General features: G+C 58.7%; 1 protein-coding gene and 1 long non-coding RNA gene across 7 annotated transcripts; one reads left to right on the top strand and one right to left on the bottom strand.

The window, feature by feature from the left end:
- Nucleotides 1-44900: 44900 nt before the first annotated feature.
- LOC311626617 lies at nt 44901-49896 on the bottom strand. Of its 2 annotated transcripts, none has more exons than XR_014795734.1 (3): nt 49847-49896; nt 47047-47331; nt 44901-45561 (listed from the first exon to the last, which is right to left on the bottom strand). It is a non-coding gene; the product is annotated as an uncharacterized lncRNA (long non-coding RNA). The 2 variants fall into 2 exon arrangements; XR_014795735.1 differs by lacking the exon at nt 49847-49896 and adding an exon at nt 49590-49761.
- A 3515-nt stretch (nt 49897-53411) lies between these two features.
- Nucleotides 53412-262655, top strand: GLI2 (GLI family zinc finger 2). 5 transcript variants are annotated; one of them, XM_084892196.1, is made up of 14 exons: nt 53859-53971; nt 108077-108235; nt 213725-213830; nt 233865-234067; nt 236755-236940; nt 243786-243987; nt 245153-245366; nt 246481-246603; nt 249686-249820; nt 250336-250485; nt 253748-253912; nt 255250-255531; nt 256963-257299; nt 258696-262655. In XM_084892196.1, the coding sequence occupies exons 2-14, from the start codon at nt 108106-108108 to the stop codon at nt 261119-261121; spliced, it is 4659 nt and encodes a 1552-aa protein (XP_084748322.1). In that variant the 5' UTR covers nt 53859-53971; nt 108077-108105; the 3' UTR covers nt 261122-262655. The 5 variants fall into 5 exon arrangements, with proteins under 5 accessions (XP_084748323.1, XP_084748322.1, XP_084748325.1 ...); XM_084892197.1 differs by lacking the exon at nt 108077-108235 and having other exon boundaries at nt 53412-53971; XM_084892200.1 differs by lacking the exons at nt 53859-53971; nt 108077-108235 and adding an exon at nt 121153-121382.
- The last annotated feature ends 20641 nt before the right edge of the window (nt 262656-283296 follow it).

Below are 283296 nucleotides of genomic sequence, written 5' to 3'. Positions count from 1 at the left end.
CACCATGTTCTCTCACTGCACATCCCTCCACCCACGGCTGGTCCCCACGCATGTTCTCTCTGCACATCCCTCCACCCACAGCTGGTTCCAACCCATGTTCTCTCACTGCACATCCCTCCACCCAAAACTGGTTCCCTCCCATGTTCTCTCCGCACATCCCTCCACCCACAACTGGTTCCCACGCATGTTCTCTCACTGCACATCCCTCCACCCACAGCTGGTTCCCACCCATGTTCTCTCACTGCACATCCCTCCACCCCCAGCTGGTTCCCACGCATGTTCTCTCACTGCACACCCCTCCACCCACGGCTGGTTCCCACCATGTTCTCACTGCACACCCTTCCACCCATGGCTGGTTCCCACCATGTTCTCTCACTGCACACCCCTCCACCCACGGCTGGTTCCCACCATGTTCTCTCACTGCACATCCCTCCACCCACGGCTGGTCCCCACGCATGTTCTCTCTGCACATCCCTCCACCCACAGCTGGTTCCCACCATGTTCTCTCACTGCACACCCCTCCACCCACAGCTGGTTCCCACCATGTTCTCTCTGCACATCCCTACACCCACAGCTGGTTCCCACCCATGTTGTCTCACTGCACATCCCTCCACCCAAAACTGGTTCCCACCCATGTTCTCTCTGCACATCCCTCCACCCACAACTGGTTCCCACGCATGTTCTCTCACTGCACATCCCTCCACCCCCAGCTGGTTCCCACCCATGTTCTCTCACTGCACATCCCTCCACCCCCAGCTGGTTCCCACGCACGTTCTCTCACTGCACACCCTTCCACCCATGGCTGGTTCCCACCATGTTCTCTCACTGCACACCCCTCCACCCACGGCTGGTTCCCACCATGTTCTCTCTGCACATCCCTCCACCTACAGCTGGTTCCCACCATGTTCTCTCACTGCACACCCCTCCACCCACAGCTGGTTCCCACCATGTTCTCTCACTGCACACCCCTCCACCCACAGCTGGTTCCAACCATGTTCTCTCTGCACATCCCTCCACCCACAGCTGGTTCCCACCCATGTTGTCTCACTGCACATCCCTCCACCCAAAACTGGTTCCCACCCATGTTCTCTCTGCACATCCCTCCACCCACAGCTGGTTCCCACCCATGTTGTCTCACTGCACATCCCTCCACCCAAAACTGGTTCCCACCCATGTTCTCTCTGCACACCCCTCCACCCATGGCTGGTTCCCACCATGTTCTCTCACTGCACACCCCTCCACCCACGGCTGGTTCCCACCATGTTCTCTCACTGCACACCCCTCCACCCACAGCTGGTTCCCACCCATGTTCTCTCACTGCACATCCCTCCACCCCCGGCTGGTTCCCACGCATGTTCTCTCACTGCACACCCCTCCACCCACGGCTGGTTCTCACCATGTTCTCTCACTGCACACCCCTCCACCCACGGCTGGTTCCCACCATGTTCTCTCACTGCACATCCCTCCACCCACGGCTGGTCCCCACCATGTTCTCTCACTGCACACCCCTCCACCCACGGCTGGTTCCCACCATGTTCTCTCACTGCACACCCCTCCACCCACGGCTGGTTCCCAACCATGTTCTCTTTGCACATCCCTCCACCCACAGCTGGTTCCCAACCATGTTCTCTCTGCACATCCCTCCACCCACAGCTGGATCACACCATGTTCTCTCTGCACATCCCTCCACCCACAGCTGGTTCCCACCATGTTCTCTCACTGCACACCCCTCCACCCACAGCTGGTTCCCACCATGTTCTCTCTGCACATCCCTCCACCCACAGCTGATTCCCACCCATGTTCTCTCACTGCACATCCCTCCACCCAAAACTGGTTCCCACCCATGTTCTCTCTGCACATCCCTCCACCCACAACTGGTTCCCACGCATGTTCTCTCACTGCACATCCCTCCACCCACAGCTGGTTCCCACGCATGTTCTCTCACTGCACATCCCTCCACCCCCAGCTGGTTCCCACGCATGTTCTCTCACTGCACACCCCTCCACCCACGGCTGGTTCTCAACCATGTTCTCTCACTGCACACCCCTCCACCCACGGCTGGTTCCCACCATGTTCTCCAACTGCACACCCCTCCACCCACGGCTGGTCCCCACGCATGTTCTCTCTGCACATCCCTCCACCCACGGCTGGTTCCCACCATGTTCTCTCACTGCACATCCCTCCACCGACAGCTGGTTCCCACCATGTTCTCTCACTGCACACCCATCCACCCACAGCTGGTTCCCACCCATGTTCTCTCACTGCACACCCCTCCACCCACAGCTGGTTCCCACCCATGTTCTCTCACTGCACACCCCTCCACCCACAGCTGGTTCCCACCCATGTTCTCTCACTGCACACCCCTCCACCCACAGGTGGTTCCCACCCATGTTCTCTCACTGCACACCCCTCCACCCACGGCTGGTTCCCACCATGTTCTCTCACTGCACACCCCTCCACCCACGGCTGGTTCCCAACCATGTTCTCTCTGCACATCGCTCCACCCACAGCTGGTTCCCAACCATGTTCTCTCTGCACATCCCTCCACCCACAGCTGGTTCCCACCATGTTCTCTCTGCACATCCCTCCACCCACAGCTGGTTCCCACCATGTTCTCTCACTGCACACCCCTCCACCCACAGCTGGTTCCCACCATGTTCTCTCTGCACATCCCTCCACCCACAGCTGGTTCCCACCCATGTTCTCTCACTGCACATCCCTCCACCCAAAACTGGTTCCCACCCATGTTCTCTCTGCACACCCCTCCACCCACAACTGGTTCCCACCATGTTCTCTCACTGCACACCCCTCCACCCACAACTGGTTCCCACCATGTTCTCTCACTGCACAGGCCTCCACCCACGGCTGGTTCCCACCCATGTTCTCTCACTGCACATCCCTCCACCCCCAGCTGGTTCCCACGCATGTTCTCTCACTGCACACCCCTCCACCCACGGCTGGTTCCCACCATGTTCTCTCTGCACATCCCTCCACCCACAGCTGGTTCCCACCATGTTCTCTCACTGCACACCCCTCCACTCACAGCTGGTTCCCACCCATGTTCTCTCACTGCACATCCCTCCACCCACAGCTGGTTCCCACCATGTTCTCTCTGCACATCTCTCCACCCACAGCTGGTTCCCACCCATGTTCTCTCACTGCACATCCCTCCACCCAAAACTGGTTCCCACCCATGTTCTCTCTGCACATCCCTCCACCCACAACTGGTTCCCACGCATGTTCTCTCTGCACATCTCTCCACCCACGGCTGGTTCCCACCATGTTCTCTCACTGCACACCCCTCCACCCACGGCTGGTCCCCACGCATGTTCTCTCTGAACATCCCTCCACCCACGGCTGGTTCCCACCATGTTCTCTCACTGCACATCCCTCCACCCACGGCTGGTCCCCACGCATGTTCTCTCTGCACATCCCTCCACCCACAGCTGGTTCCCACCATGTTCTCTCACTGCACACCCCTCCACCCACAGCTGGTTCCCACCCATGTTCTCTCACTGCACACCCCTCCACCCACGGCTGGTTCCCACCATGTTCTCTCACTGCACACCCCTCCACCCACGGCTGGTTCCCAACCATGTTCTCTTTGCACATCCCTCCACCCACAGCTGGTTCCCAACCATGTTCTCTCTGCACATCCCTCCACCCACAGCTGGTTCCCACCATGTTCTCTCTGCACATCCCTCCACCCACAGCTGGTTCCCACCATGTTCTCTCACTGCACACCCCTCCACCCACAGCTGGTTCCCACCATGTTCTCTCTTCACATCCCTCCACCCACAGCTGATTCCCACCCATGTTCTCTCACTGCACATCCCTCCACCCAAAACTGGTTCCCACCCATGTTCTCTCTGCACATCCCTCCACCCACAACTGGTTCCCACGCATGTTCTCTCACTGCACATCCCTCCACCCACAGCTGGTTCCCACGCATGTTCTCTCACTGCACATCCCTCCACCCCCAGCTGGTTCCCACGCATGTTCTCTCACTGCACACCCCTCCACCCACGGCTGGTTCTCAACCATGTTCTCTCACTGCACACCCCTCCACCCACGGCTGGTTCCCACCATGTTCTCCAACTGCACACCCCTCCACCCACGGCTGGTCCCCACACATGTTCTCTCTGCACATCCCTCCACCCACGGCTGGTTCCCACCATGTTCTCTCACTGCACATCCCTCCACCAACGGCTGGTCCCCACGCATGTTCTCTCTGCACATCCCTCCACCCACAGCTGGTTCCCACCATGTTCTCTCACTGCACACCCCTCCACCCACAGCTGGTTCCCACCCATGTTCTCTCACTGCACACCCCTCCACCCACAGCTGGTTCCCACCATGTTATCTCTGCACATCCCTCCACCCACAGCTGGTTCCCACCATGTTCTCTCACTGCACACCCCTCCACCCACAGCTGGTTCCCACCATGTTCTCTCTGCACATCCCTCCACCCACAGCTGGTTCCCACCCATGTTCTCTCACTGCACACCCTTCCACCCACAGCTGGTTCCCACCATGTTCTCTCTGCACATCCCTCCACCCACAGCTGGTTCCCATCCATGTTCTCTCACTGCACATCCCTCCACCCAAAACTGGTTCCCACCCATGTTCTCTCTGCACATCCCTCCACCCACAACTGGTTCCCACGCATATTCTCTCACTGCACATCCCTCCACCCACAGCGGGTTCCCACCCATGTTCTCTCACTGCACATCCCTCAACCCCCAGCTGGTTCCCACCATGTTCTCTCACTGCACATCCCTCCACCCACAGCTGGTTCCCACCCATGTTCTCTCTGCACATCCCTCCACCCACAGCTGGTTCCCACCATGTTCTCTCACTGCACACCCCTCCACCCACAGCTGGTTCCCACCATGTTCTCTCCGCACATCCATCCACCTACAGCTGGTTCCCACCATGTTCTCTCACTGCACACCCCTCCACCCACAGCTGGTTCCCACCATGTTCTCTCTGCACATCCCTCCACCCACAGCTGGTTCCCACCATGTTCTCTCACTGCACACCCCTCCACCCACAGCTGGTTCCCACCCATGTTCTCTCACTGCACATCCCTCCACCCACAGCTGGTTCCCACCATGTTCTCTCTGCACATCTCTCCACCCACAGCTGGTTCCCACCCATGTTCTCTCACTGCACATCCCTCCACCCAAAACTGGTTCCCACCCATGTTCTCTCTGCACATCCCTCCACCCACAACTGGTTCCCACGCATGTTCTCTCTGCACATCTCTCCACCCACGGCTGGTTCTCACCCATGTTCTCTCACTGCACACCCCTCCACCCACGGCTGGTTCCCACCATGTTCTCTCACTACACACCCCTCCACCCACGGCTGGTCCCCACGCATGTTCTCTCTGCACATCCCTCCACCCACGGCTGGTTCCCACCATGTTCTCTCACTGCACATCCCTCCACCCACGGCTGGTCCCCACGCATGTTCTCTCTGCACATCCCTCCAACCACAGCTGGTTCCCACCATGTTCTCTCACTGCACACCCCTCCACCCACAGCTGGTTCCCACCCATGTTCTCTCACTGCACACCCCTCCACCCACAGCTGGTTCCCACCATGTTCTCTCACTGCACACCCCTCCACCCACGGCTGGTTCCCACCATGTTCTCTCACTGCACACCCCTCCACCCACGGCTGGTTCCCAACCATGTTCTCTTTGCACATCCCTCCACCCACAGCTGGTTCCCAACGATGTTCTCTCTGCACATCCCTCCACCCACAGCTGGTTCCCACCATGTTCTCTCTGCACATCCCTCCACCCACAGCTGGTTCCCACCATGTTCTCTCACTGCACACCCCTCCACCCACAGCTGGTTCCCACCATGTTCTCTCTGCACATCCCTCCACCCACAGCTGATTCCCACCCATGTTCTCTCACTGCACATCCCTCCACCCAAAACTGGTTCCCACCCATGTTCTCTCTGCACATCCCTCCACCCACAACTGGTTCCCACGCATGTTCTCTCACTGCACATCCCTCCACCCACAGCTGGTTCCCACGCATGTTCTCTCACTGCACATCCCTCCACCCCCAGCTGGTTCCCACGCATGTTCTCTCACTGCACACCCCTCCACCCACGGCTGGTTCTCAACCATGTTCTCTCACTGCACACCCCTCCACCCACGGCTGGTTCCCACCATGTTCTCTCACTGCACACCCCTCCACCCACGGCTGGTCCCCACCATGTTCTCTCACTGCACATCCCTCCACCAACGGCTGGTCCCCACGCATGTTCTCTCTGCACATCCCTCCACCCACAGCTGGTTCCCACCATGTTCTCTCACTGCACACCCATCCACCCACAGCTGGTTCCCACCCATGTTCTCTCACTGCACACCCCTCCACCCACAGCTGGTTCCCACCCATGTTCTCTCACTGCACACCCCTCCACCCACAGCTGGTTCCCACCCATGTTCTCTCACTGCACACCCCTCCACCCACAGGTGGTTCCCACCCATGTTCTCTCACTGCACACCCCTCCACCCACGGCTGGTTCCCACCATGTTCTCTCACTGCACACCCCTCCACCCACGGCTGGTTCCCAACCATGTTCTCTCTGCACATCCCTCCACCCACAGCTGGTTCCCAACCATGTTCTCTCTGCACATCCCTCCACCCACAGCTGGTTCCCACCATGTTCTCTCTGCACATCCCTCCACCCACAGCTGGTTCCCACCATGTTCTCTCACTGCACACCCCTCCACCCACAGCTGGTTCCCACCATGTTCTCTCTGCACATCCCTCCACCCACAGCTGGTTCCCACCCATGTTCTCTCACTGCACATCCCTCCACCCAAAACTGGTTCCCACCCATGTTCTCTCCGCACATCCCTCCACCCACAACTGGTTCCCACGCATGTTCTCTCACTGCACATCCCTCCACCCACAGCTGGTTCCCACACATGTTCTCTCACTGCACATCCCTCCACCCCCAGCTGGTTCCCACGCATGTTCTCTCACTGCACACCCCTCCACCCACGGCTGGTTCCCACCATGTTCTCACTGCACACCCTTCCACCCATGGCTGGTTTCCACCATGTTCTCTCACTGCACACCCCTCCACCCACGGCTGGTTCCCACCATGTTCTCTCACTGCACATCCCTCCACCCACGGCTGGTCCCCACGCATGTTCTCTCTGCACATCCCTCCACCCACAGCTGGTTCCCACCCATGTTCTCTCACTGCACATCCCTCCACCCAAAACTGGTTCCCACCCATGTTCTCTCCGCACATCCCTCCACCCACAACTGGTTCCCACGCATGTTCTCTCACTGCACATCCCTCCACCCACAGCTGGTTCCCACCCATGTTCTCTCACTGCACATCCCTCCACCCCCAGCTGGTTCCCACGCATGTTCTCTCACTGCACACCCCTCCACCCACGGCTGGTTCCCACCATGTTCTCACTGCACACCCTTCCACCCATGGCTGGTTCCCACCATGTTCTCTCACTGCACACCCCTCCACCCACGGCTGGTTCCCACCATGTTCTCTCACTGCACATCCCTCCACCCACGGCTGGTCCCCACGCATGTTCTCTCTGCACATCCCTCCACCCACAGCTGGTTCCCACCATGTTCTCTCACTGCACACCCCTCCACCCACAGCTGGTTCCCACCATGTTCTCTCTGCACATCCCTCCACCCACAGCTGGTTCCCACCCATGTTGTCTCACTGCACATCCCTCCACCCAAAACTGGTTCCCACCCATGTTCTCTCTGCACATCCCTCCACCCACAACTGGTTCCCACGCATGTTCTCTCACTGCACATCCCTCCACCCACAGCTGGTTCCCACGCATGTTCTCTCACTGCACATCCCTCCACCCCCAGCTGGTTCCCACGCATGTTCTCTCACTGCACACCCCTCCACCCACGGCTGGTTCTCACCCATGTTCTCTCACTGCACACCCCTCCACCCACGGCTGGTTCCCACCATGTTCTCTCACTGCACACCCCTCCACCCACGGCTGGTCCCCACCATGTTCTCTCACTGCACATCCCTCCACCAACGGCTGGTCCCCACGCATGTTCTCTCTGCACATCCCTCCACCCACAGCTGGTTCCCACCATGTTCTCTCACTGCACACCCATCCACCCACAGCTGGTTCCCACCCATGTTCTCTCACTGCACACCCCTCCACCCACAGCTGGTTCCCACCCATGTTCTCTCACTGCACACCCCTCCACCCACAGCTGGTTCCCACCCATGTTCTCTCACTGCACACCCCTCCACCCACAGGTGGTTCCCACCCATGTTCTCTCACTGCACACCCCTCCACCCACGGCTGGTTCCCACCATGTTCTCTCACTGCACACCCCTCCACCCACGGCTGGTTCCCAACCATGTTCTCTCTGCACATCCCTCCACCCACAGCTGGTTCCCAACCATGTTCTCTCTGCACATCCCTCCACCCACAGCTGGTTCCCACCATGTTCTCTCTGCACATCCCTCCACCCACAGCTGGTTCCCACCATGTTCTCTCACTGCACACCCCTCCACCCACAGCTGGTTCCCACCCATGTTCTCTCCGCACATCCCTCCACCCACAACTGGTTCCCACGCATGTTCTCTCACTGCACATCCCTCCACCCACAGCTGGTTCCCACCCATGTTCTCTCACTGCACATCCCTCCACCCCCAGCTGGTTCCCACGCATGTTCTCTCACTGCACACCCCTCCACCCACGGCTGGTTCCCACCATGTTCTCACTGCACACCCTTCCACCCATGGCTGGTTCCCACCATGTTCTCTCACTGCACACCCCTCCACCCACGGCTGGTTCCCACCATGTTCTCTCACTGCACATCCCTCCACCCACGGCTGGTCCCCACGCATGTTCTCTCTGCACATCCCTCCACCCACAGCTGGTTCCAACCCATGTTCTCTCACTGCACATCCCTCCACCCAAAACTGGTTCCCTCCCATGTTCTCTCCGCACATCCCTCCACCCACAACTGGTTCCCACGCATGTTCTCTCACTGCACATCCCTCCACCCACAGCTGGTTCCCACCCATGTTCTCTCACTGCACATCCCTCCACCCCCAGCTGGTTCCCACGCATGTTCTCTCACTGCACACCCCTCCACCCACGGCTGGTTCCCACCATGTTCTCACTGCACACCCTTCCACCCATGGCTGGTTCCCACCATGTTCTCTCACTGCACACCCCTCCACCCACGGCTGGTTCCCACCATGTTCTCTCACTGCACATCCCTCCACCCACGGCTGGTCCCCACGCATGTTCTCTCTGCACATCCCTCCACCCACAGCTGGTTCCCACCATGTTCTCTCACTGCACACCCCTCCACCCACAGCTGGTTCCCACCATGTTCTCTCTGCACATCCCTACACCCACAGCTGGTTCCCACCCATGTTGTCTCACTGCACATCCCTCCACCCAAAACTGGTTCCCACCCATGTTCTCTCTGCACATCCCTCCACCCACAACTGGTTCCCACGCATGTTCTCTCACTGCACATCCCTCCACCCCCAGCTGGTTCCCACCCATGTTCTCTCACTGCACATCCCTCCACCCCCAGCTGGTTCCCACGCACGTTCTCTCACTGCACACCCTTCCACCCATGGCTGGTTCCCACCATGTTCTCTCACTGCACACCCCTCCACCCACGGCTGGTTCCCACCATGTTCTCTCTGCACATCCCTCCACCTACAGCTGGTTCCCACCATGTTCTCTCACTGCACACCCCTCCACCCACAGCTGGTTCACACCATGTTCTCTCACTGCACACCCCTCCACCCACAGCTGGTTCCAACCATGTTCTCTCTGCACATCCCTCCACCCACAGCTGGTTCCCACCCATGTTGTCTCACTGCACATCCCTCCACCCAAAACTGGTTCCCACCCATGTTCTCTCTGCACATCCCTCCACCCACAGCTGGTTCCCACCCATGTTGTCTCACTGCACATCCCTCCACCCAAAACTGGTTCCCACCCATGTTCTCTCTGCACACCCCTCCACCCATGGCTGGTTCCCACCATGTTCTCTCACTGCACACCCCTCCACCCACGGCTGGTTCCCACCATGTTCTCTCACTGCACACCCCTCCACCCACAGCTGGTTCCCACCCATGTTCTCTCACTGCACATCCCTCCACCCCCGGCTGGTTCCCACGCATGTTCTCTCACTGCACACCCCTCCACCCACGGCTGGTTCTCACCATGTTCTCTCACTGCACACCCCTCCACCCACGGCTGGTTCCCACCATGTTCTCTCACTGCACATCCCTCCACCCACGGCTGGTCCCCACCATGTTCTCTCACTGCACACCCCTCCACCCACGGCTGGTTCCCACCATGTTCTCTCACTGCACACCCCTCCACCCACGGCTGGTTCCCAACCATGTTCTCTTTGCACATCCCTCCACCCACAGCTGGTTCCCAACCATGTTCTCTCTGCACATCCCTCCACCCACAGCTGGATCACACCATGTTCTCTCTGCACATCCCTCCACCCACAGCTGGTTCCCACCATGTTCTCTCACTGCACACCCCTCCACCCACAGCTGGTTCCCACCATGTTCTCTCTGCACATCCCTCCACCCACAGCTGATTCCCACCCATGTTCTCTCACTGCACATCCCTCCACCCAAAACTGGTTCCCACCCATGTTCTCTCTGCACATCCCTCCACCCACAACTGGTTCCCACGCATGTTCTCTCACTGCACATCCCTCCACCCACAGCTGGTTCCCACGCATGTTCTCTCACTGCACATCCCTCCACCCCCAGCTGGTTCCCACGCATGTTCTCTCACTGCACACCCCTCCACCCACGGCTGGTTCTCAACCATGTTCTCTCACTGCACACCCCTCCACCCACGGCTGGTTCCCACCATGTTCTCCAACTGCACACCCCTCCACCCACGGCTGGTCCCCACGCATGTTCTCTCTGCACATCCCTCCACCCACGGCTGGTTCCCACCATGTTCTCTCACTGCACATCCCTCCACCGACAGCTGGTTCCCACCATGTTCTCTCACTGCACACCCATCCACCCACAGCTGGTTCCCACCCATGTTCTCTCACTGCACACCCCTCCACCCACAGCTGGTTCCCACCCATGTTCTCTCACTGCACACCCCTCCACCCACAGCTGGTTCCCACCCATGTTCTCTCACTGCACACCCCTCCACCCACAGGTGGTTCCCACCCATGTTCTCTCACTGCACACCCCTCCACCCACGGCTGGTTCCCACCATGTTCTCTCACTGCACACCCCTCCACCCACGGCTGGTTCCCAACCATGTTCTCTCTGCACATCGCTCCACCCACAGCTGGTTCCCAACCATGTTCTCTCTGCACATCCCTCCACCCACAGCTGGTTCCCACCATGTTCTCTCTGCACATCCCTCCACCCACAGCTGGTTCCCACCATGTTCTCTCACTGCACACCCCTCCACCCACAGCTGGTTCCCACCATGTTCTCTCTGCACATCCCTCCACCCACAGCTGGTTCCCACCCATGTTCTCTCACTGCACATCCCTCCACCCAAAACTGGTTCCCACCCATGTTCTCTCTGCACACCCCTCCACCCACAACTGGTTCCCACCATGTTCTCTCACTGCACACCCCTCCACCCACAACTGGTTCCCACCATGTTCTCTCACTGCACAGGCCTCCACCCACGGCTGGTTCCCACCCATGTTCTCTCACTGCACATCCCTCCACCCCCAGCTGGTTCCCACGCATGTTCTCTCACTGCACACCCCTCCACCCACGGCTGGTTCCCACCATGTTCTCTCACTGCACACCCCTCCACCCATGGCTGGTTCCCACCATGTTCTCTCACTGCACACCCCTCCACCCACGGCTGGTTCCCACCATGTTCTCTCACTGCACATCCCTCCACCCACGGCTGGTCCCCACGCATGTTCTCTCTGCACATCCCTCCACCCACAGCTGGTTCCCACCATGTTCTCTCACTGCACACCCCTCCACCCACAGCTGGTTCCCACCATGTTCTCTCTGCACATCCCTCCACCCACAGCTGGTTCCCACCCATGTTCTCTCACTGCACACCCCTCCACCCACAGCTGGTTCCCACCCATGTTCTCTCACTGCACACCCCTCCACCCACGGCTGGTGCCCACCATGTTCTCTCTGCACATCCCTCCACCCACAGCTGGTTCCCACCATGTTCTATCACTGCACACCCCTCCACCCACAGCTGGTTCCCACCATGTTCTCTCACTGCACATCCCTCCACCCCCAGCTGGTTCCCACGCATATTCTCTCACTGCACATCCCTCTACCCACAGCTGGTTCCCACCCATGTTCTCTCACTGGACATCCCTCAAACCCCAGCTGGTTCCCACCATGTTCTCTCACTGCACATCCCTCCACCCACAGCTGGTTCCCACCCATGTTCTCTCACTGCACATCCCTCCACCCCCAGCTGGTTCCCACGCATGTTCTCTAACTGCACACCCCTCCACCCACGGCTGGTTCCCACCATGTTCTCTCACTGCACACCCCTCCACCCACGGCTGGTCCCCACCCATATTCTCTCTGCACATCCCTCCACCCACAACTGGTTCCCACGCATGTTCTCTCTGCACATCCCTCCACCCACAACTGGTTCCCACGCATGTTCTCTCTGCACATCTCTCCACCCACGGCTGGTTCTCACCCATGTTCTCTCACTGCACACCCCTCCACCCACGGCTGGTTCCCAACCATGTTCTCTCACTGGACATCCCTCAACCCCCAGCTGGTTCCCACCATGTTCTCTCACTGCACATCCCTCCACCCACAGCTGGTTCCCACCCATGTTCTCTCACTGCACATCCCTCCACCCCCAGCTGGTTCCCACGCATGTTCTCTAACTGCACACCCCTCCACCCACGGCTGGTTCCCACCATGTTCTCTCACTGCACACCCCTCCACCCACAGCTGGTTCCCACGCATGTTCTCTAACTGCACACCCCTCCACCCACGGCTGGTTCCCACCATGTTCTCTCACTGCACACCCCTCCACCCACGGCTGGTCCCCACCCATGTTCTCTCTGCACATCCCTCCACCCACAACTGGTTCCCACGCATGTTCTCTCTGCACATCCCTCCACCCACAACTGGTTCCCACGCATGTTCTCTCTGCACATCTCTCCACCCACGGCTGGTTCTCACCCATGTTCTCTCACTGCACACCCCTCCACCCACGGCTGGTTCCCAACCATGTTCTCTCACTGGACATCCCTCAACCCCCAGCTGGTTCTCACCCATGTTCTCTCACTGCACATCCCTCCACCCACAGCTGGTTCCCACCCATGTTCTCTCACTGCACACCCCTCCACCCACAGCTGGTTCCCACCATGTTCTCTCTGCACATCCCTCCACCCACAGCTGGTTCCCACCCATGTTCTCTCACTGCACATCCCTCCACCCAAAACTGGTTCCCACCCATGTTCTCTCTGCACATCCCTCCACACACAACTGGTTCCCACGCATATTCTCTCACTGCACATCCCTCCACCCACAGCGGGTTCCCACCCATGTTCTCTCACTGCACATCCCTCAACCCCCAGCTGGTTCCCACCATGTTCTCTCACTGCACATCCCTCCACCCACAGCTGGTTCCCACCCATGTTCTCTCTGCACATCCCTCCACCCACAGCTGGTTCCCACCATGTTCTCTCACTGCACACCCCTCCACCCACAGCTGGTTCCCACCATGTTCTCTCTGCACATCCCTCCACCTACAGCTGGTTCCCACCATGTTCTCTCACTGCACACCCCTCCACCCACAGCTGGTTCCCACCATGTTCTCTCTGCACATCCCTCCACCCACAGCTGGTTCCCACCATGTTCTCTCACTGCACACCCCTCCACCCACAGCTGGTTCCCACCCATGTTCTCTCACTGCACATCCCTCCACCCACAGCTGGTTCCCACCATGTTCTCTCTGCACATCTCTCCACCCACAGCTGGTTCCCACCCATGTTCTCTCACTGCACATCCCTCCACCCAAAACTGGTTCCCACCCATGTTCTCTCTGCACATCCCTCCACCCACAACTGGTTCCCACGCATGTTCTCTCTGCACATCTCTCCACCCACGGCTGGTTCCCACCATGTTCTCTCACTGCACACCCCTCCACCCACGGCTGGTCCCCACGCATGTTCTCTCTGAACATCCCTCCACCCACGGCTGGTTCCCACCATGTTCTCTCACTGCACATCCCTCCACCCACGGCTGGTCCCCACGCATGTTCTCTCTGCACATCCCTCCACCCACAGCTGGTTCCCACCATGTTCTCTCACTGCACACCCCTCCACCCACAGCTGGTTCCCACCCATGTTCTCTCACTGCACACCCCTCCACCCACGGCTGGTTCCCACCATGTTCTCTCACTGCACACCCCTCCACCCACGGCTGGTTCCCAACCATGTTCTCTTTGCACATCCCTCCACCCACAGCTGGTTCCCAACCATGTTCTCTCTGCACATCCCTCCACCCACAGCTGGATCCCACCATGTTCTCTCTGCACATCCCTCCACCCACAGCTGGTTCCCACCATGTTCTCTCACTGCACACCCCTCCACCCACAGCTGGTTCCCACCATGTTCTCTCTGCACATCCCTCCACCCACAGCTGATTCCCACCCATGTTCTCTCACTGCACATCCCTCCACCCAAAACTGGTTCCCACCCATGTTCTCTCTGCACATCCCTCCACCCACAACTGGTTCCCACGCATGTTCTCTCACTGCACATCCCTCCACCCACAGCTGGTTCCCACGCATGTTCTCTCACTGCACATCCCTCCACCCCCAGCTGGTTCCCACGCATGTTCTCTCACTGCACACCCCTCCACCCACGGCTGGTTCTCAACCATGTTCTCTCTGCACATCCCTCCACCCACAGCTGGTTCCCACCCATGTTCTCTCACTGCACACCCTTCCACCCACAGCTGGTTCCCACCATGTTCTCTCTGCACATCCCTCCACACACAGCTGGTTCCCACCCATGTTCTCTCACTGCACATCCCTCCACCCAAAACTGGTTCCCACCCATGTTCTCTCTGCACATCCCTCCACCCACAACTGGTTCCCACGCATATTCTCTCACTGCACATCCCTCCACCCACAGCGGGTTCCCACCCATGTTCTCTCACTGCACATCCCTCAACCCCCAGCTGGTTCCCACCATGTTCTCTCACTGCACATCCCTCCACCCACAGCTGGTTCCCACCCATGTTCTCTCTGCACATCCCTCCACCCACAGCTGGTTCCCACCATGTTCTCTCACTGCACACCCCTCCACCCACAGCTGGTTCCCACCATGTTCTCTCTGCACATCCCTCCACCTACAGCTGGTTCCCACCATGTTCTCTCACTGCACACCCCTCCACCCACAGCTGGTTCCCACCATGTTCTCTCTGCACATCCCTCCACCCACAGCTGGTTCCCACCATGTTCTCTCACTGCACACCCCTCCACCCACAGCTGGTTCCCACCCATGTTCTCTCACTGCACATCCCTCCACCCACAGCTGGTTCCCACCATGTTCTCTCTGCACATCTCTCCACCCACAGCTGGTTCCCACCCATGTTCTCTCACTGCACATCCCTCCACCCAAAACTGGTTCCCACCCATGTTCTCTCTGCACATCCCTCCACCCACAACTGGTTCCCACGCATGTTCTCTCTGCACATCTCTCCACCCACGGCTGGTTCTCACCCATGTTCTCTCACTGCACACCCCTCCACCCACGGCTGGTTCCCACCATGTTCTCTCACTACACACCCCTCCACCCACGGCTGGTCCCCACGCATGTTCTCTCTGCACATCCCTCCACCCACGGCTGGTTCCCACCATGTTCTCTCACTGCACATCCCTCCACCCACGGCTGGTCCCCACGCATGTTCTCTCTGCACATCCCTCCACCCACAGCTGGTTCCCACCATGTTCTCTCACAGCACACCCCTCCACCCACAGCTGGTTCCCACCCATGTTCTCTCACTGCACACCCCTCCACCCACAGCTGGTTCCCACCATGTTCTCTCACTGCACACCCCTCCACCCACGGCTGGTTCCCACCATGTTCTCTCACTGCACACCCCTCCACCCACGGCTGGTTCCCAACCATGTTCTCTTTGCACATCCCTCCACCCACAGCTGGTTCCCAACCATGTTCTCTCTGCACATCCCTCCACCCACAGCTGGTTCCCACCATGTTCTCTCTGCACATCCCTCCACCCACAGCTGCTTCCCACCATGTTCTCTCACTGCACACCCCTCCACCCACAGCTGGTTCCCACCATGTTCTCTCTGCACATCCCTCCACCCACAGCTGATTCCCACCCATGTTCTCTCACTGCACATCCCTCCACCCAAAACTGGTTCCCACCCATGTTCTCTCTGCACATCCCTCCACCCACAACTGGTTCCCACGCATGTCCTCTCACTGCACATCCCTCCACCCACAGCTGGTTCCCACGCATGTTCTCTCACTGCACATCCCTCCACCCCCTGCTGGTTCCCACGCATGTTCTCTCACTGCACACCCCTCCACCCACGGCTGGTTCTCACCCATGTTCTCTCACTGCACACCCCTCCACCCACGGCTGGTTCCCACCATGTTCTCTCACTGCACACCCCTCCACCCACGGCTGGTCCCCACCATGTTCTCTCACTGCACATCCCTCCACCAACGGCTGGTCCCCACGCATGTTCTCTCTGCACATCCCTCCACCCACAGCTGGTTCCCACCATGTTCTCTCACTGCACACCCATCCACCCACAGCTGGTTCCCACCCATGTTCTCTCACTGCACACCCCTCCACCCACAGCTGGTTCCCACCCATGTTCTCTCACTGCACACCCCTCCACCCACAGCTGGTTCCCACCCATGTTCTCTCACTGCACACCCCTCCACCCACAGGTGGTTCCCACCCATGTTCTCTCACTGCACACCCCTCCACCCACGGCTGGTTCCCACCATGTTCTCTCACTGCACACCCCTCCACCCACGGCTGGTTCCCAACCATGTTCTCTCTGCACATCCCTCCACCCACAGCTGGTTCCCAACCATGTTCTCTCTGCACATCCCTCCACCCACAGCTGGTTCCCACCATGTTCTCTCTGCACATCCCTCCACCCACAGCTGGTTCCCACCATGTTCTCTCACTGCACACCCCTCCACCCACAGCTGGTTCCCACCATGTTCTCTCTGCACATCCCTCCACCCACAGCTGGTTCCCACCCATGTTCTCTCACTGCACATCCCTCCACCCAAAACTGGTTCCCACCCATGTTCTCTCCGCACATCCCTCCACCCACAACTGGTTCCCACGCATGTTCTCTCACTGCACATCCCTCCACCCACAGCTGGTTCCCACCCATGTTCTCTCACTGCACATCCCTCCACCCCCAGCTGGTTCCCACGCATGTTCTCTCACTGCACACCCCTCCACCCACGGCTGGTTCCCACCATGTTCTCACTGCACACCCTTCCACCCATGGCTGGTTCCCACCATGTTCTCTCACTGCACACCCCTCCACCCACGGCTGGTTCCCACCATGTTCTCTCACTGCACATCCCTCCACCCACGGCTGGTCCCCACGCATGTTCTCTCTGCACATCCCTCCACCCACAGCTGGTTCCCACCCATGTTCTCTCACTGCACATCCCTCCACCCAAAACTGGTTCCCACCCATGTTCTCTCCGCACATCCCTCCACCCACAACTGGTTCCCACGCATGTTCTCTCACTGCACATCCCTCCACCCACAGCTGGTTCCCACCCATGTTCTCTCACTGCACATCCCTCCACCCCCAGCTGGTTCCCACGCATGTTCTCTCACTGCACACCCCTCCACCCACGGCTGGTTCCCACCATGTTCTCACTGCACACCCTTCCACCCATGGCTGGTTCCCACCATGTTCTCTCACTGCACACCCCTCCACCCACGGCTGGTTCCCACCATGTTCTCTCACTGCACATCCCTCCACCCACGGCTGGTCCCCACGCATGTTCTCTCTGCACATCCCTCCACCCACAGCTGGTTCCCACCATGTTCTCTCACTGCACACCCCTCCACCCACAGCTGGTTCCCACCATGTTCTCTCTGCACATCCCTCCACCCACAGCTGGTTCCCACCCATGTTGTCTCACTGCACATCCCTCCACCCAAAACTGGTTCCCACCCATGTTCTCTCTGCACATCCCTCCACCCACAACTGGTTCCCACGCATGTTCTCTCACTGCACATCCCTCCACCCACAGCTGGTTCCCACGCATGTTCTCTCACTGCACATCCCTCCACCCCCAGCTGGTTCCCACGCATGTTCTCTCACTGCACACCCCTCCACCCACGGCTGGTTCTCACCCATGTTCTCTCACTGCACACCCCTCCACCCACGGCTGGTTCCCACCATGTTCTCTCACTGCACACCCCTCCACCCACGGCTGGTCCCCACCATGTTCTCTCACTGCACATCCCTCCACCAACGGCTGGTCCCCACGCATGTTCTCTCTGCACATCCCTCCACCCACAGCTGGTTCCCACCATGTTCTCTCACTGCACACCCATCCACCCACAGCTGGTTCCCACCCATGTTCTCTCACTGCACACCCCTCCACCCACAGCTGGTTCCCACCCATGTTCTCTCACTGCACACCCCTCCACCCACAGCTGGTTCCCACCCATGTTCTCTCACTGCACACCCCTCCACCCACAGGTGGTTCCCACCCATGTTCTCTCACTGCACACCCCTCCACCCACGGCTGGTTCCCACCATGTTCTCTCACTGCACACCCCTCCACCCACGGCTGGTTCCCAACCATGTTCTCTCTGCACATCCCTCCACCCACAGCTGGTTCCCAACCATGTTCTCTCTGCACATCCCTCCACCCACAGCTGGTTCCCACCATGTTCTCTCTGCACATCCCTCCACCCACAGCTGGTTCCCACCATGTTCTCTCACTGCACACCCCTCCACCCACAGCTGGTTCCCACCATGTTCTCTCTGCACATCCCTCCACCCACAGCTGGTTCCCACCCATGTTCTCTCACTGCACATCCCTCCACCCAAAACTGGTTCCCACCCATGTTCTCTCACTGCACACCCCTCCACCCACGGCTGGTTCCCACCATGTTCTCACTGCACACCCTTCCACCCATGGCTGGTTCCCACCATGTTCTCTCACTGCACACCCCTCCACCCACGGCTGGTTCCCACCATGTTCTCTCACTGCACATCCCTCCACCCACGGCTGGTCCCCACGCATGTTCTCTCTGCACATCCCTCCACCCACAGCTGGTTCCCACCCATGTTCTCTCACTGCACATCCCTCCACCCAAAACTGGTTCCCACCCATGTTCTCTCCGCACATCCCTCCACCCACAACTGGTTCCCACGCATGTTCTCTCACTGCACATCCCTCCACCCACAGCTGGTTCCCACCCATGTTCTCTCACTGCACATCCCTCCACCCCCAGCTGGTTCCCACGCATGTTCTCTCACTGCACACCCCTCCACCCACGGCTGGTTCCCACCATGTTCTCACTGCACACCCTTCCACCCATGGCTGGTTCCCACCATGTTCTCTCACTGCACACCCCTCCACCCACGGCTGGTTCCCACCATGTTCTCTCACTGCACATCCCTCCACCCACGGCTGGTCCCCACGCATGTTCTCTCTGCACATCCCTCCACCCACAGCTGGTTCCCACCATGTTCTCTCACTGCACACCCCTCCACCCACAGCTGGTTCCCACCATGTTCTCTCTGCACATCCCTCCACCCACAGCTGGTTCCCACCCATGTTGTCTCACTGCACATCCCTCCACCCAAAACTGGTTCCCACCCATGTTCTCTCTGCACATCCCTCCACCCACAACTGGTTCCCACGCATGTTCTCTCACTGCACATCCCTCCACCCCCAGCTGGTTCCCACCCATGTTCTCTCACTGCACATCCCTCCACCCCCAGCTGGTTCCCACGCATGTTCTCTCACTGCACACCCTTCCACCCATGGCTGGTTCCCACCATGTTCTCTCACTGCACACCCCTCCACCCACGGCTGGTTCCCACCATGTTCTCTCTGCACATCCCTCCACCTACAGCTGGTTCCCACCATGTTCTCTCACTGCACACCCCTCCACCCACAGCTGGTTCCCACCATGTTCTCTCACTGCACACCCCTCCACCCACAGCTGGTTCCAACCATGTTCTCTCTGCACATCCCTCCACCCACAGCTGGTTCCCACCCATGTTGTCTCACTGCACATCCCTCCACCCAAAACTGGTTCCCACCCATGTTCTCTCTGCACATCCCTCCACCCACAGCTGGTTCCCACCCATGTTGTCTCACTGCACATCCCTCCACCCAAAACTGGTTCCCACCCATGTTCTCTCTGCACACCCCTCCACCCATGGCTGGTTCCCACCATGTTCTCTCACTGCACACCCCTCCACCCACGGCTGGTTCCCACCATGTTCTCTCACTGCACACCCCTCCACCCACAGCTGGTTCCCACCCATGTTCTCTCACTGCACATCCCTCCACCCCCGGCTGGTTCCCACGCATGTTCTCTCACTGCACACCCCTCCACCCACGGCTGGTTCTCACCATGTTCTCTCACTGCACACCCCTCCACCCACGGCTGGTTCCCACCATGTTCTCTCACTGCACATCCCTCCACCCACGGCTGGTCCCCACCATGTTCTCTCACTGCACACCCCCCACCCACGGCTGGTTCCCACCATGTTCTCTCACTGCACACCCCTCCACCCACGGCTGGTTCCCAACCATGTTCTCTTTGCACATCGCTCCACCCACAGCTGGTTCCCAACCATGTTCTCTCTGCACATCCCTCCACCCACAGCTGGTTCCCACCATGTTCTCTCTGCACATCCCTCCACCCACAGCTGGTTCCCACCATGTTCTCTCACTGCACACCACTCCACCCACAGCTGGTTCCCACCATGTTCTCTCTGCACATCCCTCCACCCACAGCTGATTCCCACCCATGTTCTCTCACTGCACATCCCTCCACCCAAAACTGGTTCCCACCCATGTTCTCTCTGCACATCCCTCCACCCACAACTGGTTCCCACGCATGTTCTCTCACTGCACATCCCTCCACCCACAGCTGGTTCCCACGCATGTTCTCTCACTGCACATCCCTCCACCCCCAGCTGGTTCCCCCGCATGTTCTCTCACTGCACACCCCTCCACCCACGGCTGGTTCTCACCCATGTTCTCTCACTGCACACCCCTCCACCCACGGCTGGTTCCCACCATGTTCTCTCACTGCACACCCCTCCACCCACGGCTGGTCCCCACGCATGTTCTCTCTGCACATCCCTCCACCCACGGCTGGTTCCCACCATGTTCTCTCACTGCACATCCCTCCACCAACGGCTGGTCCCCACGCATGTTCTCTCTGCACATCCCTCCACCCACAGCTGGTTCCCACCATGTTCTCTCACTGCACACCCCTCCACCCACAGCTGGTTCCAACCATGTTCTCTCTGCACATCCCTCCACCCACAGCTGGTTCCCACCCATGTTGTCTCACTGCACATCCCTCCACCCAAAACTGGTTCCCACCCATGTTCTCTCTGCACATCCCTCCACCCACAGCTGGTTCCCACCCATGTTGTCTCACTGCACATCCCTCCACCCAAAACTGGTTCCCACCCATGTTCTCTCTGCACACCCCTCCACCCATGGCTGGTTCCCACCATGTTCTCTCACTGCACACCCCTCCACCCACGGCTGGTTCCCACCATGTTCTCTCACTGCACACCCCTCCACCCACAGCTGGTTCCCACCCATGTTCTCTCACTGCACATCCCTCCACCCCCGGCTGGTTCCCACGCATGTTCTCTCACTGCACACCCCTCCACCCACGGCTGGTTCTCACCATGTTCTCTCACTGCACACCCCTCCACCCACGGCTGGTTCCCACCATGTTCTCTCACTGCACATCCCTCCACCCACGGCTGGTCCCCACCATGTTCTCTCACTGCACACCCCTCCACCCACGGCTGGTTCCCACCATGTTCTCTCACTGCATACCCCTCCACCCACGGCTGGTTCCCAACCATGTTCTCTTTGCACATCGCTCCACCCACAGCTGGTTCCCAACCATGTTCTCTCTGCACATCCCTCCACCCACAGCTGGTTCCCACCATGTTCTCTCTGCACATCCCTCCACCCACAGCTGGTTCCCACCATGTTCTCTCACTGCACACCCCTCCACCCACAGCTGGTTCCCACCATGTTCTCTCTGCACATCCCTCCACCCACAGCTGATTCCCACCCATGTTCTCTCACTGCACATCCCTCCACCCAAAACTGGTTCCCACCCATGTTCTCTCTGCACATCCCTCCACCCACAACTGGTTCCCACGCATGTTCTCTCACTGCACATCCCTCCACCCACAGCTGGTTCCCACGCATGTTCTCTCACTGCACATCCCTCCACCCCCAGCTGGTTCCCACGCATGTTCTCTCACTGCACACCCCTCCACCCACGGCTGGTTCTCACCCATGTTCTCTCACTGCACACCCCTCCACCCACGGCTGGTTCCCACCATGTTCTCTCACTGCACACCCCTCTACCCACGGCTGGTCCCCACGCATGTTCTCTCTGCACATCCCTCCACCCACGGCTGGTTCCCACCATGTTCTCTCACTGCACATCCCTCCACCAACGGCTGGTCCCCACGCATGTTCTCTCTGCACATCCCTCCACCCACAGCTGGTTCCCACCATGTTCTCTCACTGCACACCCATCCACCCACAGCTGGTTCCCACCCATGTTCTCTCACTGCACACCCCTCCACCCACAGCTGGTTCCCACCCATGTTCTCTCACTGCACACCCCTCCACCCACAGCTGGTTCCCACCCATGTTCTCTCACTGCACACCCCTCCACCCAGAGGTGGTTCCCACCCATGTTCTCTCACTGCACACCCCTCCACCCACGGCTGGTTCCCACCATGTTCTCTCACTGCACACCCCTCCACCCACGGCTGGTTCCCAACCATGTTCTCTCTGCACATCCCTCCACCCACAGCTGGTTCCCAACCATGTTCTCTCTGCACATCCCTCCACCCACAGCTGGTTCCCACCATGTTCTCTCTGCACATCCCTCCACCCACAGCTGGTTCCCACCATGTTCTCTCTGCACATCCCTCCACCCACAGCTGGTTCCCACCCATGTTCTCTCACTGCACATCCCTCCACCCAAAACTGGTTCCCACGCATGTTCTCTCACTGCACATCCCTCCACCCACAGCTGGTTCCCACCCATGTTCTCTCACTGCACATCCCTCCACCCACAGCTGGTTCCCAACCATGTTCTCTCTGCACATCCCTCCACCCACAGCTGGTTCCCACCATGTTCTCTCTGCACATCCCTCCACCCACAGCTGGTTCCCACCATGTTCTCTCTGCACATCCCTCCACCCACAGCTGGTTCCCACCCATGTTCTCTCACTGCACATCCCTCCACCCAAAACTGGTTCCCACGCATGTTCTCTCACTGCACATCCCTCCACCCACAGCTGGTTCCCACCCATGTTCTCTCACTGCACATCCCTCCACCCACAGCTGGTTCCCACCCATGTTCTCTCTGCACATCCCTCCACCCACAACTGGTTCCCACGCATGTTCTCTCACTGCACATCCCTCCACCCACAGCTGGTTCCCACCCATGTTCTCTCACTGCACATCCCTCCACCCCCAGCTGGTTCCCACGCATGTTCTCTCACTGCACACCCCTCCACCCACGGCTGGTTCCCACCATGTTCTCTCACTGCACACCCCTCCACCCATGGCTGGTTCCCACCATGTTCTCTCACTGCACACCCCTCCACCCACGGCTGGTTCCCACCATGTTCTCTCACTGCACATCCCTCCACCCACGGCTGGTCCCCACGCATGTTCTCTCTGCACATCCCTCCACCCACAGCTGGTTCCCACCATGTTCTCTCACTGCACACCCCTCCACCCACAGCTGGTTCCCACCATGTTCTCTCTGCACATCCCTCCACCCACAGCTGGTTCCCACCCATGTTGTCTCACTGCACATCCCTCCACCCAAAACTGGTTCCCACCCATGTTCTCTCTGCACATCTCTCCACCCACAACTGGTTCCCACGCATGTTCTCTCACTGCACATCCCTCCACCCCCAGCTGGTTCCCACCCATGTTCTCTCACTGCACATCCCTCCACCCCCAGCTGGTTCCAACGCATGTTCTCTCACTGCACACCCCTCCACCCACGGCTGGTTCTCACCATGTTCTCTCACTGCACACCCCTCCACCCATGGCTGGTTCCCACCATGTTCTCTCACTGCACACCCCTCCACCCACGGCTGGTTCCCACCATGTTCTCTCACTGCACATCCCTCCACCCACGGCTGGTCCCCACGCATGTTCTCTCTGCACATCCCTCCACCCACAGCTGGTTCCCACCATGTTCTCTCACTGCACACCCCTCCACCCACAGCTGGTTCCCACCATGTTCTCTCTGCACATCCCTCCACCCACAGCTGGTTCCCACCCATGTTGTCTCACTGCACATCCCTCCACCCAAAACTGGTTCCCACCCATGTTCTCTCTGCACATCTCTCCACCCACAACTGGTTCCCACGCATGTTCTCTCACTGCACATCCCTCCACCCCCAGCTGGTTCCCACCCATGTTCTCTCACTGCACATCCCTCCACCCCCAGCTGGTTCCCACGCATGTTCTCTCACTGCACACCCCTCCACCCACGGCTGGTTCTCACCCATGTTCTCTCACTGCACACCCCTCCACCCACGGCTGGTTCCCACCATGTTCTCTCACTGCACACCCCTCCACCCACGGCTGGTTCCCACCATGTTCTCTCACTGCACATCCCTCCACCCACGGCTGGTTCCCACCATGTTCTCTCACTGCACACCCCTCCACCCACAGCTGGTTCCCACCCATGTTCTCTCACTGCACACCCCTCCACCCACAGTGGTTCCCACCCATGTTCTCTCACTGCACACCCCTCCACCCACAGCTGGTTCCCACCCATGTTCTCTCACTGCACACCCTTCCACCCACAGCTGGTTCCCACCATGTTCTCTCACTGCACATCCCTCCACCCACGGCTGGTCCCCACCATGTTCTCTCACTGCACACCCCTCCACCCACGGCTGGTTCCCACCATGTTCTCTCACTGCACACCCCTCCACCCACGGCTGGTTCCCAACCATGTTCTCTTTGCACATCGCTCCACCCACAGCTGGTTCCCAACCATGTTCTCTCTGCACATCCCTCCACCCACAGCTGGTTCCCACCATGTTCTCTCTGCACATCCCTCCACCCACAGCTGGTTCCCACCATGTTCTCTCACTGCACACCCCTCCACCCACAGCTGGTTCCCACCATGTTCTCTCTGCACATCCCTCCACCCACAGCTGATTCCCACCCATGTTCTCTCACTGCACATCCCTCCACCCAAAACTGGTTCCCACCCATGTTCTCTCTGCACATCCCTCCACCCACAACTGGTTCCCACGCATGTTCTCTCACTGCACATCCCTCCACCCACAGCTGGTTCCCACGCATGTTCTCTCACTGCACATCCCTCCACCCCCAGCTGGTTCCCACGCATGTTCTCTCACTGCACACCCCTCCACCCACGGCTGGTTCTCACCCATGTTCTCTCACTGCACACCCCTCCACCCACGGCTGGTTCCCACCATGTTCTCTCACTGCACACCCCTCCACCCACGGCTGGTCCCCACGCATGTTCTCTCTGCACATCCCTCCACCCACGGCTGGTTCCCACCATGTTCTCTCACTGCACATCCCTCCACCAACGGCTGGTCCCCACGCATGTTCTCTCTGCACATCCCTCCACCCACAGCTGGTTCCCACCATGTTCTCTCACTGCACACCCATCCACCCACAGCTGGTTCCCACCCATGTTCTCTCACTGCACACCCCTCCACCCACAGCTGGTTCCCACCCATGTTCTCTCACTGCACACCCCTCCACCCACAGCTGGTTCCCACCCATGTTCTCTCACTGCACACCCCTCCACCCAGAGGTGGTTCCCACCCATGTTCTCTCACTGCACACCCCTCCACCCACGGCTGGTTCCCACCATGTTCTCTCACTGCACACCCCTCCACCCACGGCTGGTTCCCAACCATGTTCTCTCTGCACATCCCTCCACCCACAGCTGGTTCCCAACCATGTTCTCTCTGCACATCCCTCCACCCACAGCTGGTTCCCACCATGTTCTCTCTGCACATCCCTCCACCCACAGCTGGTTCCCACCATGTTCTCTCTGCACATCCCTCCACCCACAGCTGGTTCCCACCATGTTCTCTCTGCACATCCCTCCACCCACAGCTGGTTCCCACCCATGTTCTCTCACTGCACATCCCTCCACCCACAGCTGGTTCCCACCCATGTTCTCTCTGCACATCCCTCCACCCACAACTGGTTCCCACGCATGTTCTCTCACTGCACATCCCTCCACCCACAGCTGGTTCCCACCCATGTTCTCTCACTGCACATCCCTCCACCCCCAGCTGGTTCCCACGCATGTTCTCTCACTGCACACCCCTCCACCCACGGCTGGTTCCCACCATGTTCTCTCACTGCACACCCCTCCACCCATGGCTGGTTCCCACCATGTTCTCTCACTGCACACCCCTCCACCCACGGCTGGTTCCCACCATGTTCTCTCACTGCACATCCCTCCACCCACGGCTGGTCCCCACGCATGTTCTCTCTGCACATCCCTCCACCCACAGCTGGTTCCCACCATGTTCTCTCACTGCACACCCCTCCACCCACAGCTGGTTCCCACCATGTTCTCTCTGCACATCCCTCCACCCACAGCTGGTTCCCACCCATGTTGTCTCACTGCACATCCCTCCACCCAAAACTGGTTCCCACCCATGTTCTCTCTGCACATCTCTCCACCCACAACTGGTTCCCACGCATGTTCTCTCACTGCACATCCCTCCACCCCCAGCTGGTTCCCACCCATGTTCTCTCACTGCACATCCCTCCACCCCCAGCTGGTTCCCACGCATGTTCTCTCACTGCACACCCCTCCACCCACGGCTGGTTCTCACCATGTTCTCTCACTGCACACCCCTCCACCCATGGCTGGTTCCCACCATGTTCTCTCACTGCACACCCCTCCACCCACGGCTGGTTCCCACCATGTTCTCTCACTGCACATCCCTCCACCCACGGCTGGTCCCCACGCATGTTCTCTCTGCACATCCCTCCACCCACAGCTGGTTCCCACCATGTTCTCTCACTGCACACCCCTCCACCCACAGCTGGTTCCCACCATGTTCTCTCTGCACATCCCTCCACCCACAGCTGGTTCCCACCCATGTTGTCTCACTGCACATCCCTCCACCCAAAACTGGTTCCCACCCATGTTCTCTCTGCACATCTCTCCACCCACAACTGGTTCCCACGCATGTTCTCTCACTGCACATCCCTCCACCCCCAGCTGGTTCCCACCCATGTTCTCTCACTGCACATCCCTCCACCCCCAGCTGGTTCCCACGCATGTTCTCTCACTGCACACCCCTCCACCCACGGCTGGTTCTCACCCATGTTCTCTCACTGCACACCCCTCCACCCACGGCTGGTTCCCACCATGTTCTCTCACTGCACACCCCTCCACCCACGGCTGGTTCCCACCATGTTCTCTCACTGCACATCCCTCCACCCACAGCTGGTTCCCACCATGTTCTCTCACTGCACACCCCTCCACCCACAGCTGGTTCCCACCCATGTTCTCTCACTGCACACCCCTCCACCCACAGTGGTTCCCACCCATGTTCTCTCACTGCACACCCCTCCACCCACAGCTGGTTCCCACCCATGTTCTCTCACTGCACACCCTTCCACCCACAGCTGGTTCCCACCATGTTCTCTCACTGCACATCCCTCCACCCACGGCTGGTCCCCACCATGTTCTCTCACTGCACACCCCTCCACCCACGGCTGGTTCCCACCATGTTCTCTCACTGCACACCCCTCCACCCACGGCTGGTTCCCAACCATGTTCTCTTTGCACATCGCTCCACCCACAGCTGGTTCCCAACCATGTTCTCTCTGCACATCCCTCCACCCACAGCTGGTTCCCACCATGTTCTCTCTGCACATCCCTCCACCCACAGCTGGTTCCCACCATGTTCTCTCACTGCACACCCCTCCACCCACAGCTGGTTCCCACCATGTTCTCTCTGCACATCCCTCCACCCACAGCTGATTCCCACCCATGTTCTCTCACTGCACATCCCTCCACCCAAAACTGGTTCCCACCCATGTTCTCTCTGCACATCCCTCCACCCACAACTGGTTCCCACGCATGTTCTCTCACTGCACATCCCTCCACCCACAGCTGGTTCCCACGCATGTTCTCTCACTGCACATCCCTCCACCCCCAGCTGGTTCCCACGCATGTTCTCTCACTGCACACCCCTCCACCCACGGCTGGTTCTCACCCATGTTCTCTCACTGCACACCCCTCCACCCACGGCTGGTTCCCACCATGTTCTCTCACTGCACACCCCTCCACCCACGGCTGGTCCCCACGCATGTTCTCTCTGCACATCCCTCCACCCACGGCTGGTTCCCACCATGTTCTCTCACTGCACATCCCTCCACCAACGGCTGGTCCCCACGCATGTTCTCTCTGCACATCCCTCCACCCACAGCTGGTTCCCACCATGTTCTCTCACTGCACACCCATCCACCCACAGCTGGTTCCCACCCATGTTCTCTCACTGCACACCCCTCCACCCACAGCTGGTTCCCACCCATGTTCTCTCACTGCACACCCCTCCACCCACAGCTGGTTCCCACCCATGTTCTCTCACTGCACACCCCTCCACCCAGAGGTGGTTCCCACCCATGTTCTCTCACTGCACACCCCTCCACCCACGGCTGGTTCCCACCATGTTCTCTCACTGCACACCCCTCCACCCACGGCTGGTTCCCAACCATGTTCTCTCTGCACATCCCTCCACCCACAGCTGGTTCCCAACCATGTTCTCTCTGCACATCCCTCCACCCACAGCTGGTTCCCACCATGTTCTCTCTGCACATCCCTCCACCCACAGCTGGTTCCCACCATGTTCTCTCTGCACATCCCTCCACCCACAGCTGGTTCCCACCCATGTTCTCTCACTGCACATCCCTCCACCCAAAACTGGTTCCCACGCATGTTCTCTCACTGCACATCCCTCCACCCACAGCTGGTTCCCACCCATGTTCTCTCACTGCACATCCCTCCACCCACAGCTGGTTCCCACCCATGTTCTCTCTGCACATCCCTCCACCCACAACTGGTTCCCACGCATGTTCTCTCACTGCACATCCCTCCACCCACAGCTGGTTCCCACCCATGTTCTCTCACTGCACATCCCTCCACCCCCAGCTGGTTCCCACGCATGTTCTCTCACTGCACACCCCTCCACCCACGGCTGGTTCCCACCATGTTCTCTCACTGCACACCCCTCCACCCATGGCTGGTTCCCACCATGTTCTCTCACTGCACACCCCTCCACCCACGGCTGGTTCCCACCATGTTCTCTCACTGCACATCCCTCCACCCACGGCTGGTCCCCACGCATGTTCTCTCTGCACATCCCTCCACCCACAGCTGGTTCCCACCATGTTCTCTCACTGCACACCCCTCCACCCACAGCTGGTTCCCACCATGTTCTCTCTGCACATCCCTCCACCCACAGCTGGTTCCCACCCATGTTGTCTCACTGCACATCCCTCCACCCAAAACTGGTTCCCACCCATGTTCTCTCTGCACATCTCTCCACCCACAACTGGTTCCCACGCATGTTCTCTCACTGCACATCCCTCCACCCCCAGCTGGTTCCCACCCATGTTCTCTCACTGCACATCCCTCCACCCCCAGCTGGTTCCCACGCATGTTCTCTCACTGCACACCCCTCCACCCACGGCTGGTTCTCACCATGTTCTCTCACTGCACACCCCTCCACCCATGGCTGGTTCCCACCATGTTCTCTCACTGCACACCCCTCCACCCACGGCTGGTTCCCACCATGTTCTCTCACTGCACATCCCTCCACCCACGGCTGGTCCCCACGCATGTTCTCTCTGCACATCCCTCCACCCACAGCTGGTTCCCACCATGTTCTCTCACTGCACACCCCTCCACCCACAGCTGGTTCCCACCATGTTCTCTCTGCACATCCCTCCACCCACAGCTGGTTCCCACCCATGTTGTCTCACTGCACATCCCTCCACCCAAAACTGGTTCCCACCCATGTTCTCTCTGCACATCTCTCCACCCACAACTGGTTCCCACGCATGTTCTCTCACTGCACATCCCTCCACCCCCAGCTGGTTCCCACCCATGTTCTCTCACTGCACATCCCTCCACCCCCAGCTGGTTCCCACGCATGTTCTCTCACTGCACACCCCTCCACCCACGGCTGGTTCTCACCCATGTTCTCTCACTGCACACCCCTCCACCCACGGCTGGTTCCCACCATGTTCTCTCACTGCACACCCCTCCACCCACGGCTGGTTCCCACCATGTTCTCTCACTGCACATCCCTCCACCCACAGCTGGTTCCCACCATGTTCTCTCACTGCACACCCCTCCACCCACAGCTGGTTCCCACCCATGTTCTCTCACTGCACACCCCTCCACCCACAGTGGTTCCCACCCATGTTCTCTCACTGCACACCCCTCCACCCACAGCTGGTTCCCACCCATGTTCTCTCACTGCACACCCTTCCACCCACAGCTGGTTCCCACCATGTTCTCTCACTGCACATCCCTCCACCCACGGCTGGTCCCCACCATGTTCTCTCACTGCACACCCCTCCACCCACGGCTGGTTCCCACCATGTTCTCTCACTGCACACCCCTCCACCCACGGCTGGTTCCCAACCATGTTCTCTTTGCACATCGCTCCACCCACAGCTGGTTCCCAACCATGTTCTCTCTGCACATCCCTCCACCCACAGCTGGTTCCCACCATGTTCTCTCTGCACATCCCTCCACCCACAGCTGGTTCCCACCATGTTCTCTCACTGCACACCCCTCCACCCACAGCTGGTTCCCACCATGTTCTCTCTGCACATCCCTCCACCCACAGCTGATTCCCACCCATGTTCTCTCACTGCACATCCCTCCACCCAAAACTGGTTCCCACCCATGTTCTCTCTGCACATCCCTCCACCCACAACTGGTTCCCCCCCATGTTCTCTCACTGCACATCCCTCCACCCACAGCTGGTTCCCACGCATGTTCTCTCACTGCACATCCCTCCACCCCCAGCTGGTTCCCACGCATGTTCTCTCACTGCACACCCCTCCACCCACGGCTGGTTCTCACCCATGTTCTCTCACTGCACACCCCTCCACCCACGGCTGGTTCCCACCATGTTCTCTCACTGCACACCCCTCCACCCACGGCTGGTCCCCACGCATGTTCTCTCTGCACATCCCTCCACCCACGGCTGGTTCCCACCATGTTCTCTCACTGCACATCCCTCCACCAACGGCTGGTCCCCACGCATGTTCTCTCTGCACATCCCTCCACCCACAGCTGGTTCCCACCATGTTCTCTCACTGCACACCCCTCCACCCACAGCTGGTTCCAACCATGTTCTCTCTGCACATCCCTCCACCCACAGCTGGTTCCCACCCATGTTGTCTCACTGCACATCCCTCCACCCAAAACTGGTTCCCACCCATGTTCTCTCTGCACATCCCTCCACCCACAGCTGGTTCCCACCCATGTTGTCTCACTGCACATCCCTCCACCCAAAACTGGTTCCCACCCATGTTCTCTCTGCACACCCCTCCACCCATGGCTGGTTCCCACCATGTTCTCTCACTGCACACCCCTCCACCCACGGCTGGTTCCCACCATGTTCTCTCACTGCACACCCCTCCACCCACAGCTGGTTCCCACCCATGTTCTCTCACTGCACATCCCTCCACCCCCGGCTGGTTCCCACGCATGTTCTCTCACTGCACACCCCTCCACCCACGGCTGGTTCTCACCATGTTCTCTCACTGCACACCCCTCCACCCACGGCTGGTTCCCACCATGTTCTCTCACTGCACATCCCTCCACCCACGGCTGGTCCCCACCATGTTCTCTCACTGCACACCCCTCCACCCACGGCTGGTTCCCACCATGTTCTCTCACTGCATACCCCTCCACCCACGGCTGGTTCCCAACCATGTTCTCTTTGCACATCGCTCCACCCACAGCTGGTTCCCAACCATGTTCTCTCTGCACATCCCTCCACCCACAGCTGGTTCCCACCATGTTCTCTCTGCACATCCCTCCACCCACAGCTGGTTCCCACCATGTTCTCTCACTGCACACCCCTCCACCCACAGCTGGTTCCCACCATGTTCTCTCTGCACATCCCTCCACCCACAGCTGATTCCCACCCATGTTCTCTCACTGCACATCCCTCCACCCAAAACTGGTTCCCACCCATGTTCTCTCTGCACATCCCTCCACCCACAACTGGTTCCCACGCATGTTCTCTCACTGCACATCCCTCCACCCACAGCTGGTTCCCACGCATGTTCTCTCACTGCACATCCCTCCACCCCCAGCTGGTTCCCACGCATGTTCTCTCACTGCACACCCCTCCACCCACGGCTGGTTCTCACCCATGTTCTCTCACTGCACACCCCTCCACCCACGGCTGGTTCCCACCATGTTCTCTCACTGCACACCCCTCCACCCACGGCTGGTCCCCACGCATGTTCTCTCTGCACATCCCTCCACCCACGGCTGGTTCCCACCATGTTCTCTCACTGCACATCCCTCCACCAACGGCTGGTCCCCACGCATGTTCTCTCTGCACATCCCTCCACCCACAGCTGGTTCCCACCATGTTCTCTCACTGCACACCCATCCACCCACAGCTGGTTCCCACCCATGTTCTCTCACTGCACACCCCTCCACCCACAGCTGGTTCCCACCCATGTTCTCTCACTGCACACCCCTCCACCCACAGCTGGTTCCCACCCATGTTCTCTCACTGCACACCCCTCCACCCAGAGGTGGTTCCCACCCATGTTCTCTCACTGCACACCCCTCCACCCACAGCTGGTTCCCACCATGTTCTCTCACTGCACACCCCTCCACCCACGGCTGGTTCCCAACCATGTTCTCTCTGCACATCCCTCCACCCACAGCTGGTTCCCAACCATGTTCTCTCTGCACATCCCTCCACCCACAGCTGGTTCCCACCATGTTCTCTCTGCACATCCCTCCACCCACAGCTGGTTCCCACCATGTTCTCTCTGCACATCCCTCCACCCACAGCTGGTTCCCACCCATGTTCTCTCACTGCACATCCCTCCACCCAAAACTGGTTCCCACGCATGTTCTCTCACTGCACATCCCTCCACCCACAGCTGGTTCCCACCCATGTTCTCTCACTGCACATCCCTCCACCCACAGCTGGTTCCCACCCATGTTCTCTCTGCACATCCCTCCACCCACAACTGGTTCCCACGCATGTTCTCTCACTGCACATCCCTCCACCCACAGCTGGTTCCCACCCATGTTCTCTCACTGCACATCCCTCCACCCCCAGCTGGTTCCCACGCATGTTCTCTCACTGCACACCCCTCCACCCACGGCTGGTTCCCACCATGTTCTCTCACTGCACACCCCTCCACCCATGGCTGGTTCCCACCATGTTCTCTCACTGCACACCCCTCCACCCACGGCTGGTTCCCACCATGTTCTCTCACTGCACATCCCTCCACCCACGGCTGGTCCCCACGCATGTTCTCTCTGCACATCCCTCCACCCACAGCTGGTTCCCACCATGTTCTCTCACTGCACACCCCTCCACCCACAGCTGGTTCCCACCATGTTCTCTCTGCACATCCCTCCACCCACAGCTGGTTCCCACCCATGTTGTCTCACTGCACATCCCTCCACCCAAAACTGGTTCCCACCCATGTTCTCTCTGCACATCTCTCCACCCACAACTGGTTCCCACGCATGTTCTCTCACTGCACATCCCTCCACCCCCAGCTGGTTCCCACCCATGTTCTCTCACTGCACATCCCTCCACCCCCAGCTGGTTCCCACGCATGTTCTCTCACTGCACACCCCTCCACCCACGGCTGGTTCTCACCATGTTCTCTCACTGCACACCCCTCCACCCATGGCTGGTTCCCACCATGTTCTCTCACTGCACACCCCTCCACCCACGGCTGGTTCCCACCATGTTCTCTCACTGCACATCCCTCCACCCACGGCTGGTCCCCACGCATGTTCTCTCTGCACATCCCTTCACCCACAGCTGGTTCCCACCATGTTCTCTCACTGCACACCCCTCCACCCACAGCTGGTTCCCACCATGTTCTCTCTGCACATCCCTCCACCCACAGCTGGTTCCCACCCATGTTGTCTCACTGCACATCCCTCCACCCAAAACTGGTTCCCACCCATGTTCTCTCACTGCACACCCCTCCACCCACAGTGGTTCCCACCCATGTTCTCTCACTGCACACCCCTCCACCCACAGCTGGTTCCCACCCATGTTCTCTCACTGCACACCCTTCCACCCACAGCTGGTTCCCACCATGTTCTCTCACTGCACATCCCTCCACCCACGGCTGGTCCCCACCATGTTCTCTCACTGCACACCCCTCCACCCACGGCTGGTTCCCACCATGTTCTCTCACTGCACACCCCTCCACCCACGGCTGGTTCCCAACCATGTTCTCTTTGCACATCGCTCCACCCACAGCTGGTTCCCAACCATGTTCTCTCTGCACATCCCTCCACCCACAGCTGGTTCCCACCATGTTCTCTCTGCACATCCCTCCACCCACAGCTGGTTCCCACCATGTTCTCTCACTGCACACCCCTCCACCCACAGCTGGTTCCCACCATGTTCTCTCTGCACATCCCTCCACCCACAGCTGATTCCCACCCATGTTCTCTCACTGCACATCCCTCCACCCAAAACTGGTTCCCACCCATGTTCTCTCTGCACATCCCTCCACCCACAACTGGTTCCCACGCATGTTCTCTCACTGCACATCCCTCCACCCACAGCTGGTTCCCACGCATGTTCTCTCACTGCACATCCCTCCACCCCCAGCTGGTTCCCACGCATGTTCTCTCACTGCACACCCCTCCACCCACGGCTGGTTCTCACCCATGTTCTCTCACTGCACACCCCTCCACCCACGGCTGGTTCCCACCATGTTCTCTCACTGCACACCCCTCCACCCACGGCTGGTCCCCACGCATGTTCTCTCTGCACATCCCTCCACCCACGGCTGGTTCCCACCATGTTCTCTCACTGCACATCCCTCCACCAACGGCTGGTCCCCACGCATGTTCTCTCTGCACATCCCTCCACCCACAGCTGGTTCCCACCATGTTCTCTCACTGCACACCCCTCCACCCACAGCTGGTTCCAACCATGTTCTCTCTGCACATCCCTCCACCCACAGCTGGTTCCCACCCATGTTGTCTCACTGCACATCCCTCCACCCAAAACTGGTTCCCACCCATGTTCTCTCTGCACATCCCTCCACCCACAGCTGGTTCCCACCCATGTTGTCTCACTGCACATCCCTCCACCCAAAACTGGTTCCCACCCATGTTCTCTCTGCACACCCCTCCACCCATGGCTGGTTCCCACCATGTTCTCTCACTGCACACCCCTCCACCCACGGCTGGTTCCCACCATGTTCTCTCACTGCACACCCCTCCACCCACAGCTGGTTCCCACCCATGTTCTCTCACTGCACATCCCTCCACCCCCGGCTGGTTCCCACGCATGTTCTCTCACTGCACACCCCTCCACCCACGGCTGGTTCTCACCATGTTCTCTCACTGCACACCCCTCCACCCACGGCTGGTTCCCACCATGTTCTCTCACTGCACATCCCTCCACCCACGGCTGGTCCCCACCATGTTCTCTCACTGCACACCCCTCCACCCACGGCTGGTTCCCACCATGTTCTCTCACTGCATACCCCTCCACCCACGGCTGGTTCCCAACCATGTTCTCTTTGCACATCGCTCCACCCACAGCTGGTTCCCAACCATGTTCTCTCTGCACATCCCTCCACCCACAGCTGGTTCCCACCATGTTCTCTCTGCACATCCCTCCACCCACAGCTGGTTCCCACCATGTTCTCTCACTGCACACCCCTCCACCCACAGCTGGTTCCCACCATGTTCTCTCTGCACATCCCTCCACCCACAGCTGATTCCCACCCATGTTCTCTCACTGCACATCCCTCCACCCAAAACTGGTTCCCACCCATGTTCTCTCTGCACATCCCTCCACCCACAACTGGTTCCCACGCATGTTCTCTCACTGCACATCCCTCCACCCACAGCTGGTTCCCACGCATGTTCTCTCACTGCACATCCCTCCACCCCCAGCTGGTTCCCACGCATGTTCTCTCACTGCACACCCCTCCACCCACGGCTGGTTCTCACCCATGTTCTCTCACTGCACACCCCTCCACCCACGGCTGGTTCCCACCATGTTCTCTCACTGCACACCCCTCCACCCACGGCTGGTCCCCACGCATGTTCTCTCTGCACATCCCTCCACCCACGGCTGGTTCCCACCATGTTCTCTCACTGCACATCCCTCCACCAACGGCTGGTCCCCACGCATGTTCTCTCTGCACATCCCTCCACCCACAGCTGGTTCCCACCATGTTCTCTCACTGCACACCCATCCACCCACAGCTGGTTCCCACCCATGTTCTCTCACTGCACACCCCTCCACCCACAGCTGGTTCCCACCCATGTTCTCTCACTGCACACCCCTCCACCCACAGCTGGTTCCCACCCATGTTCTCTCACTGCACACCCCTCCACCCAGAGGTGGTTCCCACCCATGTTCTCTCACTGCACACCCCTCCACCCACAGCTGGTTCCCACCATGTTCTCTCACTGCACACCCCTCCACCCACGGCTGGTTCCCAACCATGTTCTCTCTGCACATCCCTCCACCCACAGCTGGTTCCCAACCATGTTCTCTCTGCACATCCCTCCACCCACAGCTGGTTCCCACCATGTTCTCTCTGCACATCCCTCCACCCACAGCTGGTTCCCACCATGTTCTCTCTGCACATCCCTCCACCCACAGCTGGTTCCCACCCATGTTCTCTCACTGCACATCCCTCCACCCAAAACTGGTTCCCACGCATGTTCTCTCACTGCACATCCCTCCACCCACAGCTGGTTCCCACCCATGTTCTCTCACTGCACATCCCTCCACCCACAGCTGGTTCCCACCCATGTTCTCTCTGCACATCCCTCCACCCACAACTGGTTCCCACGCATGTTCTCTCACTGCACATCCCTCCACCCACAGCTGGTTCCCACCCATGTTCTCTCACTGCACATCCCTCCACCCCCAGCTGGTTCCCACGCATGTTCTCTCACTGCACACCCCTCCACCCACGGCTGGTTCCCACCATGTTCTCTCACTGCACACCCCTCCACCCATGGCTGGTTCCCACCATGTTCTCTCACTGCACACCCCTCCACCCACGGCTGGTTCCCACCATGTTCTCTCACTGCACATCCCTCCACCCACGGCTGGTCCCCACGCATGTTCTCTCTGCACATCCCTCCACCCACAGCTGGTTCCCACCATGTTCTCTCACTGCACACCCCTCCACCCACAGCTGGTTCCCACCATGTTCTCTCTGCACATCCCTCCACCCACAGCTGGTTCCCACCCATGTTGTCTCACTGCACATCCCTCCACCCAAAACTGGTTCCCACCCATGTTCTCTCTGCACATCTCTCCACCCACAACTGGTTCCCACGCATGTTCTCTCACTGCACATCCCTCCACCCCCAGCTGGTTCCCACCCATGTTCTCTCACTGCACATCCCTCCACCCCCAGCTGGTTCCCACGCATGTTCTCTCACTGCACACCCCTCCACCCACGGCTGGTTCTCACCATGTTCTCTCACTGCACACCCCTCCACCCATGGCTGGTTCCCACCATGTTCTCTCACTGCACACCCCTCCACCCACGGCTGGTTCCCACCATGTTCTCTCACTGCACATCCCTCCACCCACGGCTGGTCCCCACGCATGTTCTCTCTGCACATCCCTCCACCCACAGCTGGTTCCCACCATGTTCTCTCACTGCACACCCCTCCACCCACAGCTGGTTCCCACCATGTTCTCTCTGCACATCCCTCCACCCACAGCTGGTTCCCACCCATGTTGTCTCACTGCACATCCCTCCACCCAAAACTGGTTCCCACCCATGTTCTCTCTGCACATCTCTCCACCCACAACTGGTTCCCACGCATGTTCTCTCACTGCACATCCCTCCACCCCCAGCTGGTTCCCACCCATGTTCTCTCACTGCACATCCCTCCACCCCCAGCTGGTTCCCACGCATGTTCTCTCACTGCACACCCCTCCACCCACGGCTGGTTCTCACCCATGTTCTCTCACTGCACACCCCTCCACCCACGGCTGGTTCCCACCATGTTCTCTCACTGCACACCCCTCCACCCACGGCTGGTTCCCACCATGTTCTCTCACTGCACATCCCTCCACCCACAGCTGGTTCCCACCATGTTCTCTCACTGCACACCCCTCCACCCACAGCTGGTTCCCACCCATGTTCTCTCACTGCACACCCCTCCACCCACAGTGGTTCCCACCCATGTTCTCTCACTGCACACCCCTCCACCCACAGCTGGTTCCCACCCATGTTCTCTCACTGCACACCCTTCCACCCACAGCTGGTTCCCACCATGTTCTCTCACTGCACATCTCTCCACCCACAGCTGGTTCCCACCATGTTCTCTCTGCATATCCCTCCACCCACAGCTGGTTCCCACCATGTTCTCTTACTGCACATCCCTCCATCCACAGCTGGTTCCCACGCATGTTCTCTCACTGCACACCCCTCCACCCACAGCTGGTTCCCACCATGTTCTCTCTGCACATCCCTCCACCCACAGCTGGTTCCCACCATGTTCTCTCACTGCACATCCCTCTACCCACAGCTGGTTCCCACCATGTTCTCTCACTGCACATCCCTCCACCCACAGCTGGTTCCCACCATGTTCTCTCACTGCACATCCCTCCACCCACAGCTGGTTCCCACGCATGTTCTCTCTGCACATCCCTCTACCCACAGCTGGTTCCCTCCATGTTCTCTCACTGCACACCCCTCCACCCATGGCTGGTTCCCACCATGTTCTCTTACTGCACATCCCTCCATCCACAGCTGGTTCCCACGCATGTTCTCTCACTGCACACCCCTCCACCCACAGCTGGTTCCCACCATGTTCTCTCTGCACATCCCTCCACCCACAGCTGGTTCCCACCATGTTCTCTCACTGCACACCCCTCCACCCACAGCTTGTTCCCACGCATGTTCTCTCACTGCACACCCCTCCACCCACAGCTGGTTCCCACCATGTTCTCTCTGCACATCCCACCACCCACAGCTGGTTCCCACCATGTTCTCTCTGCACATCCTTCCAGCCATAGCTGGTTCCCACGCATGTTCTCTCACTGCACACCCCTCTACCCACAGCTGGTTCCCACCCATGTTCTCTCACTGCACATCCCTTCATCCAGAGCTGATTCACTGGCACATTCTCTTTGCCAAAACCACAGAAAAGTAAAAACAAAACCAAAAAGCACATCAAAACCCAGGAGGTCAATCAGCAGAACAAAGGGATGTTTCATGAAGTCCTGAGGCCTAGTTTCTGTTTAATCACCATCACTGATGTGGCCCTGTCCAAAGACATCCGGATCCTGGAAGTTGGGCCCACTCTGGGGAGAGGGGGGGGGAGAAGCCTTGGGAAGCTCTGGAAAACTCTGCTTCTGGGAGACACAGCCCCCAAATAGTTAAGGGCACATGCCTGGGTTGCAGGCTCGATCCCCAGTAGAGAGAGAGGAGGGGAGAGGGAGAGAGAGATAGAAACATTGATGAGAGAGAAACATCAATTGCTGCCTCCATGCCGTCTCCCCTGCCCTCCACTCCCCAAAACCTGGGCATATGCCCTGATTGGAAATTGAACTGGTGACCTCTTGGTGCATGGTATTGACACTCCACTCCTGAGCCACACTGGCCGGGCATCACACTGTTTAATTTGAATTAGGGGTTGAGGGAGCATGGGTGATGGAGATAATAGAAGTCTAGGCTCTCCCAAACCATCCCAATAGCTCCTACACTGGGGCCTGGGGCTCAAAGAAGATTTTAAAGGCATTGTCCCTGCCCTCAAGGGCCTGTAACAATTGAGTAAGAGAGACACATCAACAGATAATTAAAATGTAGCATGCCTGGTATGCCAAAGAGACACACACATGATGGAGTGGAGGCCTGTTGGAGAGCTAGCCAATTCACTGGGAGGTGAAATGTGATCGGGGAAGGCTTCCTGGAGGAAGTGGCAGGAGATAACCCTCTGCTAACGGCATTCAGAGGTGGAGGATGCCAACAGAGAGCAGGCTAAGGGAGAAAGGTGCCAAGTTCAGTTTAGGACAGTGTGAATCTGAGGCTCCTGTGCTGTCCCAGGGAGTGATGTCTGGTAGGTATTGGACCCATGGGCCTGAACTGCTATTATTCCCATTTTATAGATGGGAAAGTTAAGGCTCCGATTGGTCAAATCCTCTACTGACAGTGACACAGCTGATTAATGCAGCTTTGAGTTTCAAATCCAACAAGTGGCGCCAGTGGCTGAGCAGCTGCTCAGTGCCCCTGCAGGGACCGCATCTGACAGGTGCCGCTGGTCTAATTAGCTCCGTATCAACCGTACCATCCAGCACAGAAGGCCCTTCAGAGTCTCTGGAAATGATCAACAGAAGACAGAGGATTTAATTAATAGGAAACAAAGGGTGAAAATGACTTCTATTAGCATGAGCTCACATTCTCTTGTCAGATTTCCTTCTGATGATGAGATAAGAAAAAAAATGGCAGAATTTCAAGTTACACCCAAGCCACCAGGAATCCTTCCCAGTCTCTAGTACCCACAGACTGCCCTGGGGCCCCCAGCCTCCCTTCACCCCGCTCCTTCCTGCATAGCCCCTCCACCCTGCCCTCCCGCCAGCACTCCTCCTGCAGGGACCTCCCCTGCCTCGCCCACCCGGCTGAGCCAGCAGGATCTCAGAGAAAGGCCACAGGCTCAGCTGCACCCGCGCTGGTGAAAGGATAGTGAGGGCCCTGTCCCCTCCAGGACAGGCCCGGAGGAGAGGGAAACGGAGGCCTACCTTCTGAGATAGGTTTGGCCAAGTCTCCAGGCCCCACTCCTCTCTCTTTCTCATGCCATCAGTCTCACTACCCACTGGCAGGCGGGGCACAGATGCCCGTCAGCGGAGCCCTGTGACTGAGCGCAGAGAAGGGCCCTCACTCAGGAGCTGCGGAGCAGTCTGAGCTAGGATCTTAGGCACTCAGACTGCTGAACTCGTGGCCTTAATTATTACCTTATTGATGAACATTTAGCTCCCCCAAATTAACATTAAGGTTTTTTTTTTTCTTTGTGTGTTTTTGAAATATATATTTTATTGATTTTTTACAGAGAGGAAGGGAGAGGAATAGAGAGTTAGAAACATCGATGAGAGAGAATCATCAATCAGCTGCCTCTTGCACACCCCCTACGGGGGATGTGCCCACAACCAAGGTACATGCCCTTGACCGGAATCAAACCTGGGACCCTTGAGTCCGCAGACCGACACACTAACCACTGAGCTAAACCTGTTATGGCTAACATTAATTCTTTAACAAACACCAAGTTGTTAATTTTCCATGACTCGGCAATAAGCTTTTTCTCCACTTTTGCTGGTGGTCTCTGTCTCATTAAACAATGGAATCTCAGGGGGCCCTGGCTGGGGCTGGATGTGGGCCACTCAGCCTCAGCAGCGGGAGGCCGTTTCTTTGCAGGAAGCAGCAGAAGCTCCAGCGCTGAGCACTGCAAACCACCAGGCCCTGCGCATGCCCAGGGTGGGCCTGGGGGCCACCAGCCAGGAACAAGGGGCGGAAAGAGGGCTTTGAGTGGGCAATTGCTTCAATGCCTGAGTGGTACCACCTGGGTGTCCTCTACCTGACAACGCACAAATTCACCCTGATTCAGAGGCGAGGCTGGGGCTTTGGCTCTGTCCCTGCCCCTCAAGTTCTTGGGGTCATTTTAAATATATTTTATTGATTTTGTACAGAGAGGAAGGGAGAAAGATAGTTAGAAACATCGATGAGAGAGTCATCGATCAGCCACCTCTTGCACACCCCCTACTGGGGATATGCCCGCAACCAAGGTACATGCCCTTGACCGGAACCGAACCCGGGACCTTTCAGTCCCCAAGCCGAGGCTCTATCCATTGAGACAAACCGGTTTCGGCCTTGGGGTCATTTTAACGTAACTGCGGTGGGCATCCTCCTGCCCTGTGGGGCCTCCTTCTCGCCCTGTCCCCATCTCTGACTCCCGTACAAAATCAGAAGTGCCGATGCTTTATTTGGCAAGTCTAGAAAACAGCAGGATGGGTGTTCCTCGGTGAGCACAGCCTGCCCGCACAGCACCGGAGACTGGCTGCTTCAACAGCAGAAACCGACTGTCTCAGTCCTGGAGCCGAAAATCCGAAATCAAGGCATCGGCAGGCGTGGCTCCCTGCGGGCCTGGCTCCCGGTAGCTCACTGACTGGCTGGGACATCATGGCCCGGAGCAGTAGCACTCTGATTTCTTCCTGTCTTCACCTAGTGTTCTCCCGTGTCCGCGTGTCCATGTCCGCAGGCCCCTCTTAGTAAAAACACAGTCAGATGGGAGTGACTTCATCCTAACTAATTACACCCTATCTCCCAATAAGGTCACATTCTGAGGAACTGGGGGTTCCAGTTTTGGGGACACAATTCAGCCCATAACAGGGGTGCAGAAGTGAGACTGGGAAGGGAAGGAAGCCAGTGATGAGCATATTCCCCAGCAGGTTCCCACTGTAGGCAATAGGAGGCCCGTGTGGAATTCTGGGAGACTGGGGGAGCCCACGAGGTGTGGGGCTGGGCCACTGATGTGCCAGCTCCCATTTCCCCTGGTGGAGGCCCCAAAGACAGAATTCCTGGGGCTTCCGGCCTGTGCAGGCAGAGTGGCCCGGGGTCCAGACACACCCCAGACAGGTGCTGGCAGTTGGAAGTCAGGCCCAGGGGGAGTGCACAAAAGGGCAGGGCACCCACATGTCACCCTAACTCCTGCCACCCCACAAAGCCTTCCTGGCCATCCGAGCCTGTCCAAGCCTGATACATACTCACCATCTACTGCGACCGGCCTGGTGCTCTCCTTTCTCTGAGCGGCACTGCAGCCCCAGGGCACCTTTTGGTGCGGGACCAGGTGGCAGAGAAGGGGGTGGGGTACTGTGGTGAAGGCTGACCACTCCCACCGCAGCCTCGCTGGGCTGTTAGCACGGCCACGGTCACTCCCCAGACTGTCCTTCCTCAGCTGCCCGGGGCCATGCCCGCAGGGGGCCTGTGCAGAAGGCAGGCGGGCCTGGGAGGGTCCACGGTGCTGCCAGCCCCCTCGTTCCATGAGGCCCCTCAGGCAGAGGCGTGGGCAGGCCTCAGGCCCCTGGGTGCTGCTTCATCTCAGCATCAGCCTGTGCGTGACCCGTGCCCACCAGATCCGGGTCAGGAAGGGGAAACTGAGGCAGCCCAGGATCTCAGGGGCAGACAGCACTCCAGAGATTGTCCGGCCCAGCTTTCCCTTCCCTGTGGAAACAGGCCCAGGGAGAGAAGTGAGCTGCTCAGATGACGTCATGATGTTGCTATTGACTGTAAGTAATAATGGAACGGTTAAGATTTATTGAGCACTTACTTAAAGCCTGGCAGGCACGGGCATGTTAAGTGCTCTTTAGGGAGTTTCTGATTTCATTATCACAGCCACTCTCGGAGCCAGTGCTGCTGGCTATCTTTCTTTGGCAGATGGGGAAACCGAGGCTCAGCAGGGAACTTGCCAAGTATGGCTCTGCTCTTCTGGGGGATTTCTCTTTGAGGAAAGGGCTCAAGCTCCCACACGGCCACCCCAGCATGAGTGAGCAGCTCTGGCAGGGTGGGGAGCCCACACTCACAAGCCTCCCACATTCCACTTGGCTCAGACCCAGGGACAGGAAGAGACAGGGAGCACCCCAGGGCCTGTCTGCAGCGGATCAAAGTGCGGGCGGGGGGGCCGCCAGCCCGGCGCTGAGGGGGAGCAGCAGCAGCGTCTTGGACGTCCCCAAAGTGCCCCAGAGACTCACTCCCGGCCCCGCTCTCACTCGGTGCCCAGCTAAGGAGCACACCACCACAAGGCCTCTTTGGGGCTCTGCCTGCGCAGTGAGGCCTCCCTCCCCTGCTTCCGCTTGCTCCTCAGCCACGCCCAGGGGCAGTCTGAGCGCCAGGGAGCCAGCGCTGACCTCTCGGTGAAGCGCTGTGTGGAGAACTCCAGGCAGGGCCAGAGGGGCAGGCGGAGCTTGCTGGCAGCTCTGGGACCAGGAGGCCAGGGGCCCCGCCCCGCGGATCCCCCTCGTGCACCCTCTTCCCCCCACAGCCCCGCTGATGAAGGAGGCTGTGGGTCCTGTGCGTTAGAACACTTCTCAATGTTCTTTCACCTGTTTTACTGAGATATAACGGACTCACAATGGTATTAGTTCAAGGCGCACAACGTGGTGATTTGATACTGGCACCTGTTGTGAAATAACGCCACAAAAGTCCAGTTACCATCCATCACCTCACTGAGTTGTTCCAAACACACCAAAAAGGTTTTCAATAACCTAATTATCAGATGTTTTTTTAAAAAAATATATGTTTTTATTGATTTTTAGAGAGAATGGAAGGGAGAGGAAGAGAGAGAAAAACATCGATGTGAGAGAGAAACATTGATCGGCTGCCTCTTGTATGCATCCCACCTGGGGATCAAGCCTGAAACCTGGGCATGTGCCCCGATGGGGAACGGAGCGGGAGAACTTTTGGTGCACAGGATGGCACTTAGCCAACCAAACCACACGGCCAGGCTGAGGATCGGATTTTAAATTTAAAGTTAAATAACATTTAAAATTCAGTTCCCCCACTGGACTAGCCACGTTTGAAGATCTCCGCTAGAGAGTGCTGAGTGGACTGTATAGGTTCAAGGAAACCAGCGAGGCGGGTTCTCTCAAGCATCTTTTCACAGGCGCTGATTTAAGTGTATCTGTCTTGGTTATTCTTATTGAGACTTGTAAATATGAAACAAACATATTTGTCCAGGGGAGTCTCTTTATTGAGTCCTGAGCCCTTTGACACAACTTGGAGTGGCACTGACAGCTGCCTTGCTTTGTGGTGCGACAATGTGTTTCACGCTGGCGTTGGACATTTTCTTCCCAAGAGCTGGAAGCAGCCATTTCTTCAAGGAGCTCTGCTTCCTGAGCGTGGGAAGCCAGAGAAATCCAGTTCTACGCCTGGGGCTGCTCATTGCTGCTGGGTTTGTCATTGCTTTTAAGACTTGTCAGTGGGCTGGAAAACACAACTAAAAAGAAAGAAATCATTTATATTAGTATAAAATAAAAATTTTTCATATGAATTTGTGAGTTCATAATGATATTTCCAACTCAAATTCAGAACCATAGAGTTTACTCAACCTTATCCATAGTATATCTATATCTCCTTCCTCTCATGCTAAATATCCCAGCTGTCGATGATACCTACATAATTAGTCACTCACATTATTTCATACCATACATACAGTATCTCAGAATACCAGCACTCCACAGAAAATATAATTATTATTTTTAAATGTGTTTTCCCCCCAGTTCTTTTTTACCTAAAGGCAGATCCCTCCACAGTTGTGCAAATTATTGTTTTAAAGTCATATTGACTCTCTCATCGATGTTTCTAACTCTCTATCCCTCTCTCTTCCTCTCTGTGAAAAATCAATAAAATATATATTTAAAGTCATATTGAATATTTTGTCTCTTGTATCTAAAAACTGGACACATAATTATGTTTATTTGTTTCATTTACTTTCATTTGGTGGGTATCCTTTTTAAAAAGGAATATTTGTTCTATAATAATGCAAACTATTTTAATGGTCAAGTCTACAAACCCAAGGTATATTAAAAGGAGCCTAATCTTTTTGGTGTTCTGAGTACCCAATTTCAATGTGGGGAAGGGGTTTTCTTGCACACCAACCAACAATTCTGACTCCAGCAGGGTGTCTGAGAACTCAACCCAAATCTCCCACTACCTCGCTGGAGAGAGCATCAGATTAAGGGGTCAGTTCTACAGACTGCCCTCTCTACCTCCGACACCAGGGCCAGCCAGTTTGTTACCTGTGCTTCTGACCAACTTGTTACAGATTAGAACTCAGGATGCCAATTACAAGTCCAGATTGTTACCTGTACATCTAACCAACTGGCTATAAATCTGACATTCCCATGACCCCCTCTTTGGGAGTTCAATTAATTTGCTGGAACAACTCAGAACTCAGAGAAACAGTTTACTTCCTAGATTATCAGTTTATTATGAAAGGATGTCACTCAGGAGCAGCTGAGGAAAGAGGTATATAGGGAAAGGTATGTGCCACCTCCCTTCCATGCCCTCTCCCAACCTCCCTGTGCTCCTCAACCTGGGAGCTCTCCTGACCCCATCCTTTGGGTTTTTATGGAGGATTCATTACACAGCCATGATTGATTAAATCCCTGGCCAGAGCTGGCAACTGACCAACCTCCATCCCCAGAGGTGAGTGGGGGACTGGAAGTTCCAAGCCTCTAACCACACCCTAGTCTCCATCACAGCCAGCACGTCCTTAGGGGCTTTCCAACAACCTCATTAACATAAGAGATACCTTTTTCACTCTTAGGAAATTCCAAGTGTTTTAGCAGCTGTGAGGCAGGAATTGTGCACAAAGACCAAACACCAAATATGAATGAGAAATATATGTTGGTCCTCTGAATGACCATATCTGCAATAATAAAAGACTAAGATGCAAATTGAACGTACCTTTATGATGCCTACCAGCCAATCAGGAGTGAGTATGAAAATTAACCCACCAAAGATGGTGGGTTAATTTGCATATCCAGGTGCTGAGCAGCCGGGGGTGGGACAGGACTCTTGTGTTGTCGCCAAGGCAATGACTCAGGCATTCCACACTGCACCCAGCAGCTCCAGGCCTCTGGGCAGCATGGGAAGGCAGAAAGGCTGCTCCAGCCAGATCAAAGATGGTGCCAGCAACCAGGGGAAGGAAGGCCCATTCTTGCACAAATCTTCCTGTGTTAGGCTTCTAGTCTATAATAATAAAAACATAATCTGCTAATTAGATTGGATGTCCTTCTGGATAAAGCCAGGGCTACAAGGGAAGCCCAGGTCCCTGGTACCAGAGGGAAGCTGATGCTTGCAGCCAGGGGAAGAAAGGCCTACTCTTGCACGAATTAATGCATTGGGCCTCTAGTCCTATCTAATAAAGAGGGAATATGCTAATTGACTTTCATGCCATCGCAAAGATGGCAGTGCCCATAGCCAATAAGGAGGGAATATGCTAATTGACTGCCATGCCCTCAAAAATGGCAATGCCCACAGCCACAAGATGGAGGCGCTCAGTTCCCTCAGCCCCACTGGGGCAGCAGGCACACAACACAGCCAGGCCCGCCCCGCGCACCTGCCTCTGTAGTCCCTCAGTCCCCTCAGCGCCCCAGCCACCCAGGGCCGGCCCGAGGCCCAGACAAGCCTTGGATGGCAGCTGCCCAGCCACCCAGGGCTGGCCCAAGGGACAACCAAACAACTGAACAAGCAGGCTGCATGGGGCAACCAGGCCAGCAGCAGGGGGGGAAGGGGGATAAGCGGGCAGTTAGGGGCAACCAGGCAGGCAGGCAGGTGAGCAACTAGGAGCCAGTGGTCCAGGATTGTGAGAGGGATGTCTGACTGCTGGTCTAGACCTCTCCCTGAGGAGTCCTGGATTGGAGAGGGTACAGGCTGGGCTGAAGCCCCACTCACCCCCACTCTCACCCACTGTGCATGAATTTTATGCACCAGGCCTCTAGTATATATAAATTTGTAAATCATAATATTACAAGCTTCTTTCCCTGTCCCCTCCATCTTACTCCCTATTCCCCCCAGAGAGAATTTTAAAACATTTCATGATTTAACTATGTAAAAATAAATCTTACATACATGCAGGTATGCATGCATTTGTGTATCACTCATTTTATGATAAAGAGGAGTGTACCAAACACACTGTGCCTCCTTGCTAAACACTAAACAATATGTACAATAGCTTAAAAATATTCCTCATTCCTTCTCCTAGCTACACAACACTCCATTGCACAGTATACTATAGTTCATTCCATCTGTCCTCACATAAAGCTACTTGTGTGGCCCTAGCTGATTTGGCTCAGTGGATAGCATGTCACTGGGACCGAGGAAAGGGTCCCAGGTTTGATTCCAGTCAAAGGCACAAGCCTGGCTTGTGCGCCCAATGCCTAGTAAGGGGTGTGCAAGAGGCAGCCAAAATAATGGTTCTCATCATTGATGTTTCTATCTCTTTCTCCCTCTCCCTTCCCCTATGAAATCAATAAAAACATATTTTTTAAAAAGACTAGTGTTGTTCCTGGTGTTTGACATTCCAAATAAGGCCTTATTACCATCCTCTGCAGGAGCCTTTCTGCCTGTGTCTGAGAGAGGCACCTGTGAGAGAGATGAGTAGGTCAGGGAGTGGATGCCTGTGTGATTTGCTGGGAATTCCACATTTCCCTCTTTCGGGGCTGTCTGCATTGCCACCAGCGATGTTAGAGGGCATTGCCCTGCAGCCTCTCTGTTGCCAAGCTTAGAGTTTTGCCAGTATGAAGATGAGAAATGATACCTTTGCCTACTTTGGATTTCTATTTATCTCCGAACAACTTAGTAAAAAGCACACCTTTCATCCACTCATTCATGATGCCCCCTTTATCGAAATTAAAATTTCCAGACATGGTTAGGTCTTGTTCTGAATTTTGTATTCCATTCCATTGTCTATCTTTTCCTTCATTCATTCAAGTCCAAATTGTTTTCATTATAGAGGCTTTGTGTTTTCATGTGGGATAGGGCTGCTTTATTTGCCCCACCACTGACTGCATTTCTTTTTCATCATTTTTCCTGGCTATTCTTGTGCTTTCTTTATCCAAATGAACTTTATAATTATTAACTTACCTAGTCTTGTCTCTCTCCCCCCCCCCCCAAAAAAAAATACATGGTATTTTCATTTGGATTGCAATAATTTACACATTAATCTAGAAAGAACTAATTCCTTGGTGATGTTGAATCTTTCTAACAAAAAGCAGGTATCTTTCCATTTGTTCAAGTCTATTTTCACATGTTTTGGTGTTTTATGGCTTTTCATGTTTTTGACATTTCTTTTTATATGAAGGCCTTGATGGGTTATACTTTTTCTTTGCTATCATAATCTTTATCTTCCATTTTATTTTCTAGCACATTTTGCTTATCTGTATGAAAACTTTTTATTTGTATGCTAATGGGGGGGGGGCGCCTTTGGGCTACCCTCAGCCACTCACCAGCTCAGGCCTTCTTGAACTAGGTGCCTGCTCCCATTTTGCCCAGGCCCTCCACCTGGAGGTCTGACAGCGGCTCTCCAAACCATCTCTCCTTCAAATTATTCCAGGCAGTAGGACCTCGCCTCTCTCCAGCTCACTTCTGGCAAAATGAGGCTCACCAAGCAACCCAGGCACAAACCTCTGACAGCAAACATTTTAAGAGACAAGTTGAAACATTAATAAAATAATAACAAAGGAGGTCAAAGAAGAGCAATTACCTATACCCACTGGGGAAGATTCGGGTTCAAATGTCCTCTAGGGTAGCCCATGTTCAGAATCTTCTAGTAATTTCATTGTATTTTAATTAGGTGTCTTTAATAATTCCTTTCTAAGCTGTCTTGAAATAATGTATTTTGTTGTTATGTGACTGGTGAGGACTAATGATATTTCTTAGGCTCACTGTTGGCTTTGAGATGATGTTCTCTTTTACAGTTTGGTTAAGAAACCCACAATGTGTCTTGAGAAAAGTCCTTGAGTGGCTCGCCCTGAGGGGGAGAAAGCCTAGCAAACATCCACTGGACCTCTAAGCCCTGCTGGTTTTACCCCTTTCCCTCCCCTCCCCACCCTCCCCTCCCCTCCCCTCCCTTCCCCTCCTCTCCACTCCCCTCCCTTCCCCTCTTCTCCTCTCCCCTCCCCTCCCCTCCCTCCCCTCTCGTCCCCTGGAGGGCTGCACCAGTCTCCCATGATCCCCTCTGAAATGCTCTCCTTTCCCAGGCTGTCCTGCACATGACTCCTCCTTCCTAGGCCTTACTCTAAGCTGACACAAGGACCTATGAGAGTACCACCCAGCGAGGACGAGGCAAAGACTGTATCTCATTCACCTTTTTATCTCTAAAGAGCATGGTACATGGTGGGAACTCAACAAGGATGAATGAATGAATGAAGTAGAGTCTATTTTCCTTTCCCTTTGGACCTAGAACTTATCTCAAGGAATAGAACGCAGCCGAGTGAGTGGAGGGGCCAGCCCAGGAGCCCTAAAAACAACCCACAATCAATCCCCGTGGGAGGACAGCCCTTGCCGTCCTGGCCCCCCCTTCCTCTCCTCCTGCCTCTGACTGGCTGTAGAGTCCACCACCAGCTCCTCTCAGCCACAGCCCGCTCCTCCCTTAGGATGTCATTTTGTGACCTTACTTGGCCCCATCTTTGTGTGTCTCTTGGTCAGAGTGTGGCCTCCTGGAAGGCGGAGGCTGGTCTCCCCTTCTTTCTGGTGCTCAGTGCTTGCTACCTGGCTCTGTAGCAAGCCCAGAACACGCAGGTGGGCTGCCTTCTCATCTCCCCGCAGCTCCAGTTAGCTTTGTGCGGCAGACTGGTTCCACAGACCATTTCTGCCCATTATGCTCTTCAGAGTCTCCTTCCCATCAAGAAGCAGAGTCTCTTTTCCTTTCCCTTCAATCCTGGAACTTCTTGTCTCAATGAATAGCAATGAGTGATGCTGTGTGACTTCCAGGGTTTCCTAAAGGGCGACAGGGCTTCCTCCGGTTATTTCTCATATGCTCACCCTTGGCACCCAGTTCCCATCAGGCACTGGGAGGCCCAAACCAGTCTAAGCAGAGAGGCCATGTGGAGGAACCCCCCAACAGCCAGCATGACCAGCAGGCATAGGAGCGAGCAAGTTCTTAGAGCTCTCATGAGCAGTGAGCGCCATAAAGCCAAGGGCCCCACAGGCCTGCCGCCCTCCCTGTCACGTTACATCGCTGAGCACAGCGTCCGGCACACAGAGAGCTGCTGAGGGAACGGGCTGGACGTGCACAAGGCCCTATATTAGTGCTAGACGTGGGCCAGGAGCTGGTGGGCCGAGGTTCCGGTGAAGGCCCTCTCTGCTCTCTCTCCGTTTGCCGCTGCTCCCAGCCTCCCGCTGCCTCTTCTGGTGCCCAGACTCCTGACCATCAGGGGTTAAGGCACAGCTTCTCCTCAAGCTGAAAACATTCCGTCTTCACCTCCACACACAGCCACCTTCTTGCCAAAATAAGCCAGGAATGGTTAAGGGAGTGCCTGGATTCCAGCAGGAGTTGAGCTGGTCTGAGAAGCAAAACAGAGAAAAGGAACTACCCAAAATGTTGATTTGTTTAAACTTCACAAACTTCACAACACAAGGAAGCCAGCGGAGACAAGCTCGTAATGAAGTAATCAGCCGACGTTGCTAATATTCCAGGAACATGAGCCGATTCCCCACACTTCCTGCCGCAGATATGAATAGGGTCATTAAAATATGGCCAAGGACGGGAGGGAGCGTTTACTTTTTCTGTCTCCTTAGAGTCTGTGTTCTGAAAGCTCAGCAGAAATTTAAACAAATAGCATGGAGGAATGGTGAATCTGATCATATTTAAAGAAAAAGCCCCTTTCAGATTTCACTTCCCTTTAATAAATGCTTTGGCTTCTGCAAGTTTGCTTTTTAAATCCCTGCAGGTTCCCTCCTCCCATCGGGATAGCCCATTTGAGAAAAACAAAATTAGCATCAGTTGCTCTAATATTGTTCTGCATATTTTCTTCTCTAGGTCAAGAAGAAATTGATGTTTCTCTCATACAGTTGCAGGTAAGGAGAAAGGAAGAAAGGGGAGGGTTAGAGGAAATGGGAATCAGAATGCTCCTTCTTTGATTAAAAAGTGAAAAGTTAGAGGAAGCTCAGTGGTATAGGGAGAAGGCTGCTGAAAACAAGGAGTTACATCAGGAATTGGGCCTGCGAAGCTCACACCCCACAGGGCGGCAGAGCTGGGTCTCAGAGCCTGTGGGTCCCCTGCTGCCAGACAAGGTCCAAGGCCGGAAGCGGGCCTGGGTGAATCTGGGTGAACCGATCTGATGCTACACCTACTGGCACTCCTGGCTCAGTGCTCTGACCTTGGACGCGTTACTTAACGTCTTTAAACCTCAGTAAAACCCCCTTGTAAAACTGGGCATTAAGACCTATCTCGGAGTTTTGTAGGTTAAATAAAATAAAGGAAATAAAACCTGTTCCCCAGCACATAGTAGGTGCTCCACAAATGTTCGGAAGAAAAATAAAAAATTCTCCCAATGGGTGAGGACCCTCAGTTCTGGACAGGCTGGTGGTCCCTGAAGGGCCAGGGGGCACTGGCCAGCGGCCCCCACGCTTCTCCCCACTCCGAACCCCGGTTCTGGCTGTGGTGCAGCTCCAGGGCCCTGGGCTAGTCACCAGTTTGCTTAACAAGTTCTTTCACACACGCATACACATTTTGGCCCCAAAATTCAGTGAGGTTTTTTCCTCCCTTCTTCCTCTGTTCTGATTACTTCCATCTGGCTGCGGCAGCTCCAGTGGAGTCTCTAAAAACAAAACAAAACAAAACAAAAACAAAACAAAACAAAAAGTCCTCCCAGCAAAACACACAAGCACTAACCCTAGAAGGCTGCCTCGCTTCTCGCCAACCAGCGTTCCAAGGGCCACCCAGACCCGCCGAGGCAGGGCGCCCAGGCAGGACCCATGGCACCTGCATGCCCTGCTGGCTGCAGAGGGTCCGCCGGGGCCAGGGACCCCCACCCTTCCCTGTCCCCGGGTCTCCGCCTGCGCCCTGAGAAGCCGGCGCCCGGGAGCCGCGGCGGGCGCTCCGGCCGGGGGAAGAGGGCGGTGGGGCGCGGTGATGTCAGAGATTGGAAACAGCATCCAGCGCCTCCGCTCCCGGCTCATCTGACTTGAGTTAGCGACCCCCACCCACCCGGCGCCCCAAATAAAGTGCTGCAGACGGGCGCGCTCTCCCCTCCCAGGATGGAACTCTCCTTGTAGGGGTGCTTTCTCCCCTCGGGGCTGGGGAGGGGCGTCCCGGCCGCCTCTCCTCCCGGGTCCCCGGCGGCCTCCCCTCCCCGGTCCCGGCCGGCGGGTGCGGGCGCCCGGTGTGCCGCGCGGGGGCGCTGCGCCGTCCGGCGGCGCGGGAGCGGGAGTGCCGCCGCTCGCCAGCCGAGGCAGCACGGCTCCGCGGACTTTCCTCCAAACTCCCATCCATGCGACTTCGAGCCGGAGCGAGAGGCGGCGGCGGCGGCCGCTGAAGCCGGCGAGGGAGGCCCGGGCGGCCGGAGGAGCTGGAGGAAGCGGCGCGGCCCGCTCGGATCGCGGAGCCCCGGGGAGCCCCCTGCGCGCGGCGTCCGGGGCGGCCGGGCCCCCGCCCGCCTCTCCGTCCCCTCTCCGTCCTCTCTCTGCCCGGCCCGCCGGCCTCTCCGTCCCCTCTCTGCCCGGCCCGCCCGCCTCTCCGTCCCCTCTGTGCCCGGCCCGCCGGCCCGGCCGGACGGAGCCCCGCGCACGGCAGCCGGCGGCCGGGCGGCCGGTCCCGCGCCGGCCACGTTGGGATGCGGGCCGGCAGCCGGCGCCCGGCTCCCCGGAGGCCACCTGCGTGCTGGAGGTAAACTTTTGTCTCTCTCGGCGAAGTTGCGTCGGCCTTCTGTTGCTTGCCTTTCGCGGAGCGCCCCTACCCGGCCGAATCCCGGCGGCGGGGATGCTGGGCCGTCCCGGAGGTGCCGGGCGCTGGGATGGGGACCCAGGTTTCGGGGTCGGGGCTAGGAACGTGACTGGGGCGGGGTGCATTGCATCCCCCTCCTACCTGGGGGAGAGAGCCTCTCTCTCCAGTGCACAGCCAGGCGGCCCTGGCCCTCTCCACCGCCGGAACCGGGGGCTGTATTTTTATTATTTTATTATTTTTCTTTTTGGGGGGAGGTGGCAGGGAGGCTGGGATGCTGCTGGCCTCCGGGAGTGGGCAGTGAGTGCTCAGTGAGCGTGCGGGGTGGAGGGCTGCAGCTCCCAGTCGTGAACTTCTAACCGCACTTCTCTGGCCACACGTCCCGGCCCGGCCTTTCTTTCTTCCTCCTCCTTCTCCCCTCCTCCGGCCCCGCGCCCCCTCCCCCTCGGCCAGCTCCCCTCTCCCTTCTCCCTTCTCCCTCCGCCTTCCTCCTCCTCCTCCTCCTCCTCCTCCTCCTCCCCCTCCTCCTCCTCCTCCTCCTCCTCCTCCTCCTCCTCCCCCTCCTCCCCCTCCTCTTCCTCCTCCTGCTTCTTCACCTCCCCCCTCATCCTCCTCCTGCCCTCCGCCCGGGATCGGCTGGGCTGCCCGCAGGGATCCGCGTATGAGCCCCGGCCGGTCCGGGTCCCCCACCCGCACTCATCCCGCCCCCACTCAGCCCCCTCCCCCGTACCCCACCCTCCGAGCCAATCTCTCAACAAGTATATTTGCTGAGGAATTTGAAAAATCCACGACTGGAACCTGATCTGTGTGTGATGGATGGGGAGAGGCGCGGGGAGAGTTGGGCGCCAATCCTATTAGGGGTTTGGGGAGGGAGCGTTTCCCGGTGGGGGGGGGGGGTGCGGGGAGGGGAGAGGAAGGCGGTGTGCTGTGTGTGAGTGTGTGTGAGTGTGTGAGTGTGAGTGTGTGTGTGAGTGTGTGTGTGTGTGTGAGTGTGAGTGTGTGTGTGTGAGTGTGTGTGTGAGTGTGTGTATGAGTGTGTGTGAGTGTGTGTGTGTATGAGTGTGTGTGAGTGTGTGAGTGTGTGTGTGAGTGAGAGTGAGTGTGTGAGTGTGTGTGTGAGTGTGTGTGTGAGTGTGAGTATGTGTATGAGTGTGTGAGTGTGTGTGTGTGTGAGTGTGAGAGTGTGTGTGTGTGAGTGTGAGAGTGAGTGTGTGTGAGTGTGTATGTGAGTGTAAGAGAGTGAGTGTGTGAGTGTGTGAGTGTGTGTGTGAGTGTGAGAGTGAGTGTTTGTGTGAGTGTGAGAGTGAGTGTGTGTGAGTGTGTGTGTGAGAGTGTGTGAGAGTGTGTGTGAGTGTGTGTGTGAGTGTGTGTGAGTGTGTGTGAGTGTGTGTGAGTGTGTGTGTATGTGTGTGTGAGAGTGAGTGTGTGTGAGCGTGTGTGAGTGTGTGTGTGTGACTGTGTGTGTGACTGTGTGTGACTGTGTGAGTGTGTGTGTGAGACTGTGTGTGTGACTGTGTGTTTGTGTGTGAGGGTGTGTGTGAGTGTGAGGGTGTGTGTGAGTGTGAGGGTGTGTGTGTGTGACTGTGTGTGTGTGTGTGAGTGTGAGGGTGTGTGTGTGTGTGTGTGAGTGTGAGGGTGTGTGTGTGCGTGAGTGTGAGGGTGTGTGTGAGTGTGAGGGTGTGTGACTGTGAGTATGTGTGTGTGTGACTGTGTGTGTGTGTGACTGTGTGTGTGTGTGACTGTGTGTGTGTGTGACTGTGTGTGTGTGAGTGTGAGGGTGTGTGTGTGACTGTGTGTGTGACTGTGTGAGTATGTGTGTGTGTGACTGTGTGTGTGTGTGTGACTGTGTGTGTGTGTGACTGTGTGTGTGTGTGTGAGGGTGTGTGTGTGACTGTGTGTGTGTGTGAGTGTGAGGGGGTGTGTGTGTGTGAGTGTGAGGGTGTGTGTGTGCGTTCGCGCACACTCCAGCCCAGTCTGGGAGCTGAAGTCCACCCAACTGGGCGCCTTTGAGTCCTTCGGCGTGAATCGCTGTCATTTCCTAGGAAACCCGACTTCCACGGGAGAGGCTGGGGATGGAGCCGCGCTGCACCCGTGGCCTGTGCACTGCAGGGCCGTCTCTGGTCCCCGGAGTGCTCTCTCTCTGGTGTGGGTCTCCCTGGCTCTCGGAGTGGATCGGACTGGAGCTGCAGGCCTTTCCCCAGCGCCTCCGGCCGCGGGCCACCCCGCTCCGCTCCCTGCCCGGGGCGCTGGGGCGCTGGGCGCACGGCCTCCCGCTGGGGCCTCGCCCGGCCCCGCCCGGCGGGCGCTGTAATCCCGGCCTCAGATAAAGGAGCAGTTGTAAAACGCTCACAGGCTGTTTGCAGACGAGGCTCTGGGGATGTTGGAGAATTTGAAAGTAAACGTTTCCCTCACAAGCGGCATAAAATAGTGTTTAAACAAATATTGTATTGGCATGCTCAGGGGGCTCGGTGCCAAAAAGTAAAGTAAATAAACTGCGAAATCCAAAATATACAGCGGTGGACAGCAGGGGAATAGGCGGGCTCCTCACAGGCCCTGATGGAGTCTGTTTGTTTGCTCCTCACCTACCGGGATCCTCCCGCCCATTTCCCACCTTGGCTGGCAGGTCTCCTCCCTCTCCCCGCCTCCTGCAGGCCTCGGGCCTGGGAGCCCGAGGAAGTCCATGGTGTGGCTGCCAGGCTGGCCTCCCAGGGGAAGGGAGCACCGTGGCTGAGCCGCTGCCGGGAGTTCTGATGCTCTGACGCTTCTGGTCTGCGGGGACAGCCATTCTAGACTCGGGGATCTGGAACCAGAGATGCGCCGTCCTCTCTTCTCCAGCCTCTGACCTCCCTCCTTGCTCCTCTTCATCTTTCTTGCTTTCGTTTTCCTAGTCGCGCAGCCGCTCCCTGCGCCGCAGAGGGTTACAGGAAATCGTGGAGATGTCCTCTCCCGGATTTAAGTTCCACTCAAACCCGGACAGGGGGACAGTTGTCACGCCTCTGAGAGTCTCAGAGTTGGATTTTGAAATGTTTGGGGTGGTTTTGCATTTCTCCGTGCTTTGAGAGATCGGCTGCTTTCCTGAGGTTGAGTGGTTCTGGGGGATGTAAAGGAATGCAGGAAGGTCCCATTCCAGGCGGGAGCCTGGGGCCCAGGAGACGCCCCGCAGTGCACAGCCCTCCCGTGGTGGGCATCCGGGTGACAGTGTGGTCAGAGCTGTCCGCTTTCTAAGTCAGTAGGTGCGAATGAGAGGGAGCGGAGAGAAACACTCCAAACCGGGGCCGCTCACTGCGGAACGAGGTGGGGCTGTGAGATGCTTTTCCTTCCGTGGGAATCGTTCTGAGGGGATTTCACACAAGGGGCAGACTCCATCCACAGAGCCTCCCACGCTCCTCAGCCTTGCAGGGGACTCCTGGCCTGCCCCCTTGAAGTGTGTGTGAGAGGTAGACCAGACCCCTCTGGCCCAACAGCGTTAGGGCGGAGGCCACGCCACTGCCCCGGGGGTGCTCCGGCCGGCAGAGGGGACCCCGGGGGTGCTCCGGCCCGCGGAGGGGACCCCGGGGGTGCTGCGGCCCGCGGAGGGGACCCAGGGCACCGGTCAGCGGCTGGTTGCCGGGCTTCAGGGGTCTTGGGAGCTGTGTGCCGAAGCCGGCTTGTTTGCACTGCAGACTGAAAAATACACAAATACTTCATGCTTTTTGTGCTCCCACAAGTGCCCTGTACACAGTGTAGCCCCTGGGACTGGATTAGCAGGCCAGGGGATTCAGCAGCCTGCGGACAGAATGGGATATTTGCCTAATAAACACCCTGCATCCATCGGGGCCTGAGGGGTGGGTAGGGGGGCACTTCACTTCAGAGACGCCAGCCATCCCCTTTAACTGGGACCTGGAGGTTGTCACGTGCGCTTTGAAAGCCTGTGTGACCCCTACACATGTAGCTGGCTTAGTCCAGGGCAAAACCCAGTCCTCCGTCGTGTGCATTCTTGGGTCAGGCCGCTTGTCTCTTCCTGGTGGAGGGGTGTGTTCAGTGGGGCTTCCGTTCGCCTGAGGGCTGCTCGCCCATGACGCGGGCCTGCGGGAGGTGGTGCAACCCAGCCCTGGCCCAGGGGTGATTTCTACCTGTGCCAGGGCCTGGGTCCTGGCACTCGAGGGCCTCCAGGCAGATGGACCAGGGGGCCTCGTCGCCCGGGGTGGACAGCTGCAGCTGCTCCCGCTGGGCGGGCGCCCTCTGCAAAGGAACCCCAGGGAGGCAGCCCCCTTTCTTTTCAGTGAGCGGCAGAGGCAGGGACCAGTGAACCCGTGAGGAATGCCAAAGAGAAAAACTACCTCAGGTTCCAGAAAGTGCGGAGCGGGGCTCGGTGATGGCCCCAGAGAGCGGAACACACCGTTTCAGGGGCAGGTCACGGCTGCCACATGCACGGGCGGGAGGCTGCTCCGCCTGCTCCCGTGGGCAGCCCCTGTGGGCAGCGCGTTCGGTGTGTCCTCTGGTGAAGAGAACAGCTTCCTGGTTTTCAGATAAATGCAGGACTCCAGGCCCCACGTGACTCATCTTCTCTGAAATGAATTTGAGCGTTTGCTGCGGAATAGAAAGGCTTTAAGGAAAGAAAACATCGATCATTGCTTGTAGATTCTGAGGGTGACAAATACATCCTTACCCTTCAAACTATGCTTAAAGCCGTGGGAGAGCCCGGCAGCCGTCACTGCATACGCTCTGCGTGGTTAGCATCTTATTTTCTCAGTTTCTTCATCAGCAAAGGCGCCCTCAGCAATCCTGTGCTGTTCTGAGTCTAGTTTCTTTTATACAAACGGGGGAAATAACTTAGTTAAGATGTGACCAGAGAGAACACAGCAAACTGTCTTTGTGATGTTGGTGTAAGTTGAGTGAGTGAATGTGGCTTTGTGTGTGCGCATGTGTGTGGTTAAGAAACCAGGGAAGAGGGTCTTAGCCGAGTGCCGGGTTTCATGCATTAGCATAAGAAAAAAGTTGTAGTGCATTTACTATTGTCTGGAATGAGGAGTGCCAGCAAAGGGAAGGGAAGCCCAAAAGGGTGATGGTCCATTGATTCCCCAGCGGCCTCCGCTGGTCGTGGCTGAAATCTGTGATCAGATATCACTTTTATCTTGCTTTTCCATTCTCAGGCCTTTTTCACACATCCACTTTTGTCAGGGTTTATTGATTATGTTTTCTTCTCTGCAAATCTGTGGAAAATTTAATGAACCAAAAACATAGTGAAGTAAAGGGGACTTTTTATTCATTAGTGCGGGATTGATTCCCCCCTTGGGGGAAGGCCCTGGCCTCCGAGCGGGTGGGGGGTGGGGAGGGTGGGTGGCCCTGCTGCAGGCAGAGGCAGGGCCTCCCCACGCCGGGGCCTCCCTGCTGACCAGGACGCCTCAGCCAGGCACTCCTGTCCCAACCGAGCATGACAGCCCTCATTCCCCCATGGCTGTCCCAGCCAGCCCGAGTCTACACGCTGCAGACCCCTGCCTGGCTGTCCAGGCTCCTGCTCAGTGGTGTGTGTGGTGTGAGTGTGTGTGTGTGGAGTGTGTGTGTGTGTGTGTGAGAGAGAGAGAGAGAGAGTGTGTGTGTGAGAGTGTGTGTGTGTATGTATGTGTGTGTGAGTGAGTGTGTGTGTGTGGTGTGTGTGTGTGAGAGTGTGTGTGTGTGGTGTGTGTGAGAGTGAGTGTGTGTGTGAGTGTGTGTGTGTGAGAGAGTGTGTGTGTGTGGTGTGTGTGAGTGTGTGTGTGTGTGTGAGAGAGTGTGTGTGTGTGAAAATGAGTGTGTGTGTGTGTGTGTGTGTGAGAGAGAGAGTGTGTGTGTGTGGTATGTGTGTAGGTGGGGTCTTTGTGTTCTTCAACCACACAGACCATCTGAGTGCCGGGGCCTTCCCTGGGACACAGTTAAGTATCTCTTCCCCCAGCCCTCGCTCTCAAACCTGTAATTAAGCAAAGCCCCTGGTGTGATTATGCTCTGCTGACTCGGCTGGGTTTGGAGCGGCTCCCTCTGTGAAACAGGGTGAACTCTTGCTCTTTCCAGAGGCTTCCTGGCAGCCTACAGCACATTTCTACCATCCATCTGTCTGTCAGTCTCTCTCCCACGACTCTTCTTTTCTCCCTCTTCTCTCTCCATTAATTCTTTCCTTCTCCTCCCCCTTCCCAACCCCCTCCTTCTCTCTGTCTCTTCCTCTCTTCCCTACTTCTTTTATTTCCTTCTGTTCCTCTTCTCTCTTCACCTCCTCTAGCTCCTATTTCCTTATGTATCTTTTTATCTCTCCTCCACCTTGTTTTTCTCCTCTGATCCTCCCTCCCGTGTGTCTTTCCTTTCTCGCTCCTCTCTCTCTCTCCTTCCTGCTCTCCTTCCAGCGTTCTCTCCCATCACCCCCTCCGTCCCCCCAGGACTGGCCCTGGAGATCCTGGAGGAGGCGGGTGCCCAGCCCTTGGGGACCATGCCCACATCCAGGGGATGGTGGGTGCCCTAGTGCCCTGTGCAGGCGCTGCACTCCCACCTGCCTGCTGCCTGGTCTGTGGCTGAACAATGGCCACATTGTCCCGGCCGCCTCCCGGCCTGCTCTGGCGAGTGGGGACAGGCCGGACCCTGCTCTTGGCGAGTCAGAGAGAAAGCCAGCAGGCCAGACCCGAAGCTGCGGTTTGGAGTTAAGCTCAGAGTCTGCAGAGGGGATTGAGAGCCTTCACCAGAGCCAGGAGACAGGCCACGTTACTTCTGTGAGGATCACAGATGGACTGTCAGAGCTTCTTTCTGCCCCGTCTACACCCAAACGCAGAGGAATGGTAGTTTCTCAAAATAGTGACCCCCTCTCCCACCGCCGCCTGCCCCCACTCGCCTTGACCTGCAGGGATTGGAGAACTCTCGGCGCTCAGAAAAAGAAAGATCTCTGAATGCCTGGGATGTGAAAAGCGCATCCGCGCCAGTCCAGCCGATGCTTAGCAATGCCGCTTTGTGTGGTGGACAATGCAATAAGTCAGCTCGACTTTTGAGCCACATTCAGAAGGAACTGCAAGGGCCGCTCAAGTACACTTGTGCTAAGTTGAATTGATTGAGATTTAATGGCGGTTAGCGGTGATGAATGGTAATGATTTCCCCGAGTGTCTGTGGCATACTTGACATTCATAACTGGAGAGCGTTTGTGCGCGCACCGAGCGCCGCCACACACGTGAGCCGGGCGTTATCCGTCTTCCCGGGCGCCAGCCCCTCGCCGGCTTCCTCTTCTCAAATCCTTCTCCTGCTTACCATAATTCAGTTGTTTGGATGATTTAAAAAAAAAAAAAATAGGAAAAGAACGAGAAAAATCTTTCTCTATTGAGCACCCACATCATGTCAACATAATTTTGAGCTCATGATTTTTTTTTCAATTCCTGCATAAATCAGCTTCTAATATACAGAATGTGATGAATTTGTTTCAGCTGCCATCATGAATTAATGTTATGCAAATAGAAGCTTTGCAGGTGAAATGATTTACTTAATAATTTCAACTTCTAATATTTAAACTCATTCATTATATTGGGAGCTAAAAAAAAAAAGAGAAGCAAGTCCATATTTTCCAACCTGTGACTGGGGAGACGAGTGTGTCAGTGCTCGCAGCGCTGGCAAACCCCGGTGGCCGGGGACCGGCTCTTCCTTTGCTGATTTTCCTGGAGAATCTTTCGTTGCCCAAGCAGGGTGGAGAGGCAGGGGACGGCAGTCTTACCAAGCTGCGTCTGGGGAGGTCACAAAGGCGTGTAAACAACTCCAGCCTGACCCTGCAGGCACCCTGTGCCCGGGACTCACCACGTGGGGAGGGAAGGAAGGCTTGAAGGATGAGGATGTCTGAGCCAGAGGCGCGCGCGCAAAGGGGCTCGGATGCCCCCGCCTTACTCTTTGTCGTTTGCTGGTTAGGACCATCCGGGAGCCAGTCGGGCATTGGTGCCTGCCCAGGAAGGTGGTGGTGGGTTGGAAACCGGGCAGACCTCCCTGATCCCTCACCCTGCCACAGCGTCCTTTCAGGCTGAGGAAGAGAGGGAGAGTGATGGAGGAGAGCACGATGGAGAGAACTGAGCCTGAGCCCCATGGGGCTGCCCTCAGGGAGAGTGAGGCTCCTCACTCAGAGCTGGGTGACCCGGGGCAGGCTGCTTGACCTCTCTGTGGAAGGAGGGGCTCCCGGCTTCAGAGGCCTGGGCAGCAGCCCTGCCCTCGCAGCCCCTCTGAGAACCGGGATGAGGACCAGAGTCCCGAAGACTGGGTGTGGGGTCCGGCTATCGCCTCTGCTCCTGGGGACAGTGTAGGAGGCACCTGGAAGGGTCGGCCCCACCTCCTGCCAGCCCCTCTCCTCAGCTGGCCTGTGCTCACAGGGGGCCTGGGTGGGGCTGCACTGGGGGACATTGGAGGGGTGGGGAGAGCACTCGGCCCTCAGGGCCTCCTCAGACTTTCCTGAAGGCTGTAGACCGGTGGGAGGGAGAGCTGACACATACATACGTCGTGGATCCCTGGAGATAAGGGTAGAGTTTTGACTTTACTTCACCAAAACAATTGAGGTCATTGCAGTCGGATGACAGGTTGAAGGCACATCATTCAGACAGCCCGCCGTGGTGATACATTGTGTCAGGCGGTGACAGCGTAATGAGGGCTGGTCCTCCCTGTCTGCGGAGATCAAGGTGAGGGGACAGCTCTGTGTCACGGGCTGAGGGTGGGCCTGCGCTGCCCGTTTCTGCAGGAAATCCGACTCAGCAGTCCCGCAGCCGGAGTTTCCAGGATGCTGCTGGGGGTGTGGAGCAGGGAGCGGGCTCCAAATGCCAGGCAGATGTCTCCATCTACGATAGAATGTGCCAGGTTACTCTTCCTGGTGAGGGGGTGTGTGGGATAACGGGACACGGGACATGGGACATGTTATTTACTCTGTTATACGCATGCATCAGTAAGACTTTTAACAAACAGGCCCCTTTATGAATTAGAAGATTTTTTTTTTCTTCTTCGAGGCACTTACACAAAAAAGAGAAGTGGCCTGAGACTGAAGTCAGAACTGGGAGTGAGTGATGGGGGAAAAGCCGAGAATGGGCCTCAGGCATCTCCGAGCTGCCTGGGCCCCTGGCTGGGCCTCAGTTGGGAAGCTCGTTGAAATGCCGAGTCTCAGGCCCCGCCGAGAACTCCTGAACGAGAGCTCCTGTGGTGTGGGCCCCGGGGTCTGCACTTTGTCTGGGACGCTCAGGTGCAGCGAGGGCCCTGTGTTTTCCCCCTGGGATGTTCCTTTGTGACATCTGCACCAAAGCCGGTGGACAGCCAGGACTGGCCTCCAAAGACCGAGAGGCTAGCCAGCTGTGCCGCCGGAGGCGGGCACACAGGCTGGCTGCCCTCCATCTGAGGCCGTGGCCAGGGCGGGGAGGGGCATGGACAGCCACTGGTTTTCTGTGAAAGGCAGCCCTCAGGCCCTGAGAAGCCAGCGCCGTGAGCTGTGAAATCTGCCTGTTCTGTGGCCTAGCCTGGCCGAGGGTGCCAGGGTGGCTCTTCCCGGCCCCCGTGGAAGGACCGCGTGTGCTGGGAGCGCGGTGGCCGTGCTGTGGCTTCGTGGCCGCGGTGGCCGGCGATCCGACCCTCTTCAGTCCAGCTGGGCTTTCACAGTCTGAGCAGGTCTTTGGGCAGTTTGAACACACCGAGGTTTGACTCAAGGGCCTACCTGTGGTGTCTTTAGGGTTCCCTCAGGGGAGGAAGGAAATAGACTGGCAGGAGTGACAGTGGGGTGGCCTCCAGCCTCAGAGCTGCCGGGAGCCCGCCCTGCCCGCCCTGGGCCAGCCCAGGTTCCCGCACTCTGCGGCCGGCCCCTGGCCCAGCGCACAGCACACTCCCGTGCCGGCCTGGTGTCCGCACACTTCAGGAGGGCAGCTCCGTACTGTGCCTGGCGTCTCCTGAGCGAGGGGCGAGGGAGAGCCTGGTGGGTGGGCGGCAGCCGGAGCCTCAGGACCCCAGGCTTCTCTCCGAGGCCTCGCTCAGCGCAGAGGGATCTCACAGGCGTGTGCGAGCACTGATGCGGCCTGAGGAGGAGCCCAGCCTGCCTCTCAGGGTCAGGGCCTGGGAACGGTGGTCCTCCCGCCACTGAAGTCCTGCCGCCTTGGAGGCGGGGGCTAGGGCTGGGCCAGCATTTGGGGCTTTGTGATTTGTACTGTCCTGCAGGGCTGACTCTTAGCTTCATGTTACTCTTTCGCGTACATGTGAGCAAGGACTTCGAGAGAACATGAAAACAACCCTTTCACAGGTTTGAACTTGGGGCCTGTGGATGCGCCCCATCTCCTGTGCGGCTGGTTCAGAGGGTGGCCGTCCAGGGACTGAGCGGATCTGGAGGCAGTTTTCCTGGCTGCCCACGTGTGCTCAGGCCTCTGTGCAGTCCCCGCTCCTGCGGGCACCGTGTACAGCAGATGAGGGCACGCCGCCCGGCTGCTCCATCTCCGTCTCCGCTCGGTTGCTGGTGTGCAGCACTGAGAGCTGGTGCCGCTCCTTCTCTAGGTCCAACCCTCCGTCCCAGGCCCCCTCGGCCCCAGGCGCCAAACCCAGCTTTCTGCCCAGCACAGATGAGGCCCCTGTGGTCCCTCCTTGCCACCACGTCCCACCTTCAGGGGCCCACCATGAGCGGGCCGGCTGGAAAGGAGGAATGTCATCCTTTGTAGAAGCAACTGGAAGCCTTGATTCGCAGGGCCTGGGGGTGCTGACAGACACCCCAACCCCTGGTGTGCGATCTGTTGACTGTGACTTCAGCAGTGGGAGTCACGCTCTCGGACCACTGCCCAGCACAGCATCTCCTGGCATCCTCACGAACCGGCTGCCCGAGAGAGCACCACGTGTGCCCACAAGCCGCCTGACCGCTGCCCAGCCCGCACACAGGCCTGCGGGCAGCGGCGGGCGAGCCGGGCTCTCACTGTCCCCCTGGCAGCCCGGCTCGCCCCAGGCTGCCTCAGCTCTCCCAGGGCCACGCCCTGCCGTCCCTCTTCCTTTGCTTTAATTTCCTTAGGTTTCTGAATTCTCTTCTTTGCTTGGCTTGGGGGCTCTTGTTCAAGGTCTGGACTATGGTTTAAAACTTGGTGACTCAAGCAAATGAATCTTCTCTTCTGATGTGAAAATGTGAAAAACAACAAAATATTTTTCTACATGCTTAACACTAACACATGCTATTTTTTTTTAAAACCAAACACTTGCAAAATAGGAAACAGCACAAAGAGGGGAACTTTATTAAATTGTCTCTCAGTCTCTTTCTCTCTGTTATTTTGCATGAAATGATATTTTGCTCTATATTTTCTCACAGAATTGAAGCATGTGCTTCCGTGCAGCCTTGTAACGATGAACATTTTCTATGCTATTAGTGAATAATTTTATGTGATTTTTAAAAAGTGGTCACATAACGTTTCTTTGCCTCTGTCATATTTTGTTTCACTTTCTTTAATCCGTGGACATTTCGATTGTTTCCGGTGTTGTTACTGTAGATAACGCTGGAGTGGACATTTTGGTGTGTAAATGTTTACCTGAAATTCTGAGTATTTCCTTAGAATAGGAAGGTGGGATAACTTAGCCAAGTGTTTGGACAGCAGTTTTTGAGGCCCTGGTTAGGCCTTAGTGGAGTTCCAGCAGAATCTCCCTGGCTTTGGAGAGATTGAAGATGCTGGCTGAGGTTTCAGAGAGCTGGTGCAAGCCGCTGGGAAGTGTTATTGAGTGCCTGCTGCATGCCAAGAGCGTGCATGTCGCTGGTTGAACACGGCCTCATTTTGCAGGTGGTGAACTAGTCTCGGAGACACCGGGCAATCCCCATGTTCGCCTAGGCCAGTGGTCGGCAAACTCCTTAGTCAACCGAGCCAAATGTCAACAGTGCAATGATTGACATTTCTTCTGAGAGCCAGATTTTTTAAACTTAAACTTCTTCTAACGCCACTTCTTCAAAACAGACTCGCCCAGGCCGTGGTATTTTGTGTGGAAGAGCCACACTCAAGGGGCCAAAAAGCCGCATGTGGCTCGAGAGCCGCAGTTTGCCGACCACGGGCCCAGGCAGTGGAGGCAGAGCCCTGAGCCTAGCCAGACCTGTGGACACCTCCCAGGACCTTCTCCTGAGAGCCGCCCTGGGAGCAGCGGATCTGCCCCAGGCAAGGACGCAGATAGTTTGATCCTTAGCCAGGGCCCTGTGCTCCCGGGATGTCTGGCAATGTCTGGAGACGTCTTTGGTTGTCACAACTGTGAGGTTGCTGCTGGCATCCAATGGGCAGAGGCCAGGATGCTGTTGCACTTCCTGTGGCAGCCCCACCATGGGGAGAGAGTCATCCTCAGATGTTACCAACTTTGCTCTGGAGAGAGGCCCAGCAGGGTGCCCCACCCCGCCCTGACACACAGGAACACAGGACCGCCTGGGGCTTCCTCTTCCAGCGGCTGGCACATCCTGCAGTCACTCGCACAGCAGGCGGCAATCTCAGACCTTCCTGGGCCTTGCATCTGAACAGTGTGGCTCTCGCCATCAAAAGGAATTCCTCCTGCAATCCATCAGTCGATCAGCCAGCACTCCTGGAACAGCTGGCATGTGCCTGGCACTCACTGAGCTCCCTGCCGCAGGTGCACGCCTTGCTAACGTGCTTAACAGCCGAGGGCCTCTGAAATCCCAGCAGGTTTCTCGAATGTGCGTCTTCCTTTGTTCCCCTCCGTGCCCGGCTGGGCGGCTGCTGCAGGAAAGGCATGAACTGGCCAGCGTGACCTCACAAGGCGGCTACCTAGGAATGTTGGCCCGGAGCAGGAATTGTCTGTTTTCCTGGCCGAGGCTGATAAGTTTCCCACTTCGCAGTGCATTTTTTACCAGGCTCTTCCCGGCAGCTGTTAGTTAGAGTCCTGGGTCCAGAGTCCTGGGTCCGAGTAAGGAAGAGCTGGGGTGTGGGCCTCGGGCAGTGGCTCCTTTATTTAACCAGAATGTGTGTCTGAGTAGCCCGGAGGGACTCCCCCGGAGAGGAGCAGAACTGGATCTCCACGGAGGGGCAGGAGAGGGAGGGCGGCCGAGGCAGGGGAACTCGGGCACACGCTGGCAGAGTGAGGCATCTATGGAGCCTCCAGGGGAGGGCTCTGCAGAGGCCCTTCACGAGAGCCTGGGTGCCGGAAGGGGAGGTTCTGTGAGTCCCAAGATGGCTCTGCCACCTTCCGGGCACTCGTGTGGTTTAGCTCAGATCGTGGGATAGACTCACATGAACAGCTCATTGGGATGCCAGTCAACCCGAATCCTAATTCTCTTAGCATGTGCTTCCGTGCTTCTGGTTTAAGCCAGTCACCATCCTGCTGGGCCTTCGAGCACCATGTCTGCTGCAGAAGCTGTGGCTGGGCTGCCCCGTGCTCCCCACACCTGGACCCTTCTGTGCTCTGTCCCTGGCCGAGGAAGGCAGCAGCCACCAGCAGAGCGAGTTTCTAGAAAGTGCTGATACAGTACCCATGGCACCAATCTCCATGCCGCCAGTGGCTGCCCGGGGCCTGAGGGGAGGACCCAGTGCCCCTCTTCCCTGCCTGCTCTGGAGGGGCCTTTTCCAAGTGTGTCTCCCACAAGCCAGGATGGTGGTCCTGCTCTCCAGTCCTCCGACCTGCTCATAGCTGGTCAGAGAAGAGGCACAGGGCTTCAGGAGGCTGGTGGTCATGTGGCTCCCACAGGCCAGTCCCACCCCCCCCCCACCCCGGGGCCCTCGTGGGAGGACTGGGGAGTGGCCCGGAATGTCCTAACCCCATTGTCGTTGTACTTAGTGATCATCTAACCCGGAGAGGGCAGTAACAGCTTTGTTCTCCTGGATTAAAAAATGTGTGCTGTTATTTTTGGTCAACTTAATTGTAGTCTTCACCTTTTATTAATATTTATTCCCCCTCCGCATATTTTACAGCGCTGAGATTGTATGGTTTATAGTTTGCTTCCTATGATTTTCACTTAATACTTTTTGGTAGGCATGTGCTTTAGGTTCTGTCAGAATGTGTTTTTTGACTCCTCTCTTTTGGACATAAAGTTTTTTTTTCTTCCCACTATCATAAGTAATTTTTCTAAAAACACATCCTACCTAATAAAAGAGTAATATGCAAATTAACCACCACTGCTATACCCACAAGCCATGCCCACCAGCCAATCAGAGTGAGTATGCAAATAAACCCAACCAAGATGACTACAGCCACAGAGAGCAGGAGGGAGGCTTGGGTTTCCCAGGCAATGGAGGAAGCCAAGCTTTCCTCCTGCCCTTGCCAGCCTAGGCCTCCACTCAAGGCTACAAAGCTTCAATTATAGAAGGTAAACAAATCCAAACTGAAATGGCGGCAGCCACAGAGCTGGAGAGAGCAGGAGGCTAGGGTTGCCCCTGGCAATGGGGGAAGCAAAACTTTCCACACACCCTGGCTGCCCAGGTCTCCGCTCCAGGCTACAAAGTTTCAATTATAGGAGGTAAATAAATTCCAATAGAAATGGCTGCTGGCCATGGAGTGAATAAGAGACTTGGCTCCGCTCTAGGCTACAAAGTTTCAATGGTAGAAGGTAAATAAATTCCAGATACCAGGGCCTCTGCTTGGGTGGCCAGGTGGCATGGCTGGCCTGCAAACCACCACAGGCCCCTCACTCAGGCCACCCCACGCCTCAAAGGAACCCTCACCCTGATCCGGGACACCCTTCAGGGCAAACCAGCTGGTCCCTACCCATACACCAGGCCTCTATCCTATCTACCGTGTTTCCCCGGAAATAAGACATCCTCTGAAAATAAGACCTAGTGCATGGAAAGATAAGACATCCCCTGAAAATAAGACCTAGCGCAACTTTGGGAGAAAAAATTAATATAAGATACTAATTTTCGGGGAAACAGGGTAATAAAAGAGTAATATGCAGATTGACCATCACTCCAACACACAAAATCAAGATAGCTGCCCCCATGTGGTCAAAGATCCTGCCCCCATGTGGACACAAGATGGCCACTACAAGATGGCTAGCAGGGGAGGGCAATTGGGAAAGACCAGGCCTTCAAGGGAGGGCAGTTGTGGGTTATCAGGCAAGCAGGGGAGAGCAGTTAGGAGGCACCAGGCCTGCAAAGGAGGGCAGTTGGGGGCGATCAAGCCGTCAGGGGAGGGCAGTTAGGAGTGACCAGGCTGGCAGAGGAGGGAAGTTGGGGGCAAACAGGCTGACAGGGGAGCAGTTAGGCATCAATCAAGCTGGCAGGCAGAAGTGGTTAGGGGCAATCAGAAGGTAGGCAGGCAAGCAGTTGGGAGGCAGCAGTCCTGGATTGTGAGAGGGATGTCTGACTGCCCTTTTAGGCCCGATTTTGTGCACAGGGTCTCTAGTTTGTATATAAATGTTCTAAAATTATTAGTATACTTAACTTTCTTTTAAAAAACAAAAAACAAAAACAGAAACAAACATTTGTTAAATAATTATGAAAAAAGATTTTACAAGAAGAAAGTTAAAGCCGCCCAGCCTAAGGCCCACATCCTGCATTGTCTGTGGCCCCTCAGCCCCTTGGAGGGCGCCCCCACCTTCCCTGGTGTGTCCACCAGTGCTCTCAATCACAGGGAGTTTTTAAATGTGAAATTTGGTGAGTTTTGACTTATGTGTGTAAACCATCTCCACAACCAGATGGCGAACATCTCCATCATCCCCAGAAGTTTCCTCCTGTCCCTGGGGACTGTCCCTCCCACCCCCTCTCCTTCCCTCCGCAGCCATGGACCTGCTTTCTCTCGCTGTAGATTAGTTGACTTTTCTAAGTTAAAGGAACTGTGCATCTTTTCTCAGCAGAGCCATTCTGAGACTTACCCACATATCTGTATCCCATTCCGTTTTTATTGCTGAATAGTGTCCCAACATGTGGACAGAACATGATTCATTTATTCAGGTGCCTGCTGTGGAGGTTGGGGTGTTTCCAGCTGGGGAAACAAATCAGGCTGCTGTGAACATTTCTGTGCCAGTCATTGAATGGGCATAGATGTTCTTTTCTCCTGGGTGAACACTGAGGAGGGGAATGTTTGGCTCATAGGGTAGGTGTATCTGGGTCAAGAGGTTGGTATGATTACTTTTTAAGAAACTGCAAAATTGTTTCACAGAGAGGATTGTACCATTTTATATTCCCACCAGTAGAACATGAGAGTTCCAGTTTCACCACATCCTTGCTAACACTTGGCTTTCATTCACTTAACAGTGCCTATCTGAATATATAAAAACCTGAGTGACTGTTAATGAGCAGACAACCAGACAACCAGCTGGTAGCTACGACATGCACTGACCTCCAGGGGGCAGATGTTCAACACAGGAGCTGCCTCTGGTGGTCAGTGCGCTCCCACAGCCAACCTCCTGTGGTCTTACCCCCCAAAATACCACCACCACCACCCTGCCACCCAGTCAGCCAGCCCCAATTGCCTTGATCCAGACTGGGTGAGATGGCCCCAATAGCCAGCTAGGCTGAGGGACCCTACTTGTGCACAAATTCATGCACTGGGCCTCTAGTTATAGAATAAAAGATTTTAATTTACTGAACTCCATATTATCACATTTTTCTTTTATAGATCATGCTTTTGGTATTGTATCTAAGAAATCTATGCTTAAACCAAGGTCACAAAGATTTTCTCCTATGTTTTCTCTTCAGAAGTATTCATGTTTTAGGTTTTACATTTAGGTCCATGATCCATATTGAGTTAATATGTTAATACATATAGTACTAAAGTATGAATCAAAGTTATTTATTTGCTTATATTTGTATATAGCTATCTCATTGCTCCAATACCTTTTGTTTCAAAGATTATTCTTTCTGCACCAGTTGCTTTTACACCTTTATGAAAAAATTCTTTTTCCCAAATAAATGTGGGCCTACTTTCTGGGATTTCTCTTTTGTTCCTTTGATCTATTTGTCTGTGTTGACACCAACACCATACTTTCTTGGTTACTGAGCTTTATAATAAGTCTTGAAATCAGGTAGTGTTAGCTCTCCAACTTTGTTCTTTTTTTGAAGTTGCTTTGGCTATTTTAATCCTTTGAATTTTCATATGATTTTGTACTCAGTTTGAAAATTTCTTCAGAAACCTTAAAGATTTTGATTGAGATGGTCATGAATATAGACAGATTTAGAGAATTGACATCGTAATAAAATTGAGTACTTTAATGCACAAAGTATTTAAATTCTCTCAGCGGCGTTTTAGTTTTTAGTGTATAGGTATTGTGCATATTTTTCAGATTTCTCCTGAAATATTTTATGCTTTTTGAAGCTATTATAAGTGGTAGTTTAAAATTTCAATCTACTACCGTGTTTCCCCAAAAATAAGACATCCTCTGAAAATAAGACCTAGTGCATGGAAAGATAAGATATCCCCTGAAAATAAGACCTAGCACAACTTTGGGAGAAAAAATTAATATAAGACACAGTCTTATTTTCGGGGAAACAGGGTAGTATTAAGAATGTAATTGATTTTTGTTATTATTTTTTGTTCTTATTTTCTGTTTTGTAAATTTGTTCGGATTTTGTAAGTAAATATTCACATCACCTGAGAATAAAGTTTCTTTTCTTTTCTTACAGTGCGGGTGTCTTATTTACTTATTTTGTCTTGTTTTACTGGCTATGGAACAGACATCCTTGTTCTTGATGTCAGATATGGTAACATGGCGAATCACATTGATTGGCTTTCAAAGATTAAACCAACTCTTCCAGTTTTACTTTATCTTTTTGAAGTTCTGACATTAGCTTCTTTGATGAACTCCTTCCTGAATGACTCTCAGGTAATAATCTTTGTTCTGGTTACTTTTAACATGTTCTTTATATTTGCAGTTTTCATCAAATTTAGAACATTCTCAGCCATCATTTTCTCAAATATTTCTTCTTTCCTCCTCCCTTTCCCATTTCTCCTTTGGGGACTCCATTTACACATATATTAGTCAGTTTGAAGTTGTACCACATCTTACATGCTCTTTTCTTTTGTAATTTTCCCTTTAAAAAAAAAAAAAAATATATATATATATATATATATATATATATTGAATAATTTCTATTACTATTTCTTCAAGTTCACGAATCTTTTCTCTACAATGTCTAATCTGCTACTAATCCCATCCAGTGTGTGCTACATTTCCAGAAGTTTGATTGGGTCTTTTTATATATTCTGTGTCTCCACTTAATTTTTGAACATTTGGAATATAATAATAAGTGTTTTAAGGCTCTTGTCTGTAAATTCTAACATCTATGTCAGCTCTAGCTCACTTTGATTCATTTCCTTGTTATGGGCTGTATTTTTCTGACACCTCCCTCCCACCCACATTTCTGCATGCCTGATAATCTTCGAAGGATGCTACACATTGTAAATTTTATCTTATTGGGTGTTGACTATTTTTTGTTTTCTATAAATATTCTTTTAAAAAAAGATTTTAAAATTTATTTTTAAAGGGAGAGGAAGGGAATGGGGAGAGAAACATCCATCTGTGAGATCTACTGCCTCCTGCACACCCCCTTCTGGGGATAGAGTCCTCAACCCAGGCCATGCCCTGACCTGGAATTTAACTGGCAACCTTTCTGTGCAAGGGATGACATCCAACCCACTGAGCCACACTGGCCAAGGCCCTACAAGTATTCTTGACCTTTCTCTGTGACATGGCTGATTTACTGGGAACATTTGATCTTGCCGTTAAAGATTAGTTAGATGGGGCCAGAGCTCGGGGCTAATTATTTCTTGCTATTGAGGCAAAATCCTGGCGTTCCCTACCCAATGCTCTGTGACTTCTGGGGCTCTCCAGCCAGGCTGGCGAGATGAGGCATTGACCCTGGGTGCCCTGGACGCTGTTCTCTCAGCCCTCAGCTGGCTCTTCCCTGGCCCCTGGGCAACTGCAGATGCTGCCCACACTCGGCAGTATCCCAGGGAGACCTCTGCAGATCTTGGGGCTCTGTCTCAGTCCCGCCCTCTCTCGCACGTGGGCATGCCCACTCTAGCTGCCCTGGCCTCCCGGACTTCGCTTCCTCTCCGCAGGTCACCGTACCCACCAGGTTCGGGTAGGTCCCCTTCTTGCCTGGCAGCCTGGGGCATTCTGGGACTTGGGTCCGTTCCCCAGGGACCACTGTCTGTTGCCTGGGGTTCAGTGTCTTGAAAACCGTTGTTTGAAATATGTTGTCTGGTTGTTTCGTGGTTTCAGGTGGGAACCTGTCCCTGTTATTCCATCTTGGCTGGAAGCAGAAAGCTCAGTCTGTAGTTTTTCTCCCTGGAGAGACTTTCCCCGCCTTAAATGGTGGAGAGAAGCCTCAGCACAGCCCGTCCTGACCCCGGCGCTCCTGACTGACAGGAAAGTCTGGCTCGTCCCTGGCTGCTGGGGAAGGGCCTGTGCGGAGGGAGCCGGCGGGTCCCACCTGCCGGGAGCGCGGCCGCTGAGGACATCTGTGTGGGCCGAGGTTTGGGTTTCACTCCGAGCACCACACACGCTCTCGGCAGCTTGTCCAAGCGCTGAGTGTACAGCTGAGCGTGGGAGCCGCGTCCGGGCAGAGAACCCCAGAGCGCTCGGGCTTGCCAGCAGAGGCACTCGTTCAAGATGTTGTCATGGGGAGCGAGGGGAGAGCGGAAGTGGGAAGGGCCTGGTGTGAATCTCAGGGCTGGGAGGCCTGGCTGTGGGGCCCAGGCTTTGTCTCACCCTCCCAGGGACGGGGTGCTGGTTCCCAGGCCCAGATGTCTGGCCCGGGCCTCCGGCCCATCTGCATGCTCAGAGCTGGGAAGCTGGGGCGCGGCCAAGGCCCAGCCCGGGGCCCCTCTGACGTCTGCTGCTGAGGCAGTGGAAAATATCTGCTGGGCCTGCAGCCTGGGGCAGGGTGGCGGGAGAGGCCGTAAATCACCGCAGGCAGGGAGGGCGTCTGTTCTCCGGGGTGGGGAGAGAGCCGTGGCAGGCCCGGGAGCCCACTGTCCAGAGGCCCGGCCGGCCGCTTTGGAGCCAGAAACCGGGAAGGAGAGGCCACTGAGGGCCAGTGGTGGTCGCATCCAGTCCTCTGCTGGGACAGAAGAGGAGACTTGTTATGGTACACAGTGATGGGGCACACAGCCCCCTCTACCGGGCCTGGCGGCCTCCCTCCTTCTCCAGAGCAGGTGGACGGAAGGGGCACAGCGCCTGCGGCCGGGGCCCCTGTGCCGGATTTGTCCTGACTCTCCTTGTCCCCACCCTCGGCCGGTTTCCCTTTGTCCAGAGGGCCCCTGCGAGGCCACATGGCTGGGCACCCCGTGCGATCTCCATGGAGCCCTGGGACGAGTGAGGGGTTGGGGAGTCAGGGCTGCCGCTCGGTCCTCCCCGATGTCCTATCAGCCTCGGGGTGGGGCTGGAGACAGGCTCGCTGAGCAGCTTTGAGCAAGGCCTTCGCCCCCGGCCCTTCGCTGCCGCCTCTGTGGAGAGAAGGGGGTGCGGGACTGGCCCGGGCTCCCAGCGACTCTGAGCCAGGCTGGGGCCTCGGAGTGGCTCTGAGGAGGGCCAGGCGCCTCTCAGAGGTCAGTGCCCGAGCCTTTGAGAGGATGCCGGGACGGCTGAGCCGGCCAAGGACCGGAGAAAGTGAGGCGGTGGCCCTTTCCTGGGCCTGAGGGGCCGTGGGAGGTGGTGGCAGGAGATTCGGGGACTCGTCTGCTGTGCGGAGGCCTGTCGCAGCTTCTTCCAGGAGGGGCCTCAGCTAATCAGCACCTGCTCCCCGGCTGCTGTGGGGCCGGCCCGCCCCCGGCCGCGGCTGGCTCCGGGCCCAGGGCCGTCAGTCTTTCCGCGGTGGTTTCTCAGACCTCACCCGTCTCTTTCCACTCTGTTCTCACATGCCCTGGCGTTCTGTTTGCCTCTTTGCAAAAGTCAAAACAAACTGCCGTCATGTTTCCAGGTCCTGGCACCCGCCCCCGGTGCCTCCTCAGCAGGCACATGCCTCCCCTGCAGAGCCCGCCCGGGAGCCTGACCCCGAGTGACCGCGGCCGGCCCGGCCGGCGCTGGGAGTCTGGCCCTGAGGCCGTCTGCGCGGAGCACGGGCAGGGGTGGAGGGACGGTCTAGACTGGGCGCGCTTCCTCTCCGAGGCAGCCAGTGCCGGTCTGGACGGTTCTTCCCGTCCCATCGCTGCTTGTTTCTCAGTGCAGTTTGGTCTCACCAGGAAGGAGAGTGTGGTGGCCCGAGAAAGGCGGTGCCAGGGGAAAGCTCACCTGGTGTAGCGGACGCCATGGGAAAGCTGTGGGATTGGTCCGGGGTGGGAGAATGTCATCGAGGGGAGGACAGTGGAGAAGAGAACCAGGGAGATAGCCATGGGGGTACCTTGGGGGCCAGAATTCCCCCATGGGGACCAGAATGCCCCCATGGGGACCAGAATGCCCCATGGGGACCAGAATGCCCCCATGGGGACCAGGATGCCCCATGGGGACCAGAATGCCCCATGGGGACCAGAATGCCCCATGGGGACCAGAATGCCCCATGGGGACCAGAATGCCCTCATGGGGACCAGAATGCCCCATGGGGACCAGAATGCCCCATGGGGACCAGAATGCCCCATGGGGACCAGAATGCCCCATGGGGACCAGAATGCCCGCATGGGGACCAGAATGCCCCATGGGGACCGGAATGCCCTCATGGGGACCAGAATGCCCTCATGGGGACCGGAATGCCCCATTGGGACCGGAATGCCCCATGGGGACCGGAATTCCCTCATGGGGACCGGAATGCCCCATGGGGACCGGAATGCCCCATGGGGACCGGAATGCCCCATTGGGACCAGAATGCCCCATGGGGACCAGAATGCCCCATGGGGACCATAATGCCCCATTGGGACCAGAATGCCCCATGGGGACCAGAATGCCCCATGGGGACCAGAATGCCCTCATAGGGACCAGAATGCCCCCATGGGGACCAGAATGCCCCATGGGGACCAGAATGCCCCATGGGGACCAGAATGCCCTCATGGGGACCAGAATGCCCCATGGGGACCAGAATGCCCCATGGGGACCAGAATGCCCCCATGGGGACCAGAATGCCCCATGGGGACCAGAATGCCCTCATGGGGACCAGAATGCCCCATGGGGACCAGAATGCCCTCATGGGGACCGGAATGCCCCATTGGGACCAGAATGCCCCATGGGGACCAGAATGCCCCATGGGGACCAGAATGCCCCATTGGGACCAGAATGCCCCATGGGGACCAGAATGCCCCATGGGGACCAGAATGCCCTCATAGGGACCAGAATGCCCCCATGGGGACCAGAATGCCCCATGGGGACCAGAATGCCCCATGGGGACCAGAATGCCCTCATGGGGACCAGAATGCCCCATGGGGACCAGAATGCCCCATGGGGACCAGAATGCCCCCATGGGGACCAGAATGCCCCATGGGGACCAGAATGCCCTCATGGGGACCAGAATGCCCCATGGGGACCAGAATGCCCTCATGGGGACCAGAATGCCCCCATGGGGACCAGAATGCCCCATGGGGACCAGAATGCCCTCATGGGGACCAGAATGCCCTCATGGGGACCAGAATGCCCCATGGGGACCAGAATGCCCTCATGGGGACCAGAATGCCCCATGGGGACCAGAATGCCCCATGGGGACCAGAATGCCCCATGGGGACCAGAATGCCCCCATGGGGACCAGAATGCCCCATGGGGACCAGAATGCCCCATGGGGACCAGAATGCCCCCATGGGGACCAGAATGCCCCCATGGGGACCAGAATGCCCTCATGGGGACCAGAATGCCCCATGGGGACCGGAATGCCCCATGGGGACCAGAATGCCCCATGGGGACCAGAATGCCCTCATGGGGACCAGAATGCCCTCATAGGGACCAGAATGCCCTCATGGGGACCAGAATGCCCTCATAGGGACCAGAATGCCCCATGGGGACCAGAATGCCCCATGGGGACCAGAATGCCCTCATGGGGACCAGGATGCCCCATGGGGACCAGGATGCCCCATGGGGACCAGAATCCCCCGTGGGGACCAGAATCCCCCGTGGGGACCAGAATCCCCCGTGGGGACCAGAATGCCCCCATGGGGACCAGAATGCCCCATGGGGACCAGAATGCCCTCATGGGGACCAGAATGCCCTCATGGGGACCAGAATGCCCTCATGGGGACCAGAATGCCCCATTGGGACCAGAATGCCCCATGGGGACCAGAATGCCCTCATAGGGACCAGAATGCCCCGTGGGGACCAGAATCCCCCGTGGGGACCAGAATGTCCTAACTGAGGGGCAGGTCCACTGGCTTTCAGCCCCTCATCTGCCTCCCCTGGGTCGTGTCCCCACCTCGCAGCGGGCTGTCTGCCGGACCGGAGCCTGTGCAGCGGCCAGCCCTCGTCTAACCAGCGAGGTCTCTAGCACCGGAACCTCCGGGTGGCCTTCGGGCGGGGCCGCTGCCTGTGGGGTCCTCGGAGGGTTAAGACAGTCTGTAATACAGTCCGCCCAGCGCCTGCTCTGGGGTGTTCCTCCTCCAGCCACATCAGCGCTGACATGGATATGCTGGGCAGGAGAGGTGAGAGGAGCCCTTGGGCCTGCCCCCGATCGGAGCCACCGTGGCCTGTTCCTGCCCCGCTCAGAGCCACCGTGGCCTGTTCCTGCCCCGCTCAGAGCCACCGTGGCCTGTTCCTGTCCCGCTCAGAGCCACCGTGGCCTGTTCCTGCCCCCTCTCAGAGCCACCGTGGCCTGTTCCTGCCCCGCTCGGAGCCACCGTGGCCTGTTCCTGCCCCGCTCAGAGCCACCGTGGCCTGTGCCTGCCCCTCTCAGAGCCACCGTGGCCTGTTCCTGCCCCGCTCAGAGCCACCGTGGCCTGTGCCTGCCCCTCTCAGAGCCACCGTGGCCTGTTCCCGCCCCGGCTCGGAGCCACCGTGGCCTGGCGCCTGCCCTGCTCGGAGCCACCGTGGAGAGGTCTGTGTGTGACCATGGCCTGCCCCCTCCTCCAACACTGGCACCAGAAAACTGCCCCTCCAACCCAGGGACCTGCCCTCCTCCCTGGAGCCCCGGTTCCCTGTGCCCAGGTCTGGATGTGGTCCCATCATTGGCCAGACCAGGGGTCTGTCTTGTGCTGGGACCTGCTATTCATTCTAAGACTTGGGCTTCCAGGGGTAAAGCCCCTGCCTTCTCTGTCTTTGGAGTCCAGGCAGGGTCTTAGAGAAAGCGCCGGCCCTCTGGCCACGGCTGAGGCCTTGGCTGTTCCTCCGCGCTCCGCACCCATTCCTGTTCTCGCTGGCCACCTGCCTGGGCCGCTCTGCAGGAGAAGGGGTGCGGGAAGGCACCAGGAGGGGCGGGAGGGCCCTCTGCCTCCAGGGATGCGGCCTCCCTGGACGAGGCCCCGGGGTCCCGCGCAGAGGACTGCCTTCTTGGTGTGCGGCCTGGGCGGAGCTGGGTGGTGCTCAGTGGAAGGGGTGATTCCTGGGGGTGCCCTGCTGGGCCGGAGAGCCCCCCGGCCTGGACCGGGTACCCTCACTCAGCCAGGGAGCGCGCTTCCCGAGGGCGAACGAGAGAGTGAGGCGAAGTGGCGAGGAAGGCAGGCGCTGGTGCCCTTTCCCGCCAGCGCAGCTGCTGCAGAGGCGCAGGGAGTGAGGTGGGCACAGGCCCCCACGCTGCTGGCTCACCGGTGCCACACGCTGCTGGAGGCACAGGAGCCGGTTGTCACCTGTGCCCAGGGCCTGACAGAGTGGCAGCCGAGGCTGGCGGCAGCCATGGCCCCTCGGAAGTGCCTCTGGGGGCGGGAGCTCGGGGGTGGGGGGTGGGGATGGGTGAGTGTCTCACTCCTCAGGAGGGCTTCTGGATCCAGGAGCCCACGTGGGGTGGGGGTCTGGCCCCTCAGCAGGGCTTGTGGGGCCGGGAGCTCCACAGGCCTCGCCCACCTGGGAGCAGAACCTGGCCGCCTCCTCACTGCTGCCTCCGCAGCGCCTCCTGCTCGGGCTCCTTCCCGATGGAAGCAAGGTGCTTGTCCCACAGCTTCCAGGCCGTCCACGGGGACGTGAACCCAGACCCGCAGCGGCCAGGGCCTTGCTGCTCCTGCTCCCAGGTCTGCAGCGGAGTGAGTGACAGGGACCCGGTGGAGAGCGTGCCCGCAGGGACAGACCCAGCGTCCTCTCCTCCACCTCCCTCCCTTCTCTCTCGGTTGGGCAGCTCTGGGACCAGCACTGCCCGGCCTGGGGGCACCAGTGGGTGAGACCGATTCCTGCCCTCACAGAGCCCCAGGAGGGCTACGGTGGGGGAAGACGGTCAGATACACAGACCCTCAGGATGTCAAGGTCCGGGGTTTGCTGCAGGTGGCACAGGGCGGCGGGGGCACGGCCAGAGGCCTGCCCATGAGGGGCCAAGCCCAGGCCGGGCTCCGTGTTTGCCTTGCCCCTTTGTCAAGCGGAGGGCTGCGGAGAGGGAGGGCAGAGCCAGCTCCTCTCTGGGCGGAGCTTCCTCGTCTGGAAGCCAAGGCCAGCGGCTGCAGAGGCCCCGCCCTGGCTCTGCCTGGGATGCTGGCTGGAGGGTCTGAGGGGTGGGACTTCCTTGCTGAGACCGGGGGTCTTTGAAGTGAACGTTAAGGCTGGAAGGCGGGGAGGGTGGGCTGGTGAGAAGAGATCAACCAAAGACCTTGTATGCACACATGCATAACCCATGGACACAGGCAATGGGGAGGTGGAGGCCTGTGTGGGGCAGGCTAAAAGGGGTCAGTGGGGGAAGGGAGAAGGGGACATATGTAATACTTGCAACAGGAAAGGCTTAAAAATAAAAAAAATATGAAAAGAAACAATAAAGTTAGTGCTGGGCTGGATGGGAGGAGAGCAGGCCTTGCAGGTGGGCCGTGCAAGCAGAGGCCTGGGCGGTCCAGGAGCCTGGCGAGGAGGCCGGGGGTCTGGCCCTGCCTCCTTCCCTGGCCTCATCCACACTGAGGCTGGTACCAGCCTCTTGCTCCATCCGAACTGGTCTTGGGTTTCCTGAAGGCACCCACCCCCATCGCCCAGCTGGCTACACCCGCCCTTGTTCCTGGCTCAGACCCAGGACTGACTCCTGTCGGACATTGTCAACTGGGGAGGGATAACTGGGTCTCGGGTCTGTCCTCTTCTATGGCATTGCTTCTGACATCCACTGGCCATCTCACCGTCTGCTGAGGGAGGGAGGGAGGGAAGAAGAGCAGGAGGGAGGGAGGAAGGGGGGGAGGGAGGGAGAGACGGAGGGAGGGAGGAGGGAGATAGGTGGGAGGGCAGGAAAAGGAAAGGACACGTTTGAGAGGACCCCTGTGTCCAGGCTGCCGGCAGAGACTGATCTTGGTGAGGCTCTTGTGTGACGGTCTCGGAGGCCTTTCCTGGGCAGAAGGCTCACCGCAGCGAGGCGGGTGTCCCGCGGGTGCTCTGGTCCGGAGAGCTCTCCAGCAGGACCGGGAGGGGCCGGCTGGGAGCCCGCCTCCTAATTACAGCCTCCGGACAAAATGACAGGAGCTCTCCCTGGCATGTGGCATCCTGTCCCCACAGGACGCTCCGAGGGACTGTCCTCCCTGCAGGGGCAGCGCGGGTTTGGCATCAGTCCGGGTCTGTGGGGTGGGCCCTGACAGGAAAGCCCAGACTGAGCGCAGGTTAAAGGTGCTGGGCGGGTTCTGCTGCAGGAGCGGCTTTGTCAGGCAGCCTGTGTGTTCCCCCAGCGCTGGCGGGCAGGCCGGACCGGGAGATAAACAGCACACATGTGCAGACATCGCTCTAAGAACTTCCTCTCAGATCCCAGAGGAGCCAGGCTGGGGGTGTGGAGCCTCGTGTTCTCAGACCCGTTGTGCTGGGCACACTTCCTGGCTCTGCTCCTGTCGCCTGCCTGTGTCCACCGGTCTGTGGGCCTCAGGGAGGCAGGCCCGCTCCGATGGCCGGGCACAGGTGAGGTGGCAGCGCACGGCCGCTCTGCAGGCACGGGTCCACGCTGTGCCAAGGACCTGCGGGGACGGGGCCAGCAGAGCGGGGACTGACTGCCCAGAGGCCATGACACGTCCCCAGTGGTCAGAGCAGGCCCTCTGCCTCCAGAACACACGTCCGGATGGGCTGTTGGCATATCCTAGCAATTTGCTCTATTTTTTTTTTTTTTTTTCTTTTATGAGTCCTTACTCTAGGATATATTTTTTTCCATTGATTTTGTTTTAGAGTGGAAGGGAGGGGAAGAGACACAGAGAGAAACATCGATTGGCTGTGTCCCGCATGTGCCCCCACCAGGGCCAGCCATCGAACCCCGCAAGCCAGGTACATGCCCTTCACTGGAATCGAACCCATGACTCTTCAGTCTGTGGGCCACCGCTCTAACCACTAAGCGAAAATGGCCAGGGCACAGCAATTTGCTCTTAACACGGATACACTGCAAGTGTTTATGTGACTGTTTAAATCTTTTTAAAGAAGAACTGATGCTGCCGAAACTGGTGTGGCTCAGTGGATAGAGAGCGTCAGCCTGCGGACTGAAGGGTCCCAGGTTCGATTCCGGTCAGGGGCATGTACCTTGGTAGCGGGCACATCCCCAGTAGGGGGTGTGCAAGAGGCAGCTGATCGATGTTTCTAACTCTATCCCTCTCTCTTCCTCTCTGTAAAAAATCAATAAAATATATATTAAAAAAAAAAAGAAGAAGAACTGATGCTGCTAGGTTAGCCTCTCCCTAATGTCACCCTCCCGCCGAGTGGCCGTGAGGGCTGGGTCCCAGCGGCACTGTGGGCTGCAGGCCGGCCGCAGGGCCTGGCGGAGCCCGCCTTCCCGCGTGTGGTGGGAGGGAGGGAGTGGGGAGCCCCCGGAGTGCGCACGGGCTCTCCCGCAGAGAGGGCCGGGGTGCAGCGAGCGGGAAGCTCTTTGGGTTCCAGTCTTAAAGCGCAGGTGCTATTGGAGGGCTCCCCGAAGTCCTGCCCCAGAGAACCCGCTCACGCGGGTACCGTCTCCGGAACAGACGCGGAGTGCTCTTCCTCTGCGGGTGTCGAGGTGTTTCTGCAGTGAGTGGCTTCTAAGTCAGCTCTGACTTGTCTGCTCTGTGTCTTGTGAAGAGACTAAGAGCTGTTACACTTGTGTATTTCCTCATGCAGCGAACACCCAGCGAAATCGCTGAGATGGCCTGGCTGGGTGGCTCAGCTGGTTGGAGCCTTGTCCCTTACACCAAAAGGTTGCAGGTTCGATGCCTGGTCGGGACATGTGTGGGGGACAATTGATCTCTCTCTCTCTCTCTCTCTCTCTCTCTCTCTCTCTCCCTCTCTCTCTTTCAAATCAATAAAACACATCCTGGGTAAGGATTTCTTTAAAAAGGAGCTGAGATGCTGTTATTCCACTTTGCAGTGTGAAGTGAGCACTACCTGGTTCTAGGCATGGGCCTGTCCTCTTAAAGGCCCCAGCCAGTCTCCAGGCCTCAGGGGTCTCTCCTTGAACTCCCTCTGCCCCTGGGACCGAGGGCTCCTCTCAGCCAGCCCCACCCTCTTCAGACATCCCAGCTTGGGACCACTTCTCCTAGGTGCCCTCAGGGTACAGGTCCCCCATTCGTACCCTGACCCTGGTCCTGGGTGCCACTGGGGGAGGTGGAGGGTGACCTCAGGCTGACCTGTATGGTTTTCGAGCCGCCTTCTGCAGGGCCCATTGCTGACTGCGGTGGCCTCTCCCCTGAGACATATGGCTGCTGACTTTCCGCCTCTGCGTGAGGCCAGCCCCGTGGCTGGCTGGGGGGCTGGGCTGTGGTAGGGGGTGTATATTGGTACCTTTAGGAAGCTCCAGAATTTGCAGGTTTGTATTCCGAAGTAAGGCTCGGGGATCAGAGGATGGATCCTCTTGGACATAAAAGTAAAGTGTCCTCTGGTCGGATACACGATTGTGCACTGTGCCTCCAATACCCCTGTTCCTACTTGCTGCGACTTCTGGTGCTGGGAGACCCAGTGTCAGTGCCTCCTCCCCAGGAAGCCTTCCCCGAGAGCACAGGCAGGTTCCTACGGTGCCTTTTACCTCCTCACCTGCCTTTGGCAGGTACCTGTTGACTCTGGTTTGAGGACCCCACCTCCAGAGCCTCTCGCAGCTGCCAGGGCCTGCGCCCCGGGGTAGGCAGGGTGTGTGTGTGTGTGTGTGTGTGTGTGTCCTCCTTCCCCCCCCCCCCCTCGCCGTGCAGCCCTCGCTCTGTCTGCACTCTGGGTGGGGCCACATGTCTTCTTGGACTCATTATGACTGTGGGCAGAGGGTAGAGGGATGAGAGGGCAGGAGGGTAGGAAGGAAGGCTGCTTTCGGTCATCACCCTGTAGAGCACATGTGTCAAACACAAGGCCCGCGGGCCAAATCCAGCCCGCCAGGCCTTGCAATGTGGCCCGCACCGCGCTGTCATCACTGCACTCTGCTGTCAGTTTATGACATTGTCAGTTTATGACTGTTCAGTAAACCATTCGGCCCGCGATTTAGGCTGGATTTTAGATTTTGGCCCCTTCTCTGGTTGAGTTCGACACCCCTACTGTAGAGAGTGGAGTGGCCCTCAGCTTTCCCTGCTCAGGTGCTTCCCTGCCTCCAGCTTCCCTCCTCCCTGTCCAGGCAGGGGCAGGTCCTAAAGTATTTGTGTCCCCCTTTGGGCTTCAGGTTGAGAGAAATAATTAACAGACTGGGGGCGTGTTGAGGTAGGGCCTTCTATATCTGGTAATGGTAGTATCCCCAGGAGGGCGGGGAGGGGCGGAGAGGGGCGGGGAAGGTGCTGGGGTTGGTTGGGGCAGCAGGAAGCAGATGGAGAGAAAGCAGGGAATGAGGAAGCCCCGCCTCCTGGCTCAGCTCTGTGCTGGTCCGGCTCAGGCCTCCGCTGGCACTTCCCAAGCCCCAGGTCTCCCTTGTTGCTTTTCTGGCTCTCTCATGTCTGAGAGCACCCGGAGGCCAGGTCACTGTGGCTTACTCAGTGTGTCCCCGCCTCCGCGCTGGGCACACAGTAGGCGCTCAGTAAATGTGGAGTGCATGAGGGTTAAAGAGTGTGTGGCCAGAGGAGCCACATGTGGCAGCGGGGCCCAGGCAGCGGTGGAAACCAGAGGCAGGAGGAGAGGCAGATGTCGCCTGAGTGGGTAGAGGGACAGCGAGGCTCTGAGGGCGAGGGCCTGGGAGGCCTCGGGGCCTGGGAGACGCTCAGGGCTGGGTGGGCAGAGGGGGGAGGGGCTGAAACTCGGAGCTGCGGCCCTTCCGTCAGGCCCCTGAGGGCTTGTGTGGGGAGGAGGCTTCAGGGAGGCCGGAGGGGGGTTCTGCAGGGCGAGGGGCCACTGAGGCTCTGGGTCCATTAAGTTCACGTGGAGGTGAGACGAAGGTCATCGGGTGTCTCTGAGACCACTGTCCCTCTGCTTTTAAGCTTGTGCCTGGTTCCCTTTGGGCGTGTGCCAGCGTGGGCCGGAGGAGACCGGAGAGTGAGATGGATGTCGGTGTCGAGAGAGAACGTGGGATTTGAAAAGCAGCAGGAAGCGTACTGGAATCTGGACAGCATTTGTCACAGTGCACATGTCTGTCTTCCAAACAAAAGTCCCTCTGTGGACGGGGTCTCGGGGCGTCGGGCCTCCCGCTGGCTCCCCTCTCTCAGGGTTGGCGGTGCTTTCTTACCTCAGGGCCCGAGGGGTCAGGGCCCACTCGGCTGGGCCGGGCCGGGTGAGCCGTCCCTGCTGTTCCCCAGCTTGTCTGGAGCCAGCCGAGCCCTCCTGACCCCGCAGCCTGCAGTCCAGCTGTGGCGCCTCAGCCTGCACACGTCAGTCCCTCCAGGAAACGCGGCAGCCAGCGCGTGACTCCCCCCCCCCTCCTTGCAGGCCCCGACACGCATGTGCCCACGTGTCAGGGGTGCAGAGGGCCATGTGCCCTTGGCCTCTGACCCCGGGCTCCTCACCTGGAGAGGACTGTGGTTCCTGAAGCACTACCAGCCCAGAGGTCTCGAGAGGATTCAAGGAGGCGCTCTGGGGCCGAGGGGCATGGTCGCTGCCTCAGCAGAGAAAGACGGCGGTCAGGAGGGACCACCCCACAGGAACGGCAGAGAGCCCCGCCCCGGTGGCATGAAGTTCTGTGTTTGTCTTAGAATGAGGAAGCCAGGGAGCGGGGCGGGCAGTGGAGGAGTGTCTGTGCTCAGAGGGGCCTGGTGGGATCCCGGCTCTGCTCTCAAAACCTTCGTGCCTCCGCCTCTGCTCCTTGCAGCCTCTACCCCAGGGCTTCTGTCTTCCCCTCTCCTCTGCAGCGTGCCCTGGGCTTCCCACGTACCGGCCCGGCCTGGGCTGGACTCCTCCCAGGCGCTGAGCGTGGGCCCCAGGTGGTCACCTTGGCGAGCGCGAGGCCAGGCCCCGGGATGTGCTGAGCAGGGTGCGGGCGGCACGGGGGAGACCGGCAGCCTGCACCCGCGGCTGTCTGGAGCCTGGGGCCGAGCGTGTGCAGTGGGGATGTTTTCCTCCGTGACCGGCTTCTGAGGAGCCTCCCCCACCCGTCTGCTGCTGGTGAGAGGGTCACACAATAATGCGTCTCCTCATTTCCAAACCAATTGGGAAATTAATTCCATCTCTATCAGAGCCCTATTAGTAATTTTCAAGAAAAAAGGTAATTGAAAAGAAACTTTTTAATACCCTCACCAAATTGGCAGGGGGCATGGGAGCCGAGGGGGCTTCTCCCCACTCAGCCAGGGGCCCTCTGCCCCATCCCCGGCTGGCCCTCTCCTCAGCAGCCCAGCCTGGCTGCCCTCCCCCCTCTGCCCATCACCTCCCCCTGCCTGGGTGACCTCACCCGCCTGCTCTGGTGGCCGGCCTCAGCCTGGCTCGGCCCGGGGAGCAGCGTGACCCTCAGTGCTCTCTGCTCTGTGCCTCCTGCTCCTCAGGTGGGAGAGGAGGTTGCCCGCACCCTTGGTGGGCATTCCTCACGGGGAAAGGACCCAACAGTAGGACACGCTGGGGCAGGGAGGAGCTTTTTTCTCCCCCAGGAGCCATCCAGCACCCACTCCGACTTTGTGGCCTCTTGGCACCAGCTTGGTGTGTGGTGCCGGCGCCCACAGCCAGTGCTGGTTAAGTGAGCAGGCAGAGTCACAGGTGGAGGGATGGAGGGAAATCAGCAGCGGCTCCTGAGCCCGTGGACATGCACTCCGCGCTGCGGCTTCCTCGGTGATCTGGGCAAAAGGGAGCATGCACCCGCTCGCCGGCCAGCCCACGGGCAGGGCCGGGCCGCCGTGTGGCCGAGTCCATGGCCTCTTTCTGCTGTGCAGTGCAAGAGTCCAGGTTCCCTGGGTGTCAGGATTTGGGGGCACCCCAGAACTCCATGGCCCTGTGTACTTAGTCCCTTTCTGGGGAGTTATCTCTGCACAAAGTCCCCTCTGTGCCCTAGAGACCTGGCCTGGCCCTGCCAGCTCCTGGGGGGTCAGGCGCCTGTGTTGGGCACCAGTTTGGTTCTGCTGCTGCCGAGGCAATTATCAACCCTGTGGGGCCTGGGGCTGGGAAGTGATTTCCTGAGGTGTAGGAGGCAGGCTCAGAGATTGCCCCGTGGTGCACCTGGCGTGTGTGCTCAAGTATGTACATGTGTGAGTGTGTGTGTGCATGCATATATAGGAATGTGTCTGTGTTATTGTATGTTTGTGTGTGCATGCATTTGTGTGTGAGTGCATTTCTGGTTGTGCATGGATTTTGAGTATGTTAGAGTATGTGTACACAAACACTACATGTGAGTGCACACATGTGCACGTGAGTGCATGGCCTCCAGCAGTCGACATGGCTAGACAGGTCCTGACTGATAGGTAGGGGGCTGTGCCTCCTGCCCCCTTGCCCCGGCAGAAGAGAGCTGCCTGGAGCAGCTGGTTTGAAGCCAGCGTGGCCAGGGTTCCGGGTGGGTCTTAGGAACCGGGGCAGTGGGTGCTCAGCTCGGCCTCTGACGCGTCTCTCGGTGGGGCGTGGCTGATGGGAGGGAGCCCTGCTGGTGTCTGAGTCCCTGGGACCCTGGGGCCCACAGCTAGCCGTGCAGGGGCCTTTCCTGCCCTGGGTTGACAATCTGGGCCCTCATCCTTGCGTGGGCAGGGCCAGCCAGCGGGGAGCGGGCCTGTGCGCTCCAGTTTGCCACCGTCCTCACCACTGTCGCCTCTGGCCTGGCCCGCTCCCCCGTGTGACCCTGTCGGCCTGGCCGTCCTGGCCCAGGACCTCTGCCCCCTCCATTGGGTGGCACATCGGCAGCTCTCCACCCTGGACCCTGTTTTGCTATGTGGCTCACGGCCCACAGGCAGGGCTCCCGTGAGAACTCACCTGATTCTAGCCGGGCTTAAAGGCTTGTTTTCCAACGGCAGGTCTGTGTGGGAGTGCAGGAGTCACCTTTCCCGTCCAGCTCTGCGCCTGGAAGCACTCACCCCCTGCCAGGACCGGCGGGCACCGGCACGTGAATATGCCAGGACCTAGCTGTCCTGCCAGCTTGCCTGTCTGACCCCTCCCCTCCCCTCTCCTCCCCTCCTCTATCCTCCCCTCTTCTCTCCTCCCCTCCCCTCTCCTCCTGAGACGGGTTTTCCATTTACACTAATTCAGGCTTTGTGCAGACATGAGCCCGCTTGGATTCGCAAGCCATTTAATCTGCGTGATTGACGCTGTGCAATTAGATTTTAATTGAGATGCACACTGCTTAAGCAGACATAAGACAGCCACAGCTATTGCTAATTAATTTTCTTCCGAAACGACAACGTTTCGTAATTATGCTCCGTGATGCCTGTGTTACTTACATACCTTACCTCTCAGGTGCCACTCGGTTCCTGCCAGAGGGACTGCGTGGTGTTTTCACGCATGCCCGTGGCACTGGCTTCACGCGTGAGCTGACCGTTACGCTCCGCTCATGGGCAGAACACACCGCGGTGCCCGGAGGAGAAGGCAGTGGCAGCCTCGGGGTGGGACCTGACCCCTCCCTGGTCCCTGCACGAAGCATCTGACTCCCTGAGGCTGGAGAGCGGAGTGGGGGAGCCTGTGGTCTGGAACATCCTACAGGACAGGTGCCTCGGCCGCTCCGCCTGTAAATGGGGAGGATAGTCCCTCCATGAGCCTGGACAGGTCACATGCATGTGGCCGAGCACGGCCCGGTGAGCACGGCTGCACGCTGGCTGAGGCCTGGCGCTCCCGGGCTCCTGCCACGTCACCCTCCGAGGCCCGTGGCCCGGACTGTCTTCAATGTGCAGGCCCAAGCAGGTCCGTGACCTGTCCGTGGCTCGGCTCTGCCTGGGGCAGGGACTGTCCTGTTAGCAGACCGGGCAGAGGGAGAGGAGGCAAAGGCATTAAGGACCCACTGGGCACTGGTCCTGACGCGAGTGGACACATCGCGTCTTCCAGTGCGGGGTCCGTGACGCCCACTTTCCGGACGGGGGTCTGGCTTGTAACGCTGGCTACAGGGCTCCTGGGAGGATCTGACCGGAGGCCTGCAGGCCCGGCTCCTTCTTCCTGTTCGAGGGAGGCCTGTGGCTCAGGCCCTGGGAGGGGCTGGGTGGGGTTGGGGGCCGCCTGTCCTTGAGAAAGTGGGACAGGTGTCTGGCACTGGGGTCAAGGATTCCAGAGCCCAGGGCTCGGGCCAGGACCGTCTCTATGGCAGTGGGTCATGGAGACGCTGCTGAAAGCTGGGCCCGCTCCCAGGAGACACCTGGGGTCATGTGCCCGTGTTGGCCCCAGTCCGGGGCTCCCTCATCTGCCTTCCGAAGCACCTTTGGGCCAGGATCTTGGCCGTGTTCTCTGCGCCTTTCTGGGTGAGAGATGCTGGCGATGGTGGCCTGTGGGTTCACTTGCCACAGGTGGGGCGGCGAGGCCTGGGGATTCGGGACCTGCAGTCAGGTGCCGTGAGGCAGGTCTGAGCGGGCCCCACAGCCCCCCTTTCATTTCCTTATCTCCCCTCCTGCCCTGAGCCCTGATGTGCTGGGAAGGGAGGGCCAGGCTGGGAATAGGAGTGAATTCCAGCGCTGCCATGCTGTGCAGCATCAGGGAAGTGTCTGAACCTCTCTGGGCTGCAAATCCTCATTTGTAAGATGAGGGGCTGGGGAGAGACCCCGTAGCTCCATTCAATGGACAATATGAGGCAGTGAGCTGGGAGTCCCGGGGCAGAAGGAGCTGTGAGCCCAGCTGTGTCAGAATGGGAGAGAGACCGTGTATTCACTCCTTCGGAAAGCGGAAGGAGGCCTGCTGTGGGAGCCTGCCCGCAGGGTTGGCGCTGAGGGTCAGAGGTGGGGGATGCAGTCCGGGCCCCTTGTTGTTCTGGGAGGGCTGTCCCGGGCGCTCCCAGGGGTGCCCGGAGCCCTGGCCGCGCCTGGGAGGTGGGCAGGGAGGTGGGCGTGGGGAAGCCCTGGCTGGGGTTTCCCTCTGGTTCCCAGCAGACCTGGCCCCTGTAGGCCCCGGCCTCTGGCCCTGTCCTAGACATGCTGGCGGGTGGGTGGTGAGGAGTGTGTATGGGTGTGAGTGAGGAGTGTGTGTGGGTGTGAGGAGTGTGTGTGGGTGTGAGTGAGGAGTGTGTGTGGTGGGTGTGTGAATGAGGGGTGTGTGTGGGTGTGAGTGAGGAGTGTGAGGAGTGTGAGTGAGGAGTGTGTGTGGGTGTGAGTGAGGAGTGTGAGGAGTGTGAGTGATGAATGTGTGTGGGTTTGAGTGAGGAGTGTGAGTGAGCAGTGTGTGTGGGTGTGAGGAGTGTGTGTGGGTGTGAGTGAGGAGTGTGTGTGGGTGTGAGGAGTGTGTATGGGTGTAAGTGAGGAGTGTGAGTGAGGAATGTGTGAGAAGTGTGAGTGAGGGGTGTGTGTGGGTGTTAGTGAGTAGTGTGTGTGGGTGTGAGGAGTGTGTGTGGGTGTAAGTGAGGAGTGTGAGTGAGGAATGTGTGAGGAGTGTGAGTGAGGGGTGTATGTGGGTATGAGTGAGGAATGTGAGTGAAGAGTGTGAGTGAGGGGTGTGAGTGAGGAGTGTGTGTGGAAGTGAGTGAAGAGTGTGAGTGATGAATGTGTGTGGGTGTGAGTGAGGAGTGTGGGGGGTGAGTGAGGAGTGTGTGGGTGTGTGAGGAGTGTGAGTGAGAAGTGTGGGTGTGTGAGTGAGAAGTGTGAGGAGTGTGAGTGGATGTGTGAGTGAGGAGTGTGAGTGAGGAGTGTGTGGGTGTGTGAGTGAGGAGTGTGGGTGTGTGAGTAAGGAGTGTGAGGAGTGTGAGTGGGTGTGTGAGTGAGAAGTGTGAGGAGTGTGTGGGTGTGTGAGTGAGGAGTGTGAGTGAGGAGTGTGTGTGTGTGTGAGTGAGGAGTGTGTGGGGGGTGAGTGAGGAGTGTGAGTGAGGAGTGTGTGGGTGTGTGAGTGAGGAGTGTGAGTGAGGAGTGTGTGTGTGTGTGAGTGAGGAGTGTGAGTGAGGAGTGTGTGTGTGGGAGGGGTGAGTGAGGAGTGTGAGTGAGGAGTGTGAATGAGGAGTGTGAGTGAGGAGTGTGTGTGGGGGGTGAGTGAGGAGTGTGAGTGAGGAGTGTATGGGTGTGTTAGTGAGGAGTGTGAGTGAGGAGTGTGTGGATGTGTGAGTGAGGAGTGTGAATGAGGAGTGTGAGTGAGGAGTGTGTGTGGGGGGTGAGTGAGGAGTGTGAGTGAGTGAGGAGTGTGAGTGAGGAGTGTGTGTGTGTGGGGGGGTGAGTGAGGAGTGTGAGTGAGGAGTGTGAGTGAGCTGTTCCAGGGAAGCCGCCAGGCGGTGGGAAGTGCCAGAGATCTCTGAGATGCTCCAGGTTCTGCCAGTGAGGAGCTGGGGCGGAGCAGCAGGAGGGCCCAGCCTGGGCATAGCCCTGGGCTGGGCACCCGGGCCACCCACCTCACCCCCGCAGGCGGGTGCTTAGTGAACCTGGAAGGCGGAGAATGTGGACGTAGAGGCCCAGCGTGGCCGTCCCCGGAGCCAGGCCCTCAGGGCATCACACGTCACCGGGAAGCGTGTAAACAGCCTACTGGGCATGCCTGCCCCCCTGTGTGAACCACACGCCTGTGCCAGGCTGCTGGGCACTGGGGCACCAGCTGTGTGAAGTCTTCACGGACGGGCGGACGGTGACGGACATACCACCCTGTGAGGTCAGCGGGTCACCCTTCCATTTCTCACAGCAGGAGCGTGGCCCGGCCATGCTTTCCGATCCCGTCAGGAAAACCCGTGGCCCGTGCCTCCTAGGACAACGTGGCCTGTGAACCCTGCTGCCACGGTTCTGCCTGCGGTGCATGAACCGCCAGGGCTGAGCGGTGGACAGGACCTTCGGCACCTGTTCCTGGCTTACAGGCCTGGCGGTGTTGGCAGCGGGGGGGCGTCGAGGCTGAGCACGTGGTGCTGGGAGAAAGGGCCACAAAACCGGACACCTGGCGGACGAGGAGCTGGAAGAGACCGGCTGGGACGAGGGCCCGGCCCACTGTGTCTGCCATTCTCCCTGCCCAGCCTCTGTGGTTCCATAATAACCATGGCTGGCCTGCCCGCGGTCTAACTCACCCTTTACCTGGGAGCCTGACGCACGGGAGTGCATCCCTGCCTGCCCTTGGGTGGGGCCTGCCGGGGCTAAGAGGAGAGGGTTCTTGCAGCTTCCAATGTGCATAGCAGATAAGGGGCAGGGCTGGGTAGACCCTCCGCGTCCTGACCCCTATCCCTAACCCCCCTCCCTCCCCTGGCAGACCCGCCCCTCCCGCTTTGTCCTCCTTTCCAAACCTGGCCGAGTGCAGGCTGAGCTGGCTGGGGTCCGGGTGTTTTACGTGAGCCAGCGTGCTTGTGTCACGGAGCATTTGTGTTCAGGGGGATGGGGAGAGAAGGAAGACTCACACCTTTCCTCAGCCCAGCAGGCTTCCCTGCCGGAGAAGGGAGCGGGTGCAGCCAAACTGTGTGGGTTCTCAGTTCTCAGAAGGGCGCCTGTTACTCCCATCTTCCTTGGTGGTTATCACTGGAAAGGGACGTCTGGTGTGCACACATCCATACACACGTGCACACACGCACATGCACACGCACGCGCACACACAGGCCCCTCTTTAGCTGGACAGACTGTCCTGGAGGCAGCTGAGGCGGCCGCGCCGGACCGAGGCCTGAGTGCTGGCTCCTCTGCAGGCGGGAGCCAGGCCAGCCCCTCGCTGCCGTCAGTTCTTTCTGACACGCAGGGCTGGCCTCTGTGCCAGCAGGCCCGCGGTCTGCCCCAGGCTGGATGGGAAAGGAGGGGCGGCGGAGAAAGACAAGGAGAGCGGTAGGAGAGTGAGAGGTGAGGGAGGGGAAAGGCAGCCGTGGAGGTCTTTCCGGAGGAGCGTGGCAGCCGCGCCTCCGCCTCGGGGAGCGGGGACTTCCCGGCAGGCAGGTGCGTGCGATCCTGCGTTCGGGTGGGGAGGCCCGGGGCCTGTGGAGGTGATGGCCTCGCTGTCAGCTCAGACAGGGAACGGCAGCGGGGAGAGGGCAAGCCCTCCGCCAGGAGCCTCAGCTGCCACTGCAGTGCGGCCTGGGAGCCCGTCCGCCGGGCCCCGCCCAGCTGCCCCTCTCGGGGAGGCGCTGTTCCCCTGGTCCGGGCACCCGCAGCCTCTCCGATGGTCCCCATTGTGATGGTCCCCATCAGCACCCACAGACAGATGGCCTGCCCTTCCTCATCACAGGCCTGTGGCTGGCCCTCCAGCGGGTCCTCCTGGGTCCGAGCCTGCGGGGTCAGGGGCTCCGCCCAGTGAGGTCGTTAGGGGCTTGTGGGCAGCCTAAGAAGCACCGAACACGACACGGGTTTGCAGCGTGCCTGGAGCACTGGTATCCTGACGCACAGCCTCGCCGTGTGAACTCCCATCGATCGCATCGCCCCTCTGCTCAGAGGCCTTCGTGGCTCCCAGTTCCTTCAGAACAAAGCCCGGAGCCCCGGCCTGCACACGCCCTCCCTGCAGCCTGCTCCTGGCCGGGCCCTGCCCCCTCTGCTCTCCCACAAGTTTGGAAACAGTAGGAAGTTTGTGGGCATCGCCAGGTGTCCTCAGACAGGGGCGCTCGGGTTGAGAAGCACTGCGCAGAGGATTCCTGAGGAGGATGGGGCTGACGTCTGGACCTCTGGGACCCCCGGGACCCCTGCCTGGCGGATCCCTGGGGCTGTGCCCCTGTCAGCGGGCGGCTGACTGGAGGGCCTGGGCATGGGGTCCAGGACCTGGAGGCGTGCCTCTTCACGCGGGCAGGCCCGAAGGCGGGGGGCCACGTCCTGCCACCATCAGAAGTGTCCTGGGTGGGAGAGCCCAGCGTACGTGAGTGAGGACTGGGCGACAGTCCGGTGGCCAGCGCGCACCTGACCCTGCTCTCCGCTCCGTGGCTGCTGGCCCGTTCGGAGGACGCCCTGCACGGAGGGAGCCCGCCTGTCACCTCGGCCTCTCACATGGCTGGGACGCCACGGCTTCTTCCCAGGGACAGTCCTGGTCGGGGAGCCGGAAGCCGAGCCCTGCCGGGCCCCTGGGCGCGCAGATCTGGCCTGTGGCGGAGCGGGCGGGAGTCTGAGCTGCGGCCGGGTAGTCGGGGCTCCGGGAGCCCCCAGGCGGGGGGGCAGAGGGCTGCATCGCGAGTGCCGTGGAGAGCTGTGCTGACAGGCGGACGCGAGCCAGCAGCACACCACAAAGCCGCCTGGCTGTGCCGGGGTGTCCTGCCAGGAACGCGGGAGCGCAGGAACAGGCAGGAGACGCGCTGCTTTTATCCGGCGGGCGTGGGCCTGCGTGAGAGCCAGGACCGCCGCCAGCAAAACGGTGCCGGCTTTTGGCACCGGGTCCCCGTTCCTCCCCTGGTTCCCCTCCCCCCACACCTAGGGAAAGGCCTCACCGTATTCTAGAGCCGTTTGCTTTTAATGGACCGTTCTTGAACATTAAAGCGTTTCGGAGAAGTGACTCCTGTGGCAGAGCTCCTGGCAGTGAGGAGGGGCGTTTAGCCCGTGAGGTCTGCCCGGCACCTCCGAAGACCTGAGCCCCCGGGGAGGCTGCCTGTGTGCCAGGCATCGGGTCAGCTAAAGAGCCGGTGCCAGCCGTCTGTGTGGCAGCCACGGCTGGTGTGGGGGCTGGGAGACACTGACCCGGAGCCCTGGGGTGGCCTCAGGAATGCACTTGGTGGGGCCCCGAGTGGCGCCTGGTGGGTGTTGGTGCAGGGGATCACACTGAGCTGCCCTGTCTCCCAGGGGCTGTGTTGTGGGTGCCCAGGCGGACATGGGGACCTGGGGCAGCTGACACCAGCCCTAGGTTTGGGGGTGTAAGCAGGAGCTAATGGGCAGGAGGGGGGACAGGCGTTTCTGGGGGAATGTGCACCATCTGAACGGAGCATCTCATGCTTATACCGAGTCCTGGGCCCTTATAACTCCCCTAGCCTCCGTGTGGGCAGGTGCTCAAGCACAAGGGACCCCCACCGGGCTGGGGTGGGGGCCAGGTCACCGGGCTTGGGGGTGTGGGACTGCCAAAGGGCATGTGGGGGCATAAGGGCTCCTGGGCATGCCGGAGAGGAGCGAGGCTTGGGAGAGGCTGGGACTGCAGGGCAAGGCTCACCCAGGGCAGCACCATGGGCGGCTGTGGTCCCTCCTCCCCCTCGTCACGGAGGTGCTCCTGCAGGCTGGACCCCCCTGCTGGCCACTGGCCGGGGGTGGAGGGTGCTGGCCGGTGCTGCTCGGGGGTCTGGGGAAGGAGCCTGGCAGAGCACACACACAGGCTGGGTGTGGGCTGTGCTGGAAGGTGTGGGGAGGGCCATGGCTGGGCAAGTCGGAGCAGGGCGCTGCACACACCGAACCGGGATGCCAGGCCACCCACCGGCCCGGTTCTCCCCAGAGCCCGGAGGGGCAGAGCAGCTGCCCAAATCTGTAGCCAGCCCTCCTCGCCCTGCCCTGCCCTGCCCCTGCCCCGGGCCCAGCGCCACCCATGGAGAGGTGGCCTCAGGCCTTGGAGGTTGTTGGTGCTCGGGATACAGTTGCTGGTTCATGGGTCAAATGTTTGGGTCCTTTCAGCTCCCCACATGCCAGAGCCCCTGCGTCTGCCCATTGTGGCATGGCCTGCGCTCCCTGGGGTCCAGCCTCCCATCTACAGACGGGAGCTGAGCCCCGGAACGGGGCCCTTACTCAGAGTCGCACAGGAGCCGGGGTACAGCTGAGGGTGAACTGGTAAGGACGGCTCTTTGCCTCATCGGCAGGGGGCTGCTCGTGTCTGAGCTGCGGGGCCAGGGCCCGGACGGGGTGACCTGGAGGCCTCCTGAGGTGGCGGACCCCTGGGCCAGGGGGAGGAGACTGGGGATGAGGGAGATGCCGCTCGGGCCCTGAGTGGCTCCTGGCGAGGCCGCCTCCTCATCCCAAGGGTCCTCACCAGGGTTCCAGCAGAGTCCCGGAGGGCCCCCACCCCCTGCCCAGCTCTGAGGGCGCAGGGAGTCCCGCGCCCCCTCTCGCCCCTCTGAGGGCTCAGTGGAGAGGGGAGGCTCCTCCCCTGCAGCCAGCCCAGAACTGTCTCCTCCGCCAGCTGGGGTTCAAGACCTCCCGCCCCTCCTTGGAGAGCCCGCGACTTGGGTCACTTGTGCCAAGATGCTTGAGATGTGATCCGGGTGGCACCCCTCCGCCCCCCGCAGATGCTGTGGTTTGGGCGATGACTGGGAAAGCCAGCTGCACGGTGCCTCGGACCCCCAGTGCCACTCCCCAGCCGGCATCTCCACTGGGGGGAAATAGCCCTTCCGGTGTGCAGTGGCTCAAATACCGCCTTTTTAGCAGCACGTAGGCATTTAAATCCGACTTGAAGCTGTGTGTGTGTGTGTGCCCGCAGCGCACAGGTGCCCAGGGGTGCGGTCACTGTGCCGAGCCCCGGGCAGAGCCGCCTCGCTGTCGGAGTGGCCCTCTTGAGGGGAGGGCTGCGTTCAGGAGGGGAGCACTTCTGCCCTAAGATCCTCCTGGCAGCGTGGTCCCCCGCCTGTGGCAGACGTTCCGACCTCAGAGAGCATGCTCCCCTGCACCCGTTCCTCAGACTCCCACCCAGGTGCTGAGCTCGTAGGAGCCCTGACCTGGTGAGGCCGGGCTGAGGGCCAAGAGAGGAGGGTCCTTGCAGCTTAGTGCCCACGACCAACCTCGCGGTCATCACCGCATGCTGACTGAGCCTGTGTCTGGGGCAGGTATAAAGGGAGCCCCGGAAACAGGCACTGAAAGCAGTGATGTGGGGGCTTGACCCCGGGACAGGAGACAGGACCGACCTCTAAGACCTAACCTACCTGCTCCGTGGCTTTGGGGCGGTTGCAGGGCAGGAGGAGGCGGGAGAGTGTGAGCAGCCTGCGTGTGTGGGCGGACTGCCCGCAGCTTAACGGGGGGTGAGCCTGGAGGGACAGGGAGGCAGACCCACGCTGGGCCTTGGAGCCGTGGAGGGGATTAGGCCTGGTTCTGTGGGTCCCTCCCCGCCTTTCCGGTCCTTTCTCCCCTCTCAGAGCCTCCTTCCGGTTTTCTCCACTTGCTGGGCCTTTGTCCTCGCTTCTCCTCCTCTGCCCAGTCCTGAGTTCAGGGGGCCCTGGCAGGGGCCTCGGTGCCCTGGTTCCTGTGTGCCAGGCCTGTGCCCCACCTGCCCTGCCCTGCCCTGCGGGGCCTTCCCGCGGCCCCGCCTGCGGCCTGCCGGGGCGGCCTGTTTTCCCTCCGGGGGCAGAGGCGAGGCTTGTTTTTCTTCCCGCTCGCTCGGAGACACACAATGCAGCTGTTAAAATATCTGGGTCTGGCTGGGCGCGCACAGCGAGCCCCTTGTTCTCCTCGGAGCAGCGGCCTCTGGCAGGCACAGGGGAGCGTGCCTCTGCTGGCAGAGTGCTGGGGAGGAGGGGGCAGGGGACACCGAGCCCCACTCCGGGGCTCCTGCAGCCTCGGGGCTCTCCACGGAGGAAGGGGGTGACCAGAGGCACTGGGGTGGGTGGAGGAAGGTGGAGAGGATGGGGCTGCCAGCTGCCTTGCTCAGTCTCCCACAGGCTTCCTGCCGGGCTCGGCCCCTCGGCACTGCCTGGCCCGGGTTTAGTGCCCAGCGAGCAGGCGGATGGACAGTCTTGCCCAGGCTGCAGTGATGGTTAGGTGGAAACGTTTGAGCGGGGCACTCACATGTCAGGCCTGTGCTTTTAATCCCCCCCCCCAAGGGAGGTGCTGATGACAGGCCCATTGTGCAGGTGAGGAAATGAGGCGTTGGCCTGAGAAGCTGGCTTTTTTCTGGGCGACGCTGGATTTGAACGTGGGCCTTCCTTCTCCAGCCGGCGCTCTGTGCTCTGGCTGAACAAGCCAGCATGCGGGCTGCTGCTGAGCCGGGAGTGCGGTGCCAGTTCAGAGCGGCACAGGGCGGGCAGCAGGACGCGGGTGGGGGTGCATCGGGCACAGGCTGGGCTTTAAGGCCTGGCTTCCTGGGCAGCGAAGGCCGGGGGTGCAAAGGCAGGGGGCGGACACGGCCCTGGCTTTCAGAAAATCCCCTCCAGTGCAAGGGGAGCGTCAGGCACGAAGCAGCTCTTCCCCGCACCCTCCCAGGATTAAAAAAAAAGAGCCTCCTGCCAGCTGCAGTCCTCCTGCCACCATCTTCCCCTATCGGAGTCGGGGCCGCAGGAGGGCCGCGGCTGCTGCCCTGACCACAGTCAGCGAGCCAGGGCCATGACCTGTGTCTGCCCAGCGGCAAGCCCAGGCGCTGGGCAGTGAGGGGGCGTCCTTGCCTGGAACAGTACACCCCGGAGTGACGGGTGACCCGCTGGGAGAGGGGTGTGTGCGTGGTGCCCACCCCGCCACAGCCAGAGGCGAGGGCTTCGCTCCCACCTCCCCGGCCTCCGGCCCCGCGCTCCGGGAAGCAGCTCAGTTGGGGAGCCAGGCTCGCCGGCTGGTGCAGCAGAATGTCCAAGACTAGGAGGCAAGAGGTAGACTTTTAATAAAATCAGTCTCCCCAGCCTGCCCTCCCCCAGCTCCCTTCAACCCGGTCTCCTTTCTCCCTCGGGGAACCCTCTCCTCTCATTTTCTCTCTCCAGAATGTGCCAAGGCCATGCTCATGCCATTCCTGCCCCTGGGTGCCCTTCCCTCTCCTCTCTGTAGGCCAAGTTCAAGGCCCCTCGTGTCCTGCCTGAAACCAGAGGGCAGACTGGATGGTCACCTGGAAGTCCCTCGTTGGGCTCTGCTCTTGGCGGATGTTAGCCTAGGCTGCTCTGTCTCCGGTGAGCTGTATGAGCCGAGCCTTTGGACACCCTGGCACTGTTCCCTGCGTGTGGCAGGCGTTCACATACTCAGAAGAGTTGGGCTGTGATGGAAAAGATATAAAACGTGTGGGCTTCAGAATCCAGAGGACCTGCCTGGCACCTGTTAGCTGTGTGACTTTGGGTGGTTACTCACCCTCTCTGGGCTGGTTTCATTGTAGATGAGGATCACACTATCAGCTCCTCGGGTAACCTTGGCAGGCAGTGTGATGCCACAGGAGAGGCGCTGGCCTGGTGCGGGTGGGCACCCACAGGTGCTGACAGGCTCCCAGTGCCGGGGACACCCCTGAGCAGGGACGATGGAGCCTTTGGGGAGGGGGGGTCTGAGGATGGAGGGCGCCACACGGTGTACCATGGGGAACTTGAGAAGAACTCTGCTTTCTGGAATTGTCCCCACATCGCACCGGGCAGCAGGTGGGCGGCAGGCTGCGTGCCACGCCCACGTAGAGACGGGCCTTGTCTAGAAGGAGCAGGTGCTGAGTGAAGGTGCTCCCCACACTAGCCGAGCCTGCGGTTCCTGATGGCCTTGAAGGGAACCCTGGGGTCCTGGCCTGGCCTTTTCCTCCAGGTGTGACCAGGCCGGTTGCCAGGGCTGTTCTGCAGGCTCTGGTTCCCCTTTCCCAGGGCTGTGGAACCCTGGCCTGGGAGGTGCAAGGGGGGCCAACCCGAAGAGGGCCGAGCCAGGGGGCAGGTCAGTGACAGGCTGTGTCGACTCCTCTCGGTGGCGGACGTCAGTTATGGTTCCCTGAGCGCCGCCGGGAGCCGTTGTCGGGGCTGGTGTCTGGGTTTCCTGGAGCTGGTTGAGCCGGTGAGCCGCCGGCCCCCAGAGCCGTGCACAGGGGCCTCAGTTTCACCCACAGAGACAGGCCGGTGGACAGAGAAGTGGAAGCAGGTGCAGCCCAGCCTGAGGTGCCCCGGACGGGTGTGCGGCCAGCAGGGGCCCTGTTTCCCCCCTGGGCCTCCCCTGGGAAGTGGCCTTTCTCGGGGAAAGGTGCCTCCGGCAGAGGCCTGACACCCAGGTCTAACCCATGATGGGCCGGCGTGTGGGGCTGCTGCTGTAATACACGCTCCGGACTCTGCTGGGAAGGGTGGCTGCCCTCTCCCCCCTGGGTGGGCGCAGGGTGCCCCAGGTCACAGGGAAGAGATGGAGGCTCAGAGAGGGACATCGTCTGGCCAGAGACACACAGCCGCCGTGGCCTGCATGTGTCCAAGCACAAACAGCTCTCCTTGGGAGCATAAATGCACACATATTTGAAAATAGGGTTTTTCTGACCTGCCATGAAGGAGCCAGTGGGGTGTCCCAGGGAAGGGCAGCCCTAGGGACCTCCCCACCCCACCCGTCTCTTTCCTCTCTTTCTCCTTTGAGGAGTGAGGTGGGCTGGGAGCCAGCGGGCCAGGGGGCTGGATTGAAGCACATGTCTGCTCTCTCATGCCGCCAGCACAGGAGTCGGGCCCCTCTGCTTTGAGGTGTCGGCCGCTCACTGTGGCCTGTTAGCCCTCAGGCCGGGAGCTCACCTCAGAGCATTGGTGTTACAGACGGCAGCAGCGCGGAGGTAACAACATGAAGGGCTTGGCGTCTGGCTATCAGAGAGGATACAGAGTCCTTGGGGCCTTGGAGCCAGCAGAGACTGAGCACCCGCCCCAAGTTTCAATTATAAGCTGTTCTAACGCTCACTTCCTTTCATCTGAGCCGCATTGGCAATGCTCTTCACTCCAGGCATGTTCATGTGTTTTATCTCATTTCATCTTAAAAATAACTTTGTGATAAAGGCAGGGCGGTGTTTATTATCGCAGTGTACGTGTGCGTATCTTTCTCCACATCCATGTGAATGTGTGCATCTCTTATGCAATGGTGTGCCCACACATGTGGATGTGGATGTGAGTGCATGTATGTGTGGCATGTGACCATGTGTGCGTGTTGACTGTGCATGTGTGCCCAAGCGTGGCTGTGTGTGTGTGGGTGTGGTCTATGTGTGCATGCATGCATGTGGCTGCATGTGGTTGTTGCGTTATGTTGTGTGTGCCCATGTGTGCCTGTGCGTGTGGGGCCTGGGCACACATGCCACATGGCTGAGATCAGAGAGGAGCGAGGACGTGACGGCTGGGAGGCTGGCTCGCTGGGGGGCTGCCTGGCCCGGGAAAGCCGCTCCGGTTCCTGTGACTCACTCGTTAGCGGAGTTCAAAGGAGCCAGGTGGCGGGAGGTGTCTGCGATCGCAGGTTTCACAGAGATTCGCTCATTCTGCTCTGATAATTAATTTATTCCTCAAGTCAGTCTTTCTCATCAGAGTTCTTAACCTTTTCTGTGCCGGGGACTCCTCCTGGGAATAATGCTGTCTGTGCCGAGAACACACACACAGGGAGCCGGTGGTCCTGCCGCCTGAGCAGACGGAAGGCCGGCCTCTGTGCTGTCATACAGGGGCCGGACAACCGGCAGGCCGGGGCTCTGGTGGCGGCCTTCAGTGCGGCGCTGCGGCCCGCAGGGGCAGGCACACCTGCGACTTGTGCTGGTGGCAGGCTCACGGGCACTGCAGTTTGATGCCCACGTTCGTGGCTGAAGGAGACACCAACTTCAGTTCCCAGTGAACGAAGATAAACATTTATTTTTTCCATTCAGGTGCTGCAGCCTTGCTTTTTAGAGGGAGCTTACACCTTATTTGGAGGTTGGAAGCGGCCTTAAGAGCACCCAGCGCATGTGTTCTTACACCTACCAGTGCGTTGGAAACGGACGTGGGACTTTGTGAAAAATGTGGCTGTTTGTCCCCCACTGTCCGTGCAGACCGGGGGAATTGGGTCTCCAGGAGCCACGGAATGTCTTCTGAGGGTCTGGGTGCTGCCCGTGCCCTGGGTGCTGAGGTGCAGAGGGAAGGTGGCCTGCCTGCCCTCTCCTGAGGGCCAGGGTGCTCCTGGGGGCTTCGGCCCAGGCCCCTCCCCTTAGCGGGACCGGAAGTGGCTGCGTCCCCTCTGTGAGCGCAGACCTGCTGGAGCAGTGCGTTTTCCCGAGAATGTCCTCGCTAGAGAGGGTGCTCTTTCCTCCTGCCCCCGCGAATGCTGCACCCCGGGCCCCTCTTGTGTGGTTTGTGGGACATGACCCTGCCCAGACCAGCATGCCCCCAGCGGTGGTGTGGGCACCCTGAGCTGGTGCCCTGCTGTCCCCCGGGGCCCAGGTGAGGCTGCTGACGAGGCCGAGACATCTGCCTCTGATCCGAGGAGCTTCCGAGAGTGAAAGTGGCTGCCTGGGACCCTGGAGCCAGGTGTTTACCCAGAAATCGTGCTAATCCCGCTAATGCCTGTGATTTGCACAGCCTATCCGTCTATTGCCTTCCTCTTCTGGGAGGGAGGGCCGGGAGGGCGGCTGATCTGCAGGAGACGAGGCCTGTGGCACGGGGCCCTGGCCGGGCCACCCCCCGCAGGCCTCCAGGGAGCCCCTGAGCTCCCGGTGCACACCTGCTCCGGGCAGTCTGGGGAGGGGAATCTGGATAAGTACGCTTCTTCCCACACTCTGTTCACCTGGTCCTGGGCTGGCCGTGCCCTGAGGCCTCGGGCAGCTTTCTGGCTGGCACCCCTGGCTCTAGGCCTGGTGCTCCTGCCTCTTCCGTGGAAAGTGGCGTCGGGGCAGCTCCTCCCTCTGTAAGAATCGGGGTGATGACATCACTCTGACAACACAACAGGGGCATGGTGGCCTGTAGGAGCTGCAGCGGCTGCTCCCCAACATCACAGCCTTTCCCTCCTTTTCTTTCCAACCTCCTCATGTCCCTCCCTTCTTGAGTGTCTTTCTTTCCTTGGAGTCCCTGGCACTAAAGTGTGAGGGTTCGGAGTTACTGGCCTCAGTTTTCCCATCTGCTTTTGGGGACACCTCCCAGGAGCCTGGGTTTGGTCACATGCCAGCCCTGTGGGTGCCTCACTCTGCTGGTCTCTAGTCCATTGAGCCTGTGCCTTCTAGATGCAGGTCTGGTTCCCTGTGCCCACCTCATCCCATGAGCACCTGCCCAGTTGGGCCTGGAGACCCAGGGGCACAAGGCCTAGCCCTGCCCGGAGGAGGTCCCGGTCCAGCAGGGAGCCAGCTAGGTGCAGAGAAGATTGTGATCAGCTGTGCAAGAGGTGCCCTGATGGTGGAGGAGTGTCCAAACGCAGGGAAGGACACCCAGATCGTTTGGGGTTGTGGGGCCTGGCCAGCTCAGCCTAGTGCAGTGTTCAGCACGAGGCTGATGTGTCTATGAAGAATTAGCGAGTAGAGAGTGAGTAAATGTGTAACTGCACACGCCTCTCCTGCCCCACCAGGTCAGCCTCAGCAGACAGGTGCCACCCGTAGAGCCAGGTTTTGCAAGCAGCCCGGACAGAGCCTCAGCATTTGTCTAGCCCTTGGCCGGTGGTCCCTGTCCACAGTCTCACCACCTTGGGTTTGGCTCTTGGACAGAGCCTGCTCCCGGGGCTTCCTAGACTCCTGGCCCAGGGCCTCCATATCTGAAGGGCTCAACAGTCAGTTACTGCGGTGCCTGCCAGGGAACTCTGGCGAAACCCTTTGCCCTGCAGGATCGTCGCTCAGGGGTGGGGCCGGGGGAGAGGGGGGGTGCTCACTGTGGTGCTCAGGAGCACGGCTTTGGGGCCTGAGTTGTTTGTCTTTGGGCAAGTTACTCAGCCTCTGTGGACGTAGGTTTATTACTATATAAAACTAGAGGTCCGATGCATGAGGTTCATGCACTGGGGTGGGAGGGGTCCCTCAGCCTGGCCTGCTCCCTCTCGCAGTCCGGGAGCCCTCGGTGAATGTCTCACTGACAGCTAAGACCCTCTCCCTGCAGAGGGAGGGCCTAAGCCGTCAGACATCCTTAGCACTGCTGCGGAGCATTGAACATCTGCCCTCAGTGGTCAGTGCACATCATAGTGACGGATTGTACCACCGAGGGCTAATAATTTGCATATTAGCCTTTTATTATATAGGATATATATAATATGGAGCTGGTAAATGCTTGGCAGCTGGTAAATGCTTATTAAAGGTTTCTTGTTCTGGCTATTATTTTGTGTTTTTTTTGTCCTTATTTCCAAATTCAAGGTGTGTTTCAAAGTTGGGCCTAAATTCCTTCCCCTGAACTCTTGGGAGAAAAACCTGTGCTGCTCACAAAATTACTTGTACTTACGTGCTGTGATGTCTCAGAGGCCCCTCACAGCCTTTGACCGGCATCCTGAGTTGATCCACACCAGCCTGACCTGGAGGGGGTGATGAGTACAGTAAGGGGTGTGGTTGCTGCAGGGGTCCAGACACTGATGTGGCCATGACTGGAGAGGCGTAGAGGGCTTCCGGAGGAAAGGACATCTGAGTGGCATCTTGAAGAGTAGGAGTCCATCGTACTCTGGTTGGTGGCAGGGCTTGAACAGAGGCCTGGGGGTTTACTAGGGAACTGAGTGTGAAGAGGCGGTGGGGAGAGGAGGCTGCAGGCAGACACAGGAAGAGTTTACCTGAAGGCCCAGGGGGCTCAGCAAGGCTTTGATCCAGGGGAGAGATGCGCTGAGATTTGCATTTTTAAAAAAATCTTTATTGACTAGAGTATTTACAGATGGCCCCCTTTATCCCCCAATTGCCCCCCTCCACCCAGTTTCCACCCCCCCACACCTTCACCACCCTATTGTCTGTGTCCATGGCTTATGCACATTTATACATATAAAAGCCCTGTGACTGGAATGGTGGAATGACCAGAATGACCAGTGGCTATGATGCACACTGCGGCAGCCAACCAGCCCGATCTGGATCCCTATCGGCCCCCAACACTCCGATCGGGGGCCGGGCCAGCTGGCCAACCACCTGTGGCTCCTCTCCCCACCAGCCCAGCCTAATGGGCCCCCATCCCTACCCATGACCCCCGCATGCATGAATTTGTGCACCTCTAGTATGCATATAAGATCTTCGCTCCCTCCTTCCTTCTGAGACTGGTCAGTCTATTTTGTGTTTCCATGCTTTTGGTTCTATTTTATTCATCAGTTTATTTTGTTCATTAGATCCCTTGTTCACTTATTTTTAGATTCAATTGCTGATAAGTATGTATTTATTGCCATTTTATTGTTCATGTTTTTTACCTTTTTTTCTTCTCCTTCTTCACCTTCACCTTTCCCTTCCCCTCCCCCTTCCTGTTCCTTTTTTTCTTCCTCTTCATAAAGAATACTCTTTAACATTTCATGTAATACTGGTTTGGTTGTGATGAACTCCTTTAGCTTTTTCTTATCTGTGAAGCTCTTTATCTGATCTTCAATTCTAAATGATAGCTTTGCTGGGTAATCTTGGTTGTAGGTCCTTGCTATTCATCACTTGAATATTTCTTGCCACTCCCTTCTGGCCTGCATAGTTTCTGTTGAGAAATCAGCTGACAGTTGTATGGGCACTCCCTTGTAGATAGCTGCTTTACTCTTGCTGCTTTTAAGATTCTCTGTTTGTCTTTAATCCTTGGAATTTTAATTATGTGTCTTGGTGTGGGCATTTCTGGGTTCATCTTGTTTGGGATTCTCTGCATTTCCTGGACTTGTAAGTCTATTTCTTTGACTAGGTAGGGAAAGTTTTCTGTCACTCTTTCTTCAAATAGGTTTTCAGTGTCTTGCTCTCTCTTCTCCTTCTGACACTCCCATGATGAGAATATTGGTACACTTGAAGTTGTCCTACAGGCTTCTTACACTAACTTCACATGTTTTCTTCTTTTTGCTCTTCTGATTGGGTATTTTTTTCTTCCTCATATTTCAAATTGTTGAGTTGATTCTCAGACTCCTTTACTCTACTGTTGAATTGCTGTAAATTATTCTTTATTTCAGTTAGTGTATGCTTAAATTCTGACTGGTCCTTTGTCATGTCTTTGAAATTCTCACTAAGATCCTTAAAAGTCTTATTAAGTATCTTGAAGCTCTCATTAAGATCCTTGAGCAGCCTCATAATCACTGTTTTGAACTTTGTATCCAGTAGTTCGCTTGCTTCCATTTCATTAGGTTCTTTTTCTGGAAGTTTCTTCTATTCTTTCATTTATGACATGATTTTTGGCTCTACATTTTGGCTGCTTCCCTGTGTTTCTTTCTATGTATTGGGTAGAGCTGCTTTGTCTCCTGGAGTTGGTAGTGTGGCCTTGTGTAATAGGTGTCCTGCAGAGCTCAGTGGCTCAGCCTCCCCAGTCACCTGAACTGGGCACTCTCGGTGTGCCCCTATGTGGGCTGTGTGCACAATCTTGTTGTAGTTGAGCCTTGATTGCTGTTGGCATGAGTGGGAGGAATTGACCTCCAGGCCAATAGGCTGTGAGGACCAGCTGAGACGGAAAGAGCTGCTGTGCAGGAGACACCCTATGGTTAGGACTTGCTTCAGTGGGTCTTCGGTGCTCTCTGAGTCTGCCCCTTCAGTGTGTCGCTTGTGAATGTGTAAAGTTGTAATCTGGTATAGTCAGAAGCTGCCCACTGGGTGCATGGCTCTGGGGCATCCGGGGAGATAAAAGTCAGCCACTGCGGGGGACCACCTGACAGGAGCTACAGAGCGGGCTTGGAAGTGTTCAGGCAAGGCCTGGCTCTGAAGCAAGGCAGGCGGTGCTAGTGCCAGGTCTTGGGCCTCTTATTGATAGGCACACTGACACCAGCTATTGTTTGTTTGAGAGATTTTAGGAAAGTCTCGAGATATGGTTTTGAGAAAAGGTCCTGGCTGTCAGATGGACAGTGACCTGTGGTGGGAGCAAGGCTGTGTGGAAGTTGCTCAGGACCAACCCAGAAAGGAAGGAAGTTTGGTACAGAGCAGCCAGCTGGGAGAGGCGGTGCTGGTTAGGTCTTTGGTGAGGAAGCGATGGCCATTGCAGCTGATCAGATGTGTGGGAGACTGGGAAGGAGGAAGGTGACTCAAAGGTACAGCTCAGGTGACTGGGGCCAGGCAAGGGAGCAGAGAGGGTGGAGCAGGCCCAGGCCGTTCAGACAGCCAGAATCAGAAAGAACAGATTTTTCAAGGAGTCTTAAAAGGTCAGTTAGTGATCCCAGAATCTTGAGACCAAAGGTAACGCCATCGCTTACCAGAATCCTCAGAAGATGTCTCTGTCCCCATCTGCCCTGGGTGTCTGGACGGGGAGTTTGAAGGTGTCGAAAGCGGCCAGGCTGGTGTGTGGGATGTGCTGTTCACTCGGCCAGCCAGTAGCCCTGGAAGCCTTCTTGCATGCGCCACACCATGCCCTCCAACTGTTACTTAGAGAGACACCGAGTAGGGTACAGATTTGATTTAGCCTTGAGGCCCCATGGGTGGACGTGACCACTGCCTTCCGTTCTGCCACGCTGTGGTCCACAAGCCCTCTGCCAGGGCGGTCCCTTCCACGGGCTGTGGACCCACCCACCTCCCTCTGGGACAGTCACCACGGCCTCCTGAACTCCTTCCAGTTGTCTCCCATTTTCTTTGTTTCTGTTATGGCAAAGCTTCCTGAGAGATGGCTTCTGTTTCCACACTCATCCCAGCCTCTTCCTGACCCCACCGGGCCCTGGTCACCCCGTGCGGCTGAACCTGCAGCGCTGGACCTCATCTTCTTAGTCTCTCATTTCCTGTGGCCGAGCTGATCGTTCCTTCCTCTTCCTGAAGACATGTCTCCTGGTGTTTGGGCTTTTTCCTCCTTCCCTCCCCTCACTGGCCATCCTGCTCACTCTCCTTGGCTGGTTTCTGAGCGGGAAGCATTGGCCTGCCCTGGGCCCACCATATTCCCGTCTCTAGGTCCCACCTCCCCCCTGAGCTCCAGCCTGAATCTCCAGCAGTTTCTGTGGGTCTCAGTAGGCATCTCAGAGGTTCATGGCCCAGCTGCGTCCCTGACCTCTGCCCCGGACCTGTTTCCCTCCCGGTGCTCCATCTCAGCAAATGGCACCGCCGCTCATTCATCCAGCTGCTCTGTCAAAACTGGAGTCATCTTTGACATCCCACTTCTTTTTGAAAGATGGCTTTCACATTTCCATTCTGGAGTATCTGATACACACACTGAGTCAGCGCATGTGCGAGTGATGAGGCGTATTAGTGAGACACTTGCTGTGACCCACCGTCAGCAGAGAGCGTCCTGTGCCTGCACCCCTGGGTGCTCCTCCCTAGCGACGACCGACCCCTCTCTCCATCACGGCCGCACCCAAACCCTCGCAGGCCCTGCTGGCTCTGCCTGCAGAGCACACCCGCGGCCAGCCTCCTCCCTCCCACCCAGGCCCCCTCGTAGCTCCCAGGTCCCTTCCTCCCAGACTTGCTCTCCACACAACAGCAGAAGGACCCCTTTCACGATGAGTCACTTCTGTCCCCCCTCCAGGGCCTGCGCCCACCTCTCTGCTGCTGCTCACTCAGGCCAGTCCCTCCCACCAGACCCTTGGTTCTCGCCTCTGCCCTCTGGCTGTCCTGGGCTCCTCTGACCTCACAGCGGCAAGCCACTCGCACCCTGCCCCCTCCTGCCACTCTGCTTTCTCTTCCCAGACCCCTTCTCTAAATACACACGGACTTCCCCTTACTTACTGTTGTCTCTGAAGTAGAACATAAACTCCGTGGACTGTGTCCTCAGCACCTGGCACGATGCCGGCTGCATGACAGGGGCTTAAAATCTATTGACTGAGCGTGTGTGAGTGAATAAGTGATGGCAAGCGTGAGGAATGAGTGAGTGACGGACACGCACGTGAGTAAATGGAAGGTGGATCCTGGTGAGCAGGAAAGGGGCAGGAAACGAGGGCCTTTTTTCCTGGACCCCCACGTTGTCGTTGCTGGATTTATTTTCTTTCCTGCGATGCTGAGGTGGAGGAGGCTGTGATGCTGACTCTGTACCTCCGTGTGGTTCTCCTGCTGCTCCCCACGCGGCGGCAGGAACCGACTTGTTGCTCAGGTTTTAAAATCTGGGGTAAAAATAACGAAAGCGTGCACCTGTTGTCCGCGAGGTCGTTCAAAGACCAGATGAGTCTCAGAACTAATAATCCTCACAATTAATTAAACCCTCCCTCCCAATTATGGGAGGATTGAGTTGGTGGCTGTAGCGTGCGTGGCGGCGGGAATCTGGGTCGGCGTTCCCGGCTGGGTCTGGGGCAGCACTGGTGAGCGTCTTTGTCTTCCTTTAGGGCTGCCGCCGGCACCATGAGCAGCTAAGATGGACACGTCCGCCCCAGCCTCCGCCGCGGAGAGGAAAGAAGGCAAAAGTGCGATCCCGGAGGGGGCAGCCAGGAAGACCTCAGCGCTGGCAGTGGCCGCGGCGGCTGCGGCAGTAGCTGCCCAAGGAGGTACTGTCTGTTTTGCACACTCGGTGGGCAGCAGGGGTCTCTTTCATTGGCCCGTTAGGGTCTAATTGGACGGGTGGCCCACGCCACCGGGCAGCACGCTGGGTTTATGGAGGGTGACGCGGAGGGTGCCCTGCTCCCGGATCCCGGGCCTGTGACCCTGCCTGCAGGCTCTCCCAGAGGTCTGGGTGCCCGGTCTGCGGCAGGGGGACCGGGCGGCTCAGACTCCGGCGGGAGAGCCTGCGGACTCGGAGGGGAGGGCAGGGAACGGAGGTGAGGCGGGGGCTGCTGGGCGGCCCCGGGGTGTGCTCGCTGGCGCATTTGAGATGTGCCAGACACGGCAGGGCTGCCGCTGGCCCGCAGGGACTGTTTTAGAAGTAATTGTCTCTTGATCCCTTCTGGCTGTAATTAGAGGGTCAGGTACAGAATTTAGTATCCTTAGGTGAATTTCGGGCCAACTTAATTATAGCAGAAGGACTGCGAGCCACAGCCTCTCATTTTACCGCCCGGAGAGAGCTCTGCTTTCCACTGGCCGTGCCAGCGCCCCGGTGGGAAAGTTTGGCGGGAAGGCGAGACCTCCCCTTGTGTCTGCGCAGTCCATCTGGAGGCCACAAGGCTATTTCTGTCTCCGAGGAATGGAGAGGCTTAGATTTCTTTTCTTCCCCTTTTATTCAAGTGCGCTTAGTCACGCCCTGTTGCTCTCGCTGCTCAAGCACAGCTCGCAGCAGCGGGAAATTCGCCTCGGCCTGCGGGCGGGTGGGGTGTGGGCATCGCCCCTCACTTTGATGTGAGCACAGATGGGTCCCCGTCGGAGTGCAGGCCCCGGCCAGCACGTTGGGCAGCACGAGGGTCTGCGTTCCTCACCAGCGCTGGGATGGTGTGAACAGGGCGAGGGTCTGAGCTTCTAACCACCTGAGACGGTGTGGGGGCTGCTGTCCACGGGTCGTGTTGGCGCCGCTCGGGGTTGGAGCCTGGGGAATCGAAGGACACTGGGAGCGGTGGAGCCGGTGTCCAGGGAGGACTCTCATGTGCGTGGTGTCCAGGAGGCAGATGTGCGGGGAGGGACGGCAGGCCAGCGCCAAGAGCCTGGCGGTGGATTGGTGGCTGGCCTCCTGTCCCGGCCTGGCTGTGTCCGCACCTGGCCTGCTCCCTCCTCTGGGAGGGTCAGGGCCTGCCCTCCTGTGGTGACTCCAGCTGTCCCTCTGCCTGATGCACGGCCCAGGCGCCTGAAGCTGAGGGAGCTCCAGCAAGCGGGCTCCGTGTCTGCTGGGCCCCAGCTGCTTCTCCCTTGCCAGGGCTGAGTGGCTTGTGAGCTGCCCCACGCCATTCCCCGCGTGTCATAGTGCAGGGACAGCCTCAGGCTGTAGCTGGGCAGTAGCTGGGGAAGCCCTGCCGGCATCAGACCTGCTGTCCCCAGTGGTGTAGTAACAACAGGAGCTTGAGGGTTCTGACCTGAGGCGGGCGGGCAGCTGCCGATAGCTTGGAGCAGCGGCTCTTCCTGGCTTCTACCTGTTCCACCCCACCTACCCTTACCCCGGGGGCCGACATTGCCACCCCCAGAGGCCCCTGTCCCCTTATTGCCCAGGGGAGCCCTCCCTCAGATGAGTTTCCAGCAGAGGGTGGGTGTAACCCGTCAGCCCAGTTGCCCCGGGCAGGTGGCTTGTGTCATTGGAGCCAGCCCACCACTGGGCTCCCCCTGCCCCTCTCCGAGCAGCCGGCCCGGGAAGGACCCTCCCAGAGGCAGGGAGGAGCGGCTGTTCCTGCATGGAGCCAGCAGGGCATCTGGGAGCAGGTCCTGGTGCCGGGGGTCCGTGATGCCCACCTTCTGCGGATGGCGTGAGGAGGGGGCGGCGTGAGGAGCGCCTGGCGGAGCGGCCCAGGGGCCTGGCTGCGGTTCTAGGTCCGCCATCCCCTGGTCCCAGGGTGGCAGGCCGTTCCCTTCTCTGGGCCTCCTTCTCCTGTTCAGGGCACGGACCGATGTCTTTGTGGGCTCGTGACTTTGGAGCTTTATCACATCCTCCCAGGGTGGCCGAGGTGCTGAGTGACTCATGGCATCCAGAGCCTCACTCGGGCCCCTTGATAGCCAGCTGATCACAGCGCAGAGGGCATGAGGAGGAGCGGGACGGTCTGCGGGAGCAGAGGGGGCGGACGGGAGGCGGTGCCCTCAGTGGCAGAGCTTGGAAACCCCGTATGGAGCTCCTGGGTGTGAGGCTGGAGCCAGGCTCCTTCACCAGCAGTTGCCACCTCTCGGTTGTTCGGAGCGGCTGACGTGAGGTGGGAGGGACTTGCTCAGGGCCACCGGCCGCTCCAGCGGAGAGCGGGGTCTGGGGCTCAGGGCACAGGGTGGGAGTCTCCTTCCGGTATGAGCTTTCAGCCTGTGTGAGGTAGGGCCAGCCTCCCCGGGTGTAAAGCATGAAACACACATGCAGCTGCCCTATAGTTACAGCCGACACATAATGTGCTTCCGCCTGCCTGGCCCGGGCACCTTCTGGGTAGTAGCTGCCCCTGCCGTGCAGCGCAGGGAAGTGGTTGGAAGCAACCCAGACTCTGCAGCCAGGTCAGGTCGCCTGACCCTGGGCAGTATGTGCCTCAGTTTTTTCATCTATAGAATGGACGTAATAATAGCACCTACTTCATAGTGGTGTCAGAATTACTTGAGTGGCACAGGTAGAGTGCTGGGCACATCAGCTCTGTATGAGGTCCAACGTACCTATTAGCTTTCACCAGTTTTTGCCTCTGTCCGTGGGCTGTGCCTTAGAAAGTCTGCCCTCACGGCCCCTTACCAGCTGACCCAGTGAGGCCAGACAGGTGGTGGGAGGCTCTGGTTTCTGGAGTCTCCCACTCGGGCGTGGTGGAGGGTATACGGGGCAGGAGATCGAACCTGGTCCCAGTCCTTGGCGCCAGGCCCAGGCTGCCCCGGACAAGTGCGCTTGGCGGCCCGGGGCTCCTGCACTCATCCTTCCCCGAACCCGGAGGGCGCCCAGCCCAGCGGTCTGGAGCTGGCCTCGGGGAAGTCTCAGGAGACGGCTGTAACAAACGCAGATTCCCGGCCACCCAGGCCCGCGGAAGCAGGACCTCCGGGCCGGGGCCTGGCCATGTGCATGTTTGACGGGCTTCCCACTTCCCAGGTGCAGCTGGACGGGATCCCGGGAAGTGGCGTGGCCCTCACGTTCACACGCTGAGCGCAGCGTGACTGGGCAGGGAGCTCCTTCGCCGCAGGAGGCCTCTGTGCCACCGGCACCGGCACCACCACTGTTTGGTCACTGGCTCCGCGGCTTCTTAGCACGTTTCTTTGAGGTGCATCTTAGCTCGGTAGTGAGGCATCATGTCTGTCTTGGAGTGTTTCTCAAATTCAAACACCGGGATGCGTAAATAAGCCAGCCATGAGCATTCCAGCTGGGATGCCCGAGGCTAGAGGTCCCCCGAGGCATGTGGGCCTCACGGTGCCCCGCACTGATCAGTGCCCGAGTCCCTGGTGTCCTTGCCCTCTGTTTCTGTGCCACACCCCGCCCCCACCGTGTGGGCACAGCATCGTTTGTTCACCACTATGCCCTGCCCGGCAATGATTGTTGAACGAGGGGGTGAATCTGACCCTGTCATGCCAGGTGTGTGCCCGGTGGGCTGGTGCTGGCCCTGAGGTCTCCTGGCACAAGGGTCATTCGGGGCTGGCCTGCTCCTTGGCGCCTTCGCCCCTGACAAGGCCCCGGGGACTAAGTGGGCCCGCCTCCCTGGCTCACCTGAGCTGCTGGGCCGGCGCCACGCGCTCTTGCCTTGGGCTGGAGGTGCACTCAGATGTGACTAAGTGGTCAATTATTCTTGTTTAAGTGATTTTCAGGATTGCCGTGCTGCTGCTTCTGAGCTTGTTTTAACAGCCCAGCCACACGGAACAGCCAGTGCCCGTTGGACTTTTTCTGGAGAGCAGAGCTCAGTTCCCCAACAGCGTGGCACACCCAGGAAGCGGGCACAGCATGGTGGCCGGGCGTCTGCTCAGCGGGTCTGAGTGACTCCTGAAGGCACGCTGGCATGGCCTCGGTGCTGAGGGCGGGAGTGCCTGGGCGCAGGGGAGGGTGGCGCTCCTCTCGGGCCATGGCAGAGGGCAGCGGGGGACTGGCTCTTCCCGGCTCCCCGCGTGTTAGCTGCGGGTCCTGGGCAGGGCCGCTCACACCTCTGGTCTGTAAAGCGGAGATAATTCTCGCCATGGGGAGGTGGCACGGGGAGTGTCCAGAGGGGCTGGCAGAGCGCCTGCTTAGCTGTGCAGTAACTGTTAGTGACATAAGCCTGGGTGAGCATTCCTTCTGCAGATCCCGGCCTCACACAGGACACCGGCCCTCATGCCCTCGATGCCTCATTTCCCGTGCTTGATTGTGTTGTTCATGTCAAACTGTTACAGTGTTGGGGGGGAGGCTTGGAAGCTACTTCCAAGTATAGCAGTCACCGTTTATCTGTGGTCTCACTTGTCCGCAGTCAACCTCAGTCTGAAAATATAAAATGGAAAATTCCAGGAATAAAAGAGCAAGCTTAAAATTGTGGCCGTTCTGCATAGGGTGCTAGGATCCTGTGCTGTCCGGCTCCATCCCTCCCGGACACGAATCAAGCCTTTGTCCTGCTTCTGCACGCTCCCTCTCTGCCCTTAGTTACCCCGTAGCCAGATTGGTTATTGGAGAGAGACCAAATTTCAGGTACTTTTTAGTACAGAATATTGTTATAATTGTTCTATTTTGTTATTAGTTACTGTGGTTAATCTTGTTGTGCCTAATTAAACTTTATCATCGGCTTAATTTATGTATGTGTGAGAAAAAGCACAGTATTTCCAGGGTGGTTTCCGGTACCCACGTGGGTCCCGAGGGTAAGGGACGGCTGTGCAGAACTGGGAGGAACGTTAGGTCATCTGTTCAAACCTGTTCATTTTACAGCGTGGAAACGGAGGTCCAGAGGCGTGAAGCACACACAGTCACCTGGTGACACCACTGGGACCAGATACGGATTCCCTGGGACCTGCCCAGGGGTGGACACAGCTGCCCCTAACCCGCCCCCCTCCCGGCCCAAACACCAGCTCCCCAAATTGACAGTATTTATGTCAGAACATTTTTCTGATGTTTGGTTCTGTCAAAACTAATTTTAGCATTTCTCAAGCCCGGTGAAAATATAGCCTCATTACTTTGATGTCAGAGCGTAGTTTACTATTAGTATATTCTGGGCTTTATCATTTTAGTCATGTTTAACACGGCTGCACCAGGCATGCACTATTAAATCTGGCTTATTTTACATTCCTGTCCGGAATTATTTATTTGTAACAATTTCCTCTCTATCAAAAGACACAGCTAATGCTGTGTTTTAATGTGTTATTTACACACAAAATAACCTATTTACAACTCAGTGTGCGCCGGAGGGAGAATGGATGGGCCCGGTTGCCTGCGCGCTGTTATATCGGAGTTTAACAATCTGGTTTGCTAATAGAACCATTTATCATTGGGGGGTGGGGTTATTTACTTTCTGTTTGTGGCCAGGTCTCAGCGCCTCTGATCTCAGGGACATTCTGAGGATAATGAAGCCAGGCCTGGTGTTTGGGGTGGAGGGGGGGACACCTGGAGGCATCGGGGCTGCACGCAGAGCCCTTTGGGCTCAGGAGCTGGGCCTTCCCGATCTTCAGGGTCACCCCCCCCCCCACAGTTAATAGAGAGAAGCATGAAGCATGGATGGACATAGGTATGGGGAGCAGCAGAGTGGTCCCTTGAGACTGAGAGAGGCTCCAGCCTGAGAGGCAGGTGGAGCTTCCAAAACCCTCCCCATCTCCCCTCCCCAACCTCCCCTCCTCATCTCCCCTCCCCAACCTCCCCTCCCCATCTCCCCTCCCCAACCTCCCCTCCCCATCTCCCCTCCCCAACCTTCCCTCCCCATCTCCCCTCCCCAACCTTCCCTCCCCATCTCCCCTCCCCAACCTCCCCTCCCCATCTCCCCTCCCCATCTCCCCTCCCCATCTCCCCTCCCCAACCTTCCCTCCCCATCTCCCCTCCCCAAACTCCCCTCCCCATCTCCCCTCCCCATCTCCCCTCCCCATCTCCCCTCCCCAACCTCCCCTCCCCATTTCCCCTCCCCATCTCCTCTCCCCATCTCCCCTCCCCATCTCCTCTCCCCATCTCCCCTCTCCACCTCTCCTCCCCTCCTCCCCTCCCTTGGCATCAGGGAAACAGCCAGAGAGGTTTAAGGCAGACGCCTGCCCAGGCAGTTAGCTTGAAAGCCCAACTTGCAGTGGGGAGGGTCCACGCTCCACAGGGATGGGCGGTGCTGTCTGGGGCCTGGGGAGCTGGGTGGGTGGAGGGAAAAGCCTCCTGATGGCCCTGGGGTGAGCCCTGGGGGCTGGGGTCCCAGGTGGGTGCAGCCATGTGACCATGCAGGCTGAGTCCTGCGGCTCCGGAGTCTGATGTTGATCACATCCCTCCCGACTGTTGGGATGAGGAAAGCAACAGGTGCTTCCGCTAGAGGCAGGCAGGTGGGACCGCATCCGGGTGTGAGTGTGGGCTGCCCTTACCTCACCTGTACGCGGGGCCGAGGGAGCTCCCGGGCCAGCTCGCGAGGGTGGGTCTGGAATGCAGGCCACCGGGGCTGCTGTCGTGGTCCTCACTGGAGAATGGTGTCACCTGCCTGAGGGGTCTGCAGCAACTCCTGGCTGTATTTTGTTAAAAAAGTATTTTTATTGATTTCAGAGAGGAAGAGGAGGGAGAGAGAGAGAAATACCAATGATGAGAGAGAATGATCGATCGGCTGTCTCCTGCATGCCCCCACCCCCACCCCCCAGGAATCGAGTCTGTAACCCGGAGATGTGCCCTGACTGGGAATCGAACCATGACCTCCTGGTTGGTAGGTCGATGCTCAACCACTGAGCCACACCGGCTTGGCACCTGGCTGTATCTTTACTAGCCGGAGGAGTACAGGCTTCCCAGCTGACCACGGCGCACAGCGTCATTAACACACCAGGCCCCAGCCTTCCCAGCCACTGAAGGCGGAGGGAGGGCCCAGCAGCCTGCTCTTAGGTACACTCCTAAGGGAGCTGAAAACGTATGCTCATAGAAAAGCTGTGTACAAGTATTTACAGCAACGTTATTCATAACAGCTAGAATCTGAACCTAAGTGCCCATTAACTAGTGAATGGATAAACAAAGGTAGCATGCCCACACATGGAATATTATTTGGCCATAAAAAGTAATGAAATCCCGAGACATGTTTTGACTTGTAGGAGCCTTGATAACACTGTGCTCGTGAAAGAAGCAGACACAGAAGGCCACGTATTGTATGACTTCATTCACTGAACTGTCCCAAACAGGCAGACCCCGGGCCGAAGAGAGATGAGTGGTTTGGGGGTGGGGGGGGGAGGCCGGGGGGACGGGAGTGACTGCTCCTGGGAATGGAATGGAGCTCCTGGGGGGTGAGATGCTCTGTAATTAGATCGGGGTGATGGTGGTACACCTGTGCATACACTAAACCCTCTGAACTGTACGCTGTAACCAGGTGAACTTTATGGTCTGTGAATTATACCTCCATTTTCATAAAGAAGGTAGAGAGGAAGAAAGGACGAAGGAATCAAGGAGGGAGAGGTGAGGAAGAAGGTTAGGGAGCGGGGAGGGGAGGGAGGCCTGTGGCCTCGCCTGGCCTTGTGGTGGCTCCGAAACCCCGGCCGAGTCCCCAGGCTGCGTGAGCCCTGCTGCCCCGCTGGAGGCCCTGCTTCTCTGTGCCCAGGAGCAGCTCCCCGGCCAGTTCCATGGGCTCCGGAAGCTCTAGAATAACGAGTGGAAGGAGGGCGTTTAATGACAAAGTAAATAATTGCATTAGGGGTGCGAGTACGGGGGGAGCTGAGTAAATCTTCTGAAGGAGCTCGGGCCTCCGCTAACTCCCGTTCTTCATCACCAGATCACGCCCTCGCTGGTCCCTAAGTGATGGATGGCGGCTCTGCAGCAGGGCTGCAGGCGGGCGGGCGGAGAGAGGGCCTCCCCGGAGCCGGGACCCCGCTGCTGCTCCAGGCGGGCTCGTTGCTCTCGGGGAAGGGCCCCGGGCCCGGGGACACCGCAGCTGGACAGGACAGATTCTTCTACGCCTCTGAGTGGCAGGAGTCTCAGGGGCCACATGGTCCACCGAGGCCAGAAAGGGGAAAGGCTGACAGGGCTTCCCAGGGGGCAGGTACAGGAGCCCAGGAAGAAGCAGACCCGGCTCTGCAGCCAGGACGCTCTCCCTGCCCACACACCGCCCGGAGGGGTGGGCCGGAGAGCCAGTGCCATGTCCACCCCCAGGTGATGTCACACCTGAGAGACATGGGAAGGGTGCATCGGGTCCGTGCTACGCGTGGGTTTGATGGGGAGAGAACAGGACAGGGCAGGACGCTGCTAGGAGAGGGGCCAGAAACGGGCCGGAGGGTCCTGAAGGTGCCTTGCTTCGTCCTCGAGAAAAGGACCTGTGTCCCATCTTCGCGGACGGTCAGTGCCCAGCGGGCCGGGACGCCCCTCCCAGCTGGCCCGGAACGGAGGAGACAGCCCCGGGCCCCAGGGACGCCTGACTTATAACCCGTCACTGAAAATATATGCAGCGAATGAAAAGCTCTGCCGGAGAGCAGGCACTCGTGGGCCCTTGTAAAGATAAGTAACAGCAGCCAGAAGGCCGCGTAAACCCGTGCCTCTGAGGTGAAGGGTCTCTGCAGACAGTACGTCTTTATCGGGAAACGTTCGTCATAAAAGCCACAGTGCAGCCTGGAGACGTGGCATCTGCCATCACGGAGCGCGGGCCCTCTGCACAGGAGCCGCAAATCACCACGTCCGAGAGCCGGGGAGTAAACATTCACCCCGACTGCTGCCTCCCCGCCCTCTACCACGAAGAGAACGTAACTGTCTGGTGGCTCCGTGGCTCCAGGATCCGACCCCACGCTCTGGGCGCACATGGCTCCTGCCACCTCCCGGCCTCCGGTGTCCCCGCCCCCGGGCCTGCCTGCCCCCCACTGCTCTCCTCCAGGCCGCCCCGCATGTCCGCTCAGGGCCGTGTCCGTGCCTCACGGCTCCCTGGACACCCAGCCCCGCGCCAGTCCTTCCCGGGAGCAGAGCCAGCGAGTGGCACCCGATAAGGTTGTGATGGGCCCAACCCACAGCAGCAGTGAAGCCCGAAGGCTCAGCTCTGGTGCTGGGCCAGCCCGCTGTCGGTCTGTGGGGCTGCAGTGGGTCGGACAGAGGGGAGAGCGTGGACCAGCCAGAACCCGTGGGGCAGGCAGAGCCCACGTCTGTCTCCTTCCCTGGCTGCCACCCTCCATGCACAGAGCCAGGCTGCGGGGAGCCTCCCTCAGTCGGGTCCTCCTGGCCCAGGACTGTGCGGGCGCCGCAGAGCCAGGCTGCCCGGCTCCAGGGAGGGCCGGAGAGTAGCAGTGAATGCCAGGCTCCGGGCGGTGTGCCTGCTAATCCCTTAGAAATGGCTGAGGACCCCAAAGAGCTTCTGTTTACACGGGTTACCGTACTAGAAATGTGAAGTGGGAAAACTTCAAATATTTTACTTTTCAACTCATTGGAAAATAACAACAAATCCCTTATTTTTATGAAAAGTAAGTTTTAAAAAATAAGAGTGAAAATGGGATTGCCCTTTTATAAACCTCCTTTCTTTTGGCTCGCTGGGCTCTCGGTCTGCTGCTGCCCTCGGCCGTTGCCGAGTGGTGTATGGGGAGGAGGGCTGGCCTCACATAGGACACAGATGGAAAAGGAGGGACATTTTAAAGGCCTCCTCAGCGCATAGATGTTCTTCTCTGATTCTACACCAAACGCGGCAGGTGCTTGTTTCTTAAACGAACAGCGTGGGATCTGAAACCGCACCAGGGACCTCTCTGTGTTCTGTCATTACCGGCCGTTGGCAGGCTCCACGCCTTGCGGCTGCGGAGTGGATTCTGCTCCTGCGTTACGTGATGCATCAGCTTTAGTCGTTGGAGACACCGTATGGTGGCGCTTTCCGAATGCACAGGGGCAGGCGAGGGATGAGCCGCGTCTGGGTGTCACTGAGAACGCGGTGACAGGGCCCTGCCTGACGGAGGACCCTGCATTGCACGCTCCCTCTCCACGCCACGCAGGGTCCAGCTGTGACAGCCCACGCCTGAACCGTACTGGGAGGGGAGCCCTTGGGAGTGACACAGCACCTCCACGGACCCCCCAGAGCTCCGCCGGCTCCCCTTGCTCTCACCTCCCTCCGGCTGTCCTTCCTCGCTCCTCCTCCTGGCACCCTTTCTTGGCGGAGCTGTGTGTGCCCCCGGTCCATGAGGACTAGCCCCCCCTTCGCCCAGCTGTCTGTGAGGTCGCGCTCCCCGACTACCCAGTGCCGTGGGCGGCCCAGTGGCCTTCACCCGTCTCCTCCCAGCCTCGCCAGTGCTAGCTGCGCCTCCTCCCCTGTCTGCTTTGCTGTCGTCCTGGCTACAGCTCTTGGGGAGACAGGCTGCTCTGGGCCCCGGCCTCAGGTTATTGTAACGCCACAAAGGCTGGCAGCACCCACATGCAGGCTCTCCTCCGGCCTGCTCTCCTGCTCCATTTGAAAGCGGCCTGTTTATTACTTTTTATATCTCCTGCTACCCTCAGGCCACACTGTCCCCGGACTTGCCCTGAGGGGCAGCATTGTCAGCCCTCACTTATGTAGGATGGAAACTGGAGGCCTATGCCCCAGACGGCCCAGGGTGCAGGTGCCTGAGCCTCCCGGGGCAGCACCTTCCTGAATCCTGCCTCACGAGGCGCAGGAGTGCCAACGGCCTGCTGCGTCCCGGTGAGCAGGGCACAGCCTGCCACTTTGCTTCCGGCCCTTGTTCTCTACTTAGTGCCATCCCAGTCCTCCTGCTTTGCTTCAGGTGGCCGGCCCTCATGCCTGCACTTGGCAGAGCTCAGAGCTGCTTGGGCTTTAGGCCCACCCCTTGCAGAGGGTGATGGGAAGAACCAGAACATTCCAAAGAGCCCCAGCAGCCATCCTTGTGGGGTGGCAGCACTACCTCCAAGCACAGCACCTGCCCCGGGATGGGCTGGCCTGTCTGCACCAGGGCTGCCATTTGGCGCATTCAGGGTTTTGCCCCATCCAAGAGGACAGCAGCCCAGCTTCCCCAGCAGCCCCTGGGGAGGCGTATGCAGGTGCCAGTGGCCCAAAGCGGACCTTTCCAACTGGCTGGGTCCTCGGCGGGTGCTGAATGCTCAGGGACTTAGTGCAAATAAAGCCAGGAGCCGGGCTGACACGTGCTAGCTCCTCACAGAGAGACCAGTAGGTCTGGTCTGCTAACATGCTGTGTCCATCCCGCCTGCTCCCCGCCTGCCTCCCACGCCCCCAGCCCCAATAGGAGCGCTTCTGAGCCGCCTGCGTTTGTCTGGGCTCTCAGGCCAGTCCCTCAGGGGACCCGCCCCAGCGTCTTCCTCTCGGCCTCGGCCTCTCCAAATCCCAAGGCTCCTTCAAGGCCAAATCCAGTTAGTCAATTCTGTGCTGAATGCCCTCAAAACAGGTGACTCTGTGCTGCACTTCCAGGAAGGCACCTGTAGCAGGTGACCCAGGGATAGGATGCCTTCACCATCTCCACGGAGCCGCTGAGCCCTGGTTGCAGGCACAGTTCTGACATGAGCCTTGTTCTCAAGAACAGTCCATCCGAGAGGCTTGGTGACGGCGGGTTCTTTGTCCAGCTGCAGGCTTTCACCAGTCATTGTGTCAGTCCCTGGACAGACACCCCATGTCTGAGCCACAGGGGGCTCCCCAGGCAGGAGGAGGGACTGACCAGCACAGGATTCACACCTCAGTATGGCGGGGACTTCAGGAGGGTTTGCCCCAGATGCTTCCTCCTGCCCCCGGGGGAGGAGCGGGGAGGAGCGGCAGGGAGGGCTTCCTGAGGGCCGGGCCTGGCTGCTGAGGGATGACTAGGAGCTCACCAGGCAGGACAGTGACAGAGGGAGCGGAGCGGGAGCACGGCGGAGGGAGGGCGACAGCTCCCAGTGTGTGCAACTGGGGGCTGCCGAGTGCTCTGCGGGAGACCTTCCCCAGCAGCTTCTCCTGAGGCATCCCCCTACAAAGTCGGGGGCTCGCAGAGGCGGCTGGAGGAAGGCTCCAGGCTGGGGCCTCTGCCCTCGGCCCGGTCCTCCTGGCTCGGCCTGAGCCCCCTGGCTCCGTGGGAACCAGAGCACTGTACGAGAGCGGTTCCTGGAACGGTCTCTCCTCCCCTCATCCGCTGGCCCGCTTTCCTGTCGGATCTGCACTCCCAGCTGTTGCCTCCCATTTGCTGACTTCCCAGCGGCTGGGCTGTGGGGCCCGGGAGAGGGCCGTGCTGTCAGCCTGGCTGGGCGCCCTGGACGCCCGGAGGGTTAAACCACCAAGCCCAGCTGGTGAGCATTAGCCCCTCTCCGGATCACAGCAGAGGCCGAGCAGGAGGAGGGGAGGCCGGGCTGAGCAAGGCAGGGAGCTGCCTCAGGGGCTCCTCTCGGGCTCCTGGCCTCCTCCCTTCCCCCCCCTCCAAGGTAGGCTGGTGTGGCTGTGCGGCCTGGGGAGGGTGCGGGGACGGTCACCGCCCCGGCCCGCTCACCGGTGTGTGGCGCCGTGTGTGTCTGCGTGTCGTCTCTCTGAGCGTTGGCCATCCACAGTGGCAGGAACTTCGGGGGGAAGGAAAAGGACCGGATGTGGGGCTGGCGGAGAGCAGCCTGGCTGTCTGGAGGGCGGGCCGGGCTTTTCCTTGGCACTTGCGTGTCGGGCGGGGAAGACGGCGGCTAGGAGCTCAGGTGTGCGGGAGGCGCCAGAGCTGCGGATTGCTGAGGTCGCCTCAGTGCATTTCTCAGTCCCTGACCAGGAGGCCTTTCGGGGGGTGGGGGGACAGGGAAGAGGAGGTTGCCCTGTGCCGATGGGGTGACGTGTGTGGTCTCCCGTGGTTTCAGACGCCTTGCCAAGACCCGGCCCGCCCCACTTCTGGGGAAGTGGGGAAAGTGTGCGCAGGGCCCGGAGCACCAAGCCCTCCAGCCCACCATTCCTGCCGGGCGGGCGGCCCGGCATGGCCGGCAGAACTGCCACCGAGCGGCGCCGAGGACAGTGCTCCCCGGGGTGTCTGCAGGGAGCGCCACCAGCTGCAGGGGCCCAGCTGCGCCGGGGTCCAGCGGCTCCTGGGCTCCGTGGAGTGAAGTTCCGAGGGCCGGTATGTGATGTGTTTTCCTATTGACTGGATGCGGAGAAAAATGCCCAAATTAGGATGGGCCTGTGTCTCAGCCAGCAGCCCTGAGAGTGAGCATCCACCGCGAAGGAGCTAGCAGACGCCCAGGCGACAAAAATGGGCATCTTGGCTCTGGGGAGGTATTTGGTCTCATTCCGGCCAGGCTGTGGCACCGCGGAGAGGGGGTGCCCAGCATCAGGGGTGCATCGGGCCCAGCCCCACTCACAGGTGAGGTAGGGTCTGCCAGGACGCCTGGCAGAGCTGGATGGGAGGGTGAGGAGGAGAGGTTTCGGGTGGGCCTACCCCCTCCAGCCTCCTCCTTAAGTTGTAGACTGTCCTCGGAAAGATGCTTTTTCTGCTTTGCCCCAAACAGCCCTTTACACGGTGACCCAAGTCTCTGCCATGACCCTCGGAGGCAGGTGCAGCCCCGTTTACAGATGGGGAACCGAGCTCTGCACTGTTGGGGGCCTGTCCGGGGCGCCAGCTGGACAGCAGAGGGCTGGGTCCCTCAGGCCTCCTGGGCCGGCCGCCATCCACAGCACCAGTGGGCGCCCTTGCAGGGCTGTGATCCCCGGGGCCAGGGGCGAGGCCTCGGGAGCGGGTGCTGCGCCCCTGCCTCTGCGAGGAGAGGAGGTGCCGTGGCTGAGGCCTGGCTTAGTCCGTGTTCACACGCTGCCGCTGCCCGCCGGATGGGTCCTGGAGCATGTGGCTTCACCAGCCCTCTGCACCTCATGCCTCGTTTGCAGAGTTCCCACCGGTGGGTACCAGGATCATTGCGGGATTTCAGTGAGCTGCCATCGGCAAAGCACTGGGAACAGTGCCTGGCAGGCGATACCCTCCCAGGAAGTACAGTGGGTGAGGGCAGACGTCCAGATCCTCATGCCCACACTGGGCTGTGGCTCTGCACCGGCACACAGTAGGTGCTTCAGGCAGTGTAGTGGGGACTGGTGTGGGCTGTGGCTCAAAATGCATGAACAGAATGGCTTTTGCAAGCTGGTTCTCATCAAGCAGCCTGGGGGCGGGGGGGGGGGGGGCGTGCCTTAGGGCTCCTGGACCTGTGCTCCCCAGCTCCTGAGCCTACCCTCATCCCAGGACTCCTGGTACCCACTTGCCAGAGTTAGCACCAAGAGAGGTGGTGCCCCACCCCCAGCCCCTTGGTGCATGTGACGGTCATCCTATATAATAAAAGCCTAATATGCAAATTGTCCCTTCAACCGGGAGTTCAACCAGGAGGTGGGGCCGGCTGGCCAACTGCCCAGCCAGCGGAAGGTAGCCAGGGGGAAGGGAAGTGCCAGGGACCCTACCCGTGCATGAATCTCTAGTAAGGTTAGAAAGCAGGAACACATGCAAATTACATGGTCACCATTTCTCTGACTATTAAAGCAATCTAAAATTTTGATTAATGCAGAAAAGCACAGTAAATATCAACATATCCTTCCCTGATTCTTCCTCCCATCACTCACATGTTAGCATATTTCTTTCCAGTCCTTTCTTACTATGCAGTAATTTCTTCCTCCAGTGCTCGGTTCAGTGAAGGAAATTTAAAAACCAAAACCTGAAACGACTCTCTGGGCTTTTGGAATTCAGAGCTTCAGAGGAAAGGAAACTCATGCAGCCCAAATGGCTAGTTTCTCATTTATTTAAAACATACCTCTGCCGGTAACCCAGCTCCTCCTTCCCCAGCCCGCTGGGCTGTTCTCCGTGGGATGGTCTAGCGGTGGCAGGCCAAAGGGTGCTGGAGAGACACCAGGACAGGCAGGACAGGTGTGTGCAGAGTCTGCAGTGAGAGGCAGGTGAAGGTGGCAGGCATCTGGGTGGGACTTGCTCCTGTTGCCGACAGTGGCCTGGTTTCCAGGGTGAGGCAGCGCTAGGTATGTAGCTGTCTGTACTCTGCCTTAGGTATGCCTTTTGGTCCCTGGACTTAATGAGTTCTGCAGGGACGCTCTGCTGTAGCTAAAGATCATTTACCTGAATTGCTTTTTAATTTCTGCAGAGGGAGGCTGCCCCTGGCGCAGTATAATTACATTATAATTTACAGCAATCCCAAATCTATACATTCAGTCATCCTGGCGGGGGAAGGGCTGGAGCTGTATGTGGGTGGGGGAGAGGGGACCCTCCCATCATTAGTTTAGCCTCTGTTTCTAGGGGCAGGTTCAGCCAGTGGGCAAATGTGAGGCTGAGAGGGAGACACGTCTTGCCCAGGACGTGCTGAGGTTTGCTTTCACACTAAGACGAGTTCCGTCTGGAGCTGGCTTGTGGCGGGGACGCGGCTGTAATTCAATATCCCTCTGATCTGCCAGCTTGTGGCAGCTTCGCTGTGGGCCTGGGAGCACGGAAGTGGGCAGCCTGGAGACATGCATGGAGCAGCTGGAATTGGGAGGAGGGTTCAGAACGCTCTCCCGGATTCTCTCCCCGCCGTGGGCTCAGGAGATGAGACGTGAGGCCCGGGGCAGGGCCTAGGGGATGCTGGTTGGTGATTGAGACACTCATCCTGGCTGGGAACTTAGGGAAGCTGAGCCTGCGGGATTCTCACAGGCAGGGACAGGGGTGGGCAGGGCCCAGGGGACAGGCTGAGAGGGGCTCAGGGGCTCAGGGGCTCAGAGCTTTGATTCCCCCGACCTCGCTGAGATCCACTGTCTGTGCCCACGGAGGGTTTACACTGCGGTGACCGTTAGCTTTCCGTGTCACTGAATTTGTCCCCTTCTTATCAAACCACACACAGAGCAAAACGTTCATTCGTTCTGTTCACAAAAGCAGTTAGTTCATTAATGGAATTATGTAGTGCATTAACACCATATAATAAAGAATAATAGTCCTTTACCATTCATTAACTATGGAAATCTACATGTTCATATCTTGGGTAATTTACATTGGAATGACTTTAAAAAAATAAAACCGGGAAGCCATAGCATAGCAGAAACAGCAGCGAAGCTTGGTTCAGAGAGGTTCACTCACTCACCCCAAGTCACACAGCTGTTGGGAGGAGAGGAGGCTCGGGAACAAGGACGGTGTGGATGTGATCACGCTATGTGTGAGCGTAGGGCGATGGAGAATGGAATGTGGGAGCAAAAATAATCTGCCTTTTCCCGGAGCCCGCCGGTGGGGTGTTGGGGGGCAGTAGGGAAACCTTGATCTTGATGGTTACCTGTTCTCCCAAAGGTGAGAGGAGTGGAGCCCTGCCCCTGGGGTGTGGAGGCCCTGTCCCACCGGGGTGGGTGTGCGCCCACCCTGTGAAGCTGGGGGTCCACAAGTCTACCTTCTAGGCTTTGGACCTGCGCCCCAGTGCTGGGCTCAGACGTGGAACTGGCTCCAGAGTGGCCTCCAAACACTCGCCTCTGGCTAGTGCTCCTCACTCTCTCTCTGGCTGGGAACCCTGTCCTGCCCCCTCGGCCTGCACCAGGGCTCCTCGGCCACTGGTCTGTGCTTCCCCAGCGGAGCCTGCGCTGTGCGCTGTCCGCAGGGCTGGCCCGCCTGCCAGGAAATGTTTGGGTAACCAGGCGGAAGATCACAGGGACGCTCCTTCCTGTGTCTGCTGGGTCACAGCTGTCCCTGCACGGGCTTCCGTGGCTCGGAGCTTTGTACTCCAGCTGTGGCCCAGCAGCGTCCCTGGGAGGGACAGGATGCCGGGGGGAGAACCCCGCAGGCCCTCACTGCTGGGCACTCCGGGAGGCGGCGGGGGGACGGCTGCCTTTGTTGTGACAGCAGAGCGCTGGGCCTCCGCCAGGCTGTGTCCAGAGACAGCTGCGTGCTTGCAGCCAGCCAGCGGGGCGGGCAGGAGGGAGCGGGGCTGGTGTGCACCTGCATGCACCCTACGCAGCAAATCCACACGTGTGAGAGGCGCAGACCGCCACGGAGGGAGACGGAGCACGCGCATTTGAACAGTGCCCTTGCCCAGTTTTCCAGAGTGTGCCCGAGCCGGATTGGAGTGAAGGTGGGAGCAAGCACTGCTGCTCTGCATCCGGGCACCCTCACTCCTGCCTCGTACACCGTGAGCTCCTGAGCTGGAGTCTGTGCTTCTGGCGTTTCTGCTTCGGGGTTCCATGCACGGCCTGCTCGGATAGGGGCAGCCTGTGTCTCCACACACAGGAGCCCTGAGCTGGACCCTCGAGGCAGCAGTTCCGCATCCAGTTGGGCCTCCTGAAGTGTGCGAGGGCACTGTGGGTCCAGGGAGGTTTTTGTCTCATGTTCGCACATTAGCCTCAACCCCTGCAGTTGGCGAAGATCCCGTGCTCCGTTTTACAGAGTTGGGACCTGAGGCTGAGACAGAGCGGGTGCTCCAGGTCACACAGGGGGGAGAGGCCTGTTTGCACCCCAGCCGTGGGATTTCAAAGCCGGTGGCCTCTCCACTTCAGGTTCCCAGGAGCAGTTTGAGAATCAGGCAGCTAAGTCTCCCCCCAATGACTGTCCCAGGGTAACCTTCGGAGCCCATTTCGATCGTGGCAGGCACGTTCGCCTTCTCTGTCCTCCCTTCAGACGCTGGGCACATTCCTGGCATTGTACCTCCCCACCCACTGGGGCTCCCAGCTCCAGTAGGAATCCCAGCACCTCACTCTCTCATCCTGAGCCCATGGGGACCGACCGCTGTGCCTCGGCTCCTCGAACAGCCTGGCGCCGTGTCAGTAAGTGTGTCTCCAGGGATGCTAACTGCAGCTCCGTTCGTTGTCCTGCCCATTGCCATCTTCTTCCTTAACACAGGCTGGTCCAAGTATTCTGCTGAGACTTGTTGCCGAGGAGTGAACCCAGCCCAGGAGCCAGGGCCTCTACGTGGGGGCAGGTGACGTCAGTGCCGTTCACACCCACGGCGATGGCCAATGTCAAAACAACAGAAAAATAACAGGTATTGGCGAAGGTTTGGAGAAATTGGAGCCCCTACGGTGGTGGGGGTGTAAAATGGTGCCGACATTATGGAAAATCGTATGGAATTTCCTCAAAAAAGTAAACCTACAATTCCCTTACGGTCCAGCAATTCCACTTCCGGGCATATGCACACGGACTTGGAAGCAGGGTCTTGAGCAGATATATGCACACCCCTGTTCACAGCACCATTGCTCACAGCAGCCGAAGGTGCAAGGAGCCCAGGTGTCCATCAACAGAGCAACGCGCGGGCAGACGTGGCGTGGACGTGCCAGGGGACAGTGTGCAGCCCTAGAGAGGAAGGGGACTCTGACGCAGGCTGTGATAGGGTGAGCCTGAGGACACGGTGCCACGTGAGAGAAGCAGCCACAAAGGACGAGCGCTGTGGGCCCCTGCTTACAGGAGGCACCTGCGTCGTCCCCTTCCCGGAGACAGGAAGTGGAGTGGTGGCTGCCAGGGCTGGGGGAGGGGAATGAGGGGTTAGTGTTCAATGCGAACAGTTTCCATTGGGAATGGACAGAAGTTCTGGTGGTGGATGGTGGGATGGCTGCACAACAATGTGAATGGGCTTAATGCCACTGAACGGCACACTTCTAATAGTTGAAGTGCTAAATGGTATGTGATGCATACGTCACCCCAGTTGTTAATTTCAGTAATTTCAGATCCAAAGACCATGGGCTGGTGAAACTGCCATGAGCCTGACTCCGCTGGCAGCACAGAGGCAGGTGCACGCCAGGGCCGGGCAGGGCCGGGCGTCCTGGGAAAGGCCCGTTTGGACCCGAGGCTGCTGTTCCCTGAGAAGCAGACTGTGAGGCCCGCCCTCAGCCTGAGCCCCAGCCCTGGACTTCCAGGACATGGAGCGCTCAGCCCCAGACAGACGCCGAGGGTGGGATGTGGGGGACACATGGGGGTTGAGAAATGTAAATCTAATTTATTCTCTGTGAGAAGAATGAAAATCCAGCATAGGCTTATTGCAGGCGGGCGGAGGGCATTGGCAGCAGCAGTGAAGGTCGCGGGCTCCCCTCTCCCTCTGCCCTCGCAGCCTGCGCACCCCCACAGCCCGAGGAGTCTGTCCTGCCTGGTCTCCTCCGGCCCCCGCCTTGGGAGAGAAAAGAAAGTTAAATTCATATTAATTACAGCCAAATCCGCTCAGTAAGCACTTGCTGAATGTGCTTGGAGATGAGGTTTAAAGCTCCCCTCCAAACAAAACGGTAAAATGAAAGGAATAATTTATTTGGTCAGACATGTAATTTGCCACGTATTCCACTTCTCTTGTTACTAAAATGGATTCTCTGCTGAGACCGTGACTTCCAGCTTCCAAAAAAAATCATTGTCACGCTCACTGTTCCTCCCAGCCTTCCCAGAGGCCTCCTGGCCCTGCCCTGAGCTGGGCCCGGGGCTCTCAGAGGAGGCAACAGCGCAGGTGCTGCTCTCACACTCCCCCACACCGACACACAAGTGTGCACACCCTTATCCACACACTCACAGTCACACATACCTACACACGTATGCACACTCTGACAGTGACAAGCAGCCATCGCCACACACAGCATCACATATATGCACACCAACACTATACACACCCCTCACACACTTACAGGCACGCATGTATGCACACATCACACATACAGTGTGTGTGTGAAAAACAGACACCGAGCCAAAGCTGGTTAGTAGTTCAGTAAACGATCTCTGTGTGTTTTACAGAGGGGCCCATTGTGGAACCTGCTCGTATTTCTGACCACAACTCATGCTTTTATGAGGACGCTTTCTGCAAAGGTAGTTTTGTGTGTAAGGCCTGGATCCTGGAGTCGGACACTGCCAGGGTTGAGTCCCAATTGGCAGCTACGTGGCGCTCAGCATGTAGAATGAGCCCCAGCCTGTTCCCGTCTCTAAATGGAGGTAACAGTGTTGACTTATAGGATGCTTATGAGGAATAAGTCAGACTGTGTTTCCCAGGAGGTCCTTGTCCCTGTTGGCTGATAGCACAGGCCCACAATGCCTGGGGTCCCCTCCGTCCCCCGTGTCCCATTGGCCTGGGCTGTGGGCTGTGGGCTGTGGGCCAGGCCTGGGTGGCTGCAGGAGGGGCTGTGTAGCTGGAGATCCTCATGCTCACCAGGACCCTCTCCTTTTGGGGACTCCTTCCCCGGGCTCTGGGTGTCCAGAGGCAAATGGGGGCCAAATTCCTGTGAGCCTGGCCCCACGGAGTCAGCGCTGTGCTGCTTGTTCGGAAGGAAGGGGGCTTGGTGGTGGTGGGCCTTGTCTCAGGAAGGCGGGGAGTGGCTGTGTGTGTGCCCGTGAGCCACGTGGTGCCTAGAAGGCGGCTTTCGAGCCGAAGAGCTGTGGGTGACGGTGGTGGACGGTTCGGGTGTCATCATTCGCTGCTGCCTGGGTGGGAGTCTGGTGGTGTGGGCGGAGGCCTTTCTAGTGGCCACCAGACCCTGGGCAGGTCACGACCCATCTGCACCCTCAGCCTGCCACCTGCCACCCTGAGCGCCTGCCGGGGTGGGCTTCTGGTGCAGCCACGGAGGCCGTGCGTGCAGTGCCATCAGGCAGTGTGGGGTCCCTCCTCGTTGTCTGTGTGTTTTTATGGCTCAGACCCTTCTGCCTGCAGAGTCGCGGTGCCCTCTGCCCCTGTGCCATGCCCAGGACCCCAGCAGGCCCTCGCCTCCAGGGCACTGGATGAGCGGTGTGGAGCTGGCTTCCCGGGGAGTGGGTTTGCTGAGCTGGTGCGCGTGTGAGTGAGTGTGGCTCACAGCCTGCGTATACACGGGCACGCACTGTTAACACGGTGCCAGGCCTCGCCCCCGCCTACGGAGAGGGCTTCCTGGTGTGGAGACGTGCGTCCCGCCAGGTAACAGTGCAGCCCGGTGTGGGCCCGGGGCCGCACCACCCAGGCCAGGTGACGGAGCTCAGGGAGATGGGGGACAGTGGTGTGTCCTGGGGCTGCTGCAGGCCAGGCCAGTCCGTGTCCTTCAGAGGCCACGGGGAGAGGCGGGGTGTGCAGGTGGGCGAGGTATTGATCCAGAACCTTCCTGGCCAGGCCAGCGGGTAAGGCGGCATCTTTTTGCCTGTCTGCTCAGATCACTGTCTGTCTGTATTCGGGTGGTTCTAGTTTGCTAGTCTGAGTACCCCTCCCTCTGCCACGTGGTTCTCCTGTTCCGTCCTGTGCCACATGGCTCCACACTTGCACACGTCGCTGTCTCACGCTCTGCCTCTGCAGCATCTCTTTGCCTCTCTTTCTTCTGTTCGGTCTCTGGTTCTCCGCTGTCCTCCCTATTTGTCGCCGGCCTCTCTATGTCCGTCTGGCTCTGCACACGGGCTCATCCTGGGTGGCAGTGGGCCCTGCCCTGTGCCCGGCCACTCCCTGCTGGGCCTGGGAGCAGACGAGTTCCTTGAGGGCATCCCGTCGGGCCCCTGGGCATTGCTCTGACTGGGCAGTCAGCCGAGGCCTCCCAGGAAAGCCGGCCGGGGCACGGCCCTGCCGTGGGGAGACCGGCACCAGGGCAGCCTCGGAGCCGGAAAGCACCTGCTTTTCCGGAGAGAAAGGCCGTGCACGCACAAGCCAGACGGGCTCATACTTTTCCAGGAAGGAAAAGTTCGGCTCCGAGTATTTTTATTCCTTTTTCTCGGTAGGAGGTGTTCACAAAGTAAGTTTTCATTCTGAGAGCTCCCTCCCTGCGCCAGCACCTGGGAAAGCTTCATCTCAGCTGCGAGGGGCCATGAGAGGTAGCGAGAGGTCAGGAAGGGGCTGGTGCACGCTCCGGGCCGGGGGTGCAGGTTTAATCTCCTGGGGACACTTACTAAGTCTCTTAACCTCGCAGGCCCCAGCGTCTCCCTTTGAAAATGGGGTTCGTCGTGATTCCCGCCTCACGGGGCTGTTGTGGGGATTAGACGAGGCTGGGCCTACCCAGCACGCCACGTGGTGAGGAGGTCCTGAACGCCGCTGGGTTGGGAAATACTCCCAGTACCACTGCCTGAAGTCCCAGCCAGTGGAGTGGCCAAGGCTGCTGGGCTGCATTGTGGGCACTGGGGAAGCTTGCTCCCCACACAGACTCCACGGTGAGTCCTTTAGTTGGTTCTTTCAACCCCCCATTCACTGCCAGGAGCGTGTGTGGCGTTAGCTCGGTGGTGAGGGCGTGGGCGGACGGAGGCCCCAGTGCACGGCCACCTGGTCCAGGCAGGGCCCGCGGGTTGCGCATGGTGGGAGGGCCTGCGCAGAGGCAGCAGCTCTGTGAGCCCGCCCCAGGCCCACGGCCTTCGCTTCAGAGCGCTGGGGGCAGACAGCTCTGTTCAACCCAGAAACCCGGCTGCTTGGGGCTGGCATTTGTGTCTGCCCTGGAGGGCGACAGCGTGTCCACCTCCAGTTCTCACCGGGCCTGTGCGATCTCGCCCGGCCTCCGTCCTGCCCGGGGGGTGCCCGGCCGACACTGCCATGGAGGGTGCGTGGCCAGCTGGGAAGTGACTTTCTGTTCTGAAGGGAGCTGCCCTTCTGGGTGGTGACCTGGGCAGGACTCCCTGAGCCCCAGACTGCTGAGTCCTTGGGAGGAGACATGGCTGTTAGGGAGCAGCAGGCCAGGAGGAGGGTCCCCACGGGACAGCGGCCAGCAAGGCTGGAGGTTTCCTGTCCAACCACCTAGGACGGGGACAGCTGGGGGGATGGTGATGGCATGGTGGAGCTCAGATACCCGGTCCCAGGAGAGGCGTTGGTTCAGGAGCCTGAGCTTGCGTTTCCTGGCTGTGTGACCTTGGGCAGTCACCGCACCCTGGGAGACCCGTACCCCACGTGCAGAGCCCAGAGAATTGGCCCCTGCAGGGCCCTCGGGGGCTGGGGAATCCTCCCCGCAGTGTAGGCAGCAGGTGCTGCCTCCCTGAGGCTTTTCTCTCCATGGACACTGGTGATCAGGTGTCACAGCGCCACCTCCCTCCTCAGAGGTCACCTCCCTCTGCCCCTCTGGTCACCAGCGGGGAGCTGACACCTGCCGGGGCCCCTGGCCGAGGAGGGTCCTTCAGCTCCCTGAGCTCCATCATGACAGGCAGGCAGGCCACTTAGGGTCAATGGATTTGAACCTAGATTCTTTTTGAGCAGAATCCACAGCTCAAGGTTAAAAAATTTTTTTTTTAATATATATTTTATTGATTTTTTACAGAGAGGAAGGGAGGGAGATAGAGAGCTAGAAATGTCGATGAGAGAGAAACATCGATCAGCTGCCTCTTGCACACCCCCCACCGGGGATATGCCCGCAACCAATGTACATGCCCTTGACCGGAATCGAACCCGGGACCTTTCAGTCCGCAGACCGACGCTCTACCACTGAGCCAAACCGGTTTCGGCTCAAGGTTTAAAATTTAATTGGACACCAACCCTCAGGTCTCCCAAAGTCACCTCGGTGCAGTTCTCAGTCTCAGCTTGTACGTAAGGGGCTGGCCTGGCTCTCACTCGGCTCGCCAAGTGACCAGTGAATGTCTCTGCACAGCGCAGGGCACTCACGCCCCCACAGCACCGCGCCCCGAATCCTCTGCATGAGGTGCCATGTTTTCAAAAGTAGGCACATTATCACAGGTGCGCTGAGGCCAGCCCTCAGGAGGCAGCTGGTGCTGGACGGATGGCTTGTTCCTCACAGTTCCCAGGAGGGGCAGGGCCGCACGGGGAGGGCCGGGCCGGCGGAGCAGATGGAGTGTGGGGAAGGTGTGGGTGGAGCCTTGGTTGTGGATTTGTGGTGAGGAGTGGGCAGGCACGCTAAGCCAGCCCAGGACTGGCCAATGCGAGCAGTTCCAGTGGAGTTGGGGCCTGGGCTCTGTAGCTGTCCATACCCGGCTGTGGAGTGATGAGGGCAGGGAATGAGGCAGAGAGAGGAGGTGGTTTGGAGTGTGGGCTTTGGATTGGTTGGTTTGCATACTCCTGCTGGTGTGGGCTGACTCACCCTGGGAGGGGCAGCCTCTCCCTAGTAAGTGAGGCCCTGGATGCTGGACAGGAGGAACACAGAAAACAAGAAAACAGAAATAACCAGGAGGGTGTGAGGGGGCTAGGGCCCCTGCAGACCCCTTTGTGCACAGGCCTTTCCCGGCCTCCTGTGCAGGAACCCTGCCCCGTGCCACTCAGTCGCTGCCACCAGTTGTGCAGCCATCACTGGTTTCGTGCACATCCCCGGGACTATGCACACGGCATCCCGATTCTGGGCTGTGAGGCCACGTGTGAAGGCCTTTGCTGTGCGTCCTCACGTGGGCCTCTGGCCCTGAGCCCCAGGTTTTCTTGGTTAAACCTACACTGGTTTTCAGCTGTTTTTCCACCAGCTGCTGGGTGCAATTGTCACTGGGCAGACTGGAGCAAGCATGGTAAATCCATAGCGTGACTGGTCTCTGATGGACATGCCACAGCAATGAGAAGCACATCTCTCTGGATCAGCCAACGGTGGGGGTGGGTCTGAGATGGAGGGGGTGAGTCTGCCTGAGCCAGCCTGGAGGCGGGCCGCTGGGCGGCTGGGGCAGGAGTGAGTGTGCATGTTCCCCACCTGCGATCAGACAATGACACAGCAGCAGGGTGGCTGTAAGGTCGGAGGAGGCCAGGACCCATGTGCCCCTCGATAGGTGTTGTCATATCCCAGAGCAGAAACACCTCCCCTGGGCGGGCTGAGGGCTCACAGCCAGCAGCAGCCATGCGGTGGCTGCTCCACGCCGTCACCTTCTCCCTTTCACGTGTTGTCCAGGTGATCTGCTCTATGCCAAAGACGTTCTACCATTTATCAGACAAAGAAGTTGAGGCAGGAAGGGAAGCTGAGGCAGACCTCCCAGAGCCACCAGGAGCTGGTCCCCACTCCAGGAGGCGTTGGTGGGGCTGGCCAGACGTCTGCTGAGAGGAAGACTGACTGGGAATTGCTGCGATGCTGAGATGACTGTTTTAGGTGGGCCTGCCTGTGCGGTGACACCCAGGAGGCCTCAGATGGTCAGGCTCCAGACTGTTTGACCTTCCAGGCAGCGGGGCTCTGAAAGTACCTCCGACTGGCTTGTCTGGTTCTTTAGAAAAGATAGACAGACAGACAGATAGGTAGGTAGGTAGGTAGATAGACAGACACACACACAAATATGTTAAGCACACACACAAATGTTGCAATGCACATACCTGCACGCAGCTTGCTATTTTCTGCCTTGCTTTCGAGGGATGGCAAACCAAGGCGAGGCCTCGTCTGCTCGGAGTGCAGACAGTAGGGAATGCTCAGGTAGAGAATTCAGAAACAAACATGAATTGTCTGTAGCCCTAACTGAATTGGTTCAGTAGCCAGTGTCAACCTATGGACTCAAGGGTCCCGGGTTCCATTCCAGTCAAGGGCATGTATCTTAGTTGCGGACACATCCCCAGTGGGAAGTGTGCAGGATGCAGCTGATCAATGTCTCTCTCTCATCGATGTTTCTAACTCTCTATCCTTCTCCCTTCCTCTCTGTAAAAAAAATCAATGAAATATATTTTAAAAATAAATAAATTGCCTGTAAATCGGTCTCCTTTTTTCTGTGACCATGCCCTGGCACTTGTAAGCAGTCAGGGATAGAGCATTCTGCTGGGATGGGCGGGGACCATCTCAGGGCCAGAGCCAGCCCATTTCACCACCATGCAGACCCCTACCTGCCCCTGGCACTCCATTACCTGCCCCTGCTCCTTCCACCTGGCTGACCTCGGTCCGGAGAACCTCATGTTTATTTTCTGCAGGCCTATGCCCATGTTCTTATAGGGTGTGTAGTTTTCTTGCTCGTTACGGTATATTATGGTTTTGAGATACATCCATGCCCTACTTGAAGTCTCATGGAAAACTCTGGGTGTTCAATGGTGCTTATTACACAACCCATTTCTCTACCTTCCTGCTGAAGTTATTCAGGTGGTTTGCAACTTTTTATGATTGCAAATATTGCTGCTATGCGTAAAACATGTCTCCTTGTATACATGTGCAAGGAGTTCTTCCGGAGGGGGTTTGAAGTCAGTGTTGTGGGTAACAAACAGCATTTGAAAAGGTGAAACAGGAAATACCACAAGTGAAGATAAGGTTGTTCCTGGGTGTATGTGCTCATGTGTGTGTGGATGGCACGGTGATGTAAAATGTATTTCTCTGCATCACACGGACCATCGAAAGCCCTGATGTATCTGTATGAGCAGGAATCCTGGGCTCAGAGCACCTACATGTTCAGCTTTATTGGATACCACTGCCGAATCGCTCTCCAATGTGGCTGAACAAATCTACCTCCTGCACTTTTCAGACAATGATTTTTCTTATTAGACTGCGTTTTCTGGCCATCTAGATTCTAGTAAATGGGGATGACCTTGCTTTAATTTGTGCCCCCTCATTTGCAAACTGGACATCTGGTTTCCTCTCCCCTAGTTGGCCTGTTCTGATAGGTGTTTCCTTCCTTCACCTTATTTTTTTAAAAATATATTTTATTGATTTTTTACAGAGAGGAAGGGAGAGAGATAGAGAGCTAGAAACATCGATGAAAGAGAAACATCGACCAGCTGCCTCTTGCACACCCCCTACCGGGGATGTGCCCGCAACCAAGGTATATGCCCCTGACCAGAATTGAATCTGGGACCTTTCAGTCCACAGACCGACGCTCTACCACTGAGCCAAACTGGTTTCGGCCCTCCTTATTTTTTTTTAAAGAGATATTAATCATTTATTATTTAGATGTGTTATAAATACTTCCTCCCAGTCTTTGGATGGCCATTAACTTTGTCTATGATATGGTTTATAGGGACAAAAGTTGTACATTTTAACATAATCAGGTGTATCATTCCCTTTCTGTGTGGCTTGTATTTGTATCTTGTTTCAGAGGTCCTTTCCTACCTTGAGGCCATGAAGGTATTTTCTTATATTTTTTCTAAAAGTCATACAATTGTACTTTTACATATAGTTTTTAAAAAGATATATCTTTATTGATTTCAGAGAGGAAGGGAGAGGGAGATAGAGATAGAAACATCAATGATGAAAGAGAATCATTGATCCGCTACTCCTGTACACCCCCAGCTGGGGATCGAGCATATAACCCGGGCATGTGTCCTTGACTGATACTGAACCCAGGACCCTTCAGTCAGCAGGCCAACGCTCTATCCACTGAGCCAAACCAGCTAGGCTGCATATAGTTTTTAAATCTAACTCGAATTGTTTTGTCATTGACATGGTGTAGGGATCAAGTTGTTTTATCTGTGGGATAATTAATTGTTCTCCTAGCAGTTACTTCATTTCTTAATTTTAAAGTGCCAATTTTAAATTTATTGGGGTTGTGAGGGGCTTTATTCTTCATTGCTAGTGTCTAGGAATGTGGTTGCATTTTATGTTGATCCTGTTTCCAGCAGGATACTGTCTTATTACATGTATCCATATGTTTTCATGGACATTTTATTTAGTCATGTCATTTATAAATTATGGAAGTTTTTTCTTTCTTTTTCAATTCTTAGATTTTTACCTTCGTTTCGCCTCTTTCATTCCGTCAAGAGTAGAACTATCCAGTGGCACAGGTGCCATATCCTGTGACCAACATGCTCAAGTTAAGAAATGTTGGGGTCCATATTTTAAAAACTAAAAAGAAATAGGTGGACTTAATTTTAATAATATTTAGAACCTGGTGAGCGGGCATCTTTCTCTTATTCCTGATTTGGGAATGTTTCTGAAGAGTTGGCATAAGACTACTGCTAATGGTTTCCTATGGTTCATTTAAAATTTCCTTTTTGTTCCTATTTTGTTAAGGCTCCCTGGTTGTGAATGAATGTTGGATTTTATCAACGCTTTTCTGTAAATACTGAGACAATCATAAGCTTCTATATCCTCTTATTGTTATGATGTTTATATTAGTACATTTTTATTATTACACCATTGGTTCTTGTTTAGCAATGATTTGTTTACCTATAAATTTGTTCTTTCTATTCTTATTTAGTTGAAGTATCCACCAGATAAGCCACATAACATATGCTAAGGAATATTTCACCCTCAGTATTCAAATATTTGAATATGTGAAGGATTACCTTAAAATATTTGTATATGTACATATTTGTATGTGTTCACATTTTCATGTGTCAACTATATGTTAAGGATTGTCTTCAAATATCTGTATATGTTAAGGATTACCCATTACTCCACGGATTCAAAACCCAGACTGCACAGCCACAGCCTGGTTTTGTTTGTTAGAGCCACGTTTGTTTGTGTTTAATGATTAGAGGTAATTCCAACTTTCTGTTTCTTTTTGCGTCATCTCAGTAAATCTGTCGGTCCATCTCTCCCTAGAAGTCTGTCTGTCCCGTTACCACACTTTCCGCAGTGTTTATAGTTAAGTCTCTTCGTTCCTATGACATTTGTGTTTCCTCGGGCATTTGGTCTTAAAGGTTCGTTACTTGATTCCTTTTGCTTCTCACATCCCACACCCATTCCTCCCTCTTTAGCTTGGCCCCCGGTTCGGCCCTAATTCCTTGATTTGGGCACTGGTGGCTGATTTCGCCCTGGTCCTCTGCCCCTTCCCCAGCAGACGCCATTGTCCAAGTCCTGCTCACTTACCCCCCACGGGTCCTGACGTCTAGGTATTTCATTATTTTTAAAATCTTACCTTTTCCTCGGTTTTGTAACATTTTTGTTTATTATCTCTCCAAATTACACCTTTCCCCCTGTTTTTCCCATTCTCTCCTTCTGGAACTTTCTCAGTCTTTCCTCCTGGTCTTTATAGCTCCTTTTCATGCTGTGTATTATCCACCTTCTTTATCTTTCCGCTACACACTCAGCGTCTTAGGCGGACTTTGCCGAGTGCTTTGTGGTATCCGCGGACTCTTGGCCATGCCATGAGTGTGTGTGCATGTGTGCACGCAATGTGCAGTTTGGGATTGTGAATAGGGACTTATCTGTAGGAAATCTGTGGGCCTGAGCTGCGGCTCTCTCCCTCCAACATGGTTTTCCATGACTCTGCCAGGTCCTCGGGAGTAGCACCTGTGTGGGATCATCTGGACGCCCTGGGGCTGTAGATGTGAACTGACTCCCAGAGAGAAGGCAGGCAGGTGGTTACAGACGCTCAGAGGAGACTTCTAAGCCCCCACTCATTTCCCTTCCAGAGATGTAAGCACCAGGTCTTGTCGCGTGCCTGCAGGGGGGCTGGAGGGCTGTGCAGCTGTGGCCCTCCAGCAGCCTTCACCGCTCATGGGGCTGTCAGTGCCCATGTCTCATAGCTCCCCTCCTCTGCTTGCCCAGTCACTGAGCCGGGGTCAGAGGGCACACTGAGCCGGGGTCAGAGGGCACAGAGAGGCCCGCCTCTGGGTCTCCCAGCATCCGCTCACCGAGCTGCTTTGGTCTCCGGGTCTCCGGGGTGCCTTTCTTTTCCTCCCCACCCCGCCATGTGCCTCTAAACAGGTAGTCCCTGTCCTTACTGAGCTGGAGAGGTCTTCGCCCACCTCAGCGAGTCCCTGTGCTGTTGTTTTCCATATGCAAATTAAAGGTAGAAGCCGAGCTTGATGGGGAAAGAAACCCATCGTTTGGGAAAGAGCGGTAATTATTATCCACTCCAGGAAAAGGCCCGGGAAGTGGTCCGTGTTCAGGGGAGGAAAGTCTTGGCATCTGTCTTATTCCCAAATCCACTGGCCAGGTCACAAGCCGTCTTGGAAGGCTCCGACGCTCTGCATCCAGGCCCAGGGCTTGGGGTTGGGCGGGGCCTGGTGAAGGGGGGGAGCCCATTTAGTCTCATCTCAGCCCCGTCTTGCTGAGTCATCTTTGCAGGTCAGATGGCATTCTGGGAGTGCATCTTCCCTATAACCAGTGAGAGATTCACTGCACTGAATTCAGGGCTCCCAGTGACCTTAGTGATTGTTACTTCCAGAATTCCCTGTGTCTTTATTTATTTAAACAGTGTTTATATGGTGTCTGCTGTGTGCAGGGCCATTCCAGGCTCGCATTAGAACACGTCTTCGTTACCTTTGTTTGTCAGGTGCTGGGAAGCCAGAGCAGCATGACTAGCCTCCTGGCTGTCCTGGGGGTGTGGGTGCTGGGCCACTCCCAGAGCCTGGAGCCGAGGAGCCTGCAGCGGGGTGTCAGGCCCTCCCTCGGTGGGGAGGGAGCTCGTGTGCGTTACTGTGTGTGTGTGTGTGTGTGTGTGTGTGTGTGTATGTCAGGAGGGGATACCCCTGCTGGGGGGACCTGGGAAAGATAAATGGATCCCCTTCTCCCTTGTTCCAGTTCACTTTTATATCAGGAAGTTGGAGATATTTGGCTTTTCGTTAGGTTTTTATTTATTTTACTATTTTAAGTAGCGTAACTTTCATGATTCAAAATTCACTAGTTACAAAAGTAAAAAAACAACAACATAAAACCCCACCTCTCAACCCTGTTTCCCAGCAAGCCACCTGGTTCCACTCCCTAGAGGCACCTGATGTCTCACATGGTGTTTGCAAGATATTCTAGATGTATCCACGTAAATAATACATATATTTGTGAATATTTATAAATGCGGGCCTACCTATAAATTTACACACACACATACATATATATGTTTCTTAATGCAATCGCTGGCATCTTGCTATTTTGGTTTGACAATGTATCTTGGAAATTGGTCCATATGAGGCTTGAAGCGCTTCTTCATCTGTTTTTATGGCTGCTTGATATTCCGTTATATGGACGAGCTGTAATTCATCTAACGAGCCGCCTCCGATAGATACTTAGATTTCCAGTCTTCTGCTGCAAGAGCTCGACTTGCGCCTGTTCCTGCTCACCCGTGAGGCGCACTTGTAGGGTACAGAAGACATTATGACCGGCGCTGGGGCCGAGGCTGCCGGCCTGGGCGGGTGGCCCACCTCCTGGGCGGCCTGTGGGCTGACCCTGCGCTTGGAGGAATGTTTCTAAGACCTTCATGCACACACAAGCAGGTACGGTTCTGAACGAGTGAATGGAGACACTCACGACTGAGAGAAATCGCTTAGAAACGGTTTTGTAAGTTTAGAGATTAACTGCGAATGAACCCCAAGTGGGCTCTTCTGACTGCAGTTTCCATGGGCCTCGGCAGGAGGGCTTCCCGGCGAGGCTGCCCGGGCCCGGGGCATCCGGTCCCGGAGTCACCGCGGCTGTACCGCCGGCTCACCGAGTTAAGCATGAAGGCACAGGTATGATGTGAGCGTCACATCTGGTGAAAGTTCACTTTGGACCTGACGTAAGGCTTTCTGTGGTGAGCTGTGCTGCGTGTGCTGATGCAAACCTTTGCTAGTAAATAGAGGCCTGGCTCCCGTTATCCGTCTCAGGATATGCTGACAGTGAGTGACAGTCAGTGGCAGCGTTTACTGAGCTTAGGTTCTGGACCAGCCTCACCTTCTCTTTGCACTTTCCTGGGATGCTCCCAACAGCCCTGTCATCACCCCTACTTTGTAGACAGACACCTGGGGCTCAGGTGTCCATGCCTGTTCCCAGGGACCCACCCCGGGATCCATGCAGGCTCCTGGCTCTGCGGTGGGGAGCGGAGCCCTCAGCCCTTCCCGGCACACTCGGAACCGTGGTGCCCAGACAACCAGAGATGCCAGGTGGCAGGGTGACTGGGATCTGTCTTTGCTCACAGCCATGCCCAGCCCATGTCTTGCTGTCAATAAAAATAATTTCATACAGGGCATCAGAGGTTTTGTTTAAGGACACCAGCCTCCCTGTTTCTTCTGGGAGAACATTTTGAAAAGGAAAACAAGCACCCCACCCCGGTTAGGCTCCGCACAGTGATGCAGCAGGACAGCTCTGCTGCCGGGGCTCCTTCTCGGGGGCCCGAGGGTGCCCAGGGGCTTTGGAGCCGGGAGAGGGGCAGCGTGGCTCTGAGGGAGCCTGCAGTGTGACTTCCGGCTGGGCCTGCTTCCCCCTCCGTGCCTGGGGCTGGGTCTGGCCTGGTCTCGAAGAAGAGCTGAGTCATTCTGGCAGTTCTGAGTCAGGATCTCTGTTCAGCTTGTGCACACGGCCTCTCTCCCAACACTCACCTCTGCTGAGATACGAAAGCACGGACGGTGAGTGACCCGCAGGGCTGTGTGCCTTAAAACAGGTGCCAGGGGCATCTGGCCCTCAGGCTGCAGCTTGCTGCCCTGCTCTAACTGGCAAATGACATTAAACTGAATCTACAGAATGGGTGGCTCCAGCCCTGCTTGGATACAACCCCATTCCCTATGTCTCCGCGTGGGTGTCCACCCTCTGCCCAGTCCCTGTCCTACCAAGTGCAGTGGGGGTGGGAGTGGAGGGTACTGGCTGGGGAGGCAGACCCGCCTCTAATCGACTATGTTGCACGGAGCCTCACTTTCCCCACCTGTAAAATGGGAATGTTGACAGGGATTTCTCAGAGGTTCCTCCGAGCTCCAGAATGTTCTCAGTTTAGTTAGAAAGGAGGTGAAATCCTCTTCCCTGGACGTTGCAGTCTGGGATTGTGTGTTTGGTCACCAAGACCAAATGGTTAAGATACTGTTGTGCTGTAACCGGTGCTCCGGGAGGCGGATACCCTCTGGGGTACCCCGTCTGAGCGTACCCCTAGACCTTCCGGAGCCAAACAAGTAAGGACAGCGCTTGGCACTCCCTTGGCCCACACCGTGTGGTGAAGGGCGCCTTCACCCGCGTGTTCCCGGTGGTCCCTGCAGGGAGGACGTCAGCCCGCTCCGGCTCCGGGGCAGCCGCCCCTGCCCGGCCTGGCGCCCCCTGCAGAGGGCTAAGTGCCCCAGGGAAAGGCCCCGGCCCACGGCTCCTGTTACCGCCTCCCGTGTTCCAGGGAAGGTCTGCTGTGCTGGCGGGCGCCCCTTCACCCAGGAAGCCAAGTAAGTCGGGTGCACACACGCGTCTCGCCCGGCTGGGGCCCAGGGCGCCGGCACGGGCTGGCCCTGCGGGGCGCGCCCACTGCCGCTGCCAGTTGGCCCGGTGGCTGCCTGTCTCGTCCTCAGACACCCCACCCAGCCCTGGGTGGCCCGGGATGGGATGGGGTGGGGCGGAGGAGCGCTCCCTGGGAGAGCTGGAAAGGAACCGGCGTGGCGGGAGCTCCGGTGCTTCTGTGCTGACGGGGCCTGCCCCACCGCCGGGAACTCGGGCCGTGGCCCGGGGAGCGTCCGTCTCCGGACGGAAGCAGGGAGGGTGATCCTCAGCGATGCCGGGCTTCTGGCGGTGAGGACAGGTGGGTGACTCATCCGGCTCCCAGCACGCACCGGGACGGCAGAATGAACGGTGAGAGACGGTGCTCCTGAGCCTTCCTGATGGCCAGGCGGCAGGCTGCTCATCTCACAGTGAACTCACTTGATCTGCAGACAGGAAAACCAAGCTCTGCTCTCGAAGGCCACCCAGCTGGTTAGAGACAGAGCCGGTGTCAGGGGGTGACTCTGCCTCCCCCGGGCCAGCCGGGGATGTCCTTGGTGGGGGCAGGCACAGGAGCGGTCCTCTGCCTTGCTGGGCTGGCCTCCCTCCTCCCTCCTCCCTCCTGAAGGCCCCTCGTTGGGGCTGTTCCAGGCAGCCCAGGGCCTGGGCCTCGGCCCTCCCTCCACAGCCGGTGAGCTTGGGCGAGTTACTTCGCCTCTCCGAGCCACGTTTTCCTTACGTAGAAAACCCACGGCCATCACTGCATTTCCGAGGTGCAGGGCAGGCGGGGTCCGTGGTCCCGGGGGAGAGGCAGGGACAGCACCCTCCGTCCAGGCCTTGCTCGGAGCCGGTGCTCCAGAGGGTCCGTTCCCAGCGGACCCTGAGCCGAGCACCTGGGAGCAGAGCGGCTCAGCTGGGTCTGCAGCTCCCCGCAGGGTCCCGGCCTGCGGCAAGGGCCCAGCCGCTCCTGTGGAGGCCCCAGGTTCAGGGCTGGTTCCACCGCACAGCTTGTCCCTGTCCGGGGGAGCCCGGGGCAGGCAGGGTCACCGGCTGTCCTGGTTTGCCCAGCACTGAGGCGTTCTTCGGACAGTGCTGGCACACTGGACGAGCTGACTCCTAGGACAGGCCGGCCCTGGCCGGCGGTGGCTTCCCGCAGCCCCGCGGGCCCAGTGCTGCAGGCTCACAGTGCTGTCCGGGCCCGCAGGAATGTGTTAGTTTTGTGTGCTTGTTTTAATGAGAAGCCAGAATTATATTCATCCCTAAACCAAGACATTTGTAAAACAGAAACGTGACTATTTTATAAAGAAAGAGGCCTGCAGAGGGCAAAGTGCCCCGGAGTCACAGAGCTCCTGGGGGAAGCGCTGCCGGCTCCCTGCCCAGCCCTCTGAGGATCGGAGGAGGAGGCCTGGCGAGGACGGGGCCATGGCCGCCGCGCCCGGCCTGCTCCTGGGCCTGCTCAGCCGAGAGCTTTAGGGACTGAGGACGGGGCGGCGCACAGGGAGGTGGGAGCAGGCATGTCCGTGCTGAAAGCGGCCGAGCCCTTCCCAGCGGGCCGGGAGATTCCGGGCCTCAGCTGCTCCTGTCCCGGCTGCGTGGGGGGCGGGTGGGGGTTCCTGTTCGGAGCCAGGGATTGATTTGATCCAGCTGAGGCCGGGCCCAGCGCGGAGGCTCAGAAGGCATCTGGGTCCCCACCAGCGCCCTCCCTCCCGACATGTGTCTGAAGCCAGAGAGAAGAGCCGGGAGGAGGGTGCGGCAGACGTCGCTGCCCCACACCGCGCTCCAGTCTATCTTATTGGGCGGCCCTAAAGAGCCGCCGGCCTCCCCTGGAAGGCGGGGGGAGGGGGTGAACCATCCAGGCTGCATCCTGATACCCTTGTCTGCGGACGCGCAGGCCACGCCTGAGCCAGGCGTCGGGCTCCTGCCCTGGGACTTGGTGGGGAAGCTCTCCCAGCCCGGCCGCCCGGAGCTGCTGGTGGGACGGGGAGCAGTGCCTGGCCGTGGGGCCCAGCAGCACGGGCTCCGGGCTCCGACATAAGAATGCCGTGCCGTCCGGAGTTACGCAGCCTCACCCGCCTCGTCAGACAGGAGGTGGCGTCCAGGTCAGTGACACGCAGCCCAGTCGCAGCGAGGTGGCCGTCCCGGCTCTGGCCTGGCTTCCCCCTCTCTCCCGCCTTCCATCTGGTTTGGGTGGAGGCGGGGTGTTCAGGACCGAAAAGAGAAGCTAGGTCTGCATCTCATTGTTCATGCCTTCTGGGCTGTCTCTGCAGAGGAATCTGGCAGGACAGGCGTGGGGGCGGGAAGAGCTGAGGGGGAGTCTCCTCGGCTCCTTCGCCTTCTCTGCAGAGCATGGCGGCCGCTCTGCGTTTCCTCTCAGTGTGGCTGCCTCTGTCAGCCCCCACGCATGGCCGGCCGGGCACCGGGAAAGGACATGCGGCCTCGGCCGGCTCTGTGGCGGTCTGGACGCGCACAGTGGGCATGTTCCCTGTGAGGGGATGGAGCAGGGAGGATGTTCCCTGTGAGGGGCCGGAGCTGGGAGGGGTGAGGCCTGTCTGTGAGGACCTGGGCAGCACACCTTCCTCTGGGAGCTGGTGGCAGGGCCACGCTCCGTTGCTTTAAGAGTAAACGGGCTACCACTCTGTGTGGCGCCTGCTCCCCGGGCCAGCCCGAGCCGTGCCGGACGAGGGGAAATGAATAGACAGACAACAGAGACACGGTGACACCATGTGTATCCACACACTGGAATGTCACTCAGCCTTAAGGAGGACGGGAGTTCTGCACGTGCATGCACTTGGGGACAGGATGCTCAGAGGTACCATCAGCCGTCACAAAGACATGCTGCTGAGTCCACCTCAGCGGGCTGCCCAGCACAGTCAGGTCCATAGGCAGCAAGAAGGGAGCGGCTGCGGGCTGGGGGGGGCGGGTAACTGTTGGAGGTGGGGGGTTGCAGGGCAGGAAGAGGGAATGGCTCTGGAGACGGGTGGCGATCCCAACACCACACTGTGCATGTACTTGTCCTTCCTGAGCCTTGCGCTTACACGTGGCTGACCAGTCAGCGCCACGGCATGTGCGCTTACAGCGGCAGACAGGAGACTAAATGGCAGTGACCCTCTTTTCCTCCTGACACCCTGTGGAGAGTGACTGGCATCAGCTGTTTATCTCTAGACCAGCAGTGTTGATGGTGATCATTGGATTCTTCCACAGAGAAGCCACACTGACTTGGGTCATGGGGACAGAGCGCGTGTGCTGGGCCAGAGCTGAGCCTCCCGCCCTCCGGCCTCCAGGGCCCCTTGCGTAGCTGACGCTTCCCCTGGGCCAGCCCCCTAGCCTGCAGAGCTCCCAGCCATGTCTCCAGTCGCATCTCTACTCATGCATAGATTCCCAGGCTTAACTGGATCTACGTGCAGCCAGCTGCGTGGAAGTGCGTGTCAGTGTAGACCGTGGGTGAAGTATGGTCCCGGAAGAAACGGGATTCAGGAGAGATGCAGTGTAAGCGGAAAACAGCCCTCTTGGTGCCTCAGAAAGATCGAGAGCGCGCTGCGTCCATAAAACAAGAACAGGCTTCTGCTGCGAAGTCAGAGTGTTCAGAAAATAAAAACCAGCTTTAGGTGAAAAATATGATGGCGGAAATGAAAAGTTTTTTTTAGGATGGAAGGTGATTTTGGAAACCGCGGGGGGAAAAGAATAAAAAGGCAAAGACAAAGAGAAATATGAGAGGAGAGTGAGGAAGCTAGAATATTAATGCAGGTAATTATGTAATTAATGGAAGTTCCAGAAACTGAAACTGAAAACAGATAAGAGAAAAATATTTAAAAATTAATACAAGAAAATTGCCCATATTAGGACAAAATCCTCTCATTAAAATAATCTTCAGTGAGCCTAGCACTTTTTTAAAAAAAAATCCCATTTAGTTAGGTTTGTGAAATTTCAGATAACCAGAAATAAAGGGACACTTCTAGAAATTCCCAGAGAATAGGAAACAAAAACCCAGGGGGTCTACAAAGGCGGGAGGGGTACCCTGTGCCCTCTTCTGAGCATCCTGTGCGGAGGCAGAGGAGGGAGGTTAGCAGACTCGGCCTAACCCTCACTCCAGAGCGACTTTTCCAGTCACACAGGGAGGATTCAGAACTCTCACCTCCCTTGGTCTTTCTGATGCAGAGTAAGGGAGCAGATGAAGGAAGGGAAGGGCGGGGACCCCAGCAGGGAGACCGGAGTGGGTGCTGCCTCCCGAGTCAGGTGGGAGCGCGGGGTGAGGGCCCGGAGCTGGGCGGAGGCGCCGGGCATCGGGACCCGGGACGAAGGCCTGGCTGGGAGGCTCCAGTGAACGGAGCTGTGCTCCCCGTAAATGACTGAGAAATCGGAAACACTGAGCTCCGATCAAAGGCTCCAACCATGACATTTTAATATATTCCTCATATAGAGCAGACGCCGTCAGAGGAACTGAAAGTAGAAGTTTTAAAAAGTTAAAAGTAGGTGCCTCCAGAGCACATGGGGGTGGGGGGACTGTTGTTTTTCATTATAAGCTCCTCTGTGTAATTTAAAAAAAAAAAAAATCATGTGCAGAATTGCTTCCATTTCCCACCCAAAAGCCAGAGAAGAGCCATGAAAACTAAAATGAAACAATGTGGACGTTGCAGTCTGCCAGGGGAAGCGTGGGGATGGAGTCGGGAGCCCAGGACGGGGGACCCGCCGAGGAGCCCGTGCGGAAGGCCCGGGTGGGCTGGGGCTGGGGGCCTCCCCAGGAGGAATGATCAGTGGTCTGTTTCCTTTGACTCTTTTGGAAAATAAAAATGCAAAAATGCAGCCTGTGGGCTCCAGTGAGATCAGAGCCGAGGGCGACAGCGGCCCCTGTGCAGGGAGAGCCCGGCGAGGCTGTCACGGTGGCTCCTGTGTCGGCTCCTGGATGCAGCCCTGCCCGGGGCCCGCGGAGGCCGGGGCCTGGAGACAGCCCAGGGGGACACATGGGTTTGCCCGGCTCCCTGCCCTGGGCCTGTCTTGTGCTGAACTAAGCATGAGGGAGGCGGAGGGAGAGGCCCCACGTGATGTCCTTGGACAGTCCCGAGCCGGGAGGGGCAGTGGGCAGCAGTCTGCTGCCTCGGAGATGCTGCGCTCGCCCGGGACACGTGCACCAGACAGTGTCAGTGGGGCTGCTGGGAGGGAGCACACAGGCCGGAGCCTCCCCCATGGAAGTCAGGGAAGCCTCTCAGAGGTGATGCTGAGGGCAGAGGGCTGTGATGGAGCGGCCTTAGGAAAAGTGTTTGCCAAGAACCCCTGAGGGGACTGGCAGAGCTGAGCAGAGGCCTCTGGGGATGTCCAGGGCAGGCTCGTCAGGGTCGGGGGCATCACAGCACATACAGCACACACTGGTCAGTTCAAGAGCAGCTGAGGCTGGGAGGCGGCCTGGGCCCCGGTCCCCGAGCTCCACGCTGAGAGGAAGAAGCCCCAGGTCCGGGTGGGGGGAGGGGAGGGCCCTGCCAGGACTCTTGGCAGCTCTGAGATTTGAGCCCCATCTCCCAGGATCCTGGACAACATCGTCCTGCGTGGGGGCTCTCCTGCGTGGGGGACTCTCCTGCGTGGGGGGCTCTCCTGCATGGGGCGCTCCCTATGTGGGGCCTCCCTGCATGGGGGCCTCTCCTGCGTAGGGACTCCCTGTGTGGGGGTCTCTCAGTGGCAAACCCCACGCTTGCATTCCTGCAGGGGATCTGACGGGAGGAGGGCAGAGAGAAGTGTGCGGTTGTTCCTGCTCACCAGACAGATGGGAAGCAGAGACCGGTGCTCCCCTTGCCTCTGAGGGAGCACTCCCCCCCCCCCCCCGCCCCCTCGCCCCGGCTCCACGTGTAGGGCCAGCTCTGTGCTGGGCCTGGCTGGGGCCACTTCAGGCCAGCGGAGGTGCTAAACCCATCCTGCCCCCCAGCCCGGGGCTGCCACTCACCGCTCAGTGGGAGCCAGGGCTCCTGCTGGCACCCCGTGTCAGAAGACATGACCCTGGGGACTAGTGACGTCAACACAGGCCTGAGGGGTGGCACTGGGAGCCGGTGCTGTGTGCCGGAGGCAGGGCTGCGGGTAAGCAGGGGCAGCTTCTCGTCTGCGGACACCTCTCCTGCCTCACCAGCCCACCCGGGGCTGAAGCCTGGAATCCCACCATCACAGGTTCGCTCCTTTGGCTTGGAATACAGATGCCCCATTGAGGAGTGACCTTGGAGCTCATGCACGGAGCAGCCATGTACCTCGGCAGGGCAGTGGGCCTTGTCACACCCCGCAGAGCCAGCCAGCGCTCCCTGTGCCTGTGTGTGGGCACAGCTGGTCCCCTCTCGGTGTGTCCCTGGGAAACTGCAAGTGCCTGACCCTCTGCGCCCCTCTTGTCACCCCTCAAGAGGGGCTGGATGGCAAGGGGGTTGAGGAGCCAGCTCCGAGCTGGCCGTGGGGTTCAGTGACGTGATGATCCGCGTGGCTGTGGCTTTCCGGAGGGGAGGTAGGGCGAAGCCCGGGCTGCGGGATGGCCAGGTGACTCGGGGACAGAGAAGGCCCAGGCGTGGAGGCTGGCGCTGCCAAGATCAGGGCGTTTGTTCAGGGCAGGACCTCTGAGTTCAGGTAGGGACCGGACCTGGGGAGGGAAACGGAAGGTGAGGGGTGAGGAGTTCTGGGAACAGATGGAGGAGAGGTTGTTGGCTCCGCTCCACCATCGGGTCTGGTGGAAAACCCCCTGCAGCCTGGCTCCGGGCGGCGGGAGGCCGGGGGCTGGCGTGGATCGCAGCACCGTGCTTTCCGCTGCTGAGCCTCAAGGGCCTCCTGATCCTCACTGGGCTTTTGTTTGTCCAAGTGCATTGCGTCAGAAGCCTTGGTCTCTCAAGGAAAAGAAAAGCCAGGGAACCCTTAAGGTGGCAGGTCATGCTTTTCTACATTCTCCAGTTTCCCTCGCTTCTCCACGCGGTTAAATCAGGAGGGAGAGAAGCATTCCTCTGCACACGGTGCTGAGCCCCTTTCCACACGGCCCCATGCCTGGGGTCCCCTCGGGGCCACGTGCTGTCCCCCTCCCCTGCCGGCACCTGTGCGGGATGCGGGGCTGAGGGTCACAGATGTGGCTGGCACGGCTGGGGCCTGGGGCTGGGGGCCGTTGCATGGTGGTGGGTGGGGCAGCTCTGCCGTGACAGGGAAGACACATGGGCACTCACTGTCCTTGGTGGGCCTGGCTGTTCCTGGGCACATATCTCACTCCTTCATCCAGCCAGCATTTATTGAGTGCCTATTGTGTACAGTGGGGAATAAGACAGATCCCTGCCCTCAGATTGCTCGGTCTGATAGAAGCAAACCAGACAGGTGTGTAGACAGTTAGGGTACAGGAAAGTGAGAGCACAGACAGCCACGGGGCAGCCCAGGGTGGGCGGAGCCTGGGTGGAAGGAAGACTTCCGGAGGAGGTGGATCCCCAGCGGAGTCTCAGGTTAAGGAGTTTGCCAAGCCTGAAAGGCAGAGGGCAGCAGGTGTGAGGGTCCAGGCACGGGCTAGGGTCCCTGCAGGCCTGCAGGATTCTCATCTTTCCAGCCCCCCCTGGGGCTCCATCTCCAGAGAGACCTGCCTGTCCGCCTCCGCTGGGCCTTCTCTGAGGGATGGAGCCCCTTCGGAGGGTTCCCAGGGGTGTGTTCTCAGTCACGGTCATTGCTGAGGACGGATGTCTCCTTCCCACAGCCATGACCATCAGGTGACATCACGGGCCCAAGGTGGCCCCGAGGATCCTGCGGGCTGCAGCTGCCCTGGGTCGGTCCATGCCACCCATGTTCTTGGTCGCCACTGTGTGCGTTCTGAGTTTTCCGTTTTTAACGCTGGGACGCACCTGAGGATGAGAAGAGGCTGGGAGGAAGACGGGTGCTGCATTGCCTTTCCCAGGGAATGCCGTGTGGCTGGGGCGTGGGCGGGGCCTGGAGTGAGCTAAGCGTCTGAGAAGTCCCAGAAGAGGCTGACGCCGAGGGCCTGGGACCACACGTGGACACTCCCAGCTCAGCTCTCTGCCAGGATCCCTGGGGCTGGGAGGAGCAGAGCCCAGGTCCCCCTGAAGCTAGTTCTCCTCGGGCTGTCGGAGGATGAACAGGACTATCTCACCTGAGAGGAGGTTTACGGAGGCCGGGCTTTAAGGACATAGCACCTCAGGAGAGGAAGACATCAGCAGACACACAAGCTCGTAGACAGTTCACAGCATTGGGGAGGCCCCAGGAATGAGGGTGCACACCGCTCCTGTGAGGGCACGGGTGCCTGGGCGCACAAAGGGCCCTCAGCTCCAACTGCCCTGGCGGCTCCCGGCCTGCTCTGCGCGGTGGTTCTGTCCTCAGCTTTCTCTTCAGAGCCGTGGAACCAGCCCGCTCACACTCGTTACCTGAATGGTCTGTGAGCCGGTCATCGTCAGCACACGTCCAGGGGAGGCCAGGCTCGGTGCTCCCACATTTACAGGAGGGGCGGGGATTGGGGTAAAAGGCACCCTCAAAGCACCCTCTAGGTCACTAAGGGTATTTTTAGGGTTTGGAACCCCAAAATGTGGGGTTCCCAAAGGGTTTTTCCCAAAGGCAGCATCTGAGACGGGCTGGGGCCTCCCCGGAGATTGACATGACAATGCCTTGAGCGAACACCTTTGTGGTTCCAGGCACTGCTCCGTTTACCTGTGTCTGCTCATATAATCCTCCACAGCCCTGGGAAATGGTCTCATGATCCTCATAAGACAGTTGAAGAAATGCAGACCAGCGGGGTTGTGTGACCGGCCTGGGATCCCACAGCACTAAGGTGGGTCTATGCCTCCCACCCTGGCTGTCCGAGCCCAGACCTCCGCCCTCACTCCACGGTAAGGCGTGCATACCTTCTGTGGAGCTCACTAAGAAAGCCAGGCCCATTATTCACAAGACCAGCACCATTCACGCAACGCTCACTCTGAGCTGCATTGTCTCAGGTCCTTTCGATAATACCAAGGTGCTGTGCTGGTCTCCATTTTACAGAGGGGGAAGTGGAGGCTCGGGGTGGCGGGGTACTTACAAAGTGCTGCCACTTCAATGCAACCCTGGGCTGCTGGCTCCGCTCCTGCCTGAGCTCCCCTGCCACCCAGCCAGCTCGTTTTCTGCCACTTCAGGCTGAGCCGCTCCAAGAACGCCCTCCTCCTCTTCCTGTCCCCTGGAGCTCCTCTCATTGTGTCGCCCACGGGTGTCTGAAGGATGGGATGCCTGCCTCAGAGTCTCAGGTGGACTACCGCCCGGCCCGGCGGCTGCCTCCTGAGTCAGAGTAGGAGTTTGGCCAGCTCATCTCCCGCTATGTGCCTGCCCAGCTTCTTCCCTGGGCTTCGGTGAGGACGGGGCAGCCGGGCCAGGCCGGAGTTAGCAGGCTGTTCCTGGGCCCAGAGGCAGGATGGCCCCGGGGAGTAAGTTGGGCCGGGGAAGAATTTGAAGGATCAGGGGCGTCATTCTAAAATGGACCTCCCTCCTTCCCCGTGTTCCTCCTGCCCTTAGACCGGCCACTGTGTGAGGCACTGGCCCAGCTCCCCATGGGGTATCCCACAGCACCAAGACCCCCTAGAGCCCCCCGAGCTCCGGGCCACGCGGTCCTGAGCCTGTGTCATTGCCCTCCTGTCCCCTGCCCCCTGTGACTGCAGACCAGTGTTTTCCCAGGTGCTTCTGCTGGCTGTCTCTGCGTTTCTCGGGCATCAGAAGAAGCCTGTGTGGCTGGAACGGGGATAAAAAACCAGACAGGCCCAGAATGGGCAACTTGGACCGTTGGCGGACTTGGCTCATTTTCAGGCCCCGAAGGAATAAGCTGTTTTTGAGTTGAACGGAGGCCAGGGCCCTTTGATTTATATTGAGGTGGAAGCTGCCTGGGCAGGCAGAGATAATGAGGGTGTGAGCCGGGGGCCTGCTGAAGGCGGGATGGGGAAGGCTGCGAGGAAAGCTCATCCCTCCGTGCCTCTGGCTGCGCTAGTCTGCAGACCAGAGCGTGACTTCATGAGTTACTCCCGCCTATGCAGGCTGTGAGTCTGGTCCTTGTGACCATTGACGGGCCTCTGTGGGCACCTACAGACCTGGGAGTTCTGAGCCGAATGGCTGTGGAGGAGAGGAAAGAGAAGAACGAGGTAGGGATGAGCGGTGGAGACAGGGAAGAGGAAATGCCCTGACTATAGAAATGCCCCGATCTTCCGTCCTCCTGTTCCCCTACCCATCCTTCCACCATATACTCACACACCCATTCCCCTGACACCCCTCCACCCGCACATCCACACACCCATCCCCCCACTCATCCATTCACCCACACTCTACACACCTATTCCCCTACCCATTCATACACCCATCCATCCATCCATCCAACCACCAATCGACCCAGCCTCCCATTCATTCACCATCCATCAATTCACCCTATTCACCCATCTGTACCCACCTACACAGTTTTCATTGACCACTACTACGTTCCAGCCATTTCCATCCAGGTCCCACTTTCTAAGTGTAGCCCCCAGTAGGCCAACCACCCCCTCACTATTTTCTGATTTCTTTTTGCACTCACAGCCTGATCATGACCCTTGCCTCTTGCAAACCCTCCTTACCATTTGCTTATACTTCTACTTGTGTCTCTTTGTGACCCACTCAGATTGTGAGGCCCTTCACTCAGTCACACTGCTTCTCATCACTTGCAACCCTTAGAGCTCTCCTTGAGGACTTGCTTGAAGCACCTTTGGTGGGTTGAGATAGGGATTGACTGGCATCTGTCTAGAATGGTTGAGGGGGGAAGGGAGTTCACACTGGTGAGCACCTGCCAGGTGTCCGGGTGGGTAGGGAAGTGGGTGTCAGTACAGAGCTTGGTACTGTAGAAAGAGCCCATGTTTTGGAGCCAGGCAAGGGCAGGATCGAGTCCTGGGACTGGTGACCTTGGATAAGTCACTTAACCTCCTGAGGTCCAGGGTCCTCACTTGTCAAGAAATAAGATATAAACAAACCTGTGCTGTTGGATGTGCAGGCAGGCACTGCCCGTGGTCCCGGCACCTGATTGGTGGGTGCTGCCTCCTCCCCCACCATGTCCCCAGATTCAGAGACTGCTCAAGGCCTCCTGTGCCAGCCCCGTTCTGCACCTTCTGGAGTTGGAATGGGCAGAGTCCTGAGGATACAGGACTCCTGGGCCAGGATCAAGCAGTGGACATTGGTACCCTCTGACTTCTGTCCACTGCACTCCAGGCTCCACCCTTGTCTGGTCACATCCCTCCACATTCACTCTTGGGCCTTATAATTCTCACCACACACACACCACCACCACCTCCAGGCGGGGCGGGCAGAGAAGCTGCAGAGCTGCTGGAGGCCAGGCCCGATGCTCTGAGTCCGCTGGTGCCTTGCTGTGTGGGCTCTTAGACTCGGGCCCTCCGTGCAGCCATTGGCCAGTGGGCTGGGTCACGATCCCCGGGAAGAGGCGGAGGTGAGCTGGGAGTGAGAAGGCACTGAAAGGTGAGGGCGGACGGCTCAGCTCAGGGGAAGGCACACAGTGCCAGGGGCACAGGCACTTAATCATCTGAATTCCCTCTGCCCCTCCCCACTCGGTTTATTACCTATTAAATAATTATCTCATTTGGAAAGTGTTTCTTAATGTAGGGCAGGCTCCACCCCGAGGCACAGGTTTTGCAATGGGCTGTCTCCTGTGTGTTCCGGCTCGGGCAGGACCGGAGCGTGCTTGCCCGGCTGTGCCGCTGCGCCGGGCTCGGGCTTGAGCCAGGCTCTGCCAAGGCACAGCGAGTGGGGCGTCGACGCCCCGCGCCTCAGGATGTCCTGGCTAATGGCTTCATTACAGGATGTTCTTGTCAGTCTTCTGAAGGAGATTGCTCCGGGCTGGGCCTCCCAAGTTTCTTGGTATTTTCTGGGACCAAACATCTGGCAGCTCCAGAGATGGGAGGAGCCTTTGTCCTTTTTATAGGTGAGGCCACTCAGGCCCCCGGGCGTCAGGGGTCACCCTGAGGTCAGACATTGCGCTGGCTGTGAAAGCAGAAGCCCGGGCCTCCTGCCTGAGAGCACTCTGTCTCACTCCGTCCTCCCTTTGTCCGGGAATGCCGTTGGCACCCAAATACGGCCCCTCCACTCCGGGGGAAGGGGCTGCTTCCTGCAACCGGAGCCAGCGCGCTGCTGGATGAATGGATGGGTGATGAATGAGGCAGCTAAGCCTCTCAACAACCCCATAGATTACCCCCCTTTCTTGTTACTAAAAAGTCATACATACTTCCCAGAACATGTGCAAACAGTGCTGAAGCACATACAGAAACGCAGCGCCCGTGTCCCCCTCCATCTACCCCGAGCCCATCTGCTCCCAGCGGTCATTGCAGAGGCCAGGCAGGCACGCACGCTCCCCCAGCTGACTGGGAGGACCAGTGAGGTGTGGTCGGTATTACTAGGGTCCTCCAGACAGGAGGCAGTGGTAAAGGACCAAGGCTGTGTCCAGACTCACCAGATCCATAGCTGAAAGGGAGGCTGAGGGCTTGGCTTTGGTCCCGTGTGAACGTTGGCACTTCATGTCTCCCTTGCATGGCCTGGGTCCTGTTATTGTACTACAGGCGGTCATCTTTGCTCCGCCTTCACTGTGGTCCCTGCGATTCACTCTTGAGCGCTGGCCCAGGCCTCGGAGCTGCCGGCCTCAGTATCTTTTAGAGAAGCTTGGAATCTCCCTCGGGCCAGGCCCACTGTCAGGACTCGGGGGGCGGAACTCAGCAGCGGTCACGTGACCTGGAGCGATCAGGAGGCGCTCTGGAGAAGTGCCCAGCTTGCAGGGATGAATGTGGCGTGGCGGAACCCGGGATGGGCATTTTGGCAGCTGTCCTGGTGGGTCAGGACGTGTGAGAGCCTGCATAACTGGCTTGCCTTGGAGGAGGGTCCTGTGCAAGGGGCGAACCCAGGCAGGGCTCATGGTGGGAACTGGCGTGCTCCTCTGTTACTAGGGCGTTGGCGAGGGCTCTGGGGCAGTGGAGGGTGACACCGATGCCAGACTTGGGGATGAGAAGGGCATAGGCTCCGTCACTCAGTTCCTGAGGCCCCAGATGAGCTGCTCCTCTCCCAGTCCTGTAGGGTTAGTGTCCCTGCCTGCAGGACTGTCGTGAAAATCCATGTGGATTCATTATGGCCCTAAGGCAGTGTCCACAGGCGGAGTGTCCTGTGATGTGCTGGTGATGACACTGATGGAAATGGCAGTGACCAAGGCTGTGTGCTGGGTTTCTGGGCTCTTAAAGTCTTGGGCCACCAAGACCAAGGCCCCCAATAATGACAGCTGTCATTTATTGAGTCACGATAGCGTGATGGCGATGAGTTAAAGCTCGGAATTCATCTTCTGTGTCCGGGGGCTTTGTCACCCATGGGGCAAAAGCGGAGTCTGCGGCTCCTGCTGGCCTCACCGCCGCACAGCCTGTGAGGGACGCGGCCTGAATGCCATCCGGGCTGCCTGTGTCCCTCGGCTCCATCTTCCCAGGCTCCAGGGCTGCCTGTAAAACACCACAGTGGACGTAAGGCTTGTATTAGCAGATGCCAAAGTGAGGGTAAAACGCAGAGAGGACGGCCAGCCTCAGGAGCAGGCGGGCCTTCCCAGGGTGCCTCTGGGGCTTCCTCCTGGTCCTGGTCGCCTTGCTCTAGGTGAGAGGAGCTGAGAGGGGGTCCCAGTGCCAGGCCCCCGGGCTGCGGCCACCCTGTGGCCACCCAGGCTCCTGTCCAGTCCCTTCACTCACCTATACGCTTTTTAAGACAAAAGGCAGCCAGGTGGTTCACTTCCCACGCCTGGCCAGACCTCGGCCCCGGGGGGACACGGACACGGTGGCTTTCCAATGCCGGGGCAGGACTGACCCTTACCCCATCACACTCTGCTGCCTCCCTGACCTTGGGGGGCCTGGGCCAGCTGAGCTTGGCCCCTTTCTTAATGGAGATGAAAAAGGCATAACCCACGGGCCCTGCGTTGCCCACCCTGCAGAGGTAACTTGCCTGCTTGTTGGCAAGAGCCAAGATGTCGCTCGCGGGCCTGTCCACCCCGCAGACTGATCGCCCTGGGCACACAGAGGAGCCGCAGAAGGACCTCTGTGTCTGCAGCCCAGCGCTCAGAGATTTCAGTGCGATGATCGCTTGTCATTTTTTATTAATGTGCGAGTGCTGATTCATTATACATCTGAGGGGTGAGCCACCCCGCTGGGGAGCAGGATGCGGAGATGTGTATTCGCCACAGAAGGCGTGATGTGGCCCCTCGTGCACGTCTTCTCTTCCTCTTTCTCCCGGAGTAAACAAGGAGGGAAAGGTGCCCGTCTCCCGCCGGCAAGGCTCCGGTGAGCGGCCGGGAGCTGGCACTGGGGAGGCGGCCCAGGGGGCGGTGCTCTCTCAGCCCGCACTGCAGCGCCTGGGCGTCACTGTGGCTGCTACTCCTGTTCTCTGCGCAGCCTCTTGCTCACCCCTGTGCCGTGGGGAATGGGCAGGGGGAAGCCAGGCCGCCGAGTCTGGGGCTCCAGGTGAAGGGAAGTCAGAGTGGTCTGTGCAGGAGGCCTCCGAGGTGACCTGGAGTGAACTTCGGGGAGCTCTGGCCCCAAAGGCATTTACTGAATGCAGAATGAACAGATGCCTACAGAGCGGATTCCTCCTGGCAGAGGGCATGGTTTACCTGCCCTCAGCCAGTGGCTGCCAGGCCTGTGCAGGGTGCTGGGACCAGGCAGTCCCCGCTCTCTGTCCTGCCACCCCCTGGCTGTGGGATCTCAGGCACCCCTGTTTCCTCACCGGTGTGCTGAGCAGTGTCTGCCCATCTGCCTCCCCCGTGGGGTGACTTGGCAAGAGCTGCGGGACCCGGATGCCCTTTGCAGCGGAGATGGGCCCACCTTGAGCACTTCCCATGCAGGTGCGCCGGCCACGGGCCCCTTGCCTGGCAGGTGGGGCCCAGCTCTTGCGTCCTCAGATCTTTCAGGAGCTGCAAACTATCTTATTCATCGTGGCTTCACTGGGGCCTGTGCTGAGCAGTCACCCCACGATTCTGGGTGAGTGCGGGGTGTGTAACAGCCCAGGTGAAGTGTGAGGCTGGCCCTGGCTCAGAGAGGTCAGCAGCCGCAGGCCCCCCTGGGGCTCTGAGGCACGTGGTAGATGGTTTGTGCTCTTTGGAGAGGACAGAGAGGATGCTGGCCCTCAGTCGCCTGCAGTATGAACTGTGGGAGATCTCCCCGAGGCAGCCACCTGGCTGGCTTTCCATTTGTGCCCGCTTCTAGCTGTTCTCCAGTGAGCCTCGGTGCTCAGGGGTGTTGACAGTATCTGCCTCTCGGGGGATAAGGTGATGGGAGTCCCATGGGAGGGCCTTCGGCCTTGTTATACATGAGGAGCTCTTCCCGTCTTGGGCCAGCAGGCCACGGGAGAAGACTGGGTGCCTGTGGCGGGTTAGAGGGGCCATGTGAGACCCTGGGAGCACAAGGTGTGCTCTGCAGCCCCCTGGGAGCTGTCACAGGTCACTGTCCCGCACCGCCCAGCCTGCCGTGGCTCCCACCAGCTCCCACACTGACCCCGGCCCAGGGCCGCTCCCCTCACTGAGACTGCACAGCCCTGGCCGTGCAAAGCCACCTCTGCTTTTATGAGCTTCTGCTTTGCTTCCGGAGCACACAGTCTCTGTCTGTTTCCATCAGATGCTCAATGGCGTTAGTCTGCTTAATTACTAGCATTATATTTTTAAGATAAAAGCTTTTACTGCAAATAGGCACCAGCTTAGCCACATTGTGGGTTACCTGGGCAGTTGCGGGCTCACCTGGAAACCTGCCCGGTTCTGTATGGGAAAGGTGTGCTCCAGTTCCAAATCACTGATTTGTAAAATGCTGACCTTTAAGAACAGGGTTCATTTGTAAGTGGGAACAGCCTGCATTCAGAGCAATACGTCGCTCGAAGGCACACAGAAGCCAGGGAGGCCCAGCCTGGGAGGCCACGCTCAGAGGCCCTGGCATTAGGAGGCCCAGGAGGGCCAGGGCAGGAGAGAGGGTGCGTGCCAGGCCTGCAGGCACAGCAGGGCAGTGGAAAGGCCAGTTTGGGGGCGACTGGAGAAGTAGACAGGTGTCCAGGGTGGTCACTAGATTGGGATGTCATCCACTGGGCCGTGGAGGAGCCAGGGTTGGAGGTGTGGAGAACTGGTGTTGTGTGAGAGCCAATCGGAGGGGCTCCGTGAGACGGGAGTGGGCACGGGAGGCCAGTTGGACACCCTGGTGGCTGCTGGGGTCCTTCTATCCAGGAGCTGCTTCTGGGGTGGACACGGCCCTGGTGGGCGGGGGGAGGGGCTGCCACCATGTTTTGTTGCCAGGCTGTGTCTGTTTTCACCGCTTCCTCTGGCACAGGTGGGCCTGGCCAGCGCAGCTCGTTTGGGCCTGTGGGTGCTGCCCTGTGCCACCCGGTGTGTCTGGATGTGAGAGCTGCGGGCTGGGCTCCCTGGCGGTCTTCGCCACGTCTAACCGAGAAGGCCGATAGACTAGCATGGCGCTTGCTCCCTCTGGGTCACTTGTAAGTCACAGAGGGCGTTTCTCTAAAGCCCCTACACCACGGCTGCCTATGGAGGGCCTGCCCGGGGTCGGGTGGGAGCGGCTGTGGGGCCAGGAAGCAGCCGTTCTGCGTGGCGGGGGGCCAGCGTTGGGGTTGGCAGGGGCAGGTTTCTCCATCTCAGTGCTGCCTCCTGGGGGCAGCGTTCCCTGAGGAGGCCCAGGGCAAGGAGGCTGAAGACATCAGGAACGCCCCCTCGCTGCTGTCAGGGAGCCCTGTGACGTGGGGTTGGGCCGTGGGGGAGGTTGGAAGAAGGCAGCTTGGGCTCCTAGAAGGCTTGAAAGTGCGGTTGTGGTGCCCTGGAGGTCCCAGAATGGCCACATGCCCTGAGCTGAGAAGAATCTCACTAGCTGAGCTCCCAGCAGGCAACCAGCTGAGAGGCCAGCTCCTAACTGTGCGGATTAGCCCTGCCCCTGCCCCAGCCCCCTCCCCCCCAGCACCCCGCCGGAAGGGCCAGGATTCTGACCTGCAGGAGCTCCATGGCATCTCGCCCCAGGGAGGAGTGTCCATTCTGGGAGGCGTTCCTGCAGGGAAGGAGGCTTGTTCCGCCAGCCTCCCTGGCGTGGCGTCCCCCGAGGCCGAGGCAAAGTGGGGGTCGCTTCCTTTGTTTGCTCTCTGTGGGCTCTGCGGTGCCATCTGAGCAGTACCACCCAGGAGGGGCCGCTTTCCTTTTTGCTGACCAGGAGGTTTGGGGACGAGCTCTGCGTAATTGGCCGAGACAACCCGCTGACCCTTCGCAGCTCCGTGAGCGCGTCTGGTTTGGCCATCTCCTCCCGTCCGGCCCAGGAAGCGGCCGTGACTGTGCGGGGCCCTGCCAGGCGGGTGGTGGCAGTGGCAGGCCGGGCAGCCCGGGGCCTCTCCCGGCAGGAAGGGCTCGCGGGGCTCCCAGCCGGGAAAGGCACCCCCCCACGGAGCACACCCAGCAGCACCAGGTCCCTCAGGTCCAGCCAGCCTGTGCTCCTGAGCCCTCCCCCCACAAATCACCCCTGCGGTCCCGCCTCCCTCCCAGCCACCGCTGGATGTTCCCTCCCCCGCTCCATCCACGGCGCCAGCTGAGGCCCCGGGCCGGGCAGCGCCCACTCCCGGGCCCCTGCAGGCGGCATCCCCCCTCCCTCCTGGCCATTGGGGGAAGTTAAAGGAGAAGGGCAGCTTTTCTGCAACCAGGAGGCTGCGCCTGTCCACACGCGCCTACTCTGTGCTTTCTTCCCCTTTCCTGTGAGTCTGTGGCTGAACTTGGAGCCAGGAGAAGTAGCAGCACAAAGCAGGGGCCCTGGGGGAAGGGGCGGGAGGAGGCGTGGGAGGGAGCAGAGCTGGGCCACTGAGGACCGGAGAGGAGGAGAGAGGGACTGGGGGCAGGAGCGGAGGCCTTGAAGAGAGAAAACATTGAGAAAGAAGTTCAGAGACTCCAGCTTCGCAATGGGGATGGGCGCGGCTGCCAGGGAGGGGGCGGTAGGAAAATTAACATCCTCAAGCCTAGGATTTCTTTCCTGCTCCCCGCTCCCAAGCCCCTCAAACTCCGGGTGCAGCCGGAACTTTGAACCAGGAGTGTCTTCTGAAATCTGGCAAAGCTGAGCTTCTAAGGCTCCGTCTTCGCCCTCCGATTCCCGGTGGTCCAGCAGCCAGGACTCCAGACGGGAATCTTTATTGTCTGCTGAGCTGAGCAGCTCTGAGCTGCTTAGAAAACCGTGTGTGTAACACTGAGCTTCCCTGGGGAAGAGGCTGTTTTCGCATGAGGAATAAATTTGGGGAAAGTTGAGGTTAGGAGAGAAGGAAACAAAGTCGTATTCAAAAAGAATGTTCTAGAGGCTCAGCAAAATCTAGAAGACACTTTCATCATTCCTTTTTTTAAAAAAAACTATTTTTATTGATTTCAGATAGAGGAAGGGAGAGGAAAAGACAGAGACAGAAACATCAAGATGAGAGAGAACCATTGATGAGCTGCCTCCTGCACGCCCCACACTGGGCATGTGCCCTTGACCAGGAATCAGGCCATGACCTCCTGGTTCATAGGTCAACGCTCAACCACTGAGCCTCGCTTGCCGGCTGTTATCATTCCTTTTCTTTTCGATTGCCCCTCCTTTGGGCTTACTAAAAGCACCAGGAAAGAGGACCCCGGGTCCTAACGGTGGGGGGACTTGTGGGGGATGCGGGTTGCTGCCCCGAGGCCTGCCACCGGCTCCCTGTCACAGAGACTCTCCCCCCTCAGGACGCACAGGCAGCCCCTGGCCTGTCTGGGCTGCCTCCCGGGACATGGGTATGCTCCCCTTTGTGGGCTGGAAACAAAGTTAGGGGAGAGGGTGAGGGCTTCCAGCGGCTGCCTCAGGGAAGTGGTGACAGCAGTGGTATCCAGTCAGTGTGACAGTGCCCGGAGGAGGGCTGGGAGACACCTTTCTGTGGGACAGGCAGGCATTCCCGCAGGGCCAGCGGGGAAAGGAGCTCGTGTGCTCATGGGAAATCCTCTGCCCTGGGACGAGAGCCCGGGGACAGAGGAGCCTGCCTGAGGGACGTGGAGGCCGTGCAGCGGCCCCCGGAGCGGTGGGAAGGATGGGCCCACCAGGTGGCTGTGGGGGGACATCCCTCCAGTTGTCCTGCTGAGACGGGACCGGAGGGGTGAGAGAGGTGAGCGTGGCCTGGCCGGGCTGGGCAGCCAGGGGGTCCCTCCTCTGTCCGACTGCGGGAGCCTGGGAGGATGTGGTCAGGGCTGGCCCTGGGTGACGGGCCCAGCGTGTGAGTACAGAGTGCCATTTGGTGTAATGGACACAGCTCAATCTGGGCCATTTGTGTTTTTTTAACAAATCACGATCCCCACCTTCCAAACAATTTAGTCCTTTTTTCCAGCCGGCCCCATCACAAACTTTCGAAGCATGAAATGAATTTCCCTGGCCCCCGCCAATAGGCTCCTGCCCTAGATAATGGGTTTTATGAAATGGCTATAATCCTCCCAAGTAATGAGCGAAAGCTACTCTCTCCGGTGGGGCCCGCATTCCTCTTCCTGATTTATGACACACTGGCCAACACAGTAAACTGATAGCAGTTGCGAAATGGTCATCCATCACCGGGCAGTGCTGCTCACCCCGATGAGAGGGTTCTGGAAGTGCGATGCCAGGAGCCCCAGAGGGCCAGCGTGGCCATCGGAGGCAGGAGGCGCCGTGGACTCGATCGGTGCATGGTGTCTGGCAGTCAGGGACGGAGTGGCTGAGGAAGGAGGGAGACGCGGCCAGCTCGATCTCAGCGCTCCAGGGCCCTCTTCCTCCACACCGCGGGGCGCACGGCTCTCTCCACTCGCTTTAGTGTTGTCTTCGCTTTCCGGACAGTTTTGGGTAATTTCCCAGATCCTGAGACATGGAAGCATGTTGGGCTATAACGTGTAGTATGAGTTTTAGAGCAGGGTCTGTGGACAGTGTGAGTGGAATCTGGGTCTGAGCTGGGTGTGGAGGGCAGGGCCCCCCGGGGTGGGTGCGGGAGAGGTCACACCGTGGGGAAGAACGGGTTTCGGCGCCGTTCCCATGGAATTGCCGCTGGCTCGGTGAGAGGTGTGGTGTCTGTGGATTACTTGTATCATCAGCTGACTGAGTGGAGGGAAACTCCGGTGACTGTATGCAGTGAGTCCTGTGAGGGCAGCCATTCGGCCCGGATCTCAAAGGGAATTGGTGAAAGTGGTTTGCAGTGACGACACCAAAACTTGGACTTCGCAGGTGGCATGGACCCCCAGCTGGGCCAGCTCAGTCGTCATTGGAGGGCAGGGGTAGGGTCGACAGCTTTGATATCCGTGGCAAGCGTGTGCGGGCGCCTCTGCCCCTCCAGCAACTCAGCTGCTGGGCTGACACACTGACCCTTGATTCCAACAAGTGGCTGTGCCACATGCCAGCTCCAATGCCAGCTCCAAGTTCAGATCCTGCTGGAGAGCAGCCCCAGGTCCCGGGAGGAGCCCAGTGCCTGCCCCCGGGGCGAGGGTCCCGTTACTGTCCCTGCCTTCGCAGGCGTGTGGCTGCCCACGGGTCATACAGTTGCCTTGACCTCAGATCCCTCCTCTGTGTCCCCTGCTGTGGAGTCTGGAGGCCTCAGGCCTGCAGCAGTAGCTCCACCCACCCCCACCTCTCAGGTCAGTGAGCAGCCCGGGCCGCTGGGAGCGCCAAGTCTGACAGGAGGTGGACGGAAAGGCAGGGGCTGCCCGGGACTTCGGACACAGTTGTCAATCCCTGTCCTTGAGGCCAGGATTCCCAGACTGAGGAAGCCAAGTCTGGGACTGAAGACGTGGTTGGAAATCAGGAGGCCTGGCTGCAGCGGTCATGGGCTAGCGGGAGGACAGGCAGACCTGCCTCAGCCTCCCTCCTCCAGACCAGGCCACGGGCTTCACTCCACCTGGGCAGCGCTGTGCTCCCAGGGCCCCTCGGAGCCCTCCTTATCCCGAGGTCTATCCCGAGGTCCTGGCTTTCTTCGCAGAGACAGAGTGCCCTGCCCTGGGAGGGCGTGGTGGGTGTGTCCTGAGCGTTTGCTCCGGATGCACTGGGAGTGCTCTGGCTCCTTAGCATGGGACTACTTTACCTCCCGGGTCCCAGCAGAGTCTGGGGCCTGGCGAGCCCGCACACGCCCAGGCGGCCCCCACGGTCCCTCTCCCTGCTGCCTCTCTGTGCGGACACCCACCGGGACGGAGACGTTCTCTCCTGGCACCTGGGCTGTCAGAGGTGAGCGCTAATCACGCCGATCGTGCGCCTATGGGTGCAGGTTGGCAAAGGACGTCTTTTGTTCTTGTTAGAGCAGCTAACCTCTAAATCTATTTAATACCCCTTCCCTGGTTGTCCATCATCGTGACACATGATTTTCCAAAGGATTTACTATTAGTTAGCAGCACAGGGCTTTTTCCCTGGGGTAGCAGCTACTTGCAGTGAAGAAAATGCATGTTCAATGTAGCAATTTGTCTTTTTTTATATATTATAAGAGTAAATGAGTTATTGTTGGAGACTTCAATATTATTGCAAATTAGGTGCTGCACACAGAGCTGGGCCCATTTATTATGTTTCTCGACTCCCACAGCAAGCACACCAACCCATCCACGAATCAGCTGAGTTCCAGACCTTCCCAGGGCGTGCACGGGGGAAACGCAGGGTCTGGCCACGACACCACACTGTGCCATGGGCAGAGGGATGGGAAGCCGCCCGCGCAGGCAGGACAGGGAGCACAAACTTCGTCCTTGTGCCCGGCGGTCGATGGAGGGCGGCTGGTGGCTGGGCTCCTCAGGCTGGACCACAGACTGTGACACCCCCTCCCCCGTGGTCTGTTCCACGCCCACATTGTGGTCCAGGCGTTGAGGCTGGAGATCTGTGCCCAGCGTAGCTCCTCAGCCATGACCTCATGTCCAAAGTGCTGGCTGTCCGGGTTGGCTTCTGATTTGGAGTGAGCCTGAGAGCGGGTTGGAGTCTGGGCCCCACTGAGGTTCTGTCATCAGTCACCTGCCAGTCCAGGGGCGGACATGGGATGGAGGATGCATATAAGAGGGTTGGGCTTTTATCCACCAGGGCTGAGATGGCGTCCACACAGCAGAGTGAGGGGCCGTGTGTGGTCAGTGCCGGGGAGGGGTGGGCAGAAGCCTGGGTACACAGCCACTCCCCGAGACCCAGGGCCTGCAGGGAAGGCCACCTGGTTTAGTGCTCAGGGACAAGGTGACCGGGCAGTCCGGATTGCAGTCCTGGCTCTGGGTCACCTCCGTTTGTATGGCCGTGGACAGATGCTCAGCCTTGCCCTGTGTCTCTCCTCTAACATGAGGCCGATAATCCACAGGTATCATGGGATTAAATAAGCCGTATCCCTGAAGCACTCAGCTCAGTGCCGACTCTCTCTCCCTCTCCCTCCCCCGCCTCTCTCTGCCACACACACCCCTCCTGTTTTACAAAAATGAGGTCATTGTCTCTGCCCCTTGGTACTCTTTCCTCCTGCCCCTTAAGCCCTTAGTCGTGGAGGTTCTGCAGCTGCAGCTCTCAGACCTTTTAGTGCCAGGAACTCCTTCACGTGCTTAGTACTTCTTGAGACCTGATATTGGGGGGGAGGGGGGGGGCATTTTATCTGTTGACCTATTCACCATTTTAGAATTTGTAACTGAGAAATTTAAAATACATTTTAAACTCATTTAAAAGTAATAGTAATAAACCTACTGCATGTTCATGAAAATAAACGATTTAAAAAAATATTTTTTAAACAAAAAAATTAGGAGACCGGCACTCTGGCCCCTGCCCCAGCAGAAGGCAGTCCTCGGGGCTGTTCTCGTCGGTCTGCTCCCCGGGACCTCTAGGCCCACGGGACACTCGGGAGAGAACGGCAGTGAAAAGACAAGCAGCCTCTGAGTTTGCAGAGAGCTCTGTCTGGATCCCACAGAAGGACGCTGGGATCTCAGGGAACTCAGACAGCACGCCGGCTCCTTTTTAAGGCCTACAGGGCGTTTCTGACCTTCCTGCGGGAGGCGGGCCCTGAGTGCCCTCCAGGCCCACAGGCAGCCTCGCTTGTGGCCGTTTCTGTGCCTCCTCACAGGCACTGCGGGGGTAGAGTCCCAGGGGGGTTGTTCAGGTCACACCGACCACTGTGTCGCGGCTGCTCCGGGGGGGAGCCGTTGACCCCAAGCTCTGGGGGCCCGTTGCCTGCAGCCTGTGACCACCGGGGGAGCACCAGCTCCCGCTGTCCTCATTCCAGGGGCTCCCAGCCCCGCTGTGACGGCACCGCGCCTCCTTCCCAGGGCCGCCGTCTGGCCACCACAGCCCGGTGCGTGAGGGCCGTGGGGTGTGTCTGTGCAAGAGCCGCTGTTTGCCTTGACTTTGGCCCGATTTCTCGACTGGCTGGCCAGCTGTTTTCAAAAGTTGGCTGGGTGTTTCGAAACTTTATTTTTCCAAAGACAAAAATTCCTGGGCCTGTAGCAAGGAAAAAGAAATGTTATGATCATCACCCTAGGAGCCAGTCGCCAAAGCGGAATAGTGAGCGTTTGGAAACACCGAAAGTCATCAGACACAGCACAGCTCCCGGCGGGTGGGCAGGGACCGCGGTCCCGGACGTGTGTGTGTGTGTGTGTGTGTGTGTGTGTGTGTGTGTGTGTCCACGTGTGCGCGCGGCTTGCTGACTTCTCCTGCGTCAGCGTTCGGGGAAGACGGATGTGCGGGAGGCGGCCTCGCTCCTGTCGGAGAGCGCCCACGTTGAACACCTGCAGGGGCATCGATCATCGGTGACCTGTAGCACTTGTTCTTGTTGTTTATGTCTCTCGCTGCATTGTTTTCTCGGGGCTGAAATACAGCGCACTAATGAGGTGTCTCTGCCCAGGAGGGCGCGGCGGCTCAGAGACGCCCGGCAGCAGCTGACTAGTTTGTCAACAGCTGCGCACGGTGGCAGCTGCCGGCGCTGCGAAGAAGGAGAGGCGATGCTGGAGAGCGCGGCCGGGAGCCGGGGCTCGGGCGCCCGGGCAGGAAGGCCGGGCCTGGAGGTGACTATCCGGGCATATTTGTTTCTGGGACTGGGTCCTGGGCCAGTCATCACTCGGCGGAATGCGGCTCAGTGGTGACAGGCAGTCCCAGGTGTGGGTCCTAACTTCCCCACTTCCAGCCTTAAGCTCTGCTCTGGACCCGTGTCCTCCATGAGGTGGGAGGTGGCACCGCGGTGGCAGGTGTTTGAGATTTGGCTGTGGCCTGGGGTCTGTGCTAGGTAAGTGGCTGCAGGGTGGTGCCTGTGTCCGACACGGTGGCTAAGTGCACGCAGGCTGCCCTCCTACGCTGGGACCTGGGGACAGCTCCCTGCGCCCTGTCCGCACACGGTGTGTGAGCAGTGGAGGCCAACGCACTGTGTCGCCTGCCCGCAGGCCCTCACAGACCCAGGGTGGGCACAGGGGCCAGGAGAAGTGGACCAACTCTCAGGGGAAGCAGGAGGAATGAGCTCAGACGGGTGTCTTAGCGGGGAGCCGTGCCCTGGGCGGGAGGGCGGAGACGCAGAGGCGGGCACACAGCGGGAGGAGCTAAAGAAGCAAAGTTCTTGGTGGACAAGGAGCTGGGCTTGGGAGGAATCTGAAAGGGGTTTCTAAGAGAGCATTTTCCGGACTAGAAGCGATGAGATAGATGCAGCATGTCCCGCTCGCAGCAGTGTCAGCAATCCTGACAGCTGTCCCCGTGTGTGGACCGCTGGGGTAGCTCAGGCCATTGGCGGGCACCTCCTCTCTGTTCCTCACACTGCCCAGCCCTGCTGCAGGGGTGCTGTCCCCTCTCAGTCCTGTGCCATCAGCCACGGTCCAACTTCCATGAGTATCCTAATGAATGCTCCAAGCTGAGGATAAAACGTACCTGGAAGAGAAAACCCGAAAGAGCCAGGACTGTCTGTAGGCGAGGACGGTGGTGGGATGGGCCAGGACTGCGCCATCCGCTAAAGCTGTGGCGGTGACAGCAGCGCCTGGGCAGAGTGCGGGGCCCAGAGAGGGGCCCAGCTGAGAGCTAGTGTGCAGCCGGATGGCTGTTCACGTCAGCAGAGAAGGATGGACAGCTCAGTGGGCACCATAAAGACAGTGGGTTATAGGAACAGAAAACTAAATCCACGCTTCATCTCTGTACAAACATAAGTTGGAAGTGGATTCAAGAACTGAATTTTTAAAAATCCAACTTAGGAGAGGGGACTCCTTCGCCCGGCACGTGGACCGCCTTGGGGAGCCTTACACTGCTCCGATGTGAAAGCCGCCGGGAAGAGCTGCCTGCCCTGGACCACAGCTCCACCGCGTCCTCTCCTCTGGCCTTTTTATTATGAAAAATTCAAACTGTTCGACAGAGGTTGTCGGCAGCCTCTGCCTCGTCTGGTTCTGATGCATCTCAAAGCGGACTGCAGACATCAGGAAACGTGTACATTTTTCTTTGAAAAGATTCCGTCAACCCAGGGAGGACCGTGACGGCTGGGCGGGGGATCCTTCCCCCAGTGTGGCACAGCTGGAGACCCGACCGTGGCGAAACAAAGGAAAAGAACGCCCGGTGTCTGACAGCTGGATAAGATATATGCGCAGTCGATGAATAGAGCGGGAATTACAAATGTAATTTAAAAATAAGGAAAAGCCCTCAACTCTCTTAGTCCTCGGGGAACATACATCAGATTGGCAAAGACTTAAACGTCAGCTCGTGTTTAACAGAGGCCAGGAGCGTGGGAATGGGCTGCAGGGACCGGAGCCAGCAGGGACCTTCTCCAGCTCTGCCTGGAGGGGCGGCTGCGCTTGGACAGAAGGAGGCAAGTGCAGAAAGGTCCCTTCCAGCATTGCTAATAACAAAAAAACTGCAAACAATTTCAACTGTCCAGCGACAGCTAAAAGTGAGTTAGATCTGTTCATTCTGACACGGGTGATCTCTGAAAAACCTGTTAAATGAAGCGTGGATTGCTTGTGCACTGAAGAGCACAGAAGCTTAAAAAAATAAGAACCAATGTTTATTGGATCTTTGCTATTCCAGGCTCTTTCCATCTGTGATCGCTATACTTCAGATTAAATCTATGCGGTGCTATTATTCCCATTTCACAGATGAGGAAAGTAAGGTGAGGCTTGCTAGTATTCCATCCAAACTCTGTCTGCCTCCAAAGCTGTTGCTCTTTCTGCAACACAATTGCTTTGTCCAGACACGAGAAAACACTACCTGCCCGTAGTAATTGCTCAGGAAACGTAATTCTTCTCCAACCCCAGTTTTGAGACGGTGTGATTCATTCAGATGGTATATCTAAAAGAATATACAGCTGCAGATGGGACAAACCATGTGTGACAAACTGGAAGAAGGCGGGGGAATGTCAGGGCAGTGTCCTGGGGCTGCGGGTCCCTCCCGGGGCGGCCGCCCGGGACCGGATGCTCTCCTGCCTGTGCGTCTCCCCCAGGAATCAGGTCCTCAGGGCAGTGCCGTGGAAGGCCCCGCTCCCCGGGGTCCTGCTGAGCATGCTCTGACCTGAGGGGTCACGGAGCCCTGAACGGGGGCACAGCCACGTATCCCGAAACTTGCCAGTGCAGCCTGCTGCCAAGATCCGTGAGGTCAAATCTCACCTGGCGTCCCTGGGTTTTCCCCTTTTGTTTCCCTTGCCTGAAGAGACAGATCCCAAAATATTGCTAAGGTTTATGGGTGTATTCTCTGCTAGGAGTTTTATGGTTTCCAGTCTTACATTTAGGTCTTTTATACATTTTGAGTTTATTTTTGTATGTGGTGTGAGAAAGTGGTCTAGTTTCATGTTTTGCATGTCCAGTTTTTTCCAACACCGTTTACTGAAGAGACTGCCTTTGCCCGGGGTCGATGTTTGCACCCTGTGTTGTACTGATGGACCGTACAGGTGAGGGCTTATTTCTGCGCGCTCTGCTCTGTTCCATGGCTCTGTGTCTGTGCTGATGCCAGCCCCCTGCTGTTTGGATCACCAGAGTGTTACAGTTTGACACAGGTAGTGTGATTCCTCCAATTTTGTTCTGCTTTCTCAAGACTGCTGAGGCTATTTGGAGTACATTTTAGGATTATTTGCTCTAGTTCTGTGAAAAACACTCTTGGTATTTTGTTAGGGATTGCATTGAATCTGTAGTAGGGACATTTTAATGATATTTATTCTTCCAATCCATGAGCACATTATAAGTGTCCACAGATAGATGATTGGCTAAAGAAGATGTGTACATATATACAGTGGAATATTACTTAACCATAAAAAAGAAAGAAATCTTACCATATTGTGGACCTAGAGGGTTTATGTTTAATGAAATAAGTTAGACACTTATTTGTGGATCCAAAACACAAAATAAATGAACAAACAAAACAGGAACAAACACATGTACAAAGTGATGGTCTCTAGATGGGAGGGGGTTGGGGAGATGGGTGATAGAAGTGAAGGGATTCGGAAGTATAAATTGCCCGTTTGTAAGTACAGCCAAGACCAGTGGTCGGCAAACTCATTAGTCCACAGAGCCAAATATCAACAGTACGACGACTGAAATTTCTTTTGAGAGCCAAATTTTTTAAACTTAAACTTCTTCTAACGCCACTTCTTCAAAATAGACTCACCCAGGCTGTGGTGTTTTGTGGAAGAGCCATACTCAAGGGGGCAAAGAGACACATGTGGCTTGCGAGCTGCAGTTTACCGACCACGGGCCTCGAGGATATGGTCAATAATACTGTAATAACTGTGTGGAGCCAGGTGGTGCTAGACTTTCTGGGGGGTCACTTTGTAAGGTATATAAATGTCTAATCACTATGTTATAACGTCTGAAACTGACATAATATTGCTTGCCAACTGTAATTGGGAAATAAATTTTTTTAAAATCTCATCTGCAAAGATACATGAGATCAAATCTCATCAGAAGGAACATTATAAAATCCCGTCATGTGATTTAAATATTCTCCGGAGAAATGAGATGGGGTGACGGGCGGGAGGGAGCTGTCTTCTGCAGCTTCGCAGCTGGCCGGGGGCTGGGTGAGGGACACGGCGGCTGCGTGGTGCGGTGGTGCCCTCTCCGGTGGCCCTTCTCCGCGGGCCTGTGAGCGGGGCCAGCAGGGAGGCGCAGGCTCCGCTGACCGCTGAGCAGGCTCTGCAGGCGCCGAGGACAGGCGGGGCGGCTGTGTCGGGCAGTCCCCAGACTCCCAGCCAGGCAGAGACTCCCTCAGCGGAGGCTTATGCGCAGGGCCCTGTTTGCCTGCTCCCGTCCGTGGCCTTGGCTTAATTATAGATTCATTATTGGGTATTCTTCCTCTTAAAGAGCCCCGTGGAGCCTGGACCTGCCATTCACACAGTGGGCAGCGGTGTGTTGGAGGGCAAGAGGTCTGGGAAGGCCCGCTGTGCATGGCGTGTGGCGGGAGGGGCTGGGCCACGCTTCGCCCTGGGTCCCCGGGGCTGCATCTGCCCGAGGCCTGACCCCGGTGCCTCCTGTGTGACCGTGTGGCTGCTTCCCCACAGGCCCAGGGCAGGAGCTTGCCCCTGGCCCTCTGGCCCTGGGCAGAACCCTGCTGGCGCCTTGCCACCCTACCCTGTCAGTCTGAACTTCCTGAAACCAGGCTGCAGGCCCAGAGACACTCCTGTGTCACTTATTGGTGTCTACAGGGCCTCACATGCAGATCTCGAGAGTTTTGAAGTAAACTATTCTGATGAGGTATAAAACTGACCATGCATCCTTCAAAAATTAGAATGCAACACGCATACAGTAAGACGCACGCATCTTAAATGTACAGATTGGTGAAGTGTTACCGTTTGAACACACGTATGCAATCAGCACCCAGATTAAGAAACAGACCGTGGCCAGCATCCAGGAGCCCCGAGTGCCCAGCCCCAGTCCCCTCCCCCGATGGGTACTCTGCCTCTGATGGCGCCGCTCGGCTTTCACTCTTTACAGCAGTGGGGTCGAGCAGTGTGCGCACTTACTTTGTGGGGATTTGTTCATGTTGTTACATGTAGCTGTGGTTTGTTCATTCTCATTGTGGACTAGTATCTATTCCCTGTCTGTGGGTGTGGCACAGTACGCTGACTGGTCCCGGTGTGGGGCCTCGGGCGGGTCGGCGCTGCCGGTGAACGTGCTGTGCCGGCGGTGGAAGCGTGTGTGCATTCCCGCCCGCACGTACCTGGCGGTGAGGCCGCGGGCCCGGAGGCATGCGTGTGGTCAGCTCTCATCAATGCTGCCGTTGTCTGAGGTCCTATACCAGTCTCCCTGTTTTCATACTGGAATTTGCTATCAAAAGGCTACTTGTTTATTTATTTTTTAAATTATCCTACATTAACATCTAAGAAAAGCTGTGCAGGTTGAGATGGGTACGTTCCTCTTTTGGCTGAGCCTCGGTTCCCGGTGGGAAATGAAAGAATTGTGAACGCGGAGAAATAGACCTTGGGGAATAGTTGCTTCCCCGCTGACTCGCCTGTTTGTTCTGCCTCCAGCCACCGATATCGCCGTGGCCTCTCCCTCCAGCGGCCAGACGAGAGAGAGAGAGAGAGAGAGAGAGAGAGAGAGAGAGAGAGAGGGCACCCTCTCCCCTTCTGATGTTGCAGTCAAACGTATTAGTTACTTTTTATGGCTAATAATGGCTCTAACCAACGAAGACCATCGCTTTATGCAAATAATTAGGCGCAAGGAAAGCTGCATAAGCAGAATCATGGTGTCGTAAAGCCACGTTATAGAGTGTAAGACTGGCTGCATGAGGGAATGTTTAAATCAATTAATGCCTGTCTATGGAGGGAGACAATATGAGCTCACTGAAATGATATTTATCAAGAATCTTAATGACATAGTACAATTTAACAACCAAAAGCAGGATAAAGAATTATATACACTACAGGGGCCGTATTTTTAAAACTCATATTCCATAGCTGAAAGAAAAGAGCAAACTTGCTTTAATTTTTCTGGCTCTAAAGATCTTTCTCCCTCTGGAAGCCCTCTGAGCTCCCCCCTTCTACCCATCCCCAGCACCCGCCCAGGTCTGGGTGCTGCTGCGGAAGCTGTATGTGTATGTGTGTGAGTGTGTGTGAGTCCGTGTGTCTGGCACTGGCACTCCCAGATCTCAGTGGCGGACCTGGTCCTTGCCCAGCCAGGACAGGGCCTTCACTCTCTACAGTTCTATGCCTCTCGTGGCCAACCCCGTGCCGTCCCACAGGCTTTTCCCCTTTGTTTTTTGAGCCAGCACTGCCCAGCCTGGAGCAATGGGGAAATGGAAAAGGACCTTGTATTAGGGAGACGTGGTGGGGAAAAACGAGTGTCAGAGAGGGCTGGAGGGTCAGGGAGGCTGAGATGTGGAGGGGGGTGGTTGGTCAGGCTGGCATTCTCCCTCTGGTGCAGACGAGAGAGACGGTAGGAGGCTGTTGCAGGCTCTCCCTACACAGGAGACAAGGGCCCAGCAGTGTGAGGCAGAGCCAGCGGGCTGGCGGGGGGAAGGCTGCGTGGACCATGGAGGGAGGGCTCCCCGGCCAGGCGCTGGCTGAGAGAGGCGCGTGTCCGCCAGTCTGCCCTGGCTGCAGCCCTGCCACGGGCGGACGCCTGGAGGTGCTGAGGTTGTAGTCACTTAACGGCCAGGCTGTCATCCCCCAGTAACCCGTAATTACCGCTCAGGAGTTTGCGGACGGAGACCAGTAGGTTCCAATCCAGTGTGTTTCCGTTTCCATGAGCCGCTCCAATGGGATTCCCCCCACCCCCACTCCCTGCTGTGTCTGGGGACCTCCAGCCACCGAGTGAACGCCTCATCACCTCAGCATCAGGTGGGCTCCAGCAGTGGGCTGGGTTTCAGCACTAGGACTTTAAATGCTCATAAGATGCCCACATGGAGAAGTGGTGTGCATTTCCCTCTGTCTGCACCTTGTGCTAGAGACCAGGCGAGGAATTCACTGGGGCTTCCTGCACCCGGCGGCCGGCACAGCACCCGGCGGCCCGCACAGCACCCGGCGGCCGCCCAGCACCCGGCCGGGTGGCAGGCAGCGGGTGTTTGCTTTCCCCCGTCACCCCCGGGGCTCTTACAGGGAAGGAAAGGGTTCCTTAAGGACCTGAGTGTGAGGAAGGGGAAGCAGGACCTGTTGCTGTCTGCGGACAGGCACGCCCAGTGCTCGCCAGCTTGGGGTCCTCTGTCCGCTGCCCGGGCCCTCCCTGTGTTTTACATGAATTTCTAGCACCAGCCACGTGGGTTTGCTGGTTGGGAACGTTAGTTAGAGAATTGGGCACACTTCATTGCTTTCCACTCAGACTTAAAGCCAGGGGACTGATGAATGTCCCCCCACTTTTTCCAGCCTGGGCAGGGCCAACATGTGGAAGTCCAGGTGCTTGGATTTTATCCCGCCCACCTGTCATCCCCTCTCCTCCCACCGCACCTCTGCTCCTCCTCCCTCCTCAGACTCCCCGATCCAGGCCCGCGGCTCTGCCCTCAGGAGGGGAAACCAGGTCACATATGCGGTTGTTCTCACACACACACACACACACACACACACACACACACTCCTTGTTTAGCAAAGCTGTGGTTTCTCTGTCCGAGCCCGGGAACACCCAGACAGCAGGCAGAAGCCAGGAAAAGCAGGTAGGAGCTGAGTTACGGCAGTTGAGATATTTGCATATGAGAGATTGGTTGCAAAAAGTGAAGTTATATCTTAAGCAGAACTTGACTTGTGCTGGTTTTGGAAATGTGGGTCCGTGAGGGGACGAGCTTACTTCAGCGTTTTTTCCTCTGTCCTGGTCCACCGACCAGTCCTGCCTCCGCTGCTCCCGTGGACGGAGCGAGCGCTTCTATCCCAGGGAGCAAACAGGAATTGGTCTCTCTTAGCCCACCCGAAAGGCTACCTGTGTTTCCATGGTAGCATGCCCTCTCAGAGCCTCGGTTTCCGCGTCCGTACCACGGGGGTGAGGCTCTAACCTTGCAGGATGTTCGGCAGGATTTCCTGAGCAGGTCCAGGTGTTGGGTGCACAGAGGTCCCAGCTAGTGTCGTCACTTTCTCTCTAGAGACCTTGAATGCGATGCACTGTGATGCCTTCAGAAAGGCAGCTCAAATCCTGAGCTGCGCGGCCTGCTCCCGGTACCCTGTCAGAGTTCCCGTGCCACACCCAGAGCGCAGAGGAAGTCCCAGCCCTCTCCCCTTCTCCAGGAGCCGGGGAGGGTGAGGGGCCCTCACTGCCTTCCACCACGTGGCCCCACTCCCTTCCATCACGTGGGCCCCACTGCCTTCCACCACGTGGGCCCCACTGCCTTCCATCACGTGGCCCCACTCCCTTCCACCACGTGGGCCCCACTGCCTTCCACCACGTGGGCCCCACTGCCTTCCACCACGTGGGCCCCACTCCCTTCCACCACGTGGGCCCCACTCCCTTCCACCACATGGCCCCACTGCCTTCCGCCACGTGGCCCCACTCCCTTCCACCACGTGGGCCCCACTGCCTTCCGCCACGTGGCCCCACTCCCTTCCACCACGTGGGCCCCACTGCCTTCCGCCACGTGGCCCCACTCCCTTCCACCACGTGGGCCCCACTGCCTTCCGCCACGTGGCCCCACTCCCTTCCACCACGTGGGCCCCACTGCCTTCCGCCACATGGCCCCACTCCCTTCCACCACGTGGGCCCCACTGCCTTCCACCACGTGGCCCCACTCCCTTCCACCACGTGGCCCCACTCCCTTCCACCACGTGGGCCCCACTCCCTTCCACCACGTGGGCCCTGCATACAGCGTGTAGCCACCATCACATCAGGATGAACACAGACCAGTTCCCTCCCCCTCCAGGTGTCCATCCTGCCTTCAGCCTCTCCCACCCACCACAGCCCTGGCAACCTCTGTCATCTTTTGTTTCTGTAACTTTGCCTTTTCCAGAATACCACACAAATGGCCTCCGGAAGTATGTTTAGCTGGGGCTTCTGGGGGAGAGAGGGGAGGTGCCTTCAGTGGTGCCCGGGGCCAGCCCTCGTTGTACCCGCTCTAATGCTCCCGCAGGCCCAGAGGAGACCCCTGCCCGCCGGCTGCAGAGGAAGCTGTGCTGTTGGCAGGTGCTGGCTGAGCACGTGCTGCATTTACTCCTTAGATCCCTCACCCGTCCTGGGAGGGGAGGCATCGTGGCAGTCCCATTGAGCAGACCCAGGAGACAGGGGCTCAGAGAGGGTTAGCAGTTCTCTAAGGCTGCACAGCTGAGCGTTGAGCTCAGTTCTGTTATCTTCGCCATTTTGTGCGGCTCTTGGGCTGAGTCTTGGACAGATGTTACTTCCTCGGGGCCAGTGTGCCCTTGCTCCTGGTGGGTGGTGGGTAGAAGAGGCCCCTAGGCCCGTGTCTCCAGTCCCTGTCTCTCCAGGGGGCTCCGTTCCAGGAAAACCAGTATGTGCTTAGCCGCACTGGGAGAGGCATGTGTTGAGGCATGGTTTGTAGGAACAGGTCGCACCGAGGCCGAGGGCCATGGGCACCTCTCACAGGCAGCCCCGTGCTGGGCTCACAGCCAGTCATCACAGGTGCTCCTGGCCAGGACACCCCCACCCCACCCCACCCCCACCCCTGCTGGGGCCCACCTGGAGGGAGGCAGGGACCCGGCTGCGTGGATGCTGGACGGACAGGCCGGCCGCCAGAGGCCCCGCCGCACACGCTGGCCAGGGGAGGGCTCCGGTAAAGAACAGCGTCGCAGTCCTGGGACCAAGTGCCACTAAACCTTATGGGTAATGGGTTTTCCATCCTCTGGGTAATAGGAGACACCAAAAAATGAGGACATTACTTAGTGAGTCCCTCACCTCCTGGCCCCATTCGGCAGACCCGGAGAAGGACATTGCCCGGCGTCAGGCCGCGTGTGGGTTTAATGGGGCTTCCAGCCAAACCCTCCATCAAGTTTACGGCCGCGCCTGTCTCCTGACCTTCCCCCTCGCACATTCCTTTCGGAATGAAGCCGTGTGCCGCGCTGAGGTGTCCCTTCCCCCACTGGGAGATATACAGCCATGGGCCCCGGGTGAGATGGTGGATTTAATCAGGCTGGTCCCCTCGTTCACCCGCCCCGAAGCCAAGTGGTGTGAGCACGGCCATCAGGGTCCCTCTGGAGTGGGCAGTGCAGTCGGCAGCACTCACCCTGCCAGCCACATGCTCAGGCCCAAACCTGCCCACCTCCCTGTGGAGTGAGGCCAGGCGTCCGCTCACCCACCGGGCAGAAGGAGGGGTCACTGCACCACCCCACCCCCATTGCAGCTGTCAGCCTGGCACCGGGACCAGCCCAGGCCCCGCCTCGACTCCCTCTGTCCATGACTGGCTCTCCTCCTGGGGGAAAGCCTCTTCTCTGAGTGCCACTCCCACCTCTCTGACCATCTCAGTCTGACTGCCCTTCCAGGTCCAGCTTGAGGTCACCACCTCCAGGAAGCTATCCCAGATTTCCCTCTCCCCGGCAGGATAGGCCTTCCTCTGGGAATGGTGAGGACACCGGGAGGAAAACCCCCAGGCCCTGCCCCGTGGCGCCTCCTGCCTGTGAGGGTTTGCGGCCCCACGTGGACTGGGGACCTGAGGGCAAGCCGGTCTGTGTCCGTTTGCTGCTGAGCCTGCCCACGAAGGCACTATTATCGTGGACCCTGTCATTGTCATTGCCACAGGGCCACGCGGCCAGACCCCTGCCCCGAGTGAGGACGTGGTCACACTGCCAGCCCACTGGGCTTTGTGGGGCAGGCTGGCCTCCCCGACAGCCCCCCACAGCCAGCGGCCCCTCAGTGTCTGGTTCTAGAAGCCTGGCCCCTCGGGTGGCACGCCGGTGCCTGTCTGCTCTAGCCTTTCCAACCCGCCTGCTCCCCTCCTGCCCCTGGCGGCACCTCCTGCCCCTCTCCCTTCTCTCTGGGGGAGCACGTGCTCTCGTGGCCCTTCCTCCGGCCACAGGTGTCTCAGGGCTCCCTCGGGGCCGTGGGGGCGCCACGGCGGCAGGGGGGGGGGCCATGCCCGCTGTGCACGCCGAGCACGGGGAGTGGCTGCTGGCACGGGGGTCTAGCGGGGGGGCAGTGACTCAGGCTTGAGGCCTCCGGGGATGTTTAACAATACAGCTGTCTGCGCCTGGGGAGTCCAGGGCCTCCGGACTCCGGTTGGAGGAGGAAGGATGAAGTGGCACTGACCTCACTGGGTCAGTGCGGGCGGGAGGGGCCTCGGGTGTGGGTCAGTGTCCTCAGCGTGGACGTCGTCGTTGTGACCACGTAGGACCACGAGCCAATATCACAAACGAGCTTTTCCACTCTGTGGCACTCAGACAGGAGGCGGGACACCACGCCTCTCTGTGGGCCTGTAGCGGTCAGAGCTCCTGGCACCATCCAGCGTGTGCTCCTCAGGCCGACCCCAGGGGGAAGGAATTCCTAGTCCCATTTTGCCAAAGAGTTTAGGAAGGAGAGTGCCAGGTCAGACCTGCGTGCTGGAAGGCTCTGGGCCTCCTGGGGGCCTGGAGGGGCGTGGGCAGCGGGGGAGAGGCAAGCGGCCTGCCAGGACCTGGGCCGGGGCGAAGAGGCCTGGCGTGGGCCCGAGGCGGATGTGAGGCCCACGCCACCCCTGCTCTGTGGATGGACCGGGAGGCAGCCAGGACGTGCGGCTCAGTGGGCGGCGGTGCCCCGGAGAGGGAGGGGCTGTGTGGAGGAGATGCAGACATTTTCTTTTCAAATGTGTCACATCCAAGGAGCCCGGGACTTGTGCGAGGGGCGGGCAGAGCCATCCAGTGCCCAGGAGGACGGTCTGGGCCCGGGAGGGAGGACTGGGCCTGGGAGGGAGGACTGGGCCCGGGAGGGAAGTTGGGCCCTGGAGGGAGGTCTGGGCCCGGGAGGGAGGACTGGGCCCGGGAGGGAGGACTGGGGGAGGGAGGACTGGACCCGGGAGGGAGGACTGGGCCCGGGAGGGAGGACTGGGGGAGGGAGGACTGGGCCCAGGAGGGAGGTCTGGGCCCGGGAGGGAGGACTGGGCCCGGGAGGGAGGTCTGGGCCCGGGAGGGAGGACTGGGCCCCGGAGGGAGGACTGGGCCCGGGAGGGAGGTCTGGGCCCGGGAGGGAGGACTGGGCCCGGGAGGGAGGACTGGGCCCGGGAGGGAGGACTGGGCCCGGGAGGGAGGACTGGGGGAGGGAGGACTGGGCCCAGGAGGGAGGTCTGGGCCCGGGAGGGAGGACTGGGCCCCGGAGGGAGGACTGGGCCCTGGAGGGAGGACTGGGCCCGGGAGGGAGGACTGGGGGAGGGAGGACTGGACCCGGGAGGGAGGACTGGGCCCGGGAGGGAGGACTGGGGGAGGGAGGACTGGGCCCAGGAGGGAGGTCTGGGCCCGGGAGGGAGGACTGGGCCCGGGAGGGAGGTCTGGGCCCAGGAGGGAGGTCTGGGCCCGGGAGGGAGGACTGGGCCCGGGAGGGAGGACTGGGCCCCGGAGGGAGGACTGGGCCAGGGAGGGAGGACTGGGCCCGGGTGCACCGACACACCAGGCTTTTCTCTGGGTGCCAGGGGCCCTCTAGGAAGCGGTGACTTCTCAGACGGCCCTCAGGAGCCGGCCCCAGTGGATCGTGTGCTCCTGGGAAGCAGGTGGCCGGATGCTGCCGGGAACGCCTACACGGTAAGCAGTGGCCAGCGCAAGCGGCAAGCCCTCCAGGCGCCTGAGTGCCAGTGTGAAGGGTAGTCCGTTGTGTAAACACAGCTCAGGAGCGACCTGGGAATAGCCCCCGGTGAACCTGAATGGATGCTCAAATTAGACCAGTTCCAGCCAGAGCATGGGCCTGTGACTGCCGCCCCAACATGGCCTTCCCCTCTCCGGGCGGGGCTGGATTTCCAAAGGCTCCTCATGGGCCGCGGGCGAGCTCTGCGCAGCCCGCTCCCTGCGCTGGGCAGCCTGCACGGCACTGCTGGAGGTTCGCCTGGAGTCAGCCGGTGCCATGCACTTGGGAGCGTTTCAAAGGAGGCGGGTGTGCACACAAGTCATTATGAGGCTGATCAGAAGTGGGCGTTTAGGGCGTGTGTACACAGCAATCACCGCTGAAGGGCCCTTCTCCCACGGAGGCCGTTATCCGGAGCAGGGTGCTGTTTGCCTGGTTTTGTCTGGGCCACGCTTTGCATTCACTTGATGGATTGTCAGGGTCGGGGGTCTCCTCCTTGGGAAACAGTGGAGTGGCGAGAGCAAACCCTTAAGAGGAAGGGGATCGCTAATACCGAGTGTGCCCAGGTCCTTGAGAGGGCCGGGTCCGAGGGCGGTGCTAGATCAACATGACAGCGGCTAAGCAGCTTTGGAAGGCCATTCACGGAGCCTCTCGTTGCTCAGGCAGGGGGGCCCCCGGCAGGTCCGCTCCCGGCAGGTCAGAGGCAGCTCGCAGGACCTGGCCTGCGGGCGCCTGGTTTTCTGCCAGCTACCGTGGCTGTGGCTCCGTCCAAGTTTGCCAAAGTGCTTTGCAGTGGCCTTCCTCTGGTCCAGCCCTGCCTGGGCCCCTTAATCTCCTGCCCGGTCCCCGGCCTTCGTCCTGGCTGGACACTGAGAAAAAGGCTCCGGGAGAAAAGGCTGAGGGCAGGGGGGGAGAGGGCTGTTGGCCAGTCGGGTGGGCAGGCCCTCCTTTGCAGGGTAAACACTCCCGGCTGCCCAAATGCCCGCGATCCAGTGTGGCTGCTGTCCTCTGGGCCCAGGAGGGAGGTTGGAGAGGTTTGGGCTTGAGTTTTGGTGTTTTCTGGGACATCACTGACGTGTTGGGATGTCGCTTCTGAGCCTCAGGAGCCAGAGCCGAGGTTCTGAGTCTCTTCTTCGGAGCAGCATCACCATCACTTTTATCTTTTGTTTTTGTTGCTGCTTTTTCAGACAGAGCCCTGTGTGTGTGACTCAGGAGAGCTGGCAGGTTAGAGGCAGGCCCGGGCCACGCTGCCCGGAGGAGCCCTGCGTTGGGGCTGGGTTCGGGCGTGGTGGGTGGTGAGGTTGTTGGATTAGTCTGTATTCAGATCGGCAGGAATCTCCTTTTGTCACAGTCAGAGCTGTGTGATGCAAGGTGACTCATCAGTGATGCAGGTTTTCCCCGAACGAGTCTCTATTCTGAGTTGCCTCTTCTGGGTCCAGTCCAGGGTGGGCAACCCAGCACACGGGCCCCCCTGAGCAGACTTAGGGTATCTCGGCGAGCTAGTGCTGGCTGAGGCCTCAGTAGTGAATCCTTTTTCACAACAGAACCCAGCACTCCGCAGCCCTGCCAGCTCCAGTGACTTAGTGTTTCCTGTCCTCTCTACAGTTAAAATGGAGGTGGGTCAGCCGGCCCGGCACCCCGCAGAGGAGGGGGCTCAGGGTAGATGCTGTAAAGACTTGGTCCAGAAAAGGGACGCTCCCTGGGGAGGCCAGGGACCAGGACATGTTTGTACCTGGTCCTCGGGGAGGAAGGAGATGGGGCCCCGAGAGCGAGCCTCTTCTCGGTCTTTGGGCCCTTTTCCCGCCCGTGGAAAATGGTCGGAAGGCTGTGAGGCTGGCGCAGCCTTATGTCCTAAGGGAGCTTACGTGGCGGTTTCTTTTCATCTTTTCGCATGAAGCCAATGCTCAGAAGGTGGCTGGGAGGTACCAGCTGGGCGGGCAAGGTCGCAGGCAGTAGGCCTCCCACCTCAGAGGGCGCAGGCCCTGTGCCCGAGGGAAGCCTGAGAAGTGGGAACACGGTTTGTGTGGCTGTACACCTTGGAAATACAGTCTTCAGGGTGCAGGGCCAGGCACAGGACCCCCTAAAAGACAGTGAACTCGGGCCTTACTGAAACCTAACAACTTGCTCTCTGAAAGGCCCTGTTAAGAGGGTGAGAAGACAGGCTGCAGAACACAAGATACATGCAAACCACGTGTCTGACAGGACTAGCACCCGGACCCTGCGGTACTCCCCGAACGCAACAGTGAAAGCCCAGCCCTCTCAGGAAACGGCAACAGGCATGGAAGACACAGTTCACCCAGGAGGATGCCTCCGATGGCCGGTGAGCACAGGAAATGACGTTCCACTTCCTTGGCCACTGGGAGCGCCGCTGCAGCCACAGGAGGGCACAGGACCGGTGACAGCAGTGCAGCACCCGCGCTGGAGGGGCTGGCGGCCAATCCCTCACTCACCGCTCGCAGGAGTGTAAATGGTGCGACCACTCCGGAAAACAGCCGGCGGTTTCTTATTGAATCAACATGCAGACACCGTATGATCCCGCACTTACCCCAGAGAAGCGAAGATTTAGGTCCATGCAGCAACCTAAACGTGAATGTTTACAGCAGCTTTGTTCGTGATAACCAAAACCGGGAGCAGTGCAGACGTCCTTCCGTGGCTGAACCGTCACACCGGCCGCGGGGTTACTAGCCAGCTCTAAAAGGAACGGGCTCTCACTGCCCACGGCGCCTTTGATGAATGGCCAGGAAATGATGCTGAGGGGAAAAGCCAACCCCAAAAGGTTACAAACCATAACCTTGGATACCGTTTTGAAATGACAACCTTTTAGAAATGGAGAACAGATAACCAGGGGCCAAAGTCAGTCAGTGGCAGATAGGGAGGCCCAGGAGGAGGAGGAGGAGGAGGAGGAGGAGGAGGGGGTTATAACCGGGCACGGGAAGGGCCCTGGGTGCTGATGGGACTGTCCAGGATCTTCCCGGAGGTGGTGGCGGCAGAGCCTGGCACACACGCATGAGTACAGGCATGAGTACAGGCATGCCGCAGAGGTACTGTGGGTTCGATTCCAAACCGCCAACAAAGCGAGTGTAATCTCTTTGCTCGTGGAGGGCCTTGCCGTCAATTTGTAAAGAACGCAACATCTGGGGAGCACAACACCTCGGAGGCGTGAAACGAGGGGTGCCTGCACAAGCAAAACTGGGAAATCGGAACAAGACGGGATTCCATTGCTGTCAGCAGGCTGGTTCTGGTGTTGCCCTGGAGTTTTGCAAGATATCATTAGGGAACTGGATAAAGGCTACATTTCTTACAACTGCATTTGAACCTAAAACAATCTCCAAATTAAAAGCATTAGCTAAAAACTGCCATGTGCATATAGACAGGTGTCTTTCCTGGCTCCTCCCCCAGTAAGCAGGCGTATGTTTCACAGGGGTCAGGCCTCCCTCGGGACGTCTGCACTTATAGGAAGGAGTCTGGTGAGCAATGGAGCCCCCATTGGCTCTGGGGACCCCAAGGGCTTGGCTTCCTGAAACTGGCAGCCTGGCAGCCGGGCAGCCGGAGGAGCCGGGACGGGCAGCCGGAGGAGCCGGGACGGGCAGCCCGCCTCATTCACCTCCAGCCATTTCCGCCTCCGGGCGTTTGCTCTTTGGGGGTGGCTTCCTCTGTCGGCCTTGCCAGGATCGGGTCCATTGGTTGGTTGGCCGACAGTGCTTCTGTCAGCAGATGTTTCTGGAGGACCTGCCAGGCGCCGGGCGTGAGAAGACAGCTCTCTGGCTGCAGGGAGTGCACGGTGGAGCCGGACTGGGCAGGGGGCACAAACACTGCACAGAATGAGCTGGGATGAGACCAGCAGGCGACCTCAACCTGGAGTGGGGCTCGGGGGTAAGGTCAAGGAGGGGAGGAGGAAGCTCGGAAGGCTTTCTGGAGGAGGTGGTGCTGGAGCTGCCTTGAAGAATAAATGTCCTGAAGGGACTCTTGTGAGAGGCGGGCGACACAGCCTGTGGGTACGAGTTGACCGCCTGGGTTTGAATTCTGGCTCTGCCTGACCTCTTCCTCAGTTTCCTTTTCTGTGAAAGGAGGACAAGGGGACCTACCTTGCAGGGTGGTTCTGAGGATGAAAAGCATCGCCTTTGTTAGTGCCTGGTCTACGTGAGTGCTGTGTGCGTGTTTGAGAATAAAGCTAACCATGTAAATGGAGCGGGCCACAGGATGTGAGGGAAGCTGGGCCGAGGGCTGGAGAGGGTCGGAGGGCAGGCCCTGCTGGCTCCGTGGCAGTGGGCAGGGTCGGCGCCTTCCCCTGGGAGCCGCCGCCATTCCTGAGAGGTGCCGTTGGAGCCACCTTGGCCTCTTCGCCGTGGAGACTGTGGAGATCGTGTTCTTTCCTCTTTCCGTGCCACGTGCCCTCCGTGCCCCGACGCCGTTTGGAAAGTGGTAGAAGGGGACTTCCCCGGCAGGCTGTCCTCATTGGCTGGCACAGAGACCTTGGGGAAGTGGGAGAAACTGCACTGACAAGACAGACTCCTGGAGTAGGGGCTCCTTTGTCAATGTCCCCCCCTCCGCCCCCCATGTGTGACCAGCACAGGCCCACTGAGGCGCGGTGGGTGAAGCCCCTCCCGTCCTGACCCTGCAGGACCGTTGGCCATGTGACCTCTGGCTATGCCACTTGTCACCTTGGACTCCTTAGCCAGCACTGTGAACAGGTGTTCACCAAGTATCTGTGTTCCCAGCGAGGGCCCGGGGGGAGGGAGAGGGAGGGAGGAGGCAGGCTTGCTCTTTGCTGGAGCCACAGGCTGTCCTCGCCTTGGCTTTGGCCTGGGCCAGAGGGGCCTTGTTCCCGGAGGGGTTCCTCAGGCTGGTGGTCTGGGTCCCCACGCCTGGAGGGCTCAGGCCTGGGCTGTGGGGGCACACGATCCAGTGTTGGTTTTCTGGGGAGGGCCCAGGGCTCTACTTACTCTTCAGGAAAGTGGGTGCACAAGCCGGCTCCCTGCTTCACAGCCAGAGAGGGCCAGCGAGGGGAGCTCCAGCTGGGCACCCTTAGTGCGCGGCAGAGGACACTGCGCCCCCACTCGCTGCCGCCTCCTGACCACTGCACTGGGTCCTGGCACCCACGGGTCTGTGCCCAGGGCTTCCCCTGGCTGTGCCCTGGTGGCAGACCAGGGTGCCAGGAAGGTAGCACCCCAAATCGACAGCCCTGCCTAGCGGATGTCTCTGGTAGATTGGTGTATCCGTACCCCAGCCCCTCGCCCCACGGTCGGGGCCTGGGTCTAAGGTCCAGCCTCCACAGGCCGCCAGGGGGTCTCTGGTGTTGAGCCTGGTTGCCGGAGGGTGCTGTGTCCCTGCTCAGCCGCCTTCCTGCCTCGCCTGTCCCTGCTGTTCTGCAGTCAGCCTGTTGCCTCCAAAATACCGCCCCCCCCTCACATCCACATCCTCATCTCAGGGTCCGCTCTGGGGCACCCAGACCAGATGGAGCCACTGCCAGTTCTCTGGCAGACACTGTGGACTTGAGGTCAGGAGGGATGCTTGTTGTGGGGTTGAACCCTGGAATCAGAATAAGACCACAGAAGGCTGCTGAATGATTAAAAAAAAGCAGGCAAGGATTTGTTGAACTGGCCAGGACGGCCGCAAGAGCACCACATGCAGGTGGCCACACTTACGACCACACCGTTCAGGTGTAGGCAGTTCTTTTAAAGATCTAAACCACAAAAATTTTCCTTTGTTCTAAATTCTAAATTGTACATCCTGCTGGACGTTGGAATGTGGCCCTATCTTGTGTAAGCAGATAGTACAGAAGCAGAGCTGAGCGGTTAATCTCTAAAGGTTATCTACAGTTTCTACCCCTGAAGCTACCGAGTCAGTGGGAATCAATCTCCTGTGGTCCTGCTCCACAGGCACAGGAAAATTGCCTTAGCCTCCAGGTCTCAATCTGGAAGCTGAGGCAACTACCCTATTGTTTAAGCAAGTAAGCGAGTGCCGAAGCCAGAATAGCAGGGTTAAAACTCAAACAGCAGTGTTTACCTAAGTATGGTTGCTGCCATACTTCAATGCCCCCCCCACACACACACCCACCATGCCCCACTCCCCTGCTGGGTAGTGAGGATGATGACCGCCGAGGCGAGCCATTGGCAGTTATGGGTTTCAGATTCCCCTGTCTTGGAGCAGCCATCTTGCTGCCCTATAGCCTGGCCTGGCCCTCGGCAGTGTGGGAAGGAGGCTGAGTTGCACAGCTTGTGGGGCTGTTATTTCCTGTTTCTGGGTTGGTTGCTGATGGACAGAGGAGGGGAAGAGGGGAGGCTCAAAGTGAATACCCGAACCCTGTTCCCTGGGAAAGGGAGAGCTGTTTTCAAAGCCCGTGGCCCTGCCTCGCTCCCTCCCCACCTGGCTGTGGGTGGCTCGGGGACAAATGGCTCTTGCTGGGCCCCACGGCCCCCGCCGCAGAGCCTGTCCTGAAAGGTCGGGTCCTCTGAGAACGGGCTCCTTTCTGGGAGCGTGCATAAGAGATTTCTCATGGCTCAGTTCCCCCATAGAAAGCGGGGATTGAGACTCCTGGGCAGCCAAGGGAGGAAGTGCGGGGAGCGAGGCAGCGCAGACAGGGATAGGTTAGCAGCATTCATGGCGGTGTCTTGGGAGGAATTACAAAAACCAAGGAAGAAAAGCTAAGCACAAAACCAACCGAAAAGAAAAAGGAGAACTTAAAGCAGACTGAGACAAGATGGACAGGACCCATGCACACTCCCGCCGGCAGCTGAGCGAGCAGGGCCGTCTGCGGGTCCCGGCTGTTCTCTGAGCCTTCGTCAGGCCTTTGTGGGCCGGCGGGGGGATACTTAGCAAAGCTGTTTATTCTGCATAAGCCCCCGTAATGACTGAGCCGAGGACAGAGGGATTGTGTGCGGCTGACAGCGTGATTTAACACCGAGCCCCCTAACCCCCACCTGACCCCGCACCCCCAACTCCCCCTGCAGAATAAATCCACATCGTGTTAACCAGGGGAGGTGGGGCCGGAGGGAGGCCTGCTGTGGGGACACAGTCCAGAAAGGGGTGGCAGGGGTCCTGTGGCAGCTGGAGCTGAGTTCGGGGCACTCACTAGAGTTTCCTTTCTCCTTCCCGCCCAGCTGAAGCTCCGCTCACAGGGGGGAGGGGTTCTCACTCTGGGGCTCTACTCGCCTTCTCGGTTCTCCCCAAGCATTTGCCCGTCGCCCAGTCTGTGCGCTTCGTTAAGGCAAAACTCTGTGTTTATGTTTTAATGCAATGCTGTGGCAGATGCCTGTTGCCTTGGAAAGGAGAGCTTCCCTGGGCCCACGCCCACCTGCCGCCATGACAGAAGCTGGTCTCAACTGTGCCCGACGCCTTACCCTCCAGCTCTCAGAGCACCTGCTCTGTGCCGCCTGCATTCCGCCCTGCTCTTCACTCGCTGTCTGCCCTGGCAGTGCTCCATCAGCCCTCTCTGCTAGGGCGAGGGGCACGGGGCGCGGGCGAGGGGCGAGGGGCGAGGGCTCCCGGGTCCATCTCCATGGTTCTTTCTGCACATGGGCCCCCCGAACCAGCTGAGCCGCCGGCCAGGGCCACTGTGGTGCTTCTGCATCTGCGCCTGGCGAGCCCGAGGGGCGGGAACCTCATGTTGTCAAGAGAGCTGCCAAGGGAGGAGGCGGGCGGGAGCAGCTCGCTCCAAGGCCACACACAGATAGACCTCACTCCCATCCTGCCTTCCTCCAGAACAGGCGGCTTCCTCGTGCCCAGCGGGCACCTCCCTAGGGACACGGTTGACAGTGAGGGAAGGACTCCCCAGCGCGGGCTTTGGCCACCAGGCTGTGGACACAGCCTCTCCCCCCACCCCGCCCCGCCTGGGCCAGCCTGAGCTCTCCGCTGCCCAGTTCTCCCCTCCTGGGCAACAGGAGGAAGACACCGATGATGGAAGGAAGCAAGGACTGAACATGCGACTGTGCCCTGTGGAGCAGGAGGTTTGCCTGAACGGCACGGAGTGGGTTTGTGGACAGCAGGTCAGGTGGTCACGGGGAAGGAGGTTAAGCATCTCCTGTCAGACTTGGGGCAACATCTGATCAATGAGAACTCCGCGTTTCCCGCCGGTTTCCACGAGAGGGGATGGGCCTCGTGGTAGGTAAGTGATATAATTATCCCTTACTGATAATTATAGGGTTAGAGTTAGGGTTAGGGTTAGCGTTAGGGTTAGGTTAGGGTTAGGGTTAGGTTAGGGTTAGGTTAGGGTTAGGGTTAGGGCTAGAGTTAGGGTTAGGGTTAGGTTTAGGTTAGGGTTAGGGTTAGGGTTAGGGTTAGGGTTAGGGTTAGGGTTAGGGTTAGGTTAGGGTTAGAGTTAGGGTTAGAGTTAGGGTTAGGCTTAGGTTAGGGTTAGGCTAGTGGGCCTGGGAGCTGGGGGCTGCTTCTCATTCCTGGTCTCCCATTCACTCCCCCTGCCTGGCCTCTGCTTCACATGAAGGATTTGGTCCCCCTGTGGCTGAGGTTTTCCAGTTCTCTCACCGTGATGTTTGAGGTCACTGGCACACCTCTGTCATCACAAATGGGGCTCTTTTTCCCCCTGTACAGATGGGGAAACTGAGGCCAGGAAACGGCCCTGTGAGCCTGGTGGTTAGACTGTGTGTGGGATCTAGGTGGTGCTTCTTATCCAGCTAAGCGTTATGTCTAATGTCCTCGCTCCCTCCATCCATCCCTAATTCCCTCTGTGTGAGTCTGTCATCCTCTCTCTCCCTGTCCGAAACTGGGGACCTGGAGGCAGCCCCACCCCCCACCCCAGGCTTCGTCCCAGGCCCCGCTGAGCTGGGTGCCATGGAAGAGCCTAAGGAAGTCACAGGGCCAGGGTGTCAGAGCCGTTTGGGGTCCAGAGGAGCCCAGAGGGGCCATGTGTCCCCTCAATGGGGGCAGGGGTCAGGCAGGACCCAAGCAGAGAGGAATGGAGGCCTGAGGTGTGTGAGCCAGGCCACTGCGTTGGGCGGGCGCATTCACAGAGACGGTGGGGAGGGGAGTGACTCTAAAGTCAGAAGATGCCCGTGCGTGGCCGCCGCATCCAAGTGCAGGGCGATGTCCCACCACAGCAATGGCAGCGCTGTGGGGAGGGTGGGAGTGTTAAACAGCCTCGTCTCCTTGGAAACACACGTACACAAAGCCCTTTTGAAGCTTGACCCCCCTTTCCGTCCTGAGGGCTCCCCAGCCGGTGTGAGTCACGGTGTGAGCAGCCTCCAAAGGCATGTGGTGTAATAGGGTTGACGGAGAGAAGAGGTGGCGGAGAGAAGAGAAGAGACCATGCCCTAAACATTGACCCATCAAAGGTGAAGCTGGGAGGGGAGCTGGGAGGAAGGGGCCCCCCTGCTGTCCCAGGTGCCTGTGTGAGGGCGGCAACGGAGAGGGAGAGTCCTCCACTGTCCACTGTCCTGGCAGAGGTCCCAGAGCCTCTCCCCTTTAGGTCACCTTGAATGTGGGGCTCTGGCCCTGCACGGAGCCCCCTCCCTCACAGCACATCCAGACCCACCGCCGGCCAGCCTCCGAGGCGCAGGCGCCGAGCGGGTGCCTAGAGGGGACACGGCTGCGTGTGGGTCCGGAGGGGACAAGGGGCTGCGTGTGGGTCTGGAGGGGACAAGGCTGTGTGTGGGTCTGGAGGGGACACGGGGCTGCGTGTGGGTCCGGAGGGGACATGGCCGCGTGTGGGTCTGGAGGGGACACGGGGCTGCGTGTGGGTCTGGAGGGGACACGGCTGTGTGTGGGTCTGGAGGGGACACGGCTGTGTGTGGGTCTGGAGGGGACACGGGGCTGCGTGTGGGTCTGGAGGGGACACGGCTGGTGTGGGTCTGGAGGGGACACGGCTGTGTGTGGGTCTGGAGGGGACACGGCTGGTGGGGGTCTGGAGGGGACACGGCTGGTGTGGGTCTGGAGGGGACACGGCTGTGTGTGGGTCTGGTGAGGACACGGGGCCACGTGTGGGTCTGGAGGGGACATGGCCGCGTGTGGGTCTGGAGGGGACACGGGGCCGCGTGTGGGTCTGGAGGGGACACGGGGCTGCGTGTGGGTCTGGAGGGGACACGGGGCTGCGTGTGGGTCTGGAGGGGACATGTCTGCGTGTGGGTCTGGAGGGGACATGGCTCTGCGTGTGGGTCTGGAGGGGACACGGGGCTGCGTGTGGGTCTGGAGGGGACACGGGGCCGCGTGTGGGTCTGGAGGGGACATGTCTGCGTGTGGGTCTGGAGGGGACACGGGGCCGCGTGTGGGTCTGGAGGGGACACGGCTGCGTGTGGGTCTGGAGGGGACATGGGGCTGCGTGTGGGTCTGGAGGGGACACGGGGCCGCGTGTGGGTCTGGAGGGGACACGGGGCCGAGTGTGGGTCTGGAGGGGACATGTCTGTGTGTGGGTCTGGAGGGGACATGGGGCTGCGTGGGGGTCTGGAGGGGACACGGCTGCGTGTGGGTCTGGAGGGGACATGGGGCTGCGTGGGGGTCTGGCAGGCATGGCTCTGTGCCCTCACTCTGTCCGGTTCCTCACAGCAAGTCATTTCCTCTCAGCTTTGCCTCTCCTCGAGGAGGCCCTGAATGCCCCCACTTTGCTAATAAGAGGTAAGAATAAAGCTTTAAAAAAAAAAGCCAAAGTTTTACTGTTGTTAGGCAGTCACGAGACTGTGGGCCCGGCGTGGGGAGGGTTTCTGCTGGGTTCCCTCTGGGTGACCCGCTGGCATCTTCCGTGTCTGCAGGGAGCGCCCAGCCAGCCGGGCCCTTCCCTGACTCCTAACTGAGGACACTTTATTTCATTTTATTTTTTAAATATATTGTTTTTTTACAGAGAGGAAGTGAGAGGGATAGAGAGAAACATGGATGAGAGAGAAACATCCATCAGCTGCCTCCTGCACACCCCCTGCTGGGGATGTGCCCACAATCAAGGTACATGCCCTTGACCGGAATCGAACCTGGGACCCTTCAGTCCACAGGCTGACTCTCTATCCATGAGCCAAACCGGTCTGGGCATGAGGACACTTCACATCACACGCCGGGACACTCGCACACCTCAGCTCTCTCCACCTTGGAAAACGAAAAGCCAGAGGAAGTGTGAGGCATTGTCACTGACAGCCGCTGGGACCTCAGGGGGCAGGGCTGTCCGGGGGCCTCGGTTTCCCTGTCAGTGCTGTGGCGGGCCTGATCGATAACCTCCGAGGTCCAACTGACCGTGTCTTCATTCCCGTACGTGTATAACTTGGTCATCTATGGTCCTAAAGTTTTATGAGACTTTCTCACCCCATTTCGTGAAATCACCTGCTAATTACGCCCAGCGGACTGCCTGCCGTCGTCGTCTTAGGCGTTTGATGTCAGCGCCCTGTCCCATTAGCCCGGGCTCCCTGCTAATCCCTGGGGACCCACCCTCCCTGCTCCCTGCATTCGGAGGCCGAAATGCCACATCCTTCCAGGGACGACCCCTCCCCCGCCTCGCCTTTCTTGTTGCGATTGTGCGGCGTGACTCCCACCCTCACCCCCTCCTTCCAAACGGGAGTGAAGGGCAGTGGCAGGGTGTGCTGCTCTAGTCGATTTTCAAAACAAAATCCCAACGATCGTTGTAAAGAAAGTCACTCCAATGCGTGAGTGTGGGATTCTGTTCCCCAGGCATGGCTGAGTCTGCGGAGAAAGGGAAAGCCCGGGGAGCGTGTTGTGGACAGTGAGACACAGACACCCCGTAGACAGGAAGCTTTCACCGGGACCTGAGGGCAGTCCGTGCGGAGGGCGGGACCAGCCTCCCTCTCCCTCACAGCTTCCCGTGGGCTGTTCCTCTCTCTCCCGCAGAGCAGAGCAGGGCGGGAGGGAGCACTTCTGGGGCCGACGCTTTGCACAGAGCCGCACTTCAGCACGGTGGTCAGAATTATTGCTTCCATTGACACGAGGCCGCTGAGGCTGCGGGGGTGCAGTGACTGGTCCCCGGTGATTGGGCGCCAGCCGGTGTCCGGGCCCCTCCGGGAGCAGTGCAGGCACGCAGGCCGGCACCCTCCCCAGACCCAGCGGCAGCTCCAGGCTGGGGCAGCGTGGAAGGGTCTGGGTGAGAAGGGCCAGCGCAGTCCCACTCTCCCTGACAGAGGCCTCACATCTGCACCCTCCCTCTGCCAAGCACGGCCTTCCCGGCCTCTTCCACGCAGGCCTTCCTCTCCACAGCCCCCTCCCGGGCTCCTGTGAGCGGCTCGGTGTGCCTGTGAGTTTATAAGAAGGCGGCTCAGCAGGGCCGGCTCTGAGAGCCCTGTGCCGGAGCCAGCACCCGGGCAGGGGGAGCTCACTTCTACCTCCCGGCTCTGCTGCTGAGGCGGCCTTTTTTGGAAATGTGGGAGCTCTCCCCATATCCCTCCCCCCTCACACACACCACAGGCTCACCGCCCTCCGCCTGCAGCTGTGGATGGGCGGCTGGAGGGTGGGTGATGGAGCCCAGCGAGCCCCGCTGGCCGGGTGGGACCCCCCTCTCCAGGGTCTGACACCCCCCCCCCCTCGGGGTCTGGAAGGCCTTGTTGGCTGTGTGGGTGCAGCTCGCAGTGAAACGAGGGCCAGGGTGCGAGCACAGCCCGGGGCCGGCTCTCTGACGGCCGGCCTGCTCTAACACACGGCTGTTTCCCAGGAGAGCCGGGCCCCCGTGCCTGTCTCTGTGGCTGCCGTGAGGGTACATGAGGTACCAGGTGAAAATATGCTTCAGAAGCCAGCTTGGCTCCTGAGAACAAACGCAGGCTGTTTTCCCTGCTGGTGTCCAGGCCAGGTGTGGGCCCGCAGTAAAACGCACACGGCTCTGCGAGGGACAGTGGTCCTTTGTGGGTGTGCGCCGGGCTGCCAGCGCCTGGGCCTGTGGAGTGAGGCCGCTGGCTCCCTTCCCAAGGCTGGCTCCCTTAGTCCCTTGTCCACGTGGAGCCTGAGCATCTGCATCTCGAACCTGTGGGAGTGGGGGGGGCACTGGGAAAAGCTGGGGGTGTCGGCTCTGTTCGGGGTTCTGAGTTGGGCAGATTCTGCAGGGATGCAGAATGGGCCCCATCTTTTTTGTTGCCGCCCCACCCCCTGGCCACACACACACACACACACACACACACACAAACACTCTTTCTCATTCCTTCTTTAGCAGAATGGAGCCCTTAGAACAGTGCCTCTCAGACTTTCAGACTTCCATGTACAAACTAGTCGCCCTGGGTCTGCTAAAATTCAGCTTCTGACCCGAGTGGTGTGGGGCCAGGGTTCTCCGTTTTAGACACTTCCCGGCCGGAGCCGAGGCTGTGGGTCCGGGGGCCACCCGGTGAGTACGAGGCCGGAGACCGGCAGGTTCCCGAGTCACTTCTCAGCTGTAATTCCCCCGTGAACGCTCGAAGAAACCTGCCGACTCTGCTGGTGATCTGAGCACGCTGCCTCGGTTTCCCCTCTGTCCAGCAGGGACGAGAATCCTTGCCTCGTGAGGGGTGTGTGGGCGAAACGAGACGAGGGGACAGTGCCCACGTCTCAGGGGCATCGTCGCCCCTCCTCTGCCTGCCTGTCTGTACGTGCACAGCTTCTGTGTGAAGGAGCCGGGGGTCTGGGGCCGTGGTCGCAGCGAAAAAGGGCACGTCGGTGCCGCTGAGAGGCCTGCCGGGGCTGGAGGACGCCGGGGCGATCTCCGCGGCCCCAGGTTCAGGTTCCGCACGGGCCTTGGGAATGGGGAGTTCAGTGTGTGGTCACTCACATGCCCTGGCCATTTCAAGAATTGGAAATCATTTTTATTTTTTTAGGTTAAAAGGAAAAACAGAGCCTTTTTCCTGTCCGGTGTAAATCTTAGCTCCGGGTTCTGTACCAGCGCAAACGTCCACACACCGCACGTGTACCCTCACCCCTCTCGGATCAGCAAACACTCTGCAAATGTGTATTTTCTCTCCAAATAAAGCCACTTAAGCTTTACCAAAATGGCCCGCCGACGTGCACTCACACTTGGCAGACCTCCGTCGCCGTGTTTTACGGAGTGGGGACGGCTGTCGGTGAAGTGGCGCCACCGTGGGCCTTCCCCCCACGGTCTGGGCGCGGAGCGGCCCCTCGGTGGAAGATAAATCATGGCTGGATGTGAGGAGGTATCATTTAAAAAGTGACAGGATTCAATTGGCTTCTTAAAAACCACGCCGAGCTGCTAAATTCACATGGAGATTGAGTGGCTCGGGCTTGCCCAGGGTGACAGCGTCCTCGCGTTGATTTATCTGGTCTGTTTGGTGAGCCCGAGACTTCAGGCCTGGGGTGGAGAGGCTGCGTTTGCATCGCGGGGAGGGTCTTCACATCCCAGCCCCCAGCCAGGCCCGGGAGCCCCGAGAGCGAGCGCCCACACAGGCGCCCGGAGAGAGAGAACGCATGGAACCCCACTTCGGAAAGGGGCGTGCCCTCCTCCTTGTTCGTGGTAAAATGCTAGCGGCCTCATCTTGAACGGCGGCCATTCCCCTGGTCGCGTCATGTGGCGTGGTAAGTTCCCCGGGATCAGCCTCTGCCCAGCATCTTCCCACGGAGATGCCCCTGGGGTGAGAGAGGCGGGGAGTGCCTGTGGGTAGTTACCAGGTTATCTCCAAACAGGCGCTTCAGCACACCCTGCATCATTGGACGTTCTCTTCCAGAAAAAAATCCCGTCAGCTTTCTTTTAGGTAGAAAATGGTATTTAACTTTCAGGAAATCAAGATGTTTTTGTCTTAAAAAAAAAAAAGACAGAAGAAAGGCCTTGCCTACGGAGGCATTCAGTGCGGGTTGCAGAGACCCCGTTTGGCAGCTCACACTAGCTGATGGCTGCCGGCTCTCTCACCTCCCAACTCCACGTGCAGGGATTGCTGGTGGGTAACTTGAAATCAGCCACAGGGAGAGGGTTTACACCATAGAAATTGGCAAATGCCACAGACGAGGGTTCCGCCTTCCCCTGAGAACTGGTGGTTAACATCTCAGCACACCACTGCAGCCATGTAGCATTTGGTCGTCAGGGCTTGCTGGGCAAACACGTGGTCCTAAGAAGCCCGCCTCCAGAAGCGGCGCTGTTAACGGGCACCCTGCTCTGCGATCAAGGACTGCACGCCTGTGCGTTCCCAGCGCCCAGGCCGAGAGGAAGCCTTCCCTCGGGCTTAGGAGAGCTCGCGCCAGATTCTGAGAGTGTGCGAAACCAGGAGGCAGGAGGCGAAGGCTGGAAGGCCCGGGGTGTTCGGGAGCTGTCAGGAGCCCTCGTTTCTTGTCCTAGGTGACGGCTGAAATTACAGCCGGAGCTGGTGCCGGGACCTGGCCAGTGACACTGGCCAGAGCCCCTCTGGGGCCTGCTGGTGACGGCTGTGGTGGCAGGATGTTGCTCACCTCCAGGTCCGCATCTGGTTCCCATTTCATCAGAGGCCGGAGTTCACCCAGCAGCCCACAGCACACAGGCATTTCAAAGGCCGTGCTTAACGGGTCCCCAGTGCTGGGCTTTTCATCTCTCCGGGAGACGGGCGGGGGCGGGGGGAGCACAGGTGAGGCTGGTGAGTGCATTTGGAAGTTGCAGAAGTTGTTCATTTTGAGGCTGTAATAAATGGTTTGGGCTGAGGCAGAGGCGGGAAGTGAGACGCAATAAATGGGTGGCAAAAGAGGGATTTATTGAGGCCAGTTTTCCAGGGTAGACTTAGGGGCCAGACAGCTGTGGGGGAAACATTCAGGTTTGGGTGGGGCCCCCAGCCTCGGCCCTTTCCCCAGTGAGAGCTGGGACCCCGCGCTCGGTCCTGTAGACTCTTCCTAGTTACCCTGCCACTTGGGCACAACCAAGCAGACGGTGGGCTAGGGACGCGTGAGAAAAACCGCTGCCCGCGGAGAAGCAGGCTTGGCCTCCGTGGGCTCTGCACAGGGTCCGGCAGTCTCCCTCCGCACTGGACACTCAGAGCCGCACCGCAGCCTCCCAGCGAGCCCAGCGCGGCCCATGGAGGGCAGCCTGCAGGCCCCCAGGCCAGGCCCCTGTCTGGGCCCGCAGGGGACCCAGTGGGATCAGGGCAGACGCCATGAGAGGGGCTGGGCGGTGTTTGGGGGAGCCGGAGTCCACTGGGGCGACTTCACAGGCCTGGTTGGGTCTCGGAGCCGGGGCTTGCTGAGGTGGTGGGATGGTGGGAGGTGAGGCTGGGGCGAGGGAGGTGGGGGGTAGGGGAGCATGGAGGTGGCAAGCTTGGCGTGTGACACGGGTGAGGAAGGAGCTGTCCTCAGCGCACCTCAGTCCCAGGAGCACAGTCAACCCTGAGTCCAGCCATGTGCCATGGGCACAGCTCTGTAAGTGGTGCCAGGAGTGACCGGGGGACAGGGAAGGCCCTGCCTACCTCGGGTTCTGGAACCTGGCAGGATCTCCTGAAAAGTGAGCGTTTCGGGAACACCAAGCACCCTCCTCCCCTGTGGGACCCTGTCCTGGCTGTGGGACTCCGGGGGGCAGAAGCCGGGCAACCACCATCCCTGGACTCACTCTTCACCCGTTGGCGCTCCCCTGCCTGGCTCCCCTTCACCCGGCGCTCATTGCCCCGGGCCTCACAGGACAGGAATGCAGCTGTGGCTCTGACGGCACGGTCCCTGGGTCTCGGTGTGACCTCTGGTTCTGGTTCTCGCACTGCCAACTAGAGAGCCACACACCCGCCTGGCATCTCCGGGTGCAGAACACGTGTCTGAGTGCGGGTGTGTAAGCGAGGGAGGGCTGTGGGAGCCGCACCTGCTGCTGCTGGTGGGAGCACAGCTGTGCTCTGCCCGCCGCCCGCCCACCCCCGGGAGCCCTACAAAGGCCGGTATCCGACTCCAACTCCGAGATTCTGGCTCGGCGGTCAGAGCTGGGCTGGGTGTTGGCACTGTAATTCCCTGGTGTTTCTAATGTGCTTTCAGGGCCTGTGATCCCCAAGAATGAGAAACCGGGGGGGGGGGGGGGGGGGGGGCGGTGGCACCCTCTGCCTGCCCCTCTGCCTGGGCCTCTGGCCCCCGGGGAGAGGAGGGAGGTTGGGGCGCTGCCCCTCTGCCTGGGCCTCTGGCCCGGGGAGAGGAGGGAGGTTGGGGCGCTGCCCCTCTGCCTGGGCCTCTGGCCCGGGGAGAGGAGGGAGGTTGGGGCTGGGGCAGGATGTGGAAGGACAGGTTGTGCCTGAGCTGCAGGCTGTCTCTCGGCCATTAAAGTTTATTGTTGCCACGACAGTGATTGAAAAAGGCTTTTTGCAGGACTGAAATGTGAGCAATGAAACTTGCCAGTTGATACCGACACAGGGCACTTATCTCATAAAAATATCCTCCATGTCAAAAGGTTTCAGTGAATGTGCCTGGAGTATTAGCACTCACTGGCTCCCTGGGGCCCGCGTGAGGGCCGTAAAAGGGGCTCTTAGTTCCTGAAGAGGAGGAGCGGGGGGGGGGGGGAGGGGGAGGGGAGGGAGCTCAAACCCACCTGCTGCTGGTGCGGGACGTGCTGGATCCTCCCGGTGGCACCCCAAGTTTAAGGAGGGGGTGCCTGTCCACTGTGCATCCTCCACCCTCCAAGTTGCCCCTTGAAGGGTGGGAGGGCCGCTCAGCTGAGGGGCAGGCGTGCCTACCCCAGCGAGGACGTGAGCTCGCGTTTCTGTGACCTCGGTGACTGCTCCGATGGCCCCCGAGGGAAGGAGGTTACAGAGGAGGAAACAGAGGTGCAGAGAGGCGAGATGACTTGCCCACGATCACACAGCCAGCTCGTGGCAGAGCCAGGATCAGGGAACCAAGCCCGCCTCTATCTGTGCAGGACACTGGGAGCCTGGTGACTTCCACTGTTGGGAGCTGGAGGGCTGGCCTCTCTCTGCCTACCATCCCGGCTGCCCCGGGACTGGGCTTGGGGCGCTGCTCAGGCCGAAGGAAGGTCCCTGCCTGCACCTGGGACCACGGTGGGAACACGGGTTTCAAGCTGGGCTCCGGCCTCTGTGGCCCCTTATGTTCCACTCAAGACCCAACAGACAGCTGAGCACACAGGATGTGCTTGTTAGCCAGGTGTCCGCTGCCTCCCGGGTCATGAGGGACCAGTGAGGGGGTGGTCTGTGCCACCCTGAACCAGGTCAGGTATCTACGCCGGTGGCCATCACACCAGCTCACCCCGCTCCTGCCCTTGCTGGGCTCTGAGCACCAGCTGAGCCCACGGTGCCCCGAACAGAGGGTGCAGCCGGGGAGGCCCCGCCTCTCCCCACGGGGCACACTGCGGCCTCAGCCAGAGCCGCCTGCCCGCTCCGCCCCTTGCACATGCACAGGGGAGAGAACAGGCGAGCCCTGGGTCTCGGGTCCGATAGGAAGTCAGTGGCCTCAGCATGATGGGACTCTAATCTCTGACCTGGGGAGGGGCCACGTCTCCCTAGCAGCTTCCCCCTCCATGTCCACACCGTGTGGCCACGAGTCCAAAGGTGCGGGTGCAGACTGGGAGTGACCCTCCTCTCCCCCGGATGCCGGGAAGCTGGGCCAGAGGGCGCACCCCGGCCACAGTGTTGGCGGCCCGAGGGCCGGGTGAGCACGCCAGCTCTGACTGTCCCAGCCTGGCTCCCTCCTGGCCCACAGGCCTCACACAGTCAGGCTCCCTCGGGGCTCCAGCCACCCCGGGGCTTCCTAAAAGCTGCTCCCAGCCCCGCCTTGTCCGCTGGCCCCGGATGTGGCTGCCTCACAGCATCTCAGGCTCAGCAGTCAGAAGCCGCCATTTCAGACCCTCAAAGCAGCCTCTCTCCTGTGTCCCCTCTCACAGTGGGGACACCACCACTCGCCTAAGCCCCAAGTCAGCACCCTTCCCAGGAGGCTTCACCAGGCCAGCCTCACTCTCCCCTCCCCCCACCCCTGCAGCACGGTCCTGCTGGCCCTGCGCCTGCAAGGTCAGGGTGCACGCCCTCTGCCCCGCTGCCTCCCCGTGGAGGCCCCTCAGCTCTCACCCATCACTTCAGGTAGGGTCTGCATCTAACCCACTTCCTCACCCAGCAGCATCCACACGCCGCCCCCTCAGGCTGGTGCCGGAGCCCTTGTGTCACGTGAGACGCAGAACGCCCCAGACCCTCCTGCCCCAGCCTTACACACCTGCCCTCTCCACTCTCTGCCTGCGAGGCCGTGACACTTGGCGCCCTCCCCGCTTCTCATCCCAGCCTCCGGGCCCGCTCCTCCATGCACCTTCGTGCTGTGTGTGTGTGTGTGTGTGTGTGTGTGTGTGTGTGTCAGGATCTGAAGCCTGGGCTGGAGCCCGGGACCTCCGAGGGCTCCGGACAGGAGCGGCCGCTCAGGAAGAGACCCATGACGCCGGCACACATAACAAGGGGAGCGCGTGTTCCACGCCGGGGACTCGGGCTTCTCCATCTCCCAGCCAGTCTCCCTGGAGTGAAGAGAGCAGCCATCAGGATGGGCCGGACAGTGAGATAGTTAAGCCTCAGGCCCGAGTCACAGACCAGGGTTCAAATCCTTCCTTGCCAGCTACGTGCTGAGAGGTTTTGGACAAGTTACGTACTCGCCAGCCTCGGTTTCCTCGCCTGTAAAATGGGGCAGCGACAGTGCCCCACGGGGTGGGGTGTGAAGAGCAAACGAATGTGAATTCCAAGGCCACAGCGCCCGCCGGGCAGAGCCGCATGCTGGCTCCGTACACGCACTTCCCCCACGGGTGCCGGCGGGCACAGTGTGTCACCGTAGTAACGGGGTGGGTGTGGAGGTCGCTGCCCTCCGGGGCATTTATTGATCCTGGGGGGGGGGGGGGAGATGGTGTGACAGCATATCATGGCCCCGTGTTTACAGAAGACCCCCCATAGCAGGCCATTACACCTGCCCCCGGCCCTGGGTGGTAAGCAGCTACCATCTGCCTGGTGGTGAGGAGGGAGGCCCTCACGCCCTGGGCTGCTGGTCTGTCCTCCCAGCCTCGTCAGCGTCAGCCGAAGGGGCTGGGCCTGGGAGAGGGTGCCAGGACCAGCAGGGTGAGGAGCACGGGCATGAGTGTCAGGGTGGCATCCCTGTGCACTGGGTAAAGCAGGGCCGTGCCGGTCCGCCTGCCCCCACCTGGCAGCTCCGTGGGGACACCTTCCCAGAGCCCTGGGTGGCCGGGGCCGTGACTGGGGAGCGCTCTCTCTGAGGAACCCTCCCGTGAGCCCCTCCCAGCCCCGGGGGAGGGGAAGAAGCCGGACTCCGCTTCCAGAGCCGAGGTGGAGGGCCCTGCGGGCCTGGAAGAAGTCACCATGTCTGCCTCCAGGGAGGAATGGTCCCCTGGCCCAGATCTGGCCACGGCCCCTCCCCGCCCCTGGGCCACACATGGCATCGGCCTGGCCCTGTGGCTGGGAGAAACCACTGTTATGGGAACAGCTCCTGGCTCTGGCTGGCGGAGCTCCCGCAGAGAGGCAGGTTCTGGGGGGGGCGGTTTGGTTTGGGAATCTGGCCCTGCCCCAAAGGAAGGTGGGATCGACCCCCGGAGGCACGGTGTGGCCTGTGACTGTGGGGCAGACTGTTGGCAGAGGGAGATGCGGGCCAAGGGGTTTCATGTTAGTGCCAAGTTACCCTCCTCTGACCCCGTGGGGAGCGGGGTTCGCTGTCACCCACAGCTCCTGCGGAAGCACAAACCCAGAGGGGCTGTGAGCGTCCCAGCCCGCGTCCCCTGCGTCCTCAGGGTCAGCACGATCACCCCTCTCCTTGGCAGCACCTGCGTGTGATCTTGGGCAAGTTACATACTCACCAGCCTCGGTTTCCTCATCTGTAAATGAGGCTGCGGTTGCTTGGTGATGAGGGTCCCAGCGGGAGAGACCCTGAATGTGCCTCCCCGACTCAGGGAGCCCACTGTCCTCCCCGCCCGCTGGCCCAGGGCTCACTGTCTCCAGCCCCCTGCAGGGGTCTCTGTCCATTTCCGGGATCGTCGCTTTCACAGCGCCATCTGGAGGGGGCGAGCGTGAAATGTTCAAGGAGACATGGACTGCATGGCCCGAACCCTGGGACCCTGGGACCCTGGGACCCGATGCTAGCGGTGTGAGATTGTGCACGCAACCTCCTTTAATCCGTCTTATAGAGGGATCCTGGCTGGGCCCGGCCACCTCCTGGTAACAGCCCCGGGGACCGCAGAGCCTTGTGAGTGGCCATGGCTTGCTATGGTGTGTGAGCACCGGGCTAGCTGGGGCGGGGGGATGGAGAGGCTGTCCACCCCATTTCCCCATCTCCTCGGGGCCCCGGACAGCGTCGGCACTTTCCCTGCGCTGTGCTTTCCTCCTCCCAGCTCTGCTGTCCCAATCGAGCCCGTGGGCACCTGGCTCATCCCTGCCTCGGGGCCCTGCCCGTCTGGGAGTGTAATGCTGACAGGCAGTTCGGGGTCCCCAGGGGCCGCAGGCCTGAGGTGGGGTGCCTGCAGGCTTCTCACCTAATCAAGAGCTGCATTTTAATTTATGCAAATGGGGGCGCCACGGTGGCAGGGAGTCACAGACATCCATCACCCCGTCTCCCAGCACGAGCCATTCGTCAGCGGGCCTTACAGATAAAACACTTTTTGTTTAAGGCTATTACTTAATCTTGACAAACTCCGGTGTTAAGCAGGGCTATTAGCGGGACCCGCCATTAATCAGCACAAAGCCAGGTGGGTGCTGTTTCTGCGCTGCCCTCGCTCGCGGGGCCGGGGTGGCCCTGTGCCACCCTCCCCGCCCTCGTCACGCCAGCGGCCTGCTAACAAGCAAGGAGCACCGCGTGTGCCGAGGGGCGCTGAGCCTCGGGGGAAGGGCCCGTGTGTAACGCCAGTCAGCACGTTTTGCGAGCCAGGCAGGATGATCCATGGGGGCTGTTAGCAGGACCCGAGCACAGCTGGGGAAGCAGATAGCCCTCCCTGGGGTCCCTCCCGGGCTCGCTTCCTACTTGCTCTTCCCTGGGCAGCACTTAGACGCCCCTTCGCTCGGGGGGAGGCTGTAATCACGTTGGAAAGGCGTGAGCAGAGGGGAACACAGGCCCGCCCTGTGGCCCCGAGAGTGGGTGGGCTGTGCCACTCCTCCGGGCCAGGCCACCTGGACCCCCCCCCTCCATCACCACCTGCGGCCGGTCGCACCGCAGCCCCGCCCAGCTGTGCCGAGAGGGACTGCGCACCCTGGTCCTCCCTCCGCTTTGGCCTCAGGTGTTTTTGTTTGTTTGTTTAAATATATTTTTATTGATTTCAGAGAGGAAGGGAGAGAGAGATAGAAACATCAATGATGAGAGAGAATCATTGATAGGCTGCCTCCTGCACACTCCCTACTGGGAATCCAGCCTGCAAGAGCCTGACCGAGTATCAAACCGCAACCTCCTGGTTCATAGGTCAACGCCAATCACTGAGCGGCACTGACCAGGTTTTGGCCTGATGTTTTTATGGAACTAGGAGAGGTCTCACTGCCCAACCCCCCACTTACGCCAGCCACCCTCCACCCCCCCACGTAAGAACCTGTCTGGAATTTCCAGGCATGGAGTGAGACCTTGGGACTGACCCCAGCCCGAAAAATCAGGATGATAATCAAAATAATTCCCCTCCAAGCACTCTAGATCCAAGTGCTATAGGGTTGAATCAGTTAACACATGTCACATGTTAGGAGCTCTCAGCATGTAGGAGGCCAGTGCATTGGCTGTTAGAACCTCCTTCATTGTCTGTCTCGGAGGAGGGTCTCCGCTGATGAGCCAAGGAATCTGTACTGGTCTACTATGCTAGTCCTCTCTCCTACTCTTCCTGCTAGTCCTCTCTCCCACCCTGCTCTACTAGTCCTCTCCCCCACCCTGCTCTACTAGTCCTCTCCCCCACCCTGCTCTACTAGTCCTCTTTCCCACTCTACTAGTCCTCTCCCTCACCCTGCTCTACTAGTCCTCTCTTCTACTCTTCCTGCTAGTCCTCTCTCTCCTACTCTGCACTACTAATCCTCTCTCTGCTACTCTACTCTGCCTACTACTACTCTGTCTATTACTCTGCTGTGCCTTCTAATACTTGGTCTGCTACTCTGCTCAGTCTACTAGTACTCTCTCCTACTCTGCTCTGCCTACTAGTACTCTGTATGCTACTCTGCTCTCACATCTTTTATTGATACTGTTTTACAGCAAACTTCGTTTATATAAGTAGAAATACAATATTCTAAAATGACTTTAATAAGTATGGCATAATGAACACATAAGCCAGTACATGTCGCTTATTATCAAGTATTGCATATTGTACATGACTGTCCATGCTGTCCTGTTGCTTTCACCAGCATTGCCACAACACGCGAGTAATACATTATGTAGCTCGTTATAATGTCATGGGACCGCCATCGTATATGCCGTGCATGGTTGAGGGCAGCGTCGTTGGTGGCCATGACTGTCTGTCTGCCCCTCTGTCTGCCATGCTGTGCGCAGGGCTCTCTCCCCGGGGTCCTGAGTCAATGAATGCACGATGTCAGCCGCGACTGGTCACCAGCCTCACGCTCTCCTTTCCTGAAGTGAGAAGAGTCACCCCTCACCCCCACTCGTCATTCACTGACTCACTGGGCACCATTCCTCACCCTCTCCAGCCAAGGTACTGGACCCGGCCTTGAGGAAATGGGGTCTGAGGGCAGATCTGCCTGATTGGAAGAGGGGCAGAAGAAAGGTCTAGAAAGCATCCTAGAGGAGTGGACTGGACTTGCCTGTGAGCTGGTGTGATAGGAGATAGGCAGGATGGGGGTACAGTGAGACTGTTGCAGGCTGGGAGCGGGGGGGGGGTGCCTTCTGGGGTCTAGCCCTGGGGGCCAGCCTGAGGGCAGGATCAGGAAAGCTAGGACGATGCTGGGCTTTGCACTCCATTCTCCAGGCAACGACAGGACCTGGGCTGCCTGTCCAGGATCCCGCCCCAGATCCCCTTTGCTGGGCAGAGCAGGGCCGTGGCCCACACGCCTTAAATGGGAGAATGGGCCTGGCTGCTCTGGGTTTGCGGGAGGAAGGACAGCTCTGGTTTCTCAGGCCCTGAAACACGTTGTGTGTGAGTTTGCCCCTATTTTAATCCTGTTTGTTTTAAAGGACGTAGATTCTGCTGCTTGTCATTCACACTTAGCTCATCAAATGCTGTTTCGCAAGAGGGGTCTGATGCCCAGGAAGCTTTGGAGTTTTCTCCTCTCTCCTCTCGCACAGTCTTATCGTAGGAAACGGTCTGGGCCTGCTCGGGGCCAGCGGGGTGGGTCACGTGCTGTTTTCTATGTCTAGTTTCTCCGCCAGCATAAGGGGGTGGGCTTTGCCAAGGAGCCCTGTGGCTGGCCTCCAGCCCTGCCAGCTGGACCTCCAGTGTCCCCGTGCAGGAAGCGCGCTTCTGCGAGCCGCAGGTGGAGGCAGGGGCTGGAGGGTGGGGAGGTGGTGGGAATGGCGGGTGCTGGAGCCGTCATCCAGCCAGCGGGTCGGAGTTACGCAAGCCGGAGCTGCTCAGAGAGCCAGGCCTCCGGAGGTGTCACAGGGCTTGGCCAGTGTTTTTCCACCTCCCCACTCCCCAGTCCCTGCATGTGCTTTGCTTTCTGGTGTCAACAGATGGTCGTTGGCGCCAATTCAATGCCAGCAGGAACCCCTAAGTGGTGAAAAGGAAACTTTATTTAGTGCAAAAGCTTGACGGTGCTATAGCTCTGCTGTGCAGCCGCCGAGAGCACTGCAGCGGGCTGTGCGAGGGCGGGCCCCGGGGCACCCGGGCCTGGCGAGGCAGCCCGCTCCGACGTGGTGCACGCCGCTCGGCCCTGCCCTGCCCTGCCCTGCCCTGGAGAGACACCGTCAGCTCCAGTAGGGAAAGTGGACTCATCCAGACAGAAGTCCCTGCGCTGGCCCTGGCGGTCAGAGGGGCACATCCTCGTTGGATGCGAGAGCCTCAGTCCTGAGGCTTAGCACCCCGGAACCCCTGCTGAGGGCTGGGAGCGGAGCGGCAGGGCGTCCAGGGCACGCTTTCCTCTGAGTGCGGTTTGGATGAGAGGCCTCTGCAGAATGACTGCTAGGCTCTGCATTAAAAAACAAAAAAACAAAAAATCCACCAGGAACCTTCTTAGTCCTCAGGGTTCCCATGAGGGACCCCCTTTACATCAGAGGGTCTCAGGAGCACCTGCCCAGCCTGTGGGGAAGGCAGTGGGCGGCTGCCTCGCTGCTCAGCCCGGAGGCCACGGCCGGAGGAGGGCCCTGGGAGGCCAGCGGGCAGAACTGGGCGGAAGGGCAGGAGGCGGCCACACAGACGTTCGCAGGGAGTGAGGAGCCAGACCGTGTTTCTGTGCCGTCGGGGCTTTTCCCGCCTGGACTGGAGGCTGTGACCGTCCGTCCAGTGGTAACTGGTTGGGGCTGTGGGTTCAGCAGCAGCCGCCCCAGGCCCATGGCTGCTGGGCACTGAGTGCAGCCGCTCTGAACTGCGACGTGTTAGAGGTAAACTATTATAACAGCGACTTTAAAGACTTAGCATAAAGTAAATAACACAAAACAACTTGTTAATGATTTTTATGTTGCTCACATGTTGGAATGATGATGTTTTGGATATGCTGAGTCAGTGAATTTATATGAAGACTGGAGGCCCAGTGCACAAAATTCGACCCCTTGGGTAGGGTCCCTAGGCCTGGTCGCCGAGCAGGGCCTATCTGGGCTTTCCTTTGTCCGCCTGCCAGCAGCTGGCCCCGCCCTGCCGCTGCCACTGCCTGCCATCTGTGCGGTGCTGCCCCCCACCTCCACGGTCGCCTCCCTCTGCGGTGACAGGCATGGGGTACGATCACCTGGGCCTCCCTCTGCGGGGTGATTGCTGGCCAGCCTGGTAGTCTGGGCCTCCCTCTGTGGGGCAATCATGGGGTAGTGGGCGCCCCCCCAACCAATCACATCACACCCGCCTTGCTGGCCTGGCGCCCGTGCATCTCGCAGCGTGGTCATCCGGAAGGTGGTCTGGACAGTCCTTCTGCTGTTTGGACCGTTGGTTGATTTGCATATTAGGGTTTTATTATATAGGATTACTGCCAGTTTCTTTTCGAGGTTTTTTGTGTGTGTGTGATTACCAGGAGATTTAAGACAGTTGGATGCTGAGGCCAGGGCTGCATTTGACAGTGGGCACTAAGAGAGAGATGAGTTTGGAGTAAGACTGTTTGAAGGAAAAGATTCCTTTAAGGAAACGGGTACCCCCTGGCCGCTGGGGCGGCACTGCCGGGCTCCGAGGTGCCTTTCGGAGGCAGCTGCAGTGGGAGGGAAGCTGTGTGACCAGCTGTCACAGCGGAACACAGCGCATGTGGCCCGAGTGCTGTGCTCAGAGGTGCTTCGGGCTGTCCTCCCAGCTGATGCCAGGCCCGGGTTTGCATCTGACACCGGCTCTGGCAGGCTCTGCCTCAGAGCACACCCTGGGCTAAGGGCTGCCTCCGCCAGCCCGGGGAAAGCGTCCTCGGTGCCTGGCGGGCCTCGGCGCCGTGGCCCTCAGGAACGGCAGAACGGCACAGGCTCTCGGCACTCTGGGGGCTGCGGAGGGCAGCGCCAGGCTGAGCTCCTGCTGGGCTCTGCAGGAAGGCCGGGGGCTGCGGAGGGCAGCGCCAGGCTGAGCTCCTGCTGGGCTCTGCAGGAAGGCCGGGGGCTGCGGAGGGAAGCAGTGGCGGTGACACGCCGGGACCCGTGGGATCCTCGTCTCCCGTGTCAGTGGCTTTTTGTGCAGCATCGAAGCTGCCAGGGCTGCTGGTGCACGTGGGCAGGTGAACTGTTGAGGGCGAGGGTGCTCCGGGGAACGCTTGTGAAGGTGGCACACTGACCCGCCTGCCTCTGGAACAGGCAGCAGGAGCCCGGAACACGGGTGTCACATCTTCTCCGGGCCCTCAGCCTGGGCTTGTGTTTGCAAGGTCATGTGGAGGTCTGCAGGGCACACCTGTGGAGCCCCAGCCCCAGGGCCGCAGTCTGCTGTGGGCTTGGGGTCCTGACTTCACTTCCTTTGGAACAAATTCTGTGGCCAGGACACTTCAAACGTGATCAGGCTTGGCCTTCTCTAAGGCATTTTGGTGCTAAGGTTTTCTAATGTGGGACCCCACTCGGCTACCCTGACCATGGGGCAGCCCGTTTCCTTCTCCGTCTCCTCTGGGTGCCTTTGGAGCTTCCCCCCCACCCCATCTCCCACCCCTGGCTGAGGGCAGGGGGTCGTGGAGAGGGCCTCTGGCACTCCCAGGTCCTCGCAGGGCTGGCTCTGCACAAGCTCCACACACAAGTGGGCTCAGCTCTGCTCAGGTCCCTCTGGTGTGGGTCCTGTCACTGCCTTCATTGCACAGATGAGGAAACCAAGGCACAGGCCGGCAGAGAGCATCAGTGATGGGGCCAGGCCTGGCCACAGTGTCCGCTGCAGCCCAGTGGCCTCTGGCCCAGGTCCCGTCTGCCTCCTGTGGCCTGTTCCCCACACCTTGGCCTCACCATCCGAGCGTGTCTCAGTCAGATCGGGCTGTGTAACCGAAATACCACTAACCGGAGGGCTGGGTGAGACCTTTTCTCTCCCAGCCCCGGAGGCTGGGCAGGGACCGTCCCGGGCGGCCGGGCTCCTGAGCGAGGGCTGCGGCCCCGGAGTCTGCGCTCCCAGGGCCTTGGGGCAGGTGCCGGCCTCACAGAGAGAGAGCACCCTCCCTGTGGCCCTGCAGAGCGCGGCCCCGCCTGTGCAGCAGCTGGCGCCGGCCGGCTCCCGCTCTTCCCAGCACCCATTTTGTCATGTGTTGTCAAGCAGCACCTTCTCGGGAAGGCCGGCCTGTGGCTGTGGGGTGGGGGTGCCTGGCGGGCCCCGGTCCCACCACGCTCTGTGTGGGGGCAGGACTGGCTGTGAGACCGAGCAGCCTGGGCCTCAGCCCGCGGACACCAGCCAGCTGTGACGCTGGAATTTCCTGTCTGATGTTCATTTCCCCTCCCCCCAGTGAGACAGCAATGCTTTTTAATTGCCCGCCTGTGTGCCATTCAGGATATTATTATTCTTATTGAGTGCTTCCTGCGGGCGGGGCCTGGGCATCAGCGTCAGCAGAGGCCTGGGAGCAGCCTGTCGGGGCGTGTTGGGGGGGGGGGGGTGCCATTCGCAGGCGGAAGGCCTGGCCCCCGGGAAGAGGCGCCCCTGGACTCTGGTGACTCGCGTGCCTCGAGCTCTGCGGCCTGAGCTGGTGGCCATGCCCCCTGGGAGAGGCCTGGCCGTCGGAGTCACCTGTCTGCCAGGTTTCCGAGTTGACTGAGGCCACCCAGGCTGGGGGCACGGTGCGTGCTGCCTCGTGGGGCTGCCCCAGCCTGGCACGCACCTTTGTTCGGCAGCGTGGAGAAGCTCAGGAATGGGGGCGCCTTCAAAGCCCGCGTTCCTCATGGTGCTCAGGCCCCCCCAGTCCACGGCTCAGAAGCTCCGACAGCTCGATAGTCACCGTATCTGCAGGCCCCGCGGGGCGTGTTTGCAAAGCTGCCGGCGATGTGGGCCTGAGAAGCGCCGTTCCTGCCTCCGGGGCTCACAGTGCCTCCCGTTACGGGCGCGTCATTTAGTTTCCCGGGGACCCAGGCTGAGGTGTTCTTAGTCCCATGAACAGGAGAGGCCTCAGGGTTCTGGCCACACAGCTCCGTGGGGGGCACCGTCGAGCCTTCTGGACTCTGTTCGCACTGCCTGAGCCTGAGGAACTCGTCATCTTCTCCCTTCCCTCGTCATCCTTCTCCCTGACCCTAACTCTAACCCTAACCCTAACCCTGACCCTGACCCTGACCCTAACCCTAACCCTAACCCTAACCTCCCTTCCCTCCGGGTCTCCCGCTCCGGGCCCAGCTCTGAGACCGCCTTCCCAGGGCCTTCCTGGCTGCTCCGGGCTGCGTGGGAATCTCCCTTCCTCCAGTCCAAGGCCATTCTGGCCACCTGTGCCGCGCGGACCCCACCCGCCACATAGGGCCAGGCTCTGCGCAGCTACCCTGTGCAGGAATTGCATCCCGTACTCGGGGTCCCCAGAGCACTCACGCGGGGTCCTCACCCACTGACCGAGCGGGAGCCTCAGGTGGGTTGAGAGCTGGGCCTTGGTGGTGGTCGATCCACAGGATTCCGGAGAAGGCCGAGGAGCTGGCACCGGGAGAGCCCGCAGCCTGTGGTCAAGGCCCTGTCAGGGCATCACGTGTCCGGGCGACGGCGTCTCCCTCGTCAGCCCTTCTCGGCAGCTAGCGTTGCCGTTCCGGTGTACCTGGGAAGCCTGCACTCCCGCTTCCCCGAGGCGTGGGGCTGGGGCCTCCCAGGAGCAGGAGAGAGCCAGGGTCCTGCCCTGTGGGATCCGTGACGAGCCCGCGTCAGCGCCTGAAACAGAGACGGTGACAGCAGGCCACCAGCTAGTGTCCAGCTGAGGGGTCCAGGCCAAGGGGCAAAAAGAAGAGAGCGCCCTCTCTTCCCACGATGAACAGTTCCCATCAGCTGAGCGTCTTCCCATCTCGTCCCTGAGGGTTAAACGGCTTGACGGGTGAGCAGGCATCGAGGGAGCGGAGTGGCAGGCTCTCTGTGGGAGGCCCGTCCTGCCAGACGGGCGCTTGTCAGGCCGTTGATCCCTCGCTTGCTGGGGGCAGAGCTGGGCTTGCTTAAGGCAGTTGGGTCATTATAGGGGTCCACCCTCTGGACCACCATCCCCCCGCACACCGGACGTGTTACCCTCTGGGGCCCGGTCACACGCTCTCTGCTTAAGCGTCTTGGCCACTGGCTTTGCTGAGGGCCAGTCATGGCTGCAGCAGGGGTGGTGTGGCGGGAGGACGGTGAGGCGGGGGTACGTGTGCTTTCATAAGAACATCATCCTTTCCACCGCGTTCATGGCGCTGTTGACTCGCCAGAACAGCCAGGCCCCCTGTGAGTCCCCTCACTGGCGTGTTGTGTCCTGGCCAGGGAGGACACAGACACTAGGGAACGGAAGGTGGCCCAGCTGGCGCTCAGAGGAGCTGGCCTGAGCCCCTGTGGATGGCCCACTGGGACGGGGCGGCGGTCAGCAGGTGCCTTTACAGGAGACTTCCTGCAGTGCCCAGCGCCATGACGGGGCAGCCCGCCCGCGCCCGCTCTGCCCCTCGGAGAGCAGGGCCTCCCGGGGGCACATAACCGCGGAGGCGCGTCTGAGTTCCTCTGATGCGTGGGGATCGGGGAAAGATCCCCCCGTGACTAGACAGGGGCCTGATTCACGTCTCCCCGAAGCTCGAGATCCCGCTCCGCAGACACTGGGACACGGGCACTGCGGCCGGTGGGCGTCTTCCTCCCTCACCGACAGAGACCCTGGCACACGGAGCTCTCTTCACTTGCAAGGAATTGTAAGTGAAAGGAACAAGGCCAGCTAGTCATTAATGGGCATCCTAAGCAGAGCCCCCACAGTGTGAGAGGAATGGGGGCCAACACATCTTTCCTGGCCCCAGCCAGGCCAGGCTAGGCCTCGTTTCTGCTTTCAGAGGCCACCTGGAGCCCATCCGGTAGCCATGAGGTGGCCTCGGCACCGGCCTCCTGCACGGTGGCCCCCGGGCCTGGACCACTGCCCGAGAAGGATGGGGACCCATGACCTGCTCTGGCCCTGGCCTCCTTCCCGAGTCCGCCTGCTGCACTGAGATGGGTGTGTGCTTCGTCCTTCCTCAGGCCGCCTGTGCCAGGACAGCCTCCTGCCTGTGCCAGGACAGCCTCCTGCCAGGGTACCTGTGCCGTCCCTCGGTCAGTGCTGGCAAGGCAGCTCTGCTCGCAGAAACCAGGGGTCTGAGCTAAGGCCTTCCTTCAGTCTCGATGGAAGAGACACGGCCCCTGGAGACCATGCTGTCCTCTAGGGACCAGACAGCCCAGGGGCTGGTGCATCCCCAACACGCCCGGCTCTCCTGGGAGACGGTTGCCTTCACCAAGCTCCCCTCCAGCTCCGAGCTCGCCCCCTGGCAGCGCCTCCGTGCTGAGCGGCACATGACTTCACCTGCAGGGAGTCCTCCAGCTGCTCGCACAGTTGCCCCGGTGTTTCCATGACCCAGTTTCCTGCTTCTTTGTCTGAGCCCCTGCTGACCCCGCCCACCCTCTCTGGCAGGAATTCGCCAGAGTCCTCGTGTCTGATGCGTGGGGACGAACTAGAGCCCGGCTTCCAGGGGAGCCCCCTCTCCCCCCACCCCCCCGGTCCCTTCTCCCTTCTCTCTCCGCCCTCCCGCTTACGCCTTCTCACTCTCATAGCGAGATCCTTACACCAGGGACACTGCCGTGGAACGCTGCCTCCCGGGACCACCAGCGAGGAGCCCTGGGCATTTAAACCGTAGCACAGGGAAATTCGGGGGGGAGGGGGAGAAGCCAGCATGCCGCCACCCTCGCTCTCAGACGGTTGGTGGGATCAAAACCAAATGTGCATTCCTTCGGTGGCTCGGGCACCCACAGAAAAGGCCCAGCTCAGTCGCTCCCTCTGAACTTGAAGAGCCGCGCTGAGCGCTGGCATGTGGCGTGTCCCCCTCTGCCCGGAGGATGCGGGCTTGGTTTTTGTTTAACAATGAAAACAGCGTGTGGGAGGGTCTCCTCCCACATGTCACCCAAGGCAGCTCTGTCCTTGTCCATCCTCTTGGTCCCGGGCTGCCCGCAGTGCCTGCTCGCGGGGCGGCCATGCGTCCCCCCGGGGCCTGGCCCAGCGGCCCGGGCTAAGCATCTGCCTCTGAAAGGTCCTCACGGTGTCGGGGACAGTCCTTGCTGGTCTGAAAGGCCCTCAAACCTCGGATGCTCCGGGTCAGCCTTCACCCTCAGTTTGCCGGGAGAGCGCAGCTGGTCCCAGAGACAGTTTTGGGGGCTGTCCTACAAGTGGCTTCAGTGGCAGGGCCTGTGGCTGGGGGCTGAGAGGGGGTAGAGGGCCACTGGGTCAGTGTGTTGTAGATACAGCAGCGCCTGCCAGAGCCCCTCTGAGCCTGCTCAGGGTCCCTCCTGTGGCCTGCTCTGGGGTCCCTCTGTGGCCTGCTCGGGTCCCTCTGTGGCCTGCTCGGGGTCCCTCCTGTGCCTGCTCATGTCCCTCGGGACGCCTTGCATGTCCCCGGCTGAGACAGGTGTGGCCCTTTCCCAGAGGCGCGGTGACACTAGCGTCAGGGGACGCCTCCCCTGGAAGCCGGCCTGTCTGGTAGGAAGGAAATCAGCGCTCACCCAGTCTCACTGTGCAGATGGCTGATGTGAGACCAGAAAAGGGACATAATTTCCTCCCAGGTCCCATGGTCACTATGGCAGGGCCCATCTGAGATTCCTGACCGATGCACGGCCAGCCCCACACCACGTGGCCCTGCTCCTGTGGCCTTTTGATTTCCTGCTCAGAACCCTTCTCCCCTCATCCCACCCCTGCCTCCTAAAAGGTCCGAGTCCTTCCCCAGCCAGACCAGGCTTGTGGGACCTTCTTCCCTGCCTCTCACTCCGCCCTCTGCTCCTGGCGCTGACACTGCTGTCTCCCCCTTGCACTCGCCGCCCCCCGCCTGGTGCACCCGTCCTGCGGGAGCCCTTACTCCCACCCACGCCCATCCCCTCTGCCCCGTGCCCAGCCCGTTTCTGCTGGCTTCGCCATCCTCTGACAGGATGGGTAATGGATTTGCTAGCTTGTTCATAGCTGTGTCCTCGGGAAAGCTGTCCGCTCTGAGAAGTGGCACCGCAGGCTGCTGTCTCCGCACTGCTCAGCTCTAGAGCACTGTCTGCTAAGAGCACGCCCAGATACCCGGCAGGGGACTGAATGCATAAAGGAATGAACTAAGGAAGGAGGGGTGCAGGATGAGTGATGACTGCTGCATGACTGCCGCCAGGCTTAGCCCCGGGCTGGGAGTGGACTGGTCCTCTCTGAAGCTGGGCAGGCACATGTCCATCTGCCCTGCGGTGTGGATGTGGGTCCTCGGAGACCCTGCTGCTGAGGGCCCCTGGGTGCTAGGTGCTGGCTGCTGGCACCTAGGGCTTCACGGGGGGAGGAGAGGCAGTGGAGCCACGAGCTGCCTGGCCGTTGCTCTCCTACGGCAGGCTGGCCACCCAGAGCCTCCGTGTGCCTCCTGGCGAGGAAAGGACCCGTGGAGCCATGGCAAAGGCCCAGGAGGCTGCGGGCTTCGCTGAGGATGAGCGCCTGTGGCACTTCCCCTGCCCGACCCGGTAGGGGCTGGGCCACAAGCTGCTGACTGACCTAGCACACCAATGCCTGGGTGGGCGAACCGCTAACACAGGTTCCCAGGCTCCTTCTGAGGACCCCAAGTGGTAACAAGAGGGGCGCAGGCTGTGGCCACAGCCCTGCTGCCTGTCATCCCTGGGCGTCGCTGCTTGGAGGGCAGCAGGGTGCCGAGGCCCTGCCCTGCCCCTCTGACTGGAGAAAGAGAGAGCCGAGCCGCTTCCCATGTCAGCTCCACAGCCATCACCAGGGACCCATCGAAAGGAGGGAGCAGCCCCGGCTGGGGCGTGCTCTGTGGATGGCTGTCCTTTATGCCTCTTCCCAGAAGCCCAGACTTCTCCCCACCCCCCCGACCCCCAACACACACAGGCATACACACCTATATACACAGGCACACAGGCACATACACACAGGCACACACATATATACACAAGCACACAGGCATAGACAGGCACAGGCACACACAGGCACATATGCACAGGCGCACACACACAGACATGCACAGGTGCATATAGGCACACACACAGGCACACACACACTCGCACATAGGCACACAGGCACATACACACAGGCACACATGCACGGGCACACACATGTACACAGGCACATACAAGTACACACACACAGGTGCACACACTCGCACATAGGCACACAGGCACATACACACAGGCACACAGGCACGGGCACACACATGTACACAGGCACACAGGCACGGGCACACACATGTACACAGGCACATACAAGTACACACACAGGTGCACACACTCGCACATAGGCACACAGGCACACAGGCACGGGCACACACATGTACACAGGCACACAGGCACAGGCACACACATGTACACAGGCACATACAAGTACACACACACAGGTGCACACACTCGCACATAGGCACACAAGCACAGGCACACAGGCACGGGCACACACATGTACACACAGGCACACAGGCACAGCCTGGTTTGGTGGAGCGGCAGGTCAGCCTCAGCGCACTCGAGTTCACATTTGCCTGGTGAACTAGCACGCGCACTTCATTCCGGTGGAGGCCAGAGCTCCTTAGCCTGAAGCAGCGGCGTTAACCCTGCCCAGAGGCACGTCTCCGCTCAGCTGCTTAGGCGGGGTGGGCGGGGTTGCTGATATCGCATTAAGGGACCCCCTCAGCCCTGTCGATGAAACCCTGGGGAGAAAAGGGGCACACGGCTGCGGGGGTGGAGAGCGGGAGCACCAGGATTTCTGGGGTGAGTGCAGCTTGGGGTTGCTGTGAAGACCTGGGAGTCGGTATTTGCGTAGTACTTAGAACAGGCCGGAAACTGTGTGCATTTGCTAAATACGGTGGGTGAGCAGGGCGGGGGCAGAGGCCTAGGCATTCTCCCTGCACAGGGCTGCCTCTGAGTGCTCCTTCATGCTGGGCAGAGGGAAATGCTCTGACCAGCTGTCCAGGGCCGTGGACTCTCCTCCTGGCTCTGCCATTTTCCAGCCCCATGACTGAGCTGAAATCGCCTTTGGCCTCCATTTTCTCCACTGTGAAATGGGTGCAATAACACCCACCCTGGCTGCCCCAGGGGCTTTCGGAAATGCAGGGAAACGGTTAACAGTGCTGGGGTTCGGTCTGCCTGGCCGCGTCGAGGAAACCATGTAGCCCTTTCCCGCGCCTCTGGAGAGGGGGCGCTGCTTCCCTGCTGGACGCCCCAGGGTTCCCGCAGCCCAGGGTGTCCCCGCGAGGACGCAGGCAGCACTGGCCTCCGCTTTAGAGGCCAACTCCCCTGTGAGTCTGGGTTGGGCAGATGGATTTAATCAGGGTAAGAAATTGGTTTTCTTTGTTCCAAGTCCCCGTGGAAGATGCCAGGATTGTGGAATTATGAAGGTAAAATTGAGTATGTAAAAACGAAGTTTAGAATGTCAAGAGAAAAGTTTCCTCTTGTTAGGAGTTCAGAGCATTCAAACCAAGTGTCCATCATGGGATGAATGGATGGCCAAAACGGGGTCTGCCCACCGCGCACGTGGGATCACGATGAGCACCGAGGACATGATGCTTCGTGAGGACCGGTCACGGAGGACCAGTGCTGTCTGATCCTACTCCGATGAGGGACCTGGAGGGTCACGTTCATAGAGACAGGAAAAAGGGTGGCGGTCGCCTGGGCCAGGGTGGGGAGGTGGGGGTGTGTGAGGGGCCCAGGGTTTCAGCTTGGGACGATGGAAAGGTCCCATGATGGACGGTGGGGGTGGTTGCACAGCGATGTGAATGTGCTTCCCTGTGCTGTACACTTACGCATGATTAACACGGGACACTTCCTGTTGTGTGGATTGGCCATAGTAAAGTCGGAGAGTGGGTAGTGTTTACAGAACAGCACCAGGGTCTGCACGTGAGCAGCAGGGTCTGTGCCTTCATTCGGGCAGGCCTGGCGGGCTGCCGCCCCACATGGATGGACAGAAAACAGCCACGGCTCAAAGGCAGCCGGCAGGTCCGCCTCACCGCTGGCTCCCCGGCCGGCCTCCGGCGTGAGGGAGTCCCCGGAGAAACCTCCATGTCTTAGCCCGTTCTCCAGTCTAACTGCTTTTTAAAGAGGTTGTTTTCCTAGCACCTGTAATTACGTTTGCCTCCAGGGCACCCAGGAATTTTTTCTTAATAAGCAAAGAGCATCCTGCAATTACCATGATGATTTGTGGAGGGCAGGCCAAGTGCAGACAGGGCTGACTCACCTCTGGAAACCGATGCTCACGCGCTGGCATTTACCGCTCTGAGCCGCGCCAGCGCGGAGGGTCAGTAATTAATGGAGAGCGCGGGGGAATTCACGTTCCCACACGGCGTCTGCCGGCGCGGAGCGGCCCGGCGCCCAGAGCTCTGGGCGCACGCTGCCGGCGTGGACACGTCACCCACACAGCGGGGCCGCGCGGCCAAGGCCGGGATGGGCAGCAGCCTGTCGGCTCTGTCAGCCCTGATTTGCGGCCCGGCCTGTAATCTCCCCGAGTTCAAAGAGCGCTCAGCTGCTTGTCTTTGTCAAGAGCGCGGTCGGGGATCTTTTATGTGAGTGATGTCGGTTCTCCGGCTGGCTTTGATTACTTATTCATCCCCTCCGTGGGTGTGTGATCGCCGGGCACCTCGGAGCCCCCTGTCCTGACTGCTTTTCCTCTGAAATTCATTGAATGTTAAAGCCCTTTGAAAATTGCTTTCCGAGGGAGGAGAAAGGTTTTGAAGTCCTGTCTCTCTCCCCCGTACAGTGCCGCAGCACCTCTTGCCGCCGTTCCATGCTCCCTTACCGATTGACATGAGACACCAGGAGGGAAGGTACCATTACGAGCCTCACTCTGCCCACGGCGTGCACGGGTAAGTCCTGCCCTCGGCCACCGCCTCGGCGTGCGGTCCCTCCGCACCGGGGAAGCCCCGGCCACCTCTCCTGCCTCCGTCTTGCATCTTGGAGTCCCCGATCTGCATCGTCACCTTCGCCACCCACGGGGGCACTGGCCGGGAGCCGAGCGGCTGTGTGGGTGGGAACGGACACCCAGCTCCCTCTGGTCACCTGAGAAGGGAGGCACAGCCATCGCCCCTCACCACTTCCAAGGCTGCCGACTGGCCTGGAGGGTCCAGAAGCAGCACCTGGGCTCTGTGCCCCGCCCTCCCCGGGGGGCAGTGGGAGCCCCTTCAGGCCAGAGGTCCCATCTCAGTATGCTGACCTTCCTCATGTGCTGCCCAAGCATAATCATTCATCGCACGCCCTTCCCTCTCTGAGGTGTCTCTGAAGTGTCCCAACTTGGACACCGAGTTACAGGGTCACCCCTCTTATAAAGAAAAGCTCCAAGTTATACTTTGGGGCCTCATCCTGCTCCTGCTGTGAGACCGCGGGTAGTGAGACCCTGTGCAGTCCCACTGCACCTCTTGAGGCCTGTAGCTGATGTCGCTTTTCTTGGTCTTTATGATCTGATGAACCATGCCCCATGTCTGCTTTTAGAAGAGAGACCGTGCTGCCCCCCCACACACACCTAACATATCTGCTGCTCCCACGCCTGCCCGGGAGGGACCTCCTGCACAGACCAGCTGCCCTGTGGCCCCTCTGGACCAGCCACCTCACCTGTCCAGGTGCTGTTTGTGGTCCCAGCACTCACAACCCTGCCACATGTTCCTGTGTCTCGGCTCCAGCTGCCCAGCCTGCCGAGACTGGGGCGCCGATTCCCACTGGCCCCGGCCCCCTTCTGGCATCTCCTTCAGATCCTCTAAGCCTCAGCGAGGAGCACCTCCTCCGGGCACCGGGAACAGCGCACCCAGTGGGACCTTCCCTGATCCCACCGCACTGCCACGCCAGAAAGGGTTCACGCCTGCCTCCCAGAGGCTCTGCCGTGGCTGGTACACACAGGTGCACACTCACTGTTTGCTGAGCGCACAGCCCTCCCTGCATCCCCTCGCTGCCCTCCCGGCTCCCAGCCGAGTGGAGGCAGCGAGTACTTGCTGAGCACTCACTGCGTTCAAAGCACTCACTGGTCGGGGCAGGTGACTGAGAAGGGCACAGTCCTCAGGTGACTCCTATTTCTGGGCACGCATTGCCTCCCCATGGCAGATCAAACCTGGGGTTTTTATTTTCTTTTTAAAAATACCTTTTGCTTTGGAATCATTTCAAACACGTAAAAACAGTTGCAAAAATAGTACCACGATTTCTATTGTACCCTTCACCACTTCCTCAAGTGTGCTATTAGCTAACGCCGGGTCTCACCCAGATCTGGCCAGGTGCCTGCTCGTGTCTTTTCTCTCTGGCTCAGGACCCAGCATTTGCACTTAGTTGTCTTATCTCTGTTGTCCCCTTTAACCTGGGACCATTGCTCAGTCTCTCCTCATGACCTTGGCATTTTGAAGGAGACAGCCCAGGTTCTGTACAAAACGTCTTCCTGGCTGTGTCTGATGTGGCCTCAGATTATGCGTTTTGGGGAATAATGAGAAAAGGGATGCTGGGCCCTTCCTGCCGGGGGCACGTCACGTGACACCTCTCATGCCTGGGATTAGCTGAGACCCCTTGGTTCCCGTGAGTTTCTCCAGTTTGAAGTCAGTCGCTTGGTAATGACCAGGAGTCGCTTTGGTAACGTGTGCACATCCTCCTCCTCATCACATTGGCACCACAGACTAACCTCCACGACGGCTCCCGTCAGAAACAGGAGGTACTGTCTTTGCCACGTGCTGCTTCTCCATCCCCGTCGCCCCTCCCACATTGATCTGCTAGGAAGCTACTGTGAGCACAGCCGTGCCTTCTCCCCCATTTCTCTTTTCCAAATAAATGCGTTGATGTTTGTGGTAGTCGGTGAGCTATCGCCTCTGGTGATCACTGTTGAGTGTGTTGTTCACATGGTCCCAGATTTGGTTGTCTCCCTGTCTTCCCACACGTTCAGCACGTGCTCTGGTTCTCATGGATCAGGTAGGACCTGCGGTGCAACGTGTGCCAGCCGCAGCCCCCCCGCACCTGGATGGAGGCGGTCCCAGCAGCTTCGGGGAGATGCGTATGTTTGGAGCAATGTCTCAGTTGGAGACATCTGAGAACCTGAGTCCCTCCTAGGAGGGGTTGGAGTTGCTGATTTTCTGCTCCTGAGACGTTGGGCGGCTCGGGACACGGATCCTGGGCACAGCAGGCCTGCGGGAAGTGCTTCCCTGCCGGTCCCAGGGCGGTCGTGGGCGTGCTCCGTGCTGAGAGCTCCGGGAGGGGCGCCAGGCAAGCCCCTCGCTGCAGGGGAGCATCAGGCTCTCCTCTCCCCCAGCTGATGGGAGAAGACCCCTCACTGGCGAATGCGATTTCTCGTGGTAACTCTGACCTATGACTGTTAAACACTTCCTGTTTTATCTCAGTCCTCTCAACAGCCCTGACAGTGCATTTCATGTCACCCCACTTTACAGGGGAAGGAACTGAGGCAGCACAGAGAGGATAAGCAGCTGGCATGAGGGTCACCCACGTGGGGTTGGGAGTTAGAAATCTCATTCCTGCCCCTGAGCCCAGCCCCTCGGTCTCACACTGGCCTCTCCCGAGGGCATATGTGTGACTCCAGGATTGGGCAGGTTCTGCCGAATCCACAGAGCACAGACCACCCTTGGCTGGGGCACTGCCCTCGGTCTGTGGTGCCCAGCCTCTTAGGAATGCAGGCCCCAGGCCCGGACCTGTGGAGTCAGCTCTGGGGCAAGGCCACGGTCTGCATGTACCACGCCTGCTGCGGGCGCAGGCTTGAGACGCTGTGCAGGCAGGGCCTGGCTGCTGAATGGGGGTCCTTAGTGCTGTCCCTCCCTGTGCCAGTGGGAGCTGTGGCAGGAGGTCACCCTGCGCCTTCTCCAGGCTTCACCGCTCACCAGCTCTGGATTGGACACAGGCCACGCGCCAACCCCCTACCCTGCACCCCGGGCCTGCCTCCTTCCTAGCCAGGGAGGCGCAGTGTGTGGCAGAGCACCTGGAGAAGCAGGTGGCGATGGCAGGTCGCAGGAGAAGTCTGGCCAGGCCAGCGGCCTGCAGAAACCGTCTTGTCACTCGTGGGCCCAGCAGTTCTTTCACTTCCCTGGATAACTGAAGAGCACGTATGAGTCTCATCCTGCTGCTGTAACGAATCACCTCAGTTAGTGGTTAACCAGGACAGGCTTGGTCTCGGAGCTCTGGAGGCCAAAAGACTGACAGGACACTGGTTGGCAAACTGCGGCTCAAGAGCCACATGCAGCTCTTTGGCCCCTTGAGTGTGGCTCTTCCCCAAAACACCATGGCCTGGGCGAGTCTATTTTGAAGAAGTGGCATTAGAAATTTAAGTTTAAAAATTTTGGCTCTCAAAATTTCAATCATTGTACTGTGATATTTGACTCTGTTGACTAATGAGTTTGCCGACCACTGGGTTGGGAGAACCGTTTCCTCCTGGAGAGAAGAGGTTTCCGTGGCTCCCAAGCCCCGCCTCCTTTCGCATTGCCTTTCTCCCCGCTCTGTCCTCAGGTGCCCGTCCTCCTCTGGCTGTTTTCTGCCTCTGCCCCCCTCACAAGGACACCTGGATTGCTTGAGGGCCCGGGACAACCCAGAACAGTCCTGAATTCCACTTCTGCAACGGCCTTTCCCACTGAGCCCCGTTCCCAGGGCCCAGGGCCCAGGGCTGAGGACGGGGACTCTCCGAGGGTCGTTCTCCAGCTCATCTGGGCTCCCCGGTCCCAGTGGCGAGCCCAGCATCACCACGTACAGAAAAGGGCGAGAAATGTGTTCCCTCCCTTCCCGATGGCCTGGGAGGTGGGTTACATCTGCAGCTCGCAGGTGCAGGCACAGGCTCAGAGGGATGCCCTGCACGGCCGCCAGGCCTGCCTCTGCTCCAGGGTTGAGGAGCCGAGGAGGGCTATTCCGTTCACACCCGGCCTGGCAGCAGCCCTGTTCGCCGCATCCTGCTGGCCTGGCTGCCAGGGCTCACCGTGTCCTCAGGACAGCGGGTCCCGGCCAGGCCACAGGGGACAAGGCCCGTGCTGCAGAGCCCGCCCCTGCCCCCTCCCTCAGTCCCAGGTGAGAACGGGACAGAGCTGGGGAGGAAAGCGGCCCGGTGGCCCAGGCCCTGCGGTTAGTGTGGGGAGCCCGGGGGAGCCCGATGCAGCGAGCCGCTGCTGTGGCCGCTCCCCCTCCTTGGCAGCAGCAAATGCGTCTAATTACACAAACGCTGCTCAGCAAATGAGGCGGTGTCGTCTCCTGTCAGCCCGCCTCGAGGCTGCTGCCTGCGCTCCATGCTCAGGCCTCTGTGCAGGCACAGGACCCTGGTCCCCTCTGGCTCTCGCACAAGGCCTGTGTGGCAGGGGCAAGCCACCCCTGCCCTTGGGGAACTGTTGTCGGGTGGCTGCGGCACAGGAAGGTGGGAAGCCGGGCAGAGGCAGTAACCACTGGGGGGAAGAGAGGAGGGTCTCCGTACCACAGGAAGGCCTTTGTCCTTTCAGCGGCAGGAGCCACCTTCCCTTCACTGAGGCACGGGCCCCACAGGGCTGCAGCGCTTGCCCATGCTCAGAGCCTCCCGGCAGGGAGCGGCCCTGCCCCTGGGTCCCGGGCAGCACCTCTTACCTGTAAACCACGGGTGATGGGGAGACAGATGGCTGGGGGTCAGGCAGAGTTCTCTTGGGACCCCACCTCACCCCTAGGACATGCTCCTGAGGCTCCGAGAGCCCTTTCTCGGGGTCAGAAGAAAGCCCGCCAGCTCCCCACTGCCTGGAGGCTGCCAGCAGGAGCGAGGCACTGTGGCCTCCTGGGCCCTGGCCCTTGGGAACTGGCTCGCCCGGTGTCGTGGGGACCCAGGCTGAGACACGGCAGGGCCTCGGCCGGACTGCCTGTTCCTCAGTGTCCTGAGCGGAGTGCAGGCTGCCGGGGCTCGGTTTGCTCGTGCGCTGGCCGGGAAGGTGGACACCCCGTGGTCAGGAGGTGGGGCTGACCTTCCGCTCACTGTGTCGCTTGGGTCCTTCCCATCCCAGCCCTGCCCGGGCCGCAGAGGGGACCCATCCCAGCCACTTCCAGCCGGAAGGTTGGAGACCATCTCGTGCAGCAGTCCTCACACCTGGCTGTCGGTCTGACGGGGTGTGTCTGAAAGACCCACATTCCTGGGCCCCTGCCCTAGAAGTTCTGGTTCTTTCAGGCTGGGGCGGGGCCTGGGAATCTGCTTTTTCGCAGGCTGCCTTGCTCATTCTGTACCCATGCTCGTGGCCCAATGATGGCTGTTGGCTATGCAGGGGCGGAGCCCGCAGGGCGTGGCTCCAGTGATGAGGACCCCGAAGTGACTCCCTGGGGTATTAAAGCCCCCTGTTCCTTTCATTACTGTTCCCACACCCAGTGCCCTCAAAATCGATTTTGCTCCCCCAACTTGCAGAAGGACGTGAGCATATTGGGGTGTGGGTTGGGGAGCAGTGGACAGCGACGTCTCAGCCGCTGCAAGGACAATCCCCTCCTCTCTCCTGCTGCCGGCTCCATTCCTGCCCCAGCCCCTGCCCAGATTCTGGACCCGACCACCCCTAACCACTCCCTGCGACCACCGACCACCGCCCGGAGCTGTGGCTGCTGCAGCGGGCACGGCCCAGGGGAGGGGCGGGCACTTGTTGGGACAGATGGCTCTGGGGCTTACCGCTCAATTCATGCAAAGTCAGCATGCTGACTCCAGTCCTTAGGGAAAGGGAGGGAATGCCAGCTGGTGGGTGTGGGCACCCACCTCCCACCACCATCCGCACACTTTGTCACACGTGCGAATTACCCAGAGGCCCCTGAGAGCGCTGTGACGGAGCCTGGCGCTGGCGCCTGCATGGTAATGGGGTGCTTAGCCGCCCTGTGTGCTCTTAAGGACGTCGTTTCTCTGCTGTTGCGGGCTGAGCTCCTGAGCTCCGGGCCGGGGCTTTGGAAGACGGCTTTTTCCAAGGTTAGTGTTCCGGAAGACGGCCCGCCGTCCTGAGCGTAGCGAGCACGTTTGTGCAGCCTGTGGCTTCACTGGCATTGTCCTGGGCGCGACAGCTCTGTCCCCAACCAGTCACCGAGGGGGGGAGGGAGGGCGCCAAAAGCTTGTGGGCATTTTCCTCCGGATTCTTGGCACAGCACACCAGGCTCATGGCTCATAGAGCACCGACTTCGTGTTTTTCAAAAACTGTCCTCCTCCCTCGGCAAAAGTGTGTTTTTCAAAAAACTGTGGGAAGATGAGACTTCCGAAGGGCGAGTCCACCTGGCTCCTGGGCCAGGAGGTTGGGTGGGCCTGGGGTCACCCACCAGGGCCTTATACCACCACCACTGCCACCGCCGCCTCCCCCCTCCCCCCTCCCCCCGGCTCCTTGCTCTCCTCTGTCTCCAGGGAGCCTTCCCTAAAAACCCACGTGGCCCACCACTCCTTCAGAGCAGCTGGACCACAGGCACACGGAGCCCGGAAACCCTGGGGCCAGGCTGTTTGTAGGGCCAGTGTGCCAACCTCCGTGACAGCGATGCGGCTCACAGCGATGTGACGGCCCTCAGACCCTCCAGGCAGGGCCTCCCCTCTCCGGCAGTGACAGCCTCCTGGGTGCTATCACCCCCTCATCGACACCCTGGGAGGAGGGGCACTGCCGCTCCGCTTGTTAAGCAGGGAAACCGAGCTCAGTGAGGCCGCTGCCTTCTCCGGCGACAGCCTCCTAGTAAGGAGCACAGCCGGATTGGAACCTGGGGAATCTGACCGGAGGCCCACCGCCCACCCCGAGCTCCGAGAGCCCGGCTCCTCAGCCCCGGGCAGGTGCGGCGCAGACAGCTCATCCATAATGGAGGCCGGCCTGTGAAAGTTTCATGAGGAGCGTGTCTGATAAGGCGGCCGCTCTTTGATCTTCGGTGAGTGCCGGCTTCGCGCAGAAGAGCGGCTGCCTGGCTCTGGGCTTCAGAGAGAGCCTGTGTGGCCAGCCCAGGGCAAGAGCGGCCTGGAGCAAAGCACACCCTGATGTGCAGAAATGAGGCAGGCCTGCGAGGAGCTGCCCGTGGAGCAGACCTGCAAGGTGGGCGGTGATGCGCTGGGCCCCTCCTGTCCCGCTCGGGCCCACCGTCTTGGCCATTTCCCACCCCACAGCCCGTGGATGCAGGCAGAACAGCGTGGGGCAGAGCTCACAACCTGCCTTTGTGTCCTGGGGCTGGCTGTGTGCCGTTCGTGAGACTCAGTGTCCCCATCTCCAAGACGGGGACGCAGCCGCACCCCACATGGGCGGGCGTGAGGCTTAGCTGAGTGTGGGAAGCATGCAAAGCAGCTTCGGGCACAGAGTGCGCGCCGGACAATCGCGTGCTTTTCTCCGTCTCATGTGGACACCAGCAGGACCCCATTTCATTCCAGGCACTCTGTTGGGTGCGGGCCAGTGGTACCATATCCAGTCCTCCCAGCACCTGTAATGTGGGGGTATTCCCCCCAAGTCTTAGAGGAGAATGCTGGAGGCTCCCAGGATTGAAGCGCTTCCCCGACCACTCGGCTAGGAGGCTGTCGCCCGAGAAGGCAGCGGCCTCACTGAGCTCGGTTTCCCTGCTTAACAAGCGGAGCGGCAGTGCCCCTCCTCCCAGGGTGTCGATGAGGGAGGCGATAGGACCCAGGAGGCTGTCACTGCCGGAGAGGGGAAGCCCTGCCTGGAGGGTCTGAGGGCCATCACATCGCTGTGAGCCGCATCGCTGTCACGCAGCCCTCACATGGCCACGGATTGTCGTTGGAGAGGAAGGGGCTTCTCAGTGCCCCTGTTAGAGCCACAGTGTCTTATCCCTGCCAGGAAGCATGGAAACGGAACAGTAATGACCCCGGAGGAAGGAGTCACTAATGGTGAAACTGCAAGGGTTGGTGGGGCAGATTGAGGTGGGGTCTCCCCGCTGCACATGTCCAGGTTGTCCACTCGAGGGAGAAGCCAGCACCAGGGCCCAGAGAGCACTAATTCACTCGGCTAAGTCGTGGTTGCAGGATTGATCTGTCCCAGGCGCTGTCGCTCAGGGTCACTGCTGCCAGCCTGAGCCCAGTGTGTGCGGAATGCGGGAGCAGTGCCTGCGTGGCCCAGGCCTCGGCGTTGCCGCCGGCACCACTGCGTAGACAGCTCGCCCCCGCGCCCGAAGGCACACCCTCTCCATCCAGGAGCTGCACTTCTGAAATGTGAACTTGACCTGCCCCGCCCAAGCAAGGTAGAAAGATTATAATAGTTGTTGCCTAACTCCCGGGGCCGTTCCCATGGCCATGCCAGCCCAATGCGTGTGGTCGCCAGCCTGGGCCAGGTGCTGGGTGGGATGCAGGCCGAGGGAGCACGAGGATCTCCGGGCTGGGAGGGGCTGGGAAGAAATTGGGCCGGAACCGGGTGGTGTGCGGGGGCGGGAACAGGGAGCCCAGAGCACAGGAAACAAGGATGGGCTGCCGCTCTCCCTCCCCCACAGCCGGCGGCACTGCCTGTGCGGGTTGTCCCTGCTGCGAGCCAGTGTGAGAGATCACACACCAATGGCCCCAACTGGGAGCGTGTTGAGGTCGGCAGCACCCCGCTCCAGCCTGTTTGGAGTTGTCCAGAGCCGGCCAGGCCGAGCGGAGGGCTCTCAGTGCGCGGAGTGCTCCCTAGGGGCCCTCCCTCCCATGGGCCTCTGCTCACTGCCCCCAGCCCCCGGCCCCATACCCCACTCCGACCTGGGGCGCCCCGTCCGGCGCCCGACGTCTGCCCTGTGACACAGGAAACTGACTTTCTGGAAGGTTCCACTCAGCTGTGCTCAGCCAAGGGCTGCTCTTCCAGACAAAGGCCCCTCATTGGTGGAGGTCAGCCCCGGCCACAGGTCACTGCGGAGGGCAATCGGACCAGCTCCCCCAGGGCCCTTCCCGGCCAGCCCGTTCCTGCCGCCCCCACCCCGCTCACACCGTCCTCACTTCCCTGGAGAAAAGGACTCCAGGACACTTCCTCTTGTTTTTCGCTTTCGGTTTTTATGCTTGAAAAGCTGATAACCTTCCAATCTTCCTGCTCCGAGGGGGGTGGGGGTGTGATAAAGGGTGGGCGATTGAATTAACCCCGTTGCCCGTGTGGCTAGATCTTAACCAAGTCCAGCTGTGTGACCTCCTTTGTAGGCGCAACTTTATAACCTAATTTCCCTACGAAAACATCAGTGTTTACTTAGAGAGAAATCTGCTCTTTGTCAACTGGAAACAGTGATTTCTTTATTGCGGCTCTCCGCGGGGCCTGACGGCCCAGAGCTGGCACTCAGCGCGGGCCGGCGAGTGTGCGGGCTGTGACGGGATCGGGGTGAGCCGAGGGTCGGCGGACTGATGTGCACAGATGTGTGTCGGTCACAGAGCGGGCCCGGTGCGGCTGGGCTGCCCAGAAGGGAGCCTGGGCGGCAGAGAGCTGGCGCGGCCAAGATGAGGCCAGGTGACGAGGAGGCACCCGCCGAACCCTCCCGCACACGCCCTCCAGCCCCGCCCGCACACGTTCCCAACCAGCCCTCTGACCACTCACCCCCACCCGGAACCCGTCCACTCCGCCAGCTGCTCCCCAAAGCCAGCTTCCACCCCGCTAGGCTTTTTTAAAAATGTGGTCGCATTAAATGCCAACGACGTACAAAAGAATAGCAGAGCCTGGTGAAGATGAAGGACACGCATCCTCGTGCCCGGCCCAGCCCTGGCCTAGGGCTGTGGCAGCACCGTGGGCCCCGGGTGCCCTCTGCCGCCGGCCCAGCCTCTTCGTCCCCAGCTCTGGGTCTGGGGCTGGTCCCCCGGCCGCTGTGGCGTCTGCCAGTAGGTGAGGCCCCAGCAGCGCGCTGTTCAGTTTTGCCGGGGGCTGTACGGAAACTGGATCACTGCAGTGTGTCCTGCTTTCCCGCCACGCAGCTCCTCCTGCAGATCCGCCCGCCGGTGCCCGGGATCCCACTCGTTAGGCTCGCTGCTCTGTGCCGGCAGGCCGCCATGGTGCTGCTGTCCCACCTCCAGGCCCCACCAGCGTCTGGGAGACAGAGGTGTTGGCGTTTTAACCCTCCCAGACGTGCCAGGCCTCTGCCGGCTTCGCTGACCTCACCCCTCCAGCAGGGCGGGAGGGCTCAGCTCCCTCCACCTCCTTGTAACCAGGATGACGTCATCAACATTTACATTTTTGCCAAAGTGGCATCTCCCTGTGATTCTAATTTTCTGCTTCCCTTACTACTAAGAAGCTGAGCATCCTTTATTTATTGGCCGATAATGTTTCCTTCTTGTGAAATGCCTGTCCACAATCTTGGCCATTTGTCTATGGAGTTGTCATTTTCCCATCCATTTGAATTAAGCATTTTATGTTGTAAGACTGTGCATTCCATGATTAGTTATATGCGTCACAAATAACCTCTCCTCTCGCTGGGTGCAGAGAAGTTCCTGTTGTAACGTAGCTCATGCTATCGACACTTGCTTTAGGATTTTCTCCACACCTTCTCCTCCCGCCCAGCTGTCTGGTCAGAGCTTCAGCCCTGGGCTCTGTTAGCTGTTCTCCAATATGACCTGCCCTGTGCTCAGCTCTTCTCTGGTCTCTGAACACCAGGCCTGCACCACTCAGGCCTGCTTTCTGTTCTTCTCTAAGAGCCTGGGCCCCGCTCAGATGCCGCCTCCTTCTGGAAGCCTTCTCAGATTGCCCCAGCAAAGTGGATGAATGCTTCCCTCCACCCTTCACTGTGTCAGCACCCTTTGTTCTGTTTGCAAGCTGCGGTCAGTGTCCACACTCTCTTCATAACCCACAGTCCCAGCACGCTGAGTTTTGTCAGGGTAACCAGGTGGACCAGAGGCTTGGGGGCTGTAATTCCCTGAGCCCCTGAGCTCCTGGCTGGTCCTGGGGCACCTGCTCAGCAGTAGCATCATCACACCCTGGTAGCTTGTCCTCCCCACAGCCTCACGGACACTCAGGAGCTCTGCTGAGATCTGTACACGTGTAGCTTCAGGGTGGATCCGGGGAATGTGGGGTGACACTCCCGTTGCTGCACTTGTCAGACAGGTTTGTGACCACCTGCCCAGCTTCCTGAGTGTGGAGCCTCGCTGGGTCTCCCTCGGACCCCAGCCTGCCCCAGTGCATCCGCGGCTGTGCTGAGTGAGGGAGCACCGGGTGAACCTACGCCGAGCAGTGAGTGGAGGGGCGGGGTGCTCTCCGGGGTGCCTGCCTACTGGTTATGCGCCTCCTCCACCCAATGGCAGCCAGTCCCGGAGCAACAAGCGAGCTGGGCTCGGGCTGGGTGGGAGCAGCTCTCCGGTGCTTTCCGGAAGAATTCACTTACATCTTGCACTGGTAGACCCTGAGTATGTTTTTAAAAGGGCTTGATTTCTGGAACTTTTAAAATTAATCTCTGGAAAACGTGGAAGCAGCTCGCTTCAGTTCCACACATCAAACAAAACCCCCAGAACCAAAACCCTGGAAGAGGAGCCAGATCCGCCAGGGAGCTCGGCGGAGCTGTTGTCTGTCTGCTGGTGGGCCTGTGGCATCAGGCACTGCCCGGCTGCGGGGACACCGGTGAGAGCAGACACGCCTGCCAACCCAGCCCTGGCGCTGAGGAGCCCAGCCTGGGGGTGCGTGGGCTCAGCGTGGCAAGGCCCCCTGCAGGGACGGGTCTCCTCTTGGAGGAAGGTCAGTGCGCTGTGGCCTCCTGCCAGTGTCTGAGACACTGGTGCCCCCAGCAGGTCGGCAGCAGCATGTGGTCACACCTGCCCACTCTCGCCTGCTGACCTCTCCCGTGGCCCTGCCATCCCGCTGGGTGGTAGCATCTCAGCCGAAAGGCGGGCCGGTGTGTGCAAGCACGCCTTCCTTGGGGCAAGAGGGTTGGCATGTCGGGGCTGTTTGCAGGACGCATTCAACTGTGGGGCGTCAGTGACCGTGTAATCCCGGTGGCGGGCGGGGGTGGGGGTAGGGGGCATGGCGCTCAGAGCCCTGAGGCCCTTCCACAGGAGGGCAGTTTCCCTGCCTTTACAGCCTGCCCTGACAGAGCCTCGATGGGAGCTAGGCTACCCCAAGAAATAGCACGCGGCCCTGCTCGGGGGAGCTGAGGGCGTGGGAAGAAAGGTGACCTTGATAATGAGGGGGAGTCCCGCCTCCAAGGGCCCATGCCACCCCAGACCCTGCACTCCCTACCACAGTACTCCTCCCGGGTCACCACGAACCCGGCTTACATAGCAGATCATTACTCTCGGCTCTGATGGTTAGTGATCTAAACTCGGCGTCATGGGGCCAAGCGGGACACAGAGGGCCACTCCTGCTGCCTGCGGCCCAGCTAACCTGCACGGGGGCCTTTGCACAAAGCCGTCAGGAGAGCGTCTCCCGGGTACCAGGTCCTGCCTCCCGCTCACACCCGGGGCAGAGCCTGCCCCAGCCCAGCGGCTCCTGCTGAGCCTGGGTGAGTCAGCACCTCAGCCCTGCATTGTCTGCCTCTCCAAACAGGCACCCGGGTGGGGCCAGGGCCCAGCCCCTGAGCCTTAGTCCCCACCTTTCTGTGTATCGAGGGGCATGTTGGTTCCTGCCTGGGCCTTGGTTCTGGCTGGGCTGTGGGTCAGACCCCCCAAGCAAAGCTTTACTCTCTCACTCAGTCCTGAGGAGGCCCCCGTCCTCGTCTGTCCTCGTCCATCCCCATCGTCCCAGCTCAGGGACGGCGCCTGTCTCCCTCCCTGAGTCTAGGAATGTCCCCTCGGCCCAGCCAGGAGGCCCTGAGTGCCCGTGGCCGGGGAGGGTCCTCAGCGCCTCTCGTCAGCTCCTGGCAGCAATCTGGAGCCAGCACGTGGGGAAGGGGCCCGGGACGTGATGTGGGAAGACGTAGGCTGGGCCCACTCCTCCAGCCCCTGCACGTGCGTTTACTCATCTGTTGAACCTAAGGAAGTGGGTGGAGAGACTGGCTGAGCACCTGCCCAGTGCCCAGGCCACACTGCACACCTGCTACCCAGTGCCCAGGCCACACTGCACTCCTTCCGCTACCCAGTGCCCAGGCCACACTGCACACCTGCTACCCAGTGCCCAGGCCACACTGCACTCCTTCCGCTACCAGTGCCCAGGCCACACTGCACTCCTTCCACTACCCAGTGCCCAGGCCACACTGCACACCTTCCACTACCCAGTGCCCGGGCCACACTGCACATGTTCCACTACCCAGTGCCCAGGCCACACTGCACACCTTCCACTACCCAGTGCCCAGGCCACACTGCACTCCTTCCGCTACCCAGTGCCCAGGCCACACTGCACTCCTTCCACTACCCAGTGCCCAGGCCACACTGCACTCCTTCCGCTACCCAGTGCCCAGGCCACACTGCACACCTTCCACTACCCAGTGCCCGGGCCACACTGCACACGTTCCACTACCCAGTGCCCAGGCCACACTGCACACCTTCCACTACCCAGTGCCCAGGCCACACTGCACACCTTCCACTACCCAGTGCCCGGGCCACACTGCACATGTTCCACTACCCAGTGCCCAGGCCACACTGCACACCTTCCACTACCCAGTGCCCAGGCCACACTGCACTCCTTCCGCTACCCAGTGCCCAGGCCACACTGCACTCCTTCCACTACCCAGTGCCCAGGCCACACTGCACTCCTTCCGCTACCCAGTGCCCGGGCCACACTGCACTCCTTCCGCGCTGACTTCAGCCCCTCTCACTGCCCCCCTCCGGCGGCCCCCATGCCCATCCTGCAGACACGGACACAGACTCGCAGCCGGCCCCACCCAGGCCCACGCCAAGGTGCAGACTCCGGAAAGGCTAGGCTTTATCCCCGGCTGTGGGGGCTCCCCTCAGCCTGCACCCCCGGGGTCAGCAGGGGGACCGCTGAGGACGCTCACGGCTCCGTAGGTTAGGGATCTAAAGTCCGCGTCACTGGGCCACGGTCAACTCCTAAGACAGACGCTGAGGCAGACACTGGGCTCCCATGGACGTTAGAGACGTCTCAGTGCCGAGCTGACTTCACGGTCAGAAAGGCCAGCGTCCATTCCAGCTCTACCTCTGGGTCTCGTCTTCTTCTGTCCTGAGCCTCAGTTTCCCTCTGTGAACTGGAGACAGTGCACCTCCTTGTAGTCGGGGTGCCACATTGTGCAGGGAATGTTCGAAGCTTCCTGTGTCCGCCTCCCCGCATCCACCTCCCTGTGCCCACCTCCCCGTGTCCGCCTCCCTGTGTCCACCTCCCTGTCCGCCTCCCTGTGTCCACCTCCCCGTGTCCGCCTCCAAATGTCCGCTTCCCCACGTCCGCCTCCCCGTGTCCACCTCCCCGTGTCCGCCTCCCCGTGTCCGCCTCCCCGTGTCCGCTTCCGCCTCCCCGTGTCTGCCTCCCCGTGTCCACCTCCCCGTGTCCGCCTCCCCGTGTCCGCTTCCGCCTCCCCGTGTCTGCCTCCCCGTGTCCACCTCCCCGTGTCCGCCTCCCCGTGTCCATTTCCCCACGTCCACCTCCCCGTGTCCGCCTCCCGTGTCCGCCTCCCCGCGTCCCTTTCCCTGTGTCTGCTTCCCGTGTCCACCTCCCCACGTCCACCTCCCAGTGTCCGCCTCCCCGTGTTTGCCTCCCCGTGTTCGCCTCCCCTGTCCGCCTCCCCGCATCCCTTTCCCGTGTCCACCTCCCCGTGTCTGCTTCCCGTGTCCGCCTCCCGTGTCCGCCTCCCCAGGGCAGCATCCTGTTCGGCTAGAACAGCCGCCGGCCCACTAGGTCTCCACTTGCGTTGTCTATTCTCCCTCCTCCTTTTTCTTCTTTCTTCTCCTGGCCAGCGCCTCGGCCTTTGGGCCTGGCCCTCAAATCTAGTCCAGGGGCTTTGCAAGACCCCCTCCCAGCAGGGAGGCAGGGAAAGAGGGAGAGGAAAGGCCCTGTTAGGGGCACCCCAACCTTCCGGTGAAGGAGCCGGCCCGGCCAGCAGGCCAGCACCCACCCAGAGGAAGCGCATGCCAGCCTGGGAGGCGGGCCCTGCGCAGTGCTGCCGCCGTCACCAGCGCGGCACACGGGGCGGGAGGTAGTTGACTGTTTTTCTCACCCAGGGCCCCCTGCTGTGTCTCATGGCCACACAGGAGGCCAGCGTCTTGCCCTCAGCAGCTGTGGGCAGGACGTCCTGCAGGTGGCAGAGTGGACAGGCCGAGGAGCTGTGCCTCTTAGGATCGCTCTGGGGAGGGGGGGTATTGGCCAAGGTTGCCTTGAAAGGCCTTGGCGGTTGCCTACGACAGAAAACGTCAGCTCCAACTGCTTTAAACAAACAAGCAAGAGTATTGGCTCAGACACTGAAAGGCCAAGGTACTAGCCTCTGGTGAAGCTGGATCCATGCCCAGGGTCCAGTTCCACACTGGTTCTGTCTCTCCACACTGATGGTCCGTGTCATCCTCCGTCCTGGCCTCTCCCCTCACAGTCCCCAGCAGCTCCACACTAACGATCTACTCGCTTAACAACCCTGTGGGCCCAGAGCTCTGCCTTCTCAGAGGGCTCAGCCCCAGCTGCTGTCGCAGGCGCCTGGGGCAGGGGATGGTCTCAGTCACATCTGGCCCCCTGCCCCCCAGCAGAAGCGGGGACCTGGGTCCGATACAGATCCAGCCCAAGCACCTGTGGGCTGTGCTCCACCCCCAGGCATAACCTTCACACACACACATCCTTACATTCCACCCTTTTCTTGTACATGCTGCTTCCTCATAATCTCCTACTCATCCTTCAGAACCCAGCCCGAGTTCCACCTCTCCTCACACTCACAGACACTCAGGGAGTCTGTCCCTCGCTGGAGCCCTTACCGAGCTTCTCACTGTGCTTGATGTGCAGGCCTGCCTCTTCCACGTGGGCTCTGAGCTTCCTGTGGTGCCCTGGGCACAGAGCAAGTGCTTGGGACAGTTTTGTTGGGAATATGAACAAGTATAGGAAGAACTAACTGGTAGGATCAGGCTTGATGAGCTCAGAGCTGGACTGAGGGAAGAAGGCAGTGCAGAGAGTATTGTTCAAACCGGACTCTGCCAGTCCTGCGCTGTGGCCTGTGTGAGCGTGTGCGTGCCTGCGCACCTGCAACACAGAGACTGCAACCCTTTCAACACAAGCGCCACTGCCAGCCCCTCTGCCCACCCCCAGGGCACCTCCTGAGTCTCTGCTCAGTTGCCAGAATTCAGGGCCTGGCCAGGCCGCAGCTGAGGGCAGGGTCGGCCCGCACAGTCAGGGCTGGAAGTAGGGGGAAACGGGGCGTGAGCGGGAGGGGGGCCGCACGCCGTGGCTCCGGTTTCCCCAGCGGCTGTCTTTGCTGGTGCGGTCCTGCGGCTCGGTCCTCCGCTCAGCCTGCCGGGACTCTGAGTGAGGCCCGGATGGGACCAAGCGCCCAAGAAAAGGACGCCCGGCCTCTGAAGGACCTGCTTTGTAGGCTGGCAGTTTTGGGGTGATTTCAGGGCTGCTGGGAGGCCTTCTGAGCCCCCAAATGCATTAGTAATGCGGCAATTCTGCCTTGGAAATGGAGGCCTTTGGCTTTAGTGGGCCTAAAGTGTCCTGAGGCCACGGCCCAGCCTTTCTGGCTGTGTGCCCAGATGACTTGGGGCGGCAGCCAGGCAGCCTCCCTGGGGGAGATTCCGGGTCAGGGCACAGCTACCTGGTGCTGTGCTGGGGGCCATCTCGGGGGGCCTCCTGGAGGAGGTGTCTGGAGGGCACCCGTGGCCGGGCTGGCAGATGGGCCTGGGGTCTTGGGTACTGAGCAGCCAGGGCAGCAGGTGCGCCACACCCCAGGTTGACTTGAGGCCTAGAGGGAAGGGAGTCAATGCTTGTAACCCCCAGCTAGTGCCAGCACTGGTGAGATGCAGAGAGGGCAGTGCCCTGGCTGTGGCCACCGCTCAGTGGGAAGGGTCAGGCCTGGCGAGGAGGCCAGTGCTCTGGGAGAGGCGGCGGTGTCCTGACCCGGGTTCCCTCGAGCTCCCTCCCCTCCTCCGCAGTCCAGTCCACTGGCACCGCAGGGGGGCATGCCCTCAGCCTCCACAGGGGCACCGCGCCCTGGTCCGCCCTGCCCCCCCCCCCCCTCAGCACCAGCAGCCTCCCGGCGCAGGGAAGGGCAAGGGCTGTCCCCTGTGCCTTCTGTCCACCCTGTGAGCTGGCCTGTCTCACCTCGTCCCTGTCTCGTCTGTCTCGGGTGCAGCAGTGGCCCCTCCGAGCGTCCTGCCCTGTCACAGAGACAGGGAGGCCTCGGTTCCCTGTGAGGCGGGTGCCCCGGGGACAAGGGCAGCACCTCCGGGGAGGGAGGGAGGCCACGTGGGTGGGATCCTGGCTTGCGTCTCTCTGGCCGCACCACATGGAGGGGTGACTGCCCTCTCTGGACGGGAGAGCTCCTGGTTGGTCTCCCCGATGGCCAGGCAGCTCTGCGTCCCGCTGCTGCTGTCCAAGGTCATCGCCGCTGGGACCTCCCCTGAGCCTGGGCCTGAGCCGGAGGAGGGCTCCGAAGCCACACGCTCCCTGCTTCCTGGAGTGGCCTGTGCTGGGAGGGGGTTAGAATCCACTCTCCCCAGAGGGTGGCGACTGAGAATAGAGACAGACGTCCCAGGTGCTCTCTGCGGGGAAGCAGGCCCCACCTGCCACCTCTGAGCCCACCTTCTGCAGCCGGATGGGGCTACCCACCCCTTCCCGCCTCCCAGGGAGGCCCCACTATGGTGCATGCTGCGCAGGCTCCACCCAGTCCAGCCTCCTATTGGGAGAGGCCCACCTGGCCGGGGAAGGGGGTCAGCGCACAGACACCCAGGCTGCCCTGGGCCTGAACGTGGCCCTTTAACTCCCCGTGGAACCACGGCTTGTCTCGTGGGCCTCAGCTGTGGTCAGTGGGCTCCACGGGGCCAGAGGCCTGGGCAGGCGCCCTAGGACCACAGGCTGCGGTGACACAGTCCGGACTGCGTCCTGTGGGCTCCAGAACCTGCCCGGCCCCGAGTGCCTGGGGAAGGAGCAAAGGGACTGAGAATGGGGAGCACCTCAACTCTTCCCCAGGCCAGCTGGGCCCCTGCCTTTACCCCTCAGCCTTCCAGAGCGTTTACCCTCCCACCCAGGTCCTCCCACGAGTCACCTACAGGCATCCTCCCTGCCCCACAGGGACGGACTCCTGAGTCCTGTCTTCACACCTGTCCTGCGGTGGGGATGTGAGGTTCCGTTTCCCCCAGACACACAGCAGCCCCGCCCAACGCCCTCTCCTGAGCCCCTCACACTTAGCGCAGCTCCTCGTGGTGGCTGCCTCTGGAGGCGGCCTGTGAAGGAACAGCTCGAGGTTTATCCCAAGGCTTCCTTCTGCAATGCTCAGGACTCGGCACCCACATGTGCAGCCCTCACTGGTTTCCAGAATGCCTCTGCAGGATGCCTGGACCTGCTCCCAGGACCGCCCATCAGGAGCAATACACCTGGGCGGGAGGGAGGGGAGGCAGAGGGAGAAGGAAGCAGAGTCGTGCACAGGAAGGTGTTTCAGGGATGGCAGACCCACTGAGGGGGATCCCTGACCTGGGCTTACAGGGAGGACAGAGAATTAGTCCAGTGAGGTACAGGGCGCAGGAAGGCATCTGAGGCCAGTGCGGCAGCGTGGGATTGGCCTGGGAGTTCCTGGGATCCACACGTCATTGCAGTCGCATCCGCGAAAGCTAGGAAATAAGGTTGCAGAATGCTTACGCCCAGGCCGGGGAGCAGCCCCGGGTAGCTTGTTAGCCCAGCTGTTCAGCCGTCTGCAGTCAGCTGCTCGCTCCTGGTTGGCACTGTGTTGTCAGCGCAGTTGCCTGCACTGTTGAGCGTGCTCTGTGACTGGCTCTGCTCCGGCCAGCGGACCTTCTTCCCTGAAGTAACCAGTCCTGACGGTGCCAGCTTTTCCATCCAACACCAGCCCCATGTGAAGGCTGCGGGCCCCTGGGCAACTCCGGGCTTTTCCCGCAAAGCGCGGTGCCGAAGCTGTAACAGCAGGCTGGCAGCTGCATCACCCTTTGGGGGACTTTCATCCTCCTGGCAATCCTATGAAATAGACACTGTTTATCCCCATTTACAGGTGAGGAGACTGAGGCTTGGGAAGGTTAAAGTAATGGCTCAGTTTGAGCTGTTAAAGGCTGAGATTCTAACCCAGGTTTGTGTGATCCTAACACATTCTTTTTTTTGTGCTCTGCCAAGTCATAGAGAGACCCTATTGTCTGAAAACATTTGAAAACTGAATTTAGGTGAATTTTATTCCCAAGTGACTTGGTGGTGCGTTTTCTTTAATGTAACCTCTCCATACCCCTGCAGCTCACAGGCCGACAGCTGCCCACGGGCCCCGGGTCCTGTGTGAAGTCCCGTCCCCACGTTGCGCAGAGCTGGCACCTCCTCGAGGGCCGGCCTCGGGACGTAGAAATGGGCGGTGGCGGTGTCAGCCAGGACCAGAGGGACCAAGGCAGCCACGGTCGGCAGGACCTCTGAGAAGGGAGGCTTCGTAGCATTGGGAGGAATTCCCTCTGAGGGGTGCTGGGATGATATCCCAGACTTAGTCACAGCTCCTTCCAAAGCTCTTCTTGGGTCTCCACCTTTTCCTTCGCAGCGGATCGCGGCCGAGCGCTGCACACAGGGACTGCCCGCTGCGGCCAGACTTCTCCTCTGGGGCATCTCCGCCCCTCTTTCCTCACGCCTGTTAGGGATATGAGCGCTCTGCCTCTTACTCCAGCGTTAGAATCTCCATGTTCTGCTTTTCACACATTTGCAGAATGCACACACTCATTCCTTCAACGAAGATTGGCCTGTTACCGCTGTGTGTGCAGCCGGAGCGCCCTGGGAAGCAATGGCGACACCGTGCCCAGGGGTGCGACCGCTGAGCCTGTGGCCCAGCACGCCCAGCCCTGTGTGCGGGGCATTCCACCCCACCCGGGGCGGGGCAGCCTCCCGCACGCAGGCGCTCCCCTGCACTCACGGGCTCCTGAAGGGTGACAGCGATCTGGCACACCGAATGACAATGCTGGCTCCTCCTCAGCAGGCCGCGCCTCCTCAGTAAGCCTCTCTCTCTCTCTCTCTCTGCAGGCCACCTGCCCTGAGTGGCAGCCCCGTCATCTCTGACATCTCTTTGATCCGGCTTTCCCCGCACCCGGCCGGCCCCGGGGAGTCCCCGTTCAGCGCCCCCCACCCATACGTGAGCCCCCACATGGAGCATTACCTCCGCGCCGTGCACAGCAGCCCCACGCTCCCCGCCATCTCTGCAGCCCGGGGCCTCAGCCCCGCCGACGGTGAGTACTGCCCTGGGTGCCAGGTGGGCCCGGACTTATTGGCTCACTTCCTAAGTCTATAAATGCCTAATCCCTCGAGCACCAGAGACCAATATATGCTGTATGTCACCTGTAGTTGACAAAAAAAAAGTTTAAAAAAATAAGCAACCAGGTGAGTCTTCTCAAACCCGCCACTGAAACCTTCCCCTGGGCCGAAGTCAGTGCCGGGAGAGGCCGTGGCTGCGGGCACTGTGAGCCGCGGGCGGAGGCCGGGGCCACGGCCCACACATCCCTTGTCCTCGCTGCACCGCCCCCAGCTCCCGGGTGCGGCCGAGAGTGAAGCTGAGCCCCAGGCCCATGTGTCCTGGTGAGAATGCAGCCTCACGGGCCCAGGAGGTGCCCTGTGGCACCGCTCCCCCCTTCACTGAGGAGAAACCGCACCCGGCAAAGGGCCCTGAACACCGCCGCTCGGGCTCAGAGCCCAGCCCTGCGCTCTGCGTGGTCCCGGCTGGCCCGGACCGAGCTGAGGTGTGTGAGGGGTGTGTGCTGCGTCTGCCTCCGCTCGTGGACAGCGGGCGGTGCCCCACCTCCTGATGCCTGTGCAGCGGCTGGAGCACCAACGTGCAGGCCCCGAAGTTCAAATGTGGTGTCGTCAGCTGCGTGGTGCCCCAGGGGAGAGGTCAGGTCTCATCCTGAGCAGAGAGCACAGCCGGGCTCAAGAAAGGGCCTCGGTGGGCGTGGAAATTTTGAGATGAGATCACCCGGGCTGTCCACTCAGGCCTTACATCCAAGGACAAGTGTCCTTATAAGACACAGACGAGAAGACAACACAGAGATGGGAGTGACGTTGCAGGAGCCAAGGCAGCCAGCACCCCCGCAGCCGGAAGCAGCGGGAGCGATTCTGCTGACAGCCTCCAGGGCCGGTGCTGCCACGCCCGGTGTGGGCTCGGCCTCCAGGCCCGGAGGGAGGAAACTCGGTCTAGCGGCAGTTGCACCAAGGCTGCGCTCACTGGCCACAGCCTGAGAGCCAGTGCACACTCATTGGGGGGGAGGGGACTGGGGTGTCAGGAGGAGGCCTGGAGCCGAGCCCGCTCTGGAGACCTCTGGGCCAGGGACAGTGTGTGGCCCGTGAAGAGCCACGTGGTGGACAGGCTGCCCTCAAAGGAGGCCTGAGTTGACTGAGCTCTGGCTTCACGCCTGATTTTGACGTAAACTTCGAGGCGGCTCCTACCACACCCGCTTACCCGCTCCCACACCCACGAGGGCCATGTCAGCAGAGAGGCTGTGGCTGCTTTGCATGACCCTGCCCCTCCGGTGGACCTGACACCCTGAGGCCGCCCTGGCCCGGCCCGCCCCCAGGAGACTGAGGGGCCTGTCAGGCTGCCCCGGCAGCATCAGCCCAGCACCTGAGGGCACGAGGCAGCATCTGCCAGACCACGTGTGCCCGAGGGTGAATGGGCACTTGGGGAAGACTTCGGGGAGGAGGGGGCAGACGAGGAGGGGGTGAGGGCGTCTCCTTCAGGACAGACGACAGGCAGAGGCCTTACAGTGCCAGGGCTGGAGGCTGGGCTCTCTCTAGAGGACGCAGAGGAGATGGGGAGGAGAGGAGGGGATGGGGGAGGGGGAGGAGAGGAGGAAGAGATGATGGAGCAGGGAGAAGTGGGAGAAGGAGGAGGAGGGGAGAGTTGATGGGGGAGAGGAGGAGGAGAAGGAAGAGGAAGAAGGGATGGGGGTGCAGAGGGAGGAGGAAGCCCCTTCTGCTGCTGGCTCCCCTCTCCAGCCACAAATCTCCGTGGTATTTGCAGGACGGATGGCAGGTCGTGGGCGCAGTGCTTGGGAACTTGAGCTCTAGACCCAGCCGCCTGCCGTGTGACCTTGGGCAGGACCCCTGGCCCTCTCAGTGCTAAGGGAGGTGAAGGTGACTGTCTGCTGTGTGGTGACAGCGAAACCAGAGTGACCGCCTCCCTCTCGCAGCGCCTGCACAGCCCAAGCGCTCGCACAGCCTGTGCTGCTGTCATCAGTAAGACCCGGAGCGGGGCATTACCTGGTGCAGCCAGGATTCGCCCTGGCGAGGTGTGATTTCCAAGCCCCCCTCCTTTCCCTGGCGCCACAGCCCTGAGGGCCGGTCCTCACCATCCCACCCACCCTCCGGCCTCGAGAACTGGCATGTGCCCGCCCTGACTGCGAAGGCCTGGGCAGGCTGAGTGAGGGCGGAGGCAGACAGCCGCTCTGCAGCCGCTGGACAGGGAGCTGGTGGCCGGCGGCAGGCGAGGGGCTCCGTCTAGCCAGGTCCGACCAGCTCTCGGCTGCGCTCCCGCCTGGAATGCGCAGGGGCTCTGCCAGGCAGCCCACCGTCTGCTGTCCTGGCACCTGTGTCGGTGTCTTTCCTCGGAAGCCTCACTGCAGCCTGGGCCCGTGGGCCTCGCTGTGGCTTCTGCGGGGCTCGGAGGAGGGGTGGGGGTGGCTGTGGTGAAGTGGAGAAATGCAGAGCTGAGGCCGTGCTGGCCTCCTCCCCATCTGCAGGAACATGCCACCCGCTGGGCCTGCTCCGTGCGGACAGGGGCCAGGGGAGGGCACACAGGCGCTCAGAGCACAAGGGCTGGGCCGCAGGACACAGGGCAACTCCTCAGGCCAGGTGGTAGTTCTCCTGTTTCCTCTTTTGCCAGATTCTGACGGCTTTTTTCTTTCTCCCTCCCCTCTGCCCACAGTGGTCCATGAGCACCTTAAGGAGAGGGGGCTGTTTGGCCTCCCCCCCACCGGCGCCAACCCCTCAGACTATTACCACCAGGTGGCGCTCATGGCGGGCCACCCCGCGTCCTACGGGGACCTGCTCCTGCAGACGGGGGGCACCGCTGGCACCCCCCATCTCCACGACTACCTCAACCCAGTGGACGGTGAGTGCTGGGCCGGCTGGGGGCAGGGAGCGGGGTGGGCTGAGCTGACGGTGTCCCGGGGGCTGAGGCGGGTGCTTCTGCTCCTTTGGGGGTAAGGAGCCCTAAGGACGGGTCTGGGTGTACCCAACCCCGGCCAGGACTGTGTCCGCAGGGGCCAAGCTTGGGCCACACGCACCAATGCTAGTGTCAGTGTCTTCCACCAGTATGTTCTTCCCTCTTTCACTCGGGGAAGGATGAGGCTTAGGAAGGCCACTGGAGCCACGTCACAGTTTGAAGTGCACCCTGAGGAGCCCCAGGGGTGACTGCCGAATGACCACGGGGATAAGTGAGCAATGAGAGGCAGGCGTGAGCCGGAGCCGAGAGGCAGTCTGGGAAGGAGGGCACACACCCTCCCGCCACCCACTGCATCTAGACTCCCCCGGACACCTCCCCGCTCCTGCCTGCAGGGCCCTCCTGCAGGCCGGCCTGGTTCAGTCCTACACTGTGTGCTAGCACCCAGGCCAGTCGGCACATCTCCCGAGACTGCCCCAGTCTTACCCCAGCCCAGCTGCCCCTCCTTCCATGCCCGCTCAGGGCCTGAGGCACTCAGGCTGCACTGGGTGGCACTTCCATGTCTTCACTCTGGGTCTGAGCATGGCTGCCAGGGAGCAGGCCTCTGCGTCTGTGGGTGAGCACGCGCCTGAGTGGCAGTCACAAGGCATCTGGGATAGGAAGGTGCAAACTCACTTGGGAAGAAACAGCTGGGCCAGCAGCTGTCAGCGTGCAGGGCGCCGGGACGGGGCTGGGGCAGGGCAGCTGTGTTCTGGGCCCTCAGCCTTGGGTCACACACAGAGGCTGTGCCCCAGAACTGGAGGGCAGGGAGTGAGGAGGCGGGTTCACCAATGGGCACAGGAACACCCTTGTGTTCCTGTGCTGACTGACTCGTCACACCACTGCCGTCCGTCCTTCCAGCGCCCGGGCTTAGGGTGCAGGGTGGGCATCGCCTCCAGCTCTGGCCTGGGAGGCATATCAGCTTCTCAGGCGGAGTGAGGCGCCATTCTCCGTGGGAGGGACACAGTGAGGCCCTGCCACACGTCCGCCCTCGTGGCGCTGCTCCCGATAAGCTCCTGCAGGACAAAGGACACGGCCCTGAGGCCACCCCGCCCCAGCCTCCTCTCTCAGCACCTGCCTTCACAGTCCAAGAGGAGGCAGAGCAGTGGGGTAGAGAGAACCTTCTGGGGCTTTGACTCTCAGACCAGGGTGTGGGGCCGGGATCTGCAGGCTGAGGCTGCCTGGGAGAGTGTGTATGGGATGGCCTCGGGGTCTGCATCCAGCAGAGCAGTCCCCGTCCACTCATTGGCAAACCAACAGCACAATTTCACCTCAGACAAGTGCCATCTGCACGATTCTTATGTAATACTAGTGGCCCAGTGCACAAAATTCATGCGGGAGGAGGGAGAAGGGTCCCCTCAGCCCCGCCTGCACCCTCTCCAATCTGGGGCATCCCTCTCCCAATCCAGGACCACAGGCTCCTAACCACTCTGCCTGTCGGCCTGATCAACTCCAACTGCCATCCCCCACCAGCCAGTTCACCCCCACCTGCCCCCCCCCTGCCCATATGCCCCCCCCCCTGCCCACCTCTCCCCCCACCAGCCTGATCTCCCTCAACTGCCACCCTATCGCCCCTAACCGCCTCTGCCTCAGCCCCACTACCAAGGCTTTGTCCGGAAGGATGTCTGGAAGGTCTCCTGGAAGTTCTCCAGGTCTAATTAATATATTAACCTTTAATTAGTATAGATTATACTTTTAATAGGCTCACCTTTGGGGGTTAAATAAGTGTATACTAAAATGGAACTTTGCATTTTTTTTAAATGGGAAACCTGGTAATATTTGAGGAAGATGTCCCTGTATCTGTCTCCACTGAGCCTAAAATCATCTCATTTATACAGCAGACAGCCTCCGTGGTGTGGAGGGGAGGTGGGAGGTGGGCGCCCCTCCCAGGGAGGCCAGGCTTGGCAGGAAAGGGCACTCCCTGCCAGCCCTGCCCCTCGCTGGGAGCTCCGGCCTCCTGGTGTGGACGAAGGCTCGCTGCCTCTGGTTCTTAAAGGATCTGACTTGCAGCCCGGAGAGCACGGAGGGGGCGGGGTGTTGGAAGGCAGTGGATAACCAGTCAGGGCCTCGGTTACCCCTCTGCCGCGGGTTCTCTGAGCGCGGGACTCTGGCTGTCACCAGCGCCGGAAGTGGGATTTCCTCGTGCTGTCTGTTGGAGATCGGTGATTTACCAGCGGCTCAGCCGCCGCCGCCGCTCCCTGCACTCCCACCGCATTGGGAAGATGGAGATGTTTCCGATTGAAATGCTGTCTGTTTACAGCCCATATTTCCTCCGGGCTGTATATTTTATTGTCATATTGACACTAATTTGACTCGGATGTCACCTCCCTTCTGACGCCCGTTCTTTATGCTGCTTGTGGGTCCAGGGGGGTTTTCAGAAACCAATTACATTGATCACACCACAGAGAAGCGGGAGGAGAAACAGCCGCGGCCCGAGGTAGGCAGCTCTGGCCAGCCGCTGGCGGAGAGGCCTGGCCGGGGTCCTGGGCAGCTGCGGTGCTCAGGCACAGCTAGTGCGGCAGGCGGGCCACCGCTCAGCCTGCCCACAGCCTGAGAGACGAGTCACTCACAGTGAGGAGCCCAGCTGGAGCCCTGCATCGCAGGACACGGCGGGGAGGGGCTGCGGGCAGCTCGGGGCAGGCCAGGTCCTCGGCTGGATGTCCTTAGAGCCTCTCCTCAGCGAGTCCAGAAAAGGTCTGGGTGAGAGTGGGCCGGGCAGGAGGCCTCCCCCACACCGAGGACTCGGGGCCCAGGACCTGCCACAGGGGTGCGTCCCGCTGCCCCCCGGGAGGGTGTGTCCCAGCCCGGAGCTGACGACAGGAGCGTCTGGAGCAAAAATGGCTCCAGGGTCCTTCAGAGCCTGGTTCCCTGCATCCCTCTGGCTGCCCTCAGCCCAGGTTCCTGGGTCCAGAGGCAGTCCACCCAGAGCTATGGATACGCTGGCCAGCAGCCCACAGCCACCGAAGGGAGGCGCTGTTGGCCTGTCTTACAGTTTCAGTGACTCACCCAGAGCCACCCAGCTCAGAGCTACCGGCCAGATGGGAACCTAGGTCGGCCTGGGTACAGTGCTTGTTCCCACATCTCCGCCCTTCCTGGCCTCCCCGTGGAATGCAGCCACACACACACACACACACACACACACACACACACATACACACATGCACACACACATGCACATACACAGACATGTACACACACGCATACAGGCATGCACGTGTGCACACACGCACGCACACAGACATGTACACGTGCGCACGCATGCACATACACAGACATGTACATACGCACACAGAGACATGTGCACACACCCGCATGCACATACACAGACATGTACGCACAGCCATGTACATGCATGCACACATACACATGCACAGACATGTACACGCACACTCACACACACACAGAGACATGTGCACGCACACACGTGCACACACAGAGACATGTGCACTCGCACATACACAGACGTACGCGCGCGCACACACATGCACATACACAGGAGTGTACGCACGCGCGCACACATCCAAGCACGGGACTACCTGGGCTAACCCAGCACAGTGGCACCTCAGGAATCCTGCTTGCGGGGAGCCACCATTCCCATCTCGCACCTGGAAGGTGAGTCCAGGAGCAAGGCCGGGGGTCCTCCTTGCTTGCAGACGCCACGGCCTCCAGCAGTGCCTGGCAAACTGTCCACACTGCGCACAGGTCTGCGGGTGCGGAACAAACGCGGATGAGCAGAAGGAAGACCTCTGGTGAGGCAGGGCTAGACGTGAGCGGCGGCAGGCGGATGGCAGCGGGCTGCCTAGGTGAGGGCCGGCTGTGGCCGGCCGGCCGGAAGCCGTCGGACATCGGGACGGCACATCCTCAGAGCGGGGGCGGCGGCTCCGCCATCCTGGTCGTAAATCACGGAGAAGCCCGGGAAGTGAGGGCCAGGCTTTCCTTCCTGTTTAGTAATTTGTCAAGGGAAGAGGCGCATTAATAAACACGTCTCCCTGGAGGGGTGGGAGAACGGAGATGAATATTACTGTCAGGTTTGGCCTGTTTCCTCTTGTTAAGGGCGCAAGAGAGGGTGGGAATCCAAATATTGGCCAAACCTTTTTGTAAAATTGTATCACCAAGAGGCGTGCGTTTCTGCTTTACATGATGTGCTGTCTCCCACCAGCATCTCCCGTTGGCCAGCTCCTAACGCCTTTGTTCCCTCTCTGAGCTCCCTGTAAGTGCGGCTGGCGCGGTGTGGCTCCGTGAATAAGAACGGAGAGGCTAGAAGGCCCCTGAAGGAGGGAATCGACTCACAGTCCCCTGCGGGCGCGCTGCTGGGCTCTAGGCACTGCCCCTCCTCCTCTCCGTGCAGTCTTACGGCTCCCTGCCAGCCAAGCACACCGCCCTTTGCGGACGGGCAGAGAGGCTTGGGCGGCTCAGTAGAATGTGCCAAGGCAGCCGCGAAGCACCGGGTTTGTGTGGCCGGTGTGTGTCCACCCACCCCCAGGAGCACCTTCCCACGATACTCACCTCCCACCCAAGCAGAAGCTGTGAGGTGGCGGTTTGGCCATCTACCTGCCTTCCCGTCTGCCAAGGCTTCCAGGACAAACATCTAGTCATTTGCACATGAGGCTGCTAGCCCCTTCCTTACAGGTGCTGATGGAGATTAAACCACCCAACACTTACAGTGTGTGCAGGGGTGTTCCTGTCTGTCTTAGGCATCCCTGGGGTCCTGGAGTGTCTCTCCCGGGAGTCAGGCGAGTCTGCTGTTCATGCACAACTGCAGGGAGGGAGGAGGACCTGCCCCTGCAGGGCTCCCTGCCCCAAGCTCCCTGCCCCCAGGCTCCCTGCCCCCCAGGCTCCCTGCCCCCCAGGGCTCCCTGCCCCCCAGGGCTCCCTGCCCTGGGCTCTCTGCCCCCAGGCTCCCTGCCCTGAGCTCTTCGGCCCTGGCTCCAGACAGCGGGGCCCTGGGTCTCCCCTGGACAACACACGGCCTAGAAATGGTCTGACGACACTGGACAGGTCTCCACACACCACGGCTCCCACCCTGTCCAGACTCTCCGGGCCCGGTGTCCTCCTTGGGAAGGGGTCCCCAGTCGGACGTCAAGGGCTGTGGTGAGGGGATGAGGGAGGTGAGAGAAGTGCCTGGCACTCAGCAGGTGCATGTCAGTCCTTTGGTCGCTGTGCCCTGATTGGATACCTGTGCGGGACGGCCTCTCCCTGTGCCCTGATTGGATACCTGTGCGGGACAGCCTCTCCCTGTGCCCTGATTGGATACCTGTGCGGGACAGCCTCTCTCTGTGCCCTGATTGGATACCTGTGCGGGACAGCCTCTCCCTGTGCCCTGATTGGATACCTGTGCGGGTCTCCCTGTGCCCTGATTGGATACCTGTGCGGGACGGCCTCTCCCTATGCCCTGATTGGATACCTGTGCGGGTCTCCCTGTGCCCTGATTGGATACCTGTGCGGGCCGGCCTCTCCCTGTGCCCTGATTGGAGACCTGTGCGGGATGGCTCTCCCTGTGCCCTGATTGGAGACCTGTGCGGGATGGCTCTCCCTGTGCCCTGATTGGATACCTGTGCGAGACAGCCTCTCCCTGTGCCCTGATTGGATACCTGTGCGGGACAGCCTCTCCCTGTGCCCTGATTGGATACCTGTGCGGAACGGCCTCTCCCTGTGCCCTGCTGGCCCCTGCCCACCCGTCCTCCAGTCAGTGGCCTGTAAACAACCCAGTGGATACTTGAACACACCCTGTGCCCCACACGGCCTGCCCCTGCCCCCCCCCCCATGGTGTGCTCCCCATGGCCCGGCCCCTCTGTGCTGTGCTCCCCACTACCTGAACCTGTCCCCCGCCCCCGTGCTGTGCTCCCTGTGGCCTGGCCAGGGAGCTTTCATGCTGTGCCAGGCCGCAGGGAACACAGGCTGACCACCACCCCCATGCGGTGCTCCCCACGGCCTGGCCTCGCCCCCCCATCCTGTGTTAGTGGTGCCTGCTCAGACCAGCTCAGACCACATAGGACCTCTCCCTCAGGGACATACCAGGCTACCCTGGCCACAGAGTCCCCCAATGGAGCTTTCTACAATGAAAAAGCCAGTGACTGCCATACAGTGCAGTGCAGAGCAATCTCACAAACTGACGCTGGGTGAAGGAGCAGGATCTAATAGTATTTATAACTTCATTTACATGATTAGGCAAATACTCAGAAACAGGAAGACTAAGCTGCCCTTTGGAGGTCAGGCTAGTTTGGGGCAGGTCTGGACAGACAGAGGGGCTTCTAGGCACTGACCAGGCCCTGTTTTGTTTTGTTTTTTAAACCTCACCAGAGGACATGCTAAGAGAGAGAAACATGGATGCGAAAGAGAAGCATCCATATGTTGCCTTCCATACATGCCCCAACTGGGGATTGAACCTGCAACCCAGTTATGTGCCCTGACTGAGAATCGAACTGGCAACCATTCGGTGCTGGCCTCACGGGTGGCTCACGTCCCTGTGCGCTTTGCTGTCCTGCGTCAGGCGCTGGTGGGTCCAGCTGGTCCCTGCATCCAGAACAGGAAGGGCGCTCGGATTCACGCAAGCCTCTAACCTGTGCTGCTTAAGTCCTCACCACACCGCGTGTGGATCAGTCCATGTTGTAGATGGGCTGACTGAGGCTGAAAATGGCCACAGCCCTGGCCAAGAGGCCACAACGAGAACAGCAGAGCCGTCCTTCGCCTGCAGTCCACCTGCCCCCTCACCCCCCAGCCCGCGTTGCTGATGTGCCTGGTTGGCTGTCCCACAGTGTCGCGTTTCTCCAGCCCACGGGTGACGCCCCGCCTGAGCCGCAAGCGGGCGCTGTCCATCTCCCCGCTGTCGGACGCCAGCCTGGACCTGCAGCGGATGATCCGCACCTCCCCCAACTCGCTGGTGGCCTACATCAACAACTCCCGCAGCAGCTCGGCCGCCAGCGGCTCCTACGGGCACCTGTCGGCGGGCACCCTCAGGTGAGCCCTGCCTGCCAGCAGAGGCTGGGAGTAGGGAGCCGGACTGGGGACCAAGTGGGGAGGGACAGCGCTGTCACCTGAGAAGAAAGACAGGACTTCATGCCCCAAACACAACTTCTGGCGGGCCTGTCACGAAAGATTCGGTCCTCAAGTCAAAGGTGGCTTTCCTAGTACAGAAGGGAGTGCATGGAGCAGCCAGGTCCCTGACCCGCTTGGGGGCACACAAGGGTGAGTGACACTGACCTGGGCCGTGCGAGGCTCTGGCTGGCAGCAGGCTCCCAGGTGGCCACACCCCAACCTCGTCCACAGCACTAGCCCAGCCCATTTGAGGCCTCAGAGCCGCCCCCTGGGCTGACACCACGGGCTTCCCTTGAGCATCTCGAGAGAGGCCGAGGGGTTAGGAACGCCGGGAGAGCTCGGCCAGGGACCCAGAAATGGAAGTGGTAACGGACATGTCCGTCACCTTTCACTGCATAGTAAAGGACTTCTGTATGTGGTGGATTAAAACATCAGGATTACCGCCTCTGAGGTCAGGATGTGAGGCGGGCTTAGCCCGTCCCGGAAGCTGCCAGCCGAGGCTGCAGTCACCTGAGGGCGCCGGGCCCGGCTCCGCTTCCCAGAGGCCCGCACATAGCTGTCCGCAGGGTCTCTCAGGATACGGCTGCCGACCCCCACCTCCGCCGGAAGGTGGGGGAGCCACAGCGTCCTTCACGCTCAGCCTCGGCCATCTTCCTTCAGTGAGCTCTTCTGGAAAGGCTGGTGCGCTGGCAGCGCAGACCTGAGTGCGGTGGGAGGGGAAGGAGAGGGGGATGTGCCCGGAGGGCATTAGAACGGGCTTCGGAGGCCCAGGGGGGCTCGTAGGGAGCAGGGGGGGCGCTTTGCACGCCAGAGCCGTGGAGGGCCAGGGTGGGCTGGGACGGAGTCTGGGCCAACCTGCCAGGGTGAAGGCTGCACCAGGCAGGGTCTGGGGGCTAGGCATGACAGGCGAGGCCTGTGATGACCGCCGTGGAGAGCCACTGCCGGTTCTTAAGTGAGCAGAGCCGTGGCGATGGTGCGGTTAGCACGTGCCCATCCAGTCCTTCTCTGCCCGGGAAGTGTCGGCCTCTCAGAGCCCTGGTCCCCCTCCCTCTCCTTCGCTCACCGCCTTGTCTGCTCTTCTCTGCAGCCCAGCCTTCACCTTCCCCCACCCCATCAACCCCGTGGCCTACCAGCAGATCCTGAGCCAGCAGAGGGGCCTGGGCTCGGCCTTCGGACACACGCCACCCCTGCTCCAGCCCTCCCCCACCTTCCTGGCCCAGCAGCCTATGGCCCTCACCGCCATCGCCACCACGCCCACCCAGCTCAGCAGCAGCAGCAACTGTCTGAGCGACGCCAGCCAGGTAGGCGGGCGCGGGGCATGGGGTGCGGGGCGGGCCCACAGGTGCTCTGACTCCACGAGGGCTGGTGGTCCCCATCTCACCCCGACCACATGCGGGAGGACTCGGGGTGCGGCTCTGGCTAGGGGTGCCTTCTGTGAAGAGGCCACGTGATCGAAAGGCCTTGGCTGGATGAGGCTGGGTGGGAGGCCTGGCAGGTCCTGACACCGCTCCCACTCCTGTGGGCAGCCCCAGCCTCAGGTCTGATGTCGCCTGCGCAGTAAACAGGTGAGTAGATGGAGAAACCTAGAAATCACAGTCGGCACATGTAGGTGCTCCCCACCCAGAATATGAAATGGATTAGTGAATAATAATTAATATCGTGCAGTTTAGTTGTAGAGCATGGATGTATCAAAGACCATCTTCTAAAAATTTTTAATTACAGTTTACATTCAATGTTATTTTGTATTAATTTCAGGTGTACAGCCTAGTGGTTAGGTAATCATCTATACATATCAAAGCCTAAGGACCAAATGGCCAAACTACCGGTCAACTGGTCACTATGATGTGTACTGACCACCAGGGGGCAGATGCTCAGTGCAGGAACTGACTCCTGGCAGTCAGTGAGCTTCCACAGCCAACCTCCTATAACATGCCAACCTCCCCCATCCCTCCCTGAGGCTGGCTGGCCCCAATAGCTACTGTGCAAGATGGCCCCCATCAGCCCGATTGCCCACCAGGCTGAGGGACCCCACCCGTGCACACATTAGTGCACTGAGCCTCAAGTATACTTTATACAGCGTTCCCCGATATTTCCAGCACCCACCTGGCACCATCCAGAGTTATTACAACGTTACTGACTGTATTCCCTATACTGTACAGTACATCCCCAGGAGTTTCTGCTTTTCACCCAGTCCTCCGAGCCCGCTTCCAGAGAGAGGCCTCTGTTACATCCCAGCTTCTGGCAGGCCGTCTGGGCTCTCTCCTAGCTATGCTTCTTGCTGGGGAATAAGCTGGAAGGACTCAGTTTCTCCCACTCCAAGCACAAGGGTTGGCCCATATAGGCTGTGTGGAGAGGGTCCAGAGGTGTGGGTGTCCTCCTGCCCTCAGTGACAAGCTCTCCCCTGCACCTCCTCAGAGCAAGCAGACCAGCGAGTCGGCTGTGAGCAGCACCGTCAACCCCATCGTCATTCATAAGCGCAGCAAGGTCAAGACGGAAGCTGAGGGCCTGCGGCCAGCCTCCCCGGTGACCCTGACGCAGGTAACCTGCCCGCCACCCTCACGTCTCCAGCTGGGCCAGGCCCGGTCCGTGGGGCCAGCAGCCTGGGGACTGAGCCCCTGCTGGTGAAGGATGAGCAGGTGGCTGCCTGCATGAACTAATGACTGAGCCAGGGTGGGCGGGGCGGGCGGTCCTGAGCTCGGGGAAGACCAGAGCTGTGTCCCCAGCACCCTGCACCTTACATGCTCGTCAGACACACGCTGAATTACCCGGCGGGAGTGGCTCGGTTGGTGGAGCATCATCCAATGCACTGAAAGGTTGCCGGTTCGATTCCCCGTCAGGGCACATACCTGGGTTTCAGGTTCAATCCCCTGTTGGGACCAGTACGGAGGCAACCAGTGTTTCTCTTTTTCTCTCTACCTTCCTTTCTCCAACATGACCTCAGAATGAGTGAATGAATGATTTGGGGCCGCAGCAGACGCTCTCCCCTACCACCGCACCCCTCACCCTCATGCAGCACAAGCCGAGGTGCTCACGTCCCCTGATGGCTCAGGCTCCTGCCCAGCGGCTCCCGCTCCCTGGAGCCCTGCCCCCTTCGCTGGCTCGTCAGCCATTCCTGGCCCTCCTGCAGACGAGGCTGCAGCTGCCAGATGCCCAGTCTAGCCTCGGGTCACTCTGCTGCTCCTGCACTGCCCGGGAGCTGTGGGGAGGCGGCCCTCTCAGGGAAGGTCTGGTTGGTTCCAGGCCATCAGGGTGTACACTGGCCTGGCGCATGGTGATTGGTCTCAGTCACCAAGCACTCCATGCACATTTGAGGGCTTGAGTGTGTGGTGAAGGGGAAGGAACGGGAAGGTGAGGGACCGAGCGACCCACAGCCGGGGTGCCCTGTGCGGGCTGAGACCCTGCCTCCTATCGGCATCCGAGAGGACAGCCAGCCGGCCCGCTCTGGCAGAGAGGCTGCAGGGGAAGGGCCCGGGTGAGTGCTCGCCGCACAGAGGAGCCTCCCGCCGTCTCTCACGGTGGCCAGCCTCCATCCGTTACTGCCCTGTCACGGCTCTGACGCCGGCGATGCTCAGGCCCCCTGTCCCTGTCCCCCTGCCCCTGTCACACCATCCTTCATCAGGCTGCCGCCTCAGCCATGCTCTGGGCACTTAATTTTTATGAAATATTGGGTTCTGTTATTGTCAGGCAGGCAGAGGGGCCGGTGACAAATTCCTCTCCCCTCGCTGACGCCAGCGCCTCTTGGTGTGATGTGTGGCTTCCAGGGGGCCCTCCTCGGTGGCGGGAACGGGTGAGGGTGGCGTGTGTCCTGGGAGAGCAGCAGCGGGAGCGGCGAGGACGGGTGGAGGCCACACTGAGCACAGGGAGCCACCCCTACCCCTGCCCGCCCCGGGCCCACAAGCTGGGCTCCTCGTTTGTGTCAGGAGAGGGAGAGCCATCCATCATGAGGGGTTGTCACCGTGTCACTCTGTCTGATTCCGTGACCGGGCTCCTGCAAGGTGGGTGGGCATGCTCTCCCCGGGCACAGACACAGCCCAGCCCCGCCCTGCCTGCCTCAGACGTGGGGGCCAGGAAGGCGCCCAGCGCGCCCTGGGGCCCGGGGCACGCAGCCCGCCGACCCGTCCCCATACACCTGTCCGCCGGCAGCCTCCTCTTCGAATCACAGAGCATGGAGTCCGGTCCAGGTCTCCTGCGAGGGCAGAGCGGGCACAGGAGGCCCCGCGGCCCCTCCTAAGGAGTCGGGCAGGGCGGTCTGGGCCTCTGTGACGTGACCCGGAGCCGCCGGGGACTTCCTGCGCTGCGCCTCGCTTCCCTTCACAGCTGCACTGAGCGCGTGCGTGGCCGGGAAGGTGTGCTCACAAACCTGAGGCCCCTCCTGCAGGAGCCCTCCAGCTCCACGGGAGGGCGGGACCCCGGCCGCAGGGGCCGTGGTGCTGGTGTCACCCCAGCCACAGAGCCGCGTGAGGAGTGAGGCTGAGTGCCTGTGGGGGCTCTGACTGGAGAGAGGGTCCCCCCTCAGCCGGAGCTATAAATGTCTGCCCCAGAGGCTGCTGGGAACCACAGGACACCTGTGCCAGTGGCAGGTAGTCTGCATGGAGGCAGGTCATCCTCCCGTCGGCTGGTTGCCTGGCGTTGCTCAAGCCTGCCTGGGGGCCAGCGGGGCATCGGCGGTCAGTGGAGCAGGGAAGCCCTTATGTCCTCATGGGGCCTCCTCCGGCCTGGGGCCCTGGTGCCTTCCTCCACCGGCTCCTGCTCCTGCCCAGCCTGTCCCGGGCCTGCTGGGAGGCTGCCCGGCCAGTGTGTCGCATTAGCTGAGGCGATGCCACTGATTTACACTCAGTCTCTTGCTGGTTTTGGAGTAAAATGTGTCCTCATTGAACTTAAGCATCTGTGACTGGGCGGAGTCTGTCTCGGGGCCTTTCCTTTGCCGCCTTGAAATGGGCAGGTGTGGGCTCTGTGCTGGGGGGCTGGAGGCCAAGCCCGGGCCTCCACACTCGCCGTGTGTGTGTGTGTGTGTGTGTGTGTGTGTGTGTGTCCGGGAGGGGAGGAGCCTCCCCAGCCCCCTCTCTGGCTGCAGGCAGGAGGAAAGCCCCACTGCAGGCTGTCCACGGAGCCTGCTGCCCCCAGGGGGCCGGGGGGGGGGGCGGGGCATGCTGAGCGTGTTCACCCAGCTGCGCTGTCCTGGGTGCGAATCCAGGTGTGCTGGGTGCCTGGGAGGAGAGGACAGTACAAAAGTGAGAGGTCTGGAGGGCCAGGCCAAGTGCCTGTCGGGGTTCTCTTGCCTCCATGGAGAACAAACTCTTGGACTAAAATGCCCCACCCCACAGCCTGTGGGTCCTCGCAGGGGAAACCACGCCAAACAGCAAAGCCACCGCCTGCTCGCTGCTGCTCTCATGTCAGCGAGACGCCTTGGTGATGACAAGTTAGCTTGGGGGGGCGGGGGGGTGGAGATCCAGGACAGCTGTGTGATGGGAGAGGGATGGCAGGGGCCAGCTATGGATGTGCGTGCCTGTGTGTGTGTACCTGCACAGCCCGGGGCCTTGGCGCACTGTGCAGAGCTCACGGCAGCCTCGGGGCGGGCGGGGTGCTGGACAAGGCTCAGCGGTGTGCTCTGCTCCTCCAGGAGCAGCTGGCCGACCTCAAGGAAGACCTGGACAGAGATGACTGCAAGCAGGAGGCGGAGGTGGTCATCTACGAGACCAACTGCCACTGGGAGGACTGCACCAAGGAGTACGACACGCAGGAGCAGCTGGTGCATGTAAGCCTCCCGGCCCCATAGCTGCCCCAAGGGGCCAGTCCCTGCAGTCACCAACGAGCTGGGCCTTGGTGCAAAGGGCCAGAGCCGCCATCTGAGGGGCTATCACATGTGGAGACCAGGACCCATTGGTGTTTCCACTATAACTAAAGCTTCACATGAAAACCTGGGACAGCAGGGCAAGCACAGGAGAGGCTTCTCAGGCACCCTGTCTGCCTCGCTGCACTTAGTTAGTGCCTACTGTGTGCAGCACAGCCGGGAGCATCGTCATGGCCCCGTCCTCACGGACTGGAGTCCGGAGCCCTGTCTGGGGTGAGCGGGACACCTTTGACCATCTGGGATGGTTGCTTTGATGACTAATTGGGAAATGCAGCCGAGACATTAGCACACAGTATGTCTTCACTTAATGGCGCGGCCGGAGGGTGACCCAACAGAATGAGGGGGGTCTGTGGGGTGGCCCGCGCTCACGAGGGGCCTGAGGCGCTGGCCGGGCTCACCCTGCGGGCTTGTTCCGGCAGCACATCAACAACGAGCACATCCACGGGGAGAAGAAGGAGTTCGTGTGCCGCTGGCAGGCCTGCACGCGGGAGCAGAAGCCCTTCAAGGCGCAGTACATGCTGGTGGTGCACATGCGCCGGCACACGGGCGAGAAGCCGCACAAGTGCACGGTGAGTGCCCTCCCGCCCTCCGCCGCGCGCAGGCGGCCCCGCGCCCCAGGCCAGGCTGAGCCCCTGCGGAGTGCAGTCTGCTCCGGCCCGAGTCCTCTGCCCGGCTGAGTCCTGAGGCTCGCCTCCCGTCGTCCAGAACTCTGGCGCTCGCTCAGGGCGTGAGCTGCAGTAGGCAGCAGCGTGCCAGTGTCTCTGTGGCTATGTCGGTGTCACCTCAAACCTCCCAGCACAGCTGTACCCCACTTCTCGTGTCTGCGGGACCCACACAGGCGCTGGCGGGGAGCACCTGCAGCCTGTGCCCTGCAGAGAGAAGCTTCAGTGGGGTCAGCTTGAGCCGTGAGGGGGTAAAATCTCTGGGGGTTAAGTGAGCACAGAGAGCAGACCTTTCAGACAGCCCCCCTTGGGGAGTGAAGGGTCTGGGATGGTCACCGGGAAGGCCTTTTCCACACTCAGAGACCAGTCCCTCTTGAAGGGGAGGTGGCGCTGATGGCGGCACTGAGCCCTGTGGCAGTGCCTCTTCGTGAACTGCCCTGTTCCACGGAGTCCAGGATGCACACCTATTCCCACGTTCCTGCCTCTGAACCCAGGCGGTCTTAAAATCGGTGCTGTCCAGGACTCGATGAAATACGTTACCTTTGTTTGCAAGTTTTTCATGGAAATAAGATTCACATACTATGAAGTCTGTCATTGTTTAACAAGATACAATTTCAGTGATTTTTTTTTTTTTAGAATATTCACAAGTTGTGAGTTACTAGCTAATTCCAGAACATTCTCATCACCCGTCAGAGCCACAGACCGGTTAGCAGTCACTTCCTGCTCTCCCCCGCCCCCACCCCACATTCCCTGAGAGCCACTGATCTGCTTGACCCTGAGCGTGCCTGTTCCGGTCAATAGCAATGAAATCGCACAACGTGAGCCCCTGTGCCCGGCCTGTTCACTTAGCCCCGTGGTCGGCAAACTGCGGCTCGCAAGCCACATGCAGCTCTTTGGCCCCTTGAGTGTGGCTCTTCCACAAAATACCATGGCCTGGGCAAGTCTGTTTTGAAGAAGTGGCGTTAGAGGAAGTTTAAGTTTAAAAAATTTGGCTCTCAAAAGAAATTTCAGTCGTTGTACTGTCGATATTTGGTTCTGTTGACTAATGAGTTTGCCGACCACTGACTTCGCCTGCTCTTAAGGCTCCTCCGTGGTGCAGTGCGTATCCACACATCATTTCTTCACGTCGGGGCTAAATGGCATTTCATTGTACGGACAGGTCCTAGTTTTCTAATCCACTCCTCAGTTGATGGATGTTTTCTCTCTGTGGCTGTTATGAACATGCTGCAGTGAGCTAATCTGACAGGTTTCTGTGGGCCTGTTTTCGGTTCTCTGGTGTACCGGCTAGAGCTGAATTGCTGGGTCAGATGGAAGCTCTTACGTCTCACTTTTTCCCGACCAGCCAGTCTGGTTTCCAGAGAGGCGGCTGCACTACTCCCTTCCTCCGGCAGCGCCCTTGCCAGCGTGCGTTACCGTCTGCCGGTCCCGCCATCGCAGTGCACTGCGGTAGCATGCCACTGTGGTTTTGATTCGTGTTTCCCTAATGACTGATGAAGTTGATTGTCTGCTCGTGTGCTTACTGGCCTCTTAATATATCTTTTTTTGAAGAAATGTCTACTCAAATATTTTGCCCATTTGTAAATTATTTGTCTTTTTATTGCTGGATTGAAGTAGTTCTCCTAGACCTTATTGGTTAGCAAATATTTCCTCCCATCCTGTGGGTTTTTTTTTTCATTTTCTTGATAGTTTCCTTTGAAGCACAAAGTTTTCAGTTTCAACGGCCTCCTTTGCCCCACCCTGTGTAAGGTTTTATAGGGCAGCTCTTCCATTTTGAGTCCCCTTTTGTAGTGTGAACGGACAGTCCAACGCCATTCCCCCTGCAGTTGTCCCAAACCCATTTGCTGAAGAGGCTGCTCTTCCCCCTCAGCCGGCCTGGGCGCCCTTACGGACAATCAGATGGCCCTGCACATGGGAGCCCATGTCTGAACTCGCACTTCCACTCCATTGACCTCTGTGTCCTAGGCCAGTACCACTCAGTCGGATCCTCGTAGTTTTGCAGCAAGTTTTGAAATTGGAAGTGTCAATCCTCCACATGAGCCCTCCTTTGTACGGCTGTCTTGGCTCTTCTGGCTCCTTTGTAGGAAGTTATTTTCTCAGCCATAGTCCTCCGACACGAGCCATGAGTGGCGGAAACAGATCAAAGGCCTTTGGGCCCACGTGTGCTCAGACAGCCAGAGATAAAGGGGTGCAGGAGGGAGGTTGGGGGGCGTGGGGAATGAGACAGTGCCTGCCGGTTTCCCTGTCATTCTGAGGTCAGTTTTCACAGGTGCATTGGATGCAGCTGCAGGATCCTAAGTATACACTCCTGGTCCCCCACCCTCCCTACTGCCTCGTTCCCTCCCTCCTTTCTTCCTTCCTTCCTTCCTTCCTTCCATCCCGAAGGTGTTCCTTTCGCCTGGCACTATGTACTAGGGACACAGAAACGAACAGGACCTGAAAGGAAACTGCCCCCGTGGAGCTTGCACCCTAGTGGAAAGGCCGGTCATAGGGCGATTGGGATCATGTTAAATTGTGTCCAGGAGCTTAGAGGGGGAGGGCCGTCATCACGATGAAGAATATCAGAGATGTGCTCTTGGAGGGGAGGACCTACAAGACTGAGAGGCAGTGAGCCTGTCCAGGGAGAGGGTGTGCCAGGGCCCAGCCCGGAAGAAGCCTGTGGCTCAAGGACCTGAGGAGATCGTGGTGGCCAGAGCGAGGGCAAGGCCACGAGGACTCTGCATTTTATTCTCAGCACATTTGATGCCCAGAACCGTTCCAATCAGGGAGGGCATTGGGAAATAGTTAAAAATAACATTTGGAAGAGTTTTTACTTATGGGCTCACAATGTGCTGTTGATTTTAACAAGCAGAAAACATAACTAAATAATGCTACATTCCCAATTTTGGTTTTAAAAAGGATGTATGGAGATGAACTACATCACCAGCAGAATGAGGCGTTGGGGGGTTAGCGGGTGGTCCCTGGCGCGCAGCGGCTGTCATCCCTCTGTACCTTTCAGTTCCGGTTAAGTTTTCCAGAAATGCCCGGTGTCCATGTTCTAATCAGGAAGGGAGGGTTGCTGCTAAGTCAGCTCCTGGCTGCGCGGCGGGCGGAGCAGCAGGGCCGTGTCCGGCCCAAGGCCAGGCTCCGCGCTGGGTCCGGCGCCCTCGCTGACCAGCCCGCCTCTTCCCAGTTCGAGGGCTGCTCGAAGGCCTACTCGCGCCTGGAGAACCTGAAGACGCACCTGCGCTCCCACACCGGGGAGAAGCCGTACGTGTGCGAGCACGAGGGCTGCAACAAGGCCTTCTCCAACGCCTCAGACCGCGCCAAGCACCAGAACCGCACCCACTCCAATGAGGTACGCCCGCCGCCGGGCCCTCTCCCCACTGGTCTGTCAGCTCAGCACACAGGGCCGCGCAGCTGGTGAGGACAGGTCTGCCCGCCTGAGCTGCCAGTCCCGCTGGGCCTGTGAGGGGCACAGGGCAGCCTTGGTCTCTCCCGAGAGCCAGAGCCCTGGCGGGGCTGAGAGCCGGGGAGGGAAGTGGGCGGGAGCCCATGGGGTCCGCTCTGCCTACCTCACAGGCCCTGCCCTGCCGGTCAGTGCTGTCACTCAGGGAGACTCCGGAAAGAACATTCCGGCTTAGATACATTTTAAAAATATATACTTTTATTGATTTTAGAGAGGAAGGGAGAGGGAAAGAGATAGAAACAGAGAATTATTGATTGGTTGCTTCTTGCACAACCCCTACTGGGGATGGAGCCCACAACCCGAGCATGTGCCCTGACCGGGAATTGAATTGGGGACTCTTCAATCTGCGGGCCAACGCCCTATCCACTGAGCCAAACCAGCTAGGGCTTAGATACATTTTGAACCCAAAGGGACTTGCTCCAATGCTTGTAAGAAGTTAGAAGTCTTCCCAGGAGTATCTGAACCCCTCAGTCTCTACAGATGAGCTGGCCTGGAAGAGGGGGGTGTGCCTATGTGTGACTGTGCCTGTGTATATATGTGTGTGTTAATATTGGTATGTATTAGGTGTGGTTGTACATGTGTATGCATTACATGCGGTTGTTGTGAATTTGTAAGCATGTACACGTGGGTATGCTTTATATGTAGATGTGCGTGTAGATGTGTTTGTAAGCATATGTACTCATGCATGAATATGTGTGTGCATGCACTGAGTGTGTGCCTGCATGTAGACATGTGTGTGTGCATATAAATGTGCATGTATGTATGTGGGTGTAGAGCATGCATATATATGAGCTCAGAACTGAGGTTCAGAAACCCTGGGTTTTCATCCCATTCCTGGGCCAGCTCCTCTGCCTCTCGGAGCCGACTCCCTCAGAGAGCCTGCGTCTGGTGCTGCCTCACGGGCACAGGAAAGGGTCACCCTCCCTGCTGATGTCAGAAGCCCCCGAGCCCTGGCCGGGGCGGTGCAATGGTCACGAGGCCCTGTCCCCTCCCTCCAGCCTCTGATCTCTGCCCCCAGCTGGCGGCGGGCTCCCTGGGCCACAGGCTCACCTGCTGGAAACGGTGCGCACAGGGGCAGGGCAGGCCCTCCCATCCAGTGGCCTGGCTGCTCACGGGCGGCACGCCTCCGGGGGTGGCAGCCAGGCCCTGCCGAAGGAGGTGGCATGGCTTCCGGAGGGGCGTGCCCATTCCGAGTGCCCGTCCGTCACGCCGCCCGCTTCTCCCAGAAACCCTACATCTGCAAGATCCCGGGCTGCACCAAGCGCTACACGGACCCCAGCTCTCTGCGGAAGCACGTGAAAACCGTGCACGGCCCCGACGCCCACGTGACCAAGAAGCAGCGCAACGACGTGCACCTCCGCGCCCTGCTGCTCAGGGAGAACGGGGACCCCGAGGCCGGCCCCGAGCCTGGCGGCCAGCGCGCGGAGGAGAGCGCCGAGGCCAGCAGCACCGGCCAGTCCGCGGAGGACTGCCTGCACGTCAAGGCCATCAAGACCGAGAGCTCCGGGGTAAGCAGAGCGGGCAGCGGAGGCCCCGTCCCCCAGGAGCCCCGCCCCGCAGGCCAGGCCCATCCAGAGCACCGCCCCGGTCCAAGGCCCCTGCAGCTGTGGGCCCTCCCAGGCCCCCTCTCTGAGCACCCCACGTTGTGCCTCCTCTCTCCTGCTCGACTGTCCTCCCTTCACCACCGTGGGCCTCACAGAAGCTCTGTGGCAGGTCCCGTGGTGCTGGCAGGCTGTGGGCGACGGGACGCCTGCCCCACGTGGCCAGTCTGCAGGGGCGGTGTGGCCCCGGTGTCTGCCTTCTCACCAGCACCAGAGCCGCCTCGGGCTCCTGCCCTCTGTCCTGTCTGCATCCTCACCCCTCTGGCCTCCCTTCCTTTTGTTCTAACCACCTGTTCTTTGTCTCCGCCTCTTTTCCCCGACTGTACCTCCCCCAAGGATAGACGTTACTGAGGTGAGCGAGAAGCGGAGGGGTGGGCGGGCTGGCATGAGTGAGGGTGGCTGGGGTCCCGTCCAGGGGAAGGTGGGTTCGGATAGGTTGGCGGCAGGTAGGACCATTGGGACAGGCAAGGCTGGCACAGGAGTCAAGCTGCCAGGCCCAGGAGCAAGCAGTGCAGACCTCTCCCGCAGGAGGGACGGGCAGAGCAGAGGTGTGGGTTAGGGCTGCAGCGGACAGGACTGACCTCAGAAGGGGCTGAGTGAGGTGAGGAACGTGGTGCCTGGACAGGATGGAGCTTTGCAGCTTCCCAAAGAAGAGTCTGGCATTTGGGAGCCGTCAGCCTGGAAATGAGCCCAGAGGAGCTCCTCCAGCGCAGCCTCCCTGGGGCTCGGGTCCGGGTTCCGCGGGTTCTGCTTTGTCATGGGCACGAGCTCCCAGCCCCTCTGCCCCGACCCAGAGCCAGGGCTGGTGTGCTGGCACTTGGACAGTTCCCCTCCCGCCTGCCCTTTCCCTGCCTAACACGCGCCGGGGCTGCTGAGAGGGCGTCAGCAGCTCTCCTTGTCCCTTGCCTCATGGTGCACATCGCGGTTGTTGTGAATGCTCAGAACCGTTCATGTCCACCTCATGCAGCTGCGGCAGCTTCTGTGGCCACAGCTTCCAGGTGTCCACCTGTTGCCAACTCACCAGCTCCGAGAGGGGGTGGGCCGGCTGGCATGAGTGAGGGTGGGCTGAGCACAGGGAGGGGGGAAGAGGGGCCGACAGTTACTGGTGTCCTCTCCACGCCGATGAGTCCCTTCCACCCACCGGCTCGTCCTGAAGGCCGTTCAGGTCCATCCTGTGGTTGGGGAGGCCAAGACTGAGAGAAGAGATTATTCGAACGGTCCTCTCAGGGCAGCTTTCTTCCCGCCCCGGGGTGTGCAGGGTGCATTGTGGGCGCGGCCGTGGGCGCGGGGCCAGGCGGTCCTCACACCTCCGAGTCTGACCGCCCGCGTCCTCCGCAGCTGTGTCAGGCCAGCCCAGGGGCCCAGTCATCCTGCAGCAGTGAGCCCTCTCCCTTGGGCAGTGCCCCCAACAACGACAGCGGCGTGGACATGCCGGGCACGGGGCCCGGAAGCCTGGGAGACCTGACGGCGCTGGATGACACGCCCCCGGGGCCCGACACCTCGGCCCTGGCCGCCCCGGCCGCCGGCGGCCTGCAGCTGCGCCAGCACATGACCGCCATGCACCGGCTAGAGCAGCTCAAGAAGGAGAAGCTCAAGTCGCTTAAAGATTCCTGCTCGTGGGCCGGGCCAGCTCCACACCCCCGGAACCCCAAGCTGCCTCCCCTCCCGGGAAGCGGTGAGTGGAGGTCCTGGCGTGGGCTTGGGGGGAGGGAATGGGGGATAGAGCCTGGGGTAGCACCCACCAGGTTCATGCCCATCAAGCCCTATGTTCCCTCTCACTGGCCGCAGTAGGATGGCTCTTACCAGCCCATTGCACAGACCAGGAAACTGAGGCTCAGCGAGATGAAAGGGCCTCACTTAAACCAATGGCAGAGCTGAGACTTAGCCCAGGCTGAGTGGCTGCCAAGCCCAGGCTCTCACCTACACCATGTTGCACCCGACAACCCCTAAAGACAGGCACACCCCGCTCACATCCTCCTCGTCCTTATGACTCATTCGGCCACTTATCAGGCCTCTGCTGTGGGCTCCGTGGCAGAGGCCCTGGGCGGGAGCGATAGTCTCCCTCCCTGCGGTCAGAAGGAGCGTTCAGTTGAAGGCCATGCCATGAGGTGCACCGTCACCCGCAGAATGGCCCAGCAGTACGGAAGCAGAGCTGTGTGGGGAGAGAGAGAACCTGTCCCAGGGACCGGCAGGGAGGACTTCCTGTAGGAGGAGCCCTGTGTTCAGCCTCAGAAGGTGTTGTTTTGAGAAGGAAGGCAGTTTCACCAAGCACTTCTCGGGCGCTGCCCTGTGCCAGGCAGGGCTCCAGCCACGGGGCACTTACCTCCAGCTCCCTCGGGGACTGATGGCCAGTGGACCCAGGACTGGACTAGGGGATGTGAACATGGGGGGGGGGGGGGGGGGAGATGCACCACCAGCTCTTCCCTAAGGGGGGACTTGTTGACTCGGCTGCTGAGGGAACTGCTAGCAGACAGCTTCACCTCTCCGCTTCCTAAGAGATCGCCTGGTCACTGACAGCTGACTTACCAAGGTCGCGCTTCCCAGATGCCTCCACCCAGGGACTGACATTGCCAGAGTGTGAGGGCTGTGTGAGGCCCGGAGCTCCCCGTGAGGTCCGCAAAGCCGTCGGGCCTGGCACCGCTCACTTCTCCCTGCCACCTCGCTGCCTCTCCTCCTCCCGTGGGCCTGGGTCTCGGCCCTCCCAGGCAGCCTGCTCAGTAAGCCTGTCCCAGGAGCTGACTGGCAGCTCCTCCACCGCCCCCACCCGAGGGTGAGGGCCAGGCCTCCTGGGATCTTCTCCATCGCTCAGTCCACGCGAGGTCACCGTCCACAGCTGGGAATGCAGAGCACCAGCTGGATGGGGCTCAGGGCCGGCCAGGCACTGGGAGAGCCACGTGGCATCCAGCCCTGACTCTGCTGCCCCCCTCCACAATGAGGCCACGGTCACCCACCTACTGCTCCTTATGGCTTCCATCAGAAATCCCGGGCTTAGTGCCTATCCTAGGCTCCCGGCTGCAACCTCTGCCTGGTCTCCGTGCTGACCCCGTGCCGACCTCTCTCCTACCCCACAGGCTCCATCCTGGAAAACTTCGGCTGCGGTGGGGGCGGCAGGCCCCTGGGGCTGCTGCCCAACCCGCGGCTGTCGGAGCTGTCCGCCGGCGAGGTGACGGTGCTGAGCCACCTGCAGGAGCGCCGCGACAGCTCGGCCAGCACGGTCAGCTCGGCCTACACGGTGAGCCGCCGCTCCTCCGGCATCTCCCCCTACTTCTCCAGCCGCCGCTCCAGCGAGGCCTCGGGCCTGGGCGCCGGCCGCCCGCCCCAGGCCAGCTCCGCGGACTCCTACGACCCCATCTCCACGGACGCCTCCCGGCGCTCCAGCGAGGCCAGCCAGGGCGGGGCAGGCGCGGGGCCGCTCAGCCTGACGCCCGCGCAGCAGTACAGCCTGCGGGCCCGGTACGCGGCGGCCACGGGCGGGCCGCCCCCCACGCCGCTGCCCGGCCTGGAGCGCGGGGGCCTGCGGGCCCGGCTGGCCCTGCTGGACGCGTCGGAGCGCGTGCTGGGGCCCCGGCGAGGCAGCGGCGGGCCGGCCTACGGCCACGCGGGGCCTGCCCCCGCCTTCCCCCACGAGGCGTGCGGCGGCGGGGCGCGGCGGGCCAGCGACCCCGTGCGGCGGCCCGACGCCCTCGCTCCGCCCCGGGTGCAGCGCTTCCTCAGCGCCCACAACGTGAACCCGGGCCCGCTGCCGCCCTGCGCCGCCGACCGGCGCGGCCTCCACCCGCAGGGCCCCGCCAGCGCCGAGGGCGGCCTCGCCCGCGGCACCTACTCCCCCCGGCCACCCAGCATCAGCGAGCACGTGGTGATGGAGGCCATGGCGGTGGGGCCGGACGGGGCAGGGCCCGAGGACGCCCTCCTGCTGCCCGAGGATGACCTGGTGCTGCCCGACGACGTGGTGCAGTACATCAAGGCCCACGCGGGCACCCTGGCTGACAGCACCCCGCAGGCATATCCCCCCGAGAGCTCCTGCTTCTCCGAACACCCCAAACTGCCCAGCCCGGGGCTGCACGGCCAGCGCAGGATGGTGGCTGCGGACTCCAACATGGGCCCCTCCGCCCCTGGGCTGGGAGGCTGCCAGCAGGGCTATGGTGCCCCCTCCGGCCCGAGCAAAAGCAGCATGCCCGTGCAGTGGAATGAGGTGAGCTCTGGCACCATGGATGCCCTGAGCAGCCCGGGGAAGCCTCCACCCGTTCTGCAGGGCAACCTGGCGGTGGCACAGCAGAAGCCGGCCTTCGGCCAGTACCCGGGCTACGGCGCTCAGGGCCTGCCACCGAGCCCGCGGGGTCTGGGCAGCGCACAGCCACTCCTTCAGGCCTGCGGCGGAGCCCCCTCCGGGCCCAGGGCAAATCACATGCAGCGGCTTCGGCAGGCAGGGGCCGGGGGCCAGTGTGCCAGCATGACCACCACCGGGAGCCCCCACGCCAGCTACGACCAAGGCCACCCCCAGCTGAGCTCCAGCACCGTGGGCGGAGCCCTGAATCCATTCCCCACATCCTGCAGCCACCTGGTAGCCAAGCCCGGTCACCTGGGGCTCCCGCAGCAGATGGAAGTTGTTCCTGACCCCTCCATGATGGGTAGTAGACGCAGGGAACTCGGGGCCCCCAATGCCACCCTGGCCGGGATGGCACCACTTCATGCAGCCCAGAGCTACCCACAGAGCCATCACCCGGCAGCCCCCATGAGCCAGGAGAGCTACCACCAGGGCCCCAGCCTTCTGCCTTCCCACCAGCCCGGCTTCCTGGAGCTGCAGCAGGCCGCAGGGGGGCTGGCTGGGCCCGGCTTCGGCCCAGTGCAACCCCGGCCACCTCCTGAGCCTGGCCCTGCTGGCCGCCACCGGGGGGTACGTGCAGGGCAGCAGCAGGCCTACGCCCGGGCCGCCGGCCATGCCATGGCTGCTGTGTCAGCCAACCAGGAGATGGCAGAGTCCGTGCCCAAGGGAGCGATGGGCACCATGTCATCCTTACCTCCTCAGCTGCCCCCACAGGACACGGGTGGAGCCCAGGACCACAACATGCTCTACTATTATGGCCAAATCCACATGTATGAACAGAACGGAGGCCTGGAGAACCACGGAGGCTGCCAGGTCATGAGGCCCCAGCTGCCGCAGCCGCAGGCCTGCCCGGAGGGTCTCCAGCCCCAGCCCCTGTCCTCGCCAGGGGTCAACCAGGTGTCCAGCACCGTGGACTCCCAGCTGCTGGAGGCCTCCCAGATCGATTTTGACGCCATCATGGATGACGGCGATCACTCGAGCTTGCTCTCGGGCGCCCTGAGCCCCAGCCTCCTCCACAGCCTCTCCCAGAGCTCCTCCCGCCTCACCACCCCCCGGAGCTCCCTGACCCTGCCCTCCGTCCCCATGGGCATCAGCAACATGGCCGTCGGGGACATGAGCTCCATGCTCACCAGCCTGGCCGAGGAAAGCAAGTTCCTCAACATGATGACCTAAGGCCGGCCCCGTGCGGAGCGGACGCCGAGGAGCATCGTTTCCAGAGTGGGTGTCGTCCGTTTTGTCTTTTCCCGAATGAGTATTCCTGGGCCTGTGGAGGGGAGGGGGCAGTGGCTGGTCAGGCCACAGCGCTTTAAGGCGAGTTCACGTGCATCCTGGCTGGTCGCCTCTGGGGTTCCTTTGGAACACTGGGGAACCTCGGTGGGAAGGCTTCCGCCTGTGGTGTTGGCGAGGAGAGGCCCACTCTGCTCGGCTTCTTCGCCCCTGTCAGAGGGGTCCCCGGCCCGGGCTTCCCAAGTGCACGAGGACAAGGCAGAGGCACCACGTTTGGGTTGCAATCGGAAAGCCGTACCGGATATTGTAAGCCAGGAAGATGAGCTTCTATTCCGATCCTGGCCCCTGGAGCCCTTCCCCAAGCTGGTCACGAGGCCTCCGACGTCCCTGGTCACGGAGGAAAGGGAGTTTACCCAGGCGACTCGGGGCACATCCTGGTTCAGGGTGGCAGTGCCAGCATCTCTGCCCGGCAGAGCCAGGTGCCGCCTGGCGGACAGCCACGTGTGTGGAATGGATAAAGGACGGGGGTGTTGCCAGAAAAGGGAAAGAACACACCGTGACCCTCGGGGGTGCTCAGAAGTGGCGGGCCCCTCCAGGCGTGTTCACAGTGTTCACGCATGTAAAACGTGGCCCTCCCTGAAAAGAGCACTTCAAATACCCTGGGGCCGCTGGAGCTGCTGCGGGCAGGGTGACCGAGGGCCCACGCATGGATGGACCTTTAGGGAGTGCGTGCACGGGCCCAGCCTCGGGTGCCTGGGGTAGGAGGAGTCACATGTTTACCCACCTGTTTCCCCAGGGCACTGCCCGCTCACTCTCCGCCAGCCCCTGATGGCAGCCTCTCCGGCCATGCTGCCCACTCGCCAGCAGCCCGAGGTCCCTGCCAAGTCCCGGCACCTCTGGACCCCCTTCCTCTGCCCTCATTCGTTCCGGAGGACGATGATGTGCATGGTGTCTGGTGGGGCAGGAGGGAAGGAGCTGGTTGCTGGGGCTCAGGGACATCACTGGTCTCCGTTCGATGAGATTGGGAGCTGGCGCCAGCAGACACGCTGACATGCTGTGGGATGAGTGGTGCGCCCTCCCCAGCACACCCCACCTTCCCCGTGTTGAGTTCGTGGCATCCTTGCCCAAACCAACTGCAGCACAAGGAGCTGGAGACTGAATGTGACCTGGCTTCTGGCAGGAGAGGCCACACCTTACCTGGCCCTCTGGTCCCAGAACACCCAGGGCTTTGCTGGCTCCGAGGAAAGGCCACGTCCAAATCCCAGCCCGGGAGGCCCTGGCCTGGCTCTGGGGGTCACTCACTCCCTGAGGGGCTGCCCCAGCTCCCCGCCCTGGACGGAGTCTGTACAGACTGCAGGCGAGGCACCCGCCCAGTTTATATCTCCACAACATTTTTAGCTTTTTCTACCTGCTATGAATTGAGATGACACGCTCAACTTGTAAATAAGTCTTTTTGTACATTAAAAAAGTAATTTTTTCATAATTTATTTTGTCTATCTGCTTCCTCCTTGACACAGTTAATGAGGCCCTGGGCAGTAAATTTGGTGCGTTTGGACAGAAATTAGGCTGTATTTTTTCTCAACAGTGTCAGAATAGACTATTTCACATTTGCCCAGAAATATTTAATGCGTGTGCATTAGCTGGCTGTGTGTGTGTGCCTCTCTGGGGTGGGGGTGGGTTAGCATGTTACGGTCAGTATCTGGCTGCTCTGAATGTCTGCACTGACTTTCAGAGAGCCATTCACCCCAGCCCCAGGGGCAGCCCCACGCTCCCCACCCAGCACCTCCTCCCTGAGGGGCAGCCCCACACCCCTCACCCAGCGCCCCCTCCCTGAGGGGCAGGCAGAGGGCATGGAGCTGGGTGGGGCGGGGAGAATGGGTGGCCCTCTGTGCTCTGGTGCAGAAAGAGGGCGGGAAGCTGGAGCCTAGGATACCAGCAGCAGCGGTGGGCAAAGGGGCCCGTGGGGAGCAGCCCTGAGCAGGGCTCCACCCTAGGAGGTGACCCTGGCAGGTACAAGGTGTTAACAAAAAAAAACACATTGAAACCTGTAAAGAATTTTTGTGAGTTTATTTGAGCCCAACTGTCGACATATGCCGGGAAGCAGAACTTCAACGGATTGAGATAATGCTCTGGAGAAGGGCGGGTTACCTTTCTATATTTATACATTTCACTCAAAGGAAAGGGTTACATGGTGAGTTACATGGAATTCATTGGTGATAGATTAGGGAGGTGGGACAGAGCGAAGCGGTAAAACCTCTGGGATAGGGTAAAAGGTGAAATGATGGACATGAGCTTCTTTTACAGAGAGGATACAGGATACTCTAACGTAATTAACAGTTGACAATTAACTTGATGACAATAACAATGAAGGAATGTCTTGAGGCCATTTGTTGTGCCCTGAGAGGTCCTGGGTAAAGAGGAAGTTACAAGTTACCCAGACATCTCACAGATATGTTATCTCAGATGCAGGAAGGCAGACGGGCTCAGTAAAGAAGATCTAAGTAGATCTTTGTCAGGCGAAATATCTGGGACATGACTACCCACTATAACCTGTTAGATATTTAATTTTCAAACCATCTTTTGTGGTTATCTTAGGTCTCTGGGTTTGCAAGACTGCCACGCAGGCCTTCCCTGAGCTTGTCAGGTTAGCATGTGTCTCTTTTCTTTCACAAAGGGGAGGCCCAGGTCTAGTAAGAGATCAGCCAACCACTGGCAGAGACAGCCACCCAGTGGGGCCAGTGACTAGGGCGTGAGGCCTGGGGTGACCTCTGACTGGGATGAGACAGCAGGGAAGAGGGCTGCGGGGCTGGGGGGGAGGGCTCTCCTGGGTGCCCCTCTTCTCCCTGAGGAAATGCACTGGGTGACACATTGGGAAGAAGCCGGGAGCCGTGGAGGGTGTTTAAACTCGGAGCCATGCTGTGTGTTGGGGGGGGGGAGGTACAGGAGCGTAGGAAACACTAAGGAAAGTGGGACCTAGCCTGTTTCCTTTCTGCAGAGCGTCCCCAGTCCACCCTGTCAGGGGAGCCCCGCTTCCCCGGCAGCCGTTTCCTGGTGGAAAGACGCAGCCAGAGTGGACCCTGGCCTCGCTCCTCCTCGGGGCTCCCCCGCTGCCTGCACACTCGGGAGGCGGACCCCGCACCCGGCCCGCCCTCTCCTCCGCCTCCTTCACAGCCCAGCTCCAGGCTCCGCACCTCTGCTTCCTGTTGAGTTTCTTGAAGCTAATGTGCTCTGCTGAGGACCTTAGCTGCTCGGTGCTGCCTCCGGCGGGGTGAGCCGCCGCTTTCAGAAGCCCGAGGTGGCCGTTCAGTGACCGCACCCTCCACCCATCAGGGAACGATGGCCGCCATCGTGCTGCGATGTCCACGAAGCCTTCCACCTCGGTAGCAAGACGCGTGTGTTAGCTCCTGAGCCTGGTCAGCTGGGCCGGGCGGGCAGCTCTGTGGGCAGCCAGGGCAGCCGCTCCCGCCGGCCTGGCTGGGCTGCCTGGGTCTGTCCCCGTGGCTCTCGTCCTCCCCCAGGACCAGGACACCGGCTTGAGCACTGCTTTCCTGTGGCGACGGCAGAAGCAAGAAAGTGTGGGTCCTTGAAGACCAGCACACCGTCGGTTTCACCTCCTTCCTTTGGCCAAACCAAGTCATAGGGCCAGACCCATCGCCCTGATGTCAGGAAGGGCACGCGTCCCTGGGCGTGAGGGGGAGAGCATTTCTCAGCACCAACGCGTCGTCCTCCCCACCGCAGTGCGTTGGTCCCCGTCTGTCCAGCCAGTCATCGGGGTCGGGGTCTAGTCCTGTGCTCTGCGTTCGTGCTGGACGTGGCTCTTCCTGACCCAGAGACTTAGGAACTAAAGAAGCCAACCCTGCCCCGTGCACACACCCAGCATGCAGTGGGCAGGGCTGGGGTCACTGCCATCACAGCCACTGTTCCCAGCACCCAAGTCCTGCGGGCGGAAGTGCCCATGCCTCTACCCTGGCGAAGTGTGCCCCTGGCGACCCGCAGTCCCCTGTGCTCGACCGCTGCCCCCACTGGGGGTCATCCTTGCCGCTCCGGAAGCGGGCACCGGAAGGCCTGTCCCCTTATTCGGTGGAGAAACTCTCCCTCTTCTTGCCTGAAGGAAGCTGGGAGCCTCGAGGTCCTTTCCATTATAAAGCCTCGGTCCCCTGCACTCCACGCTCACAATGCACTCGCCCATCAGCCGCTCAGACACTGCGGCTCTTCTGCATGGCTGGTTCCAGTCACTCGGGCCAGCTCCTCTCTACACTGGTGACGGTGCCTTCGGGCTGTGTGGGGCCACGCCCTGAGGGTTCCTCGGCACCCCGTAATCACTGAGAGGATGCCCTGTCTCCTTCCGGGGCCCTCAGACAAAGAACCTTGCAGGTCCTATGAAAGATCTTCTGGGGGGGAAAACCAAGATGGTGGCATAGGGTAGACACCTGAATGCAGCCTACCACAACAAATTTGAATTTAGAACTGAAAAACAGGGGAGGCATTGCCCTGAAGCACCGGACGGCTAGCTGAAAGGAGGCTCTGCCGTCTGGGAAGGAGAGAAGGCACACTGAACCTCAGGAACTGTGAAGGTACGGAGAACTGTGTGCACGAAAAGGCGCTGGCTTACTCCCGGCGCAGAGAGGAAGGGCTGGACCGAGATTGCTGCTGGCTTACTCCGGGAGCGCAGAGAGGGCGGGCCGGGCTGAGTTCGAGAGAGGGCGAACAGCTAACACGCAGCTGGCTTTCTTGTTCGAGAGGAAAACAGAATCACCCTATTGCTCTGATAGAGGGCCCCAGACAGGGAGAGGCCAGACTGTCAGGCAGCGGGCAGAGATTTCTTGCAGGTGTGTAAAGCCAGAGGCCATTACTGCAGGACTTGGGGAGGAGCCGAAGGGAAAACAAAGTTTGTCTGCACCAACCAGAGACTTCGCCCCATCTGTGGCTGAGCACAGAAGCTCTCCCAGAGGCTGGCTTTCTCTAAGGAGGGACTGGCCGTAATCCAAAGCTTGTCTGCGCCTTTACCAAAGAGGTGCATGCGCCTGCAACCAATCTTTTGAAACTCTCCACAAAAAGGACTTTTCTAAGGCGAGACTGACAGGGAACCAAAGATTGTCTGAGCCACCCCAAGACCCCGCCCTATCCAAGCGGAGTACAGAAGCCCTCCTAGCTGAGACACTGCTGATCCTCACAGCCAACTGGCTTGGAGATCAACGCTTCCCAGTGATACCAACAATAAGCAAGGCTTAACAACAAGACTGCACACACAGCCCACAAAGGGCTACACCAAGACTGTCCACCGCAGGTAACTGAGAGGGTTGTGCTACTGGGCTCTACCAGAACACCTAGCACACAAAGCTATTCCATCAAATCAGGGAAACAACTAAAATGCAGACAAGAAGAAGGATACAAAGGAAGAAGATGGAGGAAAAGAAAAGATTGGACATTGAGTTCAAAACTACAGTTATAGGGTTATTCAACAATATCCTAAAAAAGGCCGATAAAATAAATGAGACCTATGAAGATATGAAAAGAGAGCAACTAGAAATAATAAGGGATCAACTAGAAATGAAGAAAACATTGTCTGAAATAAAAAATATTATACAAAGTCCTAAAAACAGACTGGAAGATCACAAGAATCAAGACAAAGATTTAGAACACAAAGAGCCAGAGGACACTCCTCTGCAGAAGGGAGAAGATAAGGGAATCCAGAAAGTTGAAGATAATGTAAGAAACCTCTGGGACAATTTCAAGCAAACCAACATCAGAATTATGGAGATTCCAGAAGAAGAGAGAGAGCAAGATACCGAAAGAATACTGGAAGAAATAGTGAGAGAAAACTTCCCCCACCTGGGGAAAGAAATAGACTTATAAGTCCAGGAAGCCCGCAGAACCCCAAACAAAAGGAATCCAAGGAGGATCACACCAAAACAAATCATAATTACAATTCCAAGAGCAAAAGACAAAGAGAGAATATTAAAAGCAGCAAGAGAAAAGCAGGTAGTGACCTATAAAGGAGCACCCATAAGATTGTCAGCTGATTTCTCAAACAGAAACCATGCAGACCAGACGGGAATGGCAAGAAATATTCAAGGTGATGAATAGCAAGAACCTACAGCCAAAAATAATCTACCCAGCAAAGCTATCACTCAGAATCAAAGGCCAGATAAAGAGCTTCACTAATAAAATAAAAAAAAAAAGCTAAAGGAGTTCATCACCACCAAACCAGAATTATATGAATTGCTGAAGGGGGTTATTTAGGAAGAGGAAGAAGATAAAGATAAAAATTATGATCAACAAATACATAGCTATCAACAAGTGAATCTAAAAACCAAGGGAATTAAAAAATCTGATGAACAATATTAATTGGTGAATATAATAGAATCAGAGGTATGGAAGGGGAGTGGACTGACAATTCTCGGGGAAAAGGGGAGTGGGGTGCGGGAAGAGACTGAACAAAAACTGCGCACCTATGGATGAGGACAATGGGGATGGGGAAAGGACAGAGGGTGGGGTGGGAACCTGGTGAAGGGGAGCAATTGAGGGGGGGGAGAGGATCACATTTGTAATAATCTGAACAATAAAGATTTATTTAAAAAAAAAAAAAAAAAAAGAATCTTGCAACCCAGGGGCACATCCCTGACTCTGCTTGGAGCTGCGTGCCTCTGGCACAGTCTGGACTGGGTCTGGGCACCTCAGGCCTAGGCTTAATCTGAAGATCTTCCAGCGGCTGGAAGACTAGATGAGAAATAACTTCCTTTCCTAGATTCTACATGTGAACGGCGGGTTCCTTTCTGAACTTGAAACATTCTTTTACTTGAAACATCCTTGACCTTTATGGCCTGAGGAAGCTCAAGGTCACAAGGCCGTCCCTGGAACCGCTGCCCAAGTCCATAAATACGCAGGAGCATTTCCTCCTCATAGACCACCACGCACAGCGCTTCTACCAAACGTTCCTCACCACATAAGGGTATCAGGGTCACCACTTCCCTGCCCCTTTTTAACCTCTAACTCTCCTCACTGCCCAGTTGCAAACCTCTGCTACCTGTCTGAGGACTGTTTCACAGCCTCCAGGCCATTTTCTGAATGCGTTAACTGAGGCCCAGTAATGTTGCCGAAAGGAAAGCACAGCAGCCAGAGTCCTTGGCTTCGCTCAGGAATCTCAGTCTGCCGAGGGGGCCTGCCTGTGAGCGCTGAGGCAGCTCGTTCGTCCGTGCCGCCTCTCCTGGCCCCGAGCGGGGTTGTCCCCCTGATGGCGATGGCGCACGCACAGCAGGACGAGCAAAGCACAGGAACTCTGGAGGCCTCGGCTTGGGACAGAAAGCAAGTCACACACCTGGGCCCCAGGTCGGCGAGGGGAGCACACGCTTCTAGAATTAGAGACAGGTATCTGAACAAGAGTTCCATCTAGCAGCCCACTCACCCAGCTTTGGTAAGCCTGACCTTGTAGCCTCCATCTGCCTCCTGATTCTGTATCTTAGTTGGTTCTACACCCAAAGGGGGAAAACGAGGGGCCATTCATTGGTGCCATCAGCAGTGATGTGCCAAAGCCAGTTCCTGCGCCTCTTCCCGAACCCCAAGTCAGAGACTTCACTTTCATTACTTGGCCTTGGCTGGCCCAATGGGAGAGTTTTCACCACAGGAATCGGCAAACACTACAAACCAGGGCACCCTGCTCTTCACCTGCCGAGAGCCTGCCGTTAGTCCTTTGCAGTGTGCCTACCACCCACTGGAACGCTGCGCGTTGCCAGTAACCTCAAACGCCTAGAGTCTTTTCCAAGTTTACATGTCCACACGACCCATTCTGTGGAGACCCTGTGAGTCGGGGTGTCATGGGCACAACTACCATGGTCATCTAGACCTGATTGTAGCAGTCATGCCTTTGTTTGTTCGAGTGGAATTGGCTCTGTAAGGTCAAGGCCACAGATAAAAGTGGAGCTGCAGCGCTCTCTCTCTCAGCTGGTGCACATGACAGAACAAGTGGGTGAGCCCAGCATGAGACTGAATCACTACAGCGTGGAGTGATGTGTGTGATGTGTATGATGTCATGCACAGAAAGGAGTGGTGGGCGGGAGGGTGGCAGGAAGGGGCATGCCCAATTGGCAGAGTTGTGATGGGAGTCAGACCTGGCCGAGGTTTGAAGATAAGTGGGAGATCACCTGAAGGGATGGGAGATGTCCCATGAGAAACCTTGGAGGCCAGAGGAAGTGGAATATTTTTAAATGTGAAAAGGAAAGGACTGTCCGCCCGGAAGTGTGTGCCAGGAGCATGTCCCTCGGGGAGGAAGGTAGAGTGGTCACTCACAGACACCTCCCAGGTGAAGGAGGACGGGGAAGCCTGGCAGCGGGTCCTTCTGCAGGCGGAGAGGAGATCACCCAGGACGCTCGGAGTGCCGGGAAGGAGGGAGGGCAGCAGGGAGGGCGCCTAGCTGGGTGAACAGAGAAGACTTCCTTCCTGAGTTCTTTAAAATCTCAGGATGCTCCTGATGCAGGTAGATGCCGTAGACACGGGTGACCGAGGGAGCAGGTGAAGGGCCCTGGGGGCGGCATGGTGTTCTCTGCGGGGGAGAGGGGCGGGGAGTGTGGACTCGAGGAGCCCGAGGAGAGCTCAGCGAGGGCATTGTCAGCGGAGGCTGTCAGGACACAGCACTGTCCGCAGCGGCGGCAAACACAGCAGACACGTGGGAATGGAATCCTTACACAGAGTTCAGGTGAGCCGAAGGAAGGCAGGAAAGGGGGACGGGAACAAATGAGCACCCAGGGGCAACACAGAGTGAGATGGTGGACACAAACGCAAGCCTGGCCACAGCTCTGAGAGAAAACGGTCTGAGAGCACCGGTGCAGGAGGAGCGTGGGCGGAGCACCCACGGGCCTGACCACTTCCTGCGAAGCCGCAGGCGGGACAGGTGGCGCCGGTGACAGACTGCCAGTGCACAGAGCGAGCGGGCCGTCAGCCAGAGCCACGCTCTATCTTCATATAATGCTGAGCTCTGAACAGTTCTTACATTTTAAAAGCACTTTTAAAAAAAGGATATGAGTCAGAGGCTATATGGCCCATGGTCCTAAAATGTGTACTGCTTTGCCCGCCACAGAAAAGACTTGCCAACTTCTGAAATAGCCCAGGAAAAGGCCGGCACAACAGGACCAGGTGATGTTTGACAGGTACAGAGGCAACTCAATGGAGAACAGATCGTCTGTTCCGCCAGTGGTGCTGGAATGACTGGGGAACCATTGGAAGAGAACAAAAGAACCCTCATCTAAAGCTCAGGCCTCATACAAGAGATTACCTACCTTGCCCTAACCTGTGTGGTTCAGTGGATAGAGCATCAGCCTGTGGACAGAAGGGTGCCAGGTTTGCTTTTGGTCAAGGGCACATGCCTGGGTCACGATATCCAGTAGAGAGTGTGCAGGAGGCAACCAGTGGATGATTGTCATCATTGATGTTTCTATTTCTCTCCCTCTCCCTCTCTGAAGTCAGTAAAATATATATGTATTAAAAAAAAAAACACAAAGATTACCTACCTCAAAACACACCATAGATCTAATATAAACCATAAAACCACAAAACTTTTGAAGAAAACACAGGAGAAAATTTTTGTGACCTGAGTTTAAGCACAGTTCTTATTCATGACATCAAAAACCTAACCCATAAAAGAAAAAAGTGAGAAATGGGACTTTATCACAATGAAAAATGTGTTTTCTGCAAAAGGCGCTGTTAAGAGAATGAAAAGACAAGACACAGATTTGAGAAATTATGTTCTCATTTCATATCTAACAAAGGACTTGTATCCAGAATAAATACAGCACTCCTAAAACTCAATAGTCAGAAAACAAATGATCCATTCTAACAATGAGCGGGAGGCAGGTGATAGGAAGTGTAGATGGTAAGTGGCATCAGTAACCATTAGGGCAATGCCAGCGTAAACATAGGTGCAGTTTCACCCTGGGTGCCGTTACACAGCTGCTAGAATGGCTCAAACTAAAACTACCCGGTGCTGGCACAGCTTCGAGTGGCTGGAGCCCGCGCCGCTGGCCCAGTGCAGAGCGGCACGGCCCCCCAGCAGCAGCTTTGCCGTTTCGTATAAAGTTAAGCACGGATTCCCACGTGGCTCAGCAGTCCCACCCTTAGGTGTTACCCGAGAGAAATGAGAATCATGCTCACCCAGACCCCAGCCACGGCGTTGCCCGCAGCTCTATGCACAACCATCAAAAGCTGGATCAACTCAGCGTCCACGGCAGATGGATGAATGGACGAAAACCATGGCCTTTCGTGCACGGACTGCTCAACAGTAAAAGGGTAGAAATTATGGAAACACCTGAGTGGGTCCGAGGGCGTGGTGCTGCGTCACAGAAGGTTACGTATTCGGCGGTTCCTGTTATAAGACCTTCTTGAAAGAGCAAACCCCCCATGATGGAGAACAGACGGCAGTGGTCAGGGTTGGGATGGGAATGGTTCCCTTGCAGGGGTCTTCAAACTACGGCCCGCGGGCCACATGCGGCCCACAGAGGAGTCTGATCCGGCCCGCCAGGTTTTTTGGGCAGTGAGCTCAGCCGAGGTGTTACAGTAGGAATTAGTAGTTCATATAGTCCGGCCCTCCAGCTCTCTGAGGGACCGTGATCTGGCCCCCACTTTAAAAAGTTTGAGGACCCCTGCAGAGATGTGGTGCCAAGGTGTTTTTTGAAGGAGGGGGATGTTTTGATTATGGTGGTGATTGCACAAGTATTTAAATTCATGTCCCCAAAACTGTGCAGCACAGACAGTGACCGAGACAGACAGCACCGCCGCCCATCCGGGTCCAGCAGGAGCCACGGGCACCCTGTGCTCCGAGGCGCTCCAGAGCCGGATGCTCACTCTCACCCTGCAGTGGGAGAGGGAGGCATCGCTCCCTGGCCCTGGCCCTGCTCCCTGACCTGCCGCCGGCCAGCCACCCAGGTGCCCCGGGCAGTGGCTGCACGGCTGCTGCTCACCTTCCCGACCCTCCAGGCTCCCCGCTCCTGGGCCAGGCGGTCTCTGCAGTCCCCTGACCAGGGACTCGGCTTCCGAAAAGCACTCACACCACCCGGGTAGCCGCCTCAAGAACCACACAGCCTTCGTCCTCGTGGGCTCTAGCTCATCCTTGCTGTCCCCGCTCTACACCCGTCTCCCCTTCCTCGCCTCCTGCCCTGGGGCCTCTGGTCCTGACCCAGCTTGCCTGGCCTGCCCCACACCTGGGTAAAGCTGCAGCTCAGGGACAGATCCATTTATATCCCTGTCTGTCTGTTTGGCATCTATCATCAGCCTATATCAGCACCGAAACGCCCCAGGGCCCTGGGCTGCGCTGAGCCGAGTCCAGCTCCCAGGAAGCCTGCCGGGGCTGGGAGACCCCTGGCCTTGCGGGCTGCACGGGGGAGCCTTTGCCATGGGGATCAGACCAGGGCCGCTGCTCCTGGGACAGCGGGCTGACCAGCACCCCGCTCCGCTGCTGTGTCCCCAGCTCATCCCAAGCTCCTCACTGGTCTACCTGCTGGTCCCCACCTCCCACCCCTCACCCCCCACCCCCCAAAACCCCGACCCCATCTCCTACAGCCTGTCCTCACTCTCCAGGCGCGTCATTCAGATCATGTCATTCTCTGCTCTCCGGTCACTGACCCGTGCTCATGTGGCACTCAGCCAAGACCTGCGGCCCAAAGGCTCTCAGACCTCATCTTTCCTCCCACATCACCCACTGCAGCCAGTTGGCCTGCATACTCTCGACCCACATACTCTCCCAGCACCGGCCTCAGGGGCTTTGCACTGGCTGTTCCCACTGCCTGGCATGTTCTTCCCCAAATACACACTTGAGTCCCACCTTGTCTCCTCCAGGCCTTTGATGTCCTGACCATCCTATTTAAAATTATAACCTCCTCCCCCGGCCGGCGTGGCTCAGTGGTTGAGCACTGACCAATGAACCAGGACGTCATGGTTCCATTCCCAGTCAGGGCACATGCCTGGGTTGCGGGCTTGACCCCCAGCTGGGGCTGTGCAGGAGGCAGCCAATCAATGATTCTCTCTCATCATTGATGTTTCTCTCTCTTTCCCTCTCTCTTCCTCTCTGAACTCAATAAAAATATATTTAAAAAACACAATAAAATAGAAGTATAACCTCCTCCTTAGCCCCATCTCCTTATCTGCTGTATTGTTTCTCTACAGCGCAAGTGTGCTCCAATCGCTGGGTCTCTTACCCTCGCTGCGCGAACTCACTGGCGACAGGAGCTGGGGGAGGGGGGTGTTGCACATGGGGAGTGGGAGGTGGGGCCTGGAGAAAGTAAGTAGAGATCGTCTTTCAAGAATTGTGCCAGCAAGGGGGGCAGGAAAGAGAGAACGTCGCTGGAGAGGGTTTGTTTGGGATTATTTTATGGGAAAACTGAAGTGTAAGTTGCTGAGAGGGATCCATTAGAGAGGGAGAGGCCAAAAAGACCCGGTGGAGTGGGGCCAAGCAAAGTGCATGGTGGCCAACATGGGGGCGGGGCGGGGGGCAGCAGGTGGGAGGACTGGCCTCAGACAGCAGGCTGGCCGGTGGCCTGGTCGGAACAAGAGGGCAGGGCAGACCCCAGCAGGGCCATGGCGTGCGGGTCCGGCGCTGGGACCAGGAGGGGGCTTCTGGCCTGTCCCCGGGCAGAGTGCCTGTGGGCTGCAGGACAGGGTCATCAGAGACTCAGGAAAGTGGAGGCACTTCGGGATGGTCAGTCCCTGGGGAGCGAGCTGTCCCTGCCCCTGTGGGGGGTGGCCAGTGGGCGGGAGAGCCGTCTGCTGGTCCAGCTGCTGCAGGCTGTGCTGCGCGGGCTGCAGAGAGCTGAGCGGGGCTGTGCTGCGCGGGCTGCAGAGAGCTGAGCGGGGTACACGTGGGCACTGCAGAGCGGGCCTGGTGGTGGCGCTGAGGGCAGGAGCCGGCAGCGGCTGTGAGCCTTGGGGAGAGACCCAGATGTGCGGTGGGAGATGCTGACGGCCAGTGGTGTCACCTCCCTCTTACTTGGACATTTGAGTTCTGGCGCGAGGTTGGGTTTGGTTGGGTTTGGGGACGGCTCCTCTTTCGGGAGCTGCCTCTCCCGGAGAGAATGCTCTGGGCCAAGGGCCGGACTGCGTTTAACTGCGGAGCTTTACAAGGTGGCGGGCAGGGGAGCCATTAGGCCGGCTGCCACGTCCCGCGGCGCGCAGCTGCGAGCAGGTAATTCCCGGCCCTTTATTGCCTCCGCCCGGCGGGGGGACACGTGGCTTTACGAGCTGGCAGCCGCCCGCAGCCCTGGCAGGGGGCTGCTTCAGGTCCCGGGAGCACGATTTATGGGCCGCCCCCACCGGCAGGCGGCCGTTTGGCCAGGGAGGGAAATGACCTAACACTTAAGAAATCTGGAAAAGAGTGTGTGTGTGTGTGTGTGTGGTGTGTGTGTGGTGTGTGTGTATGTGTGTGTGGTGTGTATTTGTGTGTGTGGTGTGTGTGGTGTGTGTGTGTGTGTATGTGTGTGTGGTGTGGTGTGTGTGTGTGTGTGTATGTGTGTGGTGTGTGTGTGTGTGTGGTGTGGTGTGTGTGGTGTGTGTGTGTGTGTGTGGTGTGTGTGGTGTGTGTGTGTGTATGTGTGTGGTGTGGTGTGTGTGGTGTGTGTGTGTGGTGTGTGTATATGTGTGTGTGTGGTGTGTGTGTGTGTGTGTGTGTGGTGTGTGTATGTGTGTGTGTGTGTATGTGTGTGGTGTGTGTGTGGTGTGGTGTGTGTGGTGTGTGTGTGTGGTGTGTGTATATGTGTGTGTGTGGTCGTGTGTGTGTGTGTGTGTGGTGTGTGTGTGTGTGTGTGTGTATGTGTGTGGTGTGTGTGTGGTGTGTGTGTGTGGTGTGTGTATATGTGTGTGTGGTCGTGTGTGTGTGTGTGTGGTGTGTGTGTGTGTGTGTGTATGTGTGTGGTGTGTGGTGTGTGTGTGTGTGGTGTGTGTGTGTGTGGTGTGTGTGTGTGTGTGTGGTGTGTGGTGTGTATGTGTGTGTGGTGGTGTGTGTGTGTGTGTGTGTGTGTACATGGTGTACACACACACACACACACACACACACACACACACAAGGGTTGCTATGTCTGCTTTCACTCAGCTTTATCTGCCTGAGCTGCCAGGTATTGGAAACAGGAACAGCTCTGTTGCATCTGTGGGTCATAAAAATGAAATGAGATAAAATGACTCATTTCCTCTGGATCGAGCCTTTGCATCACACGGACAAGGAGGGTGAGGGGGGCAGGTGATGGAGGGTGTGTGGGTTTTGCCGAATCCACCCGGACCCCTGTCCCCCCAGACAGCCTGCCTCCGGCAGAGGCGGATGAAGTCTCCAGGAGGGATGTTCTCCTGGCAGTCTTCTTAGGTCTCCTCCCCCCGAACAGTGGACTGCCGGCTCCTGGAAAGCATGGCCATGTCTCATCACACACACACACACACACACACACACCACACCCCACACATCACACACACACACACACACACACACACCACACCCCACACATCACACACACACACACACACACACACACACACACACAGACACACGCACACCACATGGCCATGTCTCATCTGACTTTGCGTTCTCAGCTCTTCTCCCTGCGCCGGGCCCACAGCGGGGGTCAGTCAGGGGCCGTGAGCTGAGGGAAGATGATCTCGGGCACCGGAGGCTCTGCCGCGGCCATCTCCCCACTGACAGGAGCGTCTCTGTGGGCACCGGCCCTGCCACCGGGAGGCACTCGGAAATGTGCACGGGACTGGAGTGGACTGGACTCCAGGCCCGGTGGCTGTCCAGCTAATGGATTGGCAGTGGCCACACTCCATCTCGGTGTCAAAAACAAGAACAGGCGAGTGGCCGCAAGACCCTTCCTTCTGGACTCATTACTGACCCTTCCTCCTCCCACTGACCTCTGACCGTGGGCCCAGGCCTTTCCTTCTGCTTCTTCTCGCTGCGGGAGCTGTTCCACCTCAAGGAGTTAAGGCCGTTTATGTGCCAGGACTCTCATGCACACCTCGCCCAGGAGCTCCAGACTCCAGTAGTCACTGCCTGGCTAGCGTCCTCTGACAGGCTTCCTGGGCATCTCTGACTCCGTCTTCAGCCCGAGCTTCCTTCTCCCCCAGCCTTCCTCGCTCAGCGAATGCACCACGTTCACCAGGGGACTAACACGAGAATCCAGGAGCCATCTGAGATGGTTCATGTTGTGCATCAATCTAGGCTGTGGGGTGCCTAGACATTTGGTCAAACATTATTTGGGGTGAGGGTGGTTCTGGAGGAGACTGGCATTGGAATTGGTAGACTGAGCAAAGCAGGTTGTCCTCCCAGTGTGACGGACCTCGTCCAATCCACTGAAGGTTTGAGTAGAACAACGAGGCGGAGCAAGGACTGCAGGCTGTCCTCCCGTGGGGGCACTGGTCCTCGCCTGCCTTTGGGCTTGGTCTCAGGCTGTGCCTGTGGCTCCACAGGCTCTCCAGCTGACCAACTGCAGATCTTGTGACTATATATATATATATATATATATATATATATATATATATATATTCTCTCTTTTCTCCCACATTTATTAGTGGAACTAGAGACCCGGTGAACGGGTTCGTGCACCAGTGGGGTCCCTCAACCTGGCCTGCGCTCTCTCACAATCCAGGACCCCTCAGGGAATGCCAGATTACCAACTAAATGGATCAGGCCTGCGGGGATCGAGTCAAAACTGGCAGTTTGGCATCGCCCGAGGGATGTAGCAGTGCAGGATGTGGCAGGTGGCCGGGGAGGAGCACCACTCCCGCTCATCCTGGCTCCACTGCGCCTGCCACTGCTGCCTCTCAGTAGTGCTGTTGTCTCTTGGTATCTCTGCGGTGGAGGCCGTGAGCTCGGCTTCTGGATGAGCTGCATTCCCCCTGTGGAAGCTCACTGACCACTAGGGGTCAGCTCCTGCACTGAGCGTCTGTTCCCTGGTGGTCAGTGCACATCATAGCGACTGGTCAACTGTCGTTTGGTGGTTCGGTGGTCTGGTTGTTTGATTGCTTAGGCTTTTATATATATAGCCCAGAGGCCCGGTGCATGAATTTGTGCACAGGTGGGGTCCTTTGGCCTGGCCGGCAATCAGGGCTATCTCGCCCAGTCCTGATCAGAGCAGTTGGGGCCAGCCCGGGCGAGGTTGGCTATGGGAGCACACTGACCACCTGCATTGAGTGTCTGCCCCTTGGTGGTCAGTGAGTGTCATAGGGGCTGGTCGAGCAGTTAACCAGTCATAACAGTGGCTTAGGCTTTTATATATATAGATTATATTGTAAGAGAGAGCTGCTTCTTCTCCCTTGTTCTTTTTACCTGTTTGTTTATTTATACATATATTAGTATGGACACATAGCTATTTATTTTATTTGGGGGGTTAAAACCTAATACTATCATTTATTTTGTTGCTTAAATTATTCTAGCTTTGACCATTGGGAGTTCCTGGAGGTTGATTCCTATGTTCTTTTCAGATGATCTCTCCTTGTTTGTCTGTTTGTTTTGAGGGTTTCTATACTTCTGGAACCACCAGACTTGAATTTTTCCTGCCTCAATCCTGAAATCACCCATTTCTCCATTGAGCCCTGGATCCTTTCATTGAAAAATGGTTTTAGAAACCAAGATCTGGGCACTAGGTGTGCTCATTGCTCCTGGATGCCATTGCTTCTAGACCACTCACCAGATACAGCCAGGAAATAGATATGTATAATCACCCAGGCACACACATATTATATTTATCTTTGAATTTTTATTAAATACCATGAGTTCATACTTATATATCATATTTTAATCTAACACTATAGGGTTTACTTTAGCCTTCCCACTTTTCTTTTTTATTAATATTTTTGTTTATTTTTAGAGAGAGAGAGAGAGAGAAGCATCAATGTGAGAGTGAAACATTGATCAGCTGCCTTCTGCATGCCCCCTACTGGGGATCAAGCTGCAACCCGAGCATGTGCCCTGACCAAGAATCAAACTGGCAAACTTTCTGTGTGGACGACAATCAACTAAGCCACACTGACCAGGGCACCTCCCACTCTTCTTATTTGTAACTTCTTCAATCATGAGAAACCAGCTTTTATTATCTATGGTTTATTTACTTATTTGTTCTAGTGTACACATAACGAATTTCAGACTTGCTAGTTATACCCTTGAAAGCAACCATTTAAAAACTAGGTTACAACATGTATGTACACTTTGTCTTTAGCTTTACAATATTCAGTCGGATGCTCTTTCCACAGTTACTTAGATTATTTCTTTTCTTCCCCACATCCTACAATGTGGTTATGCTCTTCGTTTCTTATAGCTGAATTCACGTTGTTTGCATTTCATCTCAGGTTAAGGTCTTGTCCAAGCTGGTTTCAATTATTTGCTTGTTTGGAGGAATGTAAAGGGTAAATAAAATGTTACTACGGTTCTAAGGGCCAGAGAGAATAAAAAAGATATACAGTAGGTCCTCGGGTTACATCAGAGACCCATTCTTACAGTGCGATGTAAGGTGATTTTCACTGTAAGACGGAACCCACCTACATAAGCACCTACGTCACTCACATGGAGCACAGACAGCAGTAATGAAGAGGAACAGTAAAAAAATTAAAAGAAAGATAGCAATTTCTGACTTTTACTTGTGGTAAATAAATAATAAAAGACATAAAGCACATGTACATATGTCGAAATGATGGCAACATAACCACAAAATGACGTATGTCAAGTCCAACGTAGCCCGAGGACTGTCTGTACTCAAGAAAGTGTCACCCTCCTCACTACCTGATACCCTCTTCCCTTTTCACTCTTCATTCTGCCCACTCTCAAACCCCTTCCTCTCACCCTTAATCAAACTCTTTAATTTTGGTTTATTTTTCTATATTTCTTTTGCACAAAAGAGCAGGTAGGTGCCTGTGTTTTCTTATTTATCTTTGTCCTTCAATGAAGAGTGACTTACTACAGACATTCTTCTGCACTGCCCTGACATGGCCCGAGCATGCTCCCACATCCAGAGAGTGTTCTGGAAATAGAGTATCCTGAAAATGGCTCCATATTAATTCATAGAGTGCTTTCTCTTTTTTTACAGCTGTGAGGCACTCCGTTGTGTGGATATACAATAATATAGTTTATTCACAAACGCAACTTCTTTCTGTTCTTCAAACAAGCCGAGCTCATTTCTTTCCTGGGATATTAGCACTTGTTCCTTCTTCAAAGCACTTTGCCCATCGCTGCCTCCTGGAGGCTCTCGGTTAATATTTACCTCTTCAGAAAGCGTGTCCCAGCAGCACGGTAAGGTGCCCGCAGCTCCAGTCCTCCCAGTCATTGCTGTGTTTTCTTTGTGGCCTTCACCACCACGAAATGCCGTTGTGCTCGCTTGCTGATTTAGTGTGTTGCCCAGCACTTTGTGCCCACTGGAGGGTAACTCTATGTTCTGGGCTCTGGGCCATCGCTACCCTGGCACGCAGTACGAGGTCCTTAATGTTTGTGAAGTGAAGCAGATACTGTTGGGTCTCTCTCCTGGCCTGATGGCCCACCCTGGATGTCCCAGGCAGAGAGGTCCTGCACACACCAATGGCTTCCGGTGTCTGCCTGAGGGAATCATTGGCTGTGAGTATGCTCTGGCTCATGGTAGGGTAAGCCAGATGTTAGTGCCCCAGGAGTGACTCTCAGACAATGATGGACAGCTTCTTCAACCCTCGTGAGAGTTCCAAAGGGTGTTGTCTAATGCACCAGGGCTCAGTGGGATGGCCCACTTGTCCTTAGCTATGGCTGATTCATGGATACATGCTCTGCTAGCTCTGCCTTTCCCCACCTCTTCTCCCCTCCCCGGCCCTGAGCTCCCTGGCAGTGCTGCCCACATAAACTCCTCGCACCCAGATCCCTGCCTCCAGCTCCGCTCTGGGAAAGCCGAGCCAGAACTCTCACTGAAGGAATGGCCGTGGTGAGCATCCCCTCACCATGCATTGTGGAGCTCCAGCCTTGACCTTCCCCGTCAGCATCTTTAACCTCTTGAAAGAGAGAGGAAAGGCAACCTGCTCCAAAGGCTGAGCTTTAATAAGCCAATCCCATGGGGACGGAGGAGTTGCCTGGACAGAAATCCTTACGAAAAAGCCCTGAGCTCGGTGCAGCGTCACCAGCGGAGGGGATCAGCATGGAGAACACCACCGCTGCCTCGGGCTTCCGAACGAGGGCCAAAGGGGCAGCAATTGCCCTGTGGCCAGGCCATCGCAGGCTGTGGTGGAAGTCTCCGGGGCTATGTATAAAGAGGGATGTTCCTTTAAAAAAAAAAAAGTCCCAGAGAAGGTTGATTAGGTTGATTATGAGGAACAGGGATCTGGAAGCCGTATTGTGGAATGTGTACTTGGGAAAGAGAGAGTGGAGGAGCCAGGCAAGTGGGGGTGCCTGGGTCAGTGCCATGGGGCAGGCTTCCCAGGCCCCCTGATGGCAGGGATGACCTGAGGGTCACTTTAAAATACACTGACCCAAGAGTGAGGGCACTGACAATGACAATGCGGGAAACTCCAGGGCGCCAGCCCTTCACAAAGGCCACTAATCACCTTCTGGAATCTAGTGGGAGGGATAGGTTTGGGGGAAGGGAAGCTGCTGCTTTTTAATAAATGGGCATCATGACATTTAAAATAGTCCACCAACTGCCAAGACCTGTTTGGCTCAGTGGATAGAGCGTCGGCCTGCGGACTGAAAGGTCCCAGGTTTGATTCTGGTCAAGGGCATGTATCTTGGTTGCGGGCACATCCCCAGCGGGGGGTGTGCAAGAGACAGCTGCTCAATATTTCTCTCTCATCGATGTTTCTGACTCTCGTCTCTCTCTCTATCTCTCTATAAAAAAAAATCAATAAAATATATCTTCAAAAATAAATAAATAAATAAATAAATAAATAAATAAATAAATAAATAAATAAAATCACCCACCGGCCATCTCTCCCTCCCCAGAGAGGCAGTGGCCGTGCTGACAGCAGCCCTCCCTGCAGGTTGCTGGTGCCAGAGGGAGCCAGATGGAACTTATTCCCATGAGCCGTGGCTGCCTGGTGGCCTGTCCGGTGGCTCTCTGAAGTACTGGTGCAGGGGGTGCCTTTGCTGTTACCAACTCAGCGTGTCCCCAGGCTGGAGTGGCTTCCCACATGGTGCTGGCCAAGAGCATGTAAAGGCGCAAGAAGCAACAGGAAGGACAAGCAACAGACAGACCAGAAAAGCTGGGAAGGAAGAGGTTGTGAAAGCAGGTGCTTGGGGAACAAGGGCTTTTTAAAGCTCCCACGCATCCCACAGGATCACCAGGTTGGTACGTGACCAGGGCTGGATAAAATTCAGAAAAGGACCGCGCAGAGCCTACGCCTCTCCTCTGGCTGCTCTCAGGCTCTATAGCAGCAGGCTGTGGAGGCTGGGCGGACTGTATACACTCTGATGCAGAGCCAGTCTTCACACTCTGGGGGAGTAGTCTTTTCCTCTTCCTTCTTTTCTGTTTTGGCAGAGCCCAGCCATTTTTTAAACTGTCAAAACATTATTTGTTCACTAATGGAACACAGACCTCAGTTCTCACACGTGACAGAGAATACAGATTTTACAACACTAAGCAAGCACACAACAACAGTAACCAACAAAAGCAAACCCTTGATGGGAACCAAATTTCTAGAGTTGCCACCAGGCTGGTGTGGCTCAGTGGATTGAATATTGTCTCATGAAAAGAGGTCTCTGGATCAATTCCCCATCAGAGCACATGCCCATGTTGTGAGCTTTATCCCCAATAGAGGGCATACAAGAGGCAGCTGATGATATTTCTCTCTCATCAATATTTCTTTCTCTCTCCCTCTCCTCTCCTCTCTCTCTAAAATTAAAAAAAAAAAAAACATAATTTTTTTTAAAGTTCTAGGGTTGCTAACAAATGTCCAGTTTTGAAAAAAACTTATAAGACATGCAAAGACAAGGAAATACCATGCATTGACAAGAAAAATAAATTAGTAGAAACAGTCCATCAGGAGGCCCAGGTATTGGACTTACTAGACAAAGATTTTATATCAATTGTCTTCAAAATGCTCAAAGAATTAAAAACACAACAAAACAAACAAACAAACAAAAAACACATGAACACTGAATTAAAGGAAACCAAGAGAGTAACATCTCACCAAATAGAGACTACAGATATAAAAATAGAAATTACAACAGAAATTAAATAGAGATTCAGGAGTTGAAAAGTACAATAACTTAAATGAAAAATTTATTACAAGGCATCAGTAGCAAATTTGAGCATGCAGAAGAAAGAACTGGTGAATTTAAAGATATGTCAATTAAGATTATCTAGTCTGAGGAGCAAAAAGAAAACAAGAGTAAAGAAAAATTAACAGAACCTAAGAGAACTGTGGGATACCATCAGTCAGGCAAATGGTTATAGAGATATATTAGATCTAATCACACTGCAATTATAGTTTTTAACTTATTTTCTATGTGATTTAAAAGTCAAATTCATAAATCAATCATTACAAACCTATGTTAATAGGTACACATACATAAAGATAAAATTTGTGATCATAACAACATGGGAAGGACAGTGCTGTAAACGATCAGAGTTTTTGTATAATACTGAAACTAAATTGGTATTAATTCACTCTGAATTGTTATACAATTAAGTTGTTAATTGTATTTCCCAGGGTAACTACTAAGGTCAAAAATGAAAATAGATATAGATTAGACATAGACATAGACATAGACATAGACATAGACATAGACATATAGACATAGACATAGATATAGATAATAGAGAGAAAAAAGAAATGAGAAGAAAATAAAAATCATACATTAGGAAAAAAAGCAATCACAGCAAAGGCAGTAATGGAAGAAATGAGGAACAAAGAAGTTATGAGACACATAGAAAACACTCAGCAAAACGACCAAGGTAAATTCTCCCTTAGTAACAATAACTCTAAATATAAATGGGAGCCGGGACCGGTTTGGCTCAATGGATAGAGCGTCGGCTTGGGGACTAAAGGGTCCCGGGTTCGATTCCGGTCAAGGGCATGTACCTTGGTTGCGGGCATATCCCCAGTAGGGGGTTTGCAAGAGGCAGCTGATCGATGACTCTCTCTCATCGATGTTTCTAACTCTCTATCTCTCTCCCTTCCTCTCTGTATAAAATCAATAAAATATATTTAAAAAA

This window comes from Pipistrellus hanaki (genome assembly GCF_964339955.1).
Source record: "Pipistrellus hanaki genome assembly, chromosome: 8".
Classification (NCBI taxonomy): domain Eukaryota; kingdom Metazoa; phylum Chordata; class Mammalia; order Chiroptera; family Vespertilionidae; genus Pipistrellus; species Pipistrellus hanaki.
This window is presented reverse-complemented; position numbering and strand designations above follow the sequence as displayed.

What these genes read in the sequence shown, in the direction of transcription:
- GLI2 (XM_084892196.1), top strand. Translation starts at nt 108,106, where the DNA reads ATGGACACGTCCGCCCCAGCCTCCGCCGCGGAGAGGAAAGAAGGCAAA. An exon ending in CTGTCGGCGGGCACCCTCAG is followed by an intron (nt 243,988 to 245,152) that starts GTGAGCCCTGCC and finishes TCTTCTCTGCAG; the next exon opens with CCCAGCCTTCACCTTCCCCC. An exon ending in GCCTCCCCTCCCGGGAAGCG is followed by an intron (nt 257,300 to 258,695) that starts GTGAGTGGAGGT and finishes CCTACCCCACAG; the next exon opens with GCTCCATCCTGGAAAACTTC.